The 288,358-nt window shown below is 46.0% G+C and overlaps 1 protein-coding gene and 1 long non-coding RNA gene across 2 annotated transcripts; one reads left to right on the forward strand and one right to left on the reverse strand.

The window, feature by feature from the left end:
- The first annotated feature begins 13,745 nt into the window (after positions 1-13,745).
- On the forward strand, positions 13,746-133,796 carry LOC144139290 (GTP-binding protein Di-Ras2). The gene is made up of 6 exons (XM_077671685.1): positions 13,746-14,060; positions 80,099-80,196; positions 127,041-127,239; positions 129,419-129,586; positions 130,725-131,054; positions 133,231-133,796. Exons 3-6 carry the CDS (start codon positions 127,069-127,071, stop codon positions 133,378-133,380), a joined length of 819 nt encoding a protein of 272 aa, XP_077527811.1. The 5' UTR covers positions 13,746-14,060; positions 80,099-80,196; positions 127,041-127,068; the 3' UTR covers positions 133,381-133,796.
- LOC144139289 (uncharacterized) lies at positions 113,628-115,689 on the reverse strand. Its single transcript, XR_013316134.1, has 4 exons — positions 115,576-115,689; positions 114,168-114,309; positions 113,841-113,978; positions 113,628-113,753 (listed from the first exon to the last, which is right to left on the reverse strand). It is a non-coding gene; the product is annotated as an uncharacterized LOC144139289 (long non-coding RNA).
- Positions 133,797-288,358: the final 154,562 nt, after the last annotated feature.

Consider the following 288,358-nt stretch of genomic DNA (forward strand, 5'->3'; position numbering starts at 1 on the left):
AAGCCTGCCCAAGATCCAGAAATTGTATTTACGCATTAACCACGAAAACTCCGTTGCTTACGGCGTGAGATAGCACGAAAACATAATCGGCGCCTTTGTGTTCAACAAGAATGATTACCCTACGTTTTAGTAATTTCCTGCACGACACAACAAAACGGTGTCGGTGTGGTTCAGTCTGTTTCACCACGGGTGGTGTGAATGTTTAATATTCTATGCCACGGATGACAACGCTTGCAAATAACCTCGGAGCGTTCGGCACATCTATCTGCTATAATTTTTAACGTTTTTTTCACATTATTATCCTACTCTTTCTACTGGAAGACAATATTGAAGATTTTTAGCTGGCATATAAGAATTCCTGCTGTGTCGTAGCAACAAGTTATTAGGGCCTTCGTACGTCGACTTGCAACAAGGACCGTAGTGCACATTCATCACTGACATGGAAGGGTTTATTAATAGAACTGCAAATACCCTGTACCCAATTTGGCCCCGCACTATAAACCTTCTTCCTGTTCTTTATTGCCCATAATTCATATTGCATTTAACAAAATTGTTTGTTATTTGGTTATTGATTGATTGATTGATTGATTGATTGATTGATTGATTGATTGAGTGATTGAAACTGATGCCTTGTATTTTTTCTTTTATTTACTGTACTACTGTTTCTTTTTGTGTGTGTGTGTACCTTGCCCACCCCTCACGTAATGCCCCTTCTCCATGGGAACTTTGAGGTAACGAAAATAAATAAATAAATAGATTGATTGGTTGGTTGATTGATTGATTGATTGATTGATTGATTGATTGATTGATTGAAACTGATGCCTTGTATTTTTTCTTTTATTTACTGTACTACTGTTTCTTTTTTGTGTGTGTGTACCTTGCCCACCCCTCATGTAATGCCCCTTCTCCATGGGAACTTTGAACTAACGAAAATAAATAAATAAATAGATTGATTGATTGATTGATTGATTGAAACTGATGCCTTGTATTTTTTCTTTTATTTACTGTATTACTGTTTCTTTTTGTGTGTGTGTGTACCTTGCCCACCCCTCATGTAATGCCCCTTCTCCATGGGAACTTTGAGGTAACGAAAATAAATAAATAAATAGATTGATTGATTGATTGAAACTGATGCCTTGTATTTTTCTTTTATTTACTGTACTACTGTTTCTTTTTGTGTGTGTGTGTACCTTGCCCACCCCTCATGTAATGCCCCTTCTCCATGGGAACTTTGAGGTAACGAAAATAAATAAATAAATAGATTGATTGATTGATTGAAACTGATGCCTTGTATTTTTTCTTTTATTTACTGTACTACTGTTTCTTTTTGTGTGTGTGTGTACCTTGCCCACCCCTCATGTAATGCCCCATCTCCATGGTAACTTTGAGGTAACGAAAATAAATAAAGAAATATATTGATTGATTGATTGATTGATTGATTGATTGAAACTGATGCCTTGTATTTTTTCTTTTATTTACTGTACTACTGTTTCTTTGTGTGTGTGTGTGTGTACCTTGCCCACCCCTCATGTAATGCCCCTTCTCTATGGGAACTTTGAGGTAACGAAAATAAATAAATAAATAGATTGATTGATTGATTGATTGATTGATTGAAACTGATGCCTTGTATTTTTTCTTTTATTTACTGTACTACTGTTTATTTTTGTGTGTGTGTGTACCTTGCCCACCCCTCATGTAATGCCCCTTCTCTATGGGAACTTTGAGGTAACGAAAATAAATAAATAAATTGATTGATTGATTGATTGATTGATTGATTGATTGATTGATTGATTGATTGATTGATTGATTGATTGATTGATTTTGAAAACAAAACATGGTCATGTGGAAAGGGCGCAAAGTTTTGTGGCCGTCAATGCGGGTGGATCAGTGGCAACAATTCGTGCCCTTCCTGATGGAACTGTTTACTGGACCGTCCAGAGTAAAAAAAGACCTGCCGCGGTGGCTCAGTGGCTAAGGCGTTGCGCTGCTGAGCACGAGGTCGCGGGTTCGATTACCGGCCGCGGCGGCCGCTTTTCTGATGGAGGCGAAAAGCAAAAACGCCCGTGTGTACGAGATTTCGGCGCACGATAAAGAACCCCAGGTGGTCAAAATTAATCCGGAGCCCTCCACTACGGCGCGCCTCATCGCCTGCGTTGCGTCGGCGCGTTAAACCCCACAATCAATCGAAGTAAAAAAAGGGCAGAAAAAGAATTATTAGCGAGGTTGCACGGCTTAACGAATTACACCTTTAGGGGAAGCTTTTACTGTTTTTATTAACACCCTTACACCCTAGCAGGAACACAATAAAACACTTTTGAAGGGTGTTTTGTCGTTTATGCTAAATGACATCCTTAGGGAAAATTTTTAGTTTTTAATTAGTGTGGCTCAGTGGCTAAGGCGTTGCGCTGCTGAGCACGAGGTCGCGGGTTCGATTCCCGGCCGCGGCGGCCGCTTTTCTGATGGAGGCGAAAAGCAAAAACGCCCGTGTGTTCGAGATTTCGGCGCACGTTAAAGATCCCCAGGTGGTCAAAATTAATCCGGAGCCCTCCACTACGGCGCGCCTCATCGCCTGCGTTGCGTCGGCGCGTTAAACCCTACAATCAATCAATCAGTTTTTAATTAGCACCCTTACGCAATTGCAGAAACAGAAGAAAAACCTTCTACACGATGTGTTGTCATTTATGACCACTTCAAAATGGTTCTTTTTGTGTTTTTGTCGGGTGTAACGGTGTCAGTCAGCTATAGTTAAAAATTTGCTTGAAGAGTGTGAAATATTTTGCAGTGGATACGGAACCAAAACTGGGTATGGGCACTCTAAGCTTTGGGTCATTGAAAGGGTGCAGTTTAGGTGTTCAAAAAGCTCGAACTAAAGAACCTACGCTCGATAGGCCATCAGCATGAAAAGTCTCGTTACTTGCCGAGTATGTGAATAATGTGGAGTATACACACCTGCGCAAATTAACTACGTGTCCAAAGAATGCATTCATTCTCCTTAAACACACACATTATATACCGGTGCCGTCAGAAGTAAGTGAAGCGCGGGAAATGTGGCCGAACCGCGTAGGAGCGCGGTATAGCTCACCCGGCGGTAAACGAAAGGAGCAGAACACGCATGCGCGCCTGCCGACGTTGATAGCCCATCTATACTTCTCAACCCACTTCGCGACTTCGAGCATTATTCGCAGCATACTGGTCTCGGCGATGGCGCTGATAGCAGAGGCGGTATCTCGTAGCGTCGCTCACACACTTTGAGCGCACGCGAGCTGCTGTGGAAGCGTCGCATTTGCAGGGATCTGAAGTTGGTATTTTTATTTTCTAGTATTTTTAGTTGGGTTTGCTATCAGCGCCTCCACCGAGACCAGTATGCTGGAACAACGCTCGAAGCCGCGTTAAAAAAGAAGTCTGTTCATAAGTATAGAGGGGCTATCGGCATCGGCAGACCCGCTTGCGTGTTGTGCTCCTTCAGATTACCGGCGATGCAGCTACACGGCGCTCCAACTACTCCCGTGCTCCAATTACTTCTGACGGCACCTGTACATGCAGAGTAAACACTTGTATAGATCTGCATACACATATGAGCACCTGCATAAAGTAGCAATAGGCCCGTATAGTGACTTATCAATATTCTTTGAAGCCGTAATCAGGGGGAAGACATGCGCAATGTAAGTCAGTATTCGAATGTTTTTTTTTTCTGGGGAAAGATAACTGGTTGGAACTTCATTCAATCTTCGTCCCGTGTATAAATTCCTCGTAAATTTCCTCGGCTTTTTTCCCAACTTCATCGTGATGATTTTTTTCTCATTAGGGCACATATTCTTGAATGGAATTTCCGCGCACTGTCAAAAAAGCTCCGCGGGGTTTTGAATATTCATCTCTTTGCAATTATGTAAATGGGAAACTGCGCAGATTATAAGTTTTTTTCCATTTCTAATCACACAGGGAATACGATACATCGTCAACCGTAGTGTGCAACAATGAGATGGCGCTTTCAATTAGAACGTTTAGTTGGAAAATCCCTCAAAATGCGTTCATATTAGCTTAAGACAAGAAGAGAGAATAAATAGCGAATGTTTCGTGGGAGGTAGGGCCCGCGATTACTCGTGCTTACGAGACCGTGTTTTTCAACTTTTTCCAGACCCCAATTATTTGCCCGAGAAAGAAAAAAAAAGGTATTCGCAAATGAAATCGGGCTTTTCTTGCTAGAATATTTTTTGTCATTTTCCCCAGCACTTTACTGTAGAACGATTGATAATGCGCTTCCATATCTTTAGTGTTCGATTACAATTTCAGCGGGTTGGCTTCCCTTCGCGAATACTTGGAAAAGACGGGGCCGATTTTTGTGTTTGATGACGATTGTAGAGCGGCGAGTATTTGAGCAACGCATGCTTGATTGGTCAAGAACGTTGGTTCATTGCTAATTTGTTTTCTGCGCTTTTATTCGAAAGTTTGCTAAAAAAAGAAATGGATCGTTCAGAACGTTTTTTCTGCCTCCTTTCAGGCACTCAACGTAATTAGGACTACTATGTAGATGTTGATTGCATGAGAGGCACGAATTTCGAAATTCCGTTGTAGTAGACATATTAAGGACCCTGTAATTTTCTCCGCATCCGTGTCTTTGGGACAATATTCTTGGGGCTAAAAGAAAAGAGAATTTAGGAGGTTATAAAATATTTTTATAATATCTACTCTCTCTTCAGATCCTCAACTTCCGAACACACGTTCCATAGAGCGTCTTGCAGTCTTTGTCAGCAGCTGAAAGAAAAAGTAAATGAGTTGTAAGTAAACGAAAGGAAACTACGGTTATTCCTCGACGAAAATAGGGTTTTGCATGAGTTCTGAAACACGTTCAACTTGGAAGCTATTTCACAAGATGTTTCTCTCTTAAAAGATATATAGTGTCAAATACTGCATCTTTACGTGCAAATTCCGCTTTAGATTGTAAAAAATTAAGGAGGACGAATACCGACCGAACCCTCTTTTCGCCCTGAAACTCCGTCTTCATCAGTGCAGGGTTTTGACCATGATAATTTCGGCCCGTGGGGTTAGCCGACGTAGTCAGAGTATGTTTTCACGGATCTCTGCAGCCAGCTCAAGAAAAGATGAAAGTAACTTTGCACTAGAGGAGCTGCGGCAGATGTCACCTTTTATCGGGCCAGTGTATCCTGACGCTAAGGGGCAACCGGATAGAAGAGAAAGGGACGCTCGGAGATTGGCTTCACAAGCCTTGCCCAATCCCACTTTGTGGATGCGTCTCAAAAACATTGAGCGCATCATTATCATAATTAGCTGAGTGCCAGCTAGCTGCCCCTGTGCGTATGGCCAGCGCTGTACTTTCTCTTGAAAACACATGGCATCTATCCCCGTACTACTCCAACATATTCACTGTGAGATATGACCTGACAACATAACCATCAAATAAGAAGCAGGGAATCTTTTGAAGTAGCCTTAAAAGCTGAGACTATTGTTTCGAGAAACCACGTGCAAAAATTTGGCTTCGAGGCTGTTGTTCGCAGAAAGAACATTTCTGCGGTCTACAGTGGACAAATACATTGGACAACAAACCTAATTGCCACTGAAAATGTCTGAATTTCAAAGACGGCAAAATTTTGAGGATGACAAGAAGGTAACGGGACGGTCCCTTCTTCAGCCGCACAATCAGCTCTATCTGGAAACTACTCGTCAGCGAGTCGCCATTAAAAAATTTTGTAGCTTCGTACTGTCATCGCACTGCTAGCGTGTCTCATATGAAAGAAACATTGCTTCTGCCTAATCTCGTTGCCCCGCAAGATGCTTCGATTATCTTTGTTTCACAATTTTTTTTCCATGCGCATCTTCACAATTTTCTTTCGTCGGTCCCATCTTACATAATAAGCCGTGTTGATCATCTCTGCAAAGTTGCCCCGTTCCCCGGCAAAACAAACGCATTTTATCATTCCATTTTACCCCGCACGGTGAGCGAACCACTAGTCTCAATACATGATAACAAGTTTTTCAAAGCCGGGCCTACTTGAGCGTTGTTGTGATTTTTCATAGGTCTTGTATTTAGAATCCTATATCATGTATAAAACGGTGAATATTTTCTTGATTGTTTTTGGACATTGTCTCATGTCCGCATCAAAGACTTGTGCATTGCACATTTTCCCCCACTTCCATCTGTAACGTCCTCAGTGACCTTGAGGGTATTCCAAAATAAAATAAAATAAAGTAGGACCATAGAAGTGATTCATAAGCAGTATCGTTGAAATCTGGGAATCTCTGAAGAGGAATGTGGTGCCAGAGAGGAGTGAGGCGCTCTGAAGAAAAAACTGTCCTAGGCTGACGGCTCAACCAAGCAATCCGAAGCCATTCAACGCATTCATCGTTCTGCGGTGCCCAACAACGGCAGGCTGCTGACACTGATGATTGTTCCGATGATGGGGCCGCTCGATCGACGGCTCCAAGATTTGGCTTAGATTGATCGCCCTACTTCCGGCCGGTTGCAACTTTTTCGCGACGAGCGCCCTAAACGACTCGTTCCTGGAAGAACTTGGATAAGCCACCTGAACCTACATAAAAATATATTGCGCTCCCGCCAGGTGTCGCACGAGTTCCGGCGGGATGATGAATGAGGGGAGGGTTGTGACCCGTTATTGTTCCCTTTCTCCAGTCCGACCTTAGCTTTTTTCGAACTGACCGATGATGAGCAACCGATAGCGGAAAAAATGTCTGCCGCCACATCAACGGCGAACAACCAACGCGATGCGTTCAGGCACAACCGCAATCGCGACCTGAATGGTGAACGCTGGACGATGTTGTAGAGGTAAAAAGACACACAGGAGTAAGCTTGACTCTCTGGCAGCTCTGATGGAGTATGATAAAGTGTTTCTCATTAATTCTCATCGGCCCCACAGACCATCACCGCCTTTTGGGGCGCTCTCCCAAATACGCAGTGTATATTTTATAGCGCCGAAGCACTATAAACCCAACTTTGCCAGTTTGGCGGGAAATTCGCAAAGCCATTTTCGGGAAGCCTTCCAGATTTTTCAGTTTATAACACCGTCGCGCAACGAGGGACGAGGTCAAACGAGCATTCGACGCTCCGAAGTTAGGCTTTTTGATCGTATACCGTAGCCCAATGAACACGGCGTTACTTGGAATGTCGCAAGGCACAACTTGAAAGTTGCTTGGCGTTCAGTCTACCCTTATGACATTAGGCCTAACGCCCCGCTTTTAGGTACGACATCTCCCTGCGGTACCTATTGGAATACTTGTTCTCTTGTACGTCCTGCCGTGGGTACCGCTCGAAGTCTTGAGATTGCAAAATATTACGATAGGCGTAAGCTCTGGGCGCGTATACGACAGTTGCTGATGCTACTTTTATAAACGTTTTATAAACGTTTTATAAGAAAAAATCTATGCTGCTCTCACACAATATTTCGTTGTTTGCTCAGCCAAACACTGTGTCATTTTTCTCCTTTTCACCGCGCATAGTACCTGACAAAAAACAGCAGCATGGAGCTGCGGGCAGAAGGCCAATGTCAGCAGTTTGACATCCTGAACCTTTTCTTAAGCTCGGCCGTGGCTGCCCTAACTGCAAATGCAACCACTGGTTAGTTTTGAACGCACATCGTTATGGCATACTCAATTATTTTCTGTTTTCCATGAGTGTTGCAAGGATTACCTGTCACCTCATTCAATGAGAAATAAAGTGTCTATCTAACGTGCACTGCCAGTTCGCTTTCATGACCGCAACCTAATTGAAGTACCAGCGCAACTCGGGGACGTGATGTTGAAATAATTTACGTCATTAGAAACTGTTGGATACTCATGGCCCAACACCATGTGTTACCGAAATGAAAGGCTCTAGCGCTCACATACTGAGCACCTTCAGTAAAAAAAGGGTACAACGCCAACACACAACGCTGACAACGAGGTATACTAGTGGAGACCCGTGTCTTAGTTCAGCATGGTTTACGTACGTCGTGAATTACCCACGCAGCAACTCGCTTTGAAGATAACGCTACCCTATTATAATGGGAGAACGCGCTGGGGATGGTATGCCTTCGTGTGGCGCCGATCTTTATTAGACTCTGAAAAATCTGCACAAGCTATTAAATGCTGTAAATGACCTTAATGGAGGTTTCAAAATTATGTATTGGCAAGGTAATGGACACATTTCCGTTCGAACTGAAATGAAATAACATTTTTATTTAAACCCAATTATACAATTTCGTGCACGAATAAAGCCATTGGTGCACCTCCAGGCATTATCCAATACGTTCTATTTGTTTAGTAGCGTAAAACACTCAGAGAAAGCGCAATTATGTTGTTTTGCTTCTTTTGTCGATGTCTCGCAGCCCGCCAAAGATAATGCGCCTTTAGAGAATGGCACCCAAAAGGGAGTGAACCCGTAGCACCGGATTAATGGCCTTCTTCTCTGTACACGGCGGAATCTTTCGCTGATGTTCTGCTGGCGGGTCGGAGGAATACTTGAAGAAGGGCTTGCGTTCGGGCTAGTTGGTATTCCATAACGTTCATCTTCAGCGCAGAAAAAACAGGGACACAGTACTTGTCTACTTTGTCCTTGTCTACTGTGACCCTTTAGACCCTTAGACAAGGACCCTTGTCTAAGTGTCCTTGTCTACTGTGTCCCTCTTTTTTCTGCGCTTAAGATGAACGGAGGAATACGTCTGCGTCTCGTCATTGATATTCCCTCCAGCCACCATTTCGACCCCGCATGCAGGAAATAAGCTTTAGATGACCGAGTTCGAACTCGCCAAACTCCAAAAGTGTGGCCTCATAACAAATTTTAACAGCGAAGCTGTTTTTGGTCGAGGCTTTCTTGGGTGGAAACGCAGTAACGCTGTCGCCGGGACAGGACGTAGCCTGGCCAGAAGGAGGGAAAGCTGCAAACATACATGCAACAGGTTAAAGGAATGCTTGAACAAGGCGCGTTGTAGGCAAAGGTTTTCTAAAATACTAAATCTGGTGGGAATATTTAAAATGGTCAACATTTATGAACAAGAAAACGAAAACATTAGGCATAGCTGAGGCAAGACATCAATACATAAGTGGTTTGCATTGTACATTTAATCATAATTACATGGTGCTTCATTTTAACACTGGAGTTGTTTACGCTTTTAGTTGCGCGGTGGAGGCTTACCAGAAGACTCAGCCCAGCTGTTTGACTACCTCGCGCTGCCTGTCAACCACCAGCTATATCCGCGACTACCCCAACTTAGCCTAGGTACCACTCACGTGATCACGTGACATCATATACACCTAGTCACGTGACCTAAATCACTTAATATCAGGTAAGCCTAATCGCCCGAACCAAATCCCACAGCTGTGCCCACCTTGCGTAATTTAGATGCCACTTCTATGAGCACGTAACGACGTAATTAACGGGACCAAAATCACGTTGTTTTGTGACCAAATGTACGTAACATAGCGTAAGGAAAGTGGCGTGACATCTCGCCAAAATTACGCAAAGCTAGTCACGGGGCATGTTTCCGCCAAAAAACACGTAAAGCTGGTAACGTTACATGTTCCCGCCGAAACGACGTAACATCAAGTAAAAACTGTACCTGTGACGTGTACCCGTTAAACCCCGTGAAGCTAGTCAGATAATATGTTCCCGCCAAAACCACGTAACAGTAGTCACGTCACATTTTCCTGCCACATGTTCCTGTTCCTGTCACATGTTCCTGTGACAGGAACAGTCACGTCACATGTGAACAGTTACATGTGACAGGAACAGTCACGTTCTGTTCCTGTCACATGTTCCTGCCGTGTGAGGCCAGTTACATCACTTTGCCGACAAAGAGTGATTCGTCGCCAACCACCTGCGAGAGCACCAAGCCATGTAACCTCCGTACACCCCAAGCGCGCAGGGAGTGCCCGCGGCAGGTGTTCGCGTCGCTCTCCTCTTTCCGATCACTGACGGGCGAGTAAAAGCGTAAAAGCACCGCACAGCCGGCGCGCCAACAGACCTCTCCCCTCCTACACTCCGTGCGTGCGTGCTTCTGTCATAAAAACACCGAAGAAAGTCCGGACACCAGAAGAAGCGGCTTACCAGGAAGAGCGCAGAAGCTCTGCTGTTAACTCCAGCCTTGCACCACTGTGCCATCTGCGCACATCTTTGTTTTTTTACGCTAGCAAATAAAAAATATACCTTGAAAAACCAAAAGGCCCTTGCAACGTCCCCTCGTAGCAATGTTCGAAGATAGAAAGTAACGAAAGGTTCCAGCTGTATGGCGCGAATGGGAATTGATTTGAGAAGTTCCAGTAAGCTTAGCCTTGCGATTCGACAGTGCCAGGCAGCTTCGCTGTTACCATCACCGTTCAAAGCGTTAAGTCAGTGAAGCTTGGCAAATTTTTCACCCGGTAGATGGCCATGTAGAACCTGAGTGAGAGAACAAGTAACAATGCGCCGCGGATAAAGAAACAGTATCGTATGCGATTATTACACTGTGCGTATATTATGAAACAACTGATTGATAGATACCGACTTCGTTATAGTGGTGGTCGCGAGAGAGACCATGAGTAGTTTCTGAAGCGTTTAATTTTGGTTAGATTTAGTGTTGACACATTGATTCGGAATGGGTGGTTTTGGAGTGTTTGTATTCTTTAGATAAAATTGTTTTTTTTTTCAAGCGCACTAAACTCTGCGCAGGTGTAGATCTCCAAACTCGTAAATCAGCACAATTTTCTACACCGCAAGATGAGAGTAGGTGGAGATCAGTGGGAGAGTCCTTTGTGCAGTGGATCTGAATAGGCGGTTGTTGATGATGATAACGATTCTCCTCTACTGGGAATTTAACCGTACTGAGGCCAAGTCCAGTCATAAATGAATATTCCCTCAACAAATATCTAGTTATATTCTCGGGTATTTACCTAAGGGACTATCAAGCTGGACGAAATAAGCTTAACCTAATTTAGGGCTATTTAAACGTACACTGACAAAGATTGTGCGTATTTCTTACCTTATCCGGTTTCCCCACCTTCAAAGCACTTGCATTTGCCCGTTTCGCTAATTCAGCGTATGGGTTCGCGGAGTTTAGTGTCGCTACGTTTAAATAGTATTTTGTTTACGGGGAGGGCGCCACACCTCATCAACTGCATTTGGTGGCTTGGAATCCTAACACTGTGTTACAGTCAGCTTCGGTCAGTATGGTAAGCGTTTGCACTTACGAAATGGCGAGCCCTTAAGCACTAAGATGGATGTTTAAAGTGAATTAAACATGCAGATATGTCGCATTGAAAAGCCGTCGTGTATGACGGACAAGATCTCCTATTTTGCAACTGATTTAATTGAAATATTACACAAAACGACAAGCGGTCAAATATTACAGAAAACGAGAACCAACCAACGGTTCTTTCGCGGAGTACGGGACAATAAACTCCCAATGCGGCGGAGGCGGCGGGGAACCCCAGGGGGGGGGGGGGGGGGGCTGGGATACGCGGAGGGTTTCACTCACGGAGCACTGTAGCGGGCGCAGTGAATTTACTCAACTTCGGCGCTACGGCTTTCTCGTCAGCTTCAGTGATGACTGTTTTGGGACTGTTTTGGCGCAGCTTCGCGTCCACCGCGCGCTTTCTTCGCACGGCTTGATTAACTTGTCCGACAGCACCTCCTGGGTAACCCGCACCCGACGGAATTAAGTGGTCGTACGGCAAATATACGTTAAGAATGGGTTTACAGGGCGGGAAAACAAAATGTGCAAACCACATACAGACATCTGGCCGCTAGAGAAACGCTACCTTTTGCTCGCTGCTTGTCTTATTAGACTCCGTTTTCTAAATTGGTGAATACCAATTTGGTTGTGTTTTAAGAGGTAATACAAAAGGCGGACGGAGCAACTGGTCCTGATAAATAGCGATTATAAAAGCTACCTCAGCGTTCTCGCAATTCCCAAACTTACTGAACTAACTAGTTTAAATCGGTATAAATGGAAATCACTAAGCTCACATGAAGACTTGTTTCGTTGTCTACGCTTGTGTCACGCGGTGGTGTAGCCCCGAGCTAGCACATCAGGGTGGCTAGGTTCCGCTGTCTCATCTTTCAAAATACGCTCTTCTTCGTTTTCTTTCTGCCGTCTCACGGCCGGCCTACGGCGGCGGCATCCGCCGCTCTAGCCCGGCCGTGGCCGACGCTGCTCGTCGCCTTCGCGAATTGTAACGGCGGGCAGGATCTCTCGTTTCACTCTTTGTAGAGCCACGTATGTGAATTCAACTGACGTCGCATGGGCAATTGTTGTGGGTGTCGTTTAAAGCTTTTGTTACCTACCCCCATCATAGCGTGGATTGGAGCCATTTTTAGTTAGTAACTTCTTGCGAACAACTTATAGGGGCAAATAGCACTAAAAGCGTGAATTTGTCTTTGTACTTTTATGCAAACCTTGCCAAAATTAACGCAATGAGATGGAGGATGCAAACAGCATCTCGTTGTCAGTAAGGCCGACCTAGACGCATTGCCCCTGATTTGAGACCTCCGTGTTGTTGAATAAATTACCAATTACAGATAAGTGATTAAGTAACGCAGTGATAAACAAAAGCGAAAAAAAACAATCTATGAAAAACAGATTGTTGCAAACTCGAATTTCGTTCAGTGCAATTTTGTATCCGTCCGCATAAGTTAGTTTAGAATTATCGGTTCCCGGCGTCAGGAGGGTTTCAGTAAACCGAAAGAAATCTTTATACTGCGCTTCTTCTGTGATAATAAAATAACGCCGTTAAAAACGTGGCACCTTTCTCAAAAACTTGAGTTAACGAAGTCCAGTCTAGCGTTCCCAATTCGCTTTGTACTTTGACAACATAATCAGTATTCACTGAGACGCGGCCTATACAAGCCCATTATCACCTTCTAAACCCAGCTCCATTCACACCTCGCCCAAAATCCCCTAGCCGCGTCGATTACGTTGGGCAGCCGGTTTATTCTAAATTACCAGTGCTAATTTATTCCGACACTCCACTGGGCGTCGACTACAGTTGCTTCGGAATATAAAGACCCGCATTTACATTTCCCTTTGTGTCCCGGCGAGCCGCCGCAGTGTTTTGGGGAACGCCGCAGTCCCGGCGCGAAGACCAGCATAGATAAGAGAGGCGACGCAACGCCCTGGGCTTGTAACTAAGGCGAGCGAGAGGCCTCTTTCGCCGATACCCCCATTGTCTCCACAGTGTCGGAGCTCGATCCGCTTCCGGCCGGCCGCCGGCTCCGCTTCGCGCCTCTCTGAGACCCCGAAGCGACGCCGTCCTGCCTACCCTCTTCTGGCACGCTCGAGCGCGTGGCGCACGCGCAGATCAACGAAGCGCCCCCGAGATCCTTTCTTCTTTTCCCGCCGTCCGCCGGGAGAGGGCGGGCATGCGCAGTTAACAAAACTGGGGAAGGGCGCCTAGGGAAGATGGCGGGAAAGAGGGAAGAGTGGGGAGAAGTTGTTGTGGGAAGGAGGGCCGAAAGGAAATGGGGAAGGCGGGAAAATGATGTGTTTGAAAATAGGGAAAATGTTTGGGGGCAGGAATGGGGGAGTAGGGAAAAGGTAACCTCATTGAAAGCGAATGGGGGGCAAAGGGAGAAGGTTGGTAGCGGGGAAGAAAGAGGGGAGAAGAGTAGGGAGCGGCGGGGAGGCGGAGAGTCAGGAAACGACAAAGTTGAGGGAAGAGCGGGGAGGAAAAGAGGGAGTTGGGGGAGAGAGGAGAGGGGCGGGGGAGGGCTAGGAGTTAGAAGGGGCCGTCGGCGTCCGTCATCGCGCAAAGTGCGTGGAAGCACGCGGAGCGCTTCTGCCCCGGAGCCTCGACGCGCCCCGAGGGAAGCCGCCAAAGGAATCCGCGCTCCCTTTGCCCCTTGACTCCTTTTCTACTGCCTGTTCGCAGCATCGGTGAGGAATAAGTGACGCCTTTCTTCTCCTTAAACCTCGTCGGAGTGCGCGTCCAGTTGGGACAACCAGTTCGTAGCGAGCGCCAACGAGGATTGCTCGCCGAGGACCGTCCAGTGCTGAAAGCGGTGCGCTGACCGAGCGCCTGTTCGGCGTAGCGTGCTTGGTTACACCACTTTGGTTTGAAGCGTGAGTTTCGATTCGAAGGTAAGCATTTCTCTTTCATCAGTCGTTGTTTCAAAATTTCGCGTGTTGTGAAGTAGTAGGAAGTAATTAAACCACGAGAATACAGAGTTATGGCAAAGATCTGTAAAAGTTTGCTGGAATTTATGAAGATATATTACTGGATATGTGAAGCTAAAAAATAATGCTGCCAATAACACAACGGCGAGAACGGCCTAAGAACCGAGTGCAAGCTTTTTGTTGCTTCAATTGTCAGAAGACCTCTCCACATTCATGCCTACTTTATTCTTTTTGTTTTAAACAGCCAGGCTCCACACCCTTATTTCGAGATAAAAATACATTTACCTGTTAAATCATGTTTCCTCAAGTAATTTACTTGCAGTCTTCGTCGCACGCTATTCCATATTATATTTATAAGTTAAATTGGACAATGAGGAGAAGAATTTTTAACGGCATGAGGTAAAATTGTGGCGCCATGAAACTGCTTATTCTTATGAAAGAGGGGGCTTTCTTATTAACACAGGTAGCAGCAAGTTTAGCTGCAGCTAAAAACACATTTCACTTAAATGCCTCTAATACTGCAAGGGGCACGGCAGATCTTACTGGTTTCCGTTATATTTCTCGAAGCTCTTTTGTCGGGTATTGTCCAAATCAGAGACTCCACGCAGACCACGTAAAACTTTTTGCGTTACGCGGAGATGCAGCTCTGTCATGAATTTCTCCTTTTCCTACCGTTCTCTTCAAATGTAGCGACCATTGATAAAAATTCTTATCCTGGCTTTGCTGCGAATATCCATCAAGCCTCGACCTCCTGCGGCTGAGTGGTAGCCCCAAATGCGTAATATATTCTTTAGTGGTGGGAGTGCCGACAACCATTCGTCTCTCCTGTCTGGCGCGTGCACTCGACGAGCCCTCGAGAGCCCTAATGCTGTCTCGCTTGCTTACGTGCCTAGGTGAAACATAAAAGTGCCCCGAGTGTAGCCGTTACTCGAGGTGCGCGCCTTATGGCGGCCGGACGGAAGTGCCAACCTATCTCGCTTCCTTCCCGTTGTGGCCCAGTGTCGACATTGCGTTTGGTTGCCCTTGGTAACTTGGCCGTGCTCTAGCTATCAGCGAGGCTCTTACTGAGAGGCTTGGCCCGTTGTGGTTCATTGTTGTTTCGTCATGCCCTGCGGAAGGAGTAAGAGCTGCAGAAAAAATGAAACTGAATACTCAAAAGGGGGGCGGTACATTTTTTGGCCAGCCGAAGCTACTTTAATTAAAATTCTTGCATGGTTACACCTTATTTTTTGTAAAATGATATTGTTGAACGTAAGACACATTCTTATTCCATTTTTGGCCATCCTTAGCAATGTTTTGTGCACCGTGTGGGTATGATCGTAGGAGAGAATTAGTTTCTTTGAGTAGGTGTCTGCCGTTTTGGTGAGTGTGTGCCATTTTGCCGCAGCGCTTACTGCTGTGTCTGATGTAATTATACCAACTGAGTGACATGCTGCTCATACCGTAAAAAAGTCATGCTCATTTTCAGAACTATCTCGGTGAAGGAGAATGTACGGAAAGTGGATGTTCCCGTGATGCGGGATTGAAAGATTTGTTGCCTTAACATTTTGTGCGCAGAAAAGCGCTCAATGCTCCTGCCTTCTATATATTTGTCCGTACCGCAGCTACACATGACGGCATGCTTAACGTTTGGAAAACATATCGTTTGACTGTATACTACAATACGGCGGTGTTTTAATAACCAAAAACTGCCACTCTCAATTAGGTAGCCTTCCGCCAAGCTCTAGCTTAAGTACTCCGGAAGGCAATCCTCTCATTGCTCAAGCTCAGAAGCTTCCAAGTTTAAATAGTGTGGTTTGAACTAATACATTCATGGTGTTGCTCGTTGTATAGAAAACGAGCGCTTCGGACATACCCTAGGGCATACTCATAGCTCGCTTCAAATAATGTTAGTTTTAATGTTCATAATGCAGCTGCTTTGCAACAATCGCGCTACGCCGTACTCTATGTGTATCTAAATCTTTCGAAACTTTTCTTCCGTTGTCGACTCTAAAACCGCCTTTACCAAAGAAAAAAAGACCCCTTTCAGGCAAACCCTTTCAGTTTTTTGCACTGAAAATTGGCGTGGAAGCTTACTCGCGGGAAAGCTAAGGGAAGGGATTGGTAAGCCCTAATAAGAAGCGACGTTTAACTCCTCCGCTGGCTATTCAAGGGATACTATTTTCTATCCTAAGTGCCACGCTACTCCACAAACTGTGAAACGTACTTTAAGTTATTTCTTGCAGCAAAAATGCTTCCCACAAAGATATGCCACCCTTCTTTATCACCACCGGATTCCCCGGGACACTCATCACTAGTCCCAGCATACCCGAGGCAGTAACTTAGATTTGCCCCTGAGGCGTCGTCACATGACTTCTGCGTATGAAACACTACGGCAATGGCTAGAATCGCAGAAGTGGAGAGAATTGGCAATGCTTGCGTAGGAAAGTTATTGTTTTACGTGTGACAGTATTTATTGGCTCTTCAGGTTAATTTTCTACAGTTCCACACTTGACCTTATAACAAGAAATGTGTTTAAGGTTTACACGCAAGTGACGCAACTCTGCTGAATCAAGTCCGGAAATATGTCCATGGAAACGCTGCCTTATGAGCTTTTCACGCCAATCCACATCCCTTGCGAATCCCTTCTCTGTCGAGCGACGGCACCATAGCTGTGCTGCTAGAAGAGCTCTGAAGCATGAAACCGGATGTTATATTACTAAGAGCGACTAGAAGAAAAGACCAGGGATTTAAAGTGGGGAATAACGGGCCTACCTCGTGCTACCTAGAGCATGAAGAAAGGGTGGTGCTCGAGGGGGGAATCTTCGTGCGCGCAAATATTGTCGGGAATGTGGACGAATTCTATGTTATTTTCGCATTGTAATTGTCAACAAGATCAATTGGAGGCGCACGGTAAATTTAGAACTAGCCTCCGCTCCTACGTCTAGCTAAGAGGATGAGGGGGTTAATAGCTTCACCGAAACGGCAGAATCAGGCCTAAATGGGGTAATGACTCCGTGCACCATACAGTAGGAAAACATCACGGCAAAAATAGAAAAGAGGCAGCTATAGATTTCGTCAAAATTTTCTAGGCCACGCTAAACGTTTTGGGCCACAAAGAATTCAAAGCAAAAGCTTAACGGGCAACTGTGGCCAAAATATTTCGTTACAGAAATAAACACGTTAAGCAAAAGCTTAAGTGTAAGTGTGGCCGGAATATTCCACGACCGAAATAAACGTGTTTTTTTTTTAGCTTCCTGGCATGAAATGTTTCATCCTCGTTCGAGATGTCAGCTTCTACTTTGATTTTTTTTTTTGGCCTGTGCGCATTTGACTTGGTCTAGAAAATGTTTGCTAAGTTTTCTAGGAGAAGAAAAATTTTGAAAAATTTCCCGTCGCCGTGAAAAAAATTTTACGGCAGGCGCGAAACAACTGAATAGCTAGTCTGAAAGCCGAGGCGATACAGTGGTTGTATTCGGGAAGATAAGTGACCCGGGGTTTAATTAACACATTCTTCCGGAGATAGCAGCAAAGAATATCGAGGTTGAAAATAAAAAAAATAAAATTAAGTTTACACGAAGTACAACTTGACGTACGGTGTAGAATGTTGAAATGCTAGATAAGTCACAATCCGGGATGACTTGATGGTGAGGACGAGAGTAAGGTGAGACTGCAGCAAGAAGTAGGAAGCTAGACAGCACGGGAAACCCCGTTACTTGCAGTCAGTTAAAGAGCTCGAGCAGGAGTTTAGCAGGAAGCTTCAGAACAATTTCCGGCTCTTAATCGAAGGAGGAGACGATAGCGTAGACGTACCGAGCGACAATCTAATTACGATAATAACAGAATCAGCAGTAGCAGTACAAGGAACAGAAACTAAAAAAGAAAGTGATAAACTATCTTGGAAAACAAAAGCACTTCTTCAGAAACACTGCAAAATAAAGGAGTCAGGAGCGAAGGACCAAATCGAGTTTGCGGGGCTGACGAGATTGATTAACCAAGGCAAGAACGGTGACGTCCGTGCCTATTACACGGCAAAAAACATTAAGTAGAGGTGGTATCTTAAGGGCATAGAAGCTTGCTATCACCAGAGTTACGATAAGCATAATAGAAAACGCAACTGCTTGCACGACAAACAACATAAATACAATTAAAGAGGAATAGAAAAGGTTTTATGCAGATTTGCGTTCTATAACGATTAAAACAGAAAGCAGTACTAATCTAACTAAAGTGGTTCCTGTGTTTTATCGGTAACTAAAGACGAAGTGCAAGGCAATTAACAAGGGAAGGTAGGGACGAAAAGCCGCCGAGGGTGAAAGAGCGACTGTGGATCAAGTAAAAGGTTATGGTGATTAGTAGGAAATCTAGTAAAATATTTCAGGATGCCGCAGGGCAATAACCCTACCGCTACGCTAAGATCTCGAACCTCATTATAAGTTACAATGGCGATGTCAAAGATGTCAATAATTGCTGACTCATTTTAAATGCATTAGATAATGGTAAATGCAAGCTGTTTTCAAAAGTAATGCTTACCACTTCAAGTCACCCTATAGAAATCAAACAACCGAGGGAATGGTCTCGATTCAGGAAAGGCTACTCAACCATGAATCGCATTAATGCCGCCAACCAAAGAAAAGAAAAATCTGAGGGGTGTAAGTAACACCATCACTTGGCATTTGGGATTAGGGAAAAAACCCTTTACTCAGTACACAGTATCTTAGTGATGGAAGCATTTAGAGATCCAAATTTTACAAGACGTGCATAGGGCTGTTAGGGAACACATACAGAAGTTTAAGAGCATGAAAACCATCTGTAATAATGGTCGGGCCCTCACTATTAGAAAAGGTATCAGCCAAGACAACACCATGTCGTCAAAATCAATTAACAGCTTGTCTAGGGTGGAGGGCATTCAGTTAGCTTCATTTGAGGAAATCCGATGAACGTTTAAATGGAGAATGTCTGAGCCACCTGAGATTTCGGTGTTTTCAGTGAATCGAAGGAAGACTTGCAAATGATGCTCCAGGAAATGTACCTAAAATTATAGTAGTGGGGTTAGAGCTAGGTAAAGTAAGGTCGAAAGCAATTTTAAACAGACATGAAGAAGGTGCTGTTCTCAGCCTAGACAATGAAGTACCAAAACAGCGAGATATAATAATGTAACTAACTTGGATAATTTCTCAGTGCGCATACAAGACCCGGGAAGAAAACCAGGTGTGGAATTACTACGGGCCTCAGCGCACACGGCACCCCTAAGTAACGAGCAGTAAGGCATCTTCGTCACTTAAACAAACGAATACCATTATTTCTGCACCAGAGGATGGTTCGCTGGCAGAACCTACGGCGCTTACTAGGATGACCGAAAGAAAGCTTGGCTCCGCCGATCGAGTCATGAAAGGAAGAAAGAAATAAATATTACTAAGGGATGGGGAATGGGCGTCTTGGATTAGGGATCAAATCCGGGATGAAGGCATCCTTGCTCACTGGAAGAAAAGAAGCGGTAGTGACTGCCATGTAATACAGTGAGCCGACAACCGGTTGACTACAAGGAAGGAAGACTGGCTACCGAGTATCTGGGCTAAAAGTACCCGACCGATAAGTGGATGGAGGAAAGAGACAAAGCAGTTCAGAGGCACAGAAGGAATTCAGACAGCACAAGATAGGAGTAGTCGGAAGTCAATGAGGCGATCTTCATCTTGCAGTTGCTGCCAATAGGCGTATGGCGTGTGCGTGTGTGCGTGTGCGTGTTTATGTGAGTATGGGCGCGTGCGTATCTGTGTACGTCCTCGCGGGTGTGCAAAGTATGTGCTTGTACATTTCTCAGATGTCCTTGCACGAGTAAATAACCCTGTGCTACTTGCCTTTTCTTTTTTGTCATGTTCGGTCCGATGAGTGACAGAAATAAATGTAATTTCACAGCAACGGCTGTAATGTTATGCGGGGTACATTTATGGGTGTTCTTGATCCTCGGCCACCGAGCGTTATCATTTATGAACCCGTTTATTCATCAACGTGTGTCCGTGCCCACTGGCATTAGTGCGCATGCGTTACCACGTATACACATCTTCAAAACCAAATTATTTTGACGCTTCAGAATGTATATCGACGCATCAAAGTAGCGCCTCTCTTTTTTGCGGTGGCCATCACAAGCACTGGACTACAAGTCAACACTGAGAATAAGTTATGATTGCATGTTTTTTTTTATTCAGGTTTTGATTAGGCGCCCGTCATTGGGCTCCTTGCTACACGGAATGCTTGGAGCTGGCTCAGACTGCGCACACACCAAGAAAACAATCCTATAAAACCGAAGAATGCGCGTTAAGTTTAAGAAATTCCAATTGCAAGCACAATCAGCTTACAAAGACTACATTTGTATGAAAACATGCGAAAATAATGGCACTGAAACGTTTAATAAGAACTTGAAAGGCCGGATTTCCGGATGTAGGCGTCCAGGCACAACAGGTACGCCTCTCTTTCTCATATGCTTTAGCATTCATGGGCACTTCAGAATAACTGCACGAACGCATAATGGTGATTTGTTTTAACGGATACAGGACGTTTAAATATTCAATTACTCGTTCATTGGTTCATTGGTGTTGGAGCATGCCTATATTTCTACATATTTAATTACCACTGGTAATATTGCGAGGGGAAGCAACAAGCTGCATATGTGAATAGTTGGACAAGCTCCATGTGTGTGCCGCCAAAACAAGAAGCAAAACAGCCACTACAAAACACACAGCACGAAGTTTACCCTCTTAACGCCTCCCCGCTCCCGCACGAAAACTTCGCGGCCTTTAAAGAACTCGTTCCCAACGCCGCGACCAACTCGTTTAGCACGCGGCAGCCTGACACTTCGGGGCGTGCCACAAGCAATTGTTGCAACCCAATCTCGCCCTTTCACCTTCGCTGCTCCGCAACTGTACCGAGAACGGCTGCAGCAGGTTGTTTACCGCCGTGCGCCGCACAAACTGCGGCTAATGGCGCACACTGCAAATATAGAACGGGCGCGCCGAGCTAACCGTGTTTTACGTCCGCCCCGGTGTGTGTAACCCGATTGCCGTCTCTCCTCCCTCTCGTTAAGCTTTCCCAACGCCCGCGAAGTTGTTACGACGCCGATGGTGCGCTGCTGCGTTCCGCACTTGCGGGACCCCGTCCGGAGCACTTAACGCGGCCGCTGCCCACTACTTGCGACGCTGATAACGAGAGACTAGGGGGTACGCATGGTGGGAACCCCTGAACTTGCAGTCTTAAGCTGTGTGGAAGGTTGGTACTTGGCAGCGACACAATGCGCGCAGTGGCGTGATGGTAATGGTACTAGATGGCTGTTGCGCAGTAATTCATATTTGGAATACGTATACGGTCGCTGTGAATACATCCACTGTTTGTAAAGTACGAACAGGAACGCGATATTTGATATCAGAACCATGTTGTGGTCAAAAAAGGGGTGGAATGTGCTTGAAACGATGGTGCTGCCTTTTGACGACTCGTAGTTGGGCCGCTGTCACTCACTTCCGCCACCACGCGATAATGCAATGGTAGATTATGACGACGACGACGACGATGATGATGGTGGTGGTGGTGGTGGTGGTGGTGGTGGTGGCAAGCTTCGAGCACGACTGTAGCCCAATAAACACACTTCAGTAGAATCCGGTTGTGTGAGAAGCAGTTGGAAAAATTAGTGAGAAATAAAATATCTAGTAAAAAAACCGTTACTGCAACTTTTGGGGTAAATACCTTTCGGCAAAAAGCGTGTTATACTGCCCTTGAAAACGCCAACAATCTGTAGTGCTTCTAAATAGATGACTTTTGTTTTCTGTTGAAATTATACTTCACTCGTGACGTTGCCTGCGCCTCTTCATGTTGTGCAATAACAGCAACGACGTTCTTTCCTCATACGTGCCACATTTAAGCGTCGCGACTAAGAGTATTATCTCTAAAAGTATTTCTTTTTGCTCTTGTGAAGAATTTCATACTAAGTTCAAGTGCGCCTCTACCTAAATTGCAATCTGCGTTCATTCCTGACTGCTGCCGCAGCTACTGACTTCATCTTCTTCTCCCTCTGTGTCAACGTCGACATCATAAATTTCTACACCATCTACCGCGGACAAACCACGACGACAGCGTAACTCGCAAATCTGCAAACGTTTTCGCAACTGCGCTTGTGTATCTCCCGCCGAAAATTCTTGTTTTTACAACTAATTAAGTTAGCACAGGGCGCTCCGTCGGCTCTTTCCTTTTTGTTGTTCCCCGTCTACTCTATTTACACACTTCAGCGTCGTAAGCCACGGCATCGCTGGATTCCTCGCCGAGGTAAATACGGTTAGCCCTAACCGTCTACAGCCAGACGACATGAAAAACAGGACATGCTGAAATGGGAATGAGACATAAACAGTGATGTCTTGCGCTCGTTGGAGGTTAACAAGTCGTGGCAGGTTGCCCGTTCTAATATTTGTGCAGGTCGTTCTAAATCTTCTCGACTTGGCAGCACGCGCCAGCGGGGATCCGCTCAATCAAATGATTTCATGAATTCACCAAACAAACAGTCAGAAGTGCCTGAAGCTACCTTGAAAAACATTCTGTGGATGATGGTCTGGACAGCGCAGGACTAACTAGCGTCGCCGTGGGCAGTAGCCTCGTATATGTCCAGTCGTTGTAAAAAATTCAAGGGCCGCTGGAGTCTTCGCCCAGACATCAAGCGCGGTTCATTAAAGCTTGGAGAGAAGCACTTAACGTGGCGGGACTCCTCGAGGCGCGGTGATGTTTGCGCTTTCACTGTTGTTCTAGACGCTCCAGCTTTGCGGGCCGAAGTAACATAGCCGATGGCGGTTCAAGGCATCATCCAGACGGCTGAGTGGATTCGGCAGGTTTGGCAAAGGCTCGATCTTCGAGACCGATAAGAAAACTTTATGTCAGATGTTCTTTTTTGGTGGGGCCCTAAAAGAGATCAGTGGAGAATGGATTGGTGGTAATTGAAATGCGAGTCGACCCTCCAATAACTACGTCGCAAAAATAAACTTGCGAAAATGTTTGAAGTTATCTTCTTTGATTTTCGGTATCCAGTGTTAGTCTTTTCTACGTTGCAGCGTTATAATCCTGGCTGTTATAACCGACCCATTTATTGTTAACTCACTTGTGATTACTTCTAGTACTTACCTCCACATTTGGGCTCGCCTTGAAGATGGGTTGGAAGAACAAAGTCTAGAATGTTTATATACGGCCGAGAAGAATAAGACTGCATGCTGCAGGGCGTCTAAGCTTTCCGTTGTGATGAAAATATGCGTGACCTTTAGTTTTCGTTTCGTTATTTACCGGAATAATTCCACTTAGTTACATCTCTACAGTTGTTCCGGAATATACGACCATCAAAGTGATCCCTCGAAATCGAATGACCCGTATCGCCATACAGGACACATGGCGGGCCATCGCTTCGTGCTGATTTCACCATATTTACTTCATTATCGCCATCGTTCGCGTGCATGCACTTTCTGTCTGCTTTATGTCTCCAGCGTCTCCTAGGCAAATTTGCAGAAATGCGGGCTATTCGGTGTACCTCTCTTGTACTACATGCAATGAGGTCTCATTCTCGGCAGGCGTCTTTATCTTCAACCATCAGCGTCTGCGTTCATCCGTGAAGAATGCAAAATGCGCTGCATAACACGCGCAAGTAAGCGGCTGCCGGTATAAGCTCACGGCGTGCGTTTTCTTGCGTACGTGAAGACCGACCGTCCATATTGGCATTCTATTTTGTATTCTGAAAATGCCACTTTTTATGGGGCGTTTGAATCTGTCTCGTTACTGTTTCGACTTAAGTTCTGCACTTAGAGTTTTTTTTATTCGTGGGATTACGTGGTAGTGTTTTTATATTACTGAAAAGTTGAGGTCAGCTGGCCTGAAAGCGTGCTTTGCCGCTATAACAATCATTGTGCAGTGGTGCAGCCTCTGCAGTAATGCTGTTGACGGCTCGATGTAAAAGGCTAAGCATTCCCACAGCCAGCTCGCTAAGTACCGCAAATGAGGTGAACTAGATAAGGAATGCTTCACAATTATAAAGCAATATCGCTAATCTCAATAGCCAACAAGGGCTTCGCAACGAAAAATCCGTGTTCTTCCATTCTGTGAAGAAGGATGACCAGCGATGCAAGACTCAGTCCACGAAATGCAACAAACAAAACACGTTTGCTTGTAATTTGCAATTGAGCATACTTCGTAGCTTACCAGCTGAATGAATCTCGGAACAACTCGAGCATTATTCTAGCAGTCAAAAATGATGTTGTCCGTTTCCTCCCCGTATCGTAGGCCTCTTATTGTCTGCGTAGCACACCAACTCAAAGCGCTGGAACATGGAGGAGAGCAGACAGGTCGAATGGGGCTGTTAACGTCAAGATTTAAATCTCCCGCCACCCAAACAGGCAGGTCATCGGTGAGCGTGTGAGTCCCGGCTGCGTGTGCTAGCCGTACGTGGAAGGCTAGACATAAAAAGGGTCGTCGCGAAGCGGCAAATGCTGCGAAACGGCGCTGGTATCATGGCGCCAAAGTGGAAAGTTTTAAATGGGCGTTTGTGGCATTCGACAGAAGCTTTCTGGAACGACAATTCGGATTTAGTTGTCGAATGTGGAATCGGCTCTTCGACAAGGATTTTACCGAGATTTACAGAGTCCGAGAAACAACAACGCGTGAATGTGCGAACCAAGAGTTACAGCTTCGCTTGCCGAACCGCTCGCTGGGAGAAATGGCAGATTATTTTTGCACATAATGATCATTTTTACGCATTGCTGTGTAATAGTACCGTGTGGTCTGCTCACATTGCTTTATGTAACCTATCCGGTGAAAAAAAACTCCTGATTGCGTGTAAAAAACTCCTAATTCTTAGAACAAAGAAAAGAAAAACAAGCGCAAGTAAAAAACGAGCATTGTCAGCTGTTTGAATTCGTCTTAGTACCATAGCCCAAGACTGACAATGTTAAATTGTGTTTAGTATGTGCAAAACTAAAGGCATATAACGTTTCATTAGACTTTTTTTTTGTAATTTGAAAGTGCAGCTTGAGGTTCACTCCTGTAAGCACCAAGCCGGTCTATTATAACACTTGTCATGCGGAAGTGCATAACAGCATGAACACAATTTTTTCCATGTTTGCTGCCTTTGAAACCACCATTTTCGGTTGCTTCATGCGGTTTATTCCCACGAGAAAGCATTTTAAGTCCGAGGAGCGGAATCATTTGTCTCCTCTTATTCAAAATTTCTCCCGCACAGCGTTTGCGGCGGAAGTTACGGGATAGAAACAAAATTCAGAGACACTTGAAAAACGGTCTGCTTGTTCTGACGAGTTGCTGTAGAAAAAGAGGGCATAAATATAAAATACAGTTTTTTACGTACGACATGCGATCAAAACAGAAAATAATTGTGTTACGTCAGCGACTACTCGCTGTATTTTTAGAGGCAGGTTGCAAAGAAATGTCGGCAACAAGTACGTCGTGCTTTAAATTTTGAGTTTTCCTTAACCGGGCGTCTAAAACCTAATGTACGCATTTCTTGTTCTTTTTATCTCTATCTCTTTCAGCGTTGTCCTTGTCATGTTCACTTATGCCGAGCATTTTTGCTGCTTTGTCGTAGCGCTTTTTGTTTCAAGATTAGTCTTTCGGACTCCTTTACAAAAACTTTGCTAGAGCTGCTAACCAATTTGCTCACATGTAACTTGAGTTGCCCGGTAACTTCCGAATCCTCGCTCTTGATTCCGAAGTCCCACATAAACACCCATTCGGCCTTCGTAGTTCCTTAACAACATCGCAAAAATATCCAGCGCGCCATTTCTCAGAATTCAATTTCCTGTTTTATACTGAGACTACTTTTCGCTACTCATGAAGCAGATTTAAGCATCGAATAGGCAAAAGGTGGTCTCTTGTCTTTTAGAGACACGGCTATGTAAAAACATCTTTTCCTAACTGGCTCACCCTGTTGCCTAAATATGCTTTATTTTTTTTTTGTATAAGTTAACCGTACGCAAAATGGACCTGAAAAATCCCGGTTCATCTTGACTAACTTAAAGTCTGGGGGCGGGCGAATCATGCAGCGTATAAATTCATGCTTGGCGCCTTGGCGTTTTCGCCAACAGAGATGAAATCATTAGGAAGTAGAGGTATACAGCGTTGCTATGAAAGACTCTTGTCTTTGAAGCACGAAGCTCTTCAGCGCCAGGAGTAAACGAGTGTCCCGGTGTTTTTTTAGTACGCGTTACGAAGTGCTCCAGCGCGAGGCGTAAACGAGTGTCCCGGTGTTTTTTAGTACGCGCTACGTTGTAAAGCCTGAGGCGTAAACGAGTTTTCTGGTGTTTTAGTACCGTGACTACATGAGACGATGGTCAGGACGATGGCGTCAGCAGACACCAACAGCCCCAGCCCCTAAGGGGCTTCGCTCCTAGATGAAGTTGGAAGTGGGAAATGAAACCGATGGTCAGGGGGGAAAAGCGTTACCCGGTGAGATTTACCAAACGCCTAACTTTGACTCAAGAGAGTTTTTTTTAACACCTACGCGCTACTCTCGAGCTTTTGCTACGAAATTTTTCTGGTCGCGCCGAAAAACAAGAACACCCACCTCTAAAACTTTCCCCACTCATTAAAAACTTCAGGTCGCCCAAAGTAATCCACAGTTCTTTATCATGTCCAACATGAAACGGCAGCTTCCGCTTTTTGCGTAAATCCTTCATTTTATATGCATCTTTACAGCACGGAGGAAAAGACACAGCGCGTTTCCACATTCATATTAAACCAAGGTAAATTCTACCATGGTTGCGTTCTACCACACAGCCAATGGCCCATTTTACCAAGCGTTGAACAAAAACCGAACTCGGGAGCCTCGAACGGCTCCTGAAAAGCAAGAAATGGCGGCCAGCTGCATATATAAATCAGGGACATGACGTGAGGGTATTTTTCCCCGGATGCGTGTTAAAACTAGTTGTTAGAGGCTCTAGTAGCGTCAATTCAGGAAACCCAAAATATGCTGCGGGGGAAGCCAAGAAACGTAATTAATGATGCCAGATCAATTGAGTACTGTGTATGCATGTGCTGAGCGACCGTCATATTGACACCACTATGAGAAAATCACAGTTTTACCAAAACAGGCCTCAGAGCTTGCGCAACTACTCCGACACAGCAACAGATGAAATTACTTTTCCGGAAGTAAACATGAACCGACGTACGTGCGACCGCGTTCGACTGCGGCTAGGTTGCGTAATAACGATTGGGCCTAACTTGTGCTGAAGGTACGCCTAATCGTAGCATAAAAGACAGATGACACTAGGATTTGCGTCCGCACTCGACGTCCCGGCCTTGCGGTGTTGTAACTGTTTCTTTGTAAGCAAAAGTTGAGCGCGTTATACACAAAGACACGACGTCAATACGGACAAAGTATTGAGGAAACTCGCTGAAACCATAGCCACTAAATTGCGGCGTCAAATCAATTTCACGATCCATATCAGGTTGCGCTTAGCGCTGAAAATTGAAGCGCTGACGTGCGACAGGCATGATCAATCTTTTTGGGAATCCATTCCACCGTCCATAAAAACACCCGCAAAAAAGAAGGAGAAAACATACATGCCTCGCGTTTCAAAACATTCGATTACAACTTGTCTTTCGCGCCTTTCGCAAGAGTCGGAAGAGCAGGCGGCATGTTCCGAGAATTTCATTCAAGAAGGGCAGATGCCTTCGAGGACAATATTCGCTGTTGGTGGAATGGTGTTGTCGACACCGGCAAGAAACGAATAAAATAGGAAGGAATGCTGAAAACTTCGAAGAGCTCAGGAGAACCCCCGGCCGGCACTGACGGGCATGGTTGTAGGGGAGATCGGTAGTCGCGAACAAGGATCGGGTTTCCTGCGCCTTATCGAGTAGCTTCGAAAAGTGGGTGATCCAGAGGAGTTGAGCGATCCGCGTGCAATGCGATCCGCAAGGGGATGCCGTACGAGAAGGAGACATCAAGAGCTCTTTTTCCTCTTATAGTTATCTCAACATCCGCCTGCTTACTTCCCTGCTTTTACCCTTTTACTTCAAAGCAGGAACACTTTACAGTTCGAAATAAAGAGGACAGCTATCGGCTTCCCTACACGTCACTCTATCTTTTCTTTCTTTTACTATCCTTACAGTCCACGGATCTTTTTAAAGAAATAAAAAAAAATATAGTGGTCTGCTCCGAGTCGCATTAACCCTTGTAAAGGGGAAAATAAAGTTGATTTATTTTCATATCACTTCATTTGATACATATCGCTCGTGCAGTCACTTTTCCAGCGCCGAACCGCGCCATGCATATTGATGTTTGAGTATTACATGCCTAATATCATAAACTCCTTGCAAAGTTTACCTAGTTTGGGACTGGTGGAATGGTACCTGGGTTTATGAACGACATGTTTGGCACCTTTGGATGCAATACGCCTGGTCATAGGAGGCAGACATAAGATACCCTCATGCGAAAGTGGGAACACGAAATTCGCGTGAAAATCAGGGGCTAAACTGCCAGAGTACGTTGTATATAGGGTTGTTCGTTTTAGGATAAAAAAAAAAGCTCCCATTGTTACACCCCGAACATGTTTCAGGAGAGAGAGAAAGAGAAAACATTTTAAAGAGCTGAAATGTGAGAGTGGAATCCCAGTCCGGAAATCCATGCGTTGCCGTTGGCGTGTTGGCCCCTGTCAACAGGAGAGTCTGGTCCTTCGGTTGACACCTGGTCAACAGTGTCTCCCACAGCTCAGGAAAGGAATGGCGTTTCTGGTGAATCAGATCAAACAAGAATTCTCCTCGCACTGACTTTTTCAATGTAGTGATCTACACAGTCGTGAGCTTAAGGTCCGCCGGTCTCAACAAGTACTTGCTGGAAGCAAGGCTCCACAAACAGAGCTTTCCAAACCATTGAGTATCGGCGCGGCTGTACCGCTCGCTGCACCAGGCTGGCAAGTGCTGCGCTGACATGTTTGTGCCTACATAATGGATGCTGTGATGGAGAGAAAACTTTCACCCGGCCGAGATACGTTCCGCGATTGGAGAGGTCTCAATGAAGGGCAATAGGTTGCGCATGAATACGATAATGTATGTAAACAAGGATTTGGAAATGCTGGATGACCAGCTTTTCGCGAATAAGATATTTCTTTTCTTAGAAGTTATCAATCATCTTTATCAACGAAGTTATCAATGACCATTACTGAATTATAACACCAAATTTTGTATGGTATTTGCTAGAAAAAGCTGATGTTTTCCGAATACCAGCTTAACAAATACAAATTACAACGCGTTGGAGTTACGAAGCTTGTGATGTCTTCCGATCAAATAAACTGAGTGTATTACTTCATACATCGGTAGATTTAAACCGAAAAAAAACCTGAATTTTGGAATGATTTTACACAAAAAACTGTGACTGATTCCTCTGTCATAGGAATCGGTAAAACATGAAAGTGAAAGGGGCGGCCAAGTCTGCAGCTGAGCATGATTTGCGGGTCGGCGGCTGTCTTGTGGGTGTGCCTGGCGATCAACGTCCTGCTGGCGGGACGCTTCGGCAAAGGTGTACTGGCGTCATTTCCGTGACGGATACGATGTCAGCAAAAGATTGGTGTATCACGGCATAAATCACTTTCGTGTTAAAATATAAAATCCCAAAACGAACAACCCAAGTATAACGTACTCTTCAGTACTAAAGGTTGCTTCCCCGCAAGAAGACCCTGTGTGCAGGGGTGCACCCTTTACAGGTCGATTACTTCGTTCTTCTGGCGTTGTTCCCGTGACGGATATGACGACAGTGAAATCTTCGTGTATCTCGGTATAAAAAACCCGATATCTCTCTGATTATCAGTTTAAAAAATGGCCCCTGATTTTTACCCCAAGATTTTAAAAATATATAATCCGAAACAAACTACCGTAATTACATTCATCTTATCAGTACTGCACAATTCGTATGCGGCGTACGTTTGGGTGTTCGGAAACAGTTTTCTGCATGTTTCGCCTGCACTTTTATCGCTCTCGCCAAGCCATGTCGGTGGAGAGGTGCCGACTGGCACCACATAGATAAGGCAGCCGCGAAGTTTGTGAACGCTCCTAATCTCCGCCCAGCGATTATCTATATAAGTCATATTTCGATACTTGGATTGCGATATTCTTCACTGACGCTTTCACCTGGCAGGTGTGAGGTTCGCGAAAGAAAAGATTACTGTGAGAGCAGCCGGCTATCCTGTCTTGGGGGTGTCATTACCAACACGCTAAGCTGAACGCGTCTAACGATTCGAGCGGTCAAAGACCCGGCGGGAAAACTTGGTTTCGTGACCTTTTACTCCCTCTCCTGCCGCGAAACTTTCGTGCACCGCTGACGCTTTTGTGATACCAACTCTTCGTGGTCACGCCAGAAAACGTTCCCAGGAGAAATTTGTTCCTTTTTTACGAACTTGCGTGACGTTGCCTCAGCACCTAGCATCACTGAATCGATTTATCAGATTCCGTCCGGTGCCCGCACCGACTGCGACTTCCGCAGGGCCGTCCAAATACGTCGATTCCAAACAACGGTAAAAAAATTTAAAGTTTCTCTGGTCCCTTCGGTCTACTTGCGTATTTGAAGGCGGAAGCCTGCAGATACTTTTACTGCTACATTGTATTTGCGTCTCCTTCTCGCTCACGTTTCTTAGTCTTCTGGCGCGAAATAATTGAAGATGCATACCCGTAACGCACCTTACTGCTTTCTCAGAATCAAAATTCTGCGTGGCAGAAATCTGACTCTTTTATTCGTTTTACTCAAGGGTCGCATTACACCTTCACGTGTCATGCGGCACGCATTGAGGTAACTATTATTACACCCCTGCCAACATGCGGAGTTACCATTGTGTAAACGCAGTGGCTCCTCCTCTGGAAACCAGGGGCCAAACCACATATGAACTGGAACGTGTTTTGTATTTACTCTTTACAGCGACTGTAATTTCTCTACAAGAAAATTGCAAAGGTTTTTTTTTCGTATTTTAAGGCTTGCTTTGCCTTGAAATATGCGATATAACACTTGCAAGCGTGGCTTTGTGATTGTCTCTCCGTGTTTCGTAGCGTATGCAGATTTATCGATCTATCGTCTACTAGGTTTTTTTACTCACGGTGTGACAATATTTAATTGTTGACACTGCACCCGGCGGCGCGACCACATTTTGTTCGCCGCCCTACCGTGCTTCCCTTGCGCGCGGTTAGATGGCGCCACACCACGTGGGGCCGATTTGCCGATTTGCGGTGGCCGCAATTCGGGTGTTGCGGGAATGTTCGGTGGCCCCGCGTGTACTTCTGCTTTGTTAAGTGCGGCAAGGCGCAAGTAGGTTGAAATTGGTATCCGTAGCTTATCACTTTGATGTACTTCATGTTTTACTTATTAGAACCGTGTTAATGGGGGAATGGCGGCGAGCACGCCTCAGCGATCCTTTCAAGCTCATCGTTGAAATGTGTTCATATGAGTTTTGAAAGACCATAGTCGTTCTTGGGTTTCTTATAGATGATAGTCCTTCGTGGCCGGCCGTCCTTCTTGGGCATTTTGGTCCGTCTGCCTTTCTTTTTTTCCCTCGATTGAGCCTGCCAGCGAAAAAATAGTCGAATTCTTAAACTAGGCGTTTATACACGCAGAACATTTCCAAACTACTCGATATAGTTTTATACTTCATACTACATAGGAGATATTATTCAGCAAAAAGACTACATCATGTCATGGATATTTAAAGTAAAATATCAATGCCTAACTGATACTAGCACTACTCCTTAAATGAAAAAAAAATATATATGGGAGTACTTTTTGCGTTGAAAGCAATATTTTAACACAAAATACAAAAAGGACTCGCGCTCCATTTTGGAGCCTGTGGCTCGAGCGCGAAGCCATACAGCGACGAAAAATCTGAACCAAAGGCGCGCCAGCAGTGCAAATACCGGAAAATTGAATTCAGCAAACCTGAATTGCATTTATTACGGGGCCGAGAGAGAGAGAGAGAGAGAGAGAGAGAGAGAGAGAGAGAGAGGAGAGAGAGAGAGAGAGAGAGAGAGAGAGAGAGAGAGAGAGAGAGAGAGAGAGAGAGAGAGAGAGAGAGAGAGAGACGTAATTTTGTTATATTCGTGGATTGTTACGACGTCGTTGGTGCCCACAACCCAGGGATCTGGTGGCTGCTCTGACAGAGCTTTGAGACAGTAGGGGAACAGCATGAGAGGTGGGCGGGGTGAGTCAGTTTCGTGGCAGGGGCTGCAGAGACTACCATCTTTCGACGATACTGGAGCGAAGCGAGCAGATATTCGGGCAATGTTTTGTTCATCTTCGCGACATGTGAGACCTCGGTTAACTATACCACCTCCTAAACAAAAAAAATGTCGCCTTCCGCGCGTATTCTCCCGTATTCGAGAGATTAAAATAAGCCTTCGCGTACATTCAAACATTGCATGAGCACAGCAATGACTGGACGATGTGAGCGGGTAATGCCCGCCTTATAAAGGGCATCGGTAACTTCGCGAACCACAAGTAAAGATCATCGGTTACTTCGTCAACCTAAAGATCTTTAATGGGCACAGAAACGTTTAGGGTTTTTCCGTATTTCCCCTGCATCAGAAGTACTGCCTTCGCAGCCTGGAATAAAGCCCGCACACTTTTAACACCTCTTCCGCTGTACGCGTAAGCATCGGGATCAAAAAGAATCCAAGAGTTCATCCGCAAGGTTTAAATGGCTAGTGCAATGTTTTGGAACTGTTTAGCCGCTAAATAGAACGTGCAAAAAGGAGAGAGGACGGGCGGCTTGACAGGACAGGACCTGCATTGGTAGCTACGCGACGCGAAATTGGTTAGTGGAAATGCCCCTTGAGTTGCTCCTGCCAAGTTCGTCTTTTACCCCGACACCGAAAACAAAAAGCGGTTGTCTACATCACGGAGACGTCGGCGAGCACGCGCGCAGATAAATACTTGCGCCACTGTGAAGAGGGACTGGCAGATTTCAGCTGTAAATAATTAGAGTTGGCTTGGTATGGCTATCTTAACAATTTTGTTCCACAAATATCTCCTCTGAGCATTCTAGGGTTGGGCAAATTATGCGGCTTTATATTCGTTTTAAACGTTACCAGCATGCTTTCTGCTTTTTATACCAACACGTGTTGTCACACAAAAATGAACAGCAAGTGTAAACTGGCCATGAACCCGATCGCCGATTGAATTACATTGATTTGATGCCATGACATTTCGCATGTGTTTTTTGTGTGTACATGCTTCTTAGGAAAGTGGTCTCATATACACAGGTAATAAAGGGTCAACACTACCTTAACTAGCCTGAAATGTTTAATTGTAGTTCCTTGTGACCTCCAGAAATATAATACCGAGAACATCTAGTGACCGGGGTGCTCGACCAAAGAGCCGGAGGGCACGGGAGAAACCGCGACACAAAAATCCCGTGCCATATCCACTAACATGAAACCTCTGGAGGGGCGAGCATGCGGGTATAAGTTTATTCCTCACGCTTTGGCGTTTTTGACAACGGAGAGGAAGCCATTGGGGAGTAAAGGTATACAGTTTTGCTGCAAAAATATCGTATCTTTGAAGCACGAAGCGTTCCAGCGTGAAGCGTAAACGAGTGTCCTAGCGTTTAGGTAGTGCGCGTCATGTTCTAGTGTGAGGCGTAAAACGAGTGTCCCGGTGTTTTTTGTACCGTGACTACATGAGACGACGGTTACGACGACGACATGAGACGCCGACAGCCGGAGCCTCTAAGGGGCTTCGCCCATAAAATGTAGTTCTATCAAAATTTGTTTCTGCGCGGTGCCTACCAGGAATCAAACCGCCTCTGGTCCTTTCCTGAAACTCTCGGCACCCTTTCCTCCACCATATAGACTCTGTACTCAGAATGAGGCTACCAGAAGGTATTCCACGTGAGCTTGAAACTCGTTACCACCGGTTGCGTCTCAAGGTAGCACTCACGAGCTCTTACCGCCATCGGCTCGGTCTAACTGCAAATCAATATTGTGATAATTGTGGATTACCGGAGACAGTAGAACACGTCCTTCTAGAATGCCCGGCATACACCCAGGAAAGAAATCGCCCCGCACAAAAGACTTAGTGCCTCAACTACGGATCTGTATCTTTGAAAGGTCTCCTTGGACCCTGGCCCTCTCCATCATCTCAGAGGAAAGTGTTGTTACCTTATTTGACTATTTAAACAAAATCGGTATCGCAGAGGCAATCTAGAACTTCACCTGTGAGATCGTGTGGACTTTTACGTCACAGCAAAAGGCTTAATGTTCACTTTTTCTTTTAAACTCTTCTTTTTTCCACTCTCTTTTGCCCTATTTCTTTTAGGGCCTTTACACCCTTCTGCCCATCCCCGCAGACTAGCATGTATGCGGCAACATGCAGGCAGACCTCTCTGCTTTCCTCTAATAAAGAGCTCTCTCTCTCTCTCTCTCTCTCTCTCTCTCTCTCTCTCTCTCTCTCTCTCTCTCTCTCTCTCTCTCTCTCTCTCTCTCTCTCTCTCTCTCTCTCTCTCTCTCTCTCTCTCTCTCTCTCTCTCTCTCTCACTCACTCTCTCTCTCTCTCTCTCTCTCTCTCTCTCTCTCTCTCTCTCTCTCTCTCTCTCTCTCTCTCTCTCTCTCTCTCTCTCCTAGCAGATACGCTGGTAATATAAAACAAGAAACAAGACAGCGCATACAAAGCCATTTGTACTCCTTTTGGTTTCGTTTTTTTTTCTGCGGACATTTACTCTGAGCTAAGCATGCAGGAAGCAGGCTGCCAAGAAGGTTTACGGGCGTCACGGATTGTTTAGGCCTCCCGTTCGACGTCGCGCCGACTGTACCCCGGTTGTCCCAAAAAACAACAATATAGTGGACAAAGGAAAGCCCTGAGGCACGTAGCAGAGTTAAGGCAATAGGAAGCGATATAAAGCCTGAATGACAGGCTGTGATTAGAAGGACAAAAACCAAACAGACGAAGTAGCGAGACGGGACCTCGTCCAAAGAAAGCACTTCGTCGATAGATGGTTGGGGGGCCACCGGAAAATATATCCCGTCAGTTGGACTAACACTGCCGCTGACCGATGACTTCGACCAACCCGAATTTGTTTTCACTTCTACTCCCTCCAGTCTGGCTAAACGTGACTTTGGCTTTCCTCTAACATCGAAGAATCCGGCCATCATTGTTTGTTTATTTGCTACGCTTTCTAAGCTTTGTTTCCCAAAATTTATATTTTTGTTAGGTCACTTCACATGGCCGGAGAAGGGGGAGTTGTCGTGGTACTTTGGCTGCGCAGCGGGATTTTTAATTCATGTCCGCTCTACATTGGCGTGGTCTGTATTGTATCATGCACCGAATGCAAGAGAAATCAATATAGTCCAGAGTTTAAAGGAATACTGTCTGGTCAGGTAAAAGCATGACTTTGACTTGGTCAGTGACCTACGTTTCATCGTCGCAACGCAAGAGAAATTAATGCTAATATCGTGCTACGATCAGGACGCAACGCACAATTAGATATCTGCTTTTCCTCTGTGATGAACCTTTTAACAATATGCACGATTCCTATTACGCTGCGCTTATGGTTATCGGTATGGCTGCTGTGAGACATCTGCGCAACGCGTCGTTTTTTATTATTGTGTGAGCAGTGTGCGTCGTGTCGGTAGGAACCTTTGGCCGTTTATCCGTCCTGATTGGGGCAGAACAGAGAACGAAGCAGCCTGTAGCTGCGCTGGCATTGCCTTCGCTGCGCTGCCGATGTTCCCCTGAAGACATCAAGCCGAAACGCGGCTCGCCACCTGCCGCTGCAAAGGGCTGCCGCACTCCGTCGCGACGGGTCCCGTGACAACCGCCGCCGCTTGTACGCTTTGTACAATGAGAGCACAGCAAGTGCAGGGCGGCAAAACTGAAGGGAATGAGAATGACGGCAACGAAATGCCGATATTGGTGGACAGCAAAAATAGCGACAGGCAGCAGATGCCGCTGCTACGGTGTGCAAACTCGAAGTCATCACAGTGTGGTCCCTGTCAGAAATCACGCACCCCTCCGTCTGACGACGACGGTTGTTGAACGCGAAGCTTTCTGGCCAGGGATTCCTTGGTTGTCGCCTTAGTTCATACTTTGACTTGCAGACGGTTGGAATTTTGGCTCGCGGAGCTTAGACTATGACTGGCACTGAATATCTACTTTTGATCGCAGCGGCTTTGGCTTTGACTCTCCGCCATTTCATTTCGCACAAAGAAAGCTTCCCGTTCAACCGTTGTGGTCGTTAGATGGAGAGGTCCATAATTCTTCTGCCTAATTTTGCACGTCCATGCACCCCTCTACAAACCTCGTCTGCTTAGACCGAGGCAGAATGGCGCAATCGAACAGACGGTGGCGTTTTAACGAGAGGGAATCAACCTCGATTGCGACCACAGGAAGCGTTTTCTTCACTTTACCCACGATCATCGTCATCATCAGGGAAACTAGGCTTTCCTGCGGTGTGCTTTGCGGTGCGCTCGGACGCTATCATTGAGATATAGAAAGTGCCGCTTTAAAACACCGTTTCCTCGTTCGAAAAACTACGCTTCTTGATTCAACGCTCTCTCGCAAGACGGAAAGAGACAAAAGCAAGACCACTAATATTTTTTCAGGCGCCTGATATTAGGGGAACAACGGATGTATTTTCGTGGGGCGGGGCACTATTTCGTGCACCCATATTTTAGGAACGGGCGGAAGTGGGACCAAAACTGCAAAAAATAGAGCTAGCACTTGTACTCCTGAGAGGAAAGGGCACGTTTAGAGTCGGGGTCTCCTATGGCGGAAACAAAGTTTTTGTGAAAAAACCTGGAATGATTTCTTGTTTCTCTCTGTTTTTGCTTTTGTTTTCAATGTTTTTGGCTGGGTGCTGCTGGGGATTACAGGAAACAACCGTGCTCGGATTAAACTAAGTAATGTTGCGCCAGTTTTTTTTTTTTGTTTTTTTTTTTGTTACCGGCTTTCTGCTGTCTTCAAAGAGGATTACTCGGTATTAGCGGCGTTGAAAGACTTTTTTTTCTGTGGAATTCTCCAACAACAAAGGGTGCGGGGTTCGGAGGACCTCTGGCTGCTCCGAGTAATTTGTGGAAAAATAAAGGGTTTTTGAGGTCATTCTTCTATTATTTAAAGCAAAACTAATCCCGGAATTAACCTGAGATTTGAACCCCTAGTCCAAAAGAAGTTTGTGGAATTTCGGACCACTAAAACCAAATGATCCGCCACTCTACAAAACGTTTTTCGACAGGGATGTCATAATTGAACATCGAGTTGTTATTGTAAGAAAGCGTGAGAACCTTCGCCGTGAAAGTGTTTCTGCTTAAGATATTACAAGAAGCGTTGCCCAGTACGATTTAAAGACATTTTGTAGTGCGTGTTTGCTCTCACTTTGTTTTTTGATTGCATGTGATGTCAAAGCGCGACATACGGGAACAGGTTCCCCAAAGGTAACTTATTTTTGCCACTAGAAAGAATACCATTGCAATAGAACTTACAATAAATATTCGGGTCTACCTTTATGAAGCTTGAATTCCTAGCTAAGGCACGCAGGCTTGATGGTTTGGTTTTATTTTAGATGCGACTGCATCTCATTCACTCACCTTGTCCCTCCATACGGCGTTGTCCGCATCCCTCCCCCTACACTATAAAAAAAATAATAGTTTCCGGCGCCCGGTTTGGATCCCACGACCCTGTGGGTGAAACGCGAGGTACATGGTGCTCTTCCCACTGCGCCACAAAACCAAGACAGAATCAAATGCTACGAACGCGCCTGATGTCCTTGACTCATTCAAACTACGTCAAGAAGCTACTGATACAACGCATAATGGGACAATGATTAACACTTGCAATAAAAGAAAAGAAGCTCCCACTTACAGCAACAATGATGGAGTAAAGGTCGTTGCGACAGAAAACCCCCAAGCATACCAATTAGAGAGATTGACCAAGATTTGCCAATAAAACCTAATAATAATCATAAAACATTATAATCATACGTGTTCCCGACACGTTTCACGCGATTTCAGAATCAATCCAACGGAAACACCAAGTGAACTCCACGATGCGTCGCATCCACATAGGGTTCCCCTCGCGGGGACGTGGGCGCAATTTTTGGCTTTTAGTTGAATATTTTGTCTTTCTAGCTTGGTAGTGTAAAATAGCTTCCTAGTTCTAGTGTTGCAGAAATTGTCCACTGGAAATGTTTTTTCGGGATATCGTATGTATTTATAAAAGAATAGCTAATAGCAATAAATAACAGACGACCCTAAAAGTAATGGACAACGCTCTTCATCCGTTCTAAACACGTGCCTATATTTTTTATTGCTCTAAACGCTGTAATATGCTCGGGTTCTCGTGTCCTTCGATTAAACAACCATCAAAATAAAGATGAAAATTTTTATTAAGGCGGAGAGTGACAAGGAGAAAGCTCCTAAATGTAACAGCAGAGGTCAGTCCTGGTAGTATCACTGCTTGCTGCGCCAGATAGGGATGACGACAGAGATGTGTGGTGAATGTGTGGAATTGTGGGGACAACAAGGAGACAGAAAACGGTGATAAAATATAACAAGCAACACACAAATATATTCCAGAAGCAAAACTCTAAATAGAAAGATAAATGAAGGAGTAGAGCAAGTGGTTCGGGAATTTATTTCACGCAAAACGAACAAAAAGAACCACGTACGTACTCGACAACGCGAGCGGGTATAGTTGTAGTCGCGCGCGCAGTTTAAGAATCGCATAATATTTCTACTCTAGAGACCCTCAGGAAACGCGCGCAAAAGTTTTGTTTGTAAAGATGGGTCATTATTGTTGGCCGAGGGTGCCAGAAAGTGACACAATTAAAGGCTGCCTTCATGTCGCATTCAAGACAGGGAACTAGCTGGTGTTGCCCGGGCAGCGGTAAATCGTGGGAAGAACAAGTGTTCGGTAGTCTCGCGCCGAGCGCACGTGGAGCCCAGAGGTTAGTCCTCTCACTCTTTTCTGAACTTGAAGCTTCGGGTGTAAACCACGTTGAGGTGCAGACGATGCAGCACTTCTACACATAATCTAGGGATCCAAGATTGGAGCTGTCGCGTCTGGAGCCCTGGACGTCGGGCCCCACCCATGAGATCCCTCCTAACTTTTTCACCCCCTCCCTGCTCCTCCCTCTTTCCTCCTTAAATCTTCTTCTTTTACTACAACTACTACTAGTACAACTACTACTACTACTACTATTACTACTACTACTACTACTACTGCAGCTGCTACTACTCTTTCAGGCCTTTCGTTTAGGATGCGTGGAAAGCGGATTTGGCAGGGAGGTTTGATGGCATGCAGAAGAGCCTATCTGCTGCGAGGGTGCCACAACTTTGTCATTTGCTCAGTCCATACAGTTAGAGAGATAAGAACATTCTTGTCCTCTTGCTAGAAAGGAAACCTTAAGCTTTCTATGTGCGAAAATCCAGTGTTTCTGTGCGCAGCACTTAAGCGCCCGCTCCTGTGGTGTTATGGCGCCGTCGTCCTCGTTGTAACCGAGCCAACGAAAGGGACACCGAAGACGAACCACGCAGAAAAAGCAGGAAAGCGGAGGAGGAAAGCGTGCTGAGAGTGTAAGGGGGAGGGCGGCATGCCAGAGACGGCGCGATACATCCTGTCCGGCGGCGACGCCCTACGAAATAACCGAGAGAACGAAGAGGCAACCGCAGATGGAGCAAGCCGGAAAGCGGAGGATAAAAGTGTACCGAAAGGCACGAGACATGGTCCACCGCGGCGACGTGCTACAAGAGAAAGTCGCGCGTCTTCGTGCGTTCACTGATGCAGCGATCACTTCGTGGGGCGCAGCACGTGTGCGCCGCCACCAAGAAGGCTGCAGTTCGCGCTGCGCACACCTTTAGCATTAGTGATCGTGGTGGTCGTCAGCCAATTTTTGTTCTTGTTGCCCGGTGAAGAAGAGAGTCGACATGGTAAAGAGTCAAAGGAAATTTCAGTTCGTATCAGAATTCAACCAGGTTCTCCAGAGTGGAATACAAGCGCTTTACCCCCACACTGCAGACCCAACGCGTTGCACATGCAGAACAAGCGTTACCTAGCGCGCGCGGCACTGACTTCATCGCGAAGGAATGAACTTGACGGCATGTGAGTAGAAGAGCTGCACTCTAACCCAACATAACTCAGATTCTGGGGAAGCTTTGGCGTCAAGCGTCGCCAGTCTGCCAGGCGAAGTATTTCGCATCTGAAGACGAAGAAATGATAAATGAGATGAAAACACGACGTAGCTATAAAACATTATTTACAAACAATTAAGAAAAAACCTAGAACATTTTTTGAGCTTTTCTACTTCTTTAAGGTGGCTGACCAGGGAAGCTCTGTAGCACACCACATAGAGGTCTAGTAAAGTACGTTGTTGGGCTAGTTGGTGGATCATTATTAACAGATGTATAGCGCAAAAAAGACGAAGGACACAGAATGCACGAGGACGAATGCACATAGAGGTAACAAAGAATTTGAGGTGAAAGATATGAGCAAATTTTTGAGAGTTTACTCTGGCAAATCCTAAAAAATCAAGCACCACACAATTTCCTTTTGACTCTCCTAATGCTTAAAGTGGTGTCTATTTTCAACTAATCTACTCAAAACTCATTTTCCAGTGTTGAAACGTATAATTTTGTGGTCGCACGTTCGTGCAATGTATTGTACATACGCAATTATGGGAATACAAAATTTTTACCTCGGCTGACACACACCCTCAATAAAAAGAGGAATATGTCTTTGCAGCACATGATAATAGATTACGGTGTTACGATAAAAAATTTGAACACCAGTTTTTTTTTCTATACGACCACCAGATAGACCAAATTTATGACTTCCGTATATACGGGGTATATGGAAAACACGCGGAAACCATCTGGTGGCGTATTTCGCGCTTCATTTAAGTTAAAAATGCAAAAATTGTGATACCCATTTTTATTCTTACAAAAACTTCGATTCTTTTGTGTTTAGAAAGAATACCTGCATTGGTTGTGCCTGGGGCGCAATACTCCGCACTAATTGCGCGCATTCCCATTATACCATATACACAGAAAGTTTCACTAGCGCAGTCATGTTTTGCGTTACAAATACTGACAATTATTAACTAATATTCCCACGATGCCTATACAGGCGGTGAGACGTACATGATTGAGATACAAATCATATTTTGGATGGCGAGCGACTTCGGTGGTGACCGCAGGCTATTAGTACATACACTGGTATGTTCACTTTCCAACACTTCGCGCTTCAAAGACATGAAGATGCTAGGGAGAATTAGTTCGCAGACATAAATGTACGCGGAGCCCTAGCCATACAAGCGTCGCCGAAAGAAAAGCGCCGGGGTGCTTTCTTTTCTCGGGAGCTAATGAGTCCCCGTCTTCCGGGTGCATCGCTCGTGCTGTCTTTGTTGCTAGCGAAAAAAAAAAAAAAACAAAGCCCGCTAATGCATGCTCGCGGGACGTCTGAGAGGCTAATGCAGCGCAGGCGTTGCTGTTTTGGGCTTCGGAAGCTCCGCCCCTGTCATTAGCGTACGAAACTGTGGAGTCGCTCGAATCACTTCTTTCGCCTTCACGTATCGACGTTAAGTATAAATCTGGGTCGTTTTTTCTTTGGGACGGAGTGGTTAGAATACATATTGTGATACGCATCTGCATTTATAAATGTACGAACACACACACTGTTTCTGTTTCTGAATTCTGCTCTTACGTGTTTGAGCAAACCGGTAGTATGGCGTTGTGCCTACTGAGGACAAGTATGGGTAGAAGTACGGTACGCAGAATTGTAGCGAGGTTCCACTCTTGTCTAATACTGGTCTTTCTGCCTGTCTCTGTCCCTTTCACATTCTCTCTGCCTGTCTTTTTCTGCCTTTCTCTGTCCCTCTCTGTGGCTTCTCTTTGTCTTTCTCTTTCTTTCCTTCTCTCTCTCTCTCTCTCTCTCTCTCTCTCTCTATCTCTCTCTCTCTCTCTCTCTCTCTCTCTCTGTCTCTGTCTCTATCGGTTTCCCTCTCTCACTCTGTTGGTCTCTTTCTCCCCTCTCTTTGTGTCTTTGTCTATTTCTTCACCTCTCTGTCTCTGTCTGCGTCTGTCTCTTTTCTCTCTCTCTCTCTCTCTCTCTCTCTCTCTCTCTCTCTCTCTCTCTCTCTCTGGGTGTCGTTGTCTGCCACTATCTCTCAGTCTCTTTCCGTGTCTTAGGGGAAGCCGCCTGTTGAAATGGTGAAAAGTAGAGAAACCCTGCAATCTCTTCTGCGAATGGGGTAGACGTATCTATCTTGTGTAACTTTGTCGAGAGCCGATCCCTTTGCTATCGCCTTATGCCAAAATTCGATACCTTCTAATAATGTTCTCTGGCAGTTCATTTCCCTTTCTTCCATATTGAACAATGCGCTGTTTCTTCTGGACGTGGTAGATTCACCTGTCACGATTAGCTCCAACTGTCGGGGTGGAAGCATCGCTTACTTACTCTTTGTGCTGAGACTATGTCGTATATTTTTGTCGAAGGTTCAGCGTAAGGGCTAGAGATTAAGAGAACGGGAAAAATACGTCGAGAGAGAATTTAATCATTATTTCTGGTGCCGTGCGATACGCCTTCTTTGGCAAATTTTTATTTTTTTTCTGAACGTTCTGCTGCATGAGGTATTCATATTTCCCGCACGAGCAAAATAATAAAATCTCCTGCGCGGAGATAGTTTTTTTCAAAATTGTCAAACGTGGGCTCAACTGGGGCAAAAGGAAAGTTCGCCCATGTCGTATTTTTTTTCGTGGTATCTCCGCAGTTTTGGTTGCCGGTGCGGCCACTTTTTTGTTGTTTTTCACACTTCACCCGAACGTTCGCCCATCCCGCATTTTTCAGTTGATATCTCTGTAGTTTGTGTGGGCGTTCTTTCGGAACTGTACGGTACTTCTTCATTTTATCGTCTGTAAAGCCACCGATTTTAGGGTGTGGGAGATGTTTGGGGTCTTTTAGTAAATTGAACATTTCACCCCTTGAAGGGGGTTGGCGATGTTACAGTGGAGGGCGTTCTCTCGTAGGTAGCCGGTTCGTGGTTGTGCTTATTCTAAGAACATAAATGTCGGGCCGGAGTGCGTCGCCCAACACAAACGCACGGGACGCCAGAGAAATTTAGGGCACAAAGAAGTAAGGAAAAGTACCGAACCCTGAGTGTAGGAGGAGCCACGTTCCAATAACATCACGCCGGAAATTCCACTTTGTCGTATTTGCAATGTTTAGTGATGAATACAGCCGTAATAGTAAGAAGAAACAAAAAAGAACAAAGAGTGCATTTTCAGGCGTCTTGCAACTATATTATTGCCTTATCCGGAACACTGCCCGAAGCTGACGCCTTTTGAAGGGTGCCGAACGCCGTCCAATTGGGAGTCTCGGGTCGCGCGGAACTGAAGGCGCATACAAATTCACTGCGCTGATTTCGGAAGAGGAAGCGGGGGGCTGGAGGTCACCTTGTTCCGGTTTTCTCGCTATCCCTGGTCGTCCAATTTATTGTGTCTTGCCTGCTGCGGTTGTCCGGTTTTTCTCATTCAATCAGAGCTCACGTGATGCGTATGACAATAAGAGGAGAGGGTACATGAGGACCAGTCAATGTTTTCTTCTTCCGCGTAAACGTTGCTGTCCTTCCTGAGTTTGAAAGTCATGAAGCCGCACGGCCGTGAAGTGTGTCTCCTGTGACGATCCCCAGATAATTTTCGTCCCTCCCTCCCACCTGTCCCCCCCCCCCCCCGAAAAAAAATTAAAAGGTGTGGGCGCAAGATTGTCTACTACTTAGACAAACAGTCCTCTTTCATCGTTTTTCAGATCGCGTTTCACAAATACTGTGGGGAATAGTTAAGCTGCTTTTTTCTCAATGAATTGAGCCCGGTATAAATTCAACTAATAAAAATATTACCACGTCATATTCTCAGAAAACAAAGCTATTCAAAGCGTAACTGTGCTGTACCTCCACCCGAGTGAGAAATGTTTTGAACTGCAGAGAATAATACCTTTAAGTGGCTTTATTCCTACCACCTGCTAAACCTTGTATACTTTGTAAATGATCACTATACGCCTCGAGCGCGGCCTGTAGGGGCGCCACTGAAATCCACCTAGCGGCCCGTTTCGAAAGTAGCCGCGGGAGGCCGCGCCCCGCTACCTAGTGCCGCCGCTGTTTTTGCGGCACGTTCACGACTGAGATTTACCGTTTGAGGGCGTTTGAAATCCATGTTTATGTGGAGCAGTCACTCTGTTCGCAAATGGGGTGTGTTTACGACAGTGTAAATGTTCCTGACGCGATCTTAGTGCGGTATATTCGGTCTGTATAAGCGCCAGGTGTGTGCCACAGGCCAGCGTCGCGGAACCGGCGTATGATGGAGCCGATTGTAGTTATACCGACCTTAATTCACTCGCCGTGTCACCGTAACCACCGGTTCATCAGATGTTCATGCTACGGCGGTACACTACGATATAAATCGGTTTTGTGCGCTTACATAATCAGCGCCGGGCACTCATACCTGACAGCACGCCAGTTACGTTTGCCAATATTATACCTCAGATATTGCTCACCACCATTTACAAGCCAGTCTGTGTTAATTTCGGGAATATTCAACAAAAGTACGATGGACAATGCATAATTATACTCGGGGATCAGCACACGACACAGTCGTCTTGTCGTGAGGTGAGCGCCCGCAAACATTCATCTGCTACATATATCCTCTGCGAGCAACGCGGAGACGGGCTTAGAATATAATCCGCGTCCGCGACTAAATGCTTTTTCGAAATATCGTCATATGGCACAGGGAGCCTGCAGATAAAGCAGAAACTGAAATCAGAGGGCCTTATCCCATACCACACTCTTCCAGCGACACCTTTCATCGCTTAATAATTGAACAGCCTACCCTGTATACTTCCAAAAATGCGTCCGCGGTACGATCATCAGCTCTTCGTTGAAGTAGAAAAACAAAAGGAAAGTGAACGAGATTTGTGCGTGGGATTACTAAACCGTTCATTGCTTGATTCCGCCTCGCATTTGTACACAGCGTCCCCCTCCCCTCCCCTCCACCGATGTCTCGCGAAAAAGCAGTGCATTTCGCGTATAGTTGGTCTAGTGAACCCTACCTGCCTTAAGTTTCGACGAACCTCGTTAGCATTTCAGAAACTGCACTGTTGTTTTTTTTACATTTTTGTTTCTTAATTCCGCACTTGCACAGCATTTTTTCCCGTGGTTTCAGTAACTTGCCTTGGTCCTTGCTATATGGCGTGTGTGGACACATATTTAACGACGCACAGGCTTGGAATTTACTTAACATTTTCGCATGGTTTATATTCTTATAACAGGCATTAGTTATTGTCCGGGATTGGGTAATCACATCCCCGAAACACATTTATCTGCGACGTATATATTCAAAACGAAGCCGCGTTCGTTGTCCACGCTGCAAAATGAAGCCAACCACTCATTCTGCCAGTATCAGGTCTAAACGAGGCGACAGTAGAATTCTGTTCTGTGACATGGGTGATATGCTGCTGCCGTCACCGACGCCCGGAAAAGCGGCGACGACGCGCGCAGAACCGCGTCCCTGGGTAGCTCTTGCAGGCGATCGCGTACTCTACGAAGACGCAGCTGCTTTTCAAGTGACCTAAACGTACTCTTTGCCTATAGACGTCACCATAACAAGTTTTTTTTCAGGGCGCGAAAAGGCGAAAAAAAAGCGAAACAGAACCAAAACACTGCGCGAGCCCCTAACAGCCACGCAGCGCAAGTCCCGTCAACGCCGCGGAGAAGCGGCGGCAGGCGGCGCAGCGATCGCGAAGCTCGAGGCGTATATACAATTCCTACCACAATTACGTGGTCCAGCGATACGACCAACAACGTATAGAACTTGTGACTTAGAAAAATGGCTGGTTCCGCGCTCACGCACCTATCATGTTCGGCTGTCATTGAAATACAACATTCCAAACATGTTAAATGATTTTTTAGATGCGACGCATCTCTTGCTCTCGGGTATGTCCCTTCGTTGTCGCGGCGTCCGCACGCTCACTGCACATGTGCGACTCTTCTCCGTTCTTCTCTCCGACAGCTGTGCGCAGCGCTCTCGCTACGTTTCATTAGAGAGTTTTAGCAGTCCGTCCGTTCCGTCGCGGACGGACGTAGCTAGCGTGTTTACCGGGACCCGTCTGGGCACTTGGGCATTCGTCACGGTAGGGGGATTAGTTCCGCGCGCCTGCCTTGGCCATGTCCGCGCCTCCTCGCCCTTCCTCCTCGCCCTTCCGCGCGGGCAAGCGCAGACTGGTCTCGGTCAACCCGGGAACAACGTAACGAACGGAACGGACGGACTGCTAAAACTCTCTATTATCATAACAACAGCTGGTGTGCGCGCGATTCGCCTACGTTCGCGTCTGCTCTGGCGCGCAAGCGTGCGTATGCGCGCGACTCTCCCCCCCGGGACCTCTCCTTTCAAAAGCGGGACTATAAGCGGGGGAGCGCACGGCGCCGGATCAGTCAATCGCTCGCTCTCGCCCTTGACTTGACTTTGCTTGACGATACCTCCGTGCTTGACTTGAAGAAGATCTTCCGATGAAGACGTGATGGAAGCGATAGTCCCTTCAGCGAGTGGACTGACGCAGTCCAATACCAGCGATGGGTGGCCAGTGCCGCTAAAACACGTGTACTCTCTCATGTCGCGTATGCATGTGCATGAAAAGTAAAATTACGCCCATCTTCCCGCGTATGAGAACACCCGCATGTGATGGAAATGCATCATACGCGTTCACAACACGTTTCACGCGATTTAGAGAATCAACCCAATGGAAACGCCAATTGAACCCCCCGATTCGTCGCATCACATCAGGGTTCCCTCGCGGGAATATGGGCGTAATTTTTTAAAATTTTATTTGTCTAACTTTGCCTTCTAGGAGTGTGGAACACGAATTCAATTCCCGGCCACGGCGGCCGCCTTTCTGATGGAGGCAAAAAGCAAAAACGGCCGTGTGTTCCGCATTTCGGCGCTCGTTAAGACCCCCAGGTGGTCAGAATCAATCAGGACCCCTCCACTACCGCGCGCCTCATAGCCTATGTAGCATCGGCACATTAAACCTCACAATCAATCAATCAATCAATCAATCAATCAATCAATCAATCAATCAATCAATCAATCAATCAATCAATCAATCAATCAATCAATCAATCAATCAATCAATCAATCAATCAATCAATCAATCAATCAGTCAGTCAAATAACTAAAAATTAAATAATATTCAATCAATAAATCAGTCAACCAATCAATCTGTTTTGATTTGAACCACACAAAACGGGAGTTGTTCTGCTTTTTTTTCGAATTAATAGTAACTGATAACGTCAAAGCGATACGTTAAAGCTTCCGTTCATGGTGAAATTCTTTTTGATTTGCAATATTTTGTCAAAAAGGGTACATTATCATAGATGCTCTTGTTTATAACTTCACGGTTTGAACAGTCATCATTAGGTAGCCAATTTGGCTCGCTGGCACCGCGAAGCTGTAGCGGCAGCTTTCTTGCCTAGGAGATCATCGACACTGCATTATTTTGAGAATAAATAAATTTGAATTGGAATTTGAATGTCTAACTTAACCACCCCCAAATATTGCTAAATTTATTCCCATCTTTGCAGATTAGGTTTTATTTGCAATAATAAAATAAATACTGGCCTATGGCAGTATTTGGGTGCAATGGCTACAATATCGCGTAAATGGCGGTGAAAATGCACGAGGGACGAGCAAGATGGACACCATTAGCCACATTTTTCTAGGCCAAACGTAAGCCTATTGGACCACAAAGAATTCAAAGAATAAGGTCTAATTTTGAGAAAATTATTTTATGAGAGTGAGAAACAAAAGTGTTTTCTTCAGCTTTCCAGCCTAAAACGTTTCAGCCTCGCTCGGGGCGTAAGCTTGTACATTGAATTTCTTGCGACCAGCGAACTTTCGGCTTGGCCTAGAAAATTTTGGCAAAGACTGTACATGCGAAAAGGTACCGTTAACTCAATTCCGCTTTCGCTGCCGCGACGTGCCTCATTCACTGCTTTTGCTAAGTCATTCGTGCCGGCAGTGAGTACCTAAGAGGTACGGGGATAAAGACATTGCTTTTATGCGTCCCATCTCCCCAACCTCCCATTCGAGAGAAGTTAAATAGAGAGCATGGCCGTAAACAGACACTTCACGGGAGATGAAAGAGCTTAGCGCTGAATTAGTAAACGGCATATTTCTATCTGTTCTTGAAATAGCTGTTGAAATGTCAAGGCTTTTTAAATCGTTGTTACATAAGTAAACAATGCGTAATAAATTCAAACGGAAAAGAATTGCTACGCTTCAATGTTTATGTTCTATATCCCGGCCATGTTTATGCAAGATCCCGGCACCTTCAGTCGCGCATATGCAAATGCCTGCATAGCCTTTACAGACACTGTAATCTTTCCGACAAAGCTGTTTGCCCATGTTCTGCCGATTGAGACGGGTTATTTTGCTACTCTCAAAGGGCAACGGTTCCGTTTCTCGGCTCCTGCAGTCTGTCGCGTATCTCGCTTTGACGGCACCGCAACGTTTACGCAGCCGTGTAAAGGCTCCTGAATAAACTGCGTTTATTCTTTTGCGAGCATTCGTGTAGCGCCGAGGCGAAATAATTGCACGAGACTCAAGTTTATCAGCCTCATTTGTTACACGGCGCAGGGTATTTTGTTTTTGACATCAATAAAGCGTCGGTTGAAGATATGATTATCCGGTTGAAAAAAAGACGTCTTTATTGGCTAACGAAAAGTGCTTGAGTACACAATGCAAACGTTGTCGGCACAGCGAGCGCGTTTGCAGCATGCGTTTTTGTCGCATACCTTTCGGGTTTTTTTTTATTCTGGTCATCTCCAAATCGTACTCTCTAATCTTCCCAGTCGTTTCACGTTGCCAGCTCGCAAAGCAGCGGTCAGTGACAGTGTTAGCGTCACAAAAAAGTGTCTCATAACAGTGTCATCTCACATCATGGCCGACAGAAAAGGGGAGACTCCGGACAAATGCTTACCCCCCTCCTACCTGCCTCTACCTCATCTTCCTACCTAACTACCTTCTCTCTGTTATTACTGTCCCCAGCCTGGCACCCTATACTATTTAATATGGGAGTGCCAACGCACCAAAGATTCCTCCCCCCTCCCCGCTTCCTACCCATCCTTCGAGCCCCAATCGGGATACCTAGCTCCACCCGGTGAACCGAGCGAGAACAGCTACTTTAGAGAGAGAGAGAGAGAGAGAGAGAGAGAGAGAGAGAGAGAGAGAGAGAGAGAGAGAGAGAGAGAGAGAGAGAGAGAGAGAGAGAGTAATTTATTGAATGGAAGGAAAACACAGAGGTCGGAAGGGTCGTATAGTCCATGCCCTGCTATTCTGTCGGGAAGGGGGGGGGAGCATAGATAGAGAGGGTGACAGGTATGATGATTTGACATAGACGTGATAGTATAAGTACTATATACAAAATGCCTATGCCATGTAGGGCAAATGTTCAATAGTTCACCACAACCGGGTTAAGCTACAATCTAGCTGCCAAACCACAGCTTTTTAAGAATAGCAGCACTGCCTTGAAGACCTCGTTTGAACGCTTCGGGTCTGGCCAGGGTCCCAGAGCGACGTCCTCAGAGAGTGCCAGATTGTCTAACGGGGCAAACGACGTGGCTAACTTTCCACGGTGATGAGCCAGTCGAAGCCAAGGAATCCCGAGCTAGGGATGCCCTTTACGGGACGAGGCGCATAACATCAGCCTCTGCTCGACAAATGAAATACTGTTCTCTTTCTCTGTACCCTATGGCTACCATATAAGAACTTAACGCTTTCCCGGAACAGTCAGTCGTCGTGAGAAAAAATATGTGTCCTAAATCAACGACAATAACTTCCAAAACCACTACGTTGCTTGTCCACAATATGGAGAGCATTGTGTATGAAGCCTTAAGAAGACACCCACAAAAAGAGGCGAGATGTTCGTGCAATCCAAGCTAGGCACAAAATAACTCCGCCAGATTTGAACCACAGTCTATATTTATAACACGCACTGCAGTGTGAGTTACAGTTGCATGAAGTGCTTTGGAAACCAGGCTTCCGTCCTGGCTGTACAAGGCTGTTCGGGCGCTTGAACATAGCTTCCTTGCAGCATCATTTCAAGTCTTAAGCGTTTGTTGCTAAAAGATTTCCGACGGGGCGCTCAAGGCGACTATTCATTTTCTCCTTCTTTACAGGGGCTCTCTTTCGATGCTTTTCATTTTGTTAGATTAGACACCGAGGTCTGATACCGAACCGAAGCTCGATGCACACGTTTTGATTGCAGTAGGGCGGGTAGAAAGTTTATAGGGTGCTTTGCAAATCACAAAGGCCGTTTAAAATGCTTTTGTTCAGTTCCTAAAACAATACACTACTTCACATTTTTCCGCAAATATAACTCCTTCAAAGGGTATTGAAGTCAGAAGGGTTAATTTTGAAGGCATCTAGACACATGTTTCGCGTTGCAGTATTGTGGCCGGCAGCTCATGACATTTATTACAAATTGGTGCTTTACGTAAGTGATCATTCCATTCAGTCGAGTGGCTGGCTTTGCTCGAGCATGGAGGGTAGGTAATTGATCTGGGTCCAACGAGGATTGTATTGGTTAGGTAGCTCCAGTGTCAAGCATGAATACTCCAGTGAGCATCAGCGTCATCATATTCTACTATACGATCGTAATCCGGAAGTCCGCCCCGATGTGGGCTTTCTTTACAACTTCCTTCAAACACCACCTCTCGGCCAATGTTATTCTTAGAGTGCTGCTACGTATTTGAAACATTGCGATAAACCAACCAAATGGAGGTTTCTGAATTGGGACAGCTGGTAAACGCTTCAGACGTTGATTCGCAACACCTTGTTTCCACTAACTCCTGTCTTTCAGCAGAGTGTAATACTGGGTGAGTGGGTGATTCATCATAACAATACCGCGCAACAAAAACAAAGGCTTAAAGGAGATATGAAGAGAAAATACAACATCATTTAATTTGAAAGAACTAGGATTCAGTATCTCACTCAGCTCCATTGCAGCCACAAAAGATGTTTTTTAACGAAAATCAAGCAAGAAGTATTTAAAAACTTCCAAATTTTGCGCCACAGTGACGTGTTATGAGCAAGAATGACGTCATACGGGCCAACAATAAAACATAATTTTCAGTGCGTTAACTGCACGTTAGCCTTCAATTGATGCGGTGAAATGGAACTAGAGGCCTCATTACAGACCTCTAGTCATGTGTCATCGCGACAGGTCAGTTAGGCGGCCGCCAATCGCACAAACAAGGTTCCGTGACGTCATAGAAAAGTTGCGGGAAATCGGCTAGGGGGTCGCGACTGGTTCACACGTTTTCTTTAATATTTCCGTTATTTGTTCGAAGATTGTGATGATATTGGTATCATTGTTATCGGGACTAAGCCGTCTTTTTAATAAACCCAACTTGTATTTCGTCTCCATTACTCCTTTAAGCTGAGACACACAGGACGAGCACTGACTTCCAACTGAACTTTCAAAACAGAAACAAGCCATATTTATAAACACGCATGCACACACCTACGATAAAACATCCGACGCGATAAGTAATCTTTAGAAACTGTGCCGAAAACATGAGCTGCAAAACAACCCCCAAAATGATTACCACCCCCCTTGCACTATTACCCCCTGAGGTGGCAGTCAGCGCTCGTCCTGTATGCCTCAGCTTAAGTCTTGGTTTTTGTTGCGCTGTATTGCTAAGGTCATCTAGTTCACTCTGAGGTATAAAATGCAAACTAGGTTAATAACTAAGCTGCAAGACAAACACATAAACCGCAGCGGTTGTTGCAAATTACTTACTTATCTCCTACTTTGACGCGAGTGACTAGGTCGGGCAGCCGGGCAGGTTTGTTGTTAAAGCATGTTTTTCTTCTGTATTTTTGCGCTTGTGAGGGCCGTGGGTCGTCTCCGTTCTTCCACAAGGAAGGCAGTCTTATTTTACAGCGCTTTAAAACCCGTCTTCCAATTCCCCTCTCTTCTCGAAGTGAGATTTCAAGTACCGAGCGTTGCAGCAGCACCGGCGCAGGGGAAAGAGGGGAAACGTCCGCATCTCCATCGGATGCGGACGTCCATCCTCAAAGCCGAGCATTTGGTCTTGGCACGTCTGTATATTTGTTTGGGTCTCTCCGAGTGGATCACGCAAGGGTCCCGCGCACACGTCGGCTCAATCTGAACGGATCATCGCGAAAACCACTACCTGTCCTCTGAACACGGCCAGTGCGTCGCCGCAAGTAAAAAAAAAACAAGAACAAAAGAACAAGTTCGCCTTGACGTGCTGTCGAGCTCGGACGTCTCCACCTCAAAATAAATAACCTTCTTTGAAAAGCCCAAAACCTATTTCCTTCCCCTAATGCCCTTTGTCTGTTTTATATTTGTGTAAGCACGGTGGAGAAAGGGAGGGTGGGGTTAGTGTTGAGGTGTCTCCCCGGTGTGGCTGATGTATTTTGTTTGCTGGGCCTTTCTTCACCTCCTAGTATTGTGTTGTTTGATTTTTTTTTTCGAAAATAGATAGATTTCATTTTACCGAGCTGTCGCAGCCCTCCTGGCTTGCGCGACTGGCGAACTGCATTACTGGGGAAACGGTAGAGATAAAGATAAAACCACGGGCACGACTGAAGTAGATTTGGCGAGACTTCGTACGCTCTTGAGGCAATGTTTCGTTTTATATCGTATTTTCGCTTTCCGAGACAACGCTCGCACGGCCGACACTGTGCTTAGATGGAAATTTCACTTTCCGGAATATCTAAATCACATTTTTCAGCGAACGCGCGGACAGGAAAGCGAGAATCTTCTGGCACATATCCATTCTCTGTCCCAGAGGGGAAAAAGTAATATTTTCATATTTATGATGATTGTTCTTTAGTCATGAATACGTCGGTAACTTGGTATGATGCATAGGTAGCAGTACATATATGTAGATGTAACTTAATCAGGGAGATGCGCTTAAACGTTATAGCTGAAACGTAGGCGCAGCTAAAGTGGTACCACCCGAGAGGGAATATAAATATACATTTTTTTTTCACTTTTCTGATTCTGAGAACATCATTTGACGCGAAGCTTACATGGGTAGGGCTTCAAAAAGACTTTACCATGCCTTCCCACGGAAAGTTGAGAGTAGCGCAAAAGCTTTCCGTAACAAAAACTGCGTCTAAAGGGCGTCAAAACCTCGTCTAAAAGTGAGTCCGACCGTCGCTAAAAGTGCGTCCAATTGATCGTCAAAACTTTAAACGCCCAAATCTCAAGCGAAGAACGAGCCGATGCGACAATCTTTCGCGTACTAAGTAAATGCATCACGAACGATCTAGATATCGGTTTGCTGAATTGCGAACCGATGCCAGCGGTCATCGAATCGGCATCGTACTGGCTCAACGCCTTGGTTGCCACGACCGCGTTATCGCGTACACAAGTCGCCTCCTCTACCCTGCCGAACGCAACTAATCTACCATCGATCGGGAAAGCCTTACACTTGTGTGGGCCATTGGAAAGTTTCGCCCCTACCTGTACGGATGGCCCTTCACAGTCGCCACAGATCATGATGCGTCATGTTGGCTATCTTCGTTGAAAGATCCCACCGGAACACTTGGGTCGCTGGGCACTACGCCTTCAAGACTATCTTTCTCCCTCGTCTACAAGTCTGGTCGCCTTCATCATTACGCTGAATATATACCTCGTTATCCGGTGGACCCTCCCGAACCTCTGCCCCAAGCCTGATTGTTCTCCATTTCGGGATTACTCCACATCGGTGATGAGCAGCGTCGCGATATATCTTTGAAATCCATCATCGACGGTCTCACCATCGGCTCTCCTGCATCTACCACGCATCTGTTTCGACTACAGGATGACATCCTTTACCGCGAGAATCTCCGTCCAGATTGTCCTGAGCTTCTGCTTGTCCCTAACCCCCTTCGTTTAGACGTCCTCAAACAATTTCACGACCAACCTACGGCTGGTCACATGGGTGTTTTCCGCACGTACGACCGCGTGCGTCGTCGATTTTTGGCCTTTACCGTTCTGTCCAACGTTATGTAGCCCCGTGTGACCTATGCCAACGCCGCAAGAAGCCCACCGCGGCACCGCCCGGCCCCCTACAACCGTTAGACATCCCCACTGAGCCCTTTTATCGTGTTGGTGTCAATCTCCTCGGTCCCTTCCCGGTGTCTACCTCGGGCAACAAGTGGATAGCAGTCGCCACCGATTACGCGACCCGACACTACGCGACGATTACCCGTGCTCATCCCAGCAGCGGCGCATTCGACGGTATACGGACTTCTTTCTAGGCGACGTCATTATCCATCATGGAGCGCCTGTCCAGTTTCTTACCGATCTTGGCCGCTATTTCTTGTTCCGAGTTGTTGAGGACCTTCTTTGGGCGTGGGCAACACAACACAAGGTCACAACGGCTTACCACCCGCAGACCAACGGCCTCACGGAGAGGCTCAACCAGACGCTCACAAACATGTTGTCTATGTACGTCTCCACCGAGCATCGCGACTGGGACGTGGCGTTGCCTAACGTCACGTTCGCATACAATTCTCCCCGTCACGACACTGCAAGCTCGTCCCCAATCTACTTGCTCTACGGCCGCGAGCCAGCTTTGCCGCCTGACAATTTTTTTACCGCCTTCTCAGCCCACAACTCAGTATGCCGAAGCACGGCCGCTAGATGGAAAGACCTTGTTTCCATCGAGCGGCCGTGGCCGAAGCCGCCATCGCTCGTGCCGACCACGCTAACCAAGTTGTCCGCTCTAACCTCCTCTCGTCACAAGTCTCCCAAAAGGCGCGTTACGACTCCCGACACCGAAACCTTTACTTTCCGCCGGGATTACTTGCACTGGTGTGGTAGCCGTCGCGCCGCGTGGAACTTTCTGAAAAACTCCTTTTTCCCTATTCGTGTCATCCGACAAGTGACCGATGTCACCTACGAAATATCGCCGGCGATCCCATCGCCAACTTCCCAGCGTTCAAAAACAGATGTTTTTTCTCGTAGCCCGCCTGAAATCGCACCATGGTCCATGCCCAGCGTCGCTATAATTAGCACCGAGACAGCGCTTTCCGCCGCGGGGGTTATGCTACGGTGTCTTAGCCGAAGAGGCTAAGCAGAGGAAGAGTTCGTGCATAGCCTATGTACAACATTGGGATATGTGATAGGTACTAGCCGAAAGAAGATCACGGTAGCACGCTCGGACTCGAAAAACTAGCTAGGCGCATAAGTACAAGAGGGTCTTGCGCCTTGCCAGCGCGGTGATCTTAGGATTGTAAATACACTGTGTGGACACTCTTGAACCTCTTGGCTTCACGTCTTCCTTCACGTTACCGTAGCAATATATACCGATATGTGCTTTATGAGATACAGGTACACTATTACACTCCTTCTCTGTGATCGATATGTATAGGGTCTTTTCTCGAACAACTCTTTTTCGCCATTTTCAAGTAAACGTTTGACGCAATAGAAGCCTGGTTTCACGGACGCGTCAAGATCTTATCAGAGCTTTTCGGTCGACCAACCGTTATATAGGGAAATACATTATTTTTTTTGACAGGACGCCACCTGTCCCTCTTAGAAAGCTGCCGCTTTAAAACTCACAAGGCTCCACGTGTCTTTGAAGGGCAAGGTGTTTTATATACCGCAAGACATTCAAAAAAGAACGTCCCAGTACGTGTGTTATTAGCAAATGGTCGCCACCAATTTCCACGCCGTTCAAAATATGATTTGGACTTCGGAATAGTACGTATCATCACATGGATATACATCTTGCGTAGATTAATGATAGTATGCAGGATTTTGAATTGCAAGAGCGTTTGTATCTCCATTTTGTACGGGTCCTCATTTTAAGTGCGAATGCACTTCTTAAGCGAGCCTGAATCGTCCGCCGCCGTAGTCCGCATAGCAACAGCTGCGGGTGCGCGCGCTCCTCGTCTTCCCTAGCAACGGGGGGAGATGGGCGTGCGCTGCCTGGCCGCTGACATGGCACATACCCACGTGGGGGATTTGCCAGGAATCGGGCGTGAGAAGGGCTAATGCACCCGCTTAAAGGAGTACTGACACGAAATTTCAAAGCTGAGATCCGCTCTAGCAATCAAGTACAACGACAACACAAATAGGTGCCTGTGAATAAATGCATCTTTCTTTCTTTGTAGTTGTGTGTGTGTGTGTGTGATCTCTCTTTCGCGAACATTACCGAACCGCGCAAATTCAACTCGTGCATTCGCACTTTCACGTTCTTCCCCTCGGGGAAATGCGGGGAATTTTTTTATAAGCATTGTGAGCAGATTATTTAATAATAGGCACAATTTTCAGGATGAGTAGTTCCGAAATAAAGGTGTGTGCGCGAATGTATTTTTCATTTTTAGGGACTAAGAGGATGCTAAGCTCACCGCGTCCAAGTCGCTCTGTTAAAGCAAAGATAAATTTTGAGGGATGACCGCTGTCAAAACTAAAAAAAATAATGCTTGCTCACATCTTTCACCTATATTTCGTGTCAGAATAATTTCCTGTGTCTAAAAGCTTCGCTGCTTATCGAGAATATAATTATTAGCGATTTTATGAATGATAGGAGCCTGCTACAACTTCACTGGCGCAGTAAGCAGGATCATCTAAAGCGCATGCGCAACAAAGAACACTTTTGCAGAGATGTTACCAATGTTTGCAGAGGGCTAAGGTCTACACTACATACATCTCATTGAATTTAAGTCGCTCGGATTTCATACAAAAATGCCTGGGACATATCAAGCCGCTTTTCTAGGTTAAATAAACATGCTCGCGTGAGTCCTACACTGAACCCTTAATGAGTTGGAACAGTGAAAGGTTGCTTGTAACATCGATTCTGAAGTCGCTGGTCAAGATGGTCGGAGTACCGGTGCCAGGATCGTAACCGAGATCGATCACGAGATTCGGTGATCAATGAACTTGGCTCTGCTCGGGAATGACGCCACGGCTCCCTTGTTCACCCCTCCTTCTCCCTCTTCGTCGCTTTTACTCACCCATCTCCGATGTCCCTCCGCCTCGTCTCCGATCGCCGATAGGAGTATTTCAGGGAAGCGTGGTTCGGGTCCAAGAGGGCTTTTTGTATTTTACCGGGGGGTTTGCGCGTGAAGAAGGTAATGAAGGTCTCGAACATTGTCTCCCGCGCAAACTGGAATTCCTCAAAGACATTTTTATCTGACTACACATATTGAGCTTAGTCGTTCGACCTCCGATAAACATGTCGTTTGGCAGAAAAACTGTTTTTTTTAGCTAGTCGGAAATGTCAGTTGCACCGCGAAATGTTTACTGACTTATTGAACGCGGGGAGTGGACGCATTGTTGGTGGCACAGAAAGAGTAAAGTGGTACATTTTAGAAGGCGATTGTTTTGAAGTAAAAACCATATATATCTCTTTGGCGACCTTCTCTGATTGTGGACACGAATAGTACAAAAATCCAAGAAAGAGCTAGAAGCCAACTTAAACATTCCAGTCCGGCATCTGTCTAAACCAATGCAAATAGACGCGTTCGCGTTAATGTTGAATGCTATGTGTAACTTTAACACTAATAACACCTACCTATGTACGACCCACTCTCGAAGTATCGGACACGCGGGGTATTTGTTCTGGACAATCGCATACAACGCCTTGAACCAAAAGATTACGTTTGACGTATACGTTTTATTAAAATCCAAAACAATCCAGCGATGCGTTCCTAGCAAACACAACATGCAGTACGCGATGTGAGAGCGAGGCGCAAGATTAAAGGGCTGTCGATTGCCTCCTGTCCGTCGTAAATGCAGCACAGACTTCCTGCGATTTCATTGGTGCGCATTCAGAGTAGGCTTCTAGCCGCACATGCTACACCTACCCTGTGCGAAGCTGAGACGTCGCTAGTGAAGACGATTTCCGAACCCGGAAAACACAGTCCACTGGCAAAAGCACAACGTCGCATTGCCCCGTGAAGCGAAAGCGTCCGCAATGGTCTAGTTGCCGTGCTTCATTCGGGCTTTCAGAGGTGTCATGCCGGCTTAGAGGTCCCGCGAAAGTCGCGGGAAAACTACGCGACGTATTTAAACGCAGGAGTAGAAGACTTGTTCCATAAGATGCGAATTTTAGTCCACAGAAGAGCCGAAGCGTGGAGAGACCCTGCTCTACTGGATGCCACATTGCAAACAAAGGGATACCATACTCTATATGCTCTGCGAACTCTATAGCGTACGCACGCTATGTTCCGGAAAAGCGTCCGTTGGGCTTGCGGTCGCTAAACCCAAGACTGAGCGTTCGTATGGTAACGAGGCAAAAGAACAGGGTGCACTGTTTCCGTAGGGCTGCTCAGGTTTTACTATCTATCTCTATATTTTCTACATTTTGACAGAAACAGCAGTGTATTTAATTGGAAACACGGTAAGGAAACTAAGGCTGAATTCTACAGTCTCACATGTGAGATATCGGGCACGTCACGGGCGGACATCATACCTTCTGTGGCATCGCTGTCTCACACTTAAGCTGGCACCATGCTAGTAAAAATTTCTTCACGTCACTTTGGTCTGCTTGCATGATCAAAGGTGGAAGCCTGGCGTGCTAAAGTGAACGGTACTTTTTAAATACACTTTCACCTGTCGACACAGCAGTAACTCCATTTTAACATACTAAATTCATTATATTCCTTGCGAATCCACATTTATCTGCTTCAATCGATGTTAATCCAATTTTTTTTTTCATTTCAATCAATCCTAATAAATTTTAGTACAACTTCATCTATGCTAACCCATCTTATCCCACCTAATTCCTATTTTGCTTATCTTTATGGATCATAATTTGCTTTAATACTCTTATAATCTCTTATACACGGCTGGCACACTTTGGTTTGCTTCTTGCCTTCCCTGTGTGTTTTGTACCGTTTGTGTCGACGCCGATATCATTCAAGGTCGCTTTGCGATGAAACAAATGAGGCTTTCGCCCTAACAAAATGATAGTGCTCTTAACAGCCCAAAAGGACCTAGCGCTGGTCGTCATCACAACAAGATCGCCGCCACCCCTGGAAAGCTGCTGTGTGAGCCTGAGTGCTGATGAGCAGCGCGAAAGTTGGGCTCTCAAAAGGAGCGCCCTTTTTCCCTCCGAGTGGTCATGCCGTCAGGCGCTGCTGCCTTCCTCATTCCCTCTATTGGACGTGCGATGTCCCGACAGTGGTAATACGGCGTGGAGGAGGTCCGCTCGTCCGCCGCCACTTATCGTTGTTCGCTGGTTGCTCCAACTTTGTATCTTAGCTTCTGGCGGAAGAGCCGGCATTTGTGGGGAAATACTTCGCCAGCCGGTCTTCTCATCATCCCTCTACCGTGATTGCCTCCCTAGCCAGATCCCCACGACATGGGAGGAGGGAAATACATAATAGGGGAGACTCAGGTAGTTTAAGTGAGCCTGAATGTTTGGATTTGATTCTATGTAACGTGTTTTCTATTAAAAAAAAGAAGGTGCACTGGAGTGCTTTGTTTTGTTTTTGGTGATGTCTAAGAATCACGAATCGTAACGTTCTCCCCCCCCCCCCCCTCCCATTAACCTGTTACTTCATCTCTGTCGGCTCCAGCGTAAACTCTTGGATTATGGAACCGAAAACGCTGTTTGTTTCGGGATTCCGGAAGATAAAACTGGAAGCAATTCTACACAAAAGTTTTCGCCTAAATCTGAAACGTCTGCTGCTAGGGATGACCACTTTTATTCGCAGTACCGTGACATTTTTGAATCCCCTCCAAAATCACTAAACTAGGCGACAAACAAAGAGAAAAGCAAAGCCCCTTTCTTAAGAGGAGAATGGTTAGAACGCGAAGCTTTCTCCAGTGCAACCTGAGACAAAGGCAAAGTCCAAAAGCCAAACTGCTTTGACTGTGTCAGAGTGGCGAAATCGGATAGACGTCGGCTTCGTAAAGCGAGGGATCCAGGCTTCATTACGGCCACGCGAAGCGTTATTTGTCCTTTAAGGCGCTTGATGTGCGTTCTGGAAACCGATCATCATCTTGTTCTCTCCAATTGTGTAAAGTTGGCTTTCCCGCAGCGCGTTTTGCGTGCGGTCGCCATCAGTCAGGCAATAAAAGCATCGCTTTAAAAGCCCATCAGCTACTTTTTCGCGGGTGTGTTTTCTAACATTGTTTTTATTTTAGGAGCGAAGCCCCTTGGGGACTTGGTCTGTCGACGTCTCATGTCGCCGTAGTAAGCGTCGTCTCATGCAGTCACGGTACTGAAACACCGCGACACTCGTTTACGCTTCGCGCTGGAGCGATTCGTAACGCACACTAAGAAAAAACAAAACACCGGGACATTCGTTTGCGTCTCGCGCTAGAGAGCTTCGTGCTTCAAAAACAAGAGACTTTTACAGCAAAGCTGTATACCTCTACCCCCAAAAGGTTTCATATATGGTGGCAAAAACGCCAAGGCGCATAGACTGCATCCTTCGCCCCTCCCCAGGTTTCACGTCAGTGGAGATGGCCCGGGATTTTTTGCCTAAGAAGCTCCCACTCGATTTGGCAACAATTATTTCAGAAAAACGGTGCTTCGCTCTGGACCAGAATGTGTCCGCACATGGATTCGTTTTTTCAGCGCTGTCATTCGCTAGGTATACGCGTTCGCCACTTATTGCAAGCTCGTAGTTCCACTCATTCTCCCCTCCCCCCCCCCTCTCTCTTCCAATCTCCCTACTTCATGATCCGTTCCGTAACTGCTTCCGACAACGATATCGGCCAGGCATGGTTCAAGCGAGGGTATACAAAGGGCCCGCGGGCAATCAATTAGCGCTGCCGGCAACGAGATGGGCAGTTACGCTGCCGAGCAACCGTACGGAGGCCTGGATGGCGGTATTGCTTCCGTTACTCGGCGAGGCCGAACCGGCGCTCCAATCACTGTTCTGTCTCGCTGCCCAGGCTGTGTTGGAGTGGCGAATGTACGCAGAGCCGTGATTGCTGCGCGGGCAGCCGCCAGCCGGCAAAGATTGTTCCGCGGTCATTATCTGGGTCCCAGTGCCAATGATATGGGGAACAGACGTCTGTGAGTACAGTAGAAAGACGACCGTGGCCGGGAGTGTTCTGGGGAATGTAGATGATGTCGTTGACTGCATGGGCGCACAAAACTCGCACAGGTTCCCGTTGTGTTAGACGATTGCTTATTCGTTCACGTTCGCTAACGATTTTATGGTTCAGTGTGATGTTGAATGAGTGAACATTCGTTCATTCATTCATTCCATCATACATTCATTCATTCATACATTCATTCATGCGTTACTATGATGACAACTCCAACTTACGGAGTCACCCTGAAAAAATAACAATGGCGTGGCACATTGGGAACCAAACATCAGATCAGAATGACGTTTCAAAGGCTGCGACAGTTTTTTGCGGCACAGAAGAAAGACAGTCGGAGCGCAAGAAGAGAGAGACAGAACCAACTCTAATGGCTTAAAAACCAGTATGTGGGTGAAGTCCCTATTCCAGCACCTGTTGGACCTCGCTACCACCTCTGCACGTCGAATCAGACGATGCTGGCAACTGCAGTCGGAGCTGATCAGTTCCTTCTTCCACGTCTCAGCCAACAAATTGGGAATTCGAACGACGTCTGGCTTGGTAGGACAGAAATCAGGTTGGCGCATTTTTAAGGGCTCGCTTCACTGCCATTCTGTTGTAAAGGACAGTTTAGTGTCATAAATGTAGTGCAACGTTTCACAGTTCAAAGTGAAAGAGTCCAATTCAGCCTTTCTGTTCTCCGCTCCAGTACGTGTTTCTTTTTTCCGTTTCTCATTGACCAAGTGTTATTTCGCCACGTGTGGGTCGCTTCCATGCCGAAGCAAATTTCTAGCAACAAACGCTAAACATCGCGCTGCCATCAATTCCGCTCACATGCTCAGACAAACACTCCGGGTATCAAGGCGATATTCGCCGTTTCACTTTCTAGATACAGCAATACCTCGTAAACACGAAATCATGAAATCCGCTGAAAATTCGATATAAGCTGATCTTTGAGCTAGCATTAAGCAAAATGCTGAACATTTGTGGCCAGGTCACCGAAACAAGAGCTAGGGGTTTTAACAATAGCTACACTGCCCAGGGGAGTTTTGATCACTGATCAACGCGACATTTTTCTACCGACAGCGGTTTGCGCTACTTCGGACGGCATATCTCAGTTAATATTCCGAAGTGTCCGTTGCATCGACTACCCAGTACACAGCAAGACGCAATTCTTCTTTCGTCGCACTTATAGCGCGGTGAAAACGAATAACAGTCATTCAGAATAATCTGGTTCGTGCACTTCCAAGGGCTCGGTCCGACCGTGGTACAGTGGCCAGTAGCTGTGGTCCAACTCATCAATAAAATAACCCGTGATCACCCGCACACAAGTGGCGAACCTCATGTGCGTGACGGGTACTCCCGCGTTATCATTCCCAATGTTGCTTGAAAGGTTGAAGAGCGGAAGCGGGAATTTCAAATTTGCCGTTCACGACCGCGTTCGGCGCGTAGTGGGGGCCAAGCGTTCGCACGGAGACCTCATCAGCTGAATGTAGTGGGCGTTACATGTGTCCTCTCTGTGAACATTTCGAGATATCTGTGGTCCTCGAAAAAACGTTTCGAGATAAAGGGGGGCGGGGGGGAATGCATATAGAACTTATGGCACCTCTAAGGTGACAAAAAATTCTCGACTTAACCGCCATTTCTAGATATGCGAGTTCGAGTTAACAAGGGTTTGTTGTATATATCATGCGCGGCATGCTTCATTTCGCTTAATTGTATGCACATTTGCCCGGTATGCTGTAAAACACTACTTTCTAGCCTGAAGTCACACTCAGCAAATAGTTCACGCAGGAACAGCATGGTACGACGTGGGCGTAGAGACCTTATTAAGCCTCGTTCTGCAGGGCGCATTAAGGAGTCCAAATTCGTTTTCGTAGCAAAAACACCACGTGTCCCATATTCTTCTTGTACTTTTTTCCTTCCTTTTCCGTGTTTTTGCGCCTGTTTTCTTGGGAAATGTTTCACTGAAGCATGCATCAATTCACTATCACCGCCTGACCCTGTCAGTCGTCGGCCATGGGTTTAAGTCATGTCTATTGAGACATAAGGGCTAGGAATAAGCATTGTTTCTTGAATATAAGTACTTTCAGGGCTCAATGTACAGCTTTAAACGTTATTAAACAAAGTGATGGCGCAAAAAGAACATGCCAGCGTTTAGAAACAAACTATACTCGCAGAGGATTATAGGGAGAAGTCATTACTGCAGCCTTTCAGTAAACGTGGCCCCCTGCCTCACAAAAAAAAAAAAAAAACAGATTTAAATACGCACCGAATTTTTTGTTGTTTGGGCTTCAGAAAAACAGCAAAACTTTTTCTGGGAAATGTTTACTAATAATCCTTGCTCAATAAGGGCTGTGCCCTGGTGTGTACATCCGAAAAATATTACGTTGTAAGCGCCCCTAAAACGTGCCTCCCGGTTTTAATTAACTTATAAAGGTTGGCTTTGGTTTTTACACTCAGTTTTTTTTTCTCCAATTCGGTTTAAACCTGTAATCCATCGGTGCGTCAATTCAGGAGCAGACTCCGACAAGGGTTCGAGGTAAATTGCTAGTGCAGAATTATAAAAACTTTTGACATTCTGGATCAAATCATGTTTCCCATCGTGACCTTAGCTTTTTATTTGTGCACATCGTGGCGGTGAAGCCTTCGTTGCAGGAGGTTTTTTTATGAGACGGTGGATGGCGCTATAAAAGAACAACGCTGCACGTACTGCGCTGTCATGCTGTCGACGTGAAGGCTGCTAGGCGGGCGAATCGGGGTTCCCAATGGCTGTCCAATCTCGGTAGATGCGGGGCCATGATTGTGTCACGTACACTGCAATAGAAACACAGCGGTCCATCGTCACTGATGGCAGCCCGCACGCCAGGCGGAACGGGAAACGCAATTTTGTGTCTCTTTCGCCGGGCGCTGTGGGACTCGGCATTACATTCGAGATGAGTTGGAAGCCTGCTGGAAGCCTTCGCGGCTGATTGTTGGTGGGCTCAGTCGTGCTTCGATGACGTATTTTCGATGTCGGCCAATAGACCGAACTTAGAGGAGACAGTGTGCTCGGGCTGGCTAATCGAGCATGGCTTGAAATTTCTTTCGGACTGCGATCCGATGCCCGGTAATGAGAGCAAGGGGGAGGAGGGCGGGATTTGGAAACCAGCGTAATTTCCTACGTTTTCCAAGGACGCATGCACACTGCGTAGAGTGCACAACGCAGTACTCACAGTGCGTAAATTCCAAAAAAAAAACCATCATGAAAGTAAAAGACATGGTGATAGAAAATAGCCAGCGCAAGAACGACGAGGACGAGGGAGGTAACAGACACAGCGCGGCTCGTCCTCGTCTTTCTTGCGCTGGCTATTTTCTATCACCATGAACCAATACCAATTTGCCCAGCTTGCCATCTTGGTGAAAGTAAAAGACATTTGATGCATTTTGTTTATCCCGTTGTCTTGCATGAATGAACCAAACAAAACTGCAGTTACTGTAATTTTGTTTATGCTGTTGTCTTGGGGGAACCAAACAGAACTGCATTTACTGTGATAGTTTATGGGCTACGTCAGAATAGCCGGTGCAGCGTGGTATGCGATGGCCCCAAACTTAACGCTGTGTCTTGGGGGCCATCCGACGGCGCTCCACATCAGCTCTGCAGCCATGGCCAGGAGGCCGTCGAAAAGCATTCGTATTTTTAACGCTCGGTTGCCGCGGCGTGGAATGTCAGGCACAATTGTGCAGCGGTTGCTTCCGTACCTTCAGGATCAGAAGAGCCGATGTACGGGCCAGGCGCATGTGGGGATTTATTTTTAGTTTTTGTTCAGACAATTATTTTTTGTGGTTTAGCTTACGGTTCAGTTTTTGTGCGTTTACTTATAATAGGTTCGGCCCATCAAATAACGTTGCGCTAGGTTAGGTTACATTAGGTCAAGTCACGTCAGGTTATGTTATGTTAGGTTACGTTAGGGAAAGCCTGAGGTTTTCAGTTTAGCCAATGTTGGGGTCAGACGTGGCGTTACACATGATAAGGCGACCAGACGTCATTTTAGTGAAGTTGTTACTCTAAAGTAGGTTGTTGCTGTAGATAAAGCGCGAAAACGCCTCCAAGGAAATGAAATCCTGGTTTAGGTACGCAATGAGGAGCCAGAGGAACGCGTCATGACAAAATACTGCTGATCAACATTCGTCATGACATGCTTCCGCAGCCAGACCTGCATCATTTCCGATGTCAAAATGCAGAGAAAAAACAAAGTTGAGTGCCACAGAACAAAAGCGCGGGAAAATTCAAGGAAGCGAAATGCCGCTCGTCACTTTTTAGCCTGCTCCGGGGTCGCAATCAATGTAAGGCTATTTTTAGCTCGTGCAAATGCCAGCTTGTGATGCATGCCCAAGTCCCTCCCTGCCGGGATGGCGCTGGCGGGCAGTTCAGCATCCCCGCCGGCAAAATAGCAGTCCCTGGCGCCCATAGGAAATGAGCCGGGAGCGGCTCGGCTTGGCACGGAAGCGTGCAGCTCCGAGACGAGTAATAAGGGAGATTCTACGCGCCGCCTGCCTCTGGCACGCATCCAGCCTGGGTCGAAGCTGGCAGTTCGTTGGCACGCAATCTCCAGAGACAAGCAGCGTGCGAGGTTAGAGTCGGCACGCTGGTTTTCGTCTAGGGGAACAACATTCGTGGATGCAGGAGGGAGCGGAAGGCTCGAGCATCGGCAAGATTTGGGAGAGCTCGGAGTTGAGGAGTTGAGAGCGTGCATTTTAGTATTTATTCAGTACAAAGACACTACTAACTTTCACTTGTAGGCGTTGTCTTTGTTTTCAAAGATGGAGTTTAATCCATCTTGTACTTACTTGAGCTGTAATTTATAATAGGCAACATTGCTATCATTTTTGACAAAACCTATCGACTGAATGGGCCGCGTATTGTATTTCAATCTGCAGATTAGGTGCGTTACGATTTCCCTTAAGTTAGCGGTATGACCTTTGTTGATGCACCAAGTTTTTTGTTTTTGTTTCAAATATTGTCGAAGTTTTTTGTCAATATCACGCGAGTTGCAACTATGCCAATCCTGATTGCGTTTATGAATCAGCCTGGAGTATTCTTTAAACAAACAAGGACATCAATAACTAAGTAATTTTTTCTGACCTTGTGTATCCTAATTTGGACATCCCTGGAGATTCTTCTGTTTGTAATTCGTGCAGGTCAAAATGATTCTTCTTTGAATAGGTAAAAAGAGCGTATGCTAAGTCTGTAAGTCCTGTCCGTACTAGCCCTACTTGCAACAATACCAAATAAGATTAGTGTAGTTTCTAACTAATGTGCTAACTGACTGAGTATCTAATTAACTAACAAACTAAAAAATAAATAAATAAATAGAAATTAAATAAATAAGTAATAAATAAATAAATAAATAAATATCCGCAAAATATACGCAAAAATAAAAATATGTTTTGTTCCTTTGCGTTCCAAGTGACAATGATAGCCGAACCTTTCAAAAACTTGCAGCATGCCCAATTGAAAAACAAATGTCGCATCTTAAGGCTGGGGTTCGATACCAAACGTACCTTACAACTGTTTTTATGGAATTATCAACGGTATATTGCCTGAAAAATCATACACAACAGCCCCTGCAGTAGTATATATCTCATTCGATGAGCGTTTGCGCCTGGTTTATGCTATCCACGCTACTTTTAAACGCGAATTTTGCATTTCTGGGAACCTCTGACCTTTGTTCGGTTTGTGCTTGTGTAAAAACTAGAGGTCCGCCTGAGCATTTTTTTTTAATTTCCAGATATATTTTTTGTGCGTCCAAAGTCAGATTGTCTTAATATCAGACTTTTTTCCCCGCAAAAGATCCAACAAGATATTTTGGAGGATCTCAATTCCGTCGTGACACTGAAAACGTTCGATCGTAGCGTTGCCCTCTAAGTTCGCGGCTAAGCTATTGGCAAACAGCGTCTTGCAATATGACGGTCCATCACTGAACATAAGAATTTTCGTAAGTCGGAGCTTGTTTAGTACTGCAGAAGGTTTTTTTCGTTGCGTCCAGTAATCTTGCGTCCTTTATTTAAACTATAATATATTCTAAATTAACTATAATATATTCTAGAATGTATTCTAACTTCACTGGCTAGAATGGAAGGCTGCGACCTAAAACCTGTTTGCTGTGATTCATTTCTTGTGTGTTCCAGGTAAAATTAAGGTACCATTTTTCTTAAATGAGATTAGGGTTTCATTGCCACCACTTCGGTTTGTGTTGTTTCTGTAATCCGGGCGTTGATGGGAATACAGAAAGAATTCAAGGACATACCACAGTTTCCACGGAAGCAGTTTCTGAAAAATGGCGCTGTAATGTAATACTTGCCTCAGGTGCTGCGAAGGCATCCAGAAACAGGTCACAACCAATAACGGCGAGTTTAATCAACGCTTCATAAGTAAGAATATATCTGTCTTTACGATCACTATCTTGAACCCCACCGCCATATTTGTGTCCGTGATTCAATATGTGTGGGCGGGTGCTGCCGCGTACCAGGAGTTTGCGGGACTATACATTAGGTTCCCTAGTGCAATGATTGTAGCGCCGCGTCCTTAGCCGGTACCTTGCGCAGGACAATCACGCGACTCTGTCTCCCGGCCAAGACACTTGGCGCGGTCACGATCTTGCGCATCCTCAGTGGTGTAAAATTCAAGTGAGGAAAATCATTCACAATATTTAACATTTATACTCGTCGTCGTCCTGATTATCATCTAATTATTGTCGCTAGAATTTTCAACAGCAGTCCGTTTAAGTTTACCGCCAAACGAACTCGTTTCCGTGTTCATCCAACTTTCTTTGTCCTGCGATTCCCTTGTGCATTCTTAACATGCCAATTTTCTGATTTCACCCCTTTATCGAATCAATGGCCTTCCCAGACTTGTGGTCCCGCATCTCGGTAGGCACTCTGCTACCCTGATGTTCGACTGGTACCGTGGTCAGTTCTTCGTATTTCATTCTAATAAAAGTCCACTCCTTCCTCTTTACTTGAGCTATGTTGCCTTGCAACCTAGTTCCCCTCTGCTACCTCATGCTTGTTTCCCATCCTCAACGTTTACCCCTATCTTGCTTCTATGCGACTGGCTAAATTCACACCACATCGGCGTCCTGATAGTGACGTTATTAGAGCTTTTAAAAACATAGCTATTCACGTCATCGGAGTGGCCTTCGACTGATATTCCCTCAATGATGTTTTCTTCGTATCGAAGAGGCGCTGAGTACTAATGACCACTCAGGGAACGCTAAGCTCGCCGTAGGGCCTCCCAACCTCTTCGTTGCCCCGGGCTCCGGATCGAACGTGTGTCTCTGAAGCATGACGAACGTGCTCCTCGCATTTGCTGGCGGCTGACGTGAGGCTATTGCCCTGACATCCGGTCACGTCTTGTTTCCGGCGGGTGTGTTGCGCCGCCGTTTCTCCCGCTCCAGGAGTGTACCACGAACACGTCGCAGAAGAATGCGCGAGAAGCAGAACGAATGAAGAAGTAATGATAGGAGAAGAACGAGCATCGGGCAGCCTACATAATTAATCCTAATGACAATCGAAACGCAACCCGAGGCGGAGGTTGTTTATGCAGCTATGCTAGCTTTTCGGTAGCCCTACCATGGGTGCATATCGTAATATCGTATGCCCTCAGAGCGAACGACTTGAGGAGCGAGTAGCCTTCCCATAAAGCATCAACTTTTGCACGTACAAGCACGGCATTCCCACATGATTGGGAACTCGAAATGGGGCAGCCGCCTCGAAGGCACGCTATTGCACCATTAGGTAGCATACGCAGATTGAGAGGAATAGCAGCTATTTCTTCGAGATGGTATCTTGCGGTATGAGCCTCGAATGCATTTCAGGCCCGAGCCTGCATATCCTGCATCAAAGTCTCACGAGATGCGGATTATATATTCTGGGTAATTCCAGTTATTTTCCAGAAAATAAAAGACAGAGTACGATAGAGACAATAAATAAAGAAAAACACAATATGATACAATACTTTTTTTAGAACGCAGCTCTTAAGCGCCTGCTCCTGTGGTATCGCGTGGCCGTCGGCCTCGTTGTAACCGAGCGAACGAAAAGGACGCCAAAGAGAGAGCGAAAAGGAAAGCGGAGGGGGCAAGTATGGCGAAAACGCGAGGGAGGGCGGCATGCCGCTGCGAGGTAACGCCAGAGTAGCGTGCGCCGTGCTGCATTCGCTAATTACGCGATAGCTTCCGTAGACGCGACTACTATGTGCCATCACCAAGAAGACTGCAGTTCGCGCTGCGCTCAAATTGCGCGTTGGGGAGTATCGTGATCGTTAACCATTTTGTTAGGGGCGAAGCCCCTTCAGGCCGAGGCTTGTCCGTCCGGCGTACGGCGTCCGTGGTCACGGCAGAGCACCGTGTAAATCAAAACATCTGTGAACAACGGGTTCACAAAAGGTTAACAAGAACAAAATAAAAGGTTCACAAAAGGCCACACAGAGAGAGAGAAACATCTGTGAACAAAAGGTTCACAAAATGTGAACAAGAACAAAATAAAAGGTTCATGAAAGGTTAGAGAAAGAGAGAGCGAGAGTGCTCCTGGAGAGCAGTGCTGCGCATGCGAAAGGAGCATTGGATTGGATTGGATTGAAATGAATTCGATTGAATTGGATTGGAATAAATTGAGCTGTATTGGATTGGATTGAATTTGAAATAGTTTTAGCAGCAGTAAGCACTGTCACGAGTGATTTACGGTAAGAACGATCTGCAGTGCTTTGCTCACTCATCATGATTCACTTCGTGGAGATGCGTTAATTTTTAGTTTCCTGTGTGCTCTTACTGTGTCACTTTGATTCCTTTGGATCCAAATGAGCGTTGGAGCGGCAGAGACAGTCAGCAGACAGCTTGGAACGATTGTAATCTCGCTACCGGCTGTCGTAATGGCAGTAACGAGAACCTTCCTGAAATAAATGGCCGACCGCAGAGGTCTGTTCATCGTGAACTGTGCTCCTGTGCATGCACAACATTCATTGGGTTTTTAAATCAGAGGCAAGCAAGGTATGTAGGTTGCATCCAGATATTTGGGCCGCTTGTGAAGCGACCCTAACACTTGAACCCTTTGTTTATGGCTGTACCCTGCATGCCTCAGGGAAAACAGCGCATAAAAGACGGAACAGTGAAAAAAGCCGGGTCGGTGTAGGCTACTCACCACTAGTTCTATTGACAGAAAAAACAAAAACATAGATACTTTTTTGTCATCATCATCACCAGCCTATCTACTCCCACTGCGGGGCAAAGACCTCTCCCATTATTCTCCACTTTTTTGTACACTCGCACGAACGTAACCGTATTTTAGATGTATAAGCCTGCTTAAAACTCATTACATTTATACAACGTTACGGACGTTCCACTTACACAATTTGCACAATAATTTGTATGCAAAATGACTTTAGTAGTCCTACTCAGAATTTTTTGGGACCAGCCGATAGTTGTCACAGGACAGCTTTTGTTCTATCGCACAGGATCCAAAATCCAACTTGCGGGAGTTTATTAGCTGCGTACTGCCCATATATCCACTGCTTACATTTATTAAGCTCTTTACTGTATCGTAGGGTTTAAAGCGCTGAAGCTACGCCTGGGCTATGAAGTGCGCAGTAGTGGAGGGCTCCGGAATAATTATGATCACCCGGGGATCTTTACCATGCGCCGAAGTCTCGACACACAGGCGGTGTTGCTTTTATCCTCCATCAGAAAAGTAGTCACCGCGGCATAGGTCGAACCCGCGTCCTTGGGCGCGACAGCACAACGCCATATCTATTTAGCCACGCGGCGAGTCCCTTTATTACGCGCAGTGGAGAGGCAGTAGGGTACGGCCATGCTATCACAACGCATTTCCCTACATGCGAGTTCATTAATGCAATACTGATTCCTTCAGTAGAACCGTTAATTAAGTTTCTGCTGGATAGCCCATGAAACGATAGGAAGAATAGCTAACACGCTCTATCACTTATAACGCGCTTAAACTAATACTAAGCTCGTTGTGCGTCAAAGACTTTGCTCAGCTCTTTGCGCACTGAAACACACCGGATGAACCGTTCGAACGGCCCAAACTTGTTCTTGTTTATTAGCTCCTCAATGCCATCATTCATAGACTTGCTTCTCTAGAGTGCGTCAGTATGGATGTATTATAGCTGATTGCTTTGGACGACGGCAATATATTTTCGGTAACACACGAGCCACGTGTGTTAGTGAAGGGGAAACAAACGATCTTATGGCCCCAGACTGACCAGCGGACTGCACGGAAGGCTATCTCTAGGGAATGCCCGGGTCACCAGTAAAAGCCCTCTCGGAGAAATGAGCGCTGTTAGTAGGGCCTAATGATGGAAAAGCTCACTAACAAAGCCTAACAAAGAAGAAAGCATGAAGGATAAGGCGGAGAAACGCAGTCCTTAGGCTCCACGCGGTCGTAGGCAGACGGGTAAACGAAGAGGGAAATATTTGTCTTCCTTATCAAGTTTCGTTGTCTCTTTATTTGCGTTGAGTTGGGCTGCTCGGATAGTATCTTTAGCCTTTATTGATTCCTAGCTTCATACGAAAGTCTTGGAAGCCTTCTAAGTGGTAAACTGGCACGGCACAGTCGCCAACTGTTCCTGTGTATTTGGATCAGAGTGTAGACACTAGTATGGCCAACCACTATAATTAAGTGCACTCTGACGCATCTGCACGTACTCTGAAACGTAGCACATTGTTACATACACCCAGAATTCCACTCCCGGGCCGGGGCATAGGTAGAGGATTTACAAAAGGGCTAATTACATGATTGATTTCAATCAGCAGAGAAGTGTATGCAATCAATCAATCATCAAATAAATATCAAAAATGAGTAAATAAATAAATAAATAAATAAATAAATAAATAAATAAATAAATAAATAAATATTTGTGAAAGAAGTGGGTGTGTCGACCATAAGAAATCCGTGCCGCAGTACATTGAACGACAATTTATCAGCAAGAATTTATGCTGACCCTAGCGTACCCCCATTAAAGAGGACAAACAAAAGTATTCAGACCAACTTAAATACTCGAATTATTCGAACGGGCTTGTATGTTCAGCAGGAACGGAAGTACGTTGCGTGATTGCCTCCTAATGTTTCTCCAGAAACTGACAGACCGGTACAAAATTTTTGTACACTCTGCTTTTAAAAAGGCGCTGCCGTTAGAGTGAAGCCTGACCGGCACAGCCTCTTTCGAGTCATTTAAAACTTCTGGTTACAAAATACGGACCGCGTATATGCTCACTGCGCTGCGAAGATCGTCGAAAGACGATAGCCTTCTGCCGCCCCTGGCAAGTAAACGCCTCTCTTGTCTTTACTGTCCACCGCTCAAGTTCAAGTGAATGCAAGTGAATGCAATTGTTCAAGTGAAGGCAACGCTCCCCCGTTTCCCTGCTCGCGTATCCACTGGAACCTCTCGTTTGTGTAGAAATAGGAACACCGTCACGAAGTCCGAACTCACAGCAGCCTTTTTTTTATTTTTGGGTGAAAATATTTTTACCGAGTATGTTTTTCTGAATCGTAAAGATTAACTAGTTCCGTATTTTTGTAAAAAAAGAAGACTGGAAATGCCATTTCTACATTCATAGTTTTGCCTCAAAATTGCTTAAGGTTTCTTGTTTTCTGATGAATATCAGCAAGAATAGAGTGCGTTTTCAGATTTGGCAGTTTCAAAAAGTTTTTCCTATGTACACTTCTCCTTCAAGGTTTCATATTTAGTGCTCGCCGGGTGGCTCAATTGAGGGACCGACAGATGGAGAGACCAACAGAGACGTTTTCGCGTTTAGGAAGCACCAAAAGACTACCATCTTTCAAAACCCTCAAATACTTCAATAATGATGGCGTAACCACAAAATTCAAAGCCTTTTTGAACGATTGGTCAATAAAATAATGTAATGAACCGGAAATACCTCTGCTCGCGGCTTGTGCGCTTAACAGGTAATCCTCGACATGAAAGTCTAATCTACGGCTCAGGGTTAGAGCTTATCTTAATCGCTCAAATCACTGTTTGTTTTGATGTTTTGGATTAAATTCCGTGCGGGCAGTTTAAATGCGGAACTAAAAAAAAATACTCCCTGAGTTGGCCGTACGTTTTGTGTCGTCTATACTTTTCGCTTCGTACTCTGTCGTGTTGCACTAGTTGGGTGAAGATTATCCCCCAAGTCACACGCGATGAAACGGACCAGACAACCTAAAACCTCTTTAGCATGTTTCTTTCGTATACTTTTAGATGAGAACTATCAAAAAAATGCTAGAGTGGTTTTAAGTTTCTTTAATAAAAGATTTGGGAGCAAGAGCTTGGATATAAAATCCGTCCCGAACTATTCTTCTACGCTGATAACGTCGGCGTTACGCCCCAACAGTATTGGAAAGTACATTACAAAACTAGAGAAGTACTAATAAGTACGTTTTCAATAAATAATTAGCGACTGGGCCGCAGGCTCATATGATTTCGTTTAAAACATGGCGCGAGAAGCTGTCTACTGCGGCAAAGCTCTTAGTAATCTCATTTTCGGTGTGGTAAAAGCATTTAATCCCAGCCCGTTTTTAGAAGAGCGCTAAATCTTTTTGACGGGATGAGAGTAAAAACTAGGCAGCACACGACATTACAGGGACGAATTGGATGGAAAAAGAGGAAGCAGGGGTGGCTGGTTTACCTTCAAAGGGGCCGCTAATCGAAACAAGATATCCCTCATTACGGTAGGGAGAAGCTGATGCAGAACATCAATTACGCGACCCGGGCCACAAGCGCCAGCACTTGAGAAATTTCCTCTCTTCTGTGGAGCTACCCAGTGTTTGGCCGATCTTAGTGAAGGAGACCTTAGCGCTCGCTTTTGGCGCGAAAGAACTTTTACCCTACCTGCCTTAATTTGGTGGATGTAAGATCGTTGTTGTTGCTGTCAAATATTTTGCTGTAAAAGGAAGCCATGTTGGCAAAAAGGGAGCAAGGAGATAAGGGAAAGGGAATTATAGCCTCGCTAGGAGGCCCGTCTCCTCGGCAAAATCCAGGAGCGACTCGAGTTCGACACTGTCTGAGTCCACTGAGCCTGATCTGAGCCGGATGCAGGTCTGGTATGACAACACATGAAGCGTCCGGAGGGGATGTTTCCGGAGCAGATAATGGATCCAACATTCCCAAAATAGGTGGGATGCGGGGAGGACACTTGAGTTGTTCAGTAGAGGGGCCTAGGAAGGCGGGTCGTAGTTCTCGAGTTAGCGGTTGGGAAGGTGAAGAAGGAAAAGGACAGTCTGATCGCCCGCTTCGTCGTGGCTGTAATTTCTCGACCGCTCGAGCCCGTCTGGTGTGAGGACAAAGCTTGAACGTAGTTGCGCTGCTCAGCACGAGGTTGCGGGTTCGATTCCCGGCCGCGGCGGTCGCTGTTCTGATGGAGGCTAAAAGCAAAAACGCACGTGTGTACGAGATTTCGGCGCACGTTAAAGATCCACCGGTGGTCAAAATTATTCCGGAGCCCTTCACTACGGCGCGCCTCGTCGCCTGGGTTGCGTCGGCACGTTAAGCCCTACAATCAATCAATCAATTGAACGTAGCCTGTGCAGCAGCACTTGTCCAGCCATAGGCAGTCCTTGATGCAGTAGGATGTAAGATAAAACCTAACAAATGACGTCCCCATTGCTAAGCCTTAAGGGGAACAGACCTCCGTGCACTTACGTCTGTTTTTGTGTTTCGAAGGCAAGAGCCTGGTAATACTTATCAACGGCTTTTATATTACAACGCCGTGTTTACGTTTCTTCCTTCAATCCGCTTCTTTTTCTTTGGGCGAGAAACACTTCCAAAGGCAGAATGATAAAACACGGGATTCGCCAGAGTCAGATATCTGTGCGGCTGGGGACTGCACACTCACGGGTGTACCATTTCTGCAACTCCTGACGTGGCAAATATCGATGTATCGCAGTGGTAACACGCTGAACATACACCGTGGACACTCGCTTTCACATCCCATATGAAATCAAATGTGTCTTTCATTTACTCTTTACAGAAGGAAGCCATTTTTCGAGCCTTACAACAAAAACTGCAACGACGACGAAGGTTTTTCGCGAGCTGGGGAACTAAAGCGATCCCCTTAAAGCCGGAAATGTGTCGCGTGAAGTTTTTGGGGTGTAAAGGCTAGACTATTTGATTTCCAATTCTTTGTTTAATTGTCTTTCATCTGTCCAAAATTTCGGAAGAGAGATAACAGCTAAGCCGAATAAAACTTCATGAAAGCCGGAGTCAAACTCCGCTGGACAAAGATGTGATGTGAGGGGGTCGGGAGAGCATAGTTGCATAATGAGAGGGGTGAAAAAAGTTATCCGTCGTGCCTGGATCTAGGCGCTTCTTGAGCCAGGCAGCGCACTGGATCACACAGTAGCCCAGAGCCAGTCATCGAGTGATGATCTTCCGCGGTATGGAGTGATGCCGAGGTGATGTAGAAATTACCCTGGTTGCTCGCTATATACAAGCTTAGTTGCACAAATATTACATACCAAAACGGAAACTTATAACAAAGTGTACCATTAATTACACATAATTTCGCCCGCTTGCCTTTTGAGCACAGGTTACTTTTCAAATGCTCGCGGGGGAAATATTGCGGGATGTATAATGTTCACGTGTGCGAACTTGGTCACTGCAGCTTGTGGTGGGATAATTAGGTAAGGCTGTTAAAATATTCACCCATATTTGGGGATGTGGTTTTGGTGCTCCTTCTGTAGCCATACGAGATGTGCGAGTCAGATTCCCCGTCCTAATGGCTGTGCTAATAAAGCAATGTCAAAACTACATGCCGGGAAAACAATATAGCCACAAAACTGGTGCCTTTTTTTATTTCGACCCTATGTTGCGTTTGGCGAATTCTCTTCAAGGAGCACTGACACCAATTTTCGGCGTCAATTTTATTGCACAGTTCGCTTCCTTTACTCAACAGAATACCCTGGCTGAAATATGAGCGGCCTGCGACGCGAAGAACATAGTTTAATTGGATCTCATTTATCGCGCCGGCGGAGCAGTGCGCCGAGCGGCACTCAGCAAATGGACATCAGGGTGACATCACCCCGTGAAGCCAAAAGAAGTGACGTGACAGCGCTAGTCAAAAACTCGTGGCGTCACTTCACGCACGCGGCCCCATGAGCGGCGAGCGGGCGCAACACCCTCTCAAGCGGGCGCCGGTGACGTGCGCACAAAGCGGTGAGGTCAGGCCGGGATTCTGTCATGCGCCGTTCGGGATGAAAGCGCGGCAATTTGAAACAAACGATTTTCAGGCAGTTCAATGTAATTAACTATCGCGCGCTGAAGTATTTGAAGTGCTGTTTCAGGTTCGCCAGGCCATTAAGCATCGATAAAAGCAATAAAAGTGTAACATAAAATTTTCGTGTCAGTGCTCCTTTCACAAAACTGCTACTGGTCACTGAAGCTTGCAAGGAAGCATTCTGGTACGTCGTCCCTCTGGTTACCAGGAGGGCTATTTAGTATACGTGCTCGGGCCAGGGAGGTGTAACGGAAATGGTAGCAAGCGGAGATACCGCTGAAAATAACAACTGTTTGTATTTGTGGCAATCACCATAGTAACAGAAAGCGATAAAGCAAAACTCGTATGTCTAGGGTTTTTTGTATTTTGTACGTTTGCGAACAAAAACTCTCGAGTGTCCAGGTGTACTCGAAGCGCGGGCGTTAGAAAACGATTGCCCCGGTGTGTGTGGTATTAGCACACGCACACGTAGACCATTGAAAACATGATTTGGACATTAAACTTAAGCGCATCGTCACTTGGGTATGCATCTGGAGTAGATTAGTTCATTGCAGCAACTATCTGCTAGATCAAATGGCGGTATACCTCAAGCTTATGTCTCATTATTTGGATAGACATTTTGAGCGGAATAGTTATCCACATGCACCACCCTAAATATTGTAGATAATAAAATATTTTTGTATCTGTCTTTCTTAGGGGTGACTGCCACCAACACTCAAGCGAAATAAATTTTGATGATAGCTTTCACACAAATTCTGTGTCACCTCTACGTTGTGCGCTCAAAAAAACATTTGCTTGTCATCCACCTTCGCACAGTGGATTCTTTATTGACTTTATCCTCCTGGGTATTCAGATAATGTTACGTGGACTATCACGTTTATCATTGTTTCATAAACTGTACCATCACTCTTCTCTTCATGCTAATTTCTTTTCTTCATCCCCAGCAGTTTTTCCCCGACGTGACTATGCCTTAAAGGTTACGCGTCTAAAATACCACACTTGCAGGTATTCGAAATCATTCATACCTCGCACAAGCGTTAATCGGAATCCCCTGTGATCTCATGCTGCAAATGTCACCGATCCAATAAATTCTTAAGATACGCACTAACATAGCATCTTAACTTCAAGAAAAAGTGCTTTCGTAGTTGTGTATAACGTATTTTTCTCCTTTTTTGTTATTTTTTTTGCTGCACGTTTCTTGTTGCCTTACACCAACTTGCATTTACATTTTTGTCTACAACATGTTGTTAGTTTTGTTTGGATTGTTTTTTCCCAATGTATCTCGAACATTACGGGATACATTCCCAGGGTGGCCTGTAAGGGTATTTTGAATAAATGAATAAATACGTGCTCGGACTTCATCGAAGGTGCTCCAGCAGCCACTGCCTCACGAGTGATCGCGGACGCGTGCGAAAAAATCGATCGCCCGAGTTGCATTGCGATCAGAGCTTGAGCGGGTGCTTGCGGCTCACGCCAACATGTGGTGGTGTACGCCGTCACGAAAACAGGTCCCCACGCCATCTCCAAGCTGCCGTGTCACGCCAACGGGGTTGGCGTGTTGCACGACACAGAACCACTCCCGCGTTTTCAGCGCGTTGGTTCAGCGGGTACTGGCAAAAAACTTCGATGTTCGGTGGAATATTCAGGGGTCAAAATTCGAATGCCCAAAGAGACAAAAGCAGACGTAGCAATACCGTTAGGTGGTTGTTTGCTGTGGTCTTCCTCTGGCTGCTACAAACACGTGCAATAATGAGATGTGTTCGTCATCACAGTGATCGTGTTTCACCTCTTTCGGGTTCTTAATTATTTACCGGACATTAATGCCCCGCATAAAGTTTTAGATAGGCGCTCAAACGATAGGAAGAGTGCCTCCAAAGCGGTGGAAGGGCGTGGCCGTGTTTGCAAAGGGGGCTTATGGGCAAAAAAGCTACACTTGTGGGATAGGCTTCGCAGTAATATCTACAGCATGATTTAGGCGCCCTAGGAATATTTACGTGCACCGAAATTTCCACACACTTGCCTTTTCATGGTTCGTCTCCATCGCAAAAAAGCATTGAGATATTTCACTTCGCGAATGCGGGTAAAACGCAATCCTTCCGCCCCCACCTAGCCCGATCCTGCTGCCGGTCTTTGTCTGTTCCTGCCTGGCGGTGTACATGTTATTGGTCCCTTGCTGTTCCCGTGTTCCCATAGTTGCCTTGAATGTGCCTTGAAGTGGGAGGAGGTTCATCAGAGGCGCGTTAGTGTGCTTATCTTTCTGTTAGATTCCTAACGCGCATCCACTTTACCCTTGAGAGACGTGTGTAGCGCCTTCTTCCTGTGCCCACCACAGCGCTTTCCTCCTCTCCACCCTCATTTACCCTTATACCCTGGCTGCCTCTTCCCTCTCACAGCGCGGCGGCTTCCGACATTGTCTCACCAATTCCACAGACGCTTACGTGAACAACGGCTGCCACTCTCGGGTCGAACACTGAGCCTTGTTCTCAGCTTTAACCACTTTAACAAGACTTCAACCACTGAGGCACGGCCACAAATGTTATTTCATTTCGTTTCATTTCATTTCATTTCATTTCATTTCATTTATTTTCCATTAAAGGTCCGAAGGCATTACACGAGGGTGGCGTACAAGCTATGATTTACAGCTCAACAATGAACGCAAATGGCAGGAAAAAGAAAAAAAGGGAAAAAGAAAACTGTAGAAAAAGCGTTGCAATAAAAATGAAGGTAAAAAACAGGGCTCCAAAGAGTCATAGGGCTCCAAAGAGTCATAGCATAGGTATGCTGCATTCACTCAGGTTGTGTCATGTGACTGTTTAGTTTATTAAGGAAAGTTTGGCGGTTGCTCCACGTGACTATGCTATCAGGCAGGTTGTTCCATAGTGTTATTTCATTGGGAAAAAAAGAGTTGTTCATGGCTGAGGTGCCCCCCTTGATTGGTGCTATAGGGTGGCTGTGGTTTATGCGGGATCACGTTGTGTGACGGTTGTAAGAGGACGTGTCGGGGTTATGTGCGATAGAAAAAAGCGTGGATGAGGCTGAGCCCAGAAACTATTCCACGAGATTCAAGCGACGTCAGGTGCAATGATTGTTTTAGTGAGGTGACGCTCATGTCATTACAATACTGGGAGCAAAAAAAAAAGAAAAAATGGGCGGTGCAGTTTTGAATTCTTTCTAGATCGTTAGTAAGATATGTTTGCCAAATGTGTTTCTCAGTACAATTTCAGCTCTTTAGGACAGGTGTTGTAGAACATTTTGAGGGTCGTGGGTTTAGAATAAATCAAACTGAAGTAACTAGCTAGAACCACTTTTTTTCTGCTTCTATATTCATCCACCCTTTGGTTGCAAGGGCCGGGGAGTTCGGTGCTTTAGGCAGCCTCGCTACATCGATTGCCGAACTTAACGACCGGACACCCCTACCTCTCCGGATCGATCCACGGCCGATGTGCAGTATTGACTGCGCTTTTTTTATTTCGTGCCCTCGTCTACGGCGAACACAATACAGGTGTACAGAGAGCTGCTCTACCTTTGCAGAGCCTGAAAAATGGACATAAAAAAAGCCGCTAAAATGTTCCCCGTCCAGGCAAAACTGGGCTTAAAGAAATGGGTGCAATCGATTTCGTTGTAATGCCCCGCAGGCGCGAACGCCTACATTCCCGCACCATGAAAGCGACGATACGCGCAGTTACCCCCGTTCTCACCCGTTTCTCTCTTCATGCCTACAGGAAGACGATGCCCCGGTAACGTTCGCCACCACTCGGGAATGGGAAATCGGCTCTCCGTCGCCGAAGCAGCGTAGCAACCGCTTTGGAAGCAGCACCAGGTGAGACACAATTGAAAGCCCCTTCACGCTGTTTTTCCTGTTGTCTTTTTTTTTTTTTGTTACAGGGGGCAGGATCACGGATGCTGTATTGTAGACGCCGTGGTGGCATACCCAAATCGCCCTTTCGGACAGATGTACGAAATTCGATTAGGGCAGGTGAAATCGGCTATTTGGGGAAAACGTCGCCACTATTCTGTGGTTCTCTATTGATCCGTGTGTTCTCTCAACCCCAGAACACAGCATCGCTTTTTTTTTTCCCGTTACAGGTCAAATAAATCTCCCTCTTTTTTTAAAGCCGTATGCAATCGACCATTGTCAGCGCACCTCCCTATTTCAAGACTCGGTAATTTTAGTTCAAGTTAATTTAAAACTTGCGGTAGTCTTTATTTTTGTGTTTCGCGTGGAAGCTGTTTTAAAGCAAATCTTTTTATGCCTGACCGAGGGCGTATGCCGTGTCGAAAACGCACTGCAGGAAAGCCAACTTTCTCTGACGGTGAGGATTGTTGTGGTTGAAGTGAGAAACAAAACACTTCCTCTGATCAGAATCGAACCATTGCCTGTATTGTTATGTAGCCGACGTCGTTCCGATTGCAACATCCAGTCCACCACCGCCGACGCAATTTGGATTTGTAGGAGTGGTGCACCGACGTCAAAAATTAGAAAAATCAGGCACCCTTTTGTTTAACGACGGCGATGGCTGAACGGGACGCAAATGACGAAGGGGCAAAGTCAAAGACGTTGCCGCCGAAAGTCCAATCTGCGTGCGAGTCAAAGTTCAACGAGTCAATGTCCAAACCATGCGCGACTGAAAGTCTAAACTCAGACGACAACCACGAAATCTCGCAAGCAAGCTTCGCGTTCAACCATCGTCGTTGTTAATTTTTTTTTTACTCAAAAAAGAAAAAAAAACAACTCGAAACATTGCCTCAAGCTAATTCGACGATTTCATGTGTACTGCGCTGAATGCAGTGGATTATCGTGCAACTACGCTGTCGTATGCGGGTTACAGCCACGGAGGTTCTAATGTGGGCACATTAACACTTTCGTCGCTGAATTTTCTATTTTTATCCAAACTATTTTTTCTCTATGTTTTCTTTACTGCTTTCACCCTGTGAGCTTACAAAGAAAAATATTTTTGCGATGCAAGTAATTATTAATTTACAAGCATGATACCTAATTAGGCCATCAGACAATTAAAATGTCCCTTAAAAGCAGAAAATGTCCTGTTATTGTTTTCCTAACTTTCGGAAAGCGCTGATCCCCCATAGAAAAAATAAAGATGGTGGTTGAAGTATTTTTAGATTTACAGCCATGTCATCAAACTAGAACTTCGGTCGTTGGGGCCATCCTGGCGTGAGGTTGGTCTTCACTGCAATGTCCCCCTTTTTGTAGAGTTTAGCTTTAGAAAAAACAAACAATGGTGAAATGTATCGAAAGAGAATCCTTGAGGAACTATACCGCAGTGAACCAGCCGTATTGTTTTGCACTCCAAGCTCTAGAGCACTTTTGGTTAATGTAATATTTATAGGACCGCAGGGCCGAAAGGGTTGAGGATGCAAGCACAGTTACAAGCGCTACCACAAACACAAGCCATAGCCCAACACTTAAAAAACCTGCGATAACTAACAAAATTACGCGGAGACGAGCATGTTCCAGCAATTCTTTGTGAACGATGAGCCAACGCGGTGAATTCAATGACGACAAATGATAAAGCAGGTAGCCAAGCACTCATATGCACGAAAACGAACTCTGAAAGGAAGAACTGGGCATCCAAAAGGTAACATTTGTAACATCAGCATTACATTTAAAAGCGATTCTAAACTTGAAATGGTGAAGCATATAAAACTTTTTGCATTGTGGGCGCTGATTGTGTGAAGATGGGTACAAGGGGATTTGGAGATACGAGGGAATGGCGCACTAACAACTATATTTAGCAAAACATTGAAGAAAAAAACATGAGCCGTTCCAATCTGTAAAGGCGGATGACGAGCGAAGCTTTTCCAGCGCCCGAAATAGATTGCCCAAAAAATTGAGGTGAACGAAATTAGCAAATTTTATTTCTCTTGGTCGTTGATGGTGGTCCTCTTTCAGGAGCACCGATCTTGGAAACGGTGCCCATTGTGAAATAATATACTAAAAATGCGTATCCAAATGACGAGACGCCTAAGTGGGAGATCAAGATCAGTATTCTTTACATCGTTCGACTTGGGTGGTGACCCTGTTCAAATACCGAGACGTTCGTTTTCAAACGCCTCGTGCTATAAGACGCCTCTCGATTCAGACACCTTACTTTTTGTTCGCAGATATATAAAATACATGGTACGCTAGCTACACCAGTTTCACTTTAAAAAACGAGTAGAGAAGAAAGGTTGGAAAGGAAAGTGTAGGGAATAAATATCGCGCCATCTCCACTAACGTGAAACCTGGGGAGGGGCAAAACATGCAGTGTAAGTGTATTCTTAGCGCCTTGGCGTTTTTGTTAGCGGAAATGAAATCATTGGGGGGTAGAGGTATACCAGAGAGCCGACGTATTCAGCCTGGTATGGCCGATGGCGGGTACAGGAATACAATTTTGTTGTAAAAGCCTCGTGTCTTTAAAGCACGAAGTGTTCTAGAGCGAGGTGTAAACGAGTGTCCCGGTGTTTTTTTTAGTACGCGTTATGCCCTAGCGCGAGGCGTAAATGAGTGAAAGCAGGATAGAGAAAATAACTTTAATAAAGACCAGCCATGTTAGCCATGCCGTCGCGCTGGCTTGCTACGCTAAATGAGAGAAGAAAAACAAAAAGGAACAAAAATGAAAACGAAGAGGTGTCATTTGATGCACCCAAAATTCTCAATCACGAAAATCTATCCAGCTCTGTGATCCTGAGAATTTCTAAGAGAGCTCCGATTGCTCCTGTAGCCTGAATGGGACCCGACCAAGGACCCAAAACAGCCCTCAGCTCAAGTCCCGCAGCAAGCAGCCGGCACAAATATAATATGAGTTTCTGTCTGTGCCCGGCATACTTTGGACACATGCATACAACATGATAAATGTCTTCTCGTGAGTCACATGTGGAACAAATCCTGCTGGTCTTTGTACAGGTAATGTCCTTTGTAGGCCACATTCAAGCGCAGCCTATGCAGAATGGCTTCCTCGCGCTTGCTAAGCCCAGGTGTCATTCTGAAGGAGCATTTGGGATCAGTCACGGGAAGAGGTGCGTATTTCTGCCTTGCATTAGTCCAGATAGACATCTGGGCTTTCTATGCGGTTGATGAGACGACTATTGCCGCATCCTTTCTCGTGAATATGACTGGCAGAGCTTGAGTGCAGAGACTGTGGGTAGATGAGGCGGCTTTGTCAGCTGCGTCGTTGCCGGCAACTCCGCAGTGGCAGGAAGCCACTGCAGATTTACGCTGTGTCCCCTTTGTATGGCTTGTAAGTGCAAAAGATTGATTTCCCAGGCCAGCTTTTCTTTTGGAAGCGACTTCAAGCTCTCGAGTGCTAGCCCGGAGTTTGTAAAAACAGCCTATTGTTTGATCGACTGCTTCAGAATATACTGAAAAGCAGCGCGCAGTCCAGCCAGCTCAGTGACTGCCGTAGAGGACTTGTCGCTCAGTAGGGCGCAGATGGTAGTGAGCGACGAACGAATCGAGATCCCTATCGCTGACGATGTGGCCGTCACTGAGCCATCATTGTACACAAGAGTGTGGGCCCTGTATTGCTTGTTAATATGCTCCAAGGCAAAGAACTTTGGAGCCGGGGCTGGTATATCCGCCTTGTGCTTAGAACCAGGTACCGGGGCGACAATTTTCATTGGACGAAATAGCCTCGGAAGGTGAGGAGAAGAAGCTGAAGGCTGGTACTGGGAAGGCGGAGCCAGCTGTACTTCAGGGACCCAGGCGGCAGCAAGAGGGTGCCCATGTTGCGTTGCCAAAACGCGCCGGCGCGTGCGAAAATGTTCCATTGCCTGCAAAGCAGTGGACGGAAGCCGTCTGCTTTCTGTCATGGGCGGCTTCCGTCCACTGATGAGTGTCCCGGTGTTTTAGTGCCGTGACTACATGGGACAACGGTTACGACGAAGAAATGAGACGCCGACAGCCCGAGCCCATAAAAGGGTTCACATGGCGGCACCCTTGCGTCCCATTGACAGAGCACTACTGCATGTATGAACTTCTTTGAGGAGGCAGGAAGAGGGGACCGGTGAAAGTAATTAAATTCGGTGGCCCCTTGTATCGTCGTTAACCGAGTATAGATCCTGCTTCCTGCTATTACTAAGGCCTTGTCACGTTGTGCCGACCCCGCAGGAAAGTGCTTGGTGTAATTATTCGGTGTCGCAGGAGCAGTCGCCTACGCGTAATCCGCCGCCAGTATCGATTGTTCCCGGTCCCTGACCGATGCCCGTGGGCCGATCGTTAGCGAGGTTCCTTTGTCAGGCCCGTAAAATCTATTTTTACGAACACTTTACGGACTTACATCCCGGGTGATCACATCGCATAGCTAGTAACGGAGCCATCAAAGAAATTGTTTGGTTAATTAAGAAGACGCTTTTGTCCCGACAACACTCGTGCGTAGTTTATGTCGAGCTTAATATTTATTTGTAGAAGAAGTGACAACTGGGCTAGTTGGTAATGCATATGGGACATCTTGAAGGTAGCGCACTTAAACACGGACACGTGCTGTTCGTTTCATTCTTTTTGCTGAATATTCACCGTATGCAAGCGTCACAGCACTAAAAAATCGTACCCGCCGCGGTGGCTCAGTGGCTAAGGCATTGCGCTGCTGAGCACGAGGTCGCGAGTTCGATTCCCGGCCGCAGCGGCAGCTTTCCTGATGGAAGCGAAAAGCACAAACGCCCGTGTGTACGAGATTTCGGCGCACGTTAAATATTCCCCGGTGGTCGAAATTAACCCGGAGACCTCCACTGCGGCACGCCTCATCGCCTGTGTAGCGTCGGCGCGTTAAACCCCACAATCAATCAACTAAAAAATCGTGCTGAGTTGGTTTCATTATCACTTCGCCGCCAACATACTGGCCTAACAATCGTCAATAAATTCTATCACCGTGAGCGTCTTCGCGAAGACTTCTCTCGCTCACCCACTGTCAAATTTCCACGGCACGATCATTCTTGCAAAGTTAAGCGAATCACTTGCCATTCGTTCACGTGTGCACGCTCAATAATTCCCCGCACAATAATTGAATGCAATAACCTACCACAGCATATTACCACAGAAGCTAACATAACGAACTTTCAAGACTTGTTAAGAAATGAACCCATATAATTAAGTTATTGTATGCGTGTCTTTGTTCTTTTTTTATATCCTTTCTTTCCTCGTTCTTTTCTTGTTCATCTTTTGATGAGTCCTTATTGCTCTTGTGTTATACATTTGTGTTTTTTAGCACCCGTATATGATTTTTTTATGTATGCTCATGCTCACACCTATGCAACACCCTCATACGGAGGGCCTTTAGGGTACCTAAATAAATTAATAAATAAATAAATAAATAAATAAATAAATAAATAAATAAATAAATAAATAAATAAATAAATAAATAAATAAATAAATAAATAAATAAATAAATAAATATTAAACATCTTCAAGGTAGCGCACTTAAACACGGACAATAGGGAAAGAAACGACAAACCACAGCGCTGTTTTGCAGGGATTCAATATCGCTTATAATGTATACTTGACTTGTATCCCAGGTGGTAGATGCATATTCAGTTTTAGGGCGAAGATGTTCAATTTCAGATGTTCAATGTTCAATTAAATTTTAGGCGACAATGAACAATATAATAAGGAAAACAGGTGAGGCAGTTGTGACCCCTAAGGTACATTCCGGCAATATCTCTATGACGTCAAGGAAACTTGTTTTTTTTTTGTGATTGGCGGCCGCCGAATAAAGCGACCGCCTACGAACATGACTGCTGAGCCTAAGGACGTGGGTTCCATTCCCGTCCAAGGCGGCCGCTTTTCTGATGGAGGCAAAAGGCGAAAACGGCCGTGTGTTCGAGATTTCGGCGCACGTTAAAGATCCCCAGGTGGTCTACATAAATCCGGAGCCCTCCACCACGGCGCGCCTCATCACCTGCGTTGCGTCGGCGCGTTAAACCCCACAATCAATCGAGTTTAATGTGATCGTGCAGTTGTTGCTTCTTTAACTCTGTATAGCGCTGACCTCCATTGCATGATTTCTGCCCATGTATAGCGGGAAAATATCTTGCGTTTTTTTTTCAGTTTAAAAACGTCCTTCGTGGTTGCAATGGAGCTTACTCAGTTAAGAAAATGTAGTTCTCTCAAATCGAACAAAACATTTTTTTGCCTTCGCGGCCCCTTTTTGCCATTCTGTCAAGTGGCGGTTTTTGCAAGGTTACAGTTTTTAACATCTGAAATGTCATTTGCATTCTTCTAGCTACTATATTATTCGAAAAAAATTATCTGCAAAATCTGGCAAATTCCGCCATTACAGATTTTGTTTGTGATTATGTTGGTTTATTTTCGTAACGTGAAAATCATTGTATGTACTTGAATGAAAGTAATACAATTGCTTTAGAAAAATTCTAGAACAGACGTACTACAGGTACTTCTGCCTGGATAGAAGACACACAGTAGAAGTGGATAGAGAAAAATAAACAATGATATTCTAAAGCATACTACACTCGGGAGCAAGTTAAAATTGCTATAGTTCATCTACTGTATCCCTCCGCCTAAGCGATGGACCCGGATGTCGCGCGCCTTTTGACGGGAGATAGCAATGAATTCGTGATATCGTCTGCCTTTTCTTACATAGTTTGTTTGTCGTCGTTGCAGTGGTTTATATTATTAAGTCCACAAAATCACGAAAAGAGCTCGTGCCATGTTCAAAATATTCCCAGTAACGCACAACTTGCGCCGCGCGGAGTAACATCCGGCTGCGGTGATGAGGCACCGCGACAGCTTACGTTGCCCTTCTTAAGTTGTACCCGAGTATAGGCAATTCTTTCCCACAGTGATTCTTGCGCAATTAACACTGAGAACCGTCTATGCTATTCCAAGTAGTGCCAAGGCTGTTCCAAGTTGCTATTCCAAGTGGCCTATATCCCAATCAACTTTTCTCGGGCTTCAAACTACTGTTACTTAGTGTCGCAACCCTAAATATGGTAGCCCTTTCTCGGTCGGCCAACGTAATCCTGAAACGAGTTTCTGAATAATTTAGCACCCACTTTACACGTCATTTTGACCTCTCATCATCTCACACATTCAACGTCACATCACACATCAGTTTCCTCCATCCCTACTCTAATAAGAACCCTCGAGCACATAAATAGTCTCACGAGTGACATCCTCCTACCAGATGTCCTTGAGTCGCCAATGTGGATGCTCATGATTATTGCAAGGGGTAAGCCGGGATTGCTAATTTACGCCCCGAAGACGCAGCCCCGAATTAGCTTCTCCGAGGGCGCCGCTGCTCCTTCCAGGCCGAGAGGGAATTTGTTGGACCGGACCCGAGAGCAGATCCGGGCTTCATTAATAACGCAGGCACTCTGCCATTTCCCAAGACGCGGTGATGTCAACGTTCTAATCAGGCTTACGCTCGCTTCTCACCGAGCCTTCCACGGGCCGCGTACTCAGGAAATTGCGGAGGAAACGACGTTCGTTAGAGACACGGGTCGCGGAGCTAGTTTCACCGCCGCGGCAACGTCGAAAGGCCCGTTCACTCTTGCGACTGGAGCGACAAAAGTTAGCGGTGCGACTAGAGCGACCACTACCTTCAGTGTTGAGTTTTGAGGAGGGGAAAAGCAAAAACACCCGTGTGTACGAGATTTCAGCGCGCGTTAAAGATTCTCAGGTGGTCAAAATTAATCCGGAGCCCTCCACTACGGCGCGCCTCATCGCCTCGGTTGCGTCGGCGCGTTAAACCCATCAATCAATCAATCAATCAATCAATCAATCAATCAATCAATCAATCAATCAATCAATCAATCAATCAATCAATCAATCAATCAATCAATCAATCAATCAATCAGTGTTCACATTCGCATGAGCCACAAGCTTCGTCGACGAAGTGATTTTGCTTGTCTCGTTATTGTATCTCGCGCGGAACGAAACTTCACGCGAGCCTGTTTCAACATCCCAAAGTAGACGAGTGCGATGACAGGATATGACGTCGCGAAGTTTCGCCTCCTCCTTCCAAATCAAAAGCGGCGGCGTGACGGAAGTGACAAAAATCGCTCGAGACCAATCGCTCTTGTCGCGCGACGAAAGCTGTGCTGAGCGACAAGAGCGGCAGAAATCGCGCCGATTTTGTCGCTTTTGGTCGATCCACTCGCAATTGCGAACAGGCCTTGAAGGGCCAAATACATCTGCCGGGAGCGACGCGTTTTCGTTCGCGTTTTTTTTTCCTCTCCAAAAATGGTCCCGTAGCCTTGTTGCCTGTACTCCACCGCTGCCGGACCAATATCCGGAGAGGGAAAAAACGTGCGAAAACGCTTCGCTCTCCGTACATGTGTTTTCCCCTTTACGTATATGCCTCAAGGGAAACTAAACGAAGGATGCAGTTCTCCTTGTAATCATTTGCCTGGCAATGCGTTTTGTAGTGCGTGCGTGTGTGCACGCATAGTGCGAGTAAGGAAGCACAATCAGGATCTCTCCTTGAGAAGGGTCAAGCGAAAAGAGGGGCAAAAGGGCAGAGGCCATGTAACTTCCACTCTTGGGAAGCGTTACTGGGCATGCCATGGCCAGAAGGGGCCCGCTTAACGACGACATTCGGGATGGGGCTCGTTGTCGGCGCAAGCTGTTGCGGGCGGGTCGTATACCGTTCTGGCAAGCCGGTGGCTCGTTCCAGACAGCTGCACCCGTTTTTTTTTTTGTTTTTTTGTTTTTTCTGCGCGCGTTACTCTTGCTTCTCTGTATACTGGCCGCTTAATTTTGCGCTCAATAGTTTTTTTTGTAACACAGATCCTTTAACGCGGATCAAATAAGCGAAGCTTAGAGCAAGGAAAGAATTTTTACTGGCCGTTTAAATATTTTATTCGAGGTGTTCTCAGCGTAGTAAGATTAAGAAAAGATAGGAAGGCAACTCCATGTGAAGAAGCACGGGTAATTAAGGAGGAGGGAGGCAGGAACACCGTTAATGTAAGGCAGAGAGCTTACACAAGCAGAGAGTTTTTCACAGTTTTCGTTCCCGTATGGGAATGAAGACTGCGAAAATGGTTGAAACACGCCAGTACATAAATGCCAATTTATTTACTTCAAGCAACGTGTCACAGGCGTACTTTACAAAATGGCGCTTAATTCACATTTGCAGCTGGAAACAGACACTCACTACCCCATTTGGCATTTAGAAAAATCGCTCCCAGCGAAGGGTGTGGTAAATTCTGTACGATTGAAGCCTAGGCTACGGCAAAGTCTCTACAGCAAAGTCAGTACCATTCAACAAACCACGTTGCCCGAAGAACGGCCATGAAATCTCGAAACTCAACGCAGCAGTGCTAGCTCATTAGTGGACCTAGATATTGTCACGAAGCCAAAGATGACGCAGTTGTCTTTAAGGAAAAACAAGTTTATTGGAGCGAACTTGTGCTCCCCTAACAACTCAAAGAACACAGAGGCGGCCAAGCAGCAGCCAACGAAGTGACGTGCGCAGGCGAGTGTCGGCGAATCCAATGCCGCGGCATCTGCTCTGCGGGTATTTATCTTTCGCCGCGGGTGTTTCTGGAACCGTCGAATTACATCGAGAACACTGCAGATAAAACAAGATTATTCTAGGCTGGTGACGTCACTTCGAAACACTCTCCTTATCAAATAAGATAACAAGTGCGGTACACAAAATTATCAATGAACACGCGCTTCGCTTGGCACACAGATAGCACAGCTGGGCGCAGACGGGTGGTAAAAGCAACAACATAAATAAACAATTTCCATGCATGGTTCGTGCCAATATTCCTGTTTTATACATCAGGAGCGATGAGAAAAAAAATAGCTGTTTTAATCAGTGGAGGATCAGTAGGCCGGGAGGGGATGGGCGAAAGGGTGGTGAAGGGGGGAAGCACCCTAAAAAAAGCAATACCAAACCATGCCCCATTCCTAGCCATGCGTCATGATAACGGCACTGCAGTTTTGCCTCATACCAACATATGTCCGGGAATACATCTTCTATTTGAACACGAACTTTCCCAAGTCTTCCCGTAATCGCCTGTGGCGCATCGGAAGGATCTAAAGCATTGTGCAGTGCAAATTGACCGGCGTGGGCATATGAGAAGGCGTTATCTCACCCGTGGGCTGCGAAAGTTCACGAAATAATAGCGTTAACGCTTGCAGTGCAATTTTCCAGCACCCGGCGTTTAGTTGCCTAATGCAATAAAAGTCGTTGGCAAGACATTGACCCAGAGCAGAGATGACGTTTCGCAGGAAAGCATAGCGGAAAAGCGAATGGGTTTCGACATTCCACACCATGTTGCCTCTCGGTCAATAGCTGGCACAACCACTTAAGCAAAATTGAGTTTTATTGCCTTCTAGCTTAGATTTCTTTTCGCAACGTAAAACCAGAAACTCCTATATATTTCAGAACCTTATTTTTTTCACTGTTGCTCCTATAAGTCTTTTGTAATGGCGAACAAACAAGGAAAAAAAGGAATGCTTGGGATTAGCTTTTGATCTCTGAAATTTGTTTAAATATGCCGCTTGTCCTAAGCGTGAGGTTTCTTCAGTCAATTTTTTTTTCTTTTTCTAAAGCCTGTCCGACCATATACCTAAATGTAAGCTATTATAACGGTCAGAAGAGAGGAATTCGGGAAATCTGCATTATGGAGAAATGCAGGGAATCATACGGTTTGCCATTTTCCGTATCGCTAATAATTTTTTATTTTTCAGTTTTTCAAAAATATTGTTGCCCAAGTGTTTCCATTTACACTGTTATAACGTTTACAATTGGGAATTTTCCGATATCTACATTATTGCGGAAATGCCTGTCGTTATACGGTTTGCCGTTTTCGGTATTTCTCATATTTTTGTTATTTATTATTGTTTAAAAATTTCGTTCGACCAATCATCTCCATTTACTCTATTATAACAACTACGGGTCGGATTTTCCAAAATTGTGCAATATTTTGGAAATGCAGGGCGTTACCCGGTTCGCCTTTTTTCAAAATTATTTTATACTTTCATATTTTTTTTAGTTTTTCAAAATTTGTAATCTCCCTTTAAGGGGTATTCACACGAGAGAGAAATCCGCCGTTTCGCTCCTAGGAGTGCGCGCCACGTGACCCCTACGTCACGGTTTCTCTCCGGCGCACCGCCTCCGATGGGAGATCGGAGCTTCTGCTCGCGAGCTACAAACCCTCCGACGCTCGGCGGCGGAGGAGGCGGGATTTCGTCTGCTCGTCGGGCAGCTGGCCGCGGCTGAAGTTCTAGAGCGGTTGCAGGCACTCTATTTTTATCGCTTCTTAATACATCGGACACGAAAATGCGTAACGCACATGACAGGCCCACTGAGGGAGCCGCGTACACCACCAGCACGGGCGCTTGGCGAGCGGCGGCCGCGGCCGCGAAGTGGCGCAGGCCGGCGCCGGTAGCTCGAGCGACAGCTTGTTATTGCTCCCCAAGGCGCAAACAAAGCTGCTTATACGAGAAATGGGGTAATGATGTGATGGAAAGTTGCTTTAAAAATCGTCACCTGGGCCGCTTGCCAGAGCGCCGATCGAATATTCGACGCAGTGTTAAGCCTAACATCAGTATGCGGGCCGGGCCTGTAGGTGGGCCGGCCGGCTGCTACCCCGTCGCGCGCCGTTCTCTGCGCGCGGCAGCACCTGCATCGCGTCGACGAACAATTTTTGGTCGGTTGACAAGATCAGTACGTATGAGCTTAACAGAAATTGCCGCCGTCGCGGAATCGGCGGTGCTACGGCAGCTCTGCTTTAGAGATAGGCGACTGCAAACAGTGATGTCCGTCCGAAAGTCGAATCCTCCGTGTGAGCGAAGGAGCTGGCCGAGCGGAACTCCGCCGGCGGTGACGTCACGACGTCCCTCGGATTTCTCCGCTGAAACGCTCCGTCGTGTGAATACCCCTAGCTGCAGGGATAAAATTCGTTTTGGCAAGATTTGCCCTGTCCCGCAAAATGATGCCAGGTACAACTCCAAACGAAAATGGGTCGCGTAGCAGCTCAATCGCTGCAAATGTGTCGTCAAATGACGATAGTTTTCTGTCGCCCCTGCACCGTAACTACCTCTTCTGACGCAATCGTCCACTTCTCATGCTCTTTTTGTCTCGTTTCGCTCCTCCTACGATAAACGCAATGAAGGCTTTCTGAATACAATTCAACTTTCCCGGGCTCCACTCCTCAGGCGCCCTTTACAGTAACCTCTCCTTACTGTTGGACTTGTAATGCCGCCAAGATGTCCAGGATCGCGCGCGAGATCTTTTTGTATTTTGGGATAAAAATTTTGTTTTCAACATACATTTTCCTATTTTCTATCCCAAAGATCAACCGAACATCTGTTTTCAAGTAAATTACACTGCCTGCCCCCTTCTGTCCCAGGAATGCACAAATACCAAAATATTTTGTAACACACGTTTATTCGGTTCATTATCCATAGAAATAGACAAAAAAGTTACAATAGCAAAAAAGGAAACGAAAGTAATAAAATTTGAGGGTACCCATCTGGGTACTCTGAGTTTTGCTTACCCTGTAGACGCATTAGATCCCTTGCGCCGTTGAAAGCTGTTTTTGCCGTCTGTCTCTTCAGAGACTGACTGACTGAATAAACTTTATTGAAGGAAAGATGGAGGAAAGGGGAAGGGGAGAAAAAGATGAAAGAATCATAGGTGGAACCCTTTGTCCAGGGCTCCAGTGGCTTCTGCTCCCGTCTTCGCCCGGCTGATTAGGTCCTTTTGGATCTGTAAGTCGGGGCTGGCGAGGGCGGCCTCCCATGATTCACGGGAAGTCAGTGGCGGGTTCTTTTGGTGTTCGGCCCCTGCCCAGAGGTGTGGGCAGGCCCACGTGGCATGGAAGAGGGTAGCAGTCTCTCCGCATAGCCTGCAGTCTTCCGTGTCTCTTCAGAGATGCCTCGACACATCGCGCCACCTGGGGGGGATTAGTGAAAGCAAGGCTTGCTTTTTGCGGGGAGACAACTTTTGACGCGTAGATATTCGAATGGTGAAAAGCTTTTGCCTTTATGGTTGTGGTACCCATTTGGGTACCCAGGGACTCAGGAGGCTATAGTAACAGTTATCTACTGATAATTTACGCCGAATATGCCTAATGTGTTGTTTTTTTCTCAGAAAATGTTAACAAGTACGAAGGGTGTTTCCAAATTTGGCGGTTTGGAAATGTTTTGCATATGTAAACGCCCTGCTCAAGAATTCTTTTAACTTTTCACCTGAGGGGTAATTTAAGGGCGGGATAGACAGACAGACAGACAGACAGACAGACAGACAGACAGTTCAAAGTTTTCGTTTTTAAGTACCCCCAAAAAGGCTATGGTATTTGAAAACCTGCAAAAATGGCAAAAATGGCAAATATGGCGTTTCCTTGTCTGCCCAAGGCGTTGCTTGGTTAACTTGAGCTTTTGGCCCATTCGTGTCAACGCAGCTGTTATTCGAGGTCAACCACCCTATGAGACACACTTCCGTCTTACTAGACTCGGATATCGCAGAACTTTAACGGTTCGAAATGTATGGAACACGTCCTTTTCCTGGAGGGAAAATCATCATGATGGCGGAGGAGATATAGATAAAGATGACAATGCTAACGATAATTTATAAGGTGGCTATGTGATAAGTTATCCCCAACTTTGATCTCAAGACAGCGTTCGTTCATTTACCTAGCAGACATGTTTGAGTGATTACTCATGTTCTTGCCAGTTTGTGTGAAAAAGTTTGCAGAAAAAAAAGACATTGTAGTCGCATCCGAGGGAGCTGCAAAATATGCAAAATATGACAGACGCAGGACACGAGACGCTCTCAGAGAGCGTGTAGCCCAGTTACAATATGGTTTTCACGATGAACGTCATCGGGATGCGGAATTTACATTAAATGATGATAGGAACAAAGAGGTATGTGCTAGTCACTTAGAGAAAGTCCAGTGAAGTTTTAATAAACAGGGGCTTTTTATAAAAGCCGCATACAGAAATATTTCTACGCCACTACGCCAGACACTATGTTTCGTCGCCCTTGTATTCAGGCAAAAACTGCCACTTTGGGAAACAATGCGTGCGTGCCTGCCGCACAATACCCATCTTGCAAGATGAATGCTGCAGACGAGTTGTAAAACATTGGCCAGGTATCTAGAAAACAACGGTGGCTAAATTTTTTCTGTGAATGAAACGTATACGATGAGGAAGGCGTTGGTGGAAGGTGTTTAACGCATCCTTGGTCAGTCACTGTCCTTTACAAATGGGAGGATAATTTTTCTAGCTCTTAGCAGAGCGACAATGACTTGCCTTTACGCTTTGTTGTTTGTTTGAAGCAAATAATCCAACTGGTTTTTTGTTCACTGCGGTTTATTTCTCTCTTTATAACCATCGGCGCTTTTTACGCGGAACGGAGTCGTGAGGAAACGAGTACCATAAAAAATTATGACACTCCTACTCCGCCTTGATGCATGCGCACTTTAGTATATGTGTGTAAGCAGACGTACATATGCCTACTAGTACGTACGTGTAGGTAGAGATACGTACGTGTAGATGCGGATACGTACGTATGCTTATGGGACGGTACATGCAACTAAGAATAAATATACTTGCAGGAATTCGTTCGTACGTATACGTATAGGCACGTACGAAGACGTACGTACACTTATGGATACGTACGTGTAAGTAAGGATGCGTAAGTGTAGGAATATGAGCGTACGGGTGCGCATACTTACGGATGCATAAATATGGACTTACGTGTTTGGATTCGTCTGAACGTACACTCACACATACGTACTGTCGGCCGCAAATGTTGGCGCGATATGGAGTGCGTGTCGGAGCGCATGGGTGGATGCAGAAACGTTCATTATTATGCGGAAGGAGCGAGAATATGGTAGGGGGCCAAAAAAAATCTACGCTGCTACGATGCAGACTACTTCAATTTTCGACAAGTTCATTACTTCGTAGATAGCCTATATTCAGACAAAGTTGATCACCGCTTAAAAAGCGGCCGTGAGCTACGTCTACCAGTGAGCTACCAGTGAAAGACCCGCAGTGATGGTCAGGCAGCGCCACATTTGCTGCCGCGAATATCCAAATCAGGTCACGGGGTAACAACCCACCAGACATCCGTGATAACGAGTTAAGGACAGCCATGCCCAAATTGCGCCTGGCCCGCAAGTTTCTTCAGCCTCGACATGGCGGTCTGTGGCGACAGATGGAGCAGCAATGCAGATTTTTGCCGCTCCGCTCCGCCACGCCCTGCTCATCCGGCAAACTTTTGCGGCTTAGTTACATGTCCGTTCTTGTACGCATATATGCGCGCACGTATACTTTCGGATAGGTACTATCGTGATAAATTTAAATACGAACAACGGTGTGCATGGTTTATAGTACATGCGGCGCTCCCTGGCGACGGGCCGTGTATGTACAGCTGGCATAAGGTTTGGAAAGCCCTCTGGTAACTTATTATTACTGCGCAGGCACCGTCCCTCGCTTAGACAGCTGATCATACACTAAAAACCACGCCCACCGTTGTTAATATTTCAACTTATCATGATAGTGCATAAGTACGTCTGTACTTAAAGGGACCCTGCAACACTTTTTTTCTAGTCTTTTTGAAATCCTAAATGATCGCAGAACGCAGTAAGCCAACATACCCAGTACTTAGATTAGGGGGTCGCAAAGTACCTCAGCCAAAAATTACTGCTCTATGCTCATCAGAAAACATTGAAAGTTGTTCAAAAGATTTTTCTCTCTTTCCAGATCTTGACGTTCTTCGACGGCCCGAATTACGTCACTGAGGCTATGTAGCGGCTGTTGGCCGGTTTTCATTCAGTTGCAGCAGTAAACGCTTTTCGATAGAAACTTTGAAAATGAAGTCACAAGAACAAAGCAGAAACGGAAGGCGTATCTGGTGCGACGAGCAAATCATGCAGTGCCACTCACTCCGTGCTGGCGATAGCTGTAGCTTTTGCAGTGCTTCAAGACGCGAAGGAAAGAGTGAAAGCGTTTATCGAAACTATTGCAGGGTCACTTTAAGCGTACCGGTATACATGTGCTTGTAGATAAGTGCCTATATCCGCATATATCCACTTATATACACGCAAGTATAGGAATGACTAATGTACCATAGGATATATGTTTGTTCGCAGCCAGACGTACATTTCATTCTACGCAAACACCATACGCGTTCTCCTGCGAGTCTCCTGACGATAAATGCTGGGACCGTGTCTCCCTGCGTGCGCTTGTCGGATAGAGCATGAGTGTTCAAGTAGGGCTTAGGAGGCCGTGGAAGAAAAAATGCCGGTGTGACGAATATTTGCATCCCCCCGAGAGCGGGCGCCCGCGAGCTATGCACACAGAAAGAATGACTGAACGCGAGTACAAGAGGAACTGCCTCCCTCCCTTCCTTTTCTTGATGGCAATGCAAACACCTGCGCCTCGTTTCTGTGCGGCCAAAGACAAAATAAAAAGCGAGTTTGACGCTTCCCAAGGTCCTCCCTGATGGGCCGGAGATCGATGGAGGAGTGAGGCCAATCAGCAAGTCGACGCACTGGCGGGCCATCTAGTGGCTCGCACAGCCAATGGAGTTGTTTTAGGCACTATTTGAGGCTTCTTTTTTGTACTTTGCTTTAACAGAATTATTCCCTTTATTGCCTCATTGTTAGGGCTACCGCAGTGAGGGAAAGCTACAACTTAGGGCTGTAATCCATCTGGCCACGGTAAAGCTTTTTGGTCTACGTACGCAACGCAAGCTGCAAGAGTAGCGATGCAGGCCTCGCATAAATAAGCCCTTCAAATTTGGTACCCTTTTTTTCTCAGAATGTATTTCAGATGCGAAGCATCTCTTGCTCTCGGCTCCGTAGTTCGTCGACCGTCCATCCGCACCTCTCCCCCTACACTATATAAAAAAAGAAATAGTTAGCGGCTCTTGGTTTCGATCCCCTGACTCTCTGGCCGCAACGGGAAGTACGTGGCGCTCTTCCCACTGCGCTACAAAACCGCTACAAGAGCAAGTGATACGAACGCGCCTTATGTCCTTGACTAATTCAAACTACGTTAAGAAGCTACTTATACAATCAAGGCACGCGAAGCTGAACGTCAACGGAAACGACGAACTTGAAAACTTTAGAGGAGGATGTTGAATTTCCCGCGGGAAAGCTGTGGCGGGAAGCGCCACGCGCCTTGCAGCTCAACCAGAGAAGAGGACGAAGACGGCGGGCAGCGGGGTAGGAGCGTGAGCACGCAATAAAGAAAGACGAGAACCAGGAGGTGTTCGATCAGGTAACGCCGGTGTCGGTCTCTTCGCTGTCTCTACATTTCTCTACATTTCTCTGTCTCTACATGAGGGTTCACACTACGTTCCCATTCGTGCTCCGATAAATGAAACAACATAACGGCAACACAATGGAACCTGCACGGAACCCCTATGATGCTCCGCTTCCTTCTCATGGTTCCCCGCGGGAAGATGGTGTAATTTCTTCGCGGGCTTCTAGATGATGTGCCGTTATCGCTGGTTTTTCCAGAAACAAATGCTCCCTACGTGAAGATATAAAAAATCTAATCCCCATTCTTAAAAGAAAGGTGCTTAAAATGCGAGGCTTTCCCTATAGAAACTGAGTCTAAGTCAAAGTCCAAAATGCGCGCTTCTAAAGTATCTATCCGAATGTCGCAATCAGATTGACATCGGCTTCATGACTCTAGGAACGCAAGTTCAATCAAGACCACAGGGCGAGTTCTTTTTTCTTTTTTGGGGGAGGAGGGAGAGGGGGGTGGCGCTTGGTTTATTTTTTGAATCGTGTAAGTAAGCGCGAAATGAACAAGGACGAATGAAGTAAACAGGACAACACCTTAGCTACTTCACCGCGGCGGGTTGCCTTTGAGGAAGGTGGCTTTCCTTAGCGCCGTGTCCCGTTCACTTCGTTCGTCCTTGTTCATTTCGCGCTTACTTACACGATGAATGAGCAACTCGCCCAAGAAACCACTCTTATTTTTGGAACCCCATCGCAACTTTGATGTGCTTTTGTGGAATGATGATGATTGTTGATTGTAGGATTTAACGCGCCGACGCAACGCAGGCGATGAGGCGCACCGTAGTGGAGGGCTCCGGAATAATTTTGAACACCTGGGGATCTTTAACGTGCGCCGAAATCTGGTACACACGGGCGTTCTAGCTTTTCGCCTCCATCTTAAAAGCGGCCGCCGCGGCCGGGAATCGAACCCGAGACCTCGTGATGATCAGCGCAACGCCTTAGCCACTGAGTCACCGCGGCGGGTTGCCTTTGTGGAAGCCCTTTTTATAAAGGTGGCTTTCCTGAAGTACCATTTTGACGTAATTATTGCCATCAGTGAGACATCGAAGGCTTCGCCTTAAAGGACCGTGTTTTTTTTATGAGGCTAATGAAGGTAAACAAATGGGAATCGGCGATGTTTCAATTGCAAGAGACGAACGTTAAGAACTGTTGACGTTCTAATACAGAACATTACATTTCTATCCGTGTTATCTGAGCCACAAATTTGTAAAAAAAAAAGATTATCGGTGACATTTCTCGCTACTTGATTGACACCAGTGGCTCTGCGGATGAGAGTGCCATATCACGCGTGCCGGAGCCTTGCTACGGAGTTTTCAACGCGTGTTTCCGCAGCTACTGTTTTCGCTTACTATCGTAAAAACGAACCGAACGAACTTTATTAACTAAATGGACGTGGGGCTGCTGGTTAATTACACAAGTTTTTGCTTCAAATGTACATGCAGTTTTCTTTGCGCTAAATAATGGGGGAGATGTATGACAAGGGCCAGCGGTTCAGGAGTTTCGAACGTTTATGACTATTCAAACCGCTTGTTTTTCGAAGTTTGTGGGGCTCTGTCTGGGTGCGTTATGTCGCTACTTCGCCCGATTGCGGCGGTGGATAGACATCGTGACAGCGAACGAGCCACGACGACAAGGCAGGACCCTTAAGTGTTCTCTACCTAAAACTCCCATGTGTTCGAGATTTCGGAACACGTTAAAGACCCGCAGCTGGGGAAAATTAATCTGGAACCCTCTACTACGGCGCGCCTCACCGCCTGTGTAGCGTCGGCGAGTTAAACATCATACGCCATCAATAAAAATTTCCATCATTGTTATCTGGAGAAATCTGTTTTTTTATTGAGCCAAAGATGTACTTTTTATTCAAATCTCCCTTTAAGGCTGACTTTCACATATTTCTTTATCCTTCCGTTCCTGAAAACGGCCGTAAAACAGGAGACGTTTAACACTGCCGCGTGATGTGAGCATTTTTTGCGCACATGTCTTTTTGGTGGTACGGGCATCTCTGTAACCTCGGCGAGTGTCGCGGACAAAAAAAAAAGCGATGCTAGTCGTTTTTTCGACCTAAAAGTGAAAATAATATAGGCTGGAATTTTTGAGTAGTTAGTCAAGGACGCCGGCGCAGCGTTGACGTCGAGTTCGCATGCATTATGGATGGAGGCTTTCAAGCGTCATTGGCTATTCATTTCCCCTATAAATTGTAGCCGTTACTACTACGCTCACCACTTACGGTGAAAGCAGACCACATCGTTAAACGGGTAGCAACATGGCTTCCAGCATTTCATTGTGTCCGTTATTACCTATAAAAACTAAAGTAGCACGCAAATTGTAGCGAACATATGCTGCATTTTTTTACCCCTCACATTATCACGATGAGCGCATCATAATTTTCATATACGCGGTGAAGCTTGAAATGTTGAGCTCAGGAACGCCTTTGTTTATTATTTAAAAAATAGCGTGTGTGTAGTGAGAAAAGATTATTTTACTCTCATCAACTTTATGATTTTTAAGCACCTTAAGAGGTCTAGTTTATTAATTGTTTCTGTCAAACCGAAATTGTATCGTTGCTTTTGTTCTTCCTCTCGGTTCCATGATGAGTTAGGACTACGTAAGATACGGTTACTCAAAGGTGACCCAATTATAGCCATCGCTTTTAACGAAGGGTAATTACCGGGTGCCAGGATTTCAAACGAAGAGCACAAGAAAAGAGGAAAGGTCGTGAAGGGTGTGGCTCCGATTTAAAGTTAGCAAAAGAAAGCAGAAGTGCCGGAGTAAAGAAGGGCAGGAATATTAAAAAGGCTTCATTTGCACGTTGGAGACGAGATTTTTGTCTAACTATTTTTGCTATATCCCACACAAAACGAAATGCTCTCCTTACGGCCTTTTCAGGTCACGATGCGATTCCGTTATCTGATTTCTGTTTTTGCATAGGAGAGTTTCTCACCACCTTTTCCACCTTTCTCCTTAATGGCCCCAATCTGGAAAAAGTACCTGTAGTTCTTTTTTTTTACCTGTGTAGGCGTTGCCAGAAGCAGTGGCTTAAAGTATCTTCAAAGTTCTCTTGTCGCCCAGAATGTCCTACAAGACTGATCTCCCCTTTATTCATTTTTAACGGCGGAGCTGTTGTACAAACCGCAAGTTCGGTGTTGCAGGAAACAATACCAAGAAAATGAGAAGCGCTCGCGAGGGCGAACCTCGCACCTTCCGCCGAGCCTTCAGTGCACGTGCAGTGGCCTTAGCAAAAGGAAAAAAAAGAAAAAAACTGGCAAAAACCACGAGAAGCGAGAAAAAGCCGAGCGTTCGTGAGCGCGTTCCCCTCGGGGACTGCCGAGTCCCCGGCTCGCGTAGTGGCTTTAGCGAAAAAAATTGCAAGTGCTACCTCGCATGTAATGCTTGGCATAAGGAACACGACGAAATTGATGCATATGACGATGACAACTGCTATCAGAGTGCTACGCAACGACGGAACAGGTAAATAGACAATTTAAAACTTGTACAAATGGGTGGTGATGTGTTCTTCAGTGCTCACGTATAAAGAAATCATGCAGCTTCGCTATGGTTCAAGATTCACACGACTTTGTGCAAGCTTGGCCAGTTGATCTGGGGGAAGCGTACACTGCTGATGATAGCTTTGCATTCACCACCCTCCGCGAAGTAGATGACGACGTGTTCGATGTATATAACTTCTATTACTAGCACCGCAACAAATTTGGGGTATGCAGAAAGGTAGATATATGATTGTATTCAAGCCTACCCTTCTGCTTCTGATCGCTTGAATTGCTAAGATTACTAATTAATGGGTAATTGGGGTTTTAATCATGGCAAACCTTAATTTTACGACCTCTTTCGTTCTCGAAATGAATTAATATTTTGAAGTCCTAATGAATTTCAGTAAGTCATTTAGCCCTGGCTAATCCGCCCTTGTAGGTAGGGTTAAAAGTTTTGAGGGCATCATCATCACCATCATCACAACTAACACCACAACTATGCAAATAAACAATGATTCTGAAACTTAACAATGTATGCGGCAATGCTCACCTATAACGGCATCGCCATTCAGGTTTTGCGCGTGAGTGTAAGCGTCCCTGATTTTTCCCCTGAATGAGGTCACCTTTCGTTTATGGTTTACAGAAGATTCCATGCGGTTCTAACTCTCGGTTACATCAATTGCAACAGAGTGAATTCTTTTATTAGGGGTGACACCCCTTAGGGGCTGGGGTTGTTGGCGTCTCTACATGTTAACCAGCTCTATTTTGCACACGTATACATCTGCTCTAACAACGTATTTAGAAAACATTACATTCGCCTTACAGAGAGAACGCAGAGTTCAAACTGACAATGCGTATCAACAGATAATGTTAATTATTTTCGTGTCGTAAGCTACACAACAACCTTGTATGCTCATACGACTGTCGGAAATTTTTTAGTTCACTTGCAGTACATGAGCAAAACAATCTCCGAGTTGCGTATACATAGAGGACGGAATCATCGTGAAGTTTTTCTCACCTTCGATTTGAATACGGCTTCTGCTTTATTTTTTTTTTTGTTTTCTTCTTGTGGTCCTTTACTTTTGCCCCCTTTCAAGCTCTGTATTTTTTTTTACGCCTTCCCCCCCTCCCCCCCTCCTCTTTTTTGTGTGCCATTTCTAACCGGTAACGTACATTATACTACACGAATTATTTCCGCAGGTCAAGCATTTTTCAAGCATTGCCAGAGTGCAAAGAGAATTGGGGAGCTTATGTCGAAAAGTACGGCAGATTTATTCCGCGTGCGCCCGTTAATATGACCAGCAATATATTTTCAACGCTCTTTGTATTCCCGCTCCTATAAGAAAGCATGAGAGTGGATGGAATAGTGCACTTTTCAAGTTTCGTTGCGAAAATTGCAGCGATGAACTTTCGCCGTATGCAGTTGAGTACAACGCTCCACGCTCACAAAACCCTTGACAGGTTTCGTAGCGTATCAGCGCGTTACTGGTTCGTGCATTTTTGTCTTTGCGTTGAGGTTACCCTATGCGCGTGAAGGTGTCCATATCTCTGAAGCGAATGCTTTTTTTGTTTTGTAGAACTTGCAATCTCTTTAATAAATGCGGTCCTGCTTCTATACAACCCAGCCCATCTGAGTAGGCGGAGTAAGAGGAAAATATTAGATTAGGCTGACCCCTGCACGGGATATTTAATTTAGGCCGAAAAGTACCAATTTATTCTGCCCGCCTTCATTGAATTTTGAAGGTACTGAATAAGAATAAGAGTGGTTGCCCTTCTGGGAGTTGAAAGGGCGGAGAAAACCCTTATTTTCAGTTTGCCGCTTAGTAGATAGAGCAGGTAATCGAATTTTGGTTTGCTTCATTTTTGTTTTACCTTATTCCGCCGCGATCATTCGTCATCCTTTTATAAAAGCCGCAGATGAAGCGCATCGTTCCTTTTTTTTTTTCATCGCGCTAGGTATTTCGATGCCGAATGCAGAAATCCTTCCTCTCCAGTTCTGTGAAGCGCCTTTTTTTACTGCAGTCGGGACTCAACGGGTGTTTAAGATAAATATTGGTACATCCAAAAACTACTGGAAGATTCAAGGATAGAGCTGTGTTGGAGCTGTTCTGGGTCACTAAGCCTACGCAGGGCAATACGAGCGGCACACGCTTTCAGCTATAGGGGGTGGGCAATTAGAGCCCGCTTTTATGGCTGCCCTTACATTAGGTTAGGCCTGGAGAAGTTTCTGCCGAGCCATTCCTGTTATCGGGGGGGGGGGGGGGGATTTATGGTTTTTCCGATACGCCTGAATTGTAGAGAAGAGCAGCGTGCTCGAACGTTACTCGATAAATCTGACACTGCTTCAGTAAAAGTGGCAAAGCAGTGCACCTTTTAATAAATATACAGGAAGGTGGAAACAAATTGGGCTACTGCTGAATATAACTGAATTTTATTGAACAAAACGAACCTTTTTACGCCAGAAAAGTTCATCAGCACTTCAGTGGCGCAAATTGCATTGAAACATCCTAATCTATTACCCCGAGAGTTAACCCTGCTGGTAGACAGAAACAAACATAGGGATAAGGGCGCGAGCGCATATGGCTTTAGCCTTCCTTGCCAATGGCTGAAATGTAATTTGCGGCATAGAAGGCGAAGTGGTCTACGAGTACTCTGTGCTCATCTGTAAAATAGCCCTCAAGAGGCTACGCTGGACCGTCACAATTTGCACAAGGAAGCGCGAAAAAAACATTCTCAATCCTCGTATACTAAAAAACCTAATAAAAGTCTTCGCAGATTATACTTACAAGACACTAACACGGTCATCAAGGAAATGAATAAATTGAGTTAAGCTAACCGAATCCATGAAACTGGAAGCGTATTAGTATTTTCGTCCGACATGGACCAAGTCTATACCTGTAGCAACGAAAAGCGAGGCGACATCTCATCACCGGATGGGTTTTCTGGTCAGAGCGAGATCTATAGAAAAGGCTCGTTGTCAGGCTCTGGAAGGAAGTCAACAATGGCTCACGGGAGTGATAGAAATGTCTTGCAAATGAACCCCTCTGCGCAGACTGCCGAACTGTGGACGACGGCAGTGAAACAAGAGAACAACAAGATAGCGCCTTTGTTTTGAGTTCGTGCTCAACGAGTCTCTTGTCAGAATGCTTTCTTGGTTGTTTTGGGGTTTTCTTGCAAATAAATGCGCAGATATATTTTGCAAAGAAGAAATCAGGTGGCTTACTCACAGCACAATGTTCAAAAGAAGGACACAGTAATTAGGCAAAAACGAAAGAATAAACGAAAAGCAAATAAGAATTTATGAGGAACGAGCGCGAATATGTGTATCGTATGAATTGCGCAAGCAGGAATAAAGTAGTCGAGTTCGAATGAGCCCAATAATAAGATTTTCGTTTTTATTTTGACTTGGGAAGGTTTCGTAGGCGAACTGTGTAGGGCATGAACGGTATGTATGGCAGCAAGTTTGGGGCAGTTTAAAATCAATCAATCAATCAATCAATCAATCAATCAATCAATCAATCAATCAATCAATCAATCAATCAATCAATCAATCAATCAATCAATCAATCAATCAACAAGCAGAGATATAACGGTAGATTTTGTCACCGCCTTTGGAACCACGAAACCTACATGCGACGGGTGTTGATAGTTGACCGAAGAAAAACATATATACGTGCTTTTTTCAATACGATCATTTCCGTATCTAGAGGGGTAATTGGCTTTCTTTACAGTATTAAGTATTTTGATAACCGTGTGCAGAGTATTTTCTTTACTGAAAACTCTTATCGTAAACAGGCTAGTCGTATTTTGTTCATTTTAAAAACTCTAAAAAAGGTAGAGGGCTTGAAAGCCACTCTGGAGCAGATCACAATATTTGAAAACTTAGATATTTCGTATGTCAATCAGCCTCGGCCATTTCGCCAGCAAATGTTTCAGTCCTACCTGTTGGATGTTTTGTGCTGAACTGTCTGCAAATTACGAGAAATTCATAGCGGCTACAAACACAGACACTGACAGACGTGTGCAAGGATGCCACAAAGCGCTGTGTGGTGTACCCTGTTCCCTGTGCACGTGTTGTATGAGCTATGAAATGTTCACGATTGCCCCACCTACTTGGCGAGGTCGCCGTATACTTTCCACAAATAGTGGGGCAAGTAGGCTTCACAATTAGCATTTTCAACTCCTCTTACGAACGGCGGATAAAGTCTAATTTGCGGGACTTAAATCTAGCGCTAGGCTATTTTTATGTATATATAAACGTTTGGCCCACATGAATATAAATCCTTCACATCTCAGCTACTAAAAATCGGCGCCGCCAATGTAGTTATCCTTTTAACCAGTATTACTATAATAAGAAGTCATGGGTTACCTCTAACCGAACACATGTAAGTTTTAAAGGGAGTCTTCAACACCCCCGATAAACGCTTTCAGTCTTACCATCGCGTCTGCAAACACTGCGAAAGCTATACATACAGTCAAATCTCGGTACAACGAACACCACATTAACGAACTTTTCAGATTAACGAGCATTTAAGAAATCCCACGCCGACTCCTTATAGTTTTAATGTAAAATTATTTCACTACAACGTACTTCAGAATAGCAAACTTTTCAAAATAACGATCGTTTTATTTAGTTCCGTGCCATGTTAACAACACCTCAGTACTACGAACTCATATTTTTGAGGCCGGATATTCTTAGATGTCCGCTAAACAATCGCGGCAACCGGGGCAGTGTGCTAGTAGACGACACGACAAAGCGCAGCGCAGAAGAGGACATCTTGCAACTTGCTCCGCGGAATGCGGGAGCCGATGCAAGAGGGAGAAAAAAAGGTGAGGGGAAGAGAAAAAATGAAGCATGGGTAGCCTTCTCCGCCCCGAAAGCCGCGGCCGCGATATTCGCGCTCACCCCAACTTTTTCTACGTTCCGCCGCTGCTCACGTGGCTTGCTGGATCTTCACGGACATCAGCGGAGCTGACAACAGAGGACATTGCCCAGACCGTGAGCGTTCAGGATGAAGAAGAGAAGATGGCAGCGAGGATGGCATGAACAACGATGCCTCTGAGGGTGCCGCAGCAGCACTCGAAGACTACGACGAGCACGCGACGACTGCGGATGTGGTGGACAGTATACAAAAACTCCGCACATGTCCGGGGAAAAACCGCACGGCCACTGATTCACTCCCCAGGAATGTGTAAGAGTTTGAGTCCTTTGTGCTAGGAAGCTTGTGCTACTCGCGCTAGATGAAAATCGCCAACCACTTTAAATAAACGTGCATTGTTTCATAATCACTAGTGCATTTTTTTGTGAAAAATGACTCCAAGGATGCACTGCTGTACACGTAGGTCGTTTTAGGCATTTAAATACTATTTGGTTTCTTAAATTTTGCGATTTCACTATAACGACCTTTCAGGATACCGAGCGATTTTCCACGGTCCCCTGAAGTTCGTTATATCGAGATTTCACTGTATAGTTATCGCCAGCACGGAGTGCCACTGCGTGGTTTGCTCGTCGCAGCAGATGCACCTTTAGTTTCGGTTTTGCTTCTGTGGCTTTCTTTTTAAAGTGGCTATCGAATGCGTTTACTGCTGCAACTGAAGGAAAGCCGGCCAATAGCCATTACACCGCTCTAATGAGGTGATTCCGGTGGTCTAAGAACGCCAAGACTAGGGAAAGAGAGAAAAACGTTCGGAGATTAATGAGGTGATTCCGGTGGTCTAAGAACGCCAAGACTAGGGAAAGAGAGAAAAACGTTCGGAGATTGTTTTTAAGTTATCTGACAGGCATAGAGTCATATTTCTTGGCTGATATACTTGTCGACCTCCTGAATTAAGTACTGGATTTGTCGGTTGACAACTTTCCGCAAGAATTTAAGATTTCGAAGAAAAGGTGAAAAATTGGTGGCAGGGTCCCTTTAAGCATTTCAGACAACTCGCGTCCCGTGCCAGCGCCCCATCACGCCATGCATACTGCTACTATTATCTCGGAGTAATCTCTCTCATTAGGTTCAGTACGTTATGGGCGTACTCTGTGGTACACAAAAGCAGAAAGTATTTAAATTGCTCTGCAGCCCTACGCCCTGCATGCGTCATGTCACAGATGTAGCGCCCCACACAAAAATATTTTTTCCTTTGTGTTGACTTTGTGTTTCTCCTATGTTTACTATGTGGCCCTTCTTTATACTTTTACTTAAAGTGGTCCTGAAATACCTTCCGCCGATGCATGGATGTACATGTAACCAAATAAAGCAATGTATTAGCAATCTCCTCCCCCAAGAATTTTGTTAAAGCGATGCGTATTAGCTGAGAAATCGTAAATCAAAAACCGCGCATTATCGTCGCGCCGCGTTTCCTCCTCCTTTCAACTTACTCTCCGCTGTTGACGGAGTGCAAGCCTTCCCTCCCAGGATGCTGCGCTCCTCAGCGGTGACGTACTTCCGCTATTGCGCTGCTCACACTGCCGTCTGCTACGGGCAAGCTTTGTTGACACCATGAATCGCGCACTCCGCTCAAGGCTGGAAAAGTGACCGAAAAATCTGGCCGCATAAGTGCGGCGGCCTGGCCTTGCCCTTTCGCGGTGTACGTTGCTGCAGTTGCTATCACCGGCACGTGACTTTTTATCGGCGACGAACTCGCAGCCGCACGGGGAGGATCGTGCGCTCGTTCTCTTTGATGCACCGCGCACTGTTTATCCCAAAAGCGCCGTATCAGATGTGGCCCCCCTGGTGCCGGGTCTTATTTTGCGGCGGTGGTAATTCCTGCCGGAAGCATGTGAAAAAAGACATTTTAAACCGATACAGAACCCGTGCACAAAACGCTTCAATCATGGGACCAGTTCAGCTTGGGGCGCCGCGTGGTGGAGAGCGGCAACGTTGGCAAAACATGCTTCGCCACGGCCCTGAGCTTTCTAGCGCTGGAGCGAGCGCCATTTCTTTGACAATCTCAAACATCGGTTGCCTTGGCAACAAGGCACAAACCACTCTAGAAGTCCGTTACGGTTCCGTGATCCCGGTTCAGCTCGGGTCCCCATCTCGCAACAGCTGGGCACTGCAGGCGTACCACTCACTCACATTGGGAAGTTCAAGATGCGTTTGGCATTACAGGAGGCGATGGTGAGTGTGTTGTGGACGCCTTTGTTTCGCGATGAAATGCGACGTTGTGCTTCTGCGGGTGGATAGTGCTTCCCATGGTCTGGATTATCTTTCTCGAGCGACGTACGACTCAACCTCGCATGGGGTATGTGCAGTGTGCGTGACTAAAAGCCATCTCGGCTTGTGCGGCAGAGTTGAGTGACTTGCTGTTCGTCCCCGCAAACCGCGCGCGAGGTGAGTGCCGAATTTACGAAGGGCAGGAGGAAGCAACCGATCGTCTGTCAATCGCGGTTCAGACTTGCAACGCATGTTGTGACGTTGTATTCGTTCGAAACGCATCTCTGGATTGTTTTGAAGTTTAGTAAAATGTATGCGTCAAACCCGGGCATTCGGCTCAGGGCGTCCTCTGCGATTGCACGAAATAAGTGCCATGGGGCTTCGACGCTTTCTTTATGGTACGTACTCACGTAAGATAATGTCGATGTCGTGTTATGGCCGTCATTCAATAGAAACGGTGAAGTGTTTGTTTACACTTGTTTCGTTTGACGTAAAATGTCCAAGCACTCCGGCACTACGCTGGCAGATCAGCCGGCGAGCCGAAGCTGAGCAGACGACCCATTTTTTTTGCCGGAAGTGCGGGAAAAAGTCACCCATTAGCAGGATGTCTAGCTCATGACGAACATCTGGGAATCGATGACGTAGACATGTGAAGATGGCGGCGTCCAAACACACGAAGGGAAGGGTGAGAAAAAAGCGACAAACTTTGCAACAAAAGTGTGAGCCTTCCGCTGCGCGTAAAAGAGTAATATTGGCACAGATGACGTTGACGACACAATCTAACGATTGCGCTAGTTCATTTAGTGTTCTCAAAACGCCTTTCAGGGCCCCTTTAATGTTACCGCTGAGACACAAACAGTTTGCGTAGTTGTAACAGACTGCAAGACAAACGGGCATGATGGTTTACCTTTGTGTGTGCTAGGTAAAAAAGAAGTTTAAATCACTACATAAAGATTTTATTTTGGGTGAGAAGTTTAGAATTTTAAAACAATAGCTGCCTTCTTTTTCTGAGTGCCGTAATTCTATTGCGCATGTGTGTACTCAAGACAAAATGAAGTCAATGACTTTGGCTTATTTCCTTTGTGTTGCCGGGTGGAACATAGAACTATTTGCTGCGTTATTTTTTTTTTCTGAAGTGCGGTAAACTTTAAACAATCTTGTCACGCGTACTCAAGTAAACATGAAGCCAAGCATGTAAGCCTTATTATTTTTTGGCTTGGCTAGTTAGTAAAAAAAAAGGCCCGTAAAAACTCCGATTAAAACATTTTCTCGCGTTGTTCACCAAGTGATGCATCTCCGCTTCGTGTAAACATCCCAGGTCAAGTTAAAGCTGGTTTTAAAGAAATGGGAAATAAAAACAAAGACTAAAACAAAAGATGTCCGCTCGTACTGCTCGAAACACAATAAAACCGAAAGGCCACAGCACAAGGCACGTGAGCAGTGCCAACGCGATGAAGTTGTTTAAAATAAGCCAACCCATCGTATGGTGGCAGAGACACGGGTAAAAGGGGAACAAAAAATTGTACTTACGTGGCAGGCGCGGCAAAATCTATCGTCATTCGACGACATTTGAAGTGAAGTAAGCAGATAAGCGGCCATCTTGTATTGGAGTTATAACACCATGACTCATATTTTCTCCTTAAGCTATTTTTGTATATTTATATATTTGATTCAAATTTGTTAGTTGTCACTTCCCTCTAAGTTTGCTAAAGGATTTTTTTTTTCAATAATGTTTCTTTCCACTTCAAAGTTCAGGGCGATGCATTTCGGCTTTCTGGTCAGCCAACGTGTGTCGGCTTACTGTCGGCCCGGCAGAAGCACATTGTTATCCCCCAATGTATTTATAGGTTTCGATCTTTCTTCTGGTGACGTGGTTGTGCAAGAAAAGGAAAAGGGGACGGGGGGTGCTTTGTCGTCGTACTCAGTGTGCGACAGGCGGCTTTGAGCCCTCCCGTGGACGTCTAAACGAAGGGGCACTAGGCCTCTGCGACGAACGCGAACGACGTGGACTGACGCCGTAAACCAGGACGCTCGCCGGGAAATGAGACCAGGCGATGCCCCTAAAAGTTAATATAAGGCAGCTTTGTACGGGCCCTATGGCGAAATCAGGCCGATTTCGGAAGCGTCCGGCTAAGTTCGTCGGGTTTTCGTTACTGTTGTTTTTGTTGTTGCTGGTGATGTTACTTGTGTTGTGTTTGTTGTTTTTGTTCATTTACTTATAGGCGAGCATAGCCTACTATGCGACGAACACACATAGCTCTGTTTCGGTGCGCGTATTTGTCAGGAGAACAACAGTACTTGTACCCATTCTCAGAAGACCAGAAATAGATGGAATACAACCACCTTCATATATTTTTTTGCTTTAGCCTTCGTTTTTAATGTCTGCGTCAGGTTGTGCAATGTGGGTACATTTACACAGCTCTTTTTTTCTAGTCAGCGGGGACTCGTAGGAACCAGGTGTAATCGTGAGATATTGTTTTTTTTCTCATTCTTTCGTCCTACAGTACTAACGTTTAAATTCGGAAGAATGAAGATCTAAATCAGGAAATGAATCTTCAATTTAAGCGGGTTTGTGTTGAACAGCCTAAACCAACTTAGTTCGCCTTTCTTGTCGAAGGGGTACTTTTCAAGCAGATGGCATGTTCACTTGGTGGAACGTTGTTGGCGTGCTAAAACCTTCATACATCATGAACAAAATCCGACTCTACACTCTTAATCTGGATCCACATAAGATCCACTTAGTAACTGGAACTTTTTTGCAAAAAAGTTCCACTTATATATTTGGAACCGTGTTCCACATACCCTGAAAATGTAAGTGGAACAGAGCACCACATATTTTTGCAGCTACATTATCTGGATCGGCGTTCCAAATAAAAGTATACGGATCACTGTTCCAAATAAACGGGTAGTGTAAGTTACTGGAACACTGATCCACGTAAAATGATTATGGATTTCGCCGGTGCGCCGTTCTAGGTACCTTCAGACCAGCTGTTTCTATAAAACGGTGTTCCGATAGGCGTTGAGAAGCTGTCTATGGGACTCCACTTTTCCAATATACCTGCTTTCCTGTTGGTATAAATTGAGGTCATTTGCCAGGCTGGCGGATGCATTGGTATCAGAAGGAAACCGCAAGCATCATTCTAACGCAGCCTTGACATATGGCCCACAGTGATACCAACAATTGGAAAACAGAAACCGCCGCAGCAGTGTGGTCCCTGACAGTTCCCAACAGTTGCCTATCGGAGCACAGTTCTATATAAAAGTTGGTCTGAGATACGTGGAGCGGCACACAGAGACTTTGGCTTCATCCGCCGCATCCTGTTCTGGGTTTTGGCTGCATGTAAAAGAAACAAGACTCGCATTAAAATACATACCAAACCAACTATTAGCACTGATACAATGCTTTTCAAAACACTAAGCAAATTTTATTCGCCGGTATGATTACGTACATTTGAGATACGGAGACATATCTGTTTCCACTTGGGCAGAAAATGACCATTTCCAGCCGGAACATTTATCTGAGGTAAAATTCACTGTTGCGTGCTATACAAACCCTACTAGTATCATGACAACAGTATGCTTGTGACCAAAGCACTGCCTCTAACAAGCAAGAAATGCAACTTAGTCCAAAGTAAACACCTTTTTCAAGCCAAATATGTATATTTCGCATTCTTCTAGGGCTTAGGTGTCAGCTAAGATACAGTACAAAAATTGATTAATAAAGCCCCAAACCGTCTGTGTAAATAATTACTCTCACGTTTGCATCCATCAACAGCAGCACGGCCATGGAAAAAAATTTCGAGCTGCATTTGAAAAATAAAAACGTTACAGTGCAGTGCCATTAACTATATTAACAGAGTAACAGAGTAGCTGAAAAGGCAGCCTGCGCTTTGTGTCAATAATGAAAAATTGCAAAGGAAAGCACGACTTCACTTTTGCAATTGACATGCCGCTTGCATCTACCAATCATTTGAACCACGACATATGTTTCCGAAGAGGCTTCAACGTCTAACAATAATTTAAAACACCAAGTAGAGTGACCACATCAAGTCTTTCAACAGAGCTTTCTACTTAAATGACACCAGGCCACTGTTAAATGGCCAAGAACTCTCTGCAAAAGTCCCAAGAACTCTCCAAAGTCGCATAAGTTTCAGGAGATTAAATGAAATATACGGCGAGGAGGATGACCACATCTTGATGTGACAACGCAGGCGGAAAATCCATGACGTGTTTCTTGCAGACAATATTTACGCTGCCATTTTCTTCTCTCCAAATAACTGGACCTCGAGAATAACTGGACCACGTCATGTACCTTTAAAGGAGTACTGACACGAAATTTTTATGTTACGTTTTTTTCGCTGCTATGCGTGCCTACGAGCCCACTAATCATAGAATGACAGATTAGACGGTCGAGCGCAGCGTAAACATTCATTTACGGCGTCGTTTATTCGTGCCAGTTTCGGTTTCGACTGAAAAACGCCGAGTGGCCGCCATGACAGCATGTATAACATGACGTCACCATTCTTGCCTTATCGCTGCCTCTCTGGAAGCGCGCGCGAGCGAGCGCCCGCGCGCGCCCAGACCGGCCGAGGTTTTCGCCGTCCCCACAGGCCCGGGCAGCATGACGTCAGTCCCAAAACCATGACGTGTACACACGCCCGAGCAGCGCGCGCCAACCACAGCCAGCGCGTCGGCTTCGTCACGGGAGCCCCGACGTCGGCAGTTTGGGGCACGTAGCAGATGATGTCACGTCGGCCCGCTCTGGGCTTTCTCGTGCGGGCGAAGATTAAAATGTATTTTAAATATGTTTCGCTGAACGGTTGCTGTTGAAACTTGCTGGGAGATATCTCCTGATGAAAAGGAAGCGTTTTACATAGTTATCTCAGCTTTGAAATTTCGTGTCAGTACTCCTTTAAGGAAGGAACAAGAAAATTTTGTTAGACGATGGCCTTAAATGAGGGAGTTGCTTAGGATACCCCTTTTATAGCACAGTAATTGATTGAAATATCAGCGATTTCTTGGTTTCTTTTCTGGGATTGCTGCTAACAATGTACAAAAAATATTAGCACAGACTGTCAATGGCCGTTCTCTAATTCTGGAAAGCAACCGCAGTGGGCGTGGCCGTGGTGCCGTATTATCACAGCAGCAACTCTCAATGTGAAAGCAAAATGTTTGCAAAACTTGAATGCAAAATAATAATTTTTTTGTCCACATGTTGCAGCATCCGAAACAGGCTGAATGTGAAGGTATTTCCCAATATTGGAGTTCACGATTTATTTTTAACAGTAAGATTTTGCTACAAAGAAAACTACCAATAATTCAGTCCCGCAAAAATAAGATGCCAGCTTCAGTAAACACTACCATAAATTGAGTCCCACAAAAATAAAATGCCAACTTACCCAACTAAAATTAAGATGCAGGCGTTCCTGGCAGGGCCTCCTCGGAGTGCATTTCCAGGAAAGTTTTGCCAACGTGTTCCCAAAAGCTGTTACTGTCGTTTTCACCTACAGGTCAAGTTGTCACTGAAATGGTGTTCCGAAGCCATTACGTATATTGCAACTACCTAAAAAGGGACCATCAAAGTTCCAGAACTGGGAGTGCGTACTTACTTGTAGAATGCAATGATTTCATCCCGTACAACGGCTTTCATGTGATTCCTTTTCGTGAACACACGCCTTCAAGAACCAGGAAAAATGGCAGTATGCATTCCTTGTTCCATTGTTTTAAGTCCCGGTCCGCCCTATTTCCTAGAAAATAAAAACAGTATAAAAATATCGAAGCATAAATTTACGCTTCCCTCTAAGAAGGGAGAACTACAAGATCTCGTACAATGCCTGATTAGTTGTGCTAAAATTTATTTTGCAGCACGAGCCCTGGTAACGTTTTCAGGCGAAACAATTTTAAATATAAAAATATTTGAACGTCTTGAGGCTCACCTGTCATTGCTCCATGCGGAGTGGTGAACGTCTGTATAATACGCAACACTCAAGAGGCACTCTTTCGTGGCCTTATGACTTCCACAATGCATTCATAATCTGCCACACTTGTCACGACGACGCCTCGGCGTGCCGAAGATGTCTTCAGCCACAGTGAATGCCACAGCCATGATTTCTGAGGTATATGTAAGGAATGGAAATAATTCGTTTTAATTTCTGTTCTTCAGACAAAGGAGAACAATTGTCGCAAACTACCAGTGTAGAGACAAATGTCTCCACAGTCAGCCATAGTCTGCATCTGGACAGGTTATACAGATCGAATACAGAATGTAGCAATCTGCTTTCGCAGTGTATTTTATAAGTTAAAGGAAGCACAGAAATGGGTTAATGTTGGGTGCACATAGTGATGCAAGAACTTATCACCTCAGCGTTGTCGGAAATTATTTCGACTCTCGGGTTACCACCGACATTGACGGCATAAAAATGCAAGAGTGGCTTATTTCTAACGCGGTTCGTGAAGTAGCAACCACTAATTATGGATATTGGATAATTATCCTGAAGTGTCTGTCAAGTTACCAGTGACATTAACAGCCTAGAAACGGCAGCACACTTTCTATATACCCGCTGCGTGTTTCCACATTTCTTCCCCCAGACAAAAGAAACGTTTGTTACTGCGGTACTGCTAAGACAACAACTGTTCCTTCCATTTCTCTGCACTTCAGGCAATGTAAAATAGATCATCTCAATTGGTCAAAGGAATTTGAAGAAGCATGGAACATAAACATGAAACATGAAAACATGGAACATATTAACGTAAGATGACGCCTTGAAAGCACATCAACACAACTCGAAATAGCGTCTACCTTGCGCGCAACGGGCAAGGTCGAAGACTCCCGGTCGGCGGTCTGGTAAGCACAGTAAATGCATTCTACTCAGCAGACTAACACAACGCCGCAATTACCACGCAAGTTTTAAAAATACCAATAAATCTAAGGACGAACGCTCCGACAAACCTAGTTGGAAGTTGTACACGTGTGCACGTGCGATTATCGCGAGCGACTAACCCGAGAAGATTCGCTACCGCAAAGATGCACAGCAACCGTCAATAGACAACTAAGCAAAGCCACACAGTAAGGGTACATCCAATAATGAAACACGCAAACCAGCAACTTCCTTATAGCAATGGCTAACGTACGCAGTCAGAAATGCCCAGCCGACTCTGACCCACGAACACAGAAGTTTTGGTAAATTACGGCTGCAAACGTTTCTCCAACACAAAATGTTACACGCCGCGACCACAAGCATGGACGACACACGAACAACGGGCTGCGGTATGTTTATCGGACGCAGTTAACAAGGATGTCACTGAACAACAACCGTTACCAGCACATAAATAAGCAGCACTGACCTTTTTTGCGCCTCCTGGAAAAACTCCACTTCGTCGAACAGGAAATACAGCCCGGGGATATGAAAACATTCGCAGTTGCACGCCGCAATCACCCCAATCAAACTGCTAACGGCGCAAACGGTTCTCGCCAGCGTGACCGAGAATTTCTTTAGTAAATATCAGGCGCATCGCGCGAGCAATTGAGAAACCCGCTTGGGAATGCCACTGGTGGCGCTGCATGCGGAAGACCGTAAATTAGCGGAGGGAATCCTGGAAGATGGGAGCGCTGCTGTTGTTTAAAGAGTTGACGCAGTCCCGATTTTCATCCGTCGTCGTCGTACCCGTTGCAGCCCCACTGTATTGTGAATCAACGCAAAAAAAATTCCCCCGCATTTCCCCGAGGGGGAGAATGTGAAAGTGCGAATGCACGGTTGTCGGCCCGCTTGCGGCGCTTGCGCTCGGCCCCCGCAGCCCACCGCCTCGCCGCCTTCTCTTCCATCTCTTCCATCGGGTTTGTAGTATCACGTGTACACCATGGTTATCAAGCCGCTATAACGCCGCTGAGTCGCCAACGCACGCCGCTGACGACGTAGTTTGAATGCGTTAAAGATATAAGGCGCGTTACTGACAATATCAGCGTCGCGTCCGTGGCTTATTCGGTAGAGCGTCGGGCTGCGGCCCGCAAAGTCCTCGGATCGAAACCTGGCGCCGGATGCTGTTTCTTCTTTAAAGAGCGCTGCGGACGCCGCCGACGCCGGCGGTGGATGGTTTGGGGTCGCTTATAAAGTGCGCACTTAAAACAGCTCTGCCGGGCTGCTGCTGACGCATGCGCATGGAATGCGCTACTGGAGTGGCGGTCTTTTCCTCATGGCTTCGGCAAACTTTCGTTCTCGCGGAGGCTTTGGCGATGCGCCCGCATAAGAGCTCATACAAACTCGGCACACGTGATAGCTTTTATTTGATTCGGAAAACGGGCATATGCGTCTAAGCGGACGTTTACGCCCGCTGACGCCGTAACAAAGCTCAGATAATAGCCGTGTTAGCGCGTTAGTACTGGCTAAAGTTGTTTCTCGCGGAGGGCCGTGAGTGCGTGCGATATCCGAACTTAACTTTGGATGACAATTTCTGCGTTACTGTTTACAATGAACGCAAAATGGCGTGGCTTCATTTACTGTTTTTCTTGACAACAAGCCTTTCCGTACTCAATAAAATATACTGCGACGCTCTTAGATACCCACGTTATATAAAGCTACTTACAGCTAATTAGCGAGTAATAATACATCGGCCCGTGTCCCAGCCCTTTTCCCTCCTGAACACCAATACTACAGGAAAACAGCAACTGGGGAAGCAGCTGGAGAAGGCGGGTCATTCAATGAACTTCAATTACTATAACAAGACACAACAGCAAGTTAATTCTGCGCATTTTTGCCGTTACTGCACAGCATAATTAGGAATTACAATGTCATTTCAGCATTATTACATACAAAATAATGCAGGTATCACGTTGTATATTTAGTTGTCCAAGTTTAGTTCCGTTCACCCAGTCAACCGCTCCCTGCAAAGAGGCTTTTGTTTTTGCTTGTGGATATTAAAAGGGACTCACCTGTTAGCATTTCTATCGGACTTACTACGTCATGACCAACGGACTTAAAAACCATCGTGCGCCAATACGAACAGTTTTACAAATACATACCGATATTCACAAAGGCCTATTTTGCTTATTTTAGATATATGTCGCTTCTCTACTGAAACAAAGAAATAAAACTCTCGCATGGTAGACCGCTAGCGCCTTCCAGTGAAGACTGGATAAACCAAAATGCTTTTCTTGTTTTTTTTCTATCTCTGCAAAGAAATGATATACAGCAGACTCCCGTTAAGACGAACCCGAAGGGACCGTAAAATGTATTCGTATTATCCGAAATTCGTCTTAAGCGGAGGTGTATTGCATTGAGGACGTTACAAGAGAAAAATGTTCTGGTTCTTAATCAGTGTTCGTTTTAACCAAGTTCGTCTTAACGAGGGTCTACTGTATTTCTAGAAGAAGCAAACCGCGTCGTTAGTGTCATTTCTGTGAATTTGTAAAACTTTTTGTATCGGTACATGGTGCTTTTGAATTAGTAAGTCTCATGAATTTGCGTTATGAATTAGTGAGTCCCATATAAATTGGATCAGGTGAGTCACCCTTAATAGCATGCACGAGACGAAAAATGCTAACGAACATCCAAGCATATATAACTGCATTCGTGACATGCTGCGTGCAGTGTAAAATGCGGCACAGTCGGTTAACACTACGTATATACCGCATCAGGGCATAAATAACGTGGACTAAGTAGCTATTTACAGCAGATTGCAGCCATTTATACGTTCCTGTAAATCACTTAAAATTGTGCACGTACTACAACACAGCGAGCTAATGGCTGAGCATTGAGCAAAAAACAATGTTTCTGCGACGCTTTGTGAACCAAATGCAGAACATGCAATAGTCTCAACAACTATATATATTTGTTTATGAGGTATCCAAAAAAGCCCAATGAATTCTTCAGCACTACCACGGCTCTGTCCCAAACGCAGAAGGAGAACCTGAGGACATCTGGTCCTTCTCAAATTCAAGTCATTGGTGATTTCAGACGTACTGCGCGTCTGCAATTAGCAAAAGACGATATTCACTAAAGCGGTCTGAGCGCCGCAGACAACCTGAAAGGGGTTTGTGGAATTTCTATTTTCGCTAAGATACCCTTTTCTCGCACCTCTCATGCTTTTTACGGTGTTGTTATAGCAGTGGACATTATTTTTTTCTGTCAAATAACGTCACTAAAAAATACGTCTTAGCCGTCTTATATAAGTAAACTGCTCTAAGACAGTTCAATAGATATCGACGTAGTTTATTAAATTTTATGTGGTGCGTGCGTGTGTGCGTGTGTGACTGCATGCATGTGTGTGTGTATGTGTGGGTGCGCGGGTGTGCGTTCGTCTCTGTATCTATGTCTGTGGGCGTGTGCATGCAAGTGCTTGTGCGCCAAAGCGCGTCAAATATATATGTGGTTCATTGTTTCAGTTATTACACGATTCAGTGCATACTTCACTGCAGCGCACAAGTTATGTGGAACAAGACACGAGCAAAAAATATACAAAAGCACCGTCCAAAATTTTTACTGGGACATAAGTGGAACAGTAACTGGAACGGCCGACAGCGCATCCCCTCATTTACTCGGTTCCACATAATAACCACAAACCTAAAGAAAACAAATGGGCAGTTCCAGATAAGATCCACTTATATCTCTCGTTCCAGTTATTCTTCGTTTAGATCCAGATAAAAATATGTGGATCGCCCCGTTTAACTGGAACTTACATGGAACCAGATTAAGAGTGTACGATAAACTACTTTTGATCGCGAAATAAAAATAATGAAGGTCCGTTACTACCGTTTGAAGTTGAGGAAGACCACTAACTTCATAGCGGAATGAAATTTAAAGAATGAACTAGGGCATCTGAAGACAGGAACGGTTCGAGTAGACGCAAGATGATGGCGATGATGATGATTATGATGCGGGGACGAGGAGGAGGAGGAGGAGGTGGTGGTGGTGGTGGTGGTTGTGGTTGTGGTGAAGCTGCTTTTACGTACCAACTGTCAAGCACAATTGAAGGATACATGCTCCAAGATTTTTTGAACCTTCATATAAAATGTTTTGCTCTTGCGTATGTCCAAGGTATAGCTACCTTTTTTGTTCGATTAAAATGCCATGTCCCCCGTCTTAGTACCAGGTACCAACTCTTGGGGCCACACCCACTCTTGCATGAGGACGCGGTACAGATAACTTTCTCTTCGTGCATCCCTTTTTGCGCCAGAAGCGTTACACGGAATCCTTCCTGGTCCCTGTATTTAAATTCTCAGCCAATGTTTTCTTGTCCTGTTCCGAGAAACGTTCGCGCGTTTAAAAAAGCAAACGTGTTGAAATTCGATGTTCTAAATCTTGCGTTTACACTGCTCGTCACTTCGATTTATATTTAAATTTTTCAGCATATCTGCCTTTTGCTTTGATTTCGCAAACATCCTAAGAGCGGTTATTGTCACGCCATAAACCTTGGACCGCCCCCCACCCCGTCTTCTGAATCTTGCTTAGTCGCAGGAGCCTGGTTTAGGGAAACGCAAGGCACGTTTCCTCCGCATAAGCGGATTCGTCTGGGAACCTCCGTGCAGGCGTGTGTCCAGCGGCGAGAGGACTCGTCGCCCGGAAGCCAGATCGATAATGCCAACAAATAAACACCTTCTGAGGCGAAGCTAATCTGGTCGCTGCAGGCCGCGCCATCCTCTTTTGCTTTCGAGAACTCCGCAAGCCATTGCGTCCGGCTGGCGCTCGATTTGCTTCCCACAGAGACTGCCCCCGTATATATGCTTTAAAAAATCTGAAAATGCTACAGAGCGAGAGACCATTTGTATTCGAATACATGGGAAGCTTGTAATGCTTTTTTATGAATAGATGGGAGAGAATAAATTTTAAGGAAACGGGTTTGTTAGCAGAGAGTGTGCCGCCTTCCTCTAATATAAGAAGAAAACGAAAAAAAAAAAACGGAGTGAAAAGAATTATAAAAATGGAAATGTGTCGAATAATGCGCACACTTCTTTCTATCACAAACATAAATAAGTTTACCACAAAGCTCGTTTGGTCCGGCGCCCCACGTAAACATCAACAAGGCCTCAGTTGAACGCGCAGACAGAGACTCAATAAAGGAAGAAAAGCAGCCTACAGTTCAGGTCCCGGCTCGAGCGGCTTACAAAAACATAACACAGGCGCGTGCCTGTAAACAATTCAGTTTCAGCGAACACACGTGGCTCTCTGGATGACTTCTCATGTGTCGCATGTAGGTAGAACAGGTTAAGATTCCTGATCAATTTCGTACAGGCGTAAGCCAAGTAAGCCGCAGGCGTAATTTCGTACAGGCGTAAGCCGCAGTGGATGTAGTATGGCTTCCTCATGCTTGCTTATTAGCCCACGTGGCATTCTAAACGCGCATGCTACCGATGGTCGCAATGCATTTCTGTGGGCATGTCGCCACTCCGAAGACCATACGGAGGTACGCGTAATTATTTCTATTGGAAAGCATTGCACAAGTGAAGGCAGGTAATTCAGGTTTAATAGAAATGAAGCAAAACATTGCGTCTCATGTATATTAAAGGGACTCTGCAAAACTTCCGATGCATGCTTTCACTCTTTTGTTCGCGTCTGAAAGCACTGCGAAAGCTATAGTTATCGCTTGCACGGAGCGGCAGTGCTTGGTACGTTGCTGGTCACAGCAGACACGTTTCTAGTTTCTGGTTTCCTTTTTTGGCTTTATTTATAAAGTGGCTATCGTATCCATTCATTGCTGCAACTGAAGGAAACCCAGCCAATAGCTGCTACTGTAGTGTAATGACGTAACTCGAGCGGTCAAAGAACGGCAAGACCGCGAAACAGCGCAAAACATTTGAGCAAGTTTCAAACTTCTTTGATGTGCAGAGCAACCTTTTCTGGCCGAGGTACTTGTCAATTCCCTATTATAAGTGCTGGATGTGTTGGTTGACTACGCTCTGCAAGCATTTACGATTTCGAAAAAAAGTTGAAAAAGTGTTGCACGGTGTAACGGTCGAAGTGTTTAACCTGTAACGAGCAGGCAAGATTTGTTAGGTCGTTATTATTCTTTAGAGGATACACAATGAACTTAGGAAACTTCTGCAGAAAGCAGCACAGTATTGAGCGTTTGTTTTAATCGCCGGGCCTATATTTCTTCCCGAAGAAAGTGAACGTACAAACGTTCGCAATAACCTCCGGTTTGTTGATCAAGCTTCGTAGCAGACGGAGCAACATAAAAAAAAGACAAATAAAATTAAGCAGCCGACTGAAACATATTGATGCAGCAAAAAACAAAAAGGAATGGTTGCGGCTTAGCTAAGCTAACCTTGGACATTCAAAGTAAAAGCTTAGCTTAGTCTGGTTGACTCCTGGTTTCGCTTGGTTAACCTCTGATGTAGCTGTATTGCCGACCACGGGGAGAGAGAGAGAGAAACAACTTTTATTGAATCGAGCTACTACGACTTCTTCTTAGACGTCGTCGATGGAAGTGGTTCCCTCTTCACGGGACCCATATGCTTCTCTAGCCGCCTGGCCCCTGGAGATTAGGACGAGCTGGTCTTCCAGGGCGGGGCTGGTTAACAAGGTCTCCCATCGCTCGGTAAGGGTGGATGATGGATGGGGTGGGGTATTGGGAAAGGTAAGAGGTGGGGGGATTGGCTTGTAGAAATCGCATACTCCAATGACGTGTTGGAGCGTGCCTAACTAAATCTTGCAAAAATTGCATTCCTTGTCGTACCTTTCCGGGTACATTTTATTTTGAAGGTAAGGGTGCGGGAAGGATCCTGCTTGCATCTGCCTGTAAATCGCTTGCTGTTCTCTGCTAAGCGATTTGTGAGGATCGGGGTAACGTCGCCTCTCCGTCCTGTAGTGGTTGCTCAAAGCCGTTCGGTCCCGTGCAACGCTCACAGGAGGAGGCCGGGCCTCGCTTTCATTTCACGGCGAGCGCGGTGCAAGATGAGTCACATAGCCCGAGATGACCCAGCGATGCATGTGTGGGAGACTGCGGGTTTGGTCTGCTGCCGATCAGCTGAGCGGCCGCTCCCGTTGCGGCCAACGCGCCTACGTGAGAAGAACGACTGAAAACGGTGCCTTGTGCGCAGTGCCGACAGCGGGCCCGGTGAATCAGACGATGCGCTTCGAGGGGTGTGTTGCCAGGGGTCTGTCTCCGGTCAAATGGTTAAATTGCGCATCCCCCGCGAAACCACTGGACGAAAGTTGTAAAGCATTGCTTTAAAACGTCGGAGGGAAACGCAAACCGCAACAAGACGGCACACACCGCGGAGCCAGCACTAACCGACCGCAATCGTGGCGGCCGTCGACCGCGGTGGTTTAGCGCCAAATAACGTATGGTGAACTAAAACGAGATGACGAAGTCCTTCAGATTGAGCCGCAGGCCTTTTCCACCACTCTGTAAAAGGCTGGGCAGATGACAGGCTGTTTTGTTCAGACAACTGCCGATGGGCATCCTACCCAGTCCAGCGTTACATGTACCCCAAAACACACCAGAGCGATAAGTGTGCGGTGTGCCGCCGGGAGACGGCAACCTTCGAGGCGCATTCTGTGGCAATGTACCAAGAATCCAAGCGAAGCAAGGAGAGGAAACATACCACCGCGACTTGAAGCAGTGACGGAGAGCGAAAACCTAGACTAACTTTGGCCGTCCAGCAGGCCCTCCAGGCGCTGGCCAGGCAGGAGTCCCGCAAACCTGTCGCGGCAAACGGGAATCCACGCAGGGCGCCTGCCTCGACAACGATGTAGGCTCAATGTACGCGTGTGCGCGCGAGTACGGCAGGCATCAATAAAGATTGTACAACCCAACTTCTCTACTACATACGTTTGCAAAACGCCGGGAACATCTAGGAAATTCTGCGGAAGTCGCTGGGCAAAGGGACTGCTTCTGGTTAAGGATAAGCCGTTCGACCCCCTCACTTTCTCCCTTCACTCTATTCTCTTCTTTCCTGCATGGACAAGTAGCAACGTCATTGGTCAAGCGAAAAGTGTAACGTCAAAATAGATCTATTTCAGCCGAGCACCTCGTCAAACTCGGTTTGAGCGTCGTATAGAGGTTGTCACATAGATTACCCACCCACCCATACCCGCTTTCTTCTTCCTTTTCTCATTTTCTCCTTCCACTTCTTTTCGACACGAAAGTGTTTTATTCCTGGATACACAAAGATTTGACTGATGTCATACGCGTCACGGAAATGACGCCAGTGCAACGAAGCAAGCGGCCTGTGAAGGGTGCACCCCTGCAGACAGGGTCTTTTTGCGGGGAAGTAACCTTTAGTACTAAATAGTACGTTATACTTAGGGTTGTTCGTTTTCGGGTTTTATATTTTAACAAGAAATTGTTTTATGCCGGGATAGACCAAGATTTCACTGATCATATCCGTCACGGAAATGGCGCCAGTACACCTTTGCCGAAGCGACCACCAGCAGGGTGTCGCTAGCCAAGCACACCCACGAGACAGCCGCCGACACGCAAATCATGCGCATTTCGCTGCAGATTTCACTGCACATTTCAATGTCGTGTTTTACCGATTCCTGTTATAGGAGAATAAACCACAGTTTTTTATTCTATTTCCTCTCTCTGTACTGTAAGGGACCTGCTGCAAATTTCTTGGTCAGGCTAATGATGAGAAAACAAATGCACTTCTGAGAAACATCGTCCAAATACGCTGCTGTATCCTATAAACCCTTTCACGTTAACTGTAAGAGGTTAAACAAATAGGAAGGGGCTACTTTTCGCCAGGCGCGGCAAAGCAGTCAGCGTGGCTCTGCTACTACGAGGGCCCCCGGACGGGAAAAGGCTGCAGATGTCTAGCAGGCAAACGCGAATCGATTTCCGGGCGGAAGGGGAACAAAGCGCGCCGAAGGCAAAGTTGAATCCATATATACGAGGCGCCGTTCCGTTCGGCTCCGGATTTCTTTCTCGCGTACAGTCTCCACAACGAGATGGCAGTAAAAGCCCGCCAAGGCAGTGTTATAACTGTCCCCTGACTCCAGCGGTACTATTGTCTTTACTGTTTGCGATGAGGCCCCTGCCGAAGACATCCGCATTCTGTTCCGGTTCCTCTGAGCCATGTCCGTTCTAGCGTTCTCGGTATTGCCGCTCCGAGTCTTCGCTGCGCGGCAGAGAAAAGACTGTCGTCCTTGGCGGCGGAGCCTAAAGCTATGAGCGAAAGCGTAACGCCGTAATTTCCTTACCGAAATATTCGGAGACGGGACACGTTATTAACAAAGCCAGGCGCGCGTAGGAAATGATAGTTATTAAAGCTAATCTTTTTATGCCTCGCTTATGGCATTAACGTCCCACTAAAAGACGCTGCAAGGAAGCCAACTTTGCAGAATGGGTTTCACAAAGGGTACATAAACAATACGGCAAATAACATAATAATGGGATGTCTTTACACACCTAACGGACCTCTCGTGGCACGAAAGACACTGTTTGGCAGTACACACAGTTAGCGATGATGATTATGAAATAAATTCTTTAAGCAGGGTTGGACTTTAACTTTGGTCTTAGCTGGCGTGGGGTTGGACGTTGACTTTTGACTGCGGCAGTTTGGACTTCCGACTTTGGGAGAGTGGATTGTGGATTTGGCTTTGACTCGGGGTATAAGAGAGAAAGCTTCGCGCTTTAACCATCTGTCGCTTCAGAAAGGGGCCTTGCTTTTTTTAGGGGCGAAGCACCTTAAGGCCGGGGCTTGTCCGGCGTCTGGCGTCCGTGTTCACGGCACAGCACCATGTAAATCGAAACATCTGTGCACAAAAGGTTCATAAAAGGTTAACAAGAACGAAATTAAAGGTTCACAAAAGGTTAGAGAGAGAGAGAGAGAGAGAGAGAGAGAGAGAGAGAGCCATGCTGCGCATGCGAGAGGAGCATTGGATTAGATTGGATTGGATTGGATTGGGCCTTGATTTTTTTATTCAGCCACGCCTTTTCAGCCGAGAGCTTTATGAGTCTTATAAAACGCGAGAAGCGACTGTCGCAGTCATCGGCGTCAACTCGAAGGATACGAAATGGCCGCTGCTGCAAAGAGAAATAAACACATGTGGGTTCTTGTGGAATTTGAATTCGGGTCTCCTGAACAGGATCCAAGTGTCTTGCCACTGCGCTAGCACCCTGCCAGGGGGACAGGAATCAGCCTTGTGTGTGCCATCGGGCAGAGGAACGTGACTACTCGGGAGTATAACACGTGCATGTGGTTGAAAGCTCTGACAGCGGTGGAGCACACGCATGATTAGTGGCCAGTCTGCCTGTTGGAGTACTTCGCGTCAAAACATTAAGAAACGAAAGCTAAAAAACCGACGCAAACACGATGTAACAGTAAAGAAGCGTTTGATAATCTCTAGGCTTAATATCATGTTCAGATCACTTTTATATTCTGTGAATCATGCTCACAAGATAGGAGCGCCTTCATGCCGAAATAACAGCCTTTTTCAATGGTACATACCTCGGACATCCATTTAATGGAGACACCTTCCTGCACTGACGGCTACCATCCAATATCACCAACTATTCAAAAACTCCTTAGCTAATATTGTATAAGCAGGGTGGTTTTTGCGTCATACAATGCACAATTTTTGTACTGTTCTGTTTGTAACCCATCCTCTTTTAATTAACATATTGTCACGAAGCCAGAGACGACGCAGTTGTCTTGAAGGAAAACCCGTTTATTGGAGCGAACTTGTGCTCCCCGAACAACTCAAAGAATACACAGGCGGCGAAGCAGCAGTCAACGAAGTGACGTGTGCGAGCGAGCGTCGACGATCGGAATACCCCGGCGTCTGCTCTGCAGGCTTTTTATCTTTCGGGGCGCGTGGTTCTCGAACCGTCGATTCACATCTAGAACATTGCAGATCCAAGAAGATTATTCTGGGCTGTTCACGTTAGACCGGAATGCTCTCCCTATCCGAACAGAAACACATGCGGCACAGAAAGAAAGAATGGAACACGCGCTCCCTTGGCACAGCGATAACACAGACCGGCTAAGCCGGGCGGTAAAAGCAAAACACAAATAAACACATTGCATGGTTCGCGGCAATATGGTCCCGAGGGCACCAGTAAATTTATAAATAAATAAGTAAAAATCACTTAACCATAGTTAAGCTCCAGCGGATTTTTTCGATGTGGCATTGTAGACTCTGCAGCATCGCTGCTTCCTTGATAAAGAAAGCGTGATCGGGGAAAGGATAGCAATAGCGGAACATCAATTCCAGGCCTGATGAGCTCACGCGAATCTATACATGCAAGGTAGCCGCCACATTGTAGCTTCCTTAATTTGAGTTCGGCACGAAATATCCCGAAACCCCGAAATATCGACCACTCCCTGAAACCCAGTTAACGTTCCTATTTATTTTCTATTACCCATAATGACACGTAACCTTGTCCTGAATATAAATACTATATAGGTTATTTTTGGAGTATGTCAAAACTACTGTCCTTGACTTCCCTATTGGTCGGCAGCATATATTTTTGAGGTGCACCTTCATAAGCCCTAAGACACTGCGATCTCGTGTAAGACGGAGGTGTGTTGCTGATCTATTCACGGATAAGTAATGCATTAACACCTCACATCTACTCACGCGTCGACCCTTATACATTGGAACCCCCCACCCGTACTCTTATTTGCCACTGCACATAGAACACGGTCTAGCGCGAGCCGTTTAGAGCCGTGAGTCTGCCCTTTTCAACATGCATGTTCTCTTCCGCCTTATCAAAGCGCCGACCTAGCTGTCTCACTGTCAGAACTGTGCACCTTCACGATGTCGCAGGCCACAAAATCCCTATATTGTCTACTCCGACTCCCCAACTAGACTTACAGTGTTCCTGCCAAATTAAAAGCTATCTCTCTCTTTCTTTTCTTGTTGCAGGGATCAGCTGCGGCCGGACAACTTTGCCATGAGCGAGGATAGCGAATACCGGATCCGGCTTGTGACTCTCGGGGGAGGAGGCGTCGGAAAGAGCTCAATCGTGAAGCGTTTCCTGTTCAACACCTACTCGGAACGCTACAAGCCCACCGTCGAGGACCTTTTCTGCAAGGAGTTCGACCTCGAGTCTATGACGCTCAAGGTATATGGTGGCTTCATTCAAAAGTTGTTCGGGTATATGATCGCTTCGTTGCAACTTTTTTCGCAAGACGACAATATTTTGTAGCCCCTGCCACGTAACAACCTGTCGTCTTTCGTCCGTCCACCTCTCACGCTGGTCCCATCCTGTCTCGGTCCAACCATGATAAACGCAAAAACCGTTTGCTGAATTCAATTCAATTTCTTGCGTTCGCACTTCTGGCGGGCCATCTATTGTAATTTTTTTTGCTCTTTCGCTTCGCGTCGGAGCCACAAGCTCCAGGCTTAATCGCGAGGCCTTTTTGTGTTTTGGTGTCAAAACATTTTTTTTTCACGCAGTATTTTGTTTGCTATGGCAGACATTACGCCTCCGTATATTAATAATTTAAAGAACAGTGCGATTATCGTGTATGTATTCATGTTCTTTATTACATATCCCAAATGTTTTCTATTTACTGAACAATACTGGCAAGTATAACCCACCCCACTTGGCAGTTCAGAAATGGTTTGGCTATATAAACGTGTCGGTCAGGAATACCTTATAAATTGTGGCCGGGCGGCTGAATCGAGACACAGACGACAGACAGACAGACAGAGCAAAATGAAACCGGGGAGGAGGTACGCACTTCAGGCTTCTCAGTTGAAGTGCTGCTATAGGGAGAGCATGAGTGATGGGGTGCGCATCTCTGAAGCCATCTAGTAATTACAATGAAGCCATCCTGCAATTACAATTTTTTTCAAGAATAAAACAGTCGTACCATGAAACTAACGTCAACGTTGAGCACAATGGGTCATTTATTATTGAACCACCGGGAGGCACCCATTCTAATTGTGTTCTTTTTATGGTGAACGAAAGAAAACGTTAAAAATAATACCGACAAAAGCGCGCTCATTAATTCTTAAAAAAATACAACGTTAAGCCACCAGGTAATGAACATGCCGAGGACGAGTACTGCTATATTTTGTCGAGCTGTTTTCTATTTATTTTCTGTCGAATAACTATACTGTTCGCTGTAAATTTCCCAAGATAACTAATTCCTACCGGAACCAGCTCTGTAATCGGTCCGCTTTAAGCAATAGTAAATTTCTTCAGCTTTCTAGGAGGGACATGGTTCGCGTTGCCGACACTTTGGCTTCCTCGGCTCACCGATATTCCGAGGTCAGAAGAATTCCTAAGCGTTCAGGGGATGCACAGAAAAAATGTATAAATAGCTTGAGCTTAAGGGCTGCTTAGGGAAATATACAAATAACTTGCGGCTTAATGCTGCCCTTCTGCAGCCGGAGGTGTTCTCCTTTCAAACGCAGCAAGCTACCTCATTTCGCTTCCGCGATCCCAGATAACGACGCTGGGTAATGTTGTATGTAACGCGAAGATAATGGGGACGCTTTTAGCAATTCAGCCTTTGAGCCCAGGCTGCCTCAGCAAACATCAACACTCATGCGTTGATGGTTCCGCTTGCCATCGCAAAGCCGCGTTTCATCGCCTACCGCGTGTGTGCTCCTTAGGCGTTTATTTTCGCGTTCTGCTTGTTCTGCATGGGCTCGGAGCAAGGTGCATGGAAATTCGCGCGGGAAGGTGTGTCATTGGTTGTATTTATCTGGAAGCACGCGTGCACACATATACACACTGGAGACCTCTGCAGGCCCGCTGAAACGTACTTGCGGAAGGCTTTAGACTCACGATTCTGCAGACTAAACAGAGACGCACAAAATAGAAATTGTGAGAGATATTTTCTAAGATTGGTCAGAGGTGTATTGCTAGCCAAATTTATTAGCTTGACAATGTTTCCCCTCCTCGTATAAACGGCTCGTTCAAAAATTTCGTTCACTTTTGGCCGGCATGCTGAACAAGCATGCAGACAGACAGACAGACAGACAGACAGACAGACAGACAGACAGACAGACAGACAGACAGACAGACAGACAGACAGACAGACAGACAGACAGACAGACAGACAGACAGACAGACAGACAGACAGACAGACAGACAGACAGACAGAAAGACAGACCAAAATGTTGGCGTTTGGGAACACCAAATAAGAATATTGTATTTAAACGATTATGCATCGTTCTTGATAACAGGTTGAGCCTGAAGGGATCCCAAGACAGGGATATACCTGTATTTCCGGAGGGCGTTTTTGGATCGTAACAACACGTGCACTGAACCACGTGCTCTACCGCAGGTTGACATCCTGGACACGGCTGGTGACCACCAGTTCCCCGCCATGCGGCGGCTGTCGATCGCCAACGGACATGCCTTCCTTCTTGTGTACAGCGTCGACTCCATCGCCTCCTTCGAGCTTGTTAAGCAATGCTTCCAGGAGGTGCGGGAACACAAGCCAGACTTCCAGGTGCGAATCAGACAGCACTCATTTAGTTATATAGTCATAATTACATTATCACTGACTTCACCTTCGAGAAATAAAGTTATGGCTGTCACAATTAGCCAGGCATTTATTTATTGTCGGCGCATTTAACTTGTTTAAAATTGCATATTGCTGACTTTCCTTTAAAAGCCACTCCAGCTTGTTTAGTTAAGTAAGGCAACTAATGAATCGTGCAAACATGGAATCAGAGAAATATCACGAAAATATCCTGAAATATCAGAGAAATATCCCGAAAGCATGCCAGGAACCGCCCTAATGGCAGTTCCTGGCATGCTTGTTAGACCCTATAAGGTCGCTTTTGTTTAAGGCAGTCCTCTGGTGAGGCTGTGGCGATGCCAGGAGGCTGGTAGGGGGTTCTAACATTCGGAACGTTTTGCTTTTGCGAGAGTAATGTGGGGGGAAGCACAAAAAAAAAAAAAACTTTGCAGAAGCTGAGTTCTCCGCTCCCAAGGATTTCAGCGCTGGGAACTGTAAGCCACAGTAATTTTCACGTGTTCGACCGACTTTTCGTGCCTTCGGCGAATGTGTTAATCCACGTTGCAGGGCAGACGCTATGGCACTAGGCCGCTATAAATGGCAACTTCCCTGAACACGGAGGGATGTGGTGCCACGTGGAGATGCATTTGCTAATGCTAGCGCAAATTGCTTGGCAAGGTCCTTGAACATTTAATCACACACATGCTTTAGGACAGAAGAGAGACGTGGTGCATAACCAGGTCGTCTTGAAGACAACGTGCTGCCATAACCTGTTTCACGGCAGTTATTATGACACTTTCTGGGTTTTTTTATGATGCGACTCTTTTCGCTCCATTTCAATTACATAGGCACTTTTCGAAATTTAGCGCGCTTATATCATCTTGAGAAGTAAATGACAGCTCGATTGCATCCTCTAAACTGTTATCATTAGTCAAACGACTGCATGCTCAGGTAAAGGGCTCGTAACGTGATATGCGGTCACAAGTCAATTGCCTGAGTCCAACAGAAGGATCGGTATTTCTGTTTATCTCAAAGGGCCATAAACAAATGCCACTGTGAGGCATTGGGGGCCCTACAATTTGCGCACTAGCATAGGATGATCCCCTCTTTCGTTTCCCTTGGGCAGGAGATCCCCATCGTTGTAGCCGGCAACAAGATTGACCTGTCCCCAGACCGACGCCAAGTGAGCAAGGAAGACGTGGCCGAGTGGCTGTTCTGCGACCTCCCCCGGCTACGCGCCAAGTTCATCGAGTGCTCCGCCAAGGAGAACCTGCACATCCGGGACTTGTTCCGAGGGTACCTGCAGCTGGCCCGGATTCCGCAAATCTCCGAGGCCTCCTCGCTACACCACCCGTCATCTGCCGGAGGAATCGCAGGAGGACTGCAGCGACGTTGCAGCGCTAGGGTAACTGGGCCACGCGCCAGGGGCCTGGCCTCATTCTCATCATCATTACAGGTGAACAACTTTACTCCACTTAATTCGCTGGCTTATGTTCAGCGCCGTCGAATAAATATTTATTACCTTCGTAAAACATTGAAACAGCGCTTAAACGAAGACCGTAAAAGACACAGGCACGAACGCTGACTATTAACTGAGCAATAATTATTGCTTCCGGGAATATAAAGGGAAAATACAATGGCGTCACACTCGTGCGTGAAAAAAGGAGCACAAACAAATGCACAATGTGCAGGCACATCTGCTGAGCCATCGTCACTCCAATCACATGTTTAGGCACCCAAGTTCATTCTTATACAAGGCTACTGAAGGGGTGCTCGCGCGATCTTTGTGAGCCCTGTATAAGAAGAAACTTGAGTACCTAAACATAAGATTGGAGTGACGATGGCTCAGCAGATCCGCCTGTATTTTTTACATTTGTTTGGGTTTCTTTTTTTACGCGCTAATGTGGCGTCGTTGTATTTTCCCTTTTATTATTCCAGAAGCAATAAATATTGCTCAATTGATAGTCAGCGCTAGTGTCCGTGTTCTTTTTTACTGGCTTCGTTTAGGTGCGTTCTCACTGTTTTATGATGAACAAACAATAATAACCCAAACGTTAGTTAGTTTTTTACCCTGACTGTTTTGGCGAAGGCTACGTGAGGGTCGCTGTGGTATCAAAGTCATTGTTATTTATTAAGAGGTGGCGTTTACTAATTAACCGGGTTTATGCCACACACTGGCGCTGTTACATAGGAACAGAGAAAAAAATTAACTCGAAGAACCCTCTCGCCCCGTGGGATCTGTAGTTGTCGCGTAGGCTGAGCTTTCCAACTGAGATGCTTAAGAATTTTAAATCTGTTGTACCCGACGCTGCCAACATTAGGACTAATGTTTCGTAAATATCAACATCAGGATGAGGTACCAACAAAATTAGTTCTTATTCATGTAGCTGTGCCCTCTAATAATTTAATATCTATAAAAAGTATTATAAATGGCTGCAGTTTAAAACCTTTTCTAAAAAACGTTTTGGCCGTACATACAGCGTTTCTCTCGTGGTTCCCTACCATTTCTCCACCTTCTGTTACTCCTCCCCTCCATGACCTCCTCTTCTAACGACCCCTTCTGGTACCATGTGACCATTTGCAACATGAATCGTCAGACTTACGTAAGGTCAAAGGTTAAATTGCCTACTCGCACACAACGTCAGAACAGTCTTGTCAAGTGAACGTTTTGCGTAAAAAAAGCTGCATCACAGCAACGCTACTCTTATAAAGTTTGAGAGTTCGGCACATCCGGCTTAGTCGGAGGCGAATACGACAAATCTCCATCCCTTGAGATTGAATTCGCCTCGAATTACCCCGCACTCTGCTTTTTTTTCGATCATGTTTTGATTTCGACGAAAGAATTTTGCATTGTCATTTCAATAAGCCTATCCTGTTGTGGCGGTTGTCACCACGGAAACAAGTTCAGAACGGATCGGGTTGTTGGCCGGGTTTAGACGTGTAACATCTTTTACTCGTACTTCTTTCGACAGCCCACATATGTCTCAAAGAAGAACACATATTCAAGGGAGCGCGCATAGGTTGCGAATTAATTGCTGCAACGTTTTGGCGGTTTCCGCTGCCGAAGCTACAGTTGGGGCGGAATCAGTTGTCTCAGTTTATCGGTACGACCGCGAGAATACTGCGCCGTAAACCGTCCTTGGAACGAAATCGCCTTGTTAGAATTTTCGCGTCATTAAGTTTTTCACAGTTCCGTCGGCAGTGCAGGGGGAGTTGTTATCCCCAGATTTAATGAACCACATCTTATAACCAAGTCAGCGTGCTGTCCCGAGTGCTTCAATATAACGAGGGTTTGCTGTATTTGGATTGACAATTTGTGGCCGCATCATAATACCAAATCAAAATGAGGCTCTTGCGTTTGCATTCAAGAAGCGATGTATTTAATTTGTACAGCACAAATCGAGTATGGTGTACCATTAGACACCGAAATGTCTGTGTTTTTTCAACCTATATAAATATACTGCAAATGATACCGTTTTTTCTTCCTTTATCTCTTCCTGGTAGGAATAAAAAAATTCCAGCCGTAGGTAACTTCTTTTCTATAATGCATTCGGGCAATAGTAGCGACGTTATTTTGCATCTGATAAATTTATCCGTTGTGACAGCAGTTGCTGTTGCCACATCTGTCGCAGGCATCGCCTTCGTCAGCCGTCTCCGACCGGCCAGCGGATGTGCAAGCCACAGCCAAGGCGAAGCCACGAAGCCGATCGCTGATCCGCCGAACGAGCAAGAAGGCATCAAAGCTGAAGGAACACGGCGTGGACGACTGTACCGTCTCGTGACCTGTGCCCAGAGCCGAGCCATATCGCCACTTCTGCGTCTGCCGTGGCCGTGAAAACGTAGATTTAGTTGAGTTGGTGTACAAAATGAACGGATGCGGGCGGTTTCTACTCAGTGAAGGGGCATCGAAAAACGCTCCACAAATGAAATTATGGAAATACAGAGAAGTTTCGAGAGAATACAGATACCCTGTATGTTGGCAAGTTTCTTGCTACTGTTAAAGATTGGCCTGGTAAAAGACTTGCCGTATAGCTGTGAAAAGTTAGGAACGAATTGAAAGTTGTTAAATTAGGGGATTTAGTGGGCTCCAATATTCTTCGCACATAAAAATGAGCAGTGTCATGACAACGTGGGCAAAAGACAGTCAAAGTTATTAGAAAATAATCACCTTGAGCAGAGGGGGAATTTATAAAAAAACGGAAGGGATAGGAGTTTCTTGGTTTATACGCAGCGGATGTTAAGAATTGGTTGTGGATAGACCTAATTCATGTTTCTCGCGTTTCAAGGGTTCGATGTGCTGATTTCTAGCGTTTATTAGAGTCGTATTAGCGACTAAGAGAGGTAAAATGTTAAGGAAATGTTCTCTGGGAACACTGACTGACGTTATGTTAATCACCATTCATGTTAGGGATATTTTTATTTTTTCAGCACTGTCCCTGCACAAAAAAAGTATATAGCATTTATTATTCCTTTCGTGTGGGAACAGTTCCTAATTCGTGTGGGAACAATTCCTAATACGGACAAAATTAACGAGAATTAAACGTATCGGAGCTGCGGTAAGCGCTAAGCCTGCAGCGTGCCTTTCAAAGGAATAGGTCGATTTTATTCAATTAACCAGTTGCGCAGTTACACCGTCGGGGAGGTGTAGCTGCGTAACTTTGCCTTTTTTGAAGTGTCACAGAGAATATTTTTAGACAAGTACCAAAGTTCGCAGACATATCAATCTAAACGTGAGGAATCTTTGAGCTCATCAAAGACCATGGCTCCTCCCAATTCCCTTGAAGCCGACGGCTTTACTTACGCCACAGTTTTGCCGGGAGGGAAACACCATGCACGGTCCTACTAAGAAGTATATTTAAAAATTGATTCAGGACAAAGCTAATACCTTCGCTTTTTTTCATTTCCACAAGGAACCACAAGGTAAACCAAGGTAACCTGCAGCACAGTATGTTCACCGACGAACAAGAGGAAACGCACAGGCGCTGCACTTACAACTGTAACGCTTCTCCGTGTCCCCTTTATCCTGCGTCGTTTATTTGCGCTACTGATTTGTTCTACCATAACATACACGCCCTGTAACTGATTACAATGTTTACCTCGCCCACGCTACACGGTCAATGACGCGCGCCATTGTATTTTTGACGTGAACCAAAATCTCGAACCTACGGGCGTTTTTTGCTTTTCGCCACCATCAGAAAAGCGGCCGTCGGGGCATGAAATTGAACCCGAGTCCTTGGCCTCAGCGGCATGATGCCGTAGTCACTGAGCCACCACAGCGGGTGCACGCCCAGTAACAGGCTGCCCTGATGTATATAGTTATTAGCACTGGCGTTGCATCCTTCGATGCCCAATGAAGGCGATGTTTTTGCGGCTAGCGTTGGCAACAGTGAGAAGTCCCGCTAGAGTTCAAAGTTTCTTATGTTGCCGTTCCAACTGTCACTGAAACCAGACCCAAAGTCTACAGAATATGATAGTTGTTGCTAAAACACACATGTGAATAATAAGCGTTTGTCGTAAGTTATAAAATCGATATATCAAAGACATGATACAATGGGCGAATAATAAAGGCGTGCTGTAAAGATTTGCTGACGATGGATGTTGTTGTTGGTGTATTCAATGCATAGCTGCTCAATGCTAACGCGGGATACTCCCATGGCTGCTTTTTTTCTTCAATGAGTATGCAAGTATATTCTGCAGTACGTTCAGAATATCTCAGAATATCCCCGAAGATCTTTGCATGAGAAGGCATGTTCGCTGCTTCTGGAAGCGCACAAGTACGCTTAGTACAACGGGGAGGCTTCAAAGTTGTGGCAACCTAGGAGGCGTGTTGGAGGATGAAAGGAGTTTGATAAGGAGGCGATTCGTATATGGTAATACAGGGTGTACACTCTAAGCATCTAGCAATTTCTCGATGAACGTTGATACACTAACGTCAAATCAGTGTTTAATGTATATGGATCTGTCTGGTTCGACTTGAACTGGAAGTTGTGGATAGGCAGCCTTGCTTAATTTTTCACTTCTCTAACCAAGGAACTGTAACAAAAACTAATCATCAAAGCTTCAAAATGATGCTTCTGAGCAAATGCCGAAGTATGGTGTGGAATAACATGTACGACTGAGAGTTTATTGGAAGTACACCCTTTGTAAAACTTTTTAGGCCGATCCTAAGCCTTCTTGACCTCAAAGAAGTCAAAGAATAGGCTTTAAATTTACATATGAGAAAAATATTTTATGACAGTAAGAAAGAGAGGTTTTTTTATCTAGCTTTCCGGTATGACACGTTTCAACCTCGCGCGGGACGTCAGCTTGTAGATTGAATTTTTTGCGTTCTGCGCACTTTCGGTTCGGCCAAGAAAATTTTGACAGGGACTGTACATGCCTTGCGTCACTCGTGTTTGCTCAACGCAAGCGAGAAGTGCCAGCAGGGGAACCGATTGCAAGTTCCTGCTCATCAGATAGAACACTATATAGATGAAGGAGCCCCTGAGATTTCTAGTGCTGTGGACACAGCAACATAATATAAAGTTTAAAAGGGCAGCTACACTGCCTTGAAAAAGTTAAAAATAGGCATACAAAAAATATTCGCAGGAACTCGAACTCACACGCCTAAACAGATGCACATATTCATCCAAAATAGTGATTAGCAATTACTGCTACGATTGTATAATGGTACGGTTGTACCATTGTACTACAATTACGACTGTAGTAATGGTTCTACTACCTTTCTGTGTAGCTGTTTCTATCTTCACTGATCACCCGAATCAATCCTCACAATCCATGCTGCCCACACTGAAGCGTGAATATAAATAAGGAGAAAATCTTCTAGTTTGCACTTGCTTCTTGTACAGTTTAAGTTGTGTTGGTACTGCCTACAGTTTCACCCTATGACTTTATTGGCATGCCTCAACTTCGTACGAGAACAATTTGGCAACATCTTCACCACATTTTTGGGCAGCAGGCGTAACAAACGGCCTAGATGCAGTAAGAGCGGAATGCAAGAATTTGGCGTACGCTTGCAGGCACTCACAAACGTAGGAGTTTCCGAGAATTGAAGAATCACTCAATCTATTGGAACATTCAAACCTGTTGTGTGCCACAGCTAGCCGAAAAATTGCATCGTTATACAGTGACCCGTAACTGAGCTGATGTATTTAGACAGCTCGCCCCTACCCTTGGCTGCTGGTAAGGCGGCTTTCAGCGCGCGCAACGTACCAGCGACGATCTCAAGAAGCTCACAGCAGCAGCATCGCGAGGGGATGGAGAATTACGACGCTGTTTGCGTTTGTTCTTGTATTATAGCCAACGTGTACAGAATTTTTATCACCGTTGCTTATATCAATATATCTTGTACATTCCGAGAGATATATCGTATTAAGAAGTTGGCCTTGAATCGTAAGTCCGACACGTCTGCATTAGCAGTTCATTATAGAAATGTTTAACATATCCGCATTTATCGCGCTGATATTTAGGAACTTTTGTATGCTTTGTTGAATTACGATGACATCGAGCTTTCTGAGTTTATTGTGACTGTGTGTCCTGACAAGTGTTTTAATAACAATGATAAAAGTGGCTTGTGTTTCTGTTGCTGTACCTAGCAAACTAGAATACAAAAGTCTGAGTTGAAAGGTTTTAACGATTTTATGTGACTGCGCCCCTTACTGTAACAGAAATATGTGCTCTTTCCAAGCGTTGTCCTATTATCAGCGCGTTTACTTTCTGTCCATCATAAATACCTATTATATTTGTGTGCTGTGTTGCATATTCCGATACGTGGTTGTCTTGTTTGTCATAGTGTTGTGTCTTTGTCCGAATCATTTTGCTGGGCTCTTTTCACGTGTAGTAGCGGCCGATGTTACCAACGAAAAATGTGTACATAGGGGAAACGCCAAATAAGCTTCATGAGACATCAAGCGGTGCGGCCGCAACGATCATTGAAACGTCTTACATATCTATGGTGTTTAAACCTTGTTAAGAGTGGAGCATGTTAAAGGTTGTTCTGCGCATGCTCATTCACATCATCCTATAAAAAGCTCCAGTTATAGCGCCGCCAGTGGAAACCAATGATAATGTAGGGAATGCGAGGACGAAACCTTTCAAAACACGTATGGGAGCAGGGATTTGCGGGGAAAGGCAGAATCGCTCTACAGTTTTAATATAGATGTTGGAAACCTTTGAGATGCCTGTGAAATATCGATGGGGCGGACTGATGTTAATGCTAATATTCACAGAACTGTTCGTTTATAGCATATTCAGCATGGATGTGTTTTCAGTGGCTTTTCCGGGTGCAATAAGCAGCCTGCCTATTTCCTTTGCTGTTTTTTTTCATTTTGACCTCATTGGCACACAGACACCTTAACAAATTAGTCATGTGACACTAAAATATGTTGCTGGTAAGGATATTAGAAATGATGCAGCCCGCAGAAATGTTCCAGAAAAATCATCTTTAGCCTGTAAATAAAACGAAACTAGTAATGAAATTACCGGTACCGGCCGGATTCAAAACTGTGCCTGGTACATCAACGGAGTTGGGGTCAGTCGTCTTACCGACTCGACTACGACCGTTTTTTTAGTGTAATGCCGGTTTAATGCAGCTACGACCGTGAGGTAGTACTCGAAAGTCAAGCGGCTTACTCACTCGGTGGTAACTGTGGGGAAAGGAATGGGGCCACCTGCTCGACACAAGAACATTTGGTCTCCTCGATTCGGCTACACTTTCTGCACTAGTTCACAAAAGTGCCGTGCAAGTGCAGCGCCAGTTCTTTCGCACGCTACACCTTGCACGAGACGAGAACTCGCACAGGGGCTAGTGCAGAAGTGTAGAAGAACTGGTGCAGCACGGCGTCAAATCGAGGGCCGAAGTGCAGGTGGCGCAAGCTGCACTGGTAAATCGAGTGCGCGAGTGCTGCACCGCCTGAACTGGTGCAGAAAGTGTAGCCAAATCGAGGAGACCAATTAAATAGGCTACCCGTTGCACCTGCGGGCGCCTAATTTAAGCGAGCGTGTTCCGTTCGTTCTTTCTTCTTCTTCAATTTGCTTCTTCTTCGCCCTTTTGGCAACAAAGATGGAGTGAAGGTCGTTGCGGATGCGAATAAGAAGCAAATCGGCTGCAATCGGGGACTTAAACCACCGTGAATGTTGTGACGTCTGCGTACAGCTTCGCTACCTTCGAGTCTTACGAGTTAGTGTGAGCCTTCTTCATTTTTTCCCCTGTTCAGGCGCAGCTTTAAGTAAGCATTACCCTGTATCTGGAGACCAAGCATTAAATGGGACCAAAGATAAGTTTAAAAGGCTGCAGCTGAGATACAGGTAGCTAGAGTCATGATTATCTTTCGTGCTTTATCAATTATCTGCCTGTTGGTGGGTTCTGTTAGTGCAGGAAAGAAAGTATACTCAGTTGTATAACCGGCAGATGCAAGCATTTCAATGCACATATCAATAAAAAACGTGTCTTGAGCAGGGAGTGATATTTCGGCTTCCTGTAGCACTTCCTTTTGTTACTTTTTTTAGAAGCTGTTTGTTTCGTTTCTTTTTAACATGTTGTGGTAGTAGTAAGAATTGTATGAGATCATGATTCTAGGTTGCCACAGTTTGTTTTTCTACTGAAGAGTTGTTTTCATTCAAAAGTGTGGCTTTAGCTCGTTGCATATTTGGCCGATATGAAATGGTAAAGAACACCACAAACTGAACATGAATGCTGCGTGTTTGCCTACACTCTGAACGATTGGATGCAAAATTTATTATCGGATACTGTACCAAGTGCCACATTTTTTCTCAGTCCACTATGCGTTTTACCACATTATCTAAATCCCAATTGAAGTATAAACCGACATTTCTGACTGTCAGTCATGTTTTTGGTCTTCTTACAGTGGGGAGAAAATACCGCGGAGAAAATAATACCGCGGAGAAAATAAACGTTTACGCCAGAATCCGCTGTAGTTAAAAGGGGGGGGGGGGGGGCGGTGCACCCTCCTTAGGCGGTTGCCAGACGTTGTCAATGTGTTCTCTTCATGCGGCCACTCTTCAATGCCAAATATGTTAAAGCCTGAAACGTTTGCGTGAAGTAGTTTGTCCTGACAAAATGTTTTCGAGACGACCGTTGACTACACGTCTAGATAACCTGATTTAAGCGGCGCAATTGGCATCAACAAACTTTCCAACGACTTTTGTCTAAGCAGAAAGTTGTCCTCATATTTCATAAAGGCCTGAACGACCACAGTTTGTCCTCGCGTCAACGGCATATGAGGATGTGCGGCAGTATGTCATCAGGTAAAACAAACAATTAAAAAATCAGACGTTTGGGGTGGAGAGTCAACTTACATTTCAAATTTTGATAACAGGTTTAAAATCGTCAGGAATACGTGTAACTGGTAAAACCTTCTCTTTAGTAACCCTAACCTTGCTTAGGCAATCTTCTTTCACACTCTAGTACTATTAAAACGTAGGGGCTCTAGTTTCCTTCTGATTTGAGAGGTAAGTGCAGGGTATTGAGGTGACAGCAGCGTAACCATAAGGAACAATAGAGACGCGGCATATCATGTGATACTCAATGTAAAGTGCTTTGTACTGGCATGAAAACTGTGTCCTCAGTTTTGGACGCATTTTCGATGTGCAAACAAAGTGTACATCTTTCCTGTGAAACGTCTGTGTTTTGACATACCCAAAGTTCGCACCTAACCCTCTAAAGCGAATGAAGTGATTCATTTGCTTTGTTATATATTAGAATACAATTATCAGGGCATGTCAATCTCATTGGTTGCAAATATGTACGCATTTTCACTTTTCATTAGCGTAATCAACTGCCTCAATAATGTTTGAAATGACAGTGAGGATCAATGTAGTATACTAGTAAATGTGTACTAAAGTACCAGTTTTTGTTTCGAGCAGCAGATGATGTCCGTGAAATGCGTGAGCCTGTCGTGTGAAAACGCGCAACTACCGGCTGTTTTATGTCAAGACTACACGTAGGTTCACATCATCTTTGCCACGCCAGCATTGTGTTTGTGCGAACAATAAAAAAGTGCACTCAATCTCCCAAATGTTTCAACAAGGTCTTCTTTCCACGTCTCAATTCGCACACGTTCTTCTTTTCTCGCCTAGCAGTATAGTTGCTATGGTATGTTGTAAGGACAGACGTCTGACATAGAGAGGTGCGGTAAGTTGAACGCATTCGCTCCCGCTGCTTTGAGCCCACTTACCGAGGCTTATGTTCATTCATTATCTAGACACGGCAAGATTGGTGGCGAGGGCATGCACACGTTTGCAAACTTACACCGCAGATACCTCGTTTTTCCCACCCGACATCCCAGCAACTGCCCTGCCGGCAAGTGCCGCACTTTCTCTCTCGACCACTCGGTATGTGAGTGCCGGCGACCACCATACGGGTCCACCCCGGTACACATCCCCACCCGTTCCTCTTGGGAGGCTCCTCTGTCCAGCACTGTCCCGCAACATCAGCAATGGCCGATCGAGAGGACCCGCTGAGCAGCGTCCTCCATTAGATTCTTGGACTTAGGACCACACACGTTGATGCTGCTCTAGTACTGCCAAATGAGCGCAATAGAGGTTTTGAGGCGCCACCATTTCCGGATGGGGATTTTAATTTTGCGTTCCTAGGAGGCGTTGTTACCTGCCACCATTGCCAGTTTTAACCGCGATGTTGCTTATGCTGGTTGGTGGGTCGGCGATCGTGCGCAAGAAAATATCACCGAGGGATAAAATCACCGCGCGTACCGCATCACCGTACGCTTTTTTCGCCGCTTTCGTGCGGGACATGTGCCGCCACCTGTCGGAAAAGCAATACAGCTGGTGCAAGCAAGTCCATGGAAATGCGTCGCTGGAAGGTACGATACCACTGGCACAATAACGGCTCTGGAAACGCGTCGTGGGGTCGCTCGCTCTATTGCTTGTTGGGACGAGTGGTGTAGTTTTTGCGGTGCAAAGAGAAAAATTATCGGTAAAAATGAAATATTCCAAAAGGCCGGAAAGCGATAACACAAATCAACTACATAATTAGCGTCCCACACACAAGGCCACAAAAGTAGAACGGTGGCCACCGAACGAGTTCAAAAAATTCGACCAAACGCTCGTTCCGCTGCACTCTCCGCTACTCTTGGAGCCTCATCCCAAAGCCGGTGGGCACGCGTACATGGTACATATTTAAATGACCGAGTGTTCATTGCTCTGCGGGGAGCTAACCACGACACTGAGCATAAAAACTTACCATGTCTTGAAGCATAACCACGCAGAAAACTTGTCATAGTCTCCAAGCCTAACCACGCGCGAACTTGAGCTGAACCAAGAATAAGCTAGGTGGGGCTGCCAGCTTCAGTGTTTGCCTAGTATTGGAGCCACTAGTGCAAAGCTGCCCAATTCGTTTGTATTCCGTTTGCAATTAGTTTATAACTTAGACATCTTTGTTATCTTTAAAGCTGTTCTGCAGTGGAATTTGCCAAAGAGTGCCACACGAACATATTTTTGAACATCACGCGCTTTTGCTGGAGGACGAACAAGGCGTTTTCCCTGATATTTAGTTACCAATTTATAATGGCAGATCGTGCAGTGCAAACTCAAGCAGAAAATGCACCTGAAAACACAAGAATTTTACCATTGAGTGGACTGGTGCAATGAAGTTGAGAGTTCGCATAAAATTTAGAATAGTACATGACGGTAAAGCAGCAGTACCGCAATAGGTTTCGTTATTCGCTGTAGTCCGTCTGTCTTGAGAATATTGGTAACATTAAAAATTACATAACTTTTTAATAATAAGGTCAAATAGAATTGCCTTTCCTGGCGTGAGGTGTCCAAGAGTACTAATTAGAGAGTTTATTTTACGGGCTTGGACTCGGCAGGGCCATCACAAACTCACTGTTCACTGTTCACTGTTTCTGTCAAAGTTTCAGATGATCGTCCGCAACTCGAAATGAATAGACTCTGCCCAGATCCTGGCACTCCATCTCCGCCGTCCTCAGAAATTTTTAGTCGTGCTATCGGCGCCGAGCTTCCGCCGAACCAACGAAACCAGCTTCTTCGACTGCTTCATCAATTCCCTTCGTCCTTCGACAGTGCGCAGACGTCGCTTGGCCGTACGTCGACTGTCCCAATCGACACCTGCTCTCATGCGCCTTTACGTCAGCCTCCTTACCACGTCGCCTTTTCCTTAAGGCGCGTAATTGATGATCAAGTGGTCGACATGCTCTAGCGTGGCATCATTCGGCACTGTAAAGTCCCTGGGTGTCACGGGTTGTACTTGTTCGTAAAAACGGCAGTTACATTGGTTTTTGCGTGAACTACCGTCACCTAAACAAAATAATCATGCCCTAGATTGTCTTCAAGGAGCAGAATATTTTTAATTCCTAGACCTACGTTCGGGATACCGGCAGATCACAATGGCTGAAGTGAATCGTCCGAAGGCGGTTTTCGTAACTCTGAACAGGTTGTATGAATTTCATGCCATGCAGTTCGAGCTGTGTAATACACCTGCCCCGTTCAAGCGCATGATGGACGGCATTCTTCGTGGTCTCAAATGACAGATTTGCCTATGACATCCTAGTGTGTTCACTCGACTTTCTGACCCACCTCTACCGGCTTGAGCAAGTTTTGACTTCTCTGAAGGTCCAGGACTGCAACTGAATCTGAAGAAATGCCGATTTGCTGCTCGCCAGCTCACAGTCCTCGTCCACGTCGTGTCAGGAGACGGCGTTTTCCCCGATCCAGCCAAGCTTCGTGCTGTAGCGTAATTCACTAAGGCGACCTCAATCAAAGCGCTTCGTAGCATCATTGGACTATGCTCCTATTTCTGTTGCTTCGTTCTTAACTTCGCGTCTTTCATTTCTCCATTGATTCAGCTTCTGGCAACACAACGGAAATTTGGGCATGGTCATGAGCTCGGGACGAGGCATTTACAACGCTATGTCACCTGCTCACGTCGCCGCCTGTCCATCGGCATTTCGACCCGCCGGCCCAAACCGAAATCCACACCGATGCAACCGAAGTCAGCCTGGGTGCCATTCTTCCCAACGAAAGCCTGAATTCGACGAGAACGTGGTGGCGTACGAAAGCCGAACACTCACGACTGCCGAATTCAATTACTCTGTCATTGAGCGGGAATGCTTGGCAATTGTGTGGGCACTTACAAAGTTTCGTCCCTACCTGTCTGGTCGATATTTTAACTTCGTCACAGAATACCATGCGCTTTTTTGGTGATCGTCCTTGCGAGACCTATCTGACTGACTGGCGCACTGGGCTCTCCGCCTTCAGGACTACGACATACGCGTGGTGTATCCCTCGGGCCGCAAGCACCACGACGCTGATACTCGTTCCCTGCGTGCGATGTCACCTGATATTGTTATTAGATGCGACGCTCAGAGCATCTCTTGTCGGCGCCCCTGTTCTTCCTGCGTGCGTCCGTTGTTGTCCGCGTGCGTCCGTTGTTGTCCGCAGCCACTCTCCCCTCTCCTCTCCGATAGCGAACACTCTCTCGCGAGGGGCATTGGATTGGATTCGATTGGCTTGGCTTGGCTTGGCTTGGTTTGGTTTGGATTGGATTTGGATTGGATTGGAATAAAGTGGATTGTGTTGGATTGTGTTGCGTCATAGTCGCGGCACTCTCTCTCCGCGGTCTCCTCTCCTTCGGGCGCGCTGCGTATATAACCGGTGTGCTGCTCTCGGTTGCTCTCCTCTTGCGCTTGAACCCCCCTCAGCGTCGCATCACACCAGGGTTCCCGTGAGGGGAGGTGGCCGTAATTTTTAAATCTAACTTGTATTGCTGCTTTGTATCACCCTTTGACGTCGACTCGATGCCGTCTGAGCCGCGAAAAGACCCCTGGATTGTACCTCTGTGCGACTACCTATTGAACCTGTCGAACACTTCAGCATCGCAGGGACTACGGCGGCAAGCGTCCCACTTCGTTATTCGTGATGGCCTTCTGTGTAGGCGCAATTACCAACCTGATAGTCGCAAAAAGGCTGCTGGTCATTCTGCACCATCTGCGCTTTGAGATGAAGAAGAACGAAGGAATTTATTTGTCCTGAGTCTTTACAGGGACGGGAGCAGAGGCTATAGGCTTTGCAGCCTGACAAGGGCCTCTGCACGTAACTACATTGGAAAAACAGGGCACTTATTAACAATAATCAAATATGATATCGCAGCATTTCACTCAATAACACACACAATAAAAATTCACACAATTACACATTAGAGCTTAGAAAACATAGGATTTCACTTAAAAAAGACAAAGACGTCACTCATATACTTTTAAAAACTCGCACAATTGCAGAGTAGAACTTCCCAACAAACATAACATAGGCATTCACATAACAGTTTTATCACACAATTCACATTAATCAGTAAAGCATTTTAAGTACACATACTTTATTATATATATTCAATGTCATGGCATAAAATGATGGACTTCATTTGGGTTTTAGAATGAATATGACTGGTGTCTATGAGACCATGTAAACGATTTAATAAGGCAGGGGCTTGATACTCGACGTGCTGTCTACCGTAATTGGTCCTCACTGTTGGGGTTTTCCTGTACAGATGGCGCATGTTGTATCTAAAATTCTTCTTTTATGATGTGTTCTGAAAACTCTGAGGATGATTTTGCTGAACCCGTTGTAAAAGCCTAAAATAATATAGGAAATAAAATGTAAATAAAATGTGCTACCATTTTCATCGGGAACCTCAGTGTGCTTACGCCGGCGCACTCAAGACGTGCCAACGCCCTCGACTGCGCTTTTACTGGAGAGGCATGTACGGCTTCGTCCGCCGTTGCGTCCGCTCACGCCCAGACTGTCAACACCGCAAACCACCTCCCCACCGTGCTTCTTGTCAAATGCAGCCCTTGCCATGCCCAATTTGTTAATACGCCCTCTTTCTCAACGAGTTTGGAGTGCGTACTGGGACACCGTGGCGAAAGTTTCTGTGCCGATTCGAGTTGTCATGTTGTGCGCATGCTAGTGTGCTGCTTCCTGTATCATCGCTATTCGATACTCGCCATGCCTTAAACAAGTTAGGTTTGACTCCGTCTCTTCATCGTCGGAACGATGGCAACATTCCTGCAAGCCGCTCGCCCACCACGCTACCCCGACGGGACGGAGGTGCGTTCTCGCACGCCTCCGCCCATGTGACAGCCGCAACAAGGGAACCAACTACCCGCTTTTCTCTTCTTGTGCCACATGTGTTGTCTGCCCTCAGCCAATCTGAGCTAGCTCGAAATGGACATTTCGAACATGAGCTGACCTCCTGTAAGGTTCTGTATACACGGAAATATGGGAATATGGAGTACTTTTCTAGAATGACAAAAAGTCATCACAAAACATGGAATAGTGTTCAGAAACACATGTGGACAAAATAGTCCATACTTATCAAAAAAATTCACACTGATCTTATGTCTGTAAGTTTACTAAAACCGCCAAATCATTGTCCGTATCAATTCCGTATATACGGAGTATATGGAAAACATACGGAGCGTCGTATTGCTTATTACTGAAGATAAAAACACGAAACCTCTGCCAAACGTTCTTATTGCACGAAATATTGTTATTCCCCTATTTATTAAACTAACATGTCCTTTAGGTGTGCTTGGGGGCGTCATACTTCACATGAACTCCGTATTCCTATAATTCCGTATATACGAAACGTTTCAGTAGTGTGGTATTGACAAAACTGCTTCGACAATAGTGCTTAAATAGCAATATTCGATAATGGACTATAGTACTTAAATAACTTTAATTGATTTTAATATACAAAAACAGCGGCCCTCGGAAAATAAACACAAGAAAAATTCAAATCTGTGTAAAATTCAGAGTAATTTTTTTCTTCTTTTCTTTCGTTTCTTCTTTTCTTTTTGCTGCCTCCATGCCTTCTTTCTCCCTGCGCTGTTTCTTCCTGCGTTGATTTATTTAAATATATCTTCATTCCTTCTTCCTTTTCCGATTCCTGTATTCTTTTTCTTTCTCACCGTTCAATTCCTTCCTTCTTTTTTTCCTCATCTTCCTGCGGGGAATAGTTGCAGGTATATCTATGTACCTGAGTGAGACAAGCATCATTGTTCTCCAGTGGGATGAATGGGACGATAACTCTACGAAGGCGAGCTTGAAGAAAAGCGGCTGGTGGAAAAGATCTCTTCCACACCGTTAGGCCCGATAAACGCAAAAGCGTTGCTAGACGGTTCACTAAGCACGGATTGATGTGCCTCTGTTCAGTTACGCGGTTGCCATAGATCACGATTTTGTGTTACAAATAAAGGTTTCTTAGAAATTAAAGGACGGCTTCCCCATGCGGCCACAGTGAGGAAACGAAAGAGTAGTTAAGTGAACATTTGGTTTGGCTACTAGGTGTTTACTGCAGAAATGCATGCCCCTCCAAGAAGAAATGCATTGTTGCAGTATATAGGAGCCCCTGGCGAATTGTGGTACATTCGTAGTTGACTAACATAAAATACGCACAACACTATGTATACAAAAAATTGAGAAGTTGCTCATGCTTTGTGCATGTGCTCAGCGAAATATGTTTGTTTTGTGAGGGGAGGGCTCTAAGCGAGTAACTGGGCAGGTTAATCAAGCAACCGTTTTTTTCGAAACGAGCCATATCCAGAAGTCGCAACTAACCCGTATAAAACTGCAGGAACGAGAAAAACACGCCACTTTTCCCCTAAAAAGCGGTGACAAGAAAATTGTTGAGATAACGCCTAGAAAACGCGTACGCAGATTGTAGTTCGTATCGAAATAGAACCAGATCCTGTCCTCAACGTCTTTTGCCGGCCGAAAAACAAAGCCCCAGGACCGGCGGATATCATTCGATATACAAAAAGAATTGCGGGCGCTAATCCCTTTGTCATCGCAGGGAACCTAAACGCCGCACACCAGGCCTGGGGCTACACGTAATAAACCAAACGAGGAAGAGAGCTCTCCAACATTATTTGCAAAGAGAGCCTCACCCTCATCACAGACCCATGCACGCCAACCAGAATCGCCACTAGCACAACAAGAGATACCTGTCCGGATCTTACCTTAACAGTAAACGTCTTCCACGTTAATTGGAGGAATTGCGACGAAAGTTTAGGAAGTGATCACATGATCATCGAGACCAAAGTATATGGCCCGTCATACAGACGGAAATTAGGAGAAGCAAAATTTACGAACTGGGACGCCATAAGGAAAAAAGTGAAGGGAAGACCCGACCAGTAAAATAGAAGACATAAATGCATGAAACCAAGACCTCTCCAACGACATTTCACAAAACACAATAAAAATTCAAATTTCAATCAAACACCGGCAGTGGGCAATCACTTGCTTCCCATCTGGGAAGCCCGGCGCAGCTTACTGCGGAGATGGAGGAAGCAGAGACATAACAAAAAGCTCCGCTTACGAATCGCCAGACTCAACACAGAAGCGGCCTAGTATGCGGCGCAGCTTTGCCGCCAAAACTGGCTACATATTTGTGACACCCTAAAAGGAAGACTCGGCACTTCGATGTCATGGCACATTCTTAGATGTCTGGTAGACCCTACCAAGAGCAAGGGAGCAACTAGCAACACAATGCAGACTAAAATACACCAGTACCAAGGGTCTGGAGAAGACCAGATGTATGCCCTCAAGAAGAGGTATTTTCCGGACTCACCCAAGGAAGTTTTACCGACATACAGAGGGCCACCGAATGCCACCTTGATCAGCCAATAACACCGGTTGAGGTGCGGGCGGCCCTGGCCAAGATCCGCCGGAATGCGTCTTCTGGGATGGATAAAATAACTAACAAAGCCCTGGCAAACCTGGACGACGCCTCCATCGTTGCTCTGGCCGCCTACATGAACAATTGCTAGAAGACCAGCATTCTCCCGAGTTCATGGAAGGAGGCAGAAGTGAGATTCCTACCCAAGCCGGGCAAGACGCCATGCGTCGACAACCTCCACTTGATTTCCCTCACCTCCTGCATCGGGAATGTCATTGAACACGTCGTTCTATACAGGTTACAAAGACACTTAGAAACTACCGACCAAATGCCACACACCATGTTAGGACATCGTCCGCACCTATCCACGCAAGGCATCCTACTTCAACTGAAAGCCGACATCTTCGAAGCAGCCAGTAGGCCATTCTCACATTAGACCTCACGGGGACCTTCGACAACGTGGCTCACAGCGCGATTATGAAGAACCTCAATGAACTCGGCTGAGGTGAAAGAATGTACGAATACGTCCGTTGTTTTCTCACAGACCGAAAAGCTGTCATCAAGATGGGATACCTCCAATCCGACGTTTTCTCATGCGGAAGTAGGGGTACGCCGCAAGGCGCGGTTCTGTCCCCTATACTGTTTAACATCGCCATGATTAACCTCCCGAAAGAACTGGACAAAATTCCGAACATTAGGCACGGCATTTACGCTGACGATATAACGATTTGGGTGGGTAAGGGATCGCTGGGAACCATGCAGGACCACCTAACAGGCCGCAGACGCTGTCCATGCACGCGCTAAGCAATGCGGCCTCACCTGCGCGCCTCAATAATCGGAGCTTCTCTTGGTTCAAAAACGCCACCGGGATCCCACCACGGACATTCACGTCATGTTGGATGGCATCATGATTTCCCCAACTCGATACATCAACATTCTGGGAATGACCTACCATGAAAATTGTAAAAATACGCAACTAATCCAGAAATTGGACTTGTCAACCGCTCAGATCGTCAAGATGCTACGCAGCATTGCCAGCCGAAAACACGGAATGAAGAAACAGGACATCCGAGTCTTGTTCAAGCTTTTGTAATTTCAAGAATTACGTACGTCGCTCGCTACGCCACCCTCCTGGCCGCAGAAAGGCGGAAGATCGACACCATTATTAGAAAGGCCTTTAAACAAGCCCTCGGACTTCCGACCAGCACTTCTGCGTCCCGTTTGATGGCGCTACAGGTGCACAATACCCTATACGAGCTTACAGAGGCGCACCTGAACGCCCAGAAAGCACGACTAAGCACTACCCCGACAGGCCAGCAAGTACTTATGAACGTGGGATTCGCCCCTTTAATGGAAATGGAGACTGCGAAAGACATTCCACCGGAAATTAAGTCGAAAATAAAAATTTCTCCCCTGCCAAGAAATATGACCCCTCAATACCATGAAGGCAGAAGAACGGACAGGGCACAAACCCTTGAAAGGCTGTACTGACAATCAAAAACAACGGTATTCACAGACGCAGCGGACTACGCACGTGCAAATACCAAAACAGCGGTTGTCGCCACCCCCACTCTTCTGATTACCCTTCGCCAGGCTACCATCCTCGAAGTGGAAGAAGCGGCGCTCGCATTAACAATAACCCAGACCCAAGTACCAGAGTATTATTAGACTCACAAGCGGCGTGCCGAAAGTACATAGCCGGAAGGATTTCCACGAAAGCCCTACGCATCCTAGTCCAAAACCCTCCTGAAAGAACAATCAAAATCATTTGGACGCCTGCCCCCTCATCCCTTCGCGGCAATGCAGCGGCTCACGCTCACGCCCGAGATCTTGCTCGCCGGGCACCACAAGAGGACGATGAGAGGACCAGACACTCACTATTAAATACAACGACATTACTCAACACTACATGCTCACACGACGCACCTTCCCGCCACCGGAAGAAAAATTAACAAAAGAACAACAAGCCCCCCTCAGACAACTTCAAGCGAACACATTTCCACATCCCACACGGCTACAGCCATCCGCCCCACATTATACTACCCCCTGCGCAGGCACTGCGACAGCCCAGCAACGCTCTTCCATATAGTTTGGGCATGCCCTTCAAACCCACACCTCGAACAAATTCTCAGTCCTACATACGAGTAGTGGGAGACTGTCATGCGAAGAAATCGCAACGACATAAAAGAAACGCCCAAAGAAGACGACAACAACGAAGACGCAAGGCACGCGGCGCGAAGGTCATCGACACCGGCTACGGCGCCGAAGGCTCGCGACCACGGCACGAGCTCGCGCCGGCCACCAGCCAATCGGGAGCGGCCAGCGACAGCGTCCGGCGGGCAGAGGCGATCCCGAGAGAAGAACTCCGAAGTGTGGAGAGTGACTGGGGGCTTGGCGGTCGGGCGACCGGACCCGTGCTGTGCCCCGAAAGGTCCTCCACAACCGCATTCCCAAGACACCCCCACGCACAAGTCGTCACGCCGGCCTCAGTGAAAGAACGCGACGCCCCAAGGCAGCTGCGTCGGCCACTACGCCACGGGAGCTGGGAGCGCGCTCGACTACCGCCGCCACGACATCACGTGGACGTTTCAAAACCGCAACACCACTACTGGGACGTGAGGTACGAGTAGCCCGTCCCCGAAGAGAACACATATTTTGGGACATTTCATTCCCGTACTTAGTCCTCGCCCTTGACTTCCGGACTTTGACTATTCCCCGTTTGCTTGAACTCCTTACCGTGTTCCATAACGCTTTTTCACCTTTATTCTGTATTTATTAGTTCCCACTGTTCTTTAGTTTATCTCTGTTTGCTGTGTGTATTTGTTTGGGTTTCGGGTTACATAAACAGAAAGTCTCGTTTCCACAGTTTCTTATATTTTTATTATTGTCCCAAACCTGACAATAATTGGCGTCCGCGACAGGACGAGGCTAGTTCATTTGGCATTCTCTTAAAAAAAAAACCGAACCCGGAATGGACACACGGGAGCTCATTGCCATGGGCGAACGCTTGGGCTTGAGTGGCGACGAACTGAGGCAGTGGATCCAGGCAGAGCAGAAGCGTTTACGAGACGAAAGAGCGTTAGAACGGGAGCACGCGCGGGTGAAAGTCGAGCACGAGCGCGCTCGTGCAGAAGTCGAAGAGCGCAATTTGCAGCTGCGGATTCGCTTGGCGGAACTCAATGCAGCGCGAGGAGAGGGGGCCCAAACAGATGGCGAGGGAGAGACCACTGGTCAGGCTCAGGCTGCCACCCCGAAAAGCTTCAGCGCACGCAAATTCCTGCCGCCTTTTGAGGATGCCCGAGATGATCTCGACGCATACCTTAAACGGTTTGAATGCGTAGCCCAAAGTCAAAGCTGGCCTAAGTCGAAATGGGCCATCGCCATCAGCACGTGCCTTACCGGAGAAGCACTGAAAGTCTACGGCCGCCTTTCCCCAGAAGAGTCGCTAGACTACGACCAGGTCAAGCTTGCACTACTGCAGCGGTTTCGATTCACCGCAGAAGGCTATAGAGAGCGCTTCCGTCAGTCGAAGCCGGAGAGGGACGAAACCGCTAAACAATACGCCGCTCGACTGAAAGGTTATTTTGAGCGGTGGGTAGAACTCTCTAGCATTGACAAAACCTTCGACAAACTCGCCGATTTGTTAATCACGGAGCAACTTCTCTCGAACTGCCATAGAAAACTCGCGATGTTCGTGCGGGAGAGAGAGTGCAAAACACTCTCTGAGACCGCGACTGCTGTTGACCATTTTATGGATGCCCAAAAGCAGAACCACTTGTTAATTTTTGATGATAAGAACGGAGAACAACAAGGAAACCCGGTGACAAGTGAACGTGACGTGGAACAGCAGGACAGTCCCGGCCCGGGTGATGTAAGGAAAGGAAAATGGAGGGTAACTAATGCCGTCTTAGACGTCCGTGCAGGAATGGATAATATGCCTGTTGTGAAGGGCAGAGTCGATGGCAAGCCGGCTATTATTTTAAGAGACACGGGAACTAACACAGTAATCGTTCGCCAGTCTCTCGTGCCAGGAGCGGCACTTACCGGCACCTCTTGCATGTTACAATTAGCCAATGGAAAGTGTATCACTGCCCCAGAAGCGAAAGTGTTCATCGAGTCTCCGTTTTTCACTGGAATGGCGTTGGTAAGCTGTTTGAAATCTCCACTGTACGATGTGGTCATTGGCAATGTTCGAGGGGCCCAAAACTTTGAGGATCTAGCCCGGAGTCCAAACCGACTGAGCCCAGAAACATCGCCCGGTACCTGTAACACGCTGAAACTTCGGAGAATAAACGTAGCCAGAGAGCAGGTGAATACCGGTTACGATGGCGATGCAGCCGGCTGTCAGTCAAGCCAATGGTCCCCTGTGTATCCGAGCAGAATATTTTGCTCGAAACGCCGAAAGCCCACCAATCCACTGTAATACGCTCAACAGCACTGCTATGTTTGTTTCTTGGCTTGGCGTTCATATGGTGTACGTTGAGTTTGAGGACGTTTGACTAGAGTTGGTCAGCATGTTGATTAAGTTGTGCTTGTGTGCTGTTGTTTAGTACGATGATGCTGGTAAAGACTAGGAATGAAGTTGGCGTGCTATAATATGAGTGTTCCGTAGACAGTTTCGTGAAGTTTTGGTGAACTGTGCGTGTTAGGACTGCAAAAAGACATTTTTCGTGGAAAAATGCTTGAGTGGGGGGACGTGTCATGCGAAGAAATCGCAACGACATAAAAGAAACGCCCAAAGAAGACGACAACAACGAAGACGCAAGGCACGCGGCGCGAAGGTCATCGACACCGGCTACGGCGCCGAAGGCTCGCGACCACGGCACGAGCTCGCGCCGGCCACCAGCCAATCGGGAGCGGCCAGCGACAGCGTCCGGCGGGCAGAGGCGATCCCGAGAGAAGAACTCCGAAGTGTGGAGAGTGACTGGGGGCTTGGCGGTCGGGCGACCGGACCCGTGCTGTGCCCCGAAAGGTCCTCCACAACCGCATTCCCAAGACACCCCCACGCACAAGTCGTCACGCCGGCCTCAGTGAAAGAACGCGACGCCCCAAGGCAGCTGCGTCGGCCACTACGCCACGGGAGCTGGGAGCGCGCTCGACTACCGCCGCCACGACATCACGTGGACGTTTCAAAACCGCAACACCACTACTGGGACGTGAGGTACGAGTAGCCCGTCCCCGAAGAGAACACATATTTTGGGACATTTCATTCCCGTACTTAGTCCTCGCCCTTGACTTCCGGACTTTGACTATTCCCCGTTTGCTTGAACTCCTTACCGTGTTCCATAACGCTTTTTCACCTTTATTCTGTATTTATTAGTTCCCACTGTTCTTTAGTTTATCTCTGTTTGCTGTGTGTATTTGTTTGGGTTTCGGGTTACATAAACAGAAAGTCTCGTTTCCACAGTTTCTTATATTTTTATTATTGTCCCAAACCTGACAGAGACTGAACTTGCCAGCTCGGACCTAAGTAAGCAGCTTTGGCTCGCTGAAAGGGCGAAGACGGCAGGCCGCACCAACGGAGTCCTGGACTGAGGACCCCGCCCACTCACAAACTCGATCGCAGTGTTCCATAAAGTTTTCTCCTCGTCCTCCTCCTGCTGTTTCACGGATCAAAAGGAGCCAAATCCACTTGCCCAAGGGGCGTCTGCATCTGGCTTGACGGTTGAGACTGTTTCGTGGGTGGTTTTCGGGGTTTTAAATGCAGAGCATTTCAGTAACTCACATGTCACCCGCGTTGACGTCTGTGGTCCGCATCGCTCCCCCTACACTATATAAAAACATAATACTTACCGGCGCCAGGTTTCGATCCCACGACTCTGCGGGCGGAACGCAAGGTACATGGTGCTCTACCCACTGCACCACAAAGCCGACAACGAATGGAAGCTTACGAACGCGCCTTATAGCCTTGACTCATTCAACCGTCAGCCACAGGTGCGCCCTCTCCCCAGCGTCCTCCTCGCCTCTCCGCTCGCAACACCCTCTCTCGCCGCGTTCGGTTCGAGCGCACAACAGGTGGGGACGTGCGCAACACCCTCTCTCGCCGCGTTGGGTTCGCGCTGAGCAACAGTCGGTTCGCGCACAAGAACAGGTGGGGGCGCTCGCATCGCGCTCTCTGGCCACCGCGGTCGGTTCGCGCTTAAACCACATATGTCGTTCGCGCGCGCTCCGGTCGCTAACATCTGTGGCGTGATCGTGACGTCAACATCACGCGTTCGTGTGGTGGCGCGATGTCGGCGCTATAATACTCTCTCGCGAGGGGCATTGGATTGGATTCGATTGAATTGGATTGGCTTCGATTGGATTGGATTGGCTTGGCTTGGCTTGGATTGGTTTGGATTGGATTGGATTAAAGTGGATTGTGCTGGATTGTGTTGCGTCATAGCCGCTCCACGTTGCGTCAAAGCCGCTCCACGTTGAGTCATAGCCGCGGCAGGGGGTTCACGGCACGTTTCACGTTTCACCATCGACTTCATCGACAATGTCTACGCTGGAAGACAACGATTACAACAACAACAACCAATAAGTAATCCATACGACTTGCAGGCGCCCCCCCCCCCCCCCACGGAAATGCTCTGCATTTGATTGTGCCCCTCGCGAGGGGGATGTTTGTTCTAATGCGTCAAGACGCGATTGAAGAGCTGAGATAACTGATTTTTTTTTTTGCTCTTTATAGCTGGCTTATTATGAATTCAGACGGCAATTAGGAGATCAGCGATAGCTCTGTCCTCAGACGTGAATTACGAAGTGAGCGGAAGAAGTAGTGAACGAAACGAAACTGAGATATGTGACACAATGATTTCATTTCGTATCACCCTACCCTAGAAAATAACCCTGGTGATATTTATTTTTGACTCCCATATTTACCATTTGAGTACTTAACTAAATTGCCGCCACTTACAAGCACTAGCAAATCTCTCCACTCCCGCCCCACCTTACCTCTGAGAGTACAAACCAATTCATTGACGTGAAGACGAAGATACTAGCACCCTTCTTGTGAAGCGTTTTGGAAATTCATGGAGAAGCAATGAAGAGCTTGCATACTTCGTGAGTGCCTTCAGGCTTGCCCAATGTTACGAATGGGTCAGCGCCGCAGTACTTCCCCGCATCACTCCTCGGCTGTGCGGCGAAGCCACTCGTGCGCCTTCGGAAACAGGCGCAATCATGTCGGCAACAAGTTGCGACAAAGCCTCGTCAGACGCTTCGCTCTCTGCGCATTCGGCGGCTTCCTGCGGCGGCTGAACTTCGGCGGCTGCCTGCGTGGCTCGTCTCCACGCTCTTCAAGGACACAGAGGCAGGCCCCGGTGATCGCAACGGAGTCCTCCTCTCTCCCCTCTCTCGGACTCAACGTGCCCGAGGCTATGAACAGCTTACGAACTCTGGAAAGAGTGTAGTGCGTGTTCCAGCGTGTTGGCGTTTGACCGTTACCGCTTTCGGGTATAAATAGAGCTCCCAAGCGTTGTAAACCATTCCTGTTAGAGCAGCGAATCGATGTTGTCGCTCTGTTCGAGTCCTGTATTGTAACCTCGCCCGTCGGGGCATTGTTCTTTGGCTTCGGCTCACCTCTCGCTATGAAGTAAACAGTTTACGTTGGCCTATCGGCTCTGGACATCTTCCCGGCTGCAGTCGGCCTTCACGGTCGCAACAACTGGTTGGCAGCGGTCGGATGGCAACTTCGTAACACCTGAGGCCAGCGGTGCGAGACCCAACACCACGGACGTCAAGGCGGCTTCGGACTTCGCAGAATTCACGGCGGTCAAGGGTGAGTGCGGGACTTTTCTTCACTGAGTTTTACCAGGCTTCTGAGGATAGCTGGTAGGGTGTGTTTTTGTCGCGTGGGTTAATCGCGCAAAACATTTTTGGAGCAGTGGGAAAGCAGTACTCTAGACCGGCCATGAATTTGAAAGCGTTGAAAAAACCGCAGTTGTTGGAGCTTGCAAAAGAGTTGCGCTTGGATGTTACGGACGCGCTGAGAAAGCCAGAGCTGATACAGGCTATACTCGCTGTCGGGGCTGACGATGAGGAGCTGTCGGAATGCATTGAGCTGATCAATGGCAGGGAGACCGCGAAACGTCAGGCCGCCGAGGCAGAGGCTGAGCGCCAGCGTGAGGAGCTCGAGTGGCAGAAACAAGAGCAGGAACGCAAGCTCAAGCACGAGGCAAAGATGCGATGGTACGACCTCGAGTTCGAGCGCCTTGAACAGGAAGCAAAGAGGCTCGAAAACGAGAGACTCCAACGGGAGAACAAGCACCTAGAGCACAAAATTCAACTCGAGCAGGAAGAAGCGAAGCCCGAGTTAGAAAAGTTGCTCGAGAAAGACCTCGTTGTCGTGGATAGAGAAACTGGCCACGGTAACGAAAAGAAAGTAGCAGACGCTCGGGAGCGCGAGTCGGAAGCGACCGTTGCTGCCCCGCAGCGCGTCAAGGTTGCGGAGAGAGATAACGACGGCGCATTAGCTCAGACTGTCGGCAGAGGGCAGTACGTGTCCACTGAGTGTGATAATGTGTCGACGTTTGTTTCGGAGATCTCGGCGGAGTGTTCGGAGGGTTCAAATACGCGGGAGGCCTTAGGAACGGCTAGCGGCGTGAACGTGAACATTTCGCGAGATAGTGAGGTTTCGCTGGAGTGCGTATGCCATGAGGCTACTGAAAGGCAACACGAGCCCGCTGAAACGGAGGTTGTTTCTTCGGACGGCGGCAGTTCAGAAGAGACCTACGTTGTGGCAAAGCCTGCTGCCGAGGCAGCGAACGGTTTGCACGGTTCAGTTGGAAGTCGTGACGATCTCGCCACTGAGCAAGCCGATTCCGTCCTGCCACCAGCTCAGGTAACTGACCTCGAGCAACGGCCAGCCGAGCTCGTAGAGATTCAGGTGTCTGGGGCGGCTGAGCCGTCTTTTGAGACAGGGCAGCATGGATGTAGTGTAGCCTTGACAGCCGCAACACAGAACGAAAACACCCTTCGGTGTTCGCTTGCTGAGGGTGTTGCGAAAAAGGCGATGGACGCCGAGATAGGGTCTGTTGGAAGCTACGAGGTGTGTAATGAGCACGTCGTGCCCTTGTCACTCCCAGCTGATGCTCCCGATGATAGGCCAACATCGGCTGAGCTTGTTGAGAATCCGGTGTCGCCTACGGCTGAGCCGAAGTCGGGAACCGACCAGCCTAAGGGAGAGAACGTAAACACGTTCCGTTGTTCGCTTGCCGAACGCGTTCGCGAAAAGGCGAGCAAGAAGGATAGAGGAAAAACTTCCGCGCGTTCTTGTGGCGCGTGTTTCAGTGCGGGCACGCCCAGGGGCAAAGCCGTGAGCTCGCTTCGCGCCAAGGGAACGCCGCCTCCAGGAAGGAGAACGCGCCTTACGTTCGAACGCTGGAAAATCTCGCTCGCTCCTGCGCGCGCTCGACCTTTGTCGAAAACAACGGCCGGTGTCTTTTCACGTGGTCGCAGCAGTCTCTTTCAGAGAACGGGCGCACCTAAAGTGCGATACAAATTGGGGAAAGCTCGGAGCAATGATGAGAGCTCGAATCGCAGCTCTCAGCGCGAGAAGTGGCTTGTAGACGCCTGACTTTCTCAAGATCATTGTTTTTCCTGGAGCAGGTTTCGCCCTTTACGATTACATTTTTTTGTGTGTGGGACATTTCCAATCAAGCGAAATGTCACCTTTCAGGTTTGTCACTTGTCTAAAGTACTGCTGGGCAAAAATATAACTTGAGTAGTTAGTTATTAGCGTATTTTATCGCTACTAAAAGCCTGGTAGATCTTCAGTGTTGATTTGTCTTCGCGCTTGCCGGCGATGCGGTTGTGTCTTCCTGTGTTGTTCTGTTGCTTGCCTGACCAAGCCAGAGACGTTCTTGGGGAGCCACTACTCGTCCAGTGACCCGCCCGGTGAAGCTCCAGCACGGTGTCGTACAGCCAAGGCCTGGAGTCGAGCGTCTGCCGAACACTTCACTTCGACAGCATCCCTCCGGACAACGGTTGCAGACCCTTATCCATCGGGATCTCGGACCCCCGGCGGAGAAGCTGTTACGAATGGGCCAGCGCCGCAGTACTTCCCCGCATCACTCCTCGGCTGTGCGGCGAAGCCACTCGTGCGCCTTCGGAAACAGGCGCAATCATGTCGGCAACAAGTTGCGACAAAGCCTCGTCAGACGCTTCGCTCTCTGCGCATTCGGCGGCTGCCTGCGGCGGCTGAACTTCGGCGGCTGCCTGCGTGGCTCGTCTCCACGCTCTTCAAGGACACAGAGGCAGGCCCCGGTGATGGCAACGGAGTCCTCCTCTCTCCCCTCTCTCGGACTCAACGTGCCCGAGGTTATGAACAGCTTACGAACTCTGGAAAGAGTGTAGTGCGTGTTCCAGCGTGTTGGCGTTTGACCGTTACCGCTTTCGGGTATAAATAGAGCTCCCAAGCGTTGTAAACCATTCCTGTTAGAGCAGCGAATCGATGTTGTCGCTCTGTTCGAGTCCTGTATTGTAACCTCGCCCGTCGGGGCATTGTTCTTTGGCTTCGGCTCACCTCTCGCTATGAAGTAAACAGTTACGTTAGCCTACGGCTTCTGGACTTCTTCACGGCTGCAACAGCGGCTGGCCGCTCGCATCATACACGCTACCACTCGTATGTCGGAGGCCACGGAGCTCGGATCGGGTGCCCCCGCCCGGTCGCAACACCAAGAAAATTATCCTAGGGAAGAATGGTGCCAAGAGGACTCAACTGCTCTCGATGTATAGTTATACTGTTCTTGAAGCCCTGTTGCGTGTATAATGCCTTTTCCAACAAAACTCAATCGCACCATCGTTGAAAGGTAAAATAAATAAAGTTTCCATAAGAATGTGGCACAAACTTGAGTTTTTCAATTCTAGATGAGCCAAATCCAAACTTATCACCCCCAATATTGCTTCAATTTACGGCTTAATTTTTAGTTACTTGCGGCCATAAACTTCCCCTGAATGACATGTAAAATAAATCGTATAATAGCTTTGATGGCAATGCATCTAAATCCGGTAACAAACTTCCGCTTGTTTTTCAAATTCGCGTTAGAAGGATCTGGCCCATTTAAAAAAAAAAACCGCCTGAAATGTCCGTGCATACGCGTGAGTTTTCAGATCCCTTACAAAGGCTGAAAAGGAGCTGACGGAGCTAGCAGGTAGGCCAATTTGTATTAAATTTAAGCTTTGTACGTCTCACTGATGGCATCCGTGCGCACCACCAAACGCACTGAAGGAAAGCCAACTTTCTGTGATGATGATGAAGATTGTGAAAGCGACTCATAAAAAAAATCTTCCCGTGGTTGAAATCGTACCTCTGTCCTTCGCGTTATTTAGCCGACGTGTATTCGTTTACGCCATTCCGACAGGGCCAAAGTAGTTTGGATTTTGAGAGGGGTGCATGAACGCGCAAAAGTACTCAAAAATCATGCACGACGACAATGGTTGAACGCGAAGCTTTTGAGGTGCGTAACAAAAGGGCGAAGGGTCAAAGTGAAAGCCCTTGTGATCAAAAGTTCTAACTGTGCGCCACTCAATGTGAAAGTTCAACGAGTCAAAGTGAAAACTCAGACGACAAGCAAGGAATGAATTACGAGAACGCTTCGCGTTCAACCATCGTCGTGTTTAGATGGAGGAGCGCATGATTTCTTTAAGTTGCAAGAGTGTACGCGCCTGTTAAGTATTAAGTAGAGTAATTGGATGTACCTTCATGGTTTCATATTTGTATATTTTGGTGTCAACACGAAAATATGAACCAGAACACGGAAAGTAAAAAAACGTACAAAGTGGAGATAAAACAATGTCTCGTTAGGGGTATATTCAAAAAGACACAATTTGAGCCATTGTTTCAGTAAAGAAGCAACACAACAATTTCAGTTGCGCGCGTAGAAATTGCGCTATTTCTCTGTTCTCGTTCATAATTTTTGTTCCAGTTTTATTTGTCCATAACTAACCACATGCATTAAAAAAAAACCTTGCAGAAGCACATTTCCGAGAAGCCCAGGCCATGGCTCAGCTACCATGTCAAGCGATCCAAGAAGAGTCAAGGCGGAGATTACAACGTCATGTAGGAAGCCCTTCCTTGCCAAGTATTGCTTCCGACGGCCCACGAGGTCTCTAAACTTGCAGTTACAAACTCATTTAAAATAGTAACCAAATGTTTGAAGGAACCGAGGGTTAGTATTAAAGCAATACATTTTCTCAAAAGCGCAAGCTGCTGACGATAATATAATATTGGTTGACTTTAACTGCATTATTGTTGTGTTTATTCACCGATTCATTACTGGCATTTCATAAACTTTATGTTAGAATTATCAGTTTATTGGGTGCTGCTGCTGCGGTATGTTTTACACACACTCGAAGGTTAGAAAACCGAGATAAGGTGAAATATTATTTATTTAAAATATTGTGATTGAATAACTGAAATTTTCGAGCTATCTCAACTGTATAATTAGCACGACCAACTTTACTTCGGACCTGCCCAGCCAGCGGCGCTCTATGGGAGCGCTTGCGCCGAGTTTCGTTTCGCGCAAAGCCGCTAGCGGCGCTTTTACGCACTGTTGCGGCGAGCGGTGGCTACGCTGGCAGTGCGTGCTCGAGCGCTAGTAGCAGCCGTCTGGCGCGGGTATTTGGGTTTAATTACACTTCAGTTAATTGATTTCAGTATTTCCAAATGAATCAGTAGCAGTTTTATGGTGGCCATCCCTGAATGAGTGTTTTTTTTCTGATTCAGAGTGTTAAGGCAGGGCGGGGCCTCTTGACAAGCTTTCCCGTTGTGAGATGCGTTACGGTGCACGCGACGCATTTAGTTCCGTGGTCAGATATAGAGTGATGCCAAAAAGAAATAACATTATCTCACGTACTGACAACGGAACTGGCTAGCTAACCAAAGTGTACAGGTTCGTACTCGCAGGGGGAGGTTATTCCCGAATTTGATGTACATTAGGAAGTTCATATCATAAACCAAACTTATGTCATAAAAGCTTCCCAGGAACTCTTTTTCTTATAGTAAATTAAAAAAACTTGAAGCTTTCTGTTGAAAGTCCTCATGAAATGTAGCGGTTTTTTCTTGCTATAAGGATGCGGAAGATTTTTCTACGTTCGGAACACAAAATGAAAAAAATTCAAGCACCGAAGATGCTAGTTACGGTCTTACACGCACTAATTAGCGACGATGATTTGGCCCCTTCTTTGCGAATAAATTGGAAATTCTTTATTGCGAGTGCCTGTGAAGTGCTACACTGTCCTGCTACACTACTTACTCAACAACGATATCATTTTAAGCCTATTTACAGGCTCGTTTTATTTACATAGACAATGCCACGGTTTAGGCACACAATGGCAAACTATAGTCAGGTTTTCAGAACAACAATTAACGCTAGTATTGCACAATCCTGTTCACTTTCGCATTTTTTTTTTCAAAAGTTCATTTTCGTTCACAACCATACCCTTCACTTGAACAATGGAGCACAGTAGTCACACTTTCAGCACTATTCTGGAGTCTGGTTTTTCCGCAATCCTTCTCCCTTTGCCACTCTTGGCCGTTTTCTCCACAACAAAGTTTGTGAAAAAAGGTCGTCTGAACTTCTCCAGCCCGAGCTCAACCACTGCCCTCGTATGACTATCCGTTGAGCCGTCTTGGCTGAAAAGCTTGTTTACCAGTGGAGCTGGTAGCATCGTCCTCACAAACATTGCCATCGGTGTCTTTGTAGGATATCGCAAGTTTTGCGAATGCTTGGGCCACTCTTTCCAGTGCACAGACGAATTCCAGGAACTGAAGCCTCGGGTAAGATAGCCCAACCCACCCAAATTGAAGATCACCGCAGTGGCAGGTCCAGATGAGAGAGGCGCCTTAAGCCGCTCAATGCAGAGTGAGCACTTAATGTGTTCATCGACATTTCTCTTACGAAAGCCCGCAATGAGGCCCAATGTTCTGGCCTTGATGCTTGGAACTGGATAAACTAAAAAAACACACCAATAAAGTCGGTGGGAACATGAGCGGTACGCTCAGATGTAAAGACAGCGCACCACTACTCGGTGCCATTTAACACCAATCGACCCTATTAAAATACGATAAGTATGCGCAGCAAAGCATGCTAGCCTCAATTTGTCGTGCTCAGTTATGCGATAAAGCGCATAATGACAAAAATCAAACACAATTGTCAAGGGACAAAATAAAAATTAAGCAGAGGGTGTTCTCATCTTTTCTTGAGATTGTCTTTATCCATTTGTCTCAAACTTCGGTGACGGGGAACGCGCGAAAGGAAACATTTCTCACCTTACCTTCTTTAGACCTACAATAAGGTACGAAACAGTATACCATCGTGCTACTTCAAAAGAAAAACACAGCTTCAGAGGACAGAATAAGCTGTAATATTCATGTCTGAAACTTCGTGCTTTACATACAGCAGACGCAAATTACGCTCCAAGCCGCGACTGCAATAGCGCATTCCGCAAGGCTGCGCCCAGGCGTGCGGCAGCCGCGGCGCCGAGGAACTACAGGGCGTAAGTAGCGCCACTCCACTAGAAGCGGCGAAAATTATCCCTGCGACGGCGGTGCTAGGGCCTCGCTCGCTGGCCAGGTCCGAAGTATAGTTGGTCGTGATAATTAGTAACATTAATTTGTTGGCGTTTGCAAATTCCCCTCTCCGGGTAAGAGCTGCGCCATGTGTAAATGTATGTGTGTGACCTTTGGATCATGGGAAATTGATTCACATGTACTTCATGCACAAGATTTCTATCATCCATGCAGCGCTATGGACCCTTATTAAAAGGCTGTGTGAGAAAGCAATAATCAAAGACAGAAACTAGGGCACTCACTTCGAGGACACCCGTTGGGCAACTAGATTCCAGAACCTGTGGCGAAAACCGAGCTGCAGCCAGAGGCTCTAGGAAAGGCAATATGAAGCTAAAGCCTATGTTGAAATCACAACTACTGAGATGCAATCCCCGGGAAAAGTATAGTTCCCCATAACCAATAGCCAAAGTGCACCTTAGCGCTACTAAAGCAACACCTTGTGTTTTGTGTCCAAGCTATTGTTGTCACTGGGCGTTGCGATGTGGTAGGATGTCAGGAAGGGAACAACTCTTACCTTTCGAAGGGAGACATGCGAAACCGAAACAATCTAGTGGTGCAACAGGCTCCAAGAAAACGGCCTTTGCAATCGTTGTGCACCATGGCCGTGTCTTGTGACGGCCATCGTCATGCAGGGTGTCCTCCACAGAAACGAACCGAGGGATCTGATGTTGGCGTGCTGCTGCTTCTTTTGGGACGAAAACACATTACCGTGCACGATGGGATTACTAGCCTAGCTATAGGCTCGGCGCCGGGAAGGGTAAACAAGGATTTTTTTTCTGTTTTTGACAGCTCAACGTGTATTCGAAGGATGTATGTCTACCAAAGATCATTTTTTGTTTCTCTCGAGTGCCCTCATACAACCACAAAAGCCAAAGCAAGGAAGATAGAAAAAAAAAGATTAAAGAAACACAGAGGTAGGAAATAGTTCAGCAGATATTGGGCACGCGTGGCTTCAGATGGTCGCTTTCACGAGATTGCTGTTGGGGAAAGGTTGGATCTCGTCTTACACCTCTTTTCTCTGGAGGGTTCGGTCAGCCCAATGGTCTTTGTTAGTACAAAAGCGTGCATTGGGGTTATTATTTTGGGGAAAGCTGGACGTGCTTTTTCTATCCTTTGAAAGTGTAAGCTTTATGAAATAATGTCATAATGTGACGTCTGAATGGGTTTCCATTTTCAAGCGAAGCTTACAATGGCCGAACCGTGTCACCATCGGTGTTGCTTTTAGCGTCGTTCGGTCAAATTCGCTCCTTACCACCCCCCTCGTCCCACCTCACTCCCAGCTGCCGGCCAGAAACCACCCTTCTCCCACAAGTGGCGCACTGGGTCACGCCATACCCCAGCCAATCACAGGCGCTCCCTCCCTCCGGGGAAGAAAATTGGAGGTTAGCTCGCTCCGCTCGCGGCGTTTCTCGCCAGTTTAATGAAGCCGCGCCATGGGTAGGCCTCGCTAGGTGCGCTAGCCGAATAGCAGGCAGCCCTGAGAGAAGGACAACGAGAGAGGGCCCGTGAACGCACTTGTGCTCGGCGAGCGTATCCTGGGTTTTGGCAGTTGTAGAGCCGAATCAAACCACGACAGCAGGCCACTGAAGGGGATGGGTAAGCAGGGATTGGGCGTTTGGTTTAACAGGAATTTAGGCGAGTTGTTTACGGCATCACAGGTTTGGACGAGCTTCACGTGAACCCCACTTCCCGGTAGGAAAGAGGTTGAGTTTTTTATGCAGATATTAGGGCGAGGACGCGGAAGCTTTCCACTAGCATGGGTACCGGTGAGAAATCCTCCTTGCAGCCCACTCAACATGCCCAATGAGCTGATACTGTTAGGCAAAATTTGCCACCACGGAATAAAAGCAAAATGAGAGAAGTCGCTTATTGAGGAATTGTCGCGTTACCACCAATCATCCGTTAATTAACTCTTCGCTGATAAAAGCGGCGCCTCCGCATCTCCGCGGCGACAACGTGTCAGGAAAATTCACATTGGCAGCCTGCAGCCGGAAATCTCTCATCGAGATTGCTCATCGCCGGCGGACAAGTTAGTGGCCAGCCTGCCGTCTCCATCATAAATAAATTCCTGGCATATAAAAACAATGTCTAAATTATGGCGTGTATGGAAATTTTAACACATAGCCCTGGCTTATGTACCGCACACAAACTTCTAGTGAAGCGTCGTATGCAGTAGCGCTGGTAAAATTACACAAAGTGATCTGTTGCATGTGAGTAACTAAGCAAGAAAACACAGATTAAGCCAAGGAGTTTTCGTCGCGCCTCCATATCTTCTGTAACGCCGAGCGGCGCATCACGGCTTAGTTATGGGCAGGGTTGCCAGGTCAGGCAATTTGTCGCCAAACTGGCGACTTTTCAAAACACATGGTGACGGAAATTTCAGTGTGGTGACTTTGCAACTTTCTGGCTCACTTGAGCATTAGTGATTTTCTACATTTCTGGGCCCTTCCGATGCCCCAGTTTTCACAAAAGAGCCTGATATGACCTTTCAGTGCATTTCAGTCATAGAGGGAAACTTAAAAACAGAACAGAAAAACTTTTAGGCAGATGACGGTTATCTGGCATAGTCTAGAATATGTCCCAAAGAATCAGTCATTTAAACACCCCACCGTAAAGCACAGCTTTCCGGCACAAATCGAAATTTGCCTTTTTTGCCTCTTTTAATATCCTGCATCAAACTTTCCACCTTTTCAATATCCTGCACCTGATGTGTTATGCATAGCGTCAAATCCTTCAAGCAACGCCATTGGTATAAGATGTAAGGCTTCAGTTGTTTACGGGAGCTTGAGATGTCTTGCAAAGTGCTGCGAAGTGTGGATGACGATGTATAATAGGCGCCGGAATGTAAAGACGCAGCGAAAGTGGTAAAACATGGTGTGCTGCAAACGCCCATTCCAAGGCATTCATATTTTTGTAATACTTCACCTAAACCTGCGTATTGTAACCTTTTTTGTAGAGAGTATAGTAAACCGGTGTCGCTTTTCAGCACCACAGAAAATGAGTAATAGTTGTAATATGGTTCTCTACTTCTCAGAATGCCTCAATTTTTTTGGCGAAGGTAATCAAAAAGCACGCACCGCCTTGCTGAAAATTCGGGCTTTTCTGGCTACGTTCGTCAATCCTCCGGCGACTTCTCCTTCTGAGGACCTGGCAAACCGGGTTATGGGACATCGCGTTCTTCCGGTGTTCTTGCCGCGCGAACGTTTCTCAACACCCTTTAGAAGATAATGCCTGGAAGGCGTTCGTTCGCATTGGTATGAGATCACTAAACGCATTATTTATGCTAACCCAGACTGTGTGATAAATAATAAGCGTCGGTGAAGAGTCAAACGCCTATTCGTGATCCTTAAAAACAGATGTAGAAGAATTTGAGGTATGTTACCTCGAGGGCGTTTCGCGTGGTTGATGCTTCTGGTATGGATGTACTATGCCAGCAAGAATGTAAGAATGCACCCCCCCCCCCTCATCATTCTTTTCATTGCGAGTGAGACAGCGCCAGAGTTGTTCCTACTACCCGCTAGCTTCCAGACCTAGCCTTGTTTGACGCCGGTGAATCGCAGCTAGGCACACATATCACTCTCTTGCGCATTCCGCGACACATAACTGTGCATCCTATGTATGCGTCGCGGAGTTTATATTTGAGCATGCGCAGATGGCATCATAGGTTCAACGCCCTTTAGTCTCGAGGTGGGACCGATGTGCATATATCCATGTCCTATAACCTTAGTCGGTATTTGTATATTAACGTATTGCATGAGCCAACTACTAGGCCATTCCTATAAGGGCCCAGGTATTTAACACTAAGGTTTTATCTGTATAAATACGTGAAACGAAATAAGTAAAATAGAAAACGTTACACTCCTCCACGCATGTACAACTGGAGACCAAACTTTCCAGGACGCGATTTCAAAGGTAAAAGTTAATTTCTTCACTACCTGGTCCAAACCTGGCGGTAAACCAAACGACTTTGACTGCTCTAATAAGCGTGCATGTTTCTTTTTTGACCCGGTTCCTAAGCTACTGCTACGCGTATGATGATGATGCGTGGTGTATAGCTTACGAATGCGTCATACCAACGCATGATAGAGAGCTTACGAATATAAACCAAGAGACGAGTCCTCAAAGAACGCAGAACTAAACTTTGACAGGGCAAATAGTGTCCTGGAATCTTTTGCCCTGGGTGTATTTGAATACAGCACGGTTATGAAGGCGTGTCTTTGTAAAACAAAACACGCCGTTTGAGCACAATATATTTTTACTCTAAAGGTTTCCAATGTAAATCGATTTCAGTCTGCTAGTAACATTGTTGCAGTTTAAAAAAAATGAAAACCTCGGATACTTTCTGTCTTTTTACTTTTAACTTTGCGCTAAAGCCCGCTTACTTAAAAGTGACTAAACTCGAATAACTTTCTATATTTTGTACAGGCACGACTGTACAGGCAGTATTGCTGTACATGCAACTGTGGAGGCAGGGTTGGCTGTTCCCGCTTTCTGGGTCCGCGTCGCATTTTCGACTTTCCGTCACAGTTTATTGATTTTGTCAAAGGAAGTATGTACCGGGTGCACCTATGTAGTTTACCGTTATCGTGACCAGCGTTAGAATGCCTGTTTCCGGTTTCATAAAACGGAATTGACTTACAGTTATGAACCTTTTATGTACAGCAATATACACAGGACAGCTTATCAGCAAAATCCAGTGGCCTTCAACATGGACTGTAGTGTTTTAGCTGTGTTTAGACGGCGTCATGCGGACGCCCACCACGACAGACAAAATTCAGCGCCCTTCCACTCTGTGAAGAAGAATGACCAGGGAAGTTGTGTGCAGTATATTAAGTGCACGAAAAAAAATTTCTTTGTTTGTCATTTATGATTGAACAGACTTCCCGGCTAATTATCTCAAGAAAATTTTGAAAAACTACAGTTTTATTGCACGGAAAAACAGTTGGACTGTCCGTTTCCCTATAATATTTGCAACTTCCCAATGCACTGCGAAAATTACAAAAAGATAAAGCACGGCGTAACGACGCAGTTGCCTTAGCGACCAATTGCAGTATAATATCTTTCGGAATAGGTTAGATAAACCGAAAGTCACATCCGTTTTCTCTAACCATACTTACTCCGCACAAATGTCCATGTTACTCCGATTTGTTCGCGCGTATTATACGGGAAAAGCAACACATATACAGGTTCGCTATAAAATGTTGAGAGATCCAGGTGTCCATGTCAAACAAAAAATGAAAGAGGAAGGCGAGAGCAGAAAAAAAGAAAACAACTACGGGTCAGCTGAATCGCGAGACTGGTCGCAACAAGGTTTCATGCTCAGTCATTTAACCATCACCCTAGGTATGCTCCTCGTCGTTAGCATTGGCTAACCATGATCTTCTGTATCTATTTGCAGACATCCATCCTGCGTTGTTCCAGTCGTGCGAATTTCGCCAGGTTTAATCCTTTCCGGTTCCGTGCGCGATGACATCGCCTGGTCGTGCAAAAATTACACTACGTCTGAATCCGCCACTCTAGGCCGCGCGTCGCGTTAGAGTCACACATCAACCGTCTGGTGGTTGATCCTCTCGGTCTATCCCTTTGCTAATAACCGGTGCTCTGTTAGGCCTCGGCCCGCTTAAGCTGGCGCTTAGTCGCAAAAGCACGCACGAAGGATTTATGGGGGATTAGAAGAAGGCTAGTTCCGTCTGACGACATGACGAACGATTTATTCAAGGGCTTTCGTTCTGCCAAGTGACGGGGCGTGCCGAACGACGCAGTCTCGCGTTTAACGAGACGCCATTGCCAGTGCTACCTTGATGGATTAGGCGCGTCTGGAACTCATTTCTTTGGGCTTTGGGAATGCGACAAATAGGTGGGAAACTGACAGTGTTGACCATCGTGTTAATTTGTGTCGGAGTGGCTGTAATGTTGACTTTAAACAACTTTTTGGTGTATTGGAGGAGAGAGTGAGAAAGAGAAAGAGGAAGGAAAGGCTCTTTATTAGTGGAAAGCAGATAGGTACGCCGGTATGTTGCTGCCTACTAGAGGCTAATCTGAGAAGATGGGGAGAAGGGAATAGAGGCTCTAAAGGAAGTAGGCCGGGACAGTTGTTGCTGCTTGACAGTCATTGCATTTGATTTATTCTTGAACGTGTAGTTCGATAAAGTGAGAGATGTGCGCCATTTGCTTAAAATGGCTTCACCGGCCTGGGAATAATTTGTTAGTTTCGTAGCTTCTACGCTCCGTCCTCAACCTTCAAGAGAAACAAAATGCATGGCACACTTTCGTTAACCAATATTTAACCCCATTTTCAAACAACATAAACACCTGCAGGGCAGGCCAAAAAAGGAGGAATATTAGACGTCATTGTAAAGTTGGGAAGAGTTCTCCTTCCAGAACCCCTTGAGTCCGTCCGTCGTCTTGGGATCTCTTCAGCAGCGAAAGCTTGTCTGGGCAGTGCTCTCTCGAAGTTCTCAGAGGAAGGAGGGGGGAGGGAAGGTTCTTGTCACAGCACCACGCAAAATGGTACAAGGTGCCCGAAGCCTCGCAGAAGCGCAATTACGAGAAGTAGACGGTGGGGGCCAGAATGTGGGTCTAGTGGGGTGGGGAAACGTGTTCGTTTGGATGCCTCGGAGGTGGCGCTCTTGTTACTTAGTGAGGCGTATGTTCACTGGGGGGGGGGCATAATGTTCATTCTAGGAGGTAATGCAGGGTGATTTTGTGGAACGACAACAGGGGAGAGACCTGTCACTGCTTGCCGAACGCTTGGATTGCCCGGCTGGTCAATTCTCATTGGCGGGCTGTTTCGTTGGCAAACAGCGGAATGGTCTGGAGCCCATATAAGCTTTACTAGTTTTGTCGGAAGAGAGTAGTGGCTGTGACATGTGTCTGAAAAAGAATGTCAATAAAGCAAAATAAACACTTCTGTTATAGGACATTTACGGTACTCTTACGCCAGGTTTAGTCATTTTACATAAAGCCCGTTCTTGTTAGTACCAACAGTAGCATGCCGGATCTCATTTCTCGAGCACCACTGTTTAGCTCCTCAATTTAAAAAAAACCCGGCCTCATAGAATACTTTTCTGGCCATGAACATAGGAATTTAATCAAGAAAGTAAAAGTGCATTAAAAGGACATGAGGTCGGCTTGAAAGACTGCCCTTAGGCCTTCTAGTTCCCACTGGTGCAAGGGCACGGGGACAAGGGGGGAAGGAAATAATATAGGAGGTGCGAGAAATTCCAGTAAAATCGACCAATCAACGGTGTACACTTAAGGCATGTCTAATATGTAATAGAAAACATCTAATTGGCAATTAAGATTTACATTGTGACACCCATACTCGACCCTTAAGCCATACACACACACACACACACACACACACACCCACACACCCACACACACACACACACACACACACGCACACACACACACACACACGCACACACACACACACACACACGCACGCACGCACACACACGCACAGAGAGCGACCGAGAGAAATAAATAAGGAGCTTTTAAACTTAACTCGAGAGATGAGCCCTGCTAGCGACAGTGCTTGCTACGCCAGATGGAGATGATTACAGTGAAGACGGGTGAATGTGGGAGGTTGTGGGGACAACAATGTGTCCAGGGTCCTAGAAAGTGACACAACTTAAGCCTTGCTCTACGTCGTCCCAGGGTCATAGGATCGTTGTGTTGTGCAGCCGTTGCCCATGGCATTCGAGCGCCCAATAAGCTTCAGTGCTTCGGCCGAACCTCGGCTACTAGTGTTTCAGCTTGATCCTTTATAGGCCCCATCAGCTGGTCTTAGTGAAGCTTGGATAGAAAGAAACCACCACTTGATGGGGGAACAGAACAGCGTTCGCTCACCAAGTCCCCTACAAAGCGAAAGTGTCTGCTGCGGAGAGAACACGTTGAGCTCCAGAAAATGCAGCAAGGCAACGTGCAATTCCGAATTCCCTACTGAACAGACAAAGTACGAACACAGCCGTCTAATAAATGTTTGCTGGGAGTTGTGGTTACGGTCTGAAAACATGATTAATCGAGCGAATAAACGTCACACAAGAAAGGGGATGCGGACAGTCCAATTTCTTGCGAGTTGTCTATTAAAGCGAAGCTTTCAGCCGGTCACTGATGTCGTCTGTAGTCCAACCAAAACGCACTGCAGGAAAGCCAACTTTCTCGGACGGGGATGATGATCGTCTGTGAACTGAAGAAAAAGCCCTTACCGTGGTCGGAATTGAAGCTGCGTCCCTCGCGTTTAGAAGCAGTCGTATATCCGATTGCGCCATTTCGGCACGGTCTAAGGAAATTGGATTTGGTGAAGGCTGCATGGACGTGCCAAATTAAACAGAAAATGCCCCTCTCCGTGTAATGACGGCGATATTTGAACGCTACGGAAAGCCATGGTGTGCCATGTCAGTAAAGCACTACAGAGCACATTCGCAGTGCAAAAAAACATCCTGATGGAAAACAGGCCCACGCATAAAAAGCACACAGGTTTACGTCATATTCTTCACCTGTAGCGTCTGGGTTTGTCCGTTTGGTCTAGGACTTGATTTTAAAAAGCTTCGCGTTCTCTAATCGTTGTCGTTTTGGCAAAGCGGTAGTAGATTTTTGCACTATAAACACGGTTTTTTAACAGAAAAGGGTTTTATTCCCGGCTACAGAAGATATCGCTAACGTCATATCCATCATGGAAGTGACGCCAGTTGAACGAAGCAAGCGGCCTGTAAAGGGCCCCGGCAAACAGGGTCGTCTTGCGGAGAAGCAATCTTTAGTACTAAAAAGTACGTTATCCTTAGGGTTGCTCGTTTTCGGGTCTTATATTTTAACACGAAAGTGTTTTATGCCGTGATACTCCAACATTTAACTGACGTCATATGCATCCCGGAAATGACGCCAGAACACCTTTGCCGAAGCGACCCAGCAGCAGGAAGTGGCTCGCCAAGCACGCCCATAAAACAGCCGCCGACCCGCAAATCATGCGCAGCTGTAGATTTCTCTACACGTTTCACTTTCGTGTTTTACTGATTCCTTTGAGAGAGGAATCACCTACTGTCTCTTAACATGATGGTGTAACGAGCAAAAATGCAAGGCAATCAGTAGCTATAACAACGAGAACCTGAAAAGAGCAGCGGATGGAGCGATAGGTAGCTCTAAACTCAGAAACATTTTACCGCAAGACGCAACTCAACAACACTGTCTGCGACAAGCAATTACCCTGCAGTTACACATAATAAGAATTGCTTAGCTACCCGCGTAATTTTGTTTACCACAACGATGCCTTTTGCGGTGGTCAAAAATAAAAGCTTCCCCAAGCTGACTTCACCACTAATAAATTTTTATATATCCAAAACTAGAACACGATTACTCTTACTGTTCAGACTACCTGGAGTCGACAACGATTGGGTGGAAGCACTACCATACGGCTCAGCGTCTACATTGTAATATTAACTGCTTAATATTACTTCGGGTGTTGTGTGCGGAGTGTTTTCGAGCCTGACTCTATATTTTTTGTTCCAGCGTAATTGAGTTTCAACAACCAAAATTAAAGAGCGGTTTGGGTTCTGCCGAAATCACTAGTTGCTTGTTTTTTCAGTCTTCCGTGCCGTACGGGTGTGCGGCAGAGTGCTTGTAAGCAAAGCTCAAACATTTTTACGCGCACACCCAGTCACAATATTTTCATCCCAGGCCAGGGCTTCTTTGATCATAGGTAGAAAACGCGTCCGGGCAACCTCCCCCTCTCATCTCTGTGGAGCTCGTCGCGCTCATTTTCCCACATAACCGCTTGGGCGTAAACATCCACTGCAGAAATAAAACGCCTGCCGGGCAACCATCCAGTTTTACCCTGACGCGCACTGCTCTTCTCATCATTCAGCGGTTTCCTCTGTTTTTCTTTTCGGGGAAAAATGACAAGCATGCGAAAACATAATGAAGGCGGTGGGCGGTTGGCAAGGTCATGTTTATGCACTCTAGTGGCAGGAAAGAAAGGCTACTGATTGAATGCGGCGTTCTTGGTATTTCAGTAAGCTGTGATGAAATTTGGTTTTTATGTAGTTGAGGAACTGGACGCAGGAAGGCAATGAGGAGGGGAACGGTAGGGTTGCTTTGCTGATACGGACCCAACAATGGTTATCAAAATGATGACAATTTTTTACAGGTTTCTTCCGCGAAGCACCCGAATTTTTGTTTTTTCCCTCTACAACAATGAGAGAGAGAAATAAGAGCCATTCAACTTCGTGAAGGTGGATGAACAGTGAAGATGCATAAAACATAAAACATTTCTTATTGTTTTTTTTTATCCAGCGGCTGAAGCCAGCGCCAATGTCCTCGCGGCTGCCACTCGAACACCCACCATCCGCATAACCATAACCACCAACTCTAAACTAGCCTGCCGACATTACCTTTTGCAAAGAGTACACCCTACAGCGCTCAAGATCCTCAAAGCCGATCCCGACCTACCTACAATCACCATCGCACGGACCCCGGAACACTCCTGACTTCCTGGAAATGAAGCAGCACATGCTGCGGCCTGCGAGCTTCACTTCCGGGAGTTCACTAGAGGGTGAGTGGCTCGGCCTCTATGACCTCCACTCTCTATCCTTTTCCCGTCTGCTTCACCGACATTCTGTCGCACTACCATCACACTCGGAGAAGGTATCCGCCGTCCCACCCTACCCTCTCCGTTGAAGAATCACGAGTCTGGCGACGACTTTAAATCGGCACACACTATGATCCCACCATCCGCACCCACACCTCTCTATGACGCTTCGTGTATAACTTCCCGAACTGTAAAGTTACTGCTACCACTGCCCACATCGTCTTCCTGTGCCCTCAGCACCCTGTTCCTCTCCCTTCCCCAATCTGACTTAACAAAACTTGTTGAGCTAGTTGGTTTGTACTTACTGGAAAAAATAAAAGATATGCCTGATTTTATGAGTGCTTGAATTCTGAAAGCTACCTTATTTCTCGGGTTATCAATGTGGTTATGAAATTTCAGATGCAAGTCGATGAACATTCCAAGGAAAAGGCACTGTCACATGGGGTTACGTTGTTGGAATGAAGTGCAATAGTAGGAAAAATTATGAACTAGTGTTCGACAGGTTGATTATTACGTGGTGGATGAGACACCATTTAGTTACTTTAGTCAAAACAATATTTAGGTTGACGTACGAATAGACAGATTTATCAGCCGATGATACTGTGGTGTCGTCAACATATAGAACGCAGTGTGAGGCAATGGTACGATCATCGAGGTCATCAATGCAGACCATAAACAGTGAGGGACGTAAAATATAACCTTGCGGCACGGCTTGATTAATTATTTTACTCTCCAAACACGCATTACTAACACAAACGCTACCTTCTCTGGTTATCAGAAAATTCTTTAGGAATTTTAAAACTGGCTGAGTTAAGCTATAGGACTCTAGCTTGTGGCGAAGAATATCGGCATTGATAGTATCAAAAGCTAGTAAATTGTAAAAAAAACGGGTTCCACAAACGTACCTAAATCAAGAGATTTTAATACAGTCAGTTAAAGACAAAAGTACAAGGGCAGTAGAAATACAACAAAAACCGAATTGACAGGACTTAACAATTTTGAATTAAGTTAGATAGTTATTTAATAGTTAGCAGATAACTTTTGGATTACTTACAAAAACATGAAAGGATAGAAATGGGCCTGTAGTTGGACATCAGGTACTTGTTTCCTTGTTAAAAAGAGAAATAATTTTAACACGCTTGGGAAGCTTCGGAAAATACCAAGTGCGAAAATCTTATTCATAATGTTGGAACACGGAACAGAAATACAATGAGCAACAAGCTTTAGTTGGTATGTACAGATGTTATCTAAACCAGCAAGGGGTACCGTTAAGGGTAAGAAACCTAACACTAACTTTATCGAGGGGACAGGAAAAAGGTAGAAGTTTTGTGCTGACCGATATCTATGAACATTTTCTACTGATTCGCCGGCTGTAGGAAGATTTCAGAAATATTCACTGAAAGCATTACCAATTTGAACCGGTTGCGGAAACGTATGACTGGCATGGATTAGTGTAGAGAAAGATACATTATGTGATGCATTAATAAGGAAATTATTGAGAAGGTTCCATTGCATTTTAGGATTGATCTTGAATCTGCTAGAATAGTCTTCGTGGTAGTGCCTTCTTGTGCCTTTTAAAATGCAATTTACGCTATTAGAGTATCTTTTGTAGCGATTAGCAAGAGCTAAATTGACAGGCATTTTTTAGTGTTCGTGTAATATTTTTTAGTTTTCTTGTATTTCAACTTCCCATTTCACGCCACAGTGTAGTCAGGTAGCTGGCGAGACACCGTGCAATACTGATCCTGCTAGTTCTTTTCTTTTTTGCAGCAATTGTACCTCTTCGATTTATCGTTTCTGACTACCCAGAACAGCTCCGTATTTTGCTTTTTTTCCCATTTAATTTTTATAACAAGAGTTCTCCTGTATTCCCCGCAAACCCTTCAGAACTGGTCAGAAAAAGCAAGTAACGAAAGACCCCTTCTGTGATGATACGGGAAACTCCCCCCAAAAACTGCTCAGCTTGCCGGGGCATATTGTAATGTTAGGCGGAGCACTCATGTGCAGCTTTTCCGCTGATGGCAGTCCTTTCAACAGCGATTACTTTGCAGTTATTTAGCGTAATTAAAAGTTATTTTGCGCTGCTAATATTGGGGGTGAAAACGTGCTGTGCGCACAGTTTCAAGTCTTGCACGCTTTGCGGCTAAGTTCCTGAGCTATGGAAACTATCCCATAGAAATGCATGGGGAGTAACATTTGACAGCGAACTGCACATAAAATCTCCAGAATCCTGGAATGTTCTTCTAGTATTTTCATCTCCACGTTGACTTCTTGCTTTGTGCCAAATATCACTTTCCTGACGTGGTTTCCCTAGGTTCATGAGAGGTCGGAATTTTGAGCGAGAAAGCTGGGTATGTTCCGGAATTGGGTAGTTTGAATTGGATTTTCGTGCAGCATTTCTTTGCCTGCAAGATACAGTATAAAAAATGAAGCAAGCTCACACTAAAACGTAAGACTTGAATGCAGCAAAGCTGTACGCAGCCTTCACGACCGTCACGACGGTTTGAGCAGTTGTGATGAGCCTATTTGCTTCTTCTTCGCTGCTGCAACGGCCTTTACTCCATCTTTGTTGCTATAACAGCGCAGAAGAAGCAAAGTGAACACGCATAACGAACCAACGATACGCTTACACTTAAACTAGGCGCTCGCAGGTGCAACGTGTACCCTATTACGGGTTCTCTGTTGAGCAGGGGGCTTGAATCCTCTCCCCAATGTCACAGCCGAGTGAGTATGCCGTTTGACTCTCGAAAAGTAACTCACTGTCGTGACCAAGTGGGTAAGACGACTGACTCTACCTCCGCTTATCTACCAGACACAAGCTTGAATCCTGCCTGTGCCGGGGATTTCCCCTCCTTATACCGTTATGCTGAGTTTTGCGAAACGCCGAAATCAACAATTTGCTGAACAACCTCGCTGCTAAAAGTGCTCATCCCGAAATTCACAATTCGAGGATTCAGCAAAATCATCTAACCAGCTTGCTGCACAACGTGTGAAAACGGTGCCCAATTTCGGCTGGTGGTTTAGCTGTTACCTAAAAAAAGCGTTTCAATCAGCATGATAATACCTCACTTCCTCCACCTGAAAAAACAACAACTTCTTGACATTGGAAAAGTGCAGGGGAGCAGTGTCGTGATAGGGATATCACTCCGAAAGTTTAAGGCTTAACGCCAGGAGTGTCGTGGTTTAACTCTTTCTTTTTCTTACTTTTGGGGTTGTTGCTGACAGGGAGTTGGTTCAGTTCGAGTGTTTCGAAGTCAGCAGCGTATTATTTAAATTCTTCCTGGTAACATTTACTGCATTTCAAAAACGTTCTTTTGCCGAGTAACGTTTCAGGCACATTCAGGATTACTAACCAGGCAATCTGCCGAATTGAATGCCGAAACCGGAAGCTTCCATTACCGTGTTTACTCGATTCTAAGCACCCCCTTTTTTCCAAGATCATAATGCCCAAAGTGAGTGGGGGGGGGGGGGTTCTTGAGTTCGAAAAATCCAAAATGACCTCCGCCCCCATACACGCCCACTTTTCGTTCCATCAGTAAGATGAGACAGGTGCAAGGAATGAGGTTTTATGCAGCCAACATTTAAAAAAAGTAGGCACAGACAGCGAACTTACCGCTGACGTCTTATACGCAGTCACTCTCACTACCTCTCCAGTGTGTAGCACCGCTTGAGCCGCAGTTCTGAGCATATCATTGCAGGTTGTCTTTTCGTCCATAAAACACTTCTTTAAATGACTCAATTGCAGTGAAAGGCTCACGTACAGAGCGAGAAAGCGCGGTTGGCGGCCTGAGCCGTATTGCCTCTATATATCCTGGGCAAGGCGCCCTTCTTCGCCGACAAGGGGGTGCTTATAATTCGCGTGCAAACTCTTTTTTTCCAATTTTGTTTTTCATAAAGTAGGGGGCGGGAGGGGGGGAAGGGTGCTTAGAACCGGGGGATGCTTAGAATCGGGAAAATAGGGTATTTTAATTTGCTTTCTCGTTGGCATTTAAGGAAGGGGTTGCAGCGCTTGACCCTTTATTTCCGTACTTCGTAAATTCTCTGCTTTTAGGTTTCTCTAACGCTGTTTAGCCATCATCGTAAATAATAGCAGTATTCTAATATCCACGCAAAATTATAATGCTTGGGCGGGCGTATTAGGGAAACTCTCGCAATGTTAAGGCATAATTTGCACTGTTAGGCAATTAGTATAACCGACCGACCGACCCATCCACTGAAGGGACGGACACGCGGATGGACAAATACTGTCTCATTCAGGTATACCAACGAAAATTGCCGTCTCGGTGTTCCATTCCGTGTCTTAGTAACAGGGAATCATTAAAAATATATTATGGTGGTGCTCTTTAAACTTTTACTTGCAAAAGATGAATTTGACTTCCCTTTTGTGTTTTAAAGAATTTCAGTTGACATTCGGCCTGGCCTTTTCAACCGATATTTCATTCACATACTTAAAATTTCCTTGCCATTTTTATGGTCTCGAAATTGTTTATTTTCGCCACTGATGAATTTGTATCATTACCTGCCAGAATAAGTTAGCTCGATTCACGTTACAAGATAAAGAACTTTCTAAAATAATGTTTTTAAGCCACTGATGTCTCGAATTCGATTGAATTATATCATAGAGGACACTGACGTTGTAAGAACGCTGGAAATTGGGTTACGAAGATGTCGCTGTATTTCGTTTGAGTAAAATTGTCTGGGACAGTAATGAAAGAGCCAACGCGACAGCTGACATTTCATTTCCGGAGAAAAAATGAAGCCTGTTTTTTTCTGCAGAAAAAGCGAGACAGTTCAAACCAAGTTGAGTGCAGTTTGTGTGGCACCGAGCTAAGTATTTTATTTCCGGCTTCTGATAAAACAATGAAGTTGGAGGCAGTCAAAACATTGGCGTTTCTAGTGGGCGAGATTTCTTCACTCCTGCGGTTGGAATATTGTTTCATTTGAAGCGAAAACCAATTAAAACATTGGTTTGGAGACCGAAATCCGTTCTGACAAGAGGAACACATGTCGGGCTGTTGGTGCTTAGAAATAAGATAAGGTTTACAGTGGGTGTCAAATTGCGAAATTCAGGCGAAGGAAATTAAACAGATATTTTTTATGAGATGTCGGGAGCACGAGAGTTTTTATGACATCTGGTCTAAAATTTCATCTTTATGTCCCGTGAAAGTTGGTCGTAGTAACTGCTTTTGAAGGAGTATAAAGGACTTCAGCAGATTTCCACTAACGCTATGTCGAGAGTGCCGTCCGACGTCACTAGAAACACTCCACTAATGTGACGCCCAGTTGCGTTTTCTAGCGGAACGCTGCAGCTGGAACTACCTCGCTCTACCAAGCATTTTTAAATTGGCTAACCTAAAAACGTCAGGCTTTGCTTAAAAACGTAGCATAACGTAATGTAACGTAACGCAATGCAACAGCAAGTCTTCCTGATAACCATCTGATTGGTACAGCCTACGTGACAATATACCTCCATCAGATTCGCGGAGGCTATCCCCATCTCTACTGATGATAATAATAATGAAGGGGAGAATAAACCTGTGCTTTTTACCTAAAGAGCGGCTGATGAGGTTAAATGTACTTATTCAGTTCGAAGAAAAAACAAGCCTCCATTGTGGAAATGAGGGGGGATGTGGGGAGAGGTACTTCTGAGCTTTAGTATTTGGGTCAGAAGGTGGAAATATCGGCGGTTCTAAAAGTGGTCAGTTTTTTTTTTTTTTTTGAGAACAGAAAAATGCAGTTAGGACATCTGGCATATAGCTTACGAAGACACCGATATATGGTAGGCTTAGTGAATTGAATCAGACGTAAAGTGATTTGGCGCGTCGCCAGAGAAGGCGTTGCGAAAAAGTCAACTGTCGAGGTAAAACGAGCAGAACTTGTTATAACATCCATCCTTGACTTGTAAAACAGTGTTAAGAGTGAAGCACGGAATTAGTGCTTCCGTTCTGAGTTGAAGGGGCGATTTCACTGGACCTACGAGATGCCCGTTGTGGTATTTTGTGTGGACACACTGAGCGCAGAACTCGCTTTTCGGAGGTAGGAAATTTAGAGGCCATCACCTTATTGCCTGCTTGTGTGGATGCTATATCTACCATATTAACAGCGGAGCTGTTGTACAAGCCGTAAGTTTCGTGTTCCAAGACAAAATACCAAGAAATGGCTAGCGCTCGTGAGCGGGTGCCTCGCTGCGACCGCCGAGTCCCCGGATCACGCAGTGGCTATAGCAAAAAAAAAATCCAGTGCTATCGTGCTGGGACCAAAACCAAACTCCAGAGCTAATGCTGAAGCTGAAGAGGGAGAGGTCACCACGGCAGCCGTATTCTCTATACTTGGGGACAACTTTCTGTGGCAATGGAGCGAAAGCTACGGAGGGAGGGGAAGGAGGAGGCTGTGTTACTGCGCGAAGTAATTCCCAATAAACTGGTTTCGGTTTCAGTTTCGGCGTGACCGATACGCATTTGATACAGTTCATTTCTTGGCATAAGATCCGTAGTCGAGTGCGCTGAACCACGATCACCGAGCATGCAGGCATATTGGCGTCTCCTTCCACACGCTTCATTTGTTTGGAAACACAGGCCAACACTTTGACTGGACACGGCCCGAGCGGCCGTGAACTGGAGAACTGAGACCGACTGTGGACTCTGTATCGTTCAGAAAAGAAGTGAATTTTGTAAGCGCTGCGGTTTTGACGGAATGCACAGATCTGTAAACTCTTTTACTGGGCAGCACCACCGGCATGTGCTGCGTACTCACCTAGCGCGGTAGCGGTATACCGAAAGAGCAGCATGCAAACATGCTTACGCACACGGCGCACACACTCGCTTACGCCGGGAAACTGGCTAACCGAAGGCATCGCGAAAACAGCGGAGAGTCCCGGTTGCATCAGTCTCACTTCGGAGTACACTTTGCAAACCACTCTCTTCGTTGGTTTAGACAGCGAAGCTTTACAAATCCTATGCGGAGAATGAAGTGGCGAGCTGCCGAAAACCGTAAAAAAGAACGCCATGTTTTTTTTTTTTTTTTTCCGGAGGGAACGATTTCGACTCCAGTGGTGACAGCCGCAACCGAAAATATCTGAAAATGTAAAAAAATGCTCTCTGTTTCATATATTCTGGCTAGCAATTTAGTAGCATTATTACTGCAAGTCTCAAACATGAGGAACTAAATATTCTTGAATTGCTGAGGTTACCGCCAGCCCATTATTTTTGTTGAACTACTTCCAGGTGCACAGTGAAAAGGCGTGGTCCGGCTCCGCAGCCTTGACTGCATTGCCACAGAAAGTTGTCCCAGAGTATAGAAGCCATTATGTATAATTGGCAACATGGCTGCGACTGTGCCAATCCTTCCTGAGACCACCTGCAGATCCTTCCACCGCTTCCTTGAGTCGATGACGAAGGGCTGGTGGTAGTGTACAATGCTTTGCATCCACCACTCACAGCGGAGCAGGCGAATACTTCTTCGATGTATATGACGACGAATACTAACACCGCAACTATGCAAATAAACAATGACACGGAAACGTAACTATGCGTATGGCAACGCTCACTTACAACAGCTTCACATTCAAGTCTTGCGCGAGAGTGCAAGCTTCCCTTAATTTTTTGTAAGCCCTCCATGGTGACATAACCGGAACGAGAGATTAATGAGTCATAGCCGGCATTTGGGTTGGTAAAACCCAACCGTTTTTCCATAAATAGAATTGCGGAGATCGTGCTCTAAAAGTAACTGTGAAAAATTTTATTTGGCGAATTTAAACTGAAAACCTTTTATGTTCTATTAGCGTCCATTTCTCACTTTTTTTCTTGTTCTGCCTCCGTTCTAACCATTTCCTTAAACCGCTTCAGCTACCTTGCAGTTGTATCCTCCGATAACGCGCTATACCTAAAAATTTAGTTAATTGGACACTCTAAACGTTTGGATGAGGTGCCGACACTTCAAACTATTGCTCCAGTTGTAATTCAATTGTAGTCCGGATAAACACGGCGTCACATGCTCAGTGTTGGAGAGGAGGAAAAAGATCTACTTGTAACATGCGCAATGTACGGCTTCAAATTGATTAGCTATTAGCTAAGCAGTGAATGTGAGAGCGAATTTCTAATCATCCTTCACCCTCTTCATACTTTCACTGAAGACCGAAAGGACTCACTGCGATCTCCCAATATTACTTCAATTTCTTCAGCTGCACAGCATTTGCCTCTGGCTGTTGGTCGGAACTGATTTTATGTTCTAACGGAAACCGCTGTTTTTTGTAGTACAAATGTCACCTTCAAAGGTCAGTTCCTTTTTAAAGCGACCCTGAAGGCAAAAAGAAAGAAACAAGAAATATGCGCCTGTGGTGATTATGCTCCTTGCAACTGCTGAGCACCTGTTGCCCGCTATGGAAATTTGCCTACGTGTCCGGGCAGATCAGAGCATGTGATTAGCTTAATTTACCCTATTCAACGAAATGACCTGGCGGCCTCGTTACAGCGACAGTCCTACATCTATTTGCTTCTACTGCATTTCCTTCACTTCCTCTCGCTGTTGCTACCAAATAGAATTGCACTACCCAAATCACACACCACACCACGTCGATGGCCTTTTCCGAGAATTCACATCGAATGCAAGTGAATGCGGCAGCAGCCGTGAGGCAACAACCGCGTATGGCCTATTGATGCAATCACTAACGGCGTTAACCGACGCAGTACGTAGCAATCTCCGGTCACCGCTAAGGTCAGGGTGGGGGTGGTTTGTTTCACTCGTCATTTGCCGGGAACGGACAAGAAGAAAAAAACACAACGCTTACAATAATTGCCTGTGGTTGCCTTGAACATTGCTCGTGCGCGGCCGGCTGCTGATGAAGAGAAGAAAAAGTTGCATTTTTAGAAAAAATGTGTTCCCGTCACGCAGTGCTGACGAAGGGCAGAACTCATCGAAGGGAGATCTTGATGTTGCACATCGAAACACGAGGCTTTTTCAGAAATGCGGGTTGACGAGCTTGATCATTCCTTGATTCGAGACAAATATTTATCTGGGGGGTTGTTGTGCGCTGTTGGCGGAGTAGAAAAACCTTGAAGAAGGCCTTTACACAGGGAAACAGGACAAAAATCATGGTGAACAAAAAAGTGCAGGGAACAAGACAGGCATTACCTGGAAAGCAAAGTGCTAGGAAGCCGTAATGAATTTGTTCGGTCATTACGCTTTAAGTCCTTTGTATGTAAGTGCATCGCGCGATTAGGGGTGGTAGCGTTTTTTACCCTTGCCTTTCCATTGCTTATTCAGTGAACCAGATTCTCACCGCAGAGAATGAGAAGAGACATGCACAGCGAGGACCTCTGTCCTGGCTTTCTTGGCAACCCCGGTAGCCTACGAGGGCTACTGGCACTACATACGGGCTACGACACAACACTAAACACGGTGTTGTGTCGTAGAAAGAGGTACCTTTCGTCCATAAGTTTATGAAGTGGGATTGGGTACCTACACTAAACGCAGCGTACACTTCCTGAGTGTAAAAACATTGTAACATGGATGGGAAAGCAGTATACAAAGAATTACGCTGAGAATAGCAGGATCGCAAAGAAAAAAAAAAAAACAAGCCTTAAGCAAGCGAATAAAGAAGTAGTGGAAATGGTATCTACCCACTCAGAAGACAGACACTTCTACTCTGACAGCACTGGACTGTAGAATCCTATAATATAAAGGTATTTTTTGCGTGGCTTGGTGGCACTCCTCCGGAGTGTTGTGCCCTGCGCTACAGCTCTGAGAAGGAAAAATTAGGCATGAATGAGATTGTACATTGTGATATTCGAGTACTACACCGCCATACGATCAGCACAATTCCCAGAAGATAAAAGAGGTAAAGTACCATCAAGTTGCTGGAATCAGTTTCATGCAAATTAAAATAAATCAACCCTAAAATAATCAGTAATGTGTACCGGTCAATTCACCAATTTTTATTAAGAAACGCGGATACCTTCACCAGCATTTCTTTATTGCTTGAAAGCAAAGTACTCATTACGAATTCCATTTACTACATGGGCAATGAATCCCGAACAGCGCAGCAGCGTGACGCCATTTTTTGAGTTCGGGTTGAAGAATTCCTTTATTTTAACCGTTTCTCACCTACTCAAATTTCGACTCAAATTTTAAAAGCGGGCACTACAAATAGCCCGCAGTAGGAGGAGCTCTTTCCGGTTACTATATCTGTTTCCATATAGGGTCCGGGCAGCAGGGCGGGTGGCGCCGCCCCTCGGTGCTTCTCTCGTTACTGGAATGGGCCGCCTCACTGGAGTGCCCCGCATTACAGTGTTTTTATTGTGCTTGCGTCGTCGCTTTGAATGTGTAAGAGTTTTTGTGAGCAGATATCTCCAGTGAAACAACATCTATATGGATGTGTTGGGTTGTTGGCTGCACAAACAGCTACGGAAACTCCTCGGATGCTTGGGAACTCCTATGAAACTACTGGGAAACTCCTGGGAAACTCCTGGGAGGGTTGGGAGGGCAATCCTTATTGCTACAGGCAATTCTGCCTTTTGCAACCCTGTATGTCTGGCTTCACCCGCCCGGAGTACAAATATTAGGGTTAACATTTGCACCGGTCAAATAACAATGATATCCACCCTAGGGACTTCATTCCGCACCGGCCTGAACGGCGGCATACAGTCCAACCCCGTTATAGCGAACTGTTATATGCGCCGCGATTAGTTCGTTATATCCAATATTTCGATATAGCCGAACCCGTCTATAACGATTTTTTTGTTGCGACTTCGCAATACGCGCGATGCCCCCCCCCCCCCCCCCCAACCTGCCATTCCCATGTAACGAAACGAACACATAAAGTAAGCCATTACCATAAACAAAACAATCTATATATTGCATGCAATAAAGCTACTTTCCGCCTTAACTGCGTACTTCGCATGAAAGAGGTGATTTTTGTTTTTACTATTGTTTTGGTGGCACCACCTAGCACCGAATTCTCTACATAAGACGTTGTTTGCACCGTCTCAAGTCCGTTTCCTTCAATATCGAAGCAATATTGGCGGAGAACATCGGCTGGCAAGAACGCTTCGTAAAGCGTCGGACGGCTTTACGTTGTGACATCCTCTGTCCCTTCAGTGCTTTCAGCAGCACCAGCTGCCATGACATCGGCGATGGTGTGTGCGCTCGAGGGGCTCACAGTGACGGCAACGTCGTCGTTAGCACTCAGGAAATCATCTGAGGACACTCCTTTGAGCACAGCATCTGGAACGTGGGCGAGCCCTTCGCGCAATTCGCCGATGATGGCGTCTGTGTCAGGACTCGCTGGCTGGATGGGCTCCGTCGTGAATCCCGTGCGTCAGAAACAGTTACGGAACAGTTACATCTCAATCATGGTCAGTCAGCACCTCAATCGCCGCTCCGAGACAACGCATTTCGGTGGCAATTGTAGGCGCACCGAGTTCGAAATATCCGATGTGAACTTTGTATAAGTAATATGTTTCGCATGCATTCTCGTAACAGATTTGGTTTTGTTCGATATATAGCGTAATTCGCTCTATCCGGGTTCGTTATAATCGGGTTTGACTGCACCTGGATACGAAGTGTTTAAAGAGAGGGAGGGACAATTTGGCACGTGTTCGATTACTACAGTGTGGTCGTGGAAACGTTTTGACAGAACTCAAGTCACTCAATTCAGATATTGATAGCCAAGTATACCAACCACCGCCTGTCGAAGAAAATTACAAAAATACCTTAAGAATAACATTTAAGCTTAAAGTAAACGGAATCAAAAAGTTACACCCAATGGTGAACCTTCGTGCGTTTTACTAAAAACAAAAAAAAAGCAAGAACTTATAATAACTGACGAAGTTCCTAAGTGATTAACTCAAGAACGAAAAATTTAATTTCTCTGTTTCACGGGTTTCATGCGACCACGAAAGCACAAGGGGAGTAAAATAGAGAAGCGGCGTAAACATTCCTACGGTAGATACATCATTCTCAAAATTTAGAGCGCTTTTTTACAATTTCAAGCGCTTGGCTTGAACTCACAATTTGTGACCCGGGTTTTAATGCAGCGCTTGTCGTGCAATTTGTTTTCAAACGTAGGTGCCAGATACTTGATTAAAGAGCCATAAAACGCGACCACACAATTCGGATGTGAAGCTAGAAACAGATCTCCGACACCCTCTTGTTCCTCTCTTCGTTTACCCACGCAGTAAGATACTTCATGCCATGAACAAACTAGCCAGCAACAAAGTATAATTCCAGGTATAAAGAATTATTTTCTACCTAAGTAATAAAGTTTTACTAGCCGTGTGGTGATCACTCGGTAAACGCATGGCGGTGGCCGTAGAAAACGTATCGCGGTTGAATTGGCCACCTTTCTACCAAAAATAATGAGTTTACGTGGCATCGTATATTGAACACAGCTTTTTTTCCTTCGGTAATCTATAAAAGGTGCCCCAAACTTGGTCTTTTGCTTGTGCACGACGCCGTTTCTTCAGCAGCTGCGAGTGCCAGCGCCGTAGCATGTTTCAATCGGACGTCCAAGCCAGCTTTGCCGGAGCATTTAGCTGAAAAACATTCATTGATTTACGAAATGGCACGCAAAGAACAAAGGCGAATAATTTAATTTATGATTATAACAGTTACACGAGGAAGTGAACTGGAACTTCCCTCTCAACAATGTAGCTTGTCGCAATAAGCATCATCTGCTGTTTTTGAGTAACAAATTTGTACAAGTGGTGTGCTCGTATCTTAACTTTCAAGTTCTCCCGAATGGAAGGAATCCTCGCGGTTGTTTAGGCTTTGCAAGCCCACCGAAGAACGTCAGAAAGCCGTGCACGAGAACGCCGCGCTACCCGGTACCGGCATTTCCCTGACGAGTGGTTCGCCACGGGGGGTGCTGTTCGCTGACGTGACGGTGGTGCCATACAATGCCCGCCCCATCGCTATAATGCCTTACTGCAAACTACATATAATTAAGGGAGACAAAAGGTTGTTTTCTGACAATTGATTTTTACGCAGACGAAAACATTTCACAGAAGTTTGCACTCATGCGGAAGGCTTCAATGGCAAAGCTGTCGTTGGTGAGAACTTCCGGACACACGATTAAGTTTCAGTATCATTGTTTATTTGCATAGTTGTGGTGCTAGCAATCTCCTTCATATCTATCGAAGAGGTCGTCGTCTTCCTCGCGGCAAGTGATAGATGCAAAGTTGCGAAGTCATCTTAAGCATTGTAGACTTCCACCACCACAACTGGCGAAGCTTGAACTACGTCGCGCAAGGCCTGAACCAATAGTGAAGCGGCAGGATTTTGTAATACGTGAGCACTGACGTACATATAACCACGCATTTGCAAGTTTGAAATTCTTTATTTACTTGTTTGGACGTTGTTCAACACTGTACTAGTAGTAGCCATAGTCATATGCATCGATATTGTCGTGGTCCTCATTCGCGGTATGCGATGTGCATGCGCGGTAGCGCTTGACGACAGCGCTGGAGGTTCTTTTTTTTTTTTTGCTAAAGCCCCTGCGCCAGCCGGGAACTCGGCGATCGCCGTGAGGCACGCGCTCACAAGCGCTGGGCATTTTCGTTTCTCGCTCCACTGCCGCGAAGCCCCAGCGGCTACGGCGTTGTGCTGCTGGGCCCAAGGACGCGAGTCCTATTCTCGGCCGCGACGGCTGCTTTTCTTATAGAGGCGAAAAGTGAAAACGTCCATCTGTCCAAGATTGCTGTGCACGTTAAAGATCCCCAGGTGGTCAAGAATCATCCGGAGCCCTCCACTATATATGACACGCATCATTGCCTGTGTAGCTTCGGCGCTTTAGACTTCATAATCAATTTTCTCGCTCTACGTGGTTTTTGCCAGCTTCTTTTTTGCTAAAGCCACTGCGAGTGTCGGGAACGCTCAGCGGACGCCGCGAGGCGCGCGCACACGAACGTTCCCCATTGCCTTGGCATTTCTTCATTTTGTGGTAGATTTTCTGTTCATATAAAAGCGCCATTAACAGCCTATTCTCGAAGCTCTCCAGCAAAGCTTGTCAAACAATACTGTGCAAACACGCCCTAACTCAATTCTTTTAATTAGAAAATGGCCTACTGACAACACATTTTTCTTTCGCAGAATTTGCCTGGTTTGAGCATTGGGAAATGCAAATAAAAGTGCCCGCGGTCCCACTGTTCGTTCGACAGAACGCGAAAGCTCCGAGTGTAGTTTTTACGCGACGAAACGAAACCGCCGGAGTGTAAAGTAAGCAACAATGCCTTTTTCGTCGACTGCCATCGGGCGTGTCTGCTTTTGTCGCTACAAATTTGTCGCTACAAAAATTGTCGCCACAAGCATGGCGTATCGCTTTTCCAGAAACGGCGAACACGGCAGAAATAAGTTCAGCTTGAAGTAATAGGAAAACACGAAAAGGAAAGGCCTGCCGAGTGAATTCTACTTGAAAGAACAGCAAAACTACGCCCGTCCCTTACCCCGCTGTGTGAGTTCGATTATGCTCAAAACATTATTTTTCTTCTGTGCCAAAAGATACGCCAGCGCAAAGCTTTTCTTGGCATGTGTTACGAGTTTCTTTAATAGCTAGTCGTGCATGTGACATGTGGAGTGCTCGTGTTGCAAACAACCAGCCCGTTCTCTCCAGGTAGGGCGCGTTTAATCTAAGCGTCTGTGTGGGACGACGTCTGAAAACCAACTCCGTGCTGCACTAACGACGGTTTACGCTGCTGTAAAGCGAAGGCAAATCAGTGTCGCAGCTGGAAGGATGAGGTGCAACTGGAGGGACACAGGACAGCGCCTGCATTGTGTTTGTTAGGCATGCAATGTTGTTAAGCTGTAAAAGGGTTTGCACCCTTAACGGTGTTAAGCACTGTCGATAAGTAACGAACGCACTTAGACGCTAGCAGACAGAATAAACGAAAACACCCTTAAGGGGCTTGTGATTTTTTATAACACCCTTACACCCTAGCAAGACACCTACGAAGACACCTTTGGAAAGGTGTTTTATGGTTAATTATATTCTTGCAAATGTGTCATTATTTCTTTTTGATAGGATGTAAGGGGGTTGGGTATAAACAAAAACGTTGTCAATCAATTTGCGGTGTAACTCCCTCACACTCTACCAAAAGACAAAAAAACACCAATTGAAAGGGTGTAATCAACGATAAAAACACTCTTTCAAGGTGTATTCGTTGGTTTATGATAGAATATATGGGCGCTGGGAAAGACGAACACCCTAAAAGGTGTTCTCTTTCTTTGCTACGGTGTAAGCGGGTTAGTTGTAGACAGGCATTCAATTTTACGGTGTATGGAGGTCTTTTAGGCATCAGATGCTTTTCATTCTGTTTTTGTTAGAAAACTGCGTGAGCAATTCGAAAGGCGTCAAAAATAGTTAAAAGAGCACTTCACTGTGACAAAACTGTTCAGCAATTTTTTTACATTTTACTTTATTTTCTAATTTCTTGAATTAGTAAGCTTTTTTGTCGAGTTTGCTAAGCAGTAAGTGTCCGTAACAGTATCCAACCAGCTAGAACTGTTTGGCGCGCAGGCGGAAGCTTTTAAAAGCAATGATGGTGGTTGGCCCGCGAACGTGTACAGGAAAACCTCCTCGAGAGATGACGTCATCGCACGCTCACACCGAAGTTTTACTGTAGCTTTGCCACGCCACGCTCGGGTGGGACTGGTGTCGCCGCCTGTCGTCAGAGGCGCCGTAGAACTGGTACATGCACGACTTTCGAAACGTATCGCAGGGTGCCTCCCTCTATCGCTTTGTGTGCGACGGGTGGTGCAAATTTGACGGTGAAATGAGAATTGTTGACAAAATGAAAGAAGCAACGAAACTGAGAAGCTATACTAATATTAAACTTCTTAAAATGAACACTAAAGGGTTGAAACAAGTTGGCCTGTATTGGTATATTACAGTGCCGAGAATATAATGCACCATTCTCGCAATTAGCTGTTGTTGAACAAGGTAGAGAGGGGGAAAAAACGTCTTTAATTGAGAGCTCGATGGTTCAGGATGGTGAGAGCACCGGCTCTGTAAGGGGGGGAGGGGGGCGCCCTCTAGTCCCGGTAGCCCTGGTCCTTGCTGGCTGCTCGCGCCCTCTCTATCAGCATGCACTGGGTTCAGTGGTGTGAGTTGGACAGCCGGGCCACCCACTGCTTGCACGTGGGATGAGGATTGGGTGTGGGGAGGGGAATTGTTCGCATTCTCACACCAGATGGTGCATGGTGCCGGGCGGGGGGCAAACGTTGCAGGGTCTGTAATAATGGGGTGAAGTAATTATGGTGGGGGAGGGAAGAGTGGGTGTAAGACTTGGCCTGGAGGTGGATGAGTGCGTCCTTTCGGCTAGGGAAAGGTACGACTGGCCCAGAAAATGACATAAACGTAAAAACAAGTGTCAAAGATGCGCACGCTTTTGGATACTACGGTTTGTTCCGTCACAAAACTTGTGAGCGGTGAGAGCTCACTGGAGAAGCATCTATATATTTTTTCCTAACATTAAATGGTTCTGAACTGGTTGAGCACAGAACATAAATGTAACGCGAAGGTTTCTGTGAGATCATCTTACTTAAAAAGCACTGTCTGCAGCCTCTATACATTGCGAGGCAGGCTGTTGTGTCAATACTTAGGAATTGTGCTTTCAATTTCGTTTTGGAAAAGCATTGGTGGGCGATTAGCGAAGTCGAGCCGAGCTTCTGCAAGCAATATCCCCGAAAGGAAGCGGCTAAGTGCCTTCATTAGAAGCGGGAAAAGTAACAAGATGCACTGTAGATGGCTAAGCGACCCGCCTAACCAGCCAAGATCCTGTTCTCGCGCGCGCGCGGATGTTGCTATGGGTAAGTGCGCCCGCTCCCTGTTGAAACTTTTATCGTCCGTTAAAGGTACAGAACTTACTACGGCTGGTTAGCTGACCAATCCGAAATTGTGCTCTTCCGTTCGCCACAAGCCACTGTTGAAAATTCGTGAAGCGTGCGTTGCTCTGCCCTTGTAATGTTTAGACCAAGGGGAACGCGGGATATGATGACTACTCGACACGGTTGCGGTAAAGAGAGTGTTTATGTTACGCTTGGTTCGCGTGATAGAAGATAATATGAAACGGCTCTCATCGCCAGACGAGGTGAGGTGAACGCACAAATGTTAACCGAGCCTCGAAGCATAATGCAGAAAACTTGGCGGAGTCTCCAATCATAACCACGCATATAAGACAGGTGGGACCGCCAGCTTCGCTGTTTGCCTAGTCTTCGCGTCACCTGTGCGAAGCTTTGTCAATATTTTTTGCATAAATTTTGAAAAGGAAATACCCTTGTCTGTACATCGAACCAGACAGAGGCTTCGACAATGTAATCATGAAAACTCTGCCACAGCTTCACTGCTGACAACTGAGTATGTCGCCGTTTCATAGGCAAATTTACGGTTATTAAATTCTTGACGAAAAAGGACACAGGTCTAGCCTGCGGAAAGAAACGGCACAAAATACTGGTGATTGCTAGGTATATTTGGGGGTGAGCGATTTTTTTGAAAATTAATCGGCTAATGTTTTGCCACTGTAAAAAGTATAAAAGACGCATCGGCGTTCAAGCCTTATTTAATCCCAGGTCTCCACAGCCCGAACCGAGTGCAAAAGAACCCACTGCGCTAACTCGGCCTCCGTTGCCAATCGATAATTACCAACACGTGATTACAGCTACAACAAGATAAATAATGACTGATTATCAATGGGTAGTAATATTTACTGAGGTGGTATAAAGGTGGATTAGGTTGGAGTAACACAGAATGAGGTACATTAAGATGTTTAAACCGGTATTATGGTGGGATTAAGGCGCAGAGAAGTGATTTATTGTGGGTTAATGTAGATAGGCGTAGATTACAATAAATTAAGCGGAACTAGGTACATTATGGTAGATTAAGATAAAATAGAAACGATAAACCAGTGTGGATGTTGTGTCGACGGGTGGAGTTGTTATAAAAGATTCCCGTGACGAAAGTAGGCCAGGCTTTCCTGTTTAACGCACGTAAGTTGGCTGAAATGTTCAGAGAAAAATTTTCCACGATTGCTATCTGCTCTATTCTTCTGGCCTTGTTTTTTTACGCCCATTTCCCCTTCCTGTAGTGTACGGTACGCAACTGGACACTGTGACTTTCTTCACCTCCCATCCCTTCCGTTTACCTTAGAAAATCGGGCATTATCCGAAGACGTCCTGCTGGAACCTTGCCCAGACCCGCAGTATTCAAACAAAACCTTCAAGCCAGTGCTGGCACTCATGAAAAGCAGCGGTTTGGCAGCTAGATTGTAGCTCAATGCCGTTGTGGTAAACTATTGAACATGTATTCTACATAGCATAGGAATTTTGTGTATACTTATACTATCACCTCTATGTCCATCATCTTACTTGTCCCCCTCTCTATCAATGCTCTTTCCCCCCCTCCCCCCCACAGAGCAGCAGGTCAGAGACTATACGATCAGGCCGATCTCTCTGTGTTTTCCTGACATTCAATAAATTACTCTCTCTCTCTCTCTCTCTCTCTCTCTCTCTTCCCCCTTCCTATGTATCCCGCTACTTTTTTTCAGTAGCAAGGTTGCAGTGGCAGGTCTTTATAAATAACGTTCTAACGACCTGATACCATACGGAGCTGGGAAAAGGGTGATGTGGCGTACCTAGGGTTGCGCCTCACTGAACGCGGTAGAAACGAGTAGCGTCTTTTATGGCAGGCATGGTTCGCTCGTTACGGGCTAGGCCGGCGTGTACCCTAGGGATCTCGTTGAGCAGCTTTGCAACCGCCGGGTCAAGGATCGTGCGCAGGGGCTGGACCTGACCCTAAACAGGGCACCACGGTGTCCAAAGTGGTTCTGACAAGAGCCTCCTTCATCGATGCTTACCTTTACTACAGACGGACATTTTGGATCGGCCGCATAGTTCGGAGGACCCCCGGCAAGTTTTCTTCCGCTGATATTTTAATACCGCCTTGCGTGCGTCACCTTTCCACATAACATTTTAGGCGTTGTTTGTTTTCTTGAACGGAGAATATTAGCATTCTTTTAAGGAACAGTACGGATTCGAAAGATTTTGTGTGTCCCTGAATAGTTTCCTGGCGGTCACTGGTTCGATGGTTGCGGCGAAAGAATCAGGTCCATTTTGTTTATTGAGCAGCCGAGTTCAGTTAAGCACAGCTGACATGTTTTTATTAAAGCCCGAATAACATGGTTTGGGTCATCGGCAAGCGATTTTTAGCACGTTTTGTTGCAATAAACATCCTACAAATGCGTTTCTGGAGCCACTAACCCACTTGTGATGGTGCCCCGCCACAGGGCTCAATATTAGCCCATTAACCGGGCTCGATATTTACCACAGAGGAAGTACAAATAAAGCAATGGGCTGCTCAGGTTTGGCAACTCACCTCTGTGTGTACGCAGGCCATAAAGAGAAACGAAATTTATGAGACATTTAAAAAACGACACGAAGACACGCAAATATATAGAAAATAGCAATAAAGTTGAAACAAAGATAAAAAAAATTAATAGAAATTAAAAACAGAATCAGATGACCCATTGAAGAGAAATGCAGAGAAAGCGCTAGAAAAAGAACGACTACGAAAATGCCAACCATAAAAAAAGGCAGGTGAAGGAGAGAAAACGAAGATGAGAAATAGGATGGAAATACGAAGCAAGGAAAAACAGATACGGCTGCTGACAAAGCTGTGGATTCCTGAATTTGTAGGACCCCAATGAGAATATACATTGAAGGGAAATAGCATTTGCATCAGTCAGTTTTGGATGGAAATCCCTAGATCAATACTAGTGTGTACCCAAGAGGAAGCGGAGATTTTGGAAAATAAAATCTTTTCGGCTGGTTTTGTAGCCCGCAGGAACATCGTAAGAAATTCAGTGTTGAGGCAGGGTTACATAGAAAGGGCGGCACTACAAGAAAAACAATTTAGTATTTCTGACATGGCTGCTAGAAGACGCAATGTCTCCACTTTGTCTCTGGAGTTTATTCTTAGTACAGTTGTATCATGACGCAAACTTTGCAAAGACGCGCACATAAATTATTTCAGGAGCTCAATGAGACGCCCTCTTATCTACATTCTCTTTTATTATCACGAATTTTGAAAAAAAACGTGGGTGCAGGCCATTACTGAATGAGATTAGGATTCTTGGCCGGGAACGAGTGATGTCGCGCGTGAGTGTATGGGAGCCTTTTTGATCAAGAATGCGCACAATGGCGTTAGTGACACATCCTTGGCTCTATAGCAAAGCGAGTCAGGTTTGTTAAAGTCATGCTTGTTTGGGTGTGACGATGGATCATGTCTTCTAGGCGTTTTGCATATGCATGATCCACGCATGCGCTAACTTTATCTTATACTTGGAGGCGTAAGCCCTTGAATAAATCAGTTGTTAGTTGCGCTCGTCTTGTTGTCTCCTCTCGGTGTGTCGTCCTTCTGCGCAATCCTAATGGCTTTTCAAGTATCAGACTACCTAGCCCGACAAAAAAAACCTTGCTAAACTTCCCTGGGTAGGATGAAAAGAGGCAAACAAAAGCTTATTCACAAATTTCTTTGAAAATTCATGAATTGAATTTCAATTGAAGCTGAAACCATGTTCCAAAAATAAATGTTCAACTAAGCGCCTAAAAACGAAATACCGAAACGGGAAATAAATACTGCACACACAGATTCGCAGACATACGGCTGTGTTATTGGGGTAGCAATAACTTATTCAGTAACTCGTGGCGGAGGAGGAGAGTTAAAAAACAAACTAAGATGGTAGAACTTCAGTACGCGCACAACCCGAAAAATCTCACTGCTGGCCTCTCCACTCTCTTCTTCCAAGAACTAGTGCCTATAGCTAAATGGAACTTCCCAGGTTAGTGACCACGGCCACCATCTATTATATAAAAAGAAAAAAACACAGAAAACGAACTCTAAATGAGTTGTGAGCACGATGAAAGGAAGATCAAAAGAAAAGAAAAATGAAACACAAAATCGGACTTTATACACACACGAAGTTCCTCCGTGAGTCGGCCCGGTTTGGCGTGCAGCAAAGAGACCCCCGTCCCACGCACCCTTCTTATATTCTCCCACGTATACGTCACATGGCATTCCATGCATCCCCTGCCATAACTTATAATCCTGGGAGCCCCTGTTTATGAGGGCGCCGTGCCCGGGAGTCCCGTAGTTTTTCTTAATGTCGTGTTGACTTTAAATATTTGATACTGCACTCGCTCCTGTATCCGACCAGTTGCTGCCCGATCTGCATTATGGTTATTGCTGTTCTTGTTTGGTTGTTTTGTTGTGCTGTTGTTGTTGTTTTCTTCTTGTTGTTTTCTTCTTGTTATTACGGTTCCTTTTATTTTGTGACATACCTACCCACTTCGGGCATTTTTCATGACAGGGAACTTTCATTGGCACATGTGCCTGCTTCACTATGATTTGGGAAAGAATGGCGATGAGGAATAGAGTTTACAATCAAATTTGATGAGAGTTTAATGATACCGCGGCATGCCTGTATGTGCACTGTTCCAACGGCCTCTTCGTCCCATAAACCATGGCTACGGATTCGCGTGCGTGGTGGGCGGGCCCAGTTTTTATTAGTGGATGCCGCCGCTGCCTGGCTGCTTGCTTTCTGATGTGCTGTTGCGAGTGTTTTCAATTACCAAGACATCGTTTACCGCAACCGCGGGAAGCGCTGGAGGCACAGTGTTCATCGCTTATAATAATGGGAAGTTCGGTTGTTTAGGACACGCCCCATTGCTTCAGCAGCGAGGAATTTCGAAAAGTACGAGCGTACCTGTTTTCATTCGTTCGTGTTTGGCAGTTCCTTGAAAGCCCAACTCGCCTGAAGAGCGCCGTCCGTCTTGACTTGTATCTGGGGCTTTTTGAACTCAATAATGGCTGGATATATAGAGTAGTAAGCTATATCGCTAGATCAAACAGCAGTCGTTTGTTATAGCTTTCATTTTGAAGCTTAAACGCATTATCTCTCTTCTCTCATAGCCGACGCCATCTACACCCGAAATAATCATCGTTGTCGTCTTCATCACCATCAGCATCCTTATCACAACAACCACCATCATAAAAATTACCCGCATTTCCCCGAAGGGGAGCATGGGGAAGTGCGAATGCACGGGTGAAGCTATGAGGGGGAGTTATGTTGAACTGTGTTGGCATTCGCCCGTTAGTTGCATTTAACACCCCCGCGTGATCAAGTGGGGATTCATACACCCCGTTAGTCGTTCTCTGGAAATCTTGGTGAATTAAAGTGTATGTTCGAGGAGATCACACACACACGCAAGTAAAGTGAAACGACAGTATTCTTTATTCAGCACTTGTTGGTGTTGTCGTTGTAGTTGACGGTCATTATGACCGCCTTGTGGTCACTGAAATGTACGGTCAAGAGTTGTTGCAAGACCGCGCGTATCAGACAGTTCCTCGCAAAGGCCAAGTCGATGTAGCTGCCGTTGATGGTGGTGGGAGCCTCTAGCGGTAGGCACGTCATGGAGTGGTTGGCGAGCATGTATTCCATCAACCACTCGCCGCCCTTTCGCACGTTCACGTTAAAGTCCCCAACAACCCCGACCGGGTCCGAGGGCTTTACGCGCCTGGCCACACTCTCCATCGCCGCGTCCACCTATTCGACGACGTCGTCGCGCGAGATGTTTGGCGCGAGGTAGAGGGTGACGACCACGATTCCGTCGCCCGAGTACGCGTCGGTGTAGACGGCACGGTACGGCGACTCGTCCCTGACCGGCGAGGTGGACACAGCGTGCGACACGAGGTTCGCGTAGACGTGACCGACGAGGTAGACGCCGCAGTACTCGCCCCGACTTCCGCTCCTGGCGAAGCAGCAGTCGTCGATGGGGAAGTGGGAATGCACGGGTGATGCGAAAGAATTCTTCTTGGCCAATCGCCCTAAGTGGGTATGTGCTAAAGAAATTAGGAACTCTTCTTGGCCAATCGCCCTAAGTGGGTATGTGGTGCGGACGGACGGACGGCGGTGGACGTGTGATTCAGGGTCGCTTAAGAAGTGCATTCGCACTTAATATTTCTTAGCATCTTCAAGATGACTGCCATCAGAAGCAGCACACAATTGTCGTCGGGCTAGTCATCGCTATCATGATACCCTCCACGCCATCCTCCTTATCGTCGTCGCCATCCTCCTAATCATCATTGACGTCTTCGCCATCATCAGCAGCGTCATCATTGCCTTGTCATCGTCACTATACGACAGATTAGACTTTCCGTTATCGTACGGAAACAAAATAAATCTGCGACTGTAACAAGCCGCACACCATTCAGCTTGTACATGCCGCTGATTGTGTTCCACTTCCCAATGCGAAGGCTATTAAGAGAAGCGATGTTTCTGGCAATATAGTTTAGTGGAATTTTAGAGATTGAATTTCGCAAAACGTTTGGCGTTATTCCTGGCTCTTGTTTTTCCGCATGTTGTTTCTATTTCTGTTTCTATTTCAAATTTGCGTGACGCTGCAATTGCTGAATGCCATCTTAGTACACAAAAAAAATACATAGCTTTGGATGTTGTTAGTGTGTTTGAAATCTAACCCTCATGTGATCCTGAAACATAGTCAAAACAACTGAATAAAAATAACGACCCTGTGCAATAAAACACTTTAGGTGCAAAAAGGTTTGGAAGCCTGCTGTGCTCGTACGTCAGTGAATGCTACGAAAGGAATAAATGATGACGAAAATTTCAGTGCAGCCGCTATGGCAATTGATTATTGTGTTTCCGAAATCAGTTTACGAATGAAGATACAGCTTGCCGAGTTGGTGAATGTTCAGAGAAGAGCAGAAAATCGCGCGAAACACCAGGACAAAGAAGCACTCAAACGACAGAACGGAGTGCTGCAAACAACTGAAGTTTTTCTTAATAGAAATGGCTCAGTTGTACGTATTGTATATATTGTGTTCCTCCAAATACAAAAAATCAAGGAAGCTCACATTAATGCGTGAGGCTTGAAGGCAGTAAGCTGTGCAAAACTTTCTTGACCGCCACGAAGGTTTAAGGCCATGATTGCAGCCGATTTGCTTCTTCTTCGGTTCCCCAACAGCCTTTACTTCATCATTGTTGCTAGAAGTGTGATCTTGTTTTATTTTTTTAAAGGGATAATCATCAGACATTACCTTGGAGGGGCGTACACTATGACGTGTCTTCATCGTTCTGAGCAAGTGTTGCCACGATAACGGCGAACGCTGGAGTCTTTATCGTACCGAGCAGGAGCTTCCAGGATTACAGCAAACGCTGGAGGGTTTTTTGGCAAATCTTGGCCGTTCTCCCTAAGTGGGTATGCTTGGCTTGACAAACGTGCGCAGGGGAGGCTAAGCGATCGTCGCAAGGCATGCACACACGAGCGCTGTGCATTTTCTTCGTTTTGTTAAGTTACAGACAGTCGCCGCAGTGCCAGCGCTGACGAAAGCATGGTCGGCAATTTCTTGGCATTGTTAGCTTGGACGCAAAAAACACGATACTAAACAGCTTCGATGTTTCAAAAAAAATCTTCAGTTACGAGTAGCAGTACGTCTGTCGCTCGTGTGTTCCCTTGCCCTGGTGTTCCGTGCGTTTTTTTTAAGAATTAAATCATTTTTCTTTCCAGCGTTTAGCTGATTCAATCTATTTGTCAGCGGTTTCAAACAAACTTAGACACAACGACAATCACAAAGGGCGTATGAATTTCGTACCTGTTCTCTACGCTACTTTGGACCTGTTTGAAAAGGGCAGACGCATTTGTATTGTTCTTTCTCCCGCGATACATTATGCGCTAGGTTGCATCGCTTCCTCAAACCGTTCCGAAACTCAGGACGGATTGTTTGTTTATCAGGTCGATTTGAGAGCGGCAAATATTTGAACTATGTCGACTCCTTTGAGCAGGAGCCCATGGATAAATTTTTACTGAATGCGGCGTTCTGTTTTCGTGAAAGATGAGTGGGAGGTTTGTACCGTAAATTACGGTGCCGGCTGTGCACTCGTTCGCGAGCCCCTATGGCGTGCTTCAGCAAATCGGGAAACGGTTTTTTGTATGTAACGCCCCACAACAGCTGCTATGAAAATTTTGAGGTGTTACGTATTTTACAGATAGTTTTATCTTTTGCAGCGACCCGTTTTCGGAGTCTGTCGGTGTTGGTAAAGAACAAAAACGTTTATCAAACACATCCGATGAATACTTCGGGTACTTTATCATTCACGTGCTTTCAAGAGTTTCCTACTCCCTCGTTCAGAGGCGGCCATAAGTGAATGATGATGTGCTGCTGAACTCTTCCGGAAACAGCTACACCAGCAGCAAAAAAAAACTACACAAGGCAATACACATTATTGCACAGACAAGTGCTGTTCATTGCCTTTTCATGTGCATAATGTTTCTCGAAAAAAGTTCGTCGAAGTGAACCACGTTTCCTTAGTGGCGTGGAGGCGGAGTGCATGCGTTGCCTACGGAACTTACCTATACTAGCACAGAGCCACATTGGCTGGCTAGACACGACTTGGAGAAAACAGAGTCCGCTTCTTCAGCAAGTTCCTGACTCAGTGTAGCCCGACTCCATCATCCAACCGGTGTCGACTTTAACGCCGCCATATCAAGCTTTCAAACTAAACCTTTCAACGCCTCACATGTGTCGTTCTTTTGTCAAAACGCACTGCCGGAAAGGCAACCTTACACAATGGGTTTAACAAAAAAAAAGACGGCGATGATAAACTAGGGCACTTCAAGCACCTCACAAGGAAAAAAAAGCGCTTCCTGCGGTCGGAAGCGAACCTGGCTGCCTGGCGTTATGAAGGAAGCCGACATCTATTCGATTGCGTCATTGCGACACGGATACAGCAGTTCGAGTTTTCGATTTGTTGCACGAGAGGAAGCTTCGCGTTTTATCCAGGTTACTTGAGATTTTTTATTAGCTAGGCATGTAAAGCCCAATCCCGTACACATCTAGGCTTGGTGCGATGCGTGCTGGCGGATGTACAGGGGAAATGCTGAACTGCAGTGGTAACTTTCCCTTTCATGTAAACAACGGTTGCTATCTAATACGTCGGCGATCCTGCGTAACCAGAAAGCTCACTTGACTTTCATGATGCCACTAGTGCTTAGCAAGCGCGGAGAATCCATTGTAGATCGACTGCGTTAAAATGTAACTTACACAAAACATTACCTCTACCAAATCCAGCAAAAACCATTCCCTTTTTGCTCCACATCTGACACCCAATAAGACATCTAGCATCTCATATGTGTTTGCTCAAGGAGCTTTGTAGACTTGCAGGCACTGATACCTTTTTGTATGCAACTTTACACGAAAATTTCAACTGAGGTCTCTATTGGGTCCTTGGTCGGTTTCCAGTCAGGCTGCACGAGTAACCACACGTTCTTTCGGTGTTTCTTCTGAGCACATGACCAGGAAACGTTTTGAGAAAAACTTCCTTCTGTGCACAGCGGAGAAGTTTGTGCGCATGAATCGACGTTCTTTAACAAGTCAGTGCGACGTCTCGGCTAAGATCGCCGTTTTCTACTACACTTATTCTCTCGTTGGCAAGTGACAAGCTGAGAAGCACTTTTTGAAAAGGATGCATCGCATCATAATTATTAGCACTCCGTGGAGGCGTTGTCAAACTGCACCTTTAGGTAGTGTAGTCGGCGACATCGCCAGTCTTGTCACGTGACCTGTGACGTTTTCCCAGCTTTCAATATAACTTTCAATCATGAATCACTTCAAGTTGCTGGTGTTACCTTCTTTTAGCCGTTTACTCAGCCAGCAATGTTTCATCGGCGGGAGAATACAAAAGTTTCGTAACGAAAACTGAACTCGGTCATCGGGAGGTAGTGTTAGGAAGACTATCTCAACAGCATTGAACCTGCTGGGCTCTTTTCTCGCACATAACCTTTGCGTAAACGTACTACGGAAGAATTGCCCCGAAAGGCAGCTATTTTGCGCAACCTTTGTTCTTGGTTGCCTCTGTAATGGCACTGAGACAACCCCTCATGGGAAACCACGAGGAGTAAAACTTGTTCCGGGATGCAGTTTCTGCAGCATTTTTAGCGGAGTGTATGAGGAAGGGAAAAGAAACTCGGATGAGAAGGAGTTTAGCCCAGTAGTAGGGACACTCACCCTCTACACTCATGCGGGAAGCTATCGGCACCCGTATTTTTTTCGGAAACTTGGTAGAAAGTCTGGCTCTTTGATGCGTACCCGCTGGACGATGAGGGAGGAACTTCATCGGCTGAGAGGGAGAGGAGGCATGTCCTTCCTCTTCTTACTAAAAAAAGCGTGCTGCGTCGTGTGGCGAGTTTGGGACTCGCATTCATCATACGTGCGGATACTGCCTGAACGGAATGGCTACGATTTTCAACTCTTTGACACGAAATAGATCAGGAAGTTACCTAGTAGTCTGGCACTTGATTTTTCCCAGAATCACCATCACTGCATGGAATCCTACTTTGTCAATCATGTCAACAAGACGTACTGTCCCGTATACTATTTTGTCCTGTCTGTCAATTCTTTGCGCTGAATAATGTCTGCATTAAGTGTAACGCATTCTTTGCTTGTTGTCGTGGCTGAGTGCATTGGCTAGGATCACAAGTAACCCTGTTTTGAGTAATGTGACCGTGTAGCTCGTCGTCTGGAGGACGAGCGTCCCCCTTGCAGTTCTGCGCCCGTCTTGTTCTCTTTGCCCCAATCTTGTGTTTTACGTGCCCTTTTTTTTACTTATAAGTATCGTTTTTAAAACAACCCTTTCTTGTAAGTAAACTTTCCCGTACATTGGTGGAACTTCACGCTGAAATCATTCAATGCGGGGTCAAAAAAGGAAGAAAGTGAAATTGTTAAAAGACAATTGCAACAATATGTTACCGAAAAACAGCATGGTGCCTTCATTCGGTCCAGAACTGAAAGGTTCTGGACCGAACCGCCGTTGTGTTAGTCATAAGAGCTTTCGGCACTTGCAAAAGAGACAATTAAATTTATTGTAAGGGTATTAGGTATACTGAAGCAAAACAAATTTTCAGTGCTTTGCACACATTACAGCACGTTGTGGGGGGAGGGGGTCTAGTGTTAATTATTGAGATTTCAAGTTGCATTCCCTCATTTACTTACTTCCAAGGCTTACAGACGTTGAGTGCATGATGGTGTCAGTGCCTTTTACACTAGAAAATGTTACGGACGCCATCTCTGCGCATAAGACTAACAAGACCACGGGGCCCGATGGCCTTAGTGGCGAGTATTGTGAAAAGTTTTATGGTATGCTTGCTCTAGTTCTCTTGGACATATTGACATCTGTCTCGGATCATAACGTTCTGCCGCCGACCTTTCACTCAGATGATAGGGTGCTAATTCCCAAAACTGCGAAAGCAGAAAAACTAAGGTCTGCATAGAGTTATCCACTAGCCACTTTCTGCAGCGTTGACTACAAAATATTTGCAAATATTCCATCTAGGCGCGTTCAACGTGCAATTTATGGCTTAGTGGGGTCCCAGGAAACGTGCGCTATTCAGGGCAGAATTATTAAAACAAATATAAATACTGCTCGTTCCATATTGGAGTGCGTGCCTGATTCGGTTGAATCGGCGGCCCTAATACTGATTGACCTTCCGAAAGCTTTCGATCGGGTCTCTCAGGATTTCTTATTCATACTTCTGGCAGCACTCAACTTAGGCGATGTGTTGTATAAGGGCATCAATCTTTGCTATAACCAGTGCGCTACACAGCTTATCATCAATCGTACTCTGTCTAAGCTGGTTGTGATCAAGTCGTCTGTCACACAAAGCTTCCCCTTCTCACCCTTGCTGGTCGCATTCTACCTCGAATCTCTTTGTCGTAACATTCAGCAGAGTTAAGGAATGAAAGGTTTTTGCTTACAATCATGTGAAGTTAAGTTGCTTGCTTCTGCGGATGATATAGAGTATTTTTGCGCTGACGAAATGAGTGTCCAGGAAGCCCTTAAAGTGACTAAGCAGTTCTGTGACGTCTCTTGGGCGGATATTAACACGGAAAAAACTAAAAGATTTTTGTATCAGACAGTAGATAACGATGAAATCCATATTCGCTGGTACTATTTGGGATAATGTCTCAATTCAGTACATAGGCGGGCCTTTGCATCAGATACGCTACACTGGGGCTTATTGGTCGTCAGCATTTTTGAATGTTAAGCGCGCAACGCATGCATGAAAAGGACGAGTCCTCTTTGTGCGTGCACGTGCGGCAGTGTTTAATGTCTTTCTTGCTACAAAGCTCCTTAATATGCTTCCAGTGGTTCACTATGCGTGATCAAAGTTTAGGTTCTACAAACGGTGTTTGCTACATTCGTGTGGGGTTCTCAATAGGAACCTATGTGCAAAGACAAATTGTTTGTTCATTAAAGGCTGGGGGTGTTGGGCTCATGCATTTGTTTGTACACCAACTTGTGTCTTGTTTTTCTCCCACAAATTGATTTATTAGCTTTTACTAAATGTATCTCAGCAACGGATAAGCTTCCATTCGCCTTTTTTTGCTTAAGTGTACGAGCCAAGTTAACATGAAGCCGCCATGGGGATTTCTCAAGGAGGTTGAGGGAACTTTTAACTTTCTACCGCCTGGCCTTTGTTGAAGTATACACTGTGTTATGGCAAACAAAGACGAGGACTCTAACTGAGAGTATATTCCCGGTGCCTATTTATCGCCGGCCTTACTTAGGTCACCATAAAAGTAATATTTTAAAACATGTAACCAGTATGTGCGTTCCGCCAAATGCGCAAACGTTTTTCTTCAAGCTTCATTCTTCCACATCCCCAGTTAAAACATGGCTGCGTGAAAACGGAATGTAAATTTCTTGGTCGGACACTTTTCGCGTATGCAATCAACCAGAGGCAATTGATCATTGTGTTATGTGTTGTGCCATTACGCACTGTTTTTATAGGATGTTTTGCAGCGGATTCTTACGAGGGACATTGATATCTCTCCGTACGCAGTTCGGTTCTTGCCGATTCTTGATGTTAATCGGATATCTTATGACGTGTTTGTAGAGCTGGGTTGGTGTACAGCCTGTGGCAGTGCCTCATGACTGACCGGATGTGGAACTCCCCAGGCCAACTAAGTCCATTTTTCGTGAAAATGCTGGGTTAATGCGGAGTGTTTATGCGGCGTAGTATGATCCACCGGACTGGTTGAATCTTTTTGATGCGTGTATCTGCTTGCCTGACTTTTGAAGGATGCAAACGCAAGTTGGACATTTTTTCCTTTCCACTAAATCCTGTTAGCTACTGGATTGTCTCTTAATCGCTATGTGTAGGGAGAGTGCCTACATTTTTCATGCATTGAAGGAAGAAAACCACACTGGGAAGAGCATCGAGCATCTACCGTCGAGACGCGGGTTTAAATGTAACCGGACCACCTGTGTTATTTATTTATTTCCACTTTACAGTGGCGGCCATTTTATTAACCGGAAAACAACGACGCTTTTTCCCAGGATGCGGCACTGTAGTATTTGCGGAATACTTTTTACCGCTGAATCAGTGACAATGCTAACACATATTCCGTAAGTACTGAGAGGGGAGGCCATCAGGCCATAATTAATTAGATACTTAAGCAGAGTAGACTTCCCTGTCCCGGGTAAATTTTCTTTCAGGTCTTTCTTTGCTATTTTTTGCCTTTATAATTTTCCTGTTCACCCCGTCGTCTTTGCACTTCGAGATTATCCTCGGAGTTTAAGGGTGCGTTTTACAGTATGTGGCCCTTTTAGACCCCTGCATCGTCTACGTGTCCACTCCAGAGAGCTCTGCACAGTTCCGAATATGTAAGCCTAAACACTCGTCTCTTTAATTACATACAGCTAGGAGGTTGCTGTGGGTCTCGTAGGCTTATTTCGAAGCACTCTATGTGAAGTAACCGGCAAGGTCTACGTAAAGGCGTTCTTATTCTTCCTGGGAATAATTAAATGGAACTCGTTTGCAAATTCTAATTAGAAACGTGGTGGTTGGTAGATGTTTGTACCGCAGGTAATGCTCGTCCAGCCCCCTATAAAGGATGCGTCTGGGAGAAAACGCGGCAGTTTATGTAGGGTAAATGCGGTGCCGAGAAGGAAGTACTTGCCTCATAATGGCCGGTAATCAACCGGCGAAGTAATTAAAATGACGTTAGGTTCGTGCCTTCTCCTGCATTAACGGTCGATTTGAGGTCATCGTGGTTTGGGAATTCGTAACTCATTTCAAACTTTTTTCAGCGCGAAAAACAATTTTGGAACGTCTTCAACTTCTGAGTGCCTTACAGGGTCAAGGAGGCGCAACGCAATTACGCTTTCGTGGGACGCTAAACTAAAGCGGCAGCTTTCTTGGTATAGTACTGGGTACTAAGCGAAATGGGAACAGCGGGATATAAAACTAAACTGTGACAACTTTCACTGAATTTTCTGACGAAGTGAGTGGGACTATGAAGAACTGTGCAGATGGCTCCTCAATTTCCGAACCGATGTTTCTGTACCGGTGAGTGGCACTATGTTTTACGATCATGCCCTTGTTCCTCAACATGACAAAACATTTCATTAGTAAATCATCGAACTGCTCTTTGCCTATAATACCCAGAAAGAGATACCCTACACTATACTCCTGAGAGGCTGCCTTTTCCACGTTTTGGCTTTTGTAACGTTACATTTTAGAGCCGGTTTTCAGACGTTATTGTGCATGTTTTATAAGTGAGTTCTTTCATGAACGCGATGACCACATTTTGTGATCTTGAGCGCAACAAACGCAAACTTTCGGCACTACTGTCACTGTTTTTGTTAGGTCTAACGAAAAGGTTTCTTTACAGTTTGACTCTTAGGGGTGTTGGTTGTAGCACAGACAAAAAAAAACGTGAAAACGTTTACTTACCGTCAATTTGACCTGCACACTAAACTCCTTTACACCCTTTTGGCCGAAAATGGTGCAAAAATTTGTACCATGCTGCACACCTTTATCAGGAGCCTTGGCTAAAAAAAGTATAGGGAAGGAGAAACGGTGCGCTTGTGAGCGCCCCAAAATAAGGGTGTAAGGTTGCTTAACACCCTAAAATAAGGGTGTGGGCCGCGCAGCTACGCGTGGCAATATGACTGGTCTTAGCGCGTATCCCGACATACAGACACGTTCAACACGCAAAGTCACACTTCAACCACAAATGAATTGAGCAAGGAAACCAACGGGATGCATGGGGCGAGCTAGTACATGCTTACTTATAAATACATCTGCTCTTGCTTTTATAGCCAGCACAGGAAGTCCTCTGATGGAGTCGGTGGGCTTGCCTCCATAATCAGATAGTTTAGCGCTAATGTCAGAATTACGCATTCAAATTTGAGCTTGTAGCATGCGTCGGCATGCGGATTTGCAAAACATTTTTAATCGTGATGGAGTTGCGATATTCAATAAGTCATAAAATTTTAATAAATACCAAGCACCTATCGCACACTCATTTCAACACCCTTACTCCCACAAAGGTGTAAAGTTACCAATTAGGCAGTTGGAAACAAAGTGGGAGGGTGTAAACACCGCAAAATAAGGCAAAGGGTGAAAAAGCCCTCCAACTTTTGAAGTATTTTATGCCCGTTTACATGGTTGAACTGAACTTTTCCTACTGCGGGGGGATGTTTTGTACCTCAGAATGTTTAAAACGATAAAAAATTGTATTATTTACTACCAGCGGAGCTGCTTAAGCTTAAGCTAGGTTCGGTGGCGTTAGCAAAACAATTCCAACAAAAAGAACTGCGCCGTTGTAAAGGCTGCACCACCCCAGAGAGGTACTACAACAGTTAAGCCGGCTTTCGGGCCTGTTCGAGTGTGCTCACAAGGGACGCATGCGCATGCGCACGTCTTACTATGCCATTTTAAAGCTTCTAGTCTATTTGGGATAATAAAACGGAAAAAATGGCGTAGCTTGCACTAGCGGTTCAAGTCCTGAGAACCAGCGGAGCTGAGAGTCGACCTAGCTTGTTTCTCCCTTGGATCTGCTGTCAGTGTGGACGACACACTGCAAACGCGTTGTAAAATACGGCTTAACTCAGCCTCACCCCTCAGCAGTCAGCCTAGCGTAAAAAGAACATAGCAAAACCTAACAAAACTGAGGAAAGCCTGGCAGAACCTAACAAACCTCAGCAAAACCGGAAGAAGCGGGATCGCACCCAGCACGTCTATTTTTTTTTGCAACGGAACACTTATTTCAGACCATTTCAACGCTTTAATAAAAAACCAGGGGTGTTGCAGACGGTCAACACCCCTTTCGCCACACAAAAAGAGCGTAAAGCTACAAAATAGGGTGTTGGAACCAACGAAAAAGGCGGTAACGACTTCCCTACACACTTGCTCCCCTTAAACTACACCGACCCTAGGCAATAAGGGGGTCACAAAGTTTACTGTGCATGTATAGTCGTTTTATTTTAAAATCTCAAATTTACGTTTCGCGTGCCAAAGCAAAACTGGGGCCAAGAGGCCACCATATATAGAAACGAGCAATCATTGCAGACGAACATTTTTTTTTGCGCTATTGAACATTTCTTTTGAGATGGGGGGGGAAGGTATGACGGGATGACTTGCTCTTCACAGTTCAATTATACACGCATGCGCGACCTTAATCAATCAACAGCTGTACAGCTTTTCTATGCCCTTTCAACACACTATAAAACCAACGGTGTTGAAATAGGTTAACGCCCTTTTCCCACACGAAAAGAGTGGACAGTTACGGATTAGGGTGTTGAGATTCAAGAAAAAGGGTGCAATGGCCTCCCAACAACCCTTTTCCCCTCCTGCTAGTGCCTCTATTGCCAAAGGGTGAAAAAAAGTTTGGCAAAAGGGCGTAGCGGGTAACGTGGTAGAAAAAAAAAAATTCCCGTGCCTTCCCGCGAGGGGAACACGAGTAAATGCAGAGCATTGAGGCCTCAGTACTGATTGAAGGCAGTGTTGCTTCCATCGCTTCTTCCGTGATGCTGGAGTAGCAGACACGAGTAAACGTGGGCACGAGCGTCAACCAAGAGAGGAAGGAGCAACGCAGTGACTGAAACACGAGCGACCGCTAGCCGCTATATTTGCAGCGCGCGCAGTAGAGGGAGAGCAGTACGGGGGGGGGAGAACGTGCATGCGCAAGCAGCGCGCGCCCTTCCACGCCCCACCGCGCGGCTATCACGCACCTGTTACGCCGAGACCGCGACGGAGCGAACAGGCTGACTACGACGCATGTGCGCGCCAACTGCTGTTGAGAGAGAGGAGGGAAGGAGAGGCGCACCTGCTGCGGACGCGGAACTGTTGACACCGTCCGCCGCAGGAACAGGCGAGGCTAAGAAATGCTCTGCATTTAAAACATACCTTAGATGTACAAAAGCAGAAGGTACAAGACGCACTCAGAATCCATGTCAAAACGTAGCTGTTGCTAGTTTGTTCAAAATATTTCTTAATATTTTGGAGCCAGTGAAAACATTTTTGTACTTCACGGGTGGTAAACAGGTCGGCTTTTGGCTTTTTCAACCATGAAAAACAGTGGTTGCCAGACTAGAATGCCTCAAATGTTCTGTTTTTTTGCCTCTTCTTAGCATCAAGATGGTTCATTTATCGTTTTTTTTTCGTCTGAGGCTTCAAATTTTTCTGGGCTTTTGGCGCATTTACAGTGTGCTTACCGTAGAGCAGAAAGAAATGTGGTCGGCTTTGTTACAATTTGAGCAGGTGACAAAACAGGATGCGACAAGGGCAAGAGAAAACACAACATTGTAACTTCTCCTCCTGTATTCTTCCTATTGCGCACTTTTATAGGATGAAATAAATCCCGAGTCCACGTATACCGAACCTATGTATGAAGGGAAAACTAAAAGTACGAGTTACAGCGCTGAATTAAGCAACGAATTTTCATCAACGCAGAATGCTACATTCGTTATCTGCGCACTGTTTTGAGAGAGAGACGACGGATGTGATGCTGCCTTTCGGCATGTTGCACACAATAGAGGGCACTAAAATGTTCACCCAGTGTTATAAAACGATCATCGAATGATATATCCCGAGATCGTGAAGTCAACGTGGAGGGCGTCGAAGGATTCTTGATTTACCGAAAGGAGCTTCCTGCAGTTTCAAAAATAACCTTGTTTGTCGTCCACCTGAGCGGTTTAAAGGAGCCATGAAGATAAAACACAAGTTTGGTTCATTCGAAAGATTGCCTCGTTAGAACCATACTGACACCACTTTTAACACAAACTTCGCACAAAGAAGCTACATAGTTAGGAAAAAGGGAATGACCATGCGACCCACCAGCTCATTTCCCGCAACAGAACCTATAATGTCACACGAGAATGCTCTGCGATTGGCGGAGGCCGGCAAAAGCAAACGCAATAGGCAGGGCTTACCAGTTTGCATAGTGCGCTATATGCCCGTTAAACATACTGCACATTCCTTTTATGACACTAAGAACGGTGGAGTAAACGGTTGAAGTTCTGAATAAACACGCAAGCGTGTACGCCAATGCGTACGAAACTACCGCCAGCCGAACTCGACATCTCGCCGTCGCCAGCGTCGCGCAGACGAATATTCGGGTTCGAGGCTCTTCGGGGCCAACGAACCGTCCCAGCACGCACAGCCGCGACCTTGCTTGGTATCGTAATCCCTTCACAAGAGGTTTGCCGTCATATCGCCAACCAGCAAAGGTAAAAATAGAAACGAGGGGAGTAAGTAACAGCAAGTAGCGACGAGATAGTGACGGTCGTCGCAGTTTCGGAATGGTGTTGGCTTGCTGCTATTGTTAGGAGCTCGTTTCCAGTTTACAACCCCTGAAAACTTCAGTTTGTTCGAGTACTTTACAATGAAATTTTGTTGCTACGTTTTGAAATGCCCATGTAGTACGGGCAAGTCGTCGAGGGAGTGCGACATCCCCGCCAGTGAGGAGATCTCCTTTCATGTGCTGCCCAACGACGAACCTCGGCGAAGCAAGTGGCTACGTTTTGTCAACTTTGCAAACGGAGGAGAAAGAGTGCTAAAGGAAGTACGAGTGTGCTCGCTTCATTTCCGAGGAAGTGATTACGGCAGGGACCCTTACGTTAGCTCACTCCTGGGACATGCTGACGCTCACCGCCGACTTCGTCAAATCGCCGTCAAAGCGCTCTGACCGTGGGGAAAAAAAGTGCCGTAAACACCGCGCATTGACGCTCGTATCTTTCTGGTCGAAGCAGAGAGCTCGCGCGAACGGCTTTCCATACACGACACCGGCCAACCGGCATAAGCGATACTGCTACTGAAATTGAATATTATTAACCGTAATAAAAATACGGCACATACGTACCAGTCTGTATTCGTCCGTCCCGACGGGGCTGACGAGGCAGCGGTGCCGACGGCTAGGCGTTCGTCTGTTGTGGCATGGTCCCTTTCCGGTCCATCCGCGTATCCCACAACTCCTGCCGCTCGTGCACTTAGAAGCATTCAGTGTTCAAGTGGTGTGAGGTTGTTAAATGCAAGCCCGAGCTTCTCGGCGAGAGTTTTGTTCTCCGGATCAGGCGATTCCATGACTAGGGCTGCGGGTGCACTAGGTTTTACTAGTTTTTTTTTTTAAATGGCCGCCCGGTTCCTGTTTGATTCCCGCGTGCGGGTGCTATATGGAGTTGACATACTAAGTATCTGTTTCATGGACCGGCTCGTATGACGCCATTGTTCACGTGACGAAATATGCAATTTAGGCGGGAGATTTAAAATTTTGGCTTAAATTGCCTTATTTCTCAGTGAATAAAGCATCATTTGCTTCCGGGAAAGCGCTTAGGGTACTATGAAACACCTAATCTTTCGAATAAAACAAACTTTTGTTTTCTCTTCATTGCTCCTTTAGGTGCAGATCACTTTAGGTGCTCGGCTTGTTGTCGTAGCTCATCTGCGATCACGCTATCTAGCAACCGCAGTCACACGTTGTCGCGCACTCAAAGAGACGTTTGGAAAGGATACCCGGTTGCACCTCGATTCAGTCTTCCGGCCAAAAGTTTCAGCAATAATTGAACAAGAGGTTTATATACGAGGGTCTGTTCAAAACTCTTAGTACCGCTTCCACTAGTCGTACACGCCCCCATTGTTTGGCGAAAGAAAATGCAGGTACAGTTGAGGCAAAATATACGCACCTAACCGGAATACCCCACGTTCATTTAGTTAGGAACACTCGATGGGTTGGCTTTACGATAGTAAGCGAAAAGAAGTGACGGCGGAAGAAAAAAACCCTGACGCGTTCAAAATGGCGCCGAAACGGAGCGCGTTCGAGATGAAAACAAGCACAAAAGGGACACAACTCCCGCTGTTGGTGTTCCAGGCAGAACCAGAAAACAAAATTAAACAAAGAGATGCGAGCTGTCTCATGCGAAGGCGTGCGAGCACGGCGAAGGCGGGAAAACTGAATTTCACTGAACGAATATCTGTTCAATTCATCAAGAAACTTCGTGAGAGCGAGAGTGTAAGAGCGTAAAGGGTGGGAGGCAGCCCAGAGCGGGGAACGGCGCCTCAGCCCTTATGTAAATTTCCGCTCTGTTTTTCCAGCAGCTTTCCGGTTCAATGAAAGTGTTTTATCTTCTTTTTTGTTTGCTCTTGAAATATAAAATGTTCATTCGAAAAGTTCGCGATTGTGCCACACTTGAGTCAGTCTCGTTTCTTATCCATTGTTAAAATTCCGCATATCTTTCACAATCCTTGCTGTTAATTTTATGAAGCTTGTCAAAATAGTACGTAATGATACGACGTTATTACTTTTGTGAAGTTCAAAATTTTGCGCGAATAAATTGTTCTAACCGCTTTTCAGGCTAAAATTTAAAAAAAAAACGGGAAATCAACACGTAAGGTTAACTTCTTCATTCGTCTACCCGCGGCGGTGGCTCGATGGCTCAGTGGCTAAGGCGTTCTGCTGCCTAGCAAGAGGTCGCGGGTTCGATTCCCGGCCGCGGCGGCCGCTTTTCTGATGGCGGCGAAAAGCAAGAACGCCCGTGTGTACGAAATTAAGGCGTGCGTTAAAGACCCCCAGGAGGTCATAATTAATCCGGAGCCCTCCACTACGGCCTGTCTTATCGCCTGCAATGCGTCGGTGCCTTAAACCCTACAATCAATCAATCGAAACTCCATTCGTGAGCTTCTTAACGTTTATTATTAAGGCGATTTTTTTTTACATTGTTCCGCCTCCACCTGAGAGTTGGGTATACTTATGAGACAGCAATTAGGGTGAAAACATTGCCTAGTTTTCCTGGAAAAGATTTGAAATCTACTCACTACTTCCACTTATTCTTAAGCGAAAACTTTCTTAGTTGGACCAATAGCGTCCTGTAAAAAAACTAACGCATTTCCCCTAGACCGGTTGGTTGACCGAAAAGCTCTGATGAGATCTCTACACATACGGCGCGCGTGTGAAATCGTGATTCCGCTGTGTAAAAACGGTTACGTGAAAATCGTGAAAAAGGAACAATTATAGATGATGATGATGCGAAAACTTTATTTTGCCCAAACAGGGGGAAGGAGACGACCAATGAGAGTGTTAGACGGCCCTTCCATGTTAGATGACGGCCAGGAGCCCGTAAGCCCTAGCGGCCTCTTCGGCCAGTTGGACAAGGCTGCGTTGAGCATCTTGGCCGGAGCTGAGCAACACAGCCTCCCATTGCTCTAGAGTCCTTATCACTATTCTCATGTGTGTTGTGGTTTCAGGGGACAGGCCCATACGATGAGCTGCAGTCTCGCTCGTCCCGAGCACCGTCGACATTTCTCTGTGTAAAAGTCTGGGTATAGGCTCATATAGGCTACCATGTTAGGAAAGGTGTTTGCAAGAGTTGCAACGCCGCAGATTGCCGCCGACCGAGGGAGGGATTCGCTGTCTCTATATGTTAGACGATTCTAGATAAGAACATGCACACATCGATAATGAAGAAGGAGTACAAAAGTATATCTTTATGTAATAGACCAGGCATCAGTATACATTTAAATTGTTCGTAGATGCGTTCCCTAGTGGTTGGGAAATGGTCGCATGGGCTCGTTCGTTTTTTTAGGATTTCGGTCTTTGAAGTTTTAAGAATAAATTGGACGCGTTTTCAGCGAAGGCTGAACGACTTGTAGCGAAGGTTATAGCGCACTTTGGGCAGTTTCGATGTCAGCAAGCTTTTACTCTTCTCTCAAACTTCTTTAGGAATGGATGGTGAATGTTTATCGTGTGTGATGATAACGTTCCCTTTTAGTGAACCCGTTCTGGTTCTTGTCTATCAGGCCAAGCGCAGGTGAGGAAACAAAACAATATTTCACTTAGTACAGTAATTGCAACGTGGCCCTAAAAACACGCTGTAACTGCGGCAAGATTCCTGAAAATCGTAATACCAGGAAGAATAAAAGGGAGGAAAAAGAACAGGTTTAAAATGAAAGAAGAGTAAGAAGAGTCAATTTTGGCTTGTCACACCAAAACCAAAAATAGGCACGCACTGAATACAAAAACTACACGGCACAACCCAGATCTGGCAGTTTGGCTGTCAAGTGTACGAGCAGATTTATTTTTCTAAGGAAAAGAGAAGTCATTCTTCACGATCGTGGAAAACCTGGCAAGTTGGTGAGCGTAATGGTAATAGCAATGAAAAAAAAGACGAAGGATGGCAAACGATTAAAAACGAACACCGTGGTTTGTCTTTATTCGGATATTTCAGACAGCAGCAAAGTGTGTTTACCCGATAGCGGTATCGCAATGTAAACATGGGCCTTAACTACTTTTTAAGCCCCCATAAACCGTTTTGGGAGTCGTAAAACCCCTGGGACGTTTGAGTTGTTCCTGCTCTTCTTATATTTACAGACTCAAGTTTCCTCGGCTTTTTTTCATCGTGGCCCTCTATTCCCCAGTTTCCATGTCGCGGTTTCACCCGCTCCTGATTTTAGGATCAAGAGATATGGTGCGCTTGGTTAAAATGTGCCCCGAGAAAGCAAACGCTTTGCAACATTGTACTTCTCCCCGTTGTATTCCTTTTTAGCCCAGAAAATTGCTAGAATCACTCAAGTGAACTGCTTTATTATTGCAGGGACAGAAAAATACCATGATTCCAGGTTGAGCGGAAAACTGGCGACTGGGGGGAAAATGCTGCAGGTGTTTTTTGGACGCCAAGTTTTCGATGGCCGTTTACAAGTCAGCGTGGCCGGTTGTGCAGCCTACACTGTAAATTTATTTACACCTTTAGAGGTGCAAATCAAGGTACATGAACTAAAATCATAAGCGGCAAAACCTCCTTAAGTGTGCTTTCTTTTTGCTGCAAGGGGGCCATGGTGTTAACTTTAGAGAGTGATTTACGCTACACTCTTAAAGGTGTAAGTCTTTTTAGAGTGTGCGAAGATGGGAAACATTGACCCGGGACAGTTGTATGCAGATAGAATATGCACCTTTTTGGCGCCTCATACTCAGCTTTCCCGTTCAAAATTCTAACCTCGCAGGAACCTAGGAAAATTACTTCACGAAAGTGATATTTGGCACAAAGCAAGACTTCAACGGGAAGATAGAAACACTAGAAGATCTTTTCAGGATTATGAATAGTTTATGTGTAATTCGCGATCAAATTTTACTCCCCATGCATTTCTATGGGATAGTTTTCATGGCTCAGGAACCTAGCCGCAAAACGTGCAAGACTTGAAACTGTGGGCAAAGCAAGTTTTCACCCCCAATATTAGCCGCGCGAAAGAACTTTACATTACGCTAAATAACTACAGATTAATCGCTGTTGAACGGACTGCCCTGAGCGGGAAAGCTGCACATGTTAGAGCTGACAGCGCCTTTTGTATATTTCTGTTGCTTTGCCTATATCTAGTTGTTTTTGGAAGTCGCTTCTAACCCATTTTACTTGCTTTAGTACAAACCAATCGAACGTATTAATTTATCTAAAGTAAGTACTCTAGTCTCCAACATGCACTTCTGTATTCCTCGAATATGTCGCGGTTTTCTACCGCTCAAACCAATTTCGACATGCATGACCGATGACACCTGTGCTGGAAGGGTCTTGCCTGAATACTGTCACGAACCTTTTCAAGGGAAGCTTCCAAAAGTCCGTGACTATTTACTTCGTGTTCCTGGTCATTGTTAAGGTAGAAGGGCTTTTAGCAATGGTATACGGGGCGTAGGGATTGGAGGACGGGCGAAACCTTTCTCAGTGGACCTAAATCTCCCCAGGTGCTTGCAAGGCGAAAGCCTGGTGATACATACCAACGAATTCTTTGTAGCTATGTCGCATTTGCGTCTCTTTTTTCGACTTTGTTTTTCCGCCTTTTGACGTTCATTACTTCGACAAGCTCCTCTACTGCTACATTGAGTTTGCGTTAATTTCTTCATTTTTGTTTCCTGGTCGCTTGGAGCCTAATAATTCAACGAGCTGACTGGTAACACAAGCGAAGAATTCATAATCACAGCTGTGCTCGGGTGAGGTGCCCCTCTTCTTCTCACAGACCATAACGTTCACAGGTCACCTTACATGCACAATTATGACTTCTTCCACTGAGTTCAACGTGCGGAGGAAGGGTGGTGGTAACACAATCAGCTTCTACCGGGAGTCCAGAGTTTAAATACTATGTCAACTGAAATGTGTTTCAAATTGAGTGTTTACAACGGCCGGCATATCCTGAATCGGGCACCAACAACTACAACGACAACGACTCCCCGCACAGTGGGCACTTTGAGCTTTCGCCTTAATTAGCGGCGGCATAAAATTCGCCGGAGTATCTGTGAGATATGCTCCGCCTAATAACCAACCAGGAAGAAATTGAAGCGATCTGTAATACTAGCACGGTGACGTGTGGCACGGAAACGAGCAGCAGAACAGTGGCAATGAGAAATATCGTTGTTTCCTTTTAAGATTGATTGATTGCGCGGTTTAACGCGCCAACGCTACACAGACGATGAGGCTTGCCGTAGTGGAGGGCTCAGGACTAATTTTGACCCCCTCGGAATCTTTAATGTGCCCCGAAATCTCGTAAACACGGGCGTTGTTGCTTTTCGCCTCCATCAGAAAAGGGGCCGCCGCGGCCGGGCATCGAACCCCACCGTCCTTGTGCTCAGCAGCGCCGCTCCTTAGCCACTGAGCAACCGCGGCGGGTTTCTTTGTAAAGCAAGCTTCACTACTCCCTTCGAGTGGTTTCGCCGTCGCGGAAAATTTTACCTTCGTTTGAATGCAGCTGCGCCGTATCCGTGGCAACGGATCACGTGACTTGCCGGGCCACGCTCCGTCGACGGCTGCGTTCGCTGGGTTATTCCGTCGCCGCTGCTGGCTTGGCGCATGCGCTCTGCGCAGCTGGTTCACGGCTGACCACGTGACTCGCCGCGTGCATACGAGCTTGGCCGTGGTAGACTGTAGCCGTGGTTGAGAGCGACGCCGGGCCGTCTTCCCTGACCGATGCACAGTAGCTGGGGGCTTTGATTCATCGTCGGCAAGCGGCGCCTGACCACCCTGCTGATATCGCCCGGCGAGCCGTTCGGCTTAGAAAACGCCGGAAGCGGGACCACAATCGTAGAGAAAGGCAGGCTTTAAACGAATAATGTAATAATTACAGGGAAATCAAGCCCTCGCCAAGTTAAGCCAAGCCTTTCCTTGCATATCCAGGGTTAGCTAAGCCGCAGCCATTTTTTATGTTCGCACAATCGTGGGAACCTATAGCTAGATCTGCATGCAAGCCACACTATGTCTCCATTATATATTGATGGCTGCCATCGCCAAGTAATAAAATAATAAAAATGGTTTGGGATTATGTACACATACTGAAATAAACGTATTTCAGCCCTGAAGAGCTGGGCTCACAGAAAAGAGAAAGCAATAAAGCAACAGAGGTTTGCTTAAAAAGAACACACTAGACGCAAAACAAGGATGCGGTCTGATGCACCGAAATTTTACCCAAGCTAACGCTTTCCAGCTCTGCAGCTCCAATACTCGTTTGCACTAGACCGTTTTTATTTTATCCACAACTGCTTGGCGATCTTGAGACGTCAGCCGTAATTGATAATCTTGGACCCGCCTTGTTTACGAAGACGCCGGCCTTTCGTGATAAGGATTGTATGTTTTCGCAACACAGCAATTTGGGAAGACGCCAGAATTTCCCCTTCTCCAACACACGTTTTTCTTTTTCTATTTGGTGCTTCTCCCGTTTCTGTAGCCGTTTTTCGCCGTTCGTCTTAAGGATATTGGTGCTTGGGGGCTCTGCTCGGTCCAGCCTACAGCAGGCCGATACGGCGACCGTAGCGACTTGCGCACCCTTGAGCGTGCGTTCTAGTCCTATCGATCACCGTTACGTCGTGTTTTAGTGGTCCATTTGTCTGAGACAAAGACAATTTTCAGTTTTTCAAGAACTCCCGAGAAAAATGTACAATATTGAATTAAGGGGCTTTTTCTATATCAATGATTTTTTCTAAAATAAGCAACTTTTATTGTTGTGCTGTTGTATATGTGTGTGTATATACCTTACATTAAATAAGTCTGCTGCGTTGATAACACGAGCCAGAACTTAAATAGCAATATTAACCGAGAAGACACTGGAGCGACGCTAAAGTCAGTTGCAAACATTACTTTTTGAGACCGAAATATCGGGCGTTTCGGCCACCTTCCATGTGTTTTAGGCATACACGCACACACCTTTACCCAGAGGAAAGTGCTTCTGTACGTTTGTACATCGCTTGCGCGTGAAGTCACCACAACTATTTTTGGTGCGTGATACTTTCTTTCAAGATCCGCGCAAGCCGGGCACTTTCGGGGTGATATAAATAGTGAATTAACGTGTTGATTTGCCACACCCCACTTCTAAACCGACGTAAATTACAGCAAACCACTTTTATTTGCGAAACAAATGCGCATTACTAAGCTAAGAAAACATTTTACAATTAAAAAAAACTGGTCCTTGCAAAAAAATTAGTGCCCTTTCATTCTGTGAATATGGATGACTTGCAAAGCTGGACGCAGTCAACGGAGTGCACGCAACAAACCACGTTTGTTTGTAATTTCCGACTGGGCATACTTCCTAGCCAATTAGCTGAATGAAACTTGGAAGGTCATGAGCTTCGCTGTAGCGAACAAACATGGGGCTGCCTGTTTTCATCAGGCGTCGTGGGCATCTTGCTGACTGCGCAACACACAACCCAATCCGCTCGACCGGTGATGCCACCAGACAGGTCGCTTTCGGCTGTTTTACGTACTTGTGTAAGCCTCCCGCCACCACAACTGAGGGGTCATCAGTGAGGGTATGAAACCTAAAGCATCGCGTGGCCGCCCCTCTTCCTCCCTCCGCTCTCTGCACGTCCACGCATACACCGGCAATCGCTTATGTGCGCATGCTTGAACGCTAGGCACCGGCAAATAACAGTTGTGAAAGAGGGGCGGTGATGGTGGTCGAAACTGTATTTATCCGAAGCTTCATAAAAAGAGGCGCCGGTTGGGAGCACCGACATGCTACAGTCCCCTAGTCTACGGCCAGGAGCCCGTGTAGCGGTGAGTTCGGCCAGCTGGATCAGACATGCTTGCACTTGTGGGTCGGAGCTGAGTGGTGTAGCAAGACATTGCTCTAGCATGGTAAGGGGCATGGACAGAGTAGCATTGTGGGGGGTTCGGAGGGGCGAGCGCCCACCATGTGGTGGAGGGAAGCGAAAGGAGTGCCGCACCACGTGCACGTGTGGCAGTATCGCGCGGGGAAGTGCACGTGACACAATGCAGGATGTGGGAAGGTTTTCGTCTGCAGTCGATGCCAGTGAACAGACCGCCTGCGCTTTAACCCTGTAAAGCACAACCAATGAAAACAATAGATAAAAATTCTAATGCTTTGTTACATTGTAGTTTGTGACTGAAACAATAAAAAAACGCGAAGACATTTTTTTTTCTTCTCCAACGGTTCCAAAATTACATAGTGTACCATAAACGCATAAAGAGTAAACGTATATATATACCTACATAGATAATGTAGGTATATAGCGTAGCCTATAACAATTTACATGTAGGTATATGTATACCTACATATAAAGTGGGCATGTAATGTATCATACACCCGGTAAAAAAGTGTAACATACACCCATTGAATGTAGGTGCGGACCCACTGGGAGCGCTTACGAAGGAGGAATCCATCTTGCAAACTGCTTTTGGGACTCCATGCGGCGAGTTATCGAACTATAGAGTTTTGAAAAACCCTTTGGAGGTATCAGAAATGATACCAGTGGGCATTTTTGGGGGGTCGAAAGGCCCAGGGGCGAGTATAAAAATCCGAAAGATGATGTATTTTATATGATACATTGGGAATTGCAGGGTTAAGGTGGGAGCGCGGCCGGGAAAGTGCGTCCGACTACGGCCGTAGCGCTCGGCGGTGGCGAGAAGGAACGCCGCAGCGGCACCTAGTAAAGCGGCTTCACCGGACTAAAAACTGGGGGGTTTAACTTATATACTGCCTTGCAGTAAAAAACAGTTGGCATTACTGGGGCTCAAAGCCTGGGCGTTTGTTCCAAACCCTACGATTCTACCCGCAGGGTACTGAGGCAAAACGGCGGTGCTCTTTTAACAGTTGCGTAAACTAATAGAACATGCGTTCCAAGGAAAGCAATATATATAGATGCCGCTGGTTGCGCACAGAAAATGCCGATCTTGTACCCACAAGGAAATGGAAACTCGCTTCTGGTGCATTCCTAGAGATGCCTGCCCCAGACGTCAGTGAGAGCTGAAAGTGGTGTTCAATGCTGCAAGTGGTGAGAGCTGCAAGTGTACTTTACGCACTTGGTGGATAATGTGACGTCAGTCATGACGACATACTGGCATGAGGGGGGCGGAGGGTTTGAGCGGATTGCTATAGCGTCTAGGGTTCAACTAAGATGGTTCAACTTCAATTGAGAACGGCTCAGCGGGCAATGGAGCGGATGATGATAGGTGTAATATTTAGGGACAAGAAGAGAGCGGACTGGGTCAGGGAACAAACGCGTGTTAAGGACACACTAGTAGAAATTAAGAAGAACAAATGGGCTTGGGCAGGGCATGTAACGCGAAGGCAAGAAATTCCGTAGGTCATTAAGGGTAACATAAAGGATCCCTAGAGAAGGGAAGCGTGGCAGGGGGCGGCAGAAAGTTAGATGAACAGATGAGATCAAGAAGTTTGCGGGGATAAATTGGTCGCAGTTAGCACAGGACCGAGGTAATAGGAGAATAATGGGAGACGCCTTTGCCCTGCAGTGGGCGTAGATAGGCTGGTGATGATGATGGTGACGATGTAGGGTAGGTAGACAGTGAGTCAAGAAAGAAAAAGATAATATTACCGTAAACCTCGTTTTTGGAGCTGATTTATGTATGTCTGTGCCAGCGCCCGATTCGCGGCATGTTTTAAGGTGAAAGCCGAAGTGCCCTATTTTCCGAACAACCGTCATCATCGTTAGTATTCTTGTTTGGTACAGAAAACGGCCGCCGCTGTTGCGAGTGAACACAAAAATTGGCCGCATATCTGCTCACATCGGTGTAAATGTGTTCAACTGGCGATAGTCTTTTGCCGCCACTTCCCACGTCATTGCCCCTCCTCTGTTCCCCGCCGACCTCTCACGCTCTTCCGCAACCCCAACCCCCGTTCCGCTCCTCCAACAATAAGCACATGCAAGATTGGCTCAAGTCAAATCAATTCTCGCGCGTTCAAATGCTCGCTCGCCATCTATTGTAACCTCTTGTTAGTGTTGAACTTTGGACGCCGCCACGAGGTCCATGGTCGTCTTATGCTATCTTTGTATTTTTGGGTCAAAATATTGCTTACAAGGTGTGTTTTAGTTGATATCGCACAAATCCAGCAGCCAAGTATAATTAATTAAAAGAACACTGCAAAAACCACTTATGTGTCGATGTCGTCAATCAAATATGCCTAATGTTTTCTTTTAGCTGAAACATGTGGACACGTATGGACTGTGTTTTCAGATTTACAGGTTTGGAAAAGTTTTGTCTATATATACCTCTCGTTCAAAAATCCTCTAAACTTTGGGCCGGAAGGCTGAAACGAGGGACATGCACATAAACAGACCACACTTTTCGAGTTGAAGTAGTCCAAAAAATACTGTCATCTTTAAAAACACTATAAAGGTGTGTGACCATCTAGTTGGTTCAAAGTCATGGCGAAAAAATGGCGCAGAGAACCGGACGGAAGACAAGAAAGGGGTTCACCCTTGCGCTGACAAGCAAGTGAATGAAGAATATTGCCCACAGGAGATATACGAAAATGCAGAAAGAACTCAACAAGAAGAGAAGTTAAGAACGCCTACATATTATGTCATTTGGCAACGAGGGGTTCTCTCTTTGTTTTCGTGTATTGCCTGCACGCAATTAAATTCATTCAATTGTTACTCAGTGCCCGTGTGCGTCTCTTCCTTGTCTCTAGTTCAGTTTCTGTCCGCTGTTTTTCCGCCATGTTTAAAACCACATTTGAGTCCACGTGGGATTTGAACTGGAATATTCAGAGTAGAATCCGAGTGCGTTGCTATCGCTTAATCAACGCATCACGCCGGCAGCTGCGGAACCAGAGCCATCGTTCTTTTCTTTCCTCTGTGTCATATTGTCACGAAGTCAAAGACCATGCAGTTGTCTTCAAGGAAAACATTGGAGCGAACTTGTGCTCCCCTAAAAATTCAAAGAATACACAGGCGGCGAAGCAGCAGTCAACAAAGTGACGTGCGTTGGCGAGCTTTGGCGAGTCGAATACCACGGCGTCTCCTCTGCAGGCTTTTTATATTTCGGCGTGCGTGGTTCTCGAACCGTCGATTTACATCCAGAACGAAAGAAGATTACTCTAAGCTAGTGACGTCAGGGCGAAACAGTCTCCTTATCTGAATGATATAGCCCATGCGGCATAAAAATAACGAAAGGACACGCGCATCGCTTGGGATACAGATAACAGAGCCGGGCGCGACCAGGCGGGAAAAACAAACCATAAATAAACCCGTACATCGCTCGCGGCAATATAACCACTTGGGGGATTGGCAAGAGCTAGGAGCTTTGAGGGGCTAATGCAACCACTTCAGAAAACGCCGTTCCACTCAATGTGTAAGCTGTCGGAAGTGCAGAGCAGTGATTCGCCATTATGGGCTGTAGCGCCATTATCTGCTCACTGCTACCTCCCTGCGCCAGCGGGAGTTATATTCTTTTGTGCTTGCTTTTCCTCCCACATGTGCCAGCGTTGCACTGCCACGTTTTAGATGCAAAGCATCTCTTAGTCAACCCTCCGTCGTCCGGCGTCCACACCTCTCCTGCTGATCCCCCTCTCCACGCCACCTGTGATAACGCCGCTCTCCTCCTCGCCGCTCGGCTCGTCTCGTACCGGCTCAGGAAGACACCGCCAACACTGTCGCTCCAGGAGTACTAACCAGCTGTGATAACGCCGCTCTCCTTTTCGCCGCTCCTCCTCGCCGCTCGGCTCCTCTCGTGCCTCTGAAGACAAGGCTGCACAGTGGCGAGCTCGCGACGCCGAACATAAACGGCAGCGTCGAACAGCGGATTCCTCGCTTCGAGAACGAGAAGCCGCAAAACGTTCCCCACTACTCTATAAATAAAGAAGACATTTAATACGCTACTACACGTGTCTTTACTCTAACAACCAATTAACACGCTACTACTCCACGTCTTTACATCCCCTCAGGGTTCCCACGTAGGAAGATGGTGTAATTTTTTTCGCTTACTATCGTAAAAACCAACCCGACGACCGTTCCTAACTAAATGAACGCGGTCGCTGCCGGTTAATTACGTATATTTTGCCTTAAATGTACCTGCAGTTTTTTTTAGCTAAACAGCGGTGAGATGTATGGCAAGTGCCACCGGTTCACGAGTTTCGAACGGTTATGAGAATAAAACTTCCTAAGATTTCGAAGTCTCTGGGTTACGCCGCGACTACAGCAGCTACGATGGAATTCCGTAGGGCTCTACTTGGGTCCAGCGAGTGAGCTGCGACGACAAGGCAAGCCCCTAAAATGTTGTGTACTTAAAAAAATGAATTGCACAAGTAACTGCTGTAGAACAGTGCGTGTCGCGTGAACCGTGGATGTCATGACACGTGAGCAGAAGACGTGCACACCAGCCGCGCAGAACTCTTGTTAAAATGAAAGCTTTCTTAGCGGTACCGATTGCGGTTTTTCAAAAAACTAATGCATTCCCACATATACAGGTTGGTCGACCGGGGAGCTCCGGTAAGGTCTCTGGCACACGGCGCGAGCATAAAACGGCCCTTCCAATGTGTCAAAACGATTACTTGAAAATCGCCAAAAAGGATCGGTTCGAGATAATACAGTACGCCCATCGATTACGAAGAAGGAGTAAAAATAGTATACCTTTACCTCGTAAACCACGGATTTTTATACGTTATTACTGTTCGTGCACATTCGTTTACTGAGTGGCTCAAAAGTCGTCACATGGGTTCGTTCTTCGTTTTGCGATTTGGGTCTTTTAAGGTTTACGTCTTTCGTATACTATCCGTTTAACATCCCTTTACCATCCCTTGTGAATGTGTTACCAATCGGCCAGCGCCGCCGTACTGTCCCGCATCACTCCTCGGCTGTGCAGCGAAGCCACTCGTGTGCCTTTGAAAACACGCGCCACCATGTCGGCAACAAGTTGCGACAAGCCGCGTCAGACGCTTTGCTCTCGGCGCATTTCAAAACTTCGGCGGCTGCCAGCGAGGCTCGTCTACACGCTCTTCAAGGACGCAGAGGCCCCGTCGATCGCAACGAAGTCCTCTTCTCTCCCCTCTCTCGGACTCAACGTGCCCGAGGCTATGAACGGCTAGAAAGAGTGATGTGTGTGTCTGTGACGTTCGTGCGTGTTCCCGCTTGTTTCGTTTGACCATTATCGCTTTTGGGTATAAATAGAGCTGCCCAAGCGTTGTAAACCATTCCTGTTAGAGCAGCGAATCGATGTTGTCGCTCTGCTCGAGTCCTGTATTGTAACCTCGCCCGTCGGGGCATTGTTCTTTGGCTTCGGCTCACCTCTCGCTATGAAGTAAACAGTTACGTTAGCCTACGGCTTCTGGACTTCTTCACGGCTGCAACAGCGGCTGGCCGCTCGCATCATACACGCTACCACTCGTATGTCGGAGGCCACGGAGCTCGGATCGGGTGCCCCCGCCCGGTCGCAACAATGTCACACATCTTAGTAGTGGGTGTTTGGGTCTTTGAAAGTTTTGAAGACGTGTGGCGCACTATTAAGCTTTCGCACTTTTCTCAGCTTCCTTTGGAAAGGGGTGGTAATTCTAGGGGACCCGCTGCGGTGGCTCAGTGCCTAAGGCGTTGTGCTGCTGAGCACGAGGATGCGGGTTCGATTCCAGGCCACGGCGACCGCCTTTCTGATGGAGGCGAAAAGCAAAAATGCCAGGATCTCCACTCCATGGATGATGGCGAGGGTGCGGAGTACGGGGACTCGAAATGACATCCAAGTTGCGACCCGAGTGACATCCGATTTACGTCCCGACCCTCATTCGATTTGAGCCGTGAGTTTCAGCTTGATTATTTCCTAAATGAAACTGCAACTCACGGCTCAAATCAAATTTCGCTTGATTTTCGCTTGACGGTGGTGATCACACGGATGGACGCCGACGAACATTGGAGGTCCTAGGGTACTCCGCACCGTTACAGGCGGTGGAGTAAGCCGTTTGACTCCCGGGTACTAACTCACGGTCGTAGCCCGATTCCACTTCCGGCCACCGCAGTGAGCGGACGTGCGATCATGTGCTCCATGAGAGCGGATTCAGCAGCCCGTCAGGGCTGCGGAAACAGGAATGCTGCCATGGACGACCAGGAATACCAAGTCTCGCTGCCAAGTCTACCATCAGGACGTTCGGTGAATAACACTGTTTTTTTGCACGCTGACCTCAAGGCTCGACCATATCGAGTGGAAGATTTCCGGGACACATTGGCTCATCTGAATCTACTCTCAGACGTGCTCGCGCTGGGGGCGTATCAGATGAATCACGTTTGGGCGATAACGTTTAACAGCGCAGACGCAACAAAGAAGATGATCCAGGCCACTGACGTGAGTGTGAAAGGGCACCGCTGCGTTGTTATCGACCCCAGCAACCAGGACATTCGGCTGAAACTTCACTGGTTGTTGTATAACGTGCCGGACGACGACGTGCGCGCTGCCCTTGCCGCCTACGGCAAGGTCGTCAGCGTGGCGAGGGAGCGCTGGCGGGTTCACGGCGTCGTCGACAAAGGATCGACGACTCGCTGGGTGACGGTCCAGCTCAAACCAGGGGTCCAGATTGACGACCTTCCGCATCAGCTTCGAGTCGCCGGCGACAACGCTCTGCTTGTGGTGCCCGGACGGGCACCCATGTGCCTGCGGTGTCACTGCTCTGGACACGTGAGGCGTGAGTGCCGCGTACCTCGCTGCAGCATTTGTTGTCGTTTCGGCCATGACGAGACCAGCTGCGTGAAGACGTACGCGAAGGTGGCAGGGCCGTTGACGAAAGAGGGTGACTCGGAGCTCGTCATAGACGAGGCGGAGGCGGAAGCCGCTGCGGGAGGTGGGGCAGGAACACCAGCCCCCAAACCACCGCTTTCCCAGGATAACCCCGTAACGTCGACTGCAACGAAGGTACCGCCCGTGCAAGAGGCTCCTGTTGAGGGCGCCGCGGAAGCTGAAGAAACTGAAGACAACCGGATGCAAGAAGAAGAGGGTACGGCGAAAAGGAACGAGACCGGCGAGACAGACGACGATGAAAAGGACGCGTCAGGAGCAACAGCTAAGAAACAGCGCAAGGAGAACCACAGTCACGACGACAAGCCTTTAGCCGTCGTGGCTGCGGCAACGGCAAGGGAGCCGCCCGTCAGACGATCGTCCTTCAAGCCTAAACCCAACGTGACAACGGACCGAAAGGCGGCGGCAACGCCCCCTTCGTAGAGGCAGCATTGACGTGTGTTGTGTGTTGAGACGCTGGACCGAACCTTGAACCTCCTAGACGGCGTAGGTGTTGTAGGTGAAGCGCCTGAACACGACCTCCAACGGTACGGTGAGCTCACCCATGTTGCAGATATATGGAGCAGGGCAGCACAATAACCAGTTCGAAAGCGTCTTGTTGCCCCAAACTTTTCGGAATGGCCGATAAATGTAACGATGCAGCTCTGTGTGTGGCTATGCTAAATGTTCGTGGATTATCGGCCAGGCGCAAGCAGTATCAGCTCAGCCGAATGTTTCTCGAGGACGGGTTAGACGTTGTCGTAGTCCAGGAGACAAAGGTCGAGAGCCAAGACGGCACTGATAGGATGGTCCAGCCGTTTACAGGCCGATACTACGTGTGTGTGAGTCACGCTACGGGTACGTCTGCGGGCTGCGCTGTTTTTCTTAGGAACAGCATCGGTATTGTAGTAGAGAAGGTAATAGTAAGTGATGCGGGCCGGTATGTCGTCGTTGATTTTTCGTACAATGGATTCCTTTGGGGGGTTATTTGTGTTTATGCTCCTAACCTGGAAAGCGAGCGGAGTGTTTTTTTTTCAGTCGATAGAATCTTTTTTGCAGTGTGACAGACGCGTACTATTGCTAGGCGATTTTAACTGCGTCTGCTATATGGAAGATCGCTCTAAGAACGCCGCTGTGTGCGATAAGAGTGCAAAGTTATTATGTGCACTGACGAGTACCCATTGTTTAGAAGATGTAGGAGTGGCGTGTAGAAGCGGAAGCACCCCCCGGTACACGCATTTTCAACGCGAGTGCCATGCCCGACTTGATCGCGCGTATGTTTCATCAGAAGTAGTCCCTCTGCTCAGCGGATATGATGTAAGACACGTGTCATTTAGTGACCATAGCTTAGTGGTGTTCACGGTTGGGGACAAGCAAAAAACGTCAAAATTCACCTGGGAACTGTGGAAGTTCAATACAAAGCTACTCCAGTATGAGAAATTCGTAGAGCGTGTGGAAAGAGAAGTCGAGAAGTTATTCTCACCTCAACCGACCTCTTTCAACGAGAAGTGGGAAGAATTGAAAAACAGCATAAAGCTTATGGCAATAGAAAGAGCGAGCACGCTGCGCTACAACGAAAGGAGAAAAGAAAATGAACTAAAAGCACAACTTGTCTACCTCACAGAGATAGAAAGCTCTCAACCTGGTACTTTCCTAAACGAAATAAACGGCGTGAAAAACGAACTGGAGGCCATTGACTCGGAATGATAGCGCGCGGCAATGATTCGTGCTCGAAGCGAAAAATTGTGGGCGGGAGAAGCACCTAACAAAAGGGCGCTAAGTGATGAAAAAAGATATGCAACAAAAAATGAGATTAAACGCATACAGTATAAGAACCAAATAACAGAGGACAAAGAAAAAATTGAAGCAGCATTTGTTGAGCACTATAGTGAACTGTTGGGAAAGAAAAGGCGAACCGAGGCAGGGTTCATGAATGATTTTCTGATGCGCATGCCCAAGTTAGACGATGAGGTTAAACAGTGCTTGGAGCAGGCCATCAGTTTGGAAGAGATAAATGACGCCATTGACGCACTCTCAGCTGAAAAATCGCCTGGACCGAACGGTTTGGGGGCGGGATTTTACAAGGCCTTTAAGCGCGTCATTGCTCCAATATTGCATGCCGTTATTGGCGAGTCGTATTCAGTAAAGCGCGTGCCTCGTTCATTCACTACAGCTAATATGGTATTAATCCTGAAAACGGACGATCCGGAAAAATTGACATCGGTGGGGTCTTACCGCCTTATAAGCCTCACGAACGTTGATTATAAAATCTACATGAAGGTACTCGCAAAAAGAATGCAAACCGTGATAACACAAGTAGTCGGGCCTCATCAGACATGCGGTATCAAGGGACGCACAATTGCGACAAATGTGCATGTTGCGCGGACTGTGCTAGAATGTTGTGACGCTTTTGAGAGTCGCGTAGCTATGATGCAGATCGATTTAGCGAAAGCATTCGACCGGGTTTCGCACGAAATATTATTGGATGTCTTGGAGCTAGTGAATGTTGGAAACGTTATTTTGGAGGGGGTTAAAATGGTGTATAGCGAATGCACAACGCGCATTGTTATAAACAGGTCTCTAACTGGAAGCATACCTGTCAGATCGTCTGTAAGGCAGGGTTGTCCATTAAGCCCGTTATTGTTTGCAATGTATCTGGAACCTTTCTGTGTGAGTGTCATAAATGATGACAGTATAAGGGGCTTTAATGTACACACCACAGAGGTCAAAATTCTTGCATATGCAGACGACATAGCGGTGTTTTGTACAGACAGCGAAAGTGTATTGCAGGTTGAAAAAACCGCCAGTCATTACTGCACCCAGACTGGGAGTGAAATAAACTGGGGGAAGAGCGCTGGGTTCTGGCGTGGAAGCTGGCAGAACCCTCCCGAGTATTATGCAAACATGCAATGGACATCGCTGCCGGGCACATACCTGGGTGTTCCGCTGGGTTGTTATCAAGAAAGCGCAGAGTATTGGGCTGGGGAAACGAAAAAAATGAAGGAGAAGGTGCAGGCATGGCAGGGTCGAGATTTTTCTATGTTTTCGCGTGCAATTGTGTGCAATGTGTTTTTAGTAGCCAAAGTCTGGTATGTATTGCAAGTGCTCTTTATGTCTCGCGTCAGTGTCCAAAAGATACACAGAGTGTTCGCAATGTTCATCTGGGGATCGAGCTGGGAGCGAACCAGCCGAACCAACTTGTTCCGATCTGTGCGGTGTGGAGGGCTTGGCCTTGCCCACCTCTTCGTTCGGCATATTGTTTCACGCTTTATTTTCTTACGAGACCAGAGTGATCCTTTTTTGAGTACTGTAATTAATGTGCGACTTCAAAGGCACCTACCGGAATTTATTGTGTCACCTACGCAGTGCATGGGAAGGTCTGTAAGCGGGTATTTGCGTGAAGTTATCTTGTCCTTTCGGTTTTTAAGTGTTCGGTTCTCAAGAGAGTACCTAAGTACAGTTATGAGGAAAAGGTTGTACGGCGACTTAGTGGAAACAATGATGCCTGTTCCGCTTTATCGGGCAAATTATATTGGCACAGCGGGTCAAGACGTGCTGAGGAGGGTGAAAAAAATGCCAGTAAAACCATCAGTTAAGTCGTTCTTTTTTAAGCTACACACGAACACACTAGCAGTAAAAACGTGGCTGCATGAAAAAGGTCTGTTTGTACCGTGGGACACTAATTGTCGTCTTTGGAAAACTCCAGAAACTGTAGAACATGTGTTTATTAATTGTTGGGACGCTGTGTTTCACTGGGATGTGCTGAAAAGAACCCTCAAAAAAGAACTGCCCATCAGCCCACACGGTATTCGCTACTTGCCCGTTGTAAATGGTGGAGGAATACCGTACGACATGATAATGTTGTTGAGCCTGCACGCATTGTGGAAAACTAGAAAATCTGTAGACAATGCAGATACCCATGCCCGCCCGGTAAGGGAAAATTTCATTGAAAGTGTGTGCTACATACGCGATGTGTATCAAGCCCAGCATGACCCGCCAGAGTGGACAAGCGTGCTTGATATTCTGGCATGTTTAAAGAAATTCTAGACACAGTAGATAACAAACGATTTGGTGAGGTGTCTTGTGTGTTTGTGTGAGTGTTTTGTTCTGTATAGTTAACAGGCAATAAAGAAAAAAAACGGTCGTAGCCCAATGGGGAAGACGACTGACACTAACTCTGTCTGGTCTGCCAGACACAGGCTCGAATCCTGCCGGAGCCTTTGTGATTTTTGCTATTGCAAATGCTATGCGCACGGACGCGGACGGACATTGTGCAGTCTTAAGGTGCGGTATGTGTACGAGATTTCGGCGCACGTTAAAGGTCGCCAGGTCGTCAAAATTAACCCGGAGCCCTCCACTATGGCGCTCCTTATCTCCTGCGTTGCGGCTGCGCGTTAAACCCTACAATCAAGAAAAATGCTAGGGAAGCTGTGGCATGTTCCTGTCTGCTTGTCGACGTAATGAGCGCTGTAAGAGGGAGAAACGGAGGCGAAGAAAGAAAAACTAGGACGATGTTGCTCTACATGAGCTTGGAGAAGCCATTGGCACCATACTTAGAGGAAACCAAAGCTCAGGAAAAGGCGTCATTGGTGATTATCGCCAGGCTTTCACATTCAAAGAACGTTCGGAGAGTTGAGAGCCCCGAGGAATTTTTTTAGTATTTCTTAGCTTCTATAATAAAACAGAGCGAACACATGGAATGAATGGTGAACCAAACAGTGTCCGTCGTCTTTATCCAGGGTAAGCCAGTTCTTTTGTAGGGCTTAATTCTAAGTATGCTCACAAAAATTCGTTTATTTTCTTCGCCCCCTTCTCCTTTTTTTTCTTCTTTTCTTTCTTTCTTTCTTTCTTCAGTTATTTATTTCTTTCGCCTTTTGTTTTATTTTTTACTTACTTATTTATTTATTTATTTATTTATTTATTTATTTATTTATTTCTTCTCTTCTTTTCTTCTTTTCCTCTTTTGCTCTTTTTCTTTCGTTTTAGCGAGGCAATTTGTGTACACGTATTTGTGTGGAATCCAGAACGAAACCGATTATTTAGAGGAACAGGACATTTCTATCTGGCAGCCGAGGCAATTACTCCGTCCCTTTAATATTTAACGATCGCACGAGGCCGCTTCTTGAACGAAAGGTTCGGGGTATCGTTTAGCAAAGATGGGCGTATCGGCGAAATGATTCAAGACACTCCGGAAAATGGCGCACTTTCCCCGCACGGGGCACCTTGAGTATTCATGGTGACGGTGAGCAGCGACACCGCGGACCCCGAGCTCCCAACATAAGCCGTGTCCAACCGTGGCGACGTGTTTAAAGGTGAAGGGTAGAAGCCGTAAACGGTGGCCGTCGGAGCCTTGGTCAAGCTCCGGCCGATGGGCTCCCTGTCTGTCTACCAGGCAGGGAGCTCCGGGACCTCTTTGACTACCAGGGTAAGGTCAAAGGAGAAAGTACCCCCGTCTCCCTGCTTTTTTCTATGCCATATGGATAATTCAAAACCCCCCCCAAACGTGATCGGCCCCCGAAAAGGGGCCGCACCGAAGTTTCTTTTCCATCCCTACCAACCATCAACACTCCGAAACCTGACAACTATCCCCGGTTTTTGGTCCTTGAATCAGTAGATAAATCGAAACCCGTCTCCTCCCAGTCTGTATTCCTTGTCTCCAAGTTCCTTGAAGGAATCATTGGCAAATCTTTCGAGGCAAAAAAACTACGAACAGGCGAAGTACTAGTTGAAGTAAAAACTCAGAAGCAGTCCGCAATCCTCCTGAAACAAACCTGCATGGCAGATCTGGAGATCAAGGTCACACCCCACCGCAGCCTCAACAGCTCTCAGGGTGTGATCTCTGAGGCAGATCTCATTTCTGAAACCGATGCCGACCTTTTGGAAGGCTTAAGGGATCAGGGCGTCACGGCTGTAAAGCGCATATTCATACGCCGCGATGACAAACAAATAGCCACTAAACACATTATCCTGACCTTCGATAGATCCATCCTTCCAGAATCTATAAATGCCGGGTATATACATTGCAATGTCCGCCCGTACATCCCGAACCCACGGCGCTGTTTCAAGTGCCAACGGTTCGGGCATGGCACAAACTCTTGCCGTGGCCGACTTACCTGCGCTAAGTGCGGTCAGCATGACCATCCCTCAGAAAATTGTGAATCCGAAACCTTCAACTGTGCCAACTGCCAGGGATCCCATGCAGCGTACTCGCGAAAATGTGAAAAGTTTAAGCAGGAGAAACAGATAATTAATGTCAAGGTAACAGAGAACATCACCTTCCCAGAGGCGCGGAAGAGGTTCGCCTCTTTCCCCCTGGGGAGGTACGCCGACGCAGCTCGCCGGGGGGCGGAGCGGCGTCTTGTTTCGGCGGGGACCCAGTACCGCGAGTCGGACTTGGTCCCGCCCCCGCCCCCCCTGGGTTGCCTCTGGCAGCCCAACCCGCCACCGCACCGCCTGCTAAGTCAGCAGCGGCTGTGGTGGCATCCACGTCCGTTGGGGATGCTGCTGCACCCTCTGTTTCCTCCTCTCCACCGGCCCGAAGCTCATGCGAGGGCCCGGAGGAGATGGAGCTGGAGGAAACCGCAGCAGTTCCCACCTCCGCCGCAGCGCCTGTGCCACCCGGGGCGCTCCCGACGCCCTCGGCGGTCGCGGCCAAAACGAAGGGCACCGCAAAGGGTGCCAGGTCCGGGGGGTCCGGTACGCCGGGTACCCCTTCCAAATCAGATGATGACTTGGATGTGGGACCCTTCCTGTCTGCTTCGCAGCGGAAGGAACGGGTCCCCCCATCTAAACCTCCAGAGGAGGTAAAGAAACCCCGTCCAAGAGTCCAAGCCCCGAAAGACCCTACATAAATAGTCACACTCCAGTAGCTCTAATACATAATAATGGGAAGAGAAAATATCGTTCAATGGAACTGCAGAGGCCTTCTAAATAATCTTGACGACGTCTATGAGATTCTGCATGCTAATCAGCCAAGTGTAATGTGTGTTCAGGAAACACACCTGAATTCCAAGAACACAAATTTCTTGAATAGTTACCTGGTATACAGAAAGGACAGGGTTGGCTGCACACACTCTTCTGGCGGTGTGGCCATAATCGCCCGCAAATCCTTAGCATGCCACCCTGTCACCTTGAACACTATCCTGGAGGCTGTGGCAATTCGAACGATAATATTTAATAGGTTGATAACGGTATGCTCCATATACATTCCTCCTGATGTTTCACTTTTAAGCTCTGACTTCGAGACGCTGGTTGACCAGCTGCCCGAACTATACATCCTGACAGGCGACCTTAATGCTCACAACACTCTTTGGGGCTCTTCTCGCACGGATGCCCGAGGTCGCCTCATAGAGAAATTCCTTACATCTTCAGGAGCATGCCTTTTCAACAGTAAACAGCCTACATACCATAACATAGGACACAACACATACTCATGTCTTGACTTGGCGATTGGCTCCGCAGTTCTCTTTCCTCTTCTCGAGTGGGGTGTGGGAACTGACCCATATGGCAGTGACCACTTCCCCACCTCACTTACATATATAGATAAAGGCCCAAGCAGTTCATCTTCCCATAATAGGTTCAATGAAGCACGAGCTAACTGGAATACATTTACAGAGACATCCAAACTACACCACACATCCATAGGACACCTACACGTTGAAGAAGCTACCCAACTCCTCACGGCGCACATCCTCGACGCCGCCGAAAAGTCCATTCCCCACGTCTCTGGTGCCCCGCGCAACCAGCGGAGGCCGTGGTGGAATGAGGACTGTAGGCGGGCGCGAGAGGCCCAGAACAAGGCGTGGGGTATCCTTCGTCGGTACCCCACGTCGGGAAACCTCCTCTTGTTCAAACGGGCCAAGGCATTAGGAAAACGTGTGCGCCTTGAGGCAAAACGAGAGAGCTGGCGCTCATTCATAACATCTATAAACTCATACACAGACACACGCAAGGTATGGACACGTATACGCAAGCTCAAAGGACAACATACACACAGCCTGCCCCTGGTCAGTACAACAGGGGACACACTGGAAGACCAGGCTGACACACTCGCACAACACTTCCAACACGTGTCCAGTTCAGCACACTACACGAACACTTTCCTGAAGTATAAAGCCTCTTGTGAAAAGAAGTCCCTACACGACAACAACAAATCACAGACTTCGTACAACTCCCTGTTTTCACTACATGAGCTGAGGGCTGCTCTGAGCACGTGTAAACCCTCAGCTCCAGGCCCAGACAACATCACATACACAATGATACAGCACCTACACTCAGACACTCTTCTAACACTCCTCCACCTATATAACAAGATTTGGCTTTCGGGGCACATTCCTCGCTCTTGGAGGGAGGCCATAGTAGTGGCTATCCTAAAGGAAGGGAAGGACCCTTCCTCTCCATCCAGTTACCGGCCCATTGCTTTGACAAGCTGCCTGTGCAAGCTCCTCGAGAAGATGATAAACCGTAGGCTCGTGTACTTTCTTGAGTACAATGGTCTTCTCGAGGGCTGCCAGGCAGGCTTCCGGGCGGGGCGATGCACAAATGATCAACTGGTTTCTCTAGAGGCCTACATAAAGGATGCATTCATTCATAAGCAATACTGTATGACAGTATTTTTTGACATTGAAAAGGCATATGATACAGCATGGCGCTACGGCATTCTTAGAGACCTAAAAGCTTTTGGTATCTCGGGTAACATGCTGAACACTCTTTGTAGTTACATGTCTTCACGAACATTTCGTGTCAGGGTCGGTTCGGCACTCTCAAATGTTCACGTGCAGGAGAATGGCGTGCCTCAAGGCGGCGTATTGAGCTGCACCTTGTTTATAGCTAAGATGAACTCTCTCCGAAAGGCACTGCCGCCAACCATATCCTGCTTGATGTATGTAGATGACGTTCAAATATCTTTCAAATCATGTAACATATCCATTTGTGAACGTCAGGTCCAGCTTGGGGTAAATAAACTTTCTCGCTGGGCAGATGAAAATGGATTTAAACTTAATCCTTCTAAAAGTACCTGCGTTGTATTCTCAAAAAGGCGGGGCATCCTGCCCGATCCCGACGTAAAACTCTTTGGTGACTCGATTCCAGTAAAAAGAGAACACAAGTTTTTGGGTGTGGTGTTTGACGAGAAACTCTCATTCATACCCCACATAAAACGACTTAAACAAAAATGCCTAAAAAAAATGAATATTCTAAAAGTCCTGTCTCACCAATCGTACGGTGCAGACAAACAACTCCTGCTTCGACTTTATGCCGCGTTGGTAGGGTCACGGTTGGACTACGGAAGGGTTGTGTATGGGTCAGCCACAAAAACAGCACTTAAAATGCTCGACCCAGTGCTTCACTTAGGGCTTCGCCTGTCTTGTGGGGCGTTCCGTACCAGTCCTGTCGACAGTCTTTATGCAGAGTGCGACAAATGGTGCTTAGCGTACCAGCGAACTTATGTTGACCTCCTATATGCCTCCAAAATCTCATCAATGAATAACCATCCCTTTAAACCGGTTTTTAATGATACGTCCACAACTAAACTCTTTTTAAACCGCCCATCTATTGCTGTTCCTTTCTCGCAGAGAGTGAGGGACGAGATGACTATTCATGACGTCTCCCTCTTAGACACATTCAAATCATCTCACACTGATCTTGTAGCACCATGGCATCTTCGTCCTGTGGCATGTGACTTGTCTTTCGTACAATACAACAAGAACAGGACACCAAGAAGTGGGATTTTGCAGCATTTCATGCATCTGCAGAATAAATACAGGGCTGCAGAGTTTTTCAGCGATGCATCTAAAACGTCCACTGCGGTGTCTTGTGCTGCGCATGGGCCTAATTTTGAAGCATGTAAGACAATGAATGTTAATACAAGTATTTTTACAGCAGAGGCATATGGCATATTTCTAGTTGTAAGTCACATAGTTGAACATCATATTCCTACATCCGTCATTTATACAGATTCGTTGAGCGTCGTCCGTGCATTATCATCCGGAAAGTCATCAAAAAACCATGTCATTAATCTTATCTTCAAAACGATTATGGTAGCTTATTCTTCAAACCTTGGGTTGACTGTGTGTTGGGTGCCAGGCCACTCTGGCATTGGCGGTAATGAAGTGGCGGATGAAATGGCCGCCAATGCTGCACCCCGAAACACAGTCGACATGGCAACACTACCTTACACAGACCTCAAGCCACACATTAGACAACAACTCCGTAAAACTTGGCAAGCAGACTGGAGCGAACAGACAGACAACAAACTACACGTAATAAAACCACACTTGGGACAATACATTACTGACTCGCACAACAGGCACATTGAAGTTACCTTAGCTAGGTTACGGATAGGCCATACGCATGTAACGCACTCGCACCTGCTCACGGGATCTCCAAGACCCCTGTGTAGCAGGTGTGGGGAGGGCCTATCCGTAGTCCACATACTCATACAATGCAAGGCACTTGACACAACACGACACAAACACTTCAGAGAACTCTACAGACAACATATTCCCCTACACCCATCTCTGTTTCTAGGTGACGATGCCATGGTTTCTGTGAAACGCGTTTTTAAATATTTGTCAGATGTTAAGTTTTTAAACCTCATTTCCTATCATGCGTAATCATATCTGGCCCTATACACCAGCCATCACCATTATCTTTATTGATCTTACTATGTCCAGTTTACACATTTTATACATAGCTTTTGTGGTAATCACTTGTTTTCATTAAATAACTTCTCTGGCGCTCTTTGCCCTCGTCGGCCTTGCGCCATTAAACACCAACCATCATCATCAAATGGCGCACTTTGGCGTTATACGGGCTGGCAAAGTCGATGAGCACGATATAGTGACATTTGGAGAGAGAGAATGCATTCTCTCTCTCCAAATGTCACTTTTGAAAAAAAAATCATGCAATGAACGGGACCGGCGCTGTCTGTATAACTACCATTCAAGCTCGTTCCCTGGGCAGTTACTTTGCAATTTAAATACTTGGGGGATATCTGACGCTTATTTCACTGTCTATTGAAACGCTGTCATCTGCATTTTCTTGCGACGCTGATATTTTGAGATCATGGCGTGTTCTCCCAGACGCGTGTCATTCTTAGGTAATTGCAATATTTTTCATGAATTTGGAAATTACAAAGAACGCAGCATGACCAGCCTTACTTGATTTTTACCTTCCATAAATGCGTATTTTTGTGTCGAATCATAGCACGAAAGACCGGAATTCGCGGAAGGGGGTTTTGCGTATGGTTTAGAACGAAGATCTTAAAGCGGCACAGAACAATATTTTCCTTATTAAATGTTAAAGGAAAGGTGTCGGTGAAACTTAGTTTATAGCAGGGATCCCTCGTCAAAACTCCCCGCGCAGCAATGCTAAACTTATCTATAAAAAATGTTCGTCGTACCTAATCTTTCACTCATGGTGTAAGAATTACTGAGCTTGGGTTGTAAGTGCATATTTATTTATTAATTTTTATTTACACACACTTCCGATCCAATGTGGATTATCGCAGAGAGGTAAACCAGTCATCGGTTCGCCAAAAAAAAAAAACAGAAATTTAGTAGTTTTGCCTATCCACGTAAAATGAGGACAGGCAGGTGAACATGAACAAAATTTTCCTGGGGTTTCAGGCATCACCACTTAGTAGTCTACCCTCAAAGACGCAACGTAATAACAACCTATTATATTTGTCAGGGTGACACTTCATTTCAAACGAATGTGTTATGTAGATAATTAAAAAAAACATACTACCTAATCGAAAAACGATTGGTTTAATGTGCGGAGCATGTCCACGTCACCGCCAATGGTCTTCTGAGTCTCTGACAGCTGCTGCCTAATATTTTCCTATCTCCCAAATAATGGTCCTCGAACTGCCACTTGGTGTGTTAACTTCGCAGCGAAATGAAACATGCCGAATCAGTCCTGAGCTTCTGACGGCTAATGGCATAGTCACTGGCCAGCACACCAGAGTTCGCATGTTCGATTCAAGATTCGAGACGTTATTTTGCCTCGTTCGAGTGGACAGGACAGAGGAAAAAAAGCTGCGTACGGAGCTTGACGGGTCTCCGGCCCTTACAGGTGCAAGGTGGAAGCATGGACAAGCGACAATACAGGCATAATTGCTGAAGTGCGATTACAAAAGTAGTACGCATGCATCACACGAACATATTACAAAACAGTAATTACTGTTTACAACAACAAAAAGGAACGTGTACCACGAACAGCAGAGCCCAAGTCTTTTTCTTGGAAGGAAAAAACTCATTAGAAAAGAAAAATAATAGAAAGGTAAAAATGACACACGATTGGTTGGAATCCAGACAGATCGATCAACGAGAGCAGTGGGGATATAGCTCGGAAAAAAAGAATTTCTATCAAGGTAACAAAATTTATACAGTCGGCGAACAAATCAAACACATGTACAATTCAGGGATACGTCCGAAATGCAGGAAGCCTTAATAAAGTAAGCAGAAACGAGTGTCACTTAAGAAAGCACTGTTAAGACACCTCTCGGCGCCAAGCTGTAGTTAAATCTGTGTCCATCAAATCCAGCGCGTTCAAAACACGCGGAAATGTATTCAATATCTTGAGTCTGCCGCTAAACCTAACTCTACTTTAGGGTTATGTAACCTTAACATCGCGCTTAACAACGTGCCAAGTATCTTTAGACACATCGAAATTGTTGCTAGTCCGTGAGCGTCTAGCGGCTGCTGTCATCGTAACTGCAAATCCACTTGAGTGGGTCAGACCGTGGCAGCCAATGGGAATATCAATGGCAGGTTTCTGGCTACACGCACACAATGGGAATGTTGACGATAGGTTACGGCCACGCTTTTTTTGCGGAACTTGTGTTTTTTCGTCGACTGAGCCAAGTAAAGCAGGAGTTGTTCTCATACAATAAAAGGTGGAGATTTCCAACAAGGAGATACTGTTTTGCGTATGCGAATGGTATCTTCAGAAACGCAGTCCACTGCCACGAAGTTCTCTAATACGGGCTGCAGTTCTCGTTTCTTAGTTCCAGGAAACATCAGTGGCTGCGGGTAAGGTCAAGGTCAAAGTAGATAAACGAAGACCAAGCGAACGTGTTTACCACATAGAAACATATCTTTGCTGGAAGGAACAGAATGAGAAAAAATGCTCTTTCGTTGTATAAAATTAACTCTGAGGGCACACTCCTTCTCGCCATGTACACCACCTTCTAATCTGCAGCCGCAAATGCTGCCTCTTGGCCTGCACCCTCTATCGTATGGTATGGGAGTGCCAACACACCCATCCTTTACCCCACCCTGATACCCACCCAACCTACGAGCAGTGGGCGGGTCAGCTGACCAGCTCCACCCTTGCATCCTAGCGTCGGCAGGTGGAGAAGAGCGGGGAGGATAGTGAAGGCTGGGGCTACCTCGATTAGAAGGCCCCTAACCAGGCATGCGGCCCAAGAGAAATGCTTGCTCTGCTCCAAATAAATGTTTATACTCTCTCTCTCTCTCTCTCTTCACTCTCTCTCGCACCAGTAAAGTAGTTGTCAGTGAAGTTTCTTCTTCGGAGGTCGAGAGAGGGAGAGAGAGGCGAGAGAGAGAGAGAGAGTGTGTGTGTGTGTGTGTGTGTGTGTGTGTGAGAGAGAGAGAGAGAGAGAGATTTAATGAACACTGAAGAGGTTAGCCTCACAAACGGCGGGGCTTGCTACTTCAGATGGAGGGAACATAGTGAGGCAAATAAAGAAAAGAAAGGGAGGGAAAAGGTCGTAGTAACAGCGAATAAGAGGGAGAAGAAAAGTAAATTAGTTCGGAACGTGGAAAAAATTCACAGCATTAGCAGAAAAAAAATTAAGGATCCCTCCAACTTTTAAGCAGTGCCTAGAAACTTTGGCGTGGAGGCGTATCCATCATTTTTTGCGCGTGTGCGTGAATGCACGGGCATGTCTCTGCCTGTGAGAGAGATAGAGAGAGGTAAAGGGTTAAAAAGGGAGAAGAAGACAGAGGGGAAAGGGGGAGCGGGAGGGAGTGAGAGAGGGAGAGAGAGAGCGAAATAAAGACGTAGTCGTCGACCGTGAAAAGTTCGGTGACAGCGGTTTCCCGCTTCGTGCTGAACAAGTGACGGCACCTTCGAAAACAAAGCAGGATGTGCCACTGCTGCTCTTTTGCAACCTTCAAAAAAATTGGTGTCGGTGGATGCCAACAGTAAGTGGAGACAAACAGAAAAGAGAGGGGACCGGCACGACAAAAAAAAAGGTCGACGACGGACAACAGCCAGGCGCGGTTTCCGGTTGACTGGAATACCGTGAGCTCAGGAAGACGCCTTGGGACACCTAATAGCCTCAGAAGACGCAAAGCTGGCGAACCGTAAATTCCGCTGCCAGTGGAGTCGGCTGTCATTGAAAATACTGTGCGCGAAGGAAATAGGGGTCAATAAAGGTAGTTTACACTGCCCTTCACGGGTGGAATTGAGTGTTTTATTTCCTGTTTTTCCACTTTTCCTGCTTTGGAAGACAGGTGTTTATTTACTGCTATAAAGAAGAAACTCGAAATCCCTGGAAACTTTCTCCTGTAATAACCTCTTCCATGGTATAAGTTCCTCACACACGGGATTGTGTTTGCTTTGGGGCTTCAATTACCTGAAAATAAGTTCAGAATCCGAGGTCCGAAGTCTTACTTCTAAATTTTTTTTTTATTTTGGTCCACGTCGCTTTAAACTTCTAAGGTGCTCCGCAAAGAAAAAAAAACACTTTTAATTGTGTTTATCCCCTGAAGGTACATTCGAAAGTTTTGTCACTAAAATTTAGGAATCCGCCGTAGGAGCAAGGTGTTCTTATTCGCAGCAGTGTGTCAAAGATTAAGTTTAAGTTTGCCATGCGTGTTGGCAGGGAAGCTATAAGCGCGGGGCCGCAGTTCAACCGCAAACAGGGGTTTTAGAAAAACTTTCGATGAACGTTAAAATAGCGACATTGGTAACTTGCGAACTTGTGGTCAAGGAACTGTATTTTGTAAAGTGGGCTAAGCCAGACAATTACTTGAAATCAAGGATAAAGAAATCGTGGGTTTTCTGGGTTAAAGTCCATGTTTCGGTGGCCGGGTTTCATTCAATCCTGATGGAAGAATAGTTCCCTCGACCGGATTTCGGGGAAATAACGAAGGTTCAGTATGTTTCTGCGAAGTAAAATTAAACATCCACCTCAAATGCAGCCATACAGCTAAAAACAAAAGGTGTACAGCTTTCTCGGGAACTTAGAAATTCAAGTCACACTGTGACATCCACCTCAAATGTAGCAGTACGGCTGAAATTGAAGCGGAAGTCGAATTTTTCTCCGAAATATGTGACTCCGCTTCTGAGTTCCCAAATCGGCATGTTTTGTCGTGACTGGCGGTGAGCGCGATCACAGGCGGCACTGCGAAGCGCGCCTCCGTGACGTCGGTTTAGGGACTTTCATATTTGTCTTCTGCTTCACTCGAGCTCACTTTCCTTGCTGTTTCTTTGCGCTCGGATGACTTTTGATGTTAGTGCGCTCAGGAATTTGTGTGTACGCAACTTTTCATCATAATAAAAGACTTAAGATCGCATACACTAGCTCAAGGAGTTATTTAAAGTACAGTTTTTGATACCCCTCCGCAAGAAAGATTGCCAGCGTCGCCCCATTCTTGCGAAGCCGTTCGCTTGAGGAGCGCGATGATTTGGAACTAGGCGTCAGCTTCTGTACGGAGCAATCTTCGAACAAAGGGAACAGGCAGTGGCGAATAACCTACAACAGCGAAAATTCAAAACGAAAACAAATTCTAGGCCTTCGGGGTTGTCGACTTTGGAAGGAGCTATTACGAATCCCGAAATTGTATGTCAGGAGATGGCAGAACCGCTCTTGTAACCTTGCGGAACACTGGAAAGTATCCTATCACATCACTTTACGTGGTCATGACATAAGATTGCCGACATGCAATATGGAGCGGAAGAAATGCAGGCTGAAATCCAATTAACCTACTGTGTTTATAGGCGCCCGCTGGGTTTATACCAGGCTTATAACCACTATAAAGGTTTATTGAGCAAAACGATAGACGTTGAGCACAACACCAATAACGTGGTCGGTTAAAGCTTGGAGGCTGTGCTGGTATACAGGGCACGGCGCCATAACCGCTTCACGCACAAAGCAATCGTGGTTTCAACGTCGTCTGATATTTGTAGCTGGAAACAAAATGGTAGAGACTGAAGAATGACACAGTCATTTTTTATTACTGCTTTTCAGTCCTTATACAAGGTCAGTACGGAGAGTAAAAAGTCAGTACGGAAAGGAGCTAGTGTTAGTCAGTTTCAATCATTTCTGCAGGTGCTCCACCATAGCAATTTTCCGCTACTACACACACACACGCACACACACGCACGCACGCACAGATGCACGCGCACGCACACAGGGGCACGCACATACCCGTACATACGCACGCACGCACACGCACATGCACGCACGCACACACGCACACACATACAGAGACATGCACGCATGGTAGTCAAGTATCCGGTAATAATCCGTAACACTGTTTGTTGAGACCTGGAGGAATAGTTACAGTACATTTCCGACAGCCATATCTTTCCTATATTCGGATATGCGTTATCTAGGGCGTCGGTCGCCCGGTCATCACTTGGATTCCCGGACTAGGGAACCACTCCTACTTTATAAGTCTCATTAAACTTTCGTATTAATACTACTATTACTTACTTACTTTCTTACTTACTTACTTGACATCTGGCCTGACATCTCTTTTACCCCCTGAACACCCCTTCCCCAGTGCCGAGTAGCAATCCGGGCTCTAAGCGTGGATAACCTCTCGGCCTTTCCTTTCGCTTTTCTCCTCCCCCTCCCCCCTACTATTACTTACTGACTAGTACTACTACTTAAAGAGAACAAGAGTAGTTTTCTTCAATTCATGGAACGTCATCCTGAGTAGACCAAAATCTGTTCGTAACGCCCGAAGGGGCTGTAAACAATAAAGAGCTGCTTGGACATATTCATCGGTTTCGATTTTCTGCTATGCCGGAAACCGGCACTTATACTATTTATTGCGTTGGTAAGCGAGTATATCAAGCCTTCAACACCGTAATCATGTCGTAATCATTGGAGTTGAGAGTCAGATTGTTATTATAAAGATTGTTAGGATAGAACACAAAAAGCCGCCTTCGAATACTCTGAACAAAGCTGTCTGAGCCGTTCCGTGGTGGCGTAGCAAAAACCTTCTCATTGTATTTGCACGTGAATAAAACGCACGCTGCGGATATGCGCCCTCTTGCCCGCTACCATAACGTCAGCCACATTTTGGAGAATTGAATGTATGCCATACAGCCTGAACAAAATATTCACACCAACTTTGTGAGCCTCCCAAACATCCCCAAACCTGGTAATAAAACGTTTGTGATGCTGCAAAAAATTAAGCGTTGGACACAGAAAAGACATTCACCTGATTCAAGTCAACAACAACGAAATTAATAGAAAACGGTTGTTTAATTTGCTGCTGTGCGATGCGTATGCAGGAGCGCGCTGCTTGTTGCGTAGCATTGCAGACTGTTGAGTATTCACAGGAAAATCTCAAAGTTAATTTCGGGCAGCCTAAGTAGCTTAAATACTTATCGAGGAGGCCTTAGCCCAGAACTTCGCAAATACAAGGATAAGTTACACACGACCTCCTGACCGATGCTCTTAAGAAAGTTGTTCTCTCTCCCCTCGTTCGTTGCAAAGTTGTGCGGGATACCTCTTGAAATATTTCAGGGGTGTCAGAAGCTAAGATAACAAAATAACTGAATTACTGGAAATACGCTTTTGAATGCACTAAAGCATCAAAACGGGCGATTTCTAGCACAGGCAGTGCTTCCCCCTACAAGCAGAGGATAGCAGACGACAGCGACGCAAATCCCAAAGCTTACGTCAGGAGCCAGGGTGCGCCACTCCGCCATCTCACCGGCAGTAGGGAGACGCGATTAGAGCAGAGATCGTTCCGGGAGTCTTCCCAGTGCATTATCTAATAAACTAGCACTGATTCATTAATTTATTAATTATTTATTTAATTATAAATAATAATTCATTAATCGTATTTTTACACCCTTGTCTATAGCATTGAAGCAGAGTTTATACGAGTGAGCTATGAAGGGGATTGCTTTGTTGCAACCGAAGCAAAAGAGAGCCGAATTACAGTATGGTGTCGTATCTACTTCTCAGCGCTACCATCGTATACACGCTGCAGAAAGGAGGCCACAGTCGGGACAGAAATCGCGCAGGATAATTTCTCCATAGCTCCCCACTATGGTACCCTTAGTGATCCAGGTGCATTTTGAGCCGACAAAACCCCAAATGTGAGCTGGTGGATGCGGGTGTTAAGCAGAGTTTATACGAGTGAGCTATGAAGGTAATTGCTTTGTTGCAATCGAAGCAAAAGAGAGCCGAATTACAGTATGGTGTCGTATCTACTTCTCAGCGCTACCATCGTATACACGCTGCAGAAAGGAGGCCACAGGCGGGACAGAAATCGCGCAGGTGAATCCTCTTCAAGATCCCCCCTAATTTCTCCATAGCTCCCCACTATGGTACCCTTACTGATCCAGGTGCATTTTGAGCCGAGAGAACCCCAAATGTGAGCTGGTGGATGCGGGTGTTAAGGTTCGTAACTTGCGTGCAAGAATGAGTTAGGTGACCACGATACGATAACCTGATTATTGCAAAAAGACATATCATCATATGCGTTGGGGTGATGTCTCGAAACCATTGTTCTACGGGATTTCAATTGAAATATCAGCATGCGTTTACTTAACAAACGAAAACATGATTCTTGTATTCCACAGGATACAGGCAGTATCGCATATATGACCCCTGTACCGAATGGGCTTTTGCTAAGTGGTATAAGCCCTGTTTGTTAGCATTCCTGCGGGTTAAAACACTTATCGCCATCATCAGTAGCAGCAGACTGTTTGTGTCTACTGCAGGATGTACTGAGTATAGTCTCCATAGCATTTTTGGCTATAATCTTTGAAGCGGTATACTTCCCACATACAAGGGTTAATCAAATACCCACATACATTTATATCACGCACAGAAAGAATAAAATTCATCTGAGTGATGTAAGAGCTAAGGAAAAGTCTGGTCCCCTGCTTACGATGCCACGCCCAAATACAAATTGGCCTTACTTATAGACTTATTGATGATTATCAATACAGAAACACTTAAGAGGCCATGAAACTAAAATAGAAGTTTCCTTCATTCAAAAAACTGCTTTATCCTTCCAAAAACGCCAACAAATTTTTTGTACACTTGAAAAAAAAACAGCCAAGATAAGAAAACAATAAACCAGTCGCGACTACCCAGCCACTTTGCAGCAACAGCTGTGTGATTGACGTCACAAAATCTTGTTTCCGCCATTGGCGGCCGTGGACCTAAGGCAGCACCACGTAGCAATTATAAGGTAGGAGGCGAAACGAGGCTTTCGAGCGCGGCCAGATAATGTCACAAGCACTCATCATAGGTCAAGCTAGCGGCATCTGCCGCAAGTGAAGAAACTGCGTGGCCACCGCGATCGACATTTCACTGTGCAGCCACGGAGTGAATTGTGGTTTTGTGTTTCTTTCGCTTTTTCTTTGAGAGAAAAAGAAAACGATTTTGCTTTTCGAGAAACGCTGCCAGAAATTCGCAGGAAAAGACAACAGAAAATTTTTCATTGAAATATTATTGTAGTACTCTGGCATTTTGGGTGCTGGCGTTGTTGTTTCACGTCTGATTGCGCAGCTGCGAGAGCAGAGAGGGAAGCTTATTCATATTAGTAGAGGCAGGGCATTGCGGGCACAGCTTCCTTATCTTTTTCGCTCTGCGTCTGAGGTGGACTACTAGCCTTGTCGCCTACGGGTTTTCAGCCTTCACTATGTTTAGCCGCGTTAGCACAAAGTCTTGCATACACTTGAAAAAACGCCACAAATCGTCTACCAAACACACACTTGTGCAAAAAAAAAGGGAATTCGGAAAACGTCCCGTAAAGAACATCAAATATGCTAACGTTGTTAGCTTGCGAGAACACAGAAACCAGGCGTGTTTCTTTTTTAGATTTTGTAATTTGATGTAGTGAAATGGCGAAAAATATCATATTGTGGTCAGATATGCCGCTAAGAACGTGCACGTGAGGATCCTGAATACGAACCCCTTTGCTCACAGAAACAAGTCTAAAATTGACTTAGCATCGCCATGAACGCGTGTTTTCGACCAGTTGAGTTAGCTCGTGAAAAAGAAGCGCGTCAACAAAACATTCTGCATCTGTATAAGTGGTTCGGGAAATTAGGTGCACCAGGTTATTGAATGGATAATAAAATCACCAGCAAGTACCAAGTTCCCAGAATCGAGTTTGCATGTACACAAGAATTTCTTGAGTTTATCACAGATGTAGGGGTTTGCATTAGGTGCACGGTAAACTCCACCTATCATTAAACTTAGCTCGTCTAGTTGTAATTTTATAACGACGCATTCTATTCCCCGATTATCGGCCAAACTAGTTACACGAAGATATTCGCGGTAAAAAAAAAAACAATACCACCACCTCGGGAGTCCCTGTCTTTGCGATAAACTCTACAACCATTAGGTGTCACTTCTTCATCGCTGACGTCGGGGGGTGCAACCAAGATTCGGTTATTATAGGTCCATGGGGTTTGTGAGTTGCTATGACGATTTCCAATTCGGAAGATTAATTTAGGATGCTACGTGCATTCAAGTTTTTGCCTTGCAAAAATTTTGCTTTCCTGATTTTTGGTCATTTGGTTACGGTGTGCTTGCTACCACTGCTAGCAAGAGGAACCAGCTGACCCGAATCGTCGTCCCATTGAAAATGCCCATCGTCAATTTTAACCTTGTCGTCAAGGACATTCACCTTTTGGTCAGTCTTTCTAACCTCGTATGTGCTGTCCCAAAGCTTCTTCCATTTTTGCCGCGTGGTCAAGGAGAAGTCCTTTGAGATCGAGACATGGCTTCCCTTACGCTGGGGACAGTTAGAAGTATATTAACATTTCAAGCCTGATCAACGAGCTTAAAATGACGGGTCGAGGCCGACCACTGCTAGGCTGTTTCCGCCCAATCCTATGCATTCGTTCCGCGGAGGATATATGTACACCCCATATTTTCGCAAACACGTCCAGAATTGCGCTTTCGCTGAGGCCGTCCAATGTTTCTTCATCTTTTTCAGGAACACCAAATACTAGAATATTATCCCTCCTACTCTGATCCTCTAAATCAACAAAACTTTCCCGTAAACTTTGCGCGTGTTTTTCAATATCGGAGATCTTCTTACCAACATCTTTCAAGGTCCGTACTGATGCTTCTATAGTCTTAATCTTAGATTCAATAACATCAAGCCTCTGTTGATGTTATTTTGGCCTTCAAGTAATCGCGCTAGCCCCTGCTCGGTGGTTGGCCCTGGATTGGACTGAATGTCTCTTTTGATGATTCCTTTGATCATATTCGCAGGATATATAAAAAGGTTTGTGCTAGATGACTTCTTTGATGATATTGCTTTTGAAAGTAATGTCGTATTCTCATCCGTCTTTCTTTCTCTCTCCCCCCGAAATCTCATCCCTACTGCAGGGTGCTTTTATGGTAAGCAATTTTTGTCGTTTTTGTTTTCTAATGGGCTAATTTTCATAGGGACGCGGCTCTTGAGGGTGTTCTTTCGCGGCTGGCCAACCGCACAGGAAATTGGTTTCTGCTCGTCAAAACAAAGAGGCGTCGTACGATAAGAAAACGTATGAGAAGAAAAGGCTTTTCTATATCTCGCTTTTTCATGTAAAACAGCTTTTCTCGCTCTCTTTTTGTGACATTTTCCCCAGATTTGTGGATCAAAAATTACATACTTAAAGCGTTATTGAGCAACAGAGCTACGGAGAACGTAGATACAGTTTAAACTGCAACGATGGTGGTGTAGCGGGCGGTCTGCACCCAACTAAATAATCCTCGCCGTCGCACATGCCAAAACTGGTCGTGGAAATCTTTGTACAGGCGACTTCATGGCAAGCACGTGACAGCCCGGGAAAACGAAGTTGCGAAGGAGGCCAAGGAAGTTATATGAGACCACCTCAAGACAAAAACTGTCCGGTACGGTTGTAAGTGATAGGACGCTGCGATGGCACATATCCTCCTTCAGGACTGACCAGAAAGCTGAGTACAACCCGAATAAAATTTTCCTACCTAACGCTAGATACTAAAAGTTGAATGCCGGAATGCATCAATCATAAAAGTTTAATCAATCAATCAATCAATCAATCAATCAATCAATCAATCAACCAATCAATCAATCAATCAATCAATCAATCAATCAATCAATCAATCAATCAATCAATCAATTAATCACTCAATCAATCAATCAATCGATCAATCAATCAATCAATCAATCAATCAATCAATCAATTAATCAATCAATCAATCAATCAATCAATCAATCAATCAATCAATGGCAGAATCGCAACCCAGTAGTGCATCTCAGTGGTTCGAGCGAATAAAAAAGTTCGTAGCGTGCGTTGAGCCTAGATTTTGTAATATACTTCAGGCAATCTGGCACAAATGTGAAGTTCATATAAAAATGAGGATATATACTTCCAAGTTTCCTTTCTTTTTTTCTTTTTAAAGGTCGGAGGTCACCAACCTTGCAAGAAAGGGGTGAAAGCTTCGCTGAACTTACAAAGATGCATCAGTATGGTGAGGAAAAACAACAACCAAAGAGTTGAGCGCACACCGAGTGCAAAACTTTCTTACAGTCCGGAACGCAGCACTCCCGCCTCGACAGCAAAACGCAATTCTTTCATCTACGTGCAGTTGCCTGGCAAATCAGCGAATCGAATGAGCGCTATACAGGGTAGTGCGACGATAATTGGAACACTTTAAAATTTTTTTGAGCGAACCGCCTCTCTGTTTGCGCTCAAACTTCACATGAAGGTCGCATTTTGTGGTATATTTTGTTTGAAACCGGGAACAATGATGGTACGTACCTGCTTATTCTGAAAACAAATAAAAACTATTTTAGCCTATGGGAAAATAGCGGCTGATTTGTACGTGCGAGCCGGCTCAAGTTGATCTTGGAACGACGGCGCCACAAGGGGTATGCAGAGCGAAACGCACGTTTGGAATTCACGGTAGGAAGGAGCCAAATGGTGTAGCAGACGATCAGAAAATGTGAAAGCGTGTTTTCTAATCGTCTGCTAGCTCATCTCGCTCCTTCCCAGGTGCATTTTCGGATCCTCTGCTGCACCATTTGGCTCCTTCCTACCGTGAATCCCAAACGCGCGTTTCGCTCTGAATACCCCAGGTGGCGCCGTCGTTCCAAGATAAACTTGCGCTGGATCGCATGTCCAAATCAGCCGCCAGTTTCCCATAGTCGAAAATAATTTTAGTTATTTTCAGAATAAGCAGGTGAGTACCGTCGTTCTTCCCGGTGTCAAAGAAAATTGACCACAAAATGCGATCTTCGTGTGAAGTTTGAGCGCGAACAGAGCGGCGGTTTGTTCAGGAACATTTTTTAACGTGTTCCAATTATCGTCGTACCACCCTGTATGCTTTCGTATGTATATGAAGCACTACGTTCAGTTTGTGTACACCCAGACTCCACCGCTATTCCGTGGTCCTAGCCGACGGCTTTAAGCCACCTTACACTGGGAAGAAACTAGCGGATACTACGGTGGTAGCTTGCGAACTTTTCCGTATCATAACCCGAGGAGATACTTTGGCATCGGAATAAAAGTTTGCCGTCCAATTCAGCCTGAGGAGAAACAGGAAAGGGGATGAAGGTAGAAATTGGGCGATAGGGAAAATAGGCGAAAATGTGAAACAGGCAAAGAAGGGTAGTAAGGAAACCGAGAGACAACGAAGAGAAAAGAGACTGAGAAGAAAAATGGGAGTTCGCTGCTCGGTGATGGGGACCCCATGATAAACCAGCGGGCTCTTTAAAAATAGGCAAAGCTGGCAAGCACTGACAGACTTAAGCCGGCTTAAAGAGAGCCCTCCGTGACACTTGCTGTTTTTATCCTCCTTTTTTTCCCGTTTGTCTCATTTATGTCGGATTACACGGGTGAGTGGAGCAAATCTTTTTCGTTATCTTCCGGCCTGACTTGGCCTGTATTACAGTTCCCTTGAACTGACTCCTGCACCGATAGGTGAGCTGCTTTGTTCTTCTTCATATTCGTCTTCGGCATTCGGTATTACCACGTACCCACTGAGGGGGATTAGCCGTGGCTTGAGGTTTGTCTCAATATTTAAATAGTACTCTTTAGAGTAAGAAAATATTGATGGATAAATAAAAAAAATATTGTACGAATCAGCTAGTATATATTGCTTCCGGTAGCCTTGATGTATTCGCGAAGGAGGATGTAAATTTCTTTTCTTGCTTTTCCAGGGCTGCTAGCATCGAATAAAACATGAACTGAAGTTGTTAGTTCATCTTAGGCGCCGAATAGGACAGTAAGGCGACGTTTTTTTTTTTTCTTTGCTCTGTGGAACGGCGACATTCAAACAAATAGTGTTCTAATGATTCGGATTGATACTATACAAGCGTGCCTCTGTTGATGCCAATCCTGACCTGTTGAAATATAGGTTTAAATTTGGAAGGCGGCACCTCATGCCTGTAAGGGCCACTTCACACTGGCGGGAAACACAAAACGATGAATTCCACTTGAACTTTAGGTGAGCCTACTCTGGTTTATCGGGATACCTCTGGACTGCCCCCTGAGGAAGAAATACTACGAAGACATGCCACAGTTATAATTGCGAGATTTGGACAAACGTTTAATACGGGGCCACCTACAGCGAAACACGCTAATGAGTTCACTCTCCCATAGACAAGGCTGCCTATATGTCCAGGCACCCATACAATACGTACAGAAACGATGTGATTTGGAAAAAAGTGGCGAAATGTTTTTATATGAATTTATTTTTCAGATTTTGTTAAAATAGTGCGAAAGGACAGGGAGTAAGTTATAAAACTTATATGCGACACAGAGCTACGATTCTTTTTTATGGCCAGAGCCATGCCCAGAAGTTGTGCCTCAAGTATGGGGGTGCAATTAGCCAATAAAAAAGAAAAAAACTCTAATCGAGATCACATGAACAAATCCAACCGCTGAACCCGATTCATAATGCGAGCCATCAGTGGCAATAACAACATGATCTGGATTATGAGCAAGGTGCTCGGGTAAAATGTCCCGTATACGATACGTCCAGGAAGCAGCTTGGCATTCTTTGGAGATATGTTGTCGACAAGAACCGGCACTAGCTTATCCCTCGAAGATAATGATTCGATAGAAAAGAAGCCAACACCAATGCAGGAAAGAATCAAATTTACAAACGGGAGCTGATGGCGTCAAAACTTAGGCAATGGCGTCGTCGAGAAGCTGAGGGGTTGTTGCAAAATGTAAAAATGTGACCTGCTCTCTGAGAATCTGTCCGCGGGAATACGTCGTTGGGGTATACGAGCCACGTGGGCCACTTCAGGCCAGCGAACACAGTTTCCATGACTCTGAAACGTGGCTGGCGCCGTGTATAGTCCAAACGGCATCACCTTGAGCTCGTATAGGCGGCCCGGGGTTATGAACACTGTCTTCTCTCAATCTCTACTCCAATTCAATTTGCCAGTAGCCTGTCTTCAGATCCATCGATGAGAAGTACTTCGCGTGGTAGAGGGGGTCGAGGGCGTCGTCGATTCGTAGCAAGGGGTAAACATCCTTTTTTGGTGAATGTGTTCAGTCGCCGGTTATCAAGGCAGAACCTTAATATGCCGTGTTTTTGCTTCACGTGTACGACCGGCGCAGACCGGGGGCTTTTCGATGGCTGTATAATGTCGTCGCTGAGCATGTTTTCGACTTGTGTTCGGATGGCTTCCCGCTCGTGTGAAGACACGTGGTGCGGTGACTGTGGGGAAGGTCGGGCTCCATCTTCGGTTATTATTCGGTGCTTCGCTAGAGGTGTCTGACGTAATTTTAAGTTCGACGACAAACACTCGGTGTAGCGACGCAGCAAAGCCAGTAATATGTTCCGTTTTTCTTGCGGTAGCGCCAGGTTCACGTCGAAGGGATGCGGAAGCTTGACAGCATCTTCGCGTGCGCGTTTGAAGTTGACGACCGCGATCACGTGATTTGGTTCTTGGGTTACTTCGACGAACGCCATTGCAGCGCCCTTGTTTAAATGCTGGTACACCTCGGTGAAATTAGTGACCAAAACGCGAGATTGCCTTAACTTCAAACGGGCAATGCCTCGCGATAGAGACAGAAAAGCTAAAATGTAGCTTGTAAATAAGTCTAGTTCTGGGCTATTTTTTTACATCTGCAGGTCAATATACTTTCACTCTCCCGACAACTTGGCGGACCGACAAGTAGAAAGCAAGGGAATTAATTTCACGATAACTACCAAACTGCCTCTCTAAAGATTTACCTTGCAATTGGCAAGACTGCGTTTAAATGCACTGATTCTTACCGCTCATCTCTAACGGTTCTGGAGATATTTTAACTGTACTGAGAGAGATATGAAACGAAGAAAAACTGAGAATTATGACGGCCGTGACAGGTAAGTATGCGATGACAGTTCGGTATGCGAAAAGATAACCTATGGGTCTTCTACTGAAACGGCTGCGTCCCTAAATGTAGTATTGCAAGATAGAGGTAGCGAGAACGAGTTTTATTCTACCTTGTCCACCTGGAAGGAAATTATCACGTCATGCAGGTATATTCAAATTTTAGATGGGAGAGCACAGGCCCGGCTTATCACCATTTTTTTTACGTAAAAGGCGCGGTGTGCTGAAAAGGAAAGACGGGAGCAAAGTGATCTTTTCCGGAAGTTGAGAAAACGCGGACGTCCTTGCAGGATTCGATGAACAAAGATACACTAAATAAATCCAACGAAATGGGGTGAAAAACGGAAATTACCCCCAGAAGACGGTGAACAGTCGTCAGATGTCCCAGGAGGCCCATTTCGGGGCTCTTTTATGGGCCTCTTTATTTTTTATTAACCAAGGAGCAGCCGTTCGCGACCAGCGTCTCCATCGGAATTCGTATCGCTCATTCCTTACATTTTCTTCCTTTGAATACGCTTTGATAACGGGCACGTTCGGCGTCCTGCATTCAATACTCACTGCTCTCCGTAGAGACCGTAAGGAACGGGCTTTTTAGCAGAAGCAAAATTTGTGCTCGCAGATCTCGGGCAGTGGACGAAGGCATTTTAAACGTGCCTCACTGCTATCATTTCCCCATTTGCTGTTTTCTAGTGGGCTAGACATATTATGGCCAGTCCCTATATGTTGTTGGCGCTGTTTTCTTTATCCCGCGGATTACTTTAACTCCGTTTACTGTCGTGAGTTTTAATGTGTTGTAGAAGCGTTAAGAAGGAAGAACAAATACCGAAACTGCCGTATTTCACTTGCAGCAACTCTTTCTAAACTCAGAACGTGGTCCCTCGGACAGATTTTGAAAAGAACTCGAGCGGTGACTGTCTGGATGACAAATCGAATGAATCAACCTAGCAATCCTGAATAAAATAAGTAATGAATAAAAATAGTAACTTCCTGGTGCTCACAAGTCCGCTTACGCTGTTTGAAGACGAACACTTAAGGGGTTCGCACCTGTTAGCATTCCTTGGGAATTTACTATTCCATGACACACGGACTTAAAAAAAAACCCGTGCACCAATGCCAAAAGTTTTACAAATAAATATCAGTGTTCACAATGGCCTACTTTGCTGATTTTAGAGATATGTCATTTCTGTCCCGAAATAAAAACAAAAATGCTGAACAAAAAATAAAGTGTTATGGCACTGCCTTCAACAGCAGATCAGACCTACAGCAGATGATATGTCCTTGCTATGAGCTCAAAAAAAATACGACCGACTACAGTAGCAAATCCAATATTGACACACCTAAAAGATGCAACATTACGACTATAGAACAATGGTAGACTTCTCAGCTCCACAGTGGAGCCACCACTCATAGCAGTGCCGGTGGCCGAAGCGTCCGCGAGGATTCAAGGAATTCTGGCTGATGGCTGAGGGAGGGAGACCATCGAAGACGGCTACCATTCGGAACCCATATCACGCATCAAAAATAGTCATCTCTCGCTCTCCCTCTCTCTCTCTCTCTTGCATGATAGACAGCTAGTGCCACCTAATGAAATCTGAATAAACGAAAATGCTTTTCTTGTTTAAGTCATAACTAAGTAAAAAAGTGATGTATTTTATAGGGCGCTAACAACGCCATTCGGAACATTTCTATGAAATTGTAAAACCTTTCTTGATGGAGGCGAAAAAAAAATAACGCCCGCGTGTACGAGATTCATTGATTTTAGGGTTTAACGCACCGACGCAACGCACGCAATTAGGCGCACCGTAGGGGAGGTCTCCGGATTAATTTTGACCACCTGGGAGTCTTAACCTGTACCCAATCTCGTACACACGGGCGTATTTGATTTTTGCCTCTGTGAAAAAAGTGGCTGCCGTGGTCGGGAATCGAACCCGCATCCGTGAGCTCAGCAGCACAACGCCCTATCCACTGCGCCACAACGGCGGGTATGTGTACGAGATTTCCGCGCACGTTAAAGATCCCCAGGTGGTCAAAATTAATCCGCAGCCCTCCCCTATGGCGCGCCTTACCACTTGCGTTGCGTCGGCGCGTTGAACCATATGATCAATCAATTCATTTCTTAAACCTGTCGGTACTCGATACTTTTTAAGCCCGTGATTCATGAAGTCCAATAGTAATTTGACCAGGTGAGTCACCCTTAACCGGTGTGAAAGACTATCCTGCTACAACACTTTTTATGATGATGAATCCATCTTGTTCGCACCTGCATGAGTCATTTTCGCACACCTGTCACATGAAGTGAAACATTGGCGTTGACCAAGTGGCCTTTGAATTCAAGTCGTTCAAAGTTGAATTTTTGATGAGCAACTGCTCGGCCAATTCATTAATCTTCACAGGTTACGAATCTTACTGTCTTTTCTGAGAGAATCAAAAACACACTGTACTTCAGGCTAACGTTCCCTTCATCATGTAATTATGCTTTCATCACTGTGTTCAGATATAATCACCATCATGAGAAACGTCTTTTGGACAACAGCTTTCTTTTATTTCCTTTCCCTCATGCATAAGGATGATAAGCAAACAAAAAAGTGGAGCAGAAAACCATGATACGAGCAGGAGAGCAACCAAGGGCTGGCAAGTAATGAACATCAATGAAAAGGTCACGCGCACAGAAAGCGCTCTATCAGGTCTACATAAATAAAAACATGCACCCCTCTTTCTAATGACGATGATGGTTGAACGCGAAGTTTTCTCGTGATGCATTCTATGGTTGGCCATTCTCACACGTCGAGTATGCACTATTCTGGACGAACGCACCATTTCTCCAGAATACCCACAGCAACTATCGGGAGTGCCCTCTCTGGGCCTAATGTTTGAGTTTGGGGTGTACGCCGTAAATGGGTACCTGCAGCTTGGTGTTCGCTTCGATCATGTCGAAATAAAGCAATCGGATAGACGCCGGCTTCTCAACGCGAGGGATACAGGTTTCATTGCGGCCGCGGAAAGCTTTTTTTAAAAGAAGCTTCATTGTCCCACTACTGCCGTTGTACGCCAATACACCCTGCAGGAAAGCCAACTTTCTCTGACGATGATGATGAATGATCATGAGTGAAGCGAAAGAAAAAAAAAACGGTTCCACGGCCGGAATCGAAACTGGGTCCCTCCGGTTTTAAAGCTACCGTCTGTCTGATGGCTCCATTTTGACATGGTCGAAGTGGTTTGGAAAACTCAGATGACAACAAAAGTATCCGTCACGAGAACAATGGCGTTACTCTGCGTGCCATGAGGCTGTTAGCCACAAGACTTAGGCGTAACGTTTCACTCAGAGGTTGAGGACGTTACGTCTTACGGCACATCCTGGGGTTCAACAACTGAAACCAAAACGCACTCAAAAAATTCCTCGCTGAACGCCAAGCAGCGGGTACCGATTCGCTCCGTGCGTTAGACCTCCGGAGTGCAGTTGCTATGGGTATTCTAGAAAAGTGGTACGTACCATAGTCGCAGTGTGGGATTGACCAACCAGGAATCCATCACGAGAAAGTTTCGCGCTCAACCATCATCGTCATTAGAGGGAGGGGTGCATGATTATTTCTTTTGCCCACTAGCCACCCCTTTTCTTAATAAATATTTATACATACGTACTTCACCCACGATCATTCATCATCATCGTCAAAAAAAGTTGGCTTTCTTTGAAGAGGTACTGGCGTACAACGGCATCAGTGAGGGCACTAAAGCTTCGTTTTAATACCAAACGTCCGAAAATAAGCAATTCATTTCGGTAAAGGCCACCGAATGGGTGATGTCATGCCTGTAAAAAGGAAACTGAAAAACAAAACGTCCAACTAAAAGAGACACAAAATGCACAAAAAAGGAGCCGGGAGAGACAGAGCTGGTTCGAACCCAGCAGTCATCGCCATTAGAACGGCAGCTATGCCTTGTCAATATGTTTTTTTATAATTTGCATGGGGGTAGTGCGTGAACGCCCTCAGCGATAATTAATAACCTTTGGCTCGGTTCTTTACGAGCGCCCTCGTTTCGGGTATGAAGACGCATTTTACCTTTTCTTTTGTTCCTTGTTCGAGGGCTCAATTTCCACATTCTCAGCTTCATTTGTTTGTTAGGCTGGGACGTATTGTCAACTCCCGTGCTCAGGGTATTCCTGACCGTTGAGACGGTGATAAGGGACATGTGCCTTTGGCTTTTCGGGGAAGTTGATAGATTTTACACGTTTGTAGCGTGAGCAGGCAGTCAGGCCGGGTCCACTGTCGCGTGCTTATTTTGGGGCCTTGGCATCCAGCTAGAAGCGCAAAGCGCGCGCATTTTGAATATCCTCAATCGCGTACAGTGCACAACTTGAAGGGATAGCCGGGGTTCCTGTAATGTGCTTGCGTGCGTGCTTGCATGTGTGTGTGTGTGTGTGTGTGTGTGTGTGTGTGTGTGTGTGTGTGTGTGTGTGTGTGTGTGTGTGTGTGTGTGTGTGTGTGTGTGTGTGTGTGTGTGTGTGTGTGTGTCTGCGTCTGTGTCTGCGTGCGTGTGTTTGTCTGGGTCTATGTGCTTGCGGGACTGTGTGTGTATAACTGCGTGTATAACTTACATAACGGCTTCATCAGTAGAACTGCCTTTTTTAGGGGGCAGCTGTTATCAGCGGAAATTTGCGTTTGAAGGGAAATCTGCAAAAATTTTAACTACAAACTCCCGCTCGGTTACAAATCTTCGTTTTATGTAGGAACATAAACTTTGTAAATGCGTAGTGTTGCTCTTTAACTGGTTTTGTACCTCGTAAAAAAGAGGCACGAACGGGCTATAATACAACAAAACCGCACGTAAGAGCTCGGCACCCGCGCCTTACAGTCCCCACTGTGTGCTTAGCCCTTCGAACGCTTGACGCCTCGGCTGTCCGGATCGGAAGCCTTCTCGGTTCGTCCGCTCAGGAGCAGGCCCCAGAACAAGAATTGTAAGAAGTAGTGCTACATTGAGATAGTTCTCTCTCGAAGTAGACCGTCTTCTATAGAGACAGACGGTGATACAGTTTAAGATAACCTGCGTTGTTCGTAGAAGCCATCGTTGCTCCTCCGAAAAAGAAAACGACACAAATCCTGAGTGGAAGCCTGGGAGACTTTGCTGCGATGAATAGGAAGCAAGCAAAAAAACACGGGCATTCTATGCCCGTGCTGGCTGCTGCCAGTCGCGTAGCTTGACCGATGAGAAACAATATATCCTGTCAGCTCGGACGGTCTCCAGTGCACACCGGCAGGCGAGAGTCTGCCGTGGTTGCTTTGGCTGGCGCCATTTTCTATCACCTCTAGCGGTCATATCCCCTGAAGCCAGTAAGGAGTGATCACCCGTAGCTAGCCGTGCCTCCCCTTTTTATTCGGGGCTATTGTTGTGAAAAAATACCGTTCTCAACCAACCTTATTGCATACACCGCACATGACGTTGCATAACTTATCGCGGTTTAGCATGCGTGTGGTTTTTCCTAGGCTCTGTGGCTTGAAATGTGGTGAGGTAAAGCAGCGTGGAGTTGACGTGTATAGATGCATTGATGCTTTACGGCTGACTGCTGTCGGCAGCATAAGACGAAGAAGACAGAGTGATGTATTCGTCTTATACATGGGAATGCCGATGCGGCAGGGATTCACGGCAGCAGAGTTGGTGCTGATTGAGAGTGCATATAGCGCGCAATACCATCAGATACAAGAAAGGGCTCTAGATGGGCGCTGTTTGGGGCTTGACTGCTTCACATTCGCAGGTTTCGTGACTTACATTTTGCTACACGTCTTTATGGAATTTGCTTCGGGTATGGACGTGGTTGTGCACATGAACCTCCGTGTTCTCTCCCAGGACGCACTTTCCCGCTAACAAGAAGGTGAGACAAAAGATCTCAGTACATCAGTTGCCACGTTCTTTCCTTTACCGCTCCCGCTCATGCGGTAGCAGCGAGACGTATGCTGTTGCCCGTTGATTTTGTGGTTGATAGCGAGGCCGTTGAGGGCTACACATGGTTGTGAAAAACGACAGGGAATACTAATAAACCCTCAACAATCAACATTCCCACAATAAAGAGTATACGAACAAAATCGTGCCTCGAAATGCTATAGATTATATAGGATTGCATGGCATTCCGGTAGGAAAGATGGAAGAAGTTAAAAACTTTCTTGGCTGCGTGCCGAATGTATAAAAACCTGTAAGTGCGGCGCTTAGAAAACTCAGCCCGCGGGCTAAATTTAAGCCCCAGAATTGTCGTGTGTTTCCGTACAGCTTCGAAAACATAATACTTCATGATACTCACCGAACTATCGGCGAACGGCGAACACACACATAATTTATTACCTTTTGATTTATGCTTCGTGACGGCCTTGTTTTTAAATTGTCATCATTACTACTTGCCCAGATAGTTTTTTATAACTGTGTGCTCATAATTGAGCTTCTGAAACGCGACAGTTCAGGGTCGTTTCACGGTAATGATTCGGAACTACCGCTTATAAGGGCTGGGTTGGCATGCCGCTGTCTGTTGTGAGAAAAAAAGCTGTTATACCACTCTTATTTCACTTACTCGCCGTACGTTCGGGATTAGGTTACCCTCTGGTTAGTGTTGGGTAGGTCGTGTGAGGCTGAGAGTAATGATCTACTCTTAGTATAGGTATGAATACATCGTATTCTATGATAAAGACACCAAAATAATTACTGTATAGAAATGTCAATGTGGTAGGGTGAGCATACATGACCCGCAATTGTTCCTCTAGAGAAGAGGCATTCCAGGTCCATGGTCATTCAGTGTATAAGGCGTTTCTGTACAGAGCCCGAGGTCATGGGTTAGATTGAAGGCCCTTTCGGATGTTTTCCCTATGGCGGAGAAAAAAAAGAGTGAGTAAAAATGTGCGCTCGCTTTGGGTGCTGTTCAGCGAATGCAAACATGAACTCCATCCCGTTACAAGAGTCAAGGTAAGTTATGGTTTGTATGACTTCAAGCAAGCCATGTGGGTTATATCCCCATACTGCGAGTTTATTTGTTCACTCTTCAACTCAGTGAGCTGGACATCTTAGGACTATTGGAATAACGGCAGAGGGCCAACTAAAAGACAGCCAAACGTATGAATCATACGGTAACTACGCGAGCGGCATAGACGTATGCGAGGTTTGGTTTCTAGGGGTGGGGTCGTGGGCGATGTGACCTCGAGAACAATACAGCAGCCCGAGCTTGCAGGAATAGGTGCGTGATATCCATGTTTTTTGTTCCCAGTTAGAGAGAGCGAAATTAGCCATAGGTATGCGTCCAGAACCGTCCAGTGAAGTTATTGAAGGCTCTCCTATTGGAGTCTTCGTGCGGGAGGAGCGCAGCCGCTAATTTTATTTATTTATTTATTTATTTATTTATTTATTTATTTATTTATTTATTTATTTATTTATTTATTTATTTATTTATTTCTGTAATACTGCCGACCTTTGAAGCAAGGTCCTTGGCAGGAGTGAGCGATACAGTATACAGATGACACAAGATAGATGAACATGTATACGAAATTTACAAGTATTTTGCATGTATTTTACCAGCGTTTAAGTGCGTATTTCTGGAAATATGTTTGTTTTATTTTGCCTTAATCAATACCAATTTGCTAAGAACTTTCAATTAAAACAGCGCTGCTGTGCTCTGCCATGAGCTCTTGTTTGACCCAAAATTTCCGGGTGTGTCTTCTACACCAAAAAATGTTGGCGTATGTTAGCCATGTCACCAGTGCTACCAGTTGAGACCGCTGTTGTGGATGATCGTTTCTGCAACGGTATGGTACCCGTGAGGCGAATTTGGCTCCAGAGATACGTGGTAGACCGTTACAGTACTCGTTGTGACATAACACCAACCCTGTTCTGTATATTGCTGCATTCTTGAAGCGAATGTCTTCGTATCCTTGTTTCGCTCGCATGTTATTCTTTTAGATGCATGCAACTCTAAGTTGTTTGCATGTTAATCTTTTGTCCACAATCAACTTGAAGCTGTTTATGTGTTTCGGTAAGCGTCTGTAACTGGCAGCCTTCAGGCTGTATTAGTTTTGTAGCAGCACGAGCTGCACTCGTTTAATAGTTTTTGGTTGTTACGTTGTATCATCGATACCCGGATTTTTTTGTAGTAAATTTATCTTTCAAGACCGCGGCACAAGTTTCTGCCAGAAACCAGAACGCTGCGAAAAAACACACTGGTTCGCAAAAATAGGTCTCGCACATAAAACAACCGCGATTCGACAAATGTGCCAGTGTGGTTTAATTTGCTTTTCCCCTACGATGGTTTAGATTCCCCGCCACATGGTTTAAATTGTTTCGTTTTTACCCAAGATAACGTGCCTCGTAGTACGGGATTGTCTTCAGCGTGGTAATACCTAGTGTAACTTCGATCTTCGCAGACTACACCTAGTTTAGGCTAAACTGTAGAGCAGGCAGTAGTAGACACCACATATATCAATATCAGGAAAGCCTGCCTTTTAAAGGCAAATAACACATCTCTCTGTTTCTCGCAAAGCATGAGCTACATAAAGGCGGACAGAAAAAGAAAGGTGGTGCAGAAAGGATGCACGCACCTGGACAAGGAAACAGCAGCGTTAGGGGAGGGAACATTCTGAACACACAAAAAAATACCCCATCTTCCCGTAGGGGAACCCTGAGTAGTATGCGAAGCAGCCATGGGGTAGACTGAAGTTCCCATTAGTTTTCAGTTCGTCCTTTCCACTGACGTTCAGCTTCGCGTGCCTTCGTTGTATCAGTCGCTTCTTGACGTAGTTTGAATGAGTGAAGGACATAAGGCGCGTTCGTAGCACATGCTCCCGTCTCGGTTTGTAGCGCAGTGGGAAGAGCGCCACGTACCTCCCGTTGCGGCCAGAGAGTCGCGGGCGCCGCCTGTTTCTTTTTATAGTGGACTGCGCTGACGTCAGCCCAAACGCTCACGGGGCTGAACAGACGCACATGCGCAGTAGAGTGCGGACGGCGGACAAGGACAACGAGGGAGGAAGGGACACAGCCCCGAACATGAAATGCTTCGCATCTAAAATAAAGCGGTTACACTCAATGGGAAAGCTCTCAAAGTACGCAGCAGTGACTGTTCAAAGGAGCTTTGGTGCCCTCTTTGACTACTTTCAAATTCAACCAGGCATTAGTACCGAACGTAGTCGAGAGAGGGCACCGCAGCCCATGGAAAGGCCTCTAAAGAAACAGTATATTCAGTTTCTAATAATTCGAAATGATTAATATGCTACGCCATGATTTTTTTCGTATTCTATATTATTGTGTACATATGTGCGACCTATAAAAGGCAGCCTCCATGGCAAATGCATGCGCAGCGCAAAGATCACCCCAAAACTTTGCATGTAAGTAACATGTGCCTCTAGAGTGAAACGGGATAGACATCGGCTTCGTAACGCGAGCGACTCGGATGGCCTCGATCCCGACCAGGGGAAGTTGGTATCTTTGCGAAGCTTCTGTTTTGGTACGCGATGCCGTGTGACTACGGTGGCTAGATACCATGGCGCCGGACGAGCTGCGACGACAAGCCGGGCCCCTAAGTTTTCAGCACTTCAAAAGGCGAGAGGCAGTAGAACATTCTAGTCGTGCCTTGCATATTTCGCCATGTGGGCTCAGTGCTTCATTCCTCGTCGCTATGGGTAACGACGCAGCCGGCCTTAGCCGTGGGTGGGGATTACCGAGAAAGTTTGTAACGGCGGAAGAGGACACAGCATCCCATATTCGCACTCCTCGTAGCCGCAGAAGGAAGGGAGTGGCTATAGAACAGGCTGCAAAAGCGGCCAGACGAGAGCAACACGATTGTTCAGCAGAAAGTTCGGCTGCAGATCAGCAGAAGCTCCAGCTTGTTTTTCGCCTTCACTTTGAAAGCGGATATTTTTAGTGGGACCGACGGCGTCCTGTCAACAAATTTACTAATGCGTTTCCCCAAAGATCGGCTGGTCCACCGAAAAGTGCTAATAATATATCTGGACACAGAGTGTGTGCGTTAAACTACGTATCTGTTGTGTCAAAACGGTTACTTGAAAATCGCGAAAAGGGAACGGCTCTATATTAGACAATACACGCATCGATGATGATGAAGGAGTACAACAGTATGTCCTTATGTCATAAACCATGTATTGGTATACATTTCGATCGACCGGAGATGCGTTTACTTTGAGCGCGAAACCTTTTCGCATTGGACCGTTCTTCGTTTGCTATTTGGGGCTTACAAAGTCTGACGTTCGATCGTACGCACTTTCAGCGATGGTTGCATGAACTTTGAGCGAAAGTTTTGACGTACTTTTAAACAAGCTTTTAACGCACTTTTGAAACACTTTTGATGTGCGAAAGCTTTCGCGCTTCGCTCAACTGTCTTTAGAGAGGGATGTTGAAGTTTCATTAGTAAGAGCCAAGCTTGCTGTCTGGCTGACCTATTATCAGTAGAGGAATCCCTTCCTCCGCTCCCTCGAAGCATGCTCCATAATTAATTTTTCGGTCAACACTGCCACTAACACTTGGTGCCCCGGATTTAAAATTCCTTGTATCATTGCCAAATTGTTCAGTAAGATTATCGCCATGCACTAAATGAATGCATAGGTATACAATGCTTGAATGGGGCATACCATGAACCAATTTATTCTGCTGATGAAGCAGTGAAGACCACTTCCCATAGGCAACCGGCAAGCTTAAGCATATGACAGCTTCCGAAATCAGCTCAGACGAGAACCTGATACGAAGACTTAACCTTGGCCTTTACTTATTATAGCCCCTGATGAGGAGCCAATCAGACGGATACTCCATCTTACTGTTAGCCCTTCCTGACTAACAGTACTTTTCGTTCCTATACATGCACCCGGATTGCCGTAATCTCCTGCGCTGACTGTGAGGAGGCGATAAATTCCTTCTAAGGCCGTCGCGTCGTATGGCACAGATCTGAACGGACAAGCTTAGAAGTAGGAGGCTGCGCACTCTTCTGAGGAACTTGGTGTCCCTGAGGAAAAGCGGGCAGCCGATTCATCCGTAAAAGACTCCTTCATAAAAATCTCGTTTGCTGAAGCAGAACGGAAAATATTCGAACAAGAAAGATCTAAGGGAACAAGCCGGGCGTGGGATCAAAAAGCAGGACTGGTTCAATGAACTTATGTCCACGCCGCGGTGGTTGAAGCAAGACGCTCAACTGGAAAAGGGCAAAAGCCATCTCAAGACGGTGAGCCCTTACAACTTGGGCTTTTGATCTCCCAGAAGTGCCTCGTTTGTGTCGAATTAGCTCGACCGACATAGTAAGGGAAGGTTCCGTAGCTAAGCCGCCATTTCTTTTAATATTTGTCTCCTTTCAGGAACCACCTAATTCTGTGGTATGTGAGTGTCGTTGGATGAAACTATCTCTGTTGCGCCTTGGTGTGACAAAAATTTTCGAATTATTGCCTGTTCGACAGATGGGGAAGGAGACACAGACTTAAGAACTGTGACCTGGAGATCGGGGGGTAGATTGAGTTGGTAGTATTTTATAGCCTTGCAAATCTTTGGGCACATCGAGCTAAGTTGCGCCACTACGTGCTACTTGCCGGCACATCACGGTCTTTTAAAAATAATTACGTTGAAGTTATGGAGTGTCAATCAAAGTGTTTTTGAGCAGCTGATATTTTCGGCTAAACCTTCCCTTATGAGTTTCAAGTTGAGCCCATTGATTTACGTTGTTTTAAGGCCATGAAAACTGTCAGATTTAATGCTGCCAGCTGTAAGTCTGACAACATATTACACAAAAAAATTTGAGTTCTACAAAATGTTTTTGCAGTGTTCTTTTCAAACTCGTCTCCTTCCTCTACTCTAAATACCACTTTTCATCAATGGATTTATATGTTCTGCGACATCGGCAATTTGAGTCAAAATATGAGGGGATAGGACACGTTTTATTTGAATACGGAGGATTCTTTTCTGTCTCAGCCTTTATGCGGGATATTGCGTACCATCTAACCTCCAAAACACAGCTTCCTATGACCGCTGCCCTTAGCCTCAGAAGCGCTGCGCTCACACCCGCATAGGCACCCACGCACACACATGCACACACACACACACGTTACATGCACACAATGCAGACGGACTAGGACGTGCACCCGCACTTCCGTATAAACGCATGGCCGCGCATGCGCAGATGCACGCACACGATGAGTCTCCTGCAAGTATCAAATGATTGCCATGTGTGACTGCCTGTAAGGTAGTCGCGAAAAATTATTCTCAGCGAAATATTGTTTCTAGTTTAAACAGAGGTATCGGTTGTAAATTTGGCCTGAGATATTAGGCGCCCCATATTGGAATGAGCGATTTATGTTCGCTTTATTAGATCACGAATTGTAGTCATTTGGTGCTGATATTTGGCAGAGCATAGAGAAAAGAAAGGCTCTTGAAATTTTGTTTTATATACAAGTAAGCTTTCGGAGAAGGTGCGGCAACGATTGCAAGTATACTGACCAGATTGCGTCAATTGTACGGTCTGAAAAATGGGGAAATGTCATCCCGTTTTTCAGAAAGAAAATGCGATAGTTCCATTTAAATAGTTCTATTTAAATAGGAGTGTCCTGTTTTAAGAATGCTCCTGTCCCGGGGAAGCAGGGTTTATCTCGGAGTATTTTTAAAAGAAACCCGCTCGCAGCTACAGGGTCGTAATGAGTGAGCATGCTTTTGAATTGAAAATCTAGTTGCTTTAACTCAGAATGGGGAGTGAGTCGTCTGGATGGTGCACTATTGGAGCAAGAAGAACACCCCTTAAAAATTAAAACCAGTTTTACCCAGTGTGAAACCTGTCGAAACAGAGGAGCTGTGGCTACTTTGTGTTGGCTCGAACGCCAACGGGTGCTCGCCCAAGAACGGCAGCACCGTCGCCGCATATATCCTGCGGTTAACTCAATGAAATTGGCCGCTCAACGTCAGCGACAGAAGGCTCCCTCCCCTCGCCCTACATTTGTGGGAGAGAGGGGAATCCGCACGTGCGAATCATTGCCCTCTCTATCGGTGGGTCTACGAACAGCCGGCGAGGCGGTTCCTAGACCCACCGATAGATGTTGCCGGAGGCACTGATAGCCGTCTCCTACCCCTCTGTGACGCACGAGCTACAGCAGACGGACGAAAAAGGCTCGATGAACGACAGCTCTGCTATTGAAAGGGACGTAGTGCAAGACGACACAAACACAGCGGTAGCTCAGAAGCAGGATTTATTGCTTGCAGGCACCTTAAATTCACATCTGCACGACAAAGCAAACAAACGAAAGGACAACGTTTAAATCCACACTGCACAAAAAGCCCTTCTGGAACCGACGTACCTTTCTCTCATCTAAAGTTCAAAGTTCAAAGTTCATTTATTCAGCATTGTACTCTCATACAAAGTGGAAATAATAAGGGCAGAAACAAAAAGCTGCTAAGAAGCAACTTGACAGGGTTTCTGCCCCGTTTTTGACAGCAAAAGAACAGCAGAAAAATAAATACAACTGGTTGAACTTTTTTTGGATAAAAAGAGTATACACAAAAGAATAATTGTCACGTGGATGCATCTGAATACAAATAAAAATGTACATAAGCAGTCATATGTACACTGGGATATACATATATAATAAGAAAGTAGAAACAAGCTCACATTACATATACATACACTCAATAAAAATATTACCTACATTGTATTGTTGACATAATTAGTTCACAACGTATCTAATCTGATTTTCATGCAGTAACACCGACGGCTGGTTAGTCAGAATGGCGAACCACCAATGCGGAATTAAGCAATCAGCATTGTGGTGTGAAATAAGGTTGCATGGAGCGGAAAAATTAACCATCCCCTCCTAAGGAAGTACGTCCAGCCTTCCCTGAAATATATCCAATTGATCATCAAACCATCAAAGACCTAAATCGCAAACGACGAACGAACATATGAGACGATTTTTTGCATTCCAAGTTAACGCATCTACTACCAATCTAAATGTATACCGGCACGTTGTTTATGAGATAAAGGTATGCTACTGTACTCCTCCTTCATGAGCGAGGCGTGTATTGTCGTATTATCTAGAACCGACCCTTTTTCGTGTTTTGGAAGTAACCGTTTTAACACAATGGAAGCCCGGTTTCACGCATGCGCCGTGTGTCCAGAATGTTTATGAGAGCTCTTCGGTAGACCATCTGGTGGAAGGGAAAATGCATACGTTTTGTGACAAAACGCCATCACTAAAGATAAAACGCCATCAATAAAACGCAAATACAAAATAGAAAACGATGACAAAACGCCATAAATAAAGAGATGTCAATAACAGAAAGTGACGGCTGTTCCGACGTTATCCCGCAATGCCTTTTTTACTTATTCTGCATGTTTACTTTGTTCTATTTCTTTTTCCTTACAGGTATATGTTAAAGGCGCCTGCAAGCAGCAACTGTACTTCGCCTTTGTCACCTTAGTGTACTACGTAGTTTAAAAATAATGAAAATGAATTTCAATTTCTCATCCGGATCGTACTTACGGTCGAGTGTTTATGATTCTCCCTTCGGAGTCCGTGGTTTCTACCTTTTATTTTTCCGATCTGTGCCAAATGTGTCTACGCATGCATGCAGCCCAGTAAGGAAACTTTAATAGGGTTTCCGCAGTGCCAGAGTTTTTTGTGCTTAAAAAGGCTATAAAAACAGGAAATCTGGGGAAGCTTGCACAAAATCGAACAAGGGTAGCACCGTAGCGATACTGCAAGATTTCTGTCTACGTGCGCACTGAAGGTCACATCCCCACGAATTTGTAGAAGTTCGAAATTGTTTATTTACATGTTCTGTCGTCGCTTTGCACTGTGCTAGTAGTTTATTAGCAGCACAATTTCTGTCTGTACGTCGCTGGCCATACTCGATGTATTCGGCTAGTCGCTGCCTCCTTCGCAACATTGTCCGTGGCTACAGGCGCTGGCTCGGATAGCCATCGACGCTGTCGTTTTCGATTAGCAACACGGCGCGCCTCTCGGTACGCGTGCTGGTCCTCTGCCGCGCGTACTTTCCGCGGCCGCCCCATGTCAAGAGCTGTCGAATCTGCAGGATTTCTTTATACGTGAGCAGTGAAGGACACGTCACCACTGCGGGAGCCAGGGACAATGGGCGGTCGCCGCGAGGCACACGCTCACGAGCGCTCGGCCTTTTCTAGTTCCTAAAGGTTTTCGGACACTTTTTCTAAAGCCCCTGCGCGTGCCGGGGACGCTCGGCAGTCACCGAAAGGCTCGGCATTGTCTTGGTATTTTTAACGCGTTACACGTTACGCGCCACACATTCGGGGCAGTCACAACAGCTTCGCTGTTAAAAATACAGGCTTCGTTTAGTACAAAGACTACTTTGTCTCAATAACAATGAAAAAAAAAATTGTATCGCAAACTGACAAACAATATCATCTAGGTATCAAGAAAAGCAGTTGAAATAGTGGTGGGCCACCAGCCACTTTTCGCTGGGTTTATACTTAACAGGATCTTGTTCTTGCGACTGCCAGCCGCCGATCTAAGACCCTCTCAAGAAATATGATTGCGCGACTGTAGGGAGGGGGCGGTGGAGGCTCTAGTTTCGTTTAATCGTGGTACTTAAATGCTAACATGTAATTAAGACTCTGCGGTGAGTGGAAACTCCCTCGCAGGTTCTTTTCAGGTATTCAGTGGCGACCTGCCGCAATGCCAGTATATAGACGAGGGCGTTCAACAACGGCACAAAAATGTATCTTCTTAACCCAACACACAAACGGCAAGCAATCACAACTCATAGTTAAATGACACGTGCAGAAAACTAGGAAACACCAACTCCATAAAAAAAATATAAAGTACAGTCCGACCCAATGCTCAGGGCGATGAAGCGCTGTCCGCAGGGCGTTGTGGGTCGTCGACGAGGAACAGGCACCGTTGTCCTCGTTGACAACGGCCGGCTCGGCATCCGCTCACGATCGGGCGCTTTGTAGCAGCGTTGGGGGGGGTGGAGGGGGGGGGGGGGGTGGAGGTGGGAGGAAACCGGCCACTGCCGGTCCACGAAGGGCAGCCGGCAGCGGGACGTCGGAGAACGGAGCACGCCAACGTTTCGCGCCTCTACGAGTCGCTCGCGCCTTGGCCCCAGGATTCCAAGGCGCCTGGTATACCCTTCTGTAGCTCGGGTCCCGAAAAACCGACGAGCTTCGAGTCTTCAACCTGGACTACGCGCTCCTCCAACCTGGTCCGTCCACTCCACCCGCTGTTCTCTTCTGTTCCAGGCTAGCCTCACCAGCTCCTCGCTTGTGGCCGCCTTTTGTTGGCCCACGTCGACCGCTTGCTAGCGGAAAGGGCGAAGACAGCCGGTCTGAAGACTGAAGACCGGCTGTCTTGAAGACTGAAGACCCCGACCACAAATATGCGCACTTCAACTGTGATTAAAGTTTCTCTCTCTCTCTCTCTCTCTCTCTCTCTCTCTCTCTCTCTCTCTCTCTCTCTCTCTCTCTCTCTCTCTCTCTCTCTCTCTCTCTCTCTCTCTCTCTCTCGACCCCTCGAACTACTCTAAGGATAATCCCCGCAGGCCGCACTGGCGCCACACGGGCACCCTGTGGGTATGTTCCCGCCATTGTGTCGTCGTCGTCGTCGTTAACACGGTCATCACGCCTCACATATGCCCCCCCCCCCTCCCACCCCCACCCTCTTGGAAAAGTTTTTTTCAAAACAAGTTCACACGAAGGCGAAAACATCACTCGTGAACTATAGTAACGGCGGATGCGTGAACGGCGTAACCGCGGAGGAGAACGCCAAGAGAAGTGGACGGAGCAGGTAGGAGGAGCGCAACGTTTAGGTTGAAGACTCAAAGCCTTTCGGGATTTCGGGATCCGAGCTAGAGAACGGAATTCCTGGTGCCTTGGCATCGTGGAGCCGAGGCGCGTCTCCGGCCTCGTGGAGGCGGGCAACGTTGGCGTGCTCCGCCGCTGGGACGACCCGCTGCCTGCTGCGCATCTTCGACAGGCAGTGGCCGGTTGCGTCCTGCCCGCTGCTACAGGGCGCCCGATAATGAGCGGGTGTCCGGCAGACCATTGTCAACGAGGACAACGGTGCCTGTTCCTCGTCAACGTTCCGGCGTGTGCGACGCCGTCGTCATTGGTCCGCAACGCTACACCCCGCATCGTCACCAGCACCCACGACACCGTGCGGACAACGCCTCATCGCCCAGAACAGTTGGTGGGTACTTTTCTGTGTGGTTTTTGTAGATTTGGTATTTCCTCGGGTTATGTGCAGGTTGTTTAGCTTTGAGTTGTGATTGCCTGCCGTGTGCGTGTGTTTGGTTTAAGAATATTTGTTTTTGTGCAGTTGTCAAGCGCCCTCGTCTAATTGTTGGCACTGTGGCAGGTCCCATTCGCCACAGAATACCTGAAAAGAACCTGAGAGGGAGATTCCCCTCACCACACAATCTGATAACTACATTTTAATGCGTGTGCGTATTCCACACTGCAGCCGCAAGTTTGATATTTTTATTAATATATAGCATTTTTTCAAGAGCGAACCTCTTGAGCAAACCGTTTGTGTATCGCGACCGCAACGCAAAATACCAAAAAACGGCGGGAGCTTGTGCACGCGTTCCTCAAGGGCACGTTAGTCAAGCTAAGCATACCGACTTGGGGAGATTGGCCTATATTGGCAAAAAAAAAAGAACTCCACCGTTCGCCCTATCGTGGCTACACTTGCTAGGCACGAGAAAGACACGCCATAGCGTGCGCCCCTTGTTTGTTTGTACTCGTGTCGTCGTGAAACAGCGCTCTGTACCGGAGAAAACCAGCGACTTGAGGCGAGAAAGAATAATTTTATTGAAAGAAAACACACAGAAAAACCGGCTTGATTGTATTACTTCTGGCCAGCTATTCTGTGTGTGGGAATGGGAAGGGAAGAAAGGACGTGGTTAGGGCATTAGAGAGATTAAAATTGCGGGGAAATGAATGAACGGCGCTGTACAAAAGACGCCTACACTTATAGAGTCCATGTGCTGAAGTTCATCCAGACGGGCTAAACACACTCGCCTCCACCGTTTTATGTTGCAGAGCAAACTTTGGCTATTAAAAAAAAACTACGATATCGCATCCAGGCCGTTGCTGCGCAGAAATGTCAACACTGCTTTGAATGCCTTGTGGGAACTCTGCGCGTATGGCCAAGGGTCCAGTAGTACTTCGGCAGGCACAACGCGACCGTCCAAACGGGTCAATTATATCGCTAATCTTTTCTGAGGATGAGCGTGTGGTGGCCAGTTGCAGAGAGCATGCGAAGTAGTCTCTGATACACGTTAAATATTTCACACTTGGGGTCACGTGCAGCCAGAGCTGTAAGTTTTCATGAAAATTTTCGGGGCGTGAAGATAGCAGGTTCTTTTTAATATTTGTTTCAGAAAAATATAAAAAAATGAAAAAAGATGATTCCGCACACTTCTATAAAAAATTCGACATAAGGCGAAAACCTTGGATGTCTTATCAAACGCGAAAAGTGATTGTAAGGAGCTGCTGGTGACTACACAAATGAAACCACATTTTGGTTGCTGTAAATAAAATGAATGAATAAAATATACATAGAAGCTTATTTGGGTTAGAATGCCACATCAACCCGGGTCTCCAAGAGCCGCAACCAAGTGTAGTCACTAAATCACTAACCACATACCATGCGAGAATGGAACAAGAATTATGCAGATGCGTGCGTATGACAGGCGAACTTGGCGGCACCGCAAACACGATGTAGCAGTGAAGTCTACAAAAATCGTTGGATTTCGCCTTCAAATAACTTTAGACTAAGTGTCCGATAAATGTTTTTGTTAACACTGAACAGAATATAATGGTTACATTCTGCATCACAAACGTCCCAGTATGGTCCCACTCTCAAAATATGCGCACCATTTCACGTCAAATCATCGATTTCGGAAAGCGTTTCCTTCAATGCAGATTTGTTGCACCTCAACGAATTTGCTTGGAGAAGCTCTGTTTTTTTTTGCAACGCTATATTTGTTGAAAAAAAATTATTTTTTTCCTGTTGCTTTTTTTTTTCAACCGGTCACATCTGCAGTCACAACACCAATAATGTGCTTGTAGCGACGAGTGAAGCCTGCGCCAAGCTGTAGTCAATGAAACAGCGTGGCGTGGTTTCGCTGAAAACCAGGCGGTAACCAAAACGTACAGTCCGGGCCCTTCCGGTGCAGTCTTCTATGACGGTTCTCAGGGGGAGACCAGTGACTCGTAGAGGCGAGGCGGAGAATGGTAAACAGAAGAGCGGTCGTATCCGGCCGCGCGAAGGGCAGACGTGCAACATCTGCATTTGCAGAAACATTCTTTGCCTCCTCATCAGCCCAATCGTGGCCAGCTAACCCGAAATGGCCTCGTAACCACTGAATGTTGAGGACATGTCCTTGTTGCAATGAAAAAGAGCATAATTCTTTTACTTCCGCAGCCAGTGCATAACATGGTCTTTGCCTCATAACTCCGTTCAGGATTTGGAGTACTGAATGTGAGTCATAAAACAGAGTCCAATCTTGAGGTGATTCGCAGGAGACTACACGTCTCGCCTCCCGGGTAGACACCAACACAGTAGCAATGGAGGTTGACTTGGGGTCTAGTGGCCTCGGCTAACGCACAAGCTTAGAATTACGACAGCCGCGGTAGACCAGGATTCAGCCAAAGAACAATCCATATATACTTGCACAGTTCCGGTGTATTGTATGTCAAGAAGGCTAGAGTCAATTTTTTGAGGGCTACTAATGGCAAAAATGTGACTTCTTTACAATTCTGTGGATGGAAAGGTGGATCAATTGCTTTCATAGTACTCACAGAAGATTGTTTGAAACCGCCATTGGGACGAAACCTGACGGAACTCTATGTTGACGACGCATAATGGCGGCCACAAAATTACTTCTTGGTTGCGTTGTCGGAAGTGTAGAAAATGGATTGCGTTCATGCCTTGTGAAGCATGTAAGGAAGACTCGAAAGTGTTCGAACAAAAGAAGTACGACCATTGTAAACGCACGTGCCTCGGCAATTGTCCATTGCAGTAGTCCCAAGGATGTTTTTAGGGCTTGTGCTTGCAACCTCTCTAATGTGCACCGCGAAGACGTTTGCAACATTGAAATAACTGGCAGGCTGTAACAAAGACATCATTCTCAAAAGGCTCCAGTGTAACTCAAAAAGAGCGCTCTCAGATGGGCCCCATCTAGTTCCCGCCACAAGGCGAAATACTTGCACAAGGCTTGCAAGTTTAGTCTTCATGGAGGAGATGTGCTTCGTCAACGGCAGACCGCAGTCTACAATCACCCCAAAAAATCTATGGTGCGGGGCGTATTGTATTTGTGGCCCCTCAGTAGTGAAGGGGTATCGGAGTATCAACTTTCTGGTGAATGCAACAACGACGCATTTTGCTAAAACTAAACTCAGACCTTGACGGCGCAAGGTCTGAGTTTAACAAAAAATGTGGCAAGGTTTTAGGACCGCCCGTCTACAGCGAGCCTTGTGCTCGCTGCAGACGGGCTTGCAGCTGGGATCGAGTTACGCCAGAAATCTACATGCAGATATCGTCGGCGTGAATAGTGACTCGGACGATACAGGCATTGCGTTGACCAGAATGATTAGGGCATTATTAAAAAGAGTAGGGCTCAGCACTCCTCCTTGCGGAACACCACGATTAATCTGGTTTCGCCCGCTCTCCCCGGCAGACGTGGACATGCAGATTCTGCGACCAGTAAAGTAACTGCACATCCACGCATAGAGTCGGCCGTCCATACGCACGGTCTCTAGACAATCCATACTATCTGTGTTACCACATTGCCATAGGCGCCTTTTGTGTCAAAGAACAATGCACCCGCGATTGGGTAGTGGTTTCTTTCTTGCTCCACCGATGACACCAGATCGATGACCCTGTCTATAGAGGATAGCCCTGTTCGGAATCCTGTCAGGGCATCTGGGTAAATATGTTGTTTTTCTCCAGAGGCTAATCGATTTGGGCCAGGGCTATTATCTCCTTAACCTTTCCTATGCAGCTTGCCAACGCGATGGGCTTGTCGAAGCTGCTTTAGGTGATAACTGACTCCACATGGCCCAGCCGCGGATAGTTCGCACGGCCGAGGAAGCGAACGACCTTCGAGAGGCTCGGCGTGCAAAGCATCCTCTGGAAACGATAAGTCACGCTTGCAGAGTGGCGTACGAAAACGTCGACCAAAATGACAAGCTAACTCTGGCCTTGCTAAACATAAGGTCATTGAAATACCATGCGGTCAACGTTAACCACGACACCACTACGATACTAAAACCTATAACTTAGGGTCTGCCCATAATTCATTATAACAGCTACGACATTCAGGTCTTGCGCATGAGTGGAAACTTTCCTGACATTTTCTTTTTTCAGTTGGAACACGTTTTTTGTGCATGGAGCAACCTTTTTAAGCGCGATGTAGGAGGCAGCGCAGACAACCACTCCTCCCCCGGTCCTCTGCTCTGAAGACGTACCCCCCGTCGGCTGGCTCCTGTGCACCTTCGCTAAAATGCCTCCTAATATATACGCGACACTGACGCCATTTTCGTGGCAAGCTGTTATACACCCATTTGTCGTTGTGAATGTGCAGGGAGACGGCGTTCTTATAGAGGACAACAAAGGTAAGCCAGCTGTGGCGTTTCTCAACGTGGCTGCCTTGCTGGTCCATGCGCTTGCGTTACGAATAACGTGTCTCGGTCGTTTCGGAATGGTGCTTTGTGCTACGAGGGTTAATTGAAACCCCTTGCGATTGCACATTCACGTGGCGGCAAAGGTGAGGACTGAGGAAGGTCCTTTCGTAATTTCACTCGTTCTCTCCCTGCTTCCAGCCTTTGTTTGTCCGTGGCTGTGCTTGCCTGCGTGAGGGCGGGAAGTTTCTTCAACAAGTTTTGGGTAGATGGTTTGGGAACACGACCGGTGAGCCCTAATATATTCTTGTTAAGGCGGCCCCAAAAGAAAGGAAACGCCACCTTTTAGTGCACATTTGTTCTGATGTTAAGAGAAAAAGTATTGGTTTCATGGTGTCATGAGACACCCCGGAATTGTTTCAAAACTAAAGCTTTATTACCGGCGCCGATAACGTCCTATCAAACAACTAATACCTTTACGCATAGACCGGTTTGTTGACTTCTCTGGACAGACGGCGCGTGCGTGAAAAAGGGCTTCGGTTTTTTCAAAAGAGTAACTTGAAAATCGCGAGGAAGGAGCGGTTGTACATTGGACAGCAGACACAGTGATCATAAAGAAGGAGCACAAAAGCATAGCTTTATCTCATAAACCACTTGTCGGTATATATTTACATCGTTCGCAGATGCGTTTACGTAGTGCGCGAAAAGTCATCGCATGGGTTCGTTCTTCGTTTGCGATTTGGATATCTAGAGACTGGGGGATCGTTGGACGCACTTTGAGCGAAGGTTGGACGTACTTGTAGCGCAGGTTTTGACGCGCGTTTGACGCAGTTTAGATTTGTGAAAGCCTTCGCGCTTCTCTTAACTTTGTCTGGAAAGGGATTGCACAGTTTTTTTTTTATTAAGGAAAGGTAGCAATCATTGTTCCTTATTTTTTTGGCCATCGCGAAGCAGTACATCCATGTCTGCTGGGACCATTGTTTGCTCAGGTTAATGGAGTATAAAACCCAAGTCTAAAGTTGGTTGCTCTAAAGTAACTTGTGAAGCCTGGCACATAACTTAGAAAATGATGATTCCCAATGCGAGAAACCCTTCATGACCTGGCGGAGTGACCTTATTCCATCGCGAGAAAAAAATGCTGTGCATGATCAATATGTTCTAGCCTAAAATCTCGAACTGTCTTCCCACGCACGACCAGGGATGAACGAACGGCCTTCGCTTGTATTAGAGACGCCTTGAGTTGTGTCCCCGATCGATATGCTGATTTGCACTTACCTCCGCCTCCGCCCCCCCCCCCTTTCCCTCCTGGTCATGAGTCCCAAAAATCCTTCCAAAGTCAAGCTTTCAGGGTGATGGGATTCTCGGGTCGTCGTCAAAGCCACGTGGCTTCATTACCGAGTAGAACAGGAACTTTTCACACCAGATGTAGTGGTTAAGCTAGAAATGGTTGACAGAATGACAATGAGGGAATGAAAATTGAGCGGAGAGAGTGCCTGCATAGGAGTGTTAATCTTCGGTAAGTCACTAACGACAGTTTAATAGTTGCACCCGTTCGAAAGGGACTACCCTAGTTTTCGAGGTTCCCCCTATCAGGACGAACGTGTGAGGTGACCGCAAATTGGTTCTGAGGTGGCCGCTAGAGCTCACGGAAGGTCACTATGCCCTGTAGGCAAACAGGAACATTCTGTTGACTGAACGCCAGCCGGCAAAAGTGGTTGAGCTCCGTTCTAATGCTGAAAAGTTGGATTTGAAGTTCGCCAGGCTTAGCAAGAGCAGCCAGCTACCGCTTTCCAGGAGGAATAATCTTTCAGGATGCTGCTTTGGAAGGGAACAGTTGGAAGGGAACAGTGGAATGCAATCGCGCCACACGTTCTTGTGTACTGTGGGTAGGCCGCATGGCAAACTAATTTTAAAGCGGCTTCCCTGGCTTAGGAAGAGAAGTCTCTGGGCAGAGTCATGCTTTAAGCTGCATTTAATTACCTTAATGAAGAATTATGGCAATTTCAGGCACCCTTTTGCGATACCGTTGGCATCACACATCTTACAGCCTTGTGAAGCATTTAATAGCTTTGTGAGCCTGTCACTGCAGCTAAAGCTTTCGATGTTCTAGCTTCTTTTGTGCTCCTCGAATCGAAGCTTGCAAAAACGTGAACTTAATACAAGAGTAGGCCCTTTTTTAGTGGAATAATTTCTCCGTTTGAAATGTGTTACGATAGATCGGTGCATTTTGCTCTAGTTTTATATGGTACATGTAAGAAAAGCTCTGCTGCAACATGCTTCACCATACAAAAAATCACAAGCCAAACCACTATAAATAGGAGAAAAACGCGTGAGAAATGGTGAAATAACTCTTCAACACCAGCGTAAATGGGTCCTTGGGAAGGGGGCGGTTTACACAGAGAGAGAGATAGAGAGAGAGAGAAAAAAGGCATCGACGACGTCCGCTACAGCTCTTTTGGCCACAATTGCTGATGAGAACAGCTGGCTGAAATACAAACGTGATGGGAACAGTAAGCGGTCCTCCCCCCCCCACCCCCCCTGCGCCCCCCTTCCCCCCATAAAAGTGAAAGATGTCACGGAAGTTCAGTCAGACATTGCACGTAGCTTGACGGCCAGCAACAAAGCTGCGGCACCGAAGAGAAGACCAAGCATGACCTCCTAAGGACTGTCCTAAAATAGCAGGACGGCTCGCCCATGGCAAAGAATTTCCCCAAGTTTTACGGAATGAACCTCTGGCCATTTCACATCAGTGCTAATTTCCCTCAGAGGTGCTGAAACACACGCTGTGCTTTGAAGTCGCGAGTTAACTGCCGCAATGCAGTTTACCTCTGTCTACGTGGCGCAAAGGATTGCTTCTTTAAATTTCACGCCCAAAAGTAACAGCGTCAAAGCAATAAATCTAAGACTCATTGAAAATGCACTCTTGAGCAGTGCTGACAAGTCAAGTACGTGAAAAATGTTTTTGATTGTGTTAATGGTCATTGACGTGCTTTACTCCCAAGAGGCGTCATGTGAACAAATGTACACATCACAAAACATTTTTCTTGCATGAAAAACCTGCTGCGACTTTTATCACCGAGTTTGGGTTTCTTTTTAGAAGCCATATTTGAAGGAACCCCGGTTTTACTTCTTATTGGTCCTAATTTTTGTCTGAAGGAGATATAAGCCCCCGTGCAGAGCTGTAGGCGTACGTTGAACATCCCGGCCGTCACAATGAATCCGGAGCTTTCCACTACTGCGCGCTTCTTAGCCCAGGTGTAGCGTCGGCGCGAAAGACGCCCAATATTTCCATCCTTTGTCCAAAAACACAAAGATGTGTGTGTCGCCCTGCTGCCCTAGAAATGTCTAAGACACCCAGAAACACGGTATATATAGGAGGCCTGTAGGGTCAACGATTCTTGCCATCGCTACATGTGTAGGTCTCGCTTGTGGGTTGTTCCGGGTGTCCAGATCTCGTCCTGAATGAAATGCGGGCCACAATATAATTGCACTGCCATTCTTTAACAGCCACCAAAAGGTATTCACCCGCAGTTTTTTCCTTAGAGCCACAAACGTGTTTCTTTACAGCGAAGCTGTTTTTGCCGAGGAATTAGCAGGTCGTCTACGTCGGCAGTCCAAGCGCACACCAACCAATGCAACATTTAAAAAAAAATTATAAATTGAAAGGGAGGGTACTAGGCCTTCCATATTTTGATATAGGATGGCTTATGCCACTGGAAAAATGCCGTCCCATCAAAGCATATGTGTTTACAGGTAAAGACGATTTTAAAGGAACTCTGCTGCCCTTCCGATAAACGCTTTCACTCTTTCCTTCGTGTCTGGAATTACTGTGAAACCTACAGTTATCGCCAGCACGGAGCGGCACTGCGTGATTTTTTCGTCGCTCCAGATACGCCTTCCCTTTCCGCTATGTTTTTGTGGCTTTACTTTTGAAGTTGCTATCGAAAATCATTCATTGCTGCAACTGAAGGAAAAGCGGCCGAGAGCCGCTACATGGCCTCAGTCACGTAAATTGGGCCGTCGAAGAACGTCAAGACCTGGAAATAGGGAAAAACCTTGCGAACGAGTTTACAAGATAGAGCAGTAATTTTCGGCTGAGGTACTTTGTGACCTCCTAATCTAAGTGCTGGGTGTGTGGAGTGGCTACGCTCTGCAAGCATTTAATATTTCTAAAAAAGTTGGAAATAGTGTTGCAGGGTCCCTTCAGGGGGATCGGTGTAACCTTGGTCTCTGTATGGTGGCTTTTCCACATTGTAGGCTGTGCAATGAATCACGCCCTTCTACGGAGGGAGTATGGTTACAGGGCCACTTTATGCTCCTCTCCACAGCCGCCGCCTCTTTCTCGAATCGCGTATACTCATCTCCCCGCGTGGTGTGCCTCTCCCGCTGACACTGCGCAATGTCCTGCGCTCTTCGCCGGCCACCTGTGCGGCACCGTGGAACCTTTGCCGTGATTGGCGTAGCGTCGCAATAATAAACTGCCATTGTCTCAACCCAGCAATTTTGTTCCCCCTTAGTCTCTGATGTAGAGATCGCGTCACTGTACTCATAATTCAACACAGCAAATATCGAATACCCCAAAACCCCAGCAAAGCAAATCCAACCACAGCACAAGCTTCGCTGAACTACCACCTTCACCGGGTGGAAGGGCTCCGTTCTTATTCGAGAATAAAAGAAAAAAAAACAGGCGTTACTTTTTTATGTACTATCGGCGTCAAATGAAACGTGAACACGAAAATATGAACCTGAACGCAATAATCGCGTGATTTCTTTCCATGCAAGCCAAAATGACGCGTGGCTTAGTTACAAAAACAAAGTTGGGAAAAGTGGATTTTGAAATATACCAATAGCGTGCTATTATAAGAACTCTACGAACAGAATTTCTCAGTTTCGCACGTTCCGCTTCATATTTTTGTGTTCGCGTGTCATTTGACGCCGATAGTACCTCCGTTTCACTTGGACATTTATTAGTTATGCAAAAACTCCCCTTGCCATTTCGGGGATTTTCTTTTTTTAGGTTTTCTATATTGTTGTTCATAATCCACTTCATCCAGACGAGTTGGCCTGCAAGCACGCCGCAGGGGAAGAGGCGGCCTGTGTGGTGTAGATTGACCTTGCCTCTGCAGAAGTTTTTTGGCGTTATTGATCTGGCTGCTGGGCGATCGGAAGACTCGCCGCTGAACACCACTGCCTCTTTTCGCCGAAATTCCCAGATGAATTCGCTTATGCAACATGCCTTCCTCTTCCATAAACCCGGTTCATACGATGTGCTAGAACACCGAGCAGGAGCGGAGAGCAAGTTTTATGGCGTGACAATAACCCGGACTCTTATAGGACATCCACGAACAAAACATATAAATAAGTGACAAAGAAGCTCCTAGATTTAAGGACGTAGGGATGCAGCACGTCAAAATGAAAAGATACATAAAAGCGTTTTTAGAGGACCACGTTTATCGTAGCAGGACAAGAAAACGCATGAATAGTTCAGGAAGTAAAAAAAAAACTCAGTTGAGAGGACGCGGCGTAATCGTTTTTTTTTCTGTGTCGAAAAAAGTCTATAGAATGTTCCTGATAAAATAAAAGTCAAAACTTGTAGTTTTTGAAGTATATGAGAAAGGCAGGGCGGACGAATGTAAGGCCTACGACGCAATGAGACAATGACACAAATGGCTACCGGGCGCACGTGCTCGCGTAAATGGTGGTATTACAGCTTACGTTGGGAGCTGTTTGGAGAGACGACTTTACCAAGGGATTTGTTCGCAGTTTTTGTAAGTCCGGTAAGCGCTGTATGCGAACAAAAATGGCTGACTATAGTTACACTATTCAGAAAAGAGCGGTTTACGCACTACCTAAAATGCGTTAAATCACGCTGTATACAAATCCGCTTGCAAAAGAACGTCTTAAGTATTTCGCTCTAAATACAATGAGAGTTACCATCTTCCTTATTCTGTGAAGTTGGACTGTGCCCACAACATTCACATCACTTGCAGCCACCCCCTGTTCAGAGTATGTTATGTTGACGGGAAATGTGAGCAAAGTTTATCAACTAGTTGTTAGAGGCACACAGAAAAATATTGGTCGATTTCGGTTAATCCGACGAACTAATACACTTAAAAAAGCAGTATACAGAATGGGCCATAGATGTGTGTCATGCGTACGTACGAGGCTGACTTGGAAAAAATATACAAGTGTTTGCCTGAAAATGGCCTGCACAGAAGTTACAAAAAGCGGAGCAAAACAATTCCTATAAAAGAAGGATCAACGACATTTTTTCGTTGATCCCTCTTTCACAGTAATCGGTAAAACACGAAAGTGAAATGTGCCTTCATAGGAGTATATGAATGCTTATTGTGCATCGATATTAACCTGCACATCGCTATTTATATTTTGTCGGTATGGCACCATGAAGACGCATCAACATTAGACACTGGAATTACTAGTGCCGGAGCATTGCGTAAATGCGATTGAAACCCTAGGCGCTCGCAAACCGTGCGAACGAAACCGAATGGGTTGTTAGCGAGTCGTTTGGGGATTTCATTGTCCACTGTAGTGAATGGAGCATGATTTGCAGGTCGCCAGCAGTCTTGTGAGTGTGCTTGGCGAGCGACGTCCTGCCGGCGAAGGTGCGACCACATTGGTCCTGGTCCGTGGCGTTTACGCCAGACGCTTGCGTTGCGTAGAATTCAGCTTGTGGAATGCGGCGTTGCACTTAACGCGGTGGGCGGATAAACACAGCGGATAGGATTCGCACGTGCGTCGCTCGCTTGAAAGACGGCGCAACCCCAAGCTCTGCAATCTATGCTCATCGCTCCAGGCCACCGACCCTGGGACCTGAACCACCCGGTCTACTCTATTCGGCGAGTCTCCAGCGTCATTCTGATCCATCATTTGTCGCATTTGACCGAATACACGTTGGGAACCACGTCTCCGAAGGCTAGTCATGCCCGGGACTCGCCAAGCCTAACCAAGGAGTTCGAAGTCGGTGCAATGGCAATGGCGCGATCGCCGCTGTCGCCACGTGCCGCCGATGCATCTCCAGCTGAAGCACGCGCTCTCACCACCAAAGAAAGCCCTCGTGCCACCAAAGAAGCTCATGTTCGGTGCATCGGCATGCCCACGCAAGGAGCAAATTCGCCCAGACACAGTATGCCTCAAGACAGCCTGCCGTTAACAACGACATTCATGCCAGCTGAGGCACACCGCCAAGTGACGCGACACCGCCGAACCAGCAGCATCGACTGTGCACGCCACCTAGAACTCCTCTTAGCCGGGTGCAACGACATCCTGGCCATCCATGCACGCGCCGCTGAGCTGCTGCAAGCTCGGGGCAGGAGACCTCTCCCTCTCGGCGCTGTATCATCGACCACCACGCCCTCCTCTGGCGACCACTGTGCAGGCGTCGAAACGCAGCACAGCCCTCTCGACGCCGATGCAGACGACCAGGTGGTCAGCATGGACTCTGCGCCGCCAAAAAACGCGGCCGAGACCCCACCGACGATTCGGGAGAAGAAGAAGAGCACGCCGAGGATAGAGCTGGTGACATTTCAACAGTGGACCAAGAGACGGCTGCCAATGCGCGCGCCCCCACCCCCAAGCGCCGCAACCAGACCAGCGATGCTCTGCAAGGCGTGACAATGTCCCAGGCTGCGCAGATCGGCAAAACATGAAAGGCCAGGTCACTGTCCCACGTGAGCTCTCCTGCGCATTACTGGCCCCTTGCTACCTCAACTGGACAGGTTGCGATGGCAGCTGCTGCGAGGGAGCTTCCTCAGCTCAAAATATCCCCAGTGAATTTCCTTTCCTTTTCCCGTCACAAACCACAACTACTACTACTACAGCGGATAAACACTTCGGCTGCTATACGCTGCTCTATCGAGGCGCCAACTCTCGGCACGCAGTAGCGTGATGGCGCACTACTTCACTTCTACTCTCCCAGACGTCAGAGCCATCTGCATAGAGACCTTAAAGGAAAAGACATTAAGGCGCGTTCGTACAGCTGTGGTACAGCCGGCACACTTGCCCGGCACGAGAGCCCCTGTGCAGGGTGTGCTTGTACCTATTTTTATTGTTTGGTGCCCCGCGGTACCGAAGTACCTCCCACATTCTCGTACCCCATGGTGCAAACCGACGAGGGGGAACGGTTTTCAGTACAGTGGATACCCCGTACGGAGGGCCCCTGTCCCCATTTTTATTCTGGTGGGTGACCATCGGCTAGCCTACCCCTTCTGCCGTGTCCGTGCCCTTGAAGCCCTGGCTTGTTGCAACTTGTTGCAACAAAGGTGGCGCCACGTAGTGTCTAAGCATGACACTACGTTACGTGTCCAATCAACTCCGTCAGTTTCAGCCAGTTTTTGAAAAATCGCATGGAGGAATTGGAAAGAGTGCGTATTATTGTTGTTTGAGCTGCGTTTTTCAATACCTGTTTGTATCTCCAGTGCAGTTAAAAGTATGTGACCGCAAGCCACACTATCATGGTTGCCAGCATTCATTTTAGCGGAACACCTATGGCTGGAAGATCTAAAAAGTCCGATTTCAAGCATTCTAGGGTGCTATTTGCAAGACCCATTTGTGTCAAGGGGTTCTAAGTGATGTCTTTTCGTATTAGATAGAGAAAATACACTCCACAAAAAAATGGTTTCCTGTCACTTTAGCTGTTACGGTCCTGGCCTGGTCTGATCATCGGACGTTTCTCTTTGCGGCTTCCATTCAGGTAGTTGGCTTCCGTTGCAGTGGCAGCCCCCTTTATTTGGCTGTTCTTTCATGGCCTGAACGAGAGGTGCCGGATGCCGAATACAACGACAAAACGTTTCCCCCGCTGTCTTTCTGTATCCCGCCTGTCTATAAAGGAAACATGATAGACTGAGTGAGGGTTCGCCGCAGTTTCACAGCTGTGATAACACGTAGTCGACGCACGTCGAATAGCAATCAAACAGACTCAGCGGCTGTGCTGAATCGTTGTGTGCAGCAAAACAACTTCCAAAAAAGATCATCATCATCATCAGCCCCCTCAAGCATCGCTCCTACCACTACTACCACCATCATCGTTCTTGTGTACACATCTGTACGAGGGCCTCTCACAAATATTTGTGCCTTTACATGGCTGGAAATATAAATTTAATATTGCCTATGTGACCTACACGACGTTCTGTTGAAATAAAATGAGAACTTTCCCTGTTAGTTACGATCTACCCGGAAAAGTTGACACCATAGAGGACAGCGAAAGGGGATCGGTGAATTGTTGCACAAATATTTAGACACGCACACACGCACACGCACACGGGGCATTTGTGCTTCCGCTATTTATTTGTTCGATTAAATATTTATAAATGTGTTTATTTTGTTTTTATTTTTATTTACCATTCTCCGCACACGCTGTAACTAAATTTATCGCACTTAGAGCTCACCTTCGATAGTTATCCGTATGCCAGAAAAGGCGAAGATATATGGCACTTCGTACACATTTCACCAGCAATTTTTCTGCCTACAAACCAACCCCACCCTGCGATAATTCTTCATTAGCAAGAATATTTCCTTTAATATCCCTGTTTCCCGCGTTCTCTATCGTTTTTTTTTACATGTATGAGTTGCTTTGATTTCTTGCTTTGAACCTTGCATCATATGTGACAGAAAACACAAATAAAATTCTGGAAAGAAAAGCCGCGAGAAAGGAACCCAACAAGCGAAGAGGGTCAATTCCGCCGCAGCATCCCTATTGCGGGGAGGTCGATCCGCCCGTCGGTGAAGAGTGGTTTATTTGCAAGAGAATATTGAAGGGAAAGTTTTCTTAGCGGAACCAATGACGTCCTGTCAAAAACTAGTGCATTTCCCCATATACCGGATGATCGAACGAAAAGCTCTGATAAGGTCTGTGGACACCCTGTGTTCTCGTGAAACCGGGCTTGCATTGTGTCAACACGGTTATTTAAAAATTGCGAAAAAAAGAGCGGTTCTACACAAAACTATACGTATCGATCACGAAGAAGGAGTACAATGGCCTACCTTTATCTCAAAAAACACGCATCGGTATACATTCAGACCGTTCGTAGATGCGTTTCCTTAGTGTGCGGAAACTCGTTGCATTGGTCTGTTGCTCGTTTGCGATTTGCTTCTTTGATGGTTGGACGATCGATTGTGTGCACTCTCAGCGAAAGTTGGACGCACTTATAGAGAAGATTTCGACGACCTTTGGGCGCACTTTTGATTTTAGAAAGATTTTGCGCTTCTCTGAACACTCTTGATAGCGGGATGGTAAATGTTTTACCTTCTGCGAGCCGTCTTCACCGCGTTTAGAAGCCGTACAGCCCGTATGGTCTATGAGCCCAACCTTGACTTGGGAAATCGATAAAGAAAAGCAAATGTTTGGAAGGAAGGAAGGAAGGAAGGAAGGTTAATACAGTACATGAAAGGCAGGGAGAGTAACCAGGTTACACTCCGGTTGGCTACTCTACGCAGTGGAAGTGAGAAAGGAGGGATTTAAAGAGAAATAAATTGTGTTTAAAAGACGGAAAATATAGCTTAAGAAGCAAGAAAAGAAAAATTAGAGGTAACTACAAAAACAAAACAATGGGCGATAATAAAGCCTAAACTCAACAGGTAAACTAACCAAATGACGAATGAAAAATGGTACACATCGTTTGCAGAATCGATCAGACAACTCTGTGTCCTTTAAAAAACGAAGTAAAGCTTTTGTGGCCTTTTGGGGCTGTTACGGGCAGCGCCTGTGACACAAAACCGTCTGCGAAGTTAATGGCTGGTTGTCGAGTTTCCGGAGTGCGATTGGCAGGTGCGGTCTCTCGTTTCAAACTGGGCACAGTGACACAAGAGGTGTTCTATTGTTTTGTTCAAGGCACACACGTCACAAGCAGGGCTGTCAGCCATGCCGGTAGTGAAGAGTGAGCTTTAGGGAAAGCATGCTCCTATCCACAGGCGGCACAGCAGGGTGGCATCCGAGCATGACATGTAAGTGGCCTTGAAGGTCGGGGTCGAGCACGTCCAAGCGGGAATTCGAAAACTCCGGCGTATTCCAAAGAGGATAAGGAGGACGCGGGTTCGATTCCCGAACATGGCGGCCGCTTTTCTGATGGAGGCGAAAAGCAAAAATGCCCGTGTGTACGAGATTTCGGCGCAAGTCAAAGATCCCCAGGTGGTCAAAATTAACCCAGATCCCTCCACTACAGCGCGCCTCATCGCCTGCGTTGCGTTGGCGCGTTAAACCCTACAATCAATCAATCAGGTATTCCAAAGAGCAAGCGTGAGTTTGCGGGGAATGGATCGCAGTGACGTTGTAGCGTCATGGCGCGATAACGGGATACTGGCCAATTGGGCTCTTACATGGCCATAATTGGCCGCTTTGTCTGCACATTCATCATTCATTCCCAGAAATGCCGCAGTGGCTTGGGAGCCACTGCCAAATAATATTGTGCCCATGCCTGACTAGAAGGTCATACTCCCGACAGATCTCGGCCAAAAGATGTTCGTACGGGCTGCGGCGAAGATTGGTTGATTCAAACTTTTTCTTCATCTGCGAAGTTTCCGAGAAAGCTGTATAGCTTTCCTTTGTAGCCGTATGGCTGCATTTAGGTGGATGTCAAACGTTCCTTTACCAAAACTGACATAACAACCGCCATGTCAAGCGTAAGGAAGAAATGCATAGCCGATACAAAAAGAATACATCATTACACTACATTCTAGAACTTACATGCTACATCACATAAATCCCAAAATACACTCCACAATACTACATCCTACAACGTACATGTGACAATTTACAGAAAATACATTCAAATTTACAATAGAACACAGGCACACATACGCAAAAAAAGCAATCACCGTTCACGAACATTCCCTTAGAAAATATTTTGTAACACTGTTTTCAAAAGGTTCTGCAGTTGGAGAATTACGTATAGCCTCCGGTAATACATTCCACTCCTTTATTGTTCTAGGGAACAAAGAGTATACATATGTGTTCACGCGACATTGAGGAACTAGTTATTTTCTGGGGTGGTCACTTCGTAGGCTCCACACTTGACGAGGAATTAGGTACTGCTCTGCATCAAAGGTAAATGTATTTTGGGAGAGCAAAAACAAGAATTTAAGTCTGGCTATGCGACGGCGGTCTAGGAGGGGTTGTAAATTTAATTCTTGCAGCATCTGTGTTACAGAATCATTACGAGAATATTTTGAAAGAATAAATCTAGCCGCCCTTCGTTGTACCCGCTCGATGTTCTTAATTAATCCTTTTTGAGGAGGGTACCATGTGATGCTGGCGTATTCCAGTGTAGGCCTTACTATTGTTAAGTACGCTGCTAATTTTACGGGCGCTGGAGCGAGTTTTAATTTGCGACGTAAGAACCATAACTTCTTTTTAGCAGTAGAGCAGATATTAGTGATATGTTGGGTCCAGTTCAGGTCTTCAGATATTGTTACTCCTAAGTATTTACATTTATTAACGGTAGCTAACTCAGTTGAATGTAGTTGATACTCGAAAATTTTGACGTGCTTTACTTTGTTTGTAACTCGCAAAACAACCTTTTTTGTCTTTATTTATTTGCATTTTCCAAGTTTCGCACCATTTTTCAATTGACGCCAATGCATCGCTGAGCATTTTTTGATCATTGTGGTTGCATATTTCTCGATAAAATAAACAATCATCGGCGAACAGTCGAACACTAATATTTTGATTAATGTCAGAACAAATATCGTTAATGTAAACGAGAAATAACACCGGTCCGAGGACAGACCCTTGAGGGACTCCAGAAGTTACGAGTAAACAATCGGATTTGTAGCCGTTTATGTCCACATACTGCGTCCTACATGTCACATATGACCTGACCCATTCTACTATATTGTAATTTATACCAATATGCTTCAATTTTTTAATTAATTCGTTATGAGGAACCCTATCGAAGGCTTTTGTGAAATCAAGGCATATTGCATCAACCTGTTTTTCGTTATCTATTGCTTTTGAAAAGTCTTAAATGGTCTCAAGAAGCTGCGTTACGGTTGATAGCTTTTGTCGGAAGCCGTGTTGGTTACGATGTAGTAATTTTGTATTTTCTAGATACTGATATATTGCTTTGGATATAACATGTTCGAGGAGTTTGCAGCAGACGCAGGTTAAGGAGATTGGCCGGTAATTTTCGATATTCTGCTTGTCTCCGGTTTTGTCTCCGGGACCACTTTTGCAACAAGCCAGTCGTCTGGGACCCGTTTTTGTTGCAAGGAGGCATTGAAGATTATTTCCAAGTATCGGGCAACCCATTCAGTGTATCTACGCAAGAAAGCATTTGGAATTCCATCCATACCCACAGATTTATGTTCTTTAATGTTTAGCAGGAGCGATAGTATTCCTTCATAGCTAATTCGTACTTCTGGCATGTCAGACGTATGGGAGAATGATGTGGCTGTAGTTGAAGCACTACATTTGGAATCATTTGAAAAGACAGACTGGAAGAACTTATTATGGTAAGTCGCAATTTTCGAACAGTCGGTTATGATTTCGTCGTCAACAACAATGCTGTATTGGCTTTGAGGGGTTTGTGACAAGTGACGCCAAAACTTTTGCGGGGAAAACACCATAAAGTTTGTAAGTGTTTCCTCGTAATATTTCTGTTTTTCTTGCCTAAGCCTTGTACGCAACTGCGAAGATAAGTTAGATATCTTTTCGCGATTTTCGACTTTCATTTGCCTTCCTATTTTTCGCTTCAGACGAACAATCTCTCGCGTTATCCAGGGATTACGCCTATTTTTTCTCTTTTTTCTTAATGATACAAAAACTTACACAGTGCAAGATAGTGGTTTTGAATCTTGTCCACAAAGAAGCGACGTCATCGTCAGGACTCAGACTGTCTAGATGAAACGACATGCAGTCAATGATGCTCGTGGCGTCAGCTTTAGCAAAATTGGGGACATGCGTAATGCATTCTTTAACATTTTATGCAGGAAGGTCGGTTTTAATTTGTACAAATACAAGTTGATGGTCTGATATGCCATCTTCTACGGCTACCTGATAATCTTCAAACCGACCATCAAGAAATACTAGGTCCAATATAGACTGCGCTGTTCCCGTTTTTCGAGTGCTTTCCTGTACGAACAGTGTTAAATCGTTAGCGAAAGCAATGTCAAGCAGCACTTCGCAGTCCGCTCGTTCCCGTGACTCTATGGTAAGTAAATTCCAATCAACCCCAGGCAAGTTAAAATCACCGGCAATTATTAACCGCTGGTTTCGCGTCTTCTGTTGTTCTATATAGTGTTGAATCGCCTCTTCGATCGATGCGTAAGGCGATCTATAGATTGCTCCTATTATGACTAAATTGGTTCCTAATTTTACTTGGCACCAAGCACTCTCGTGATTAGGGATACCGTTCATGTTTACAAATTCAACATTTTCCTTTATTATGATTTCAACTCCTCCTCCTCTTGTTTTTCTGTTATTATGTATTATCTTAAAACCTGGAGGCAATAACTCGCAATCTTGTATTTCTGGCCGCAGCCACGTTTCGGTAACAATAACCACGTGAGGGTCATAACTGGCAAGCACATGTTCTATATCACCGACTTTATTCGCGAGACTTCGAGCATTAAGGTTTATAAGTAGAAAGTTTGTTTCCTAGGTGACGGTATTTCACTGGCCACTATCTCTTGGTGTAATCTTTGGCGGCGCATCTTTGGTTTTCGGGAGTTGCTGTTGCCTGACACGGCTATTTTTAGAATAATCCCACACGTAAACGTTCAAGGTGAAATAAAAAAAAATTATTCAAAACGGGATAGAGCGGGAATCTTGTCGACGCTGCTTTCAACGATTATGGAGCTTATGGAATCATGAAATAAAGATGTTTCCAAGCTTTTACTTCAATACGTGCTAGGAAGAAACATTTCTCGACGTTTCATTTCTTTTTTTTTTCTTTAGATTCGGAAAAAAAAAAAGAAATTGGGAACTCCAAAATACGCAAGCGTTGTGGCTTGGGGGAGTTGGCAGTGACTGATAGTATTTAAGAGTGCGGGGTTACAAATAGTAAAATAAATCCACAACGCTCTCTAAAATGCCCCCAATAACTTGTGCATAATTTCAACGCCTTGCCGATAAGACCACGGCCGGCTTGTGGATGCGGGTAGTTGCCAATTACATGTATCTGCTACGGTGTCACAAAGAAAGTGCATATCCCTGATATCCTCTTTGACGTCTATGGCACTAGTGAAAATAGGAGGCCGGAAAAAGGCTGGTCCAGGCAGTCAATTTCAAATGAAATCAAATGAAATCAAGTCAAATGTTTATTTTTCAACACAAGTTTTGTGCTAAATCAGGCCAGGCGGATACATACTGCTTGAGGGTGGCAGTGATGATACGTCACATAAAAAGGCAATTCTCGTATTTAGTAGATGGAAGTCAATTGATGTTATAATGCAATAACGGTGTTCTCGCTAAAGCACTCGGTTGGCATTGCGGATTACTATTTTATCCTCGAAGCTCTCGACGTAATTTTTC

The sequence above is a fragment of the Haemaphysalis longicornis genome, unplaced genomic scaffold, assembly GCF_048455015.1.
Source record: "Haemaphysalis longicornis isolate Haplotype H1 unplaced genomic scaffold, Haemaphysalis longicornis Haplotype H1 scaffold_5, whole genome shotgun sequence".
Lineage (NCBI taxonomy): Eukaryota > Metazoa > Arthropoda > Arachnida > Ixodida > Ixodidae > Haemaphysalis > Haemaphysalis longicornis.

Bases quoted from the DNA above. Each gene is read 5' to 3' on its own strand.
- LOC144139290 (XM_077671685.1), top strand. From the start codon at position 127,069: ATGAGCGAGGATAGCGAATACCGGATCCGGCTTGTGACTCTCGGGGGA. The intron at 129,587-130,724 runs GTGCGAATCAGA...TCCCTTGGGCAG, and splicing joins AACACAAGCCAGACTTCCAG to GAGATCCCCATCGTTGTAGC. The intron at 131,055-133,230 runs GTGAACAACTTT...CATCTGTCGCAG, and splicing joins CATTCTCATCATCATTACAG to GCATCGCCTTCGTCAGCCGT.